This window comes from Taudactylus pleione, unplaced genomic scaffold (assembly GCF_031769625.1).
Source record: "Taudactylus pleione unplaced genomic scaffold, aTauple2 ptg000706l, whole genome shotgun sequence".
NCBI lineage: Eukaryota > Metazoa > Chordata > Amphibia > Anura > Myobatrachidae > Taudactylus > Taudactylus pleione.
In genome coordinates, this window is record NW_028285108.1 from 1,095,103 (window position 1) to 1,383,460 (window position 288,358).

General features: G+C 42.6%; 2 protein-coding genes across 13 annotated transcripts; one reads left to right on the top strand and one right to left on the bottom strand.

Moving 5' to 3' along the window:
- Nucleotides 1-58,711: 58,711 nt before the first annotated feature.
- NFASC (neurofascin) lies at nucleotides 58,712-196,452 on the bottom strand. 12 transcript variants are annotated; one of them, XM_088456471.1, is made up of 32 exons: nucleotides 195,941-196,452; nucleotides 137,338-137,379; nucleotides 132,093-132,218; nucleotides 130,516-130,533; nucleotides 128,525-128,630; nucleotides 127,883-128,079; nucleotides 126,535-126,657; nucleotides 125,332-125,502; nucleotides 121,282-121,393; nucleotides 120,641-120,825; nucleotides 120,068-120,199; nucleotides 116,843-116,986; nucleotides 116,299-116,410; nucleotides 115,892-116,058; nucleotides 108,330-108,477; nucleotides 106,709-106,833; nucleotides 99,711-99,755; nucleotides 99,239-99,340; nucleotides 98,673-98,870; nucleotides 97,662-97,732; nucleotides 94,266-94,488; nucleotides 92,285-92,400; nucleotides 91,746-91,950; nucleotides 91,303-91,425; nucleotides 88,011-88,184; nucleotides 87,407-87,421; nucleotides 76,593-76,778; nucleotides 73,553-73,669; nucleotides 70,570-70,722; nucleotides 68,022-68,153; nucleotides 67,118-67,187; nucleotides 58,712-61,132 (listed from the first exon to the last, which is right to left on the bottom strand). In XM_088456471.1, exons 3-32 carry the CDS (start codon nucleotides 132,172-132,174, stop codon nucleotides 60,901-60,903), a joined length of 3,984 nt encoding a protein of 1,327 aa, XP_088312597.1. In that variant the 5' UTR covers nucleotides 132,175-132,218; nucleotides 137,338-137,379; nucleotides 195,941-196,452; the 3' UTR covers nucleotides 58,712-60,900. The 12 variants fall into 12 exon arrangements, with proteins under 12 accessions (XP_088312597.1, XP_088312598.1, XP_088312599.1 ...); XM_088456472.1 differs by lacking the exon at nucleotides 130,516-130,533; XM_088456473.1 differs by lacking the exon at nucleotides 99,711-99,755.
- Nucleotides 196,453-230,466: 34,014 nt separating this feature from the next.
- Nucleotides 230,467-243,031, top strand: LOC148477618 (myb-related transcription factor, partner of profilin-like). Its single transcript, XM_088456462.1, has 3 exons — nucleotides 230,467-230,604; nucleotides 242,350-242,600; nucleotides 242,818-243,031. Exons 1-3 carry the CDS (start codon nucleotides 230,467-230,469, stop codon nucleotides 243,029-243,031), a joined length of 603 nt encoding a protein of 200 aa, XP_088312588.1.
- The last annotated feature ends 45,327 nt before the right edge of the window (nucleotides 243,032-288,358 follow it).

A 288,358-nucleotide genomic window follows, 5' to 3' on the forward strand; every position in this document is an offset into this window, starting at 1 on the left:
CCCCTTCCCTTTCGTGGCACTGGCAAAAAATTTTTTCTAAGAGGGTATGGCCACGCCTCCAGCAATTAGGTCACGCCCCTTCCCCCAGAACGGCTCTCACCTCCCCTGGCTATCTTGCCAGTCAGCCTGTAGCATTAGCCCCCCCATTAGCTTGGTACCTTTGGCTGGCAAGTAGTAGTGCCTCACCCAATTTAAATGATGGTGCTTTTCCATAATGGGTTTAAAATCACCACATATCACAGCAGATCGCTACTATTTTCAGTTTTAACTCTCCAAACAGGCGATATGCTGAGAATCCTTACAGGAAAACCAGCTTTTCTTAAATTTCTCCCAAAGAGTCAAAACCAAATAGTGATGTTGTACTTGCCACAAAGTGATAGAAGAGCCATCTAATGGGGTGAAAGGCAGGACCACAAAATACAGGCGTCATAATATTGCAGTTTGTGCAGTGGGCTTTAAGGCCCAAATATAAAAGCATGCGATTTGCTAGCACCAACCTGTTTTCAGTGAGATAGCTGCTGCACCGGCATGTTTTCAGTGAGATAGCTGCTGCACCGGCCTGTTTTCAGTGAGATAGCTGCTGCACTGGTATGTTTTCAGTGAGATACTGTAGCTACTGCACCGGCATGTTTTCAGTGAGATAGCTGCTGCACCGACATGTTTTCAGTGAGATAGCTGCTGCACTGGTATGTTTTCAGTGAGATACTGTAGCTACTGCACCGGCATGTTTTCAGTGAGATAGCTGCTGCACCGGCATGTTTTCAGTGAGATAGCTGCTGCACTGGTATGTTTTCAGTGGGATACTGTAGCTACTGCACCGGCATGTTTTCAGTGAGATAGCTGCTGCACTGGCATGTTTTCAGTGAGATAGCTGCTGCACTGGCCTGTTTTCAGTGAGATAGCTGCTGCACTGGTATGTTTTCAGTGAGATACTGTAGCTACTGCACCGGCATGTTTTCAGTGAGATAGCTGCTGCACCGGCATGTTTTCAGTGAGATAGCTGCTGCACTGGTATGTTTTCAGTGAGATACTGTAGCTACTGCACCGGCATGTTTTCAGTGAGATAGCTGCTGCACCGGCATGTTTTCAGTGAGATAGCTGCTGCACTGGTATGTTTTCAGTGGGATACTGTAGCTACTGCACCGGCATGTTTTCAGTGAGATAGCTGCTGCACTGGCATGTTTTCAGTGAGATAGCTGCTACACCGGCATGTTTTCAGTGAGATAGCTGCTGCACCGGCATGTTTTCAGTGAGATAGCTGCTGCACTGGTATGTTTTCAATGAGATACTGTAACTATTGCACCGGCATGTTTTCAGTGAGATAGCTGCTGCACCGGCATGTTTTCAGTGAGATAGCTGCTGCACTGGTATGTTTTCAGTGAGATACTATAGCTACTGCACCGGCATGTTTTCAGTGAGATAGCTGCTGCACCGACATGTTTTCAGTGAGATAGCTGCTGCACTGGTATGTTTTCAGTGAGATACTGTAGCTACTACACCAGCATGTTTTCAGTGAGATAGCTGCTGTACCGGCATGTTTTCAGTGAGATAGCTGCTGCACTGGTATGTTTTCAGTGAGATACTGTAACTGCTGCATCGGCATGTTTTCAGTGAGATAGCTGCTGCACGGCATGTTTTCAGTGAGATAGCTGCTGCACTGGTATGTTTTCAGTGAGATACTGTAACTGCTGCATCGGCATGTTTTCAGTGAGATAGCTGCTGCACCGGCATGTTTTCAGTGAGATAGCTGCTGCACCGGCATGTTTTCAGTGAGATAGCTGCTGCACTGGTTTGTTTTCAGTGGGATACTGTAGCTACTGCACCGGCATGTTTTCAGTGAGATAGCTGCTGCACTGGCATGTTTTCAGTGAGATAGCTGCTACACCGGCATGTTTTCAGTGAGATAGCTGCTGCACCGGCATGTTTTCAGTGAGATAGCTGCTGCACTGGTATGTTTTCAATGAGATACTGTAACTATTGCACCGGCATGTTTTCAGTGAGATAGCTGCTGCACCGGCATGTTTTCAGTGAGATAGCTGCTGCACTGGTATGTTTTCAGTGAGATACTATAGCTACTGCACCGGCATGTTTTCAGTGAGATAGCTGCTGCACCGACATGTTTTCAGTGAGATAGCTGCTGCACTGGTATGTTTTCAGTGAGATACTGTAGCTACTGCACCGGCATGTTTTCAGTGAGATAGCTGCTGCACCGGCATGTTTTCAGTGAGATAGCTGCTGCACTGGTATGTTTTCAGTGAGATACTGTAACTGCTGCATCGGCATGTTTTCAGTGAGATAGCTGCTGCACGGCATGTTTTCAGTGAGATAGCTGCTGCACTGGTATGTTTTCAGTGAGATACTGTAGCTACTGCACCGGCATGTTTTCAGTGAGATAGCTGCTGCACCAGCATGTTTTCAGTGAGATAGCTGCTGCACTGGTTTGTTTTCAGTGGGATACTGTAGCTACTGCACCGGCATGTTTTCAGTGAGATAGCTGCTGCACTGGCATGTTTTCAGTGAGATAGCTGCTACACCGGCATGTTTTCAGTGAGATAGCTGCTGCACCGGCATGTTTTCAGTGAGATAGCTGCTGCACTGGTATGTTTTCAATGAGATACTGTAACTATTGCACCGGCATGTTTTCAGTGAGATAGCTGCTGCACCGGCATGTTTTCAGTGAGATAGCTGCTGCACTGGTATGTTTTCAGTGAGATACTATAGCTACTGCACCGGCATGTTTTCAGTGAGATAGCTGCTGCACCGACATGTTTTCAGTGAGATAGCTGCTGCACTGGTATGTTTTCAGTGAGATACTGTAGCTACTGCACCGGCATGTTTTCAGTGAGATAGCTGCTGCACCGGCATGTTTTCAGTGAGATAGCTGCTGCACCGGCATGTTTTCAGTGAGATAGCTGCTGCACCGGCATGTTTTCAGTGAGATAGATGCTGCACTGGTATGTTTTCAATGAGATACTGTAACTACTGCACCGGCATGTTTTCAGTGAGATAGCTGCTGCACCGGCATGTTTTCAGTGAGATAGCTGCTGCACTGGTATGTTTTCTGTGAGATACTGTAGCTACTGCACCGGCATGTTTTCAGTGAGATAGCTGCTGCACCAGCATGTTTTCAGTGAGATAGCTGCTGCTGCACTGGTATGTTTTCAATGAGATACTGTAACTACTGCACCAGCATGTTTTCAGTGAGATAGCTGCTGCACGGCATGTTTTCAGTGAGATAGCTGCTGCACTGGTATGTTTTCAGTGAGATACTGTAGTTACTGCACCGGCATGTTTTCAGTGAGATAGCTGCTGCACTGGTATGTTTTCAGTGAGATACTGTAGCTACTGCACCGGCATGTTTTCAGTGAGATAGCTGCTGCACCGGCATGTTTTCAGTGAGATAGCTGCTGCACTGGTATGTTTTCAGTGAGATACTGTAGCTACTGCACTGGCATGTTTTCAGTGAGATAGCTGCTGCACCGGCATGTTTTCAGTGAGATAGCTGCTGCACTGGTATGTTTTCAATGAGATACTGTAATTACTGCACCGGCATGTTTTCAGTGAGATAGCTGCTGCACCGGCATGTTTTCAGTGAGATAGCTGCTGCACTGGTATGTTTTCAGTGAGATACTGTAGCTACTGCACCGGCATGTTTTCAGTGAGATAGCTGCTGCACCGGCATGTTTTCAGTGAGATAGCTGCTGCACTGGTATGTTTTCAATGAGATACTGTAACTACTGCACCGGCATGTTTTCAGTGAGATAGCTGCTGCACTGGTATGTTTTCAGTGAGATACTGTAACTGCTGCATCGGCATGTTTTCAGTGAGATAGCTACTGCACCGGCATGTTTTCAGTGAGATAGCTGCTGCACTGGCATGTTTTCAGTGAGATAGCTGCTACACCGGCATGTTTTCAGTGAGATAGCTGCTGCACCGGCATGTTTTCAGTGAGATAGCTGCTGCACTGGTATGTTTTCAATGAGATACTGTAACTATTGCACCGGCATGTTTTCAGTGAGATAGCTGCTGCACCGGCATGTTTTCAGTGAGATAGCTGCTGCACTGGTATGTTTTCAATGAGATACTGTAACTATTGCACCGGCATGTTTTCAGTGAGATAGCTGCTGCACCGGCATGTTTTCAGTGAGATAGCTGCTGCACTGGTATGTTTTCAGTGAGATACTATAGCTACTGCACCGGCATGTTTTCAGTGAGATAGCTGCTGCACTGACATGTTTTCAGTGAGATAGCTGCTGCACTGGTATGTTTTCAGTGAGATACTGTAGCTACTGCACCGGCATGTTTTCAGTGAGATAGCTGCTGCACCGGCATGTTTTCAGTGAGATAGCTGCTGCACTGGTATGTTTTCAGTGAGATACTGTAACTGCTGCATCGGCATGTTTTCAGTGAGATAGCTGCTGCACGGCATGTTTTCAGTGAGATAGCTGCTGCACTGGTATGTTTTCAGTGAGATACTGTAGCTACTGCACCGGCATGTTTTCAGTGAGATAGCTGCTGCACCAGCATGTTTTCAGTGAGATAGCTGCTGCACTGGTTTGTTTTCAGTGGGATACTGTAGCTACTGCACCGGCATGTTTTCAGTGAGATAGCTGCTGCACTGGCATGTTTTCAGTGAGATAGCTGCTACACTGGCATGTTTTCAGTGAGATAGCTGCTGCACCGGCATGTTTTCAGTGAGATAGCTGCTGCACTGGTATGTTTTCAATGAGATACTGTAACTATTGCACCGGCATGTTTTCAGTGAGATAGCTGCTGCACCGGCATGTTTTCAGTGAGATAGCTGCTGCACTGGTATGTTTTCAGTGAGATACTATAGCTACTGCACCGGCATATTTTCAGTGAGATAGCTGCTGCACCGACATGTTTTCAGTGAGATAGCTGCTGCACTGGTATGTTTTCAGTGAGATACTGTAGCTACTGCACCGGCATGTTTTCAGTGAGATAGCTGCTGCACCGGCATGTTTTCAGTGAGATAGCTGCTGCACCGGCATGTTTTCAGTGAGATAGCTGCTGCACCGGCATGTTTTCAGTGAGATAGCTGCTGCACTGGTATGTTTTCAATGAGATACTGTAACTACTGCACCGGCATGTTTTCAGTGAGATAGCTGCTGCACTGGCATGTTTTCAGTGAGATAGCTGCTGCACTGGTATGTTTTCTGTGAGATACTGTAGCTACTGCACCGGCATGTTTTCAGTGAGATAGCTGCTGCACCAGCATGTTTTCAGTGAGATAGCTGCTGCTGCACTGGTATGTTTTCAATGAGATACTGTAACTACTGCACCAGCATGTTTTCAGTGAGATAGCTGCTGCACCGGCATGTTTTCAGTGAGATAGCTGCTGCACTGGTATGTTTTCAGTGAGATACTGTAGTTACTGCACCGGCATGTTTTCAGTGAGATAGCTGCTGCACCAGCATGTTTTCAGTGATATAGCTGCTGCACTGGTATGTTTTCAGTGAGATACTGTAGCTACTGCACCGGCATGTTTTCAGTGAGATAGCTGCTGCACCGGCATGTTTTCAGTGAGATAGCTGCTGCACTGGTATGTTTTCAGTGAGATACTGTAGCTACTGCACTGGCATGTTTTCAGTGAGATAGCTGCTGCACCGGCATGTTTTCAGTGAGATAGCTGCTGCACTGGTATGTTTCAATGAGATACTGTAACTACTGCACCGGCATGTTTTCAGTGAGATAGCTGCTGCACCGGCATGTTTTCAGTGAGATAGCTGCTGCACTGGTATGTTTTCAGTGAGATACTGTAGCTACTGCACCGGCATGTTTTCAGTGAGATAGCTGCTGCACCGGCATGTTTTCAGTGAGATAGCTGCTGCACTGGTATGTTTTCAATGAGATACTGTAACTACTGCACCGGCATGTTTTCAGTGAGATAGCTGCTGCACTGGTATGTTTTCAGTGAGATACTGTAGCTACTGCACCGGCATGTTTTCAGTGAGATAGCTGCTGCACCGGCATATTTTCAGTGAGATAGCTGCTGCACTGGTATGTTTTCAGTGAGATACTGTAGCTACTGCAGCGGCATGTTTTCAGTGAGATAGCTGCTGCACCGGCCTGTTTTCAGTGAGATAGCTGCTGCACTGGTAAGTTTTCAATGAGATACTGTAGCTTCTGCACCGGCATGTTTTCAGTGAGATAGCTGCTGCACCAGCATGTTTTCAGTTAGATAGCTGCTGCACTGGTATGTTTTAAGTGAGATACTGTAGCTACTGCACCGGCATGTTTTCAGTGAGATAGCTGCTGCATCGGCATGTTTTCAGTGAGATAGCTGCTGCACTGGTATGTTTTCAATGAGATACTGTAACTGCTGCACCGGCATGTTTTCAGTGAGATAGCTGCTGCACCGGCATGTTTTCAGTGAGATAGCTGCTGCACTGGTATGTTTTCAATGAGATACTGTAACTACTGCACCGGCATGTTTTCAGTGAGATAGCTGCTGCACCGGCATGTTTTCAGTGAGATAGCTGCTGCACTGGTATGTTTTCAGTGAGATACTGTAGCTACTGTACCGGCATGTTTTCAGTGAGATAGCTGCTGCACCGGCATATTTTCAGTGAGATAGCTGCTGCACCGGCATATTTTCAGTGAGATAGCTGCTAGATTTAAAGCTGCAACAAATTTTAAGCCAAAAAAGGTGCATGGTTTTTTTAAATGAAAATTGTGATAAACAGCATAAGCCGTGGCTCACCGGAATGCAAGTAGTTCTCCAAACCCACTTTATATAATAACCGAGATGTAGAGAAATGTCAGCATAAGGAAGAACAATGTGATTTTATTTTCCATTTTTGGGGGTTAATGATCCATTAATCTAAGCTTGAGCACCAGTAATACCACTTTATTTTTCTAAAGTCAGAGAGTACTCTACAGTCCATCTACATTTCATATAACATATGTTTATTGATCTGTTTTTATGTCTCCATCCTGAAGCATGACCCACACGCAAAGCAAAGGGTTCAGACTGTGGGAGAGAAGGGGGCAATATAATGAAAATCTGTATCCCTTTCAGGTCTGTCATACTCATTTATTAACATTTTTTGAAGCCCATAGGGCCATATTCAAATAGGCTGCGAAAACCCATTATCGGTGCTGTTTCACTTATCCCCATATTCTATTACAAAGACTTTTCACAGGTACGAAAAGCCTTTGGCCCTCATTCAGACCCACTCGCAAGCGGGCGCACGTACGTTAGGCGTACGTACAAAAATATTTAAATTCAATGGCTCGCTCGTATTTTCGTTCGCATCTAAAATTCCTCCCTAAACTCTGACGACCCCTCCTCTAACTAACGAGCGTACGAAATAGCGAACGTACATCCCCGAAATGGCTTGAAAGGAACGCACGCACAAGTATAAACAGGAAGTGGCCTTGTCAGATGTCGATTACCTGCTCCTTTATTCTGCCTACCTCCATCAATCGTATCATGCCAATCAATGTATCAATTAGCTTAATTGTTTTTTTTTTTTCAACACAATGCAAGAAACTTTACTCTTGTCCATGTTTGTGTTTACCCGCAGAATACGTACGGATGAAACATTCGCTTTTATTGTTCAAAAAACATGTGAACCACCATTAAACAATTGTTCTATTGCTGTGGATCCCCGCATATTTCCCTGGGTTCATTTCTTTATTTAAATTTGCTTACGCATGTCACTGCATCAAGCCTATCATAACTCTCCAGAGATTACTGGCCCTGTCGAACACATGACTCATACACTAACCAATAAAATTGCTCCTGTTAATTTCCAAAATACATTAGCCAATCAGAAAATTTTTACACACTTTATCAAAAATGATTTTTAAGAAAAACACCATTGCCATCATGAGAGCCTCCGCATTCACCAGGCGCGAGCTGCTGGTGCTTACGGAGGTCATGGATCGCCGGATCACCAGCCAACCTCAACCCATCACCAACCGGCAGAAGCGCTCCGCGTATGCGGAGGCACGGTCCCGCCTGCGGTCCTTCGGCTCACGCCGCAACATCGGGCAGCTGGAGCGCAGGTGGTCCGACCTGCAACGGCGAACGCCCCGCTTGCTGGCATGCTTTCGCATGCAGATCCTGGAAAGTAAGTGTTATGTATTGTGGTTTTAATATTTGTGTTTGTGGGGCAAACTGCGTGTGCATGTTTTCCTGTCTGTCCTATTTATTATTTGTACTCATATCTGCGTGTGCATGTTTTCCTGTCTGTCCTATTTATTATTTGTACTCATATCTGCGTGTGCATGTTTTCCTGTCTGTCCTATTTATTATTTGTACTCATATCTGCATGTGCATGTTTTCCTGTCTGTCCTATTTATTATTTGTACTCATATCTGCGTGTGCATGTTTTCCTGTCTGTCCTATTTATTATTTGTACTCATATCTGCGTGTGCATGTTTTCCTGTCTGTCCTATTTATTATTTGTACTCATATCTGCGTGTGCATGTTTTCCTGTCTGTCCTATTTATTATTTGTACTCATATCTGCGTGTGCATGTTTTCCTGTCTGTCCTATTTATTATTTGTACTCATATCTGCGTGTGCATGTTTTCCTGTCTGTCCTATTTATTATTTGTACTCATATCTGCGTGTGCATGTTTTCCTGTCTGTCCTATTTATTATTTGTACTCATATCTGCGTGTGCATGTTTTCCTGTCTGTCCTATTTATTATTTGTACTCATATCTGCGTGTGCATGTTTTCCTGTCTGTCCTATTTATTATTTGTACTCATATCTGCGTGTGCATGTTTTCCTGTCTGTCCTATTTATTATTTGTACTCATATCTGCGTGTGCATGTTTTCCCTCTATTTCTGATTTATTCATTCTACTCCTATTTGGCTTATTTTTTGGGTTTTTTTTTTTTTTTAGTTTTGGTCCCCGGATTTGTCCATAAACTAACCGCAATTTCTTTGACATATTTTAGGGGGACAGCCAAGACTCCGCCGTCACCGTCCGTCCAGACGGCGTTCCCGGCCACTATCCCCAACCCCCAGCCAACACTCCACCCCAAATCTTTCCCCTATTCCCCACTCCTCCCCATCCTTCCCAGACCCTCTCCCGGAAATGTCGGGCCTCCTTCCCCTCCGTCCCACTTCCCCCTCTCCTCCACCCACCCCTCTTCCAATTACCCCCTCCCCGGAGTCCATCATAACTCCTCCCCATTCTTTGGGGAATGACGGATCCTCCGAGGAGGATCATGGAGGCATTTCCGGAGCTCCCGTTTTGGCTCCCGGTATGTTTTTATTTTGTTTTTTTTTAAAGCACAAACTGTTTGTATGTAATCATGTGTCGTGCCTTTCTTCGTGTTTTTGTGGCTTGACTTTTGGTGATTTTGCAGTTTGCCTTTACCTCTTCCTGGTGATTTCAACATACACATATCACACCTGTGGGAATTTGTACATAGGCCTTGTATTTTTGGCAGCACCCCCTTTTTTTTTTTTTTTTTAGGTTTAGGAGTGATTTCGTTGTGATTTTGTTTTTTTAATGTGGATTCCCTATTGTTGTATTAACCCACACACTTTTCTCACCCACAGAGGAACAGAGGCGTCGGCAAGAGGTGGCGGATTGTGTTGGCCAGATGCGCCAACATGTAATTGGCATTCTGGTGGCCCTCGACCGGCTGTCTGGCCTCCTTCGCCAGTAGTTTTTTTATTTTTGTTAACTTTTCAAAATAAATTTATTCAGACAAATATACGTTCTGGCTCATTTTTTAAATCCAAAACCAAGATAGTTTAGCATGACATAAGTAGACTGTTCCTGCAAGGATTTCCCTTTTTTAAAAGTTAGATTGTGTTTTGTCTTTGTATGTCAAACAGACACAAGAAACACATAACAGTAACAATGTCATTTCCCTTTTTGGGTGTAGTGTCAATTACATATATCTACATTTTACAGGTTCCTAGTTGGTGCGCAAGCTGCTTATATCAATCTTACAAATCCCAAGGTTGGGCCAGGCTTCCTTTTGGTGTGGGTTGGGAAGCTGAAAACATATTTCAGTTTAGCTCAACTGGCGTCAGTACTGGATTACCCCTTAGTCAAATGTAACTTGTGTTAACCTGGTTACACTTGCTGTTAATGTCCCAAAAAAGGAAGACCATTTCACTCTCCAAACATTTATTCACAACATAACAGAGAAAACAAAGTGGTCACTCCCAAAAAAAGAACACAGTGATAAATTCAAATACAACACATACCAAGAAATAATTAAATAAAAACAAAAAATCAAGAACTGGTTGACGAAGGACCATGCCAACATGATTCCACAAACATGGCGTTGCGATATGGGTTCCAGAATATATGGCCAAAAGGACCAGATCCAGGTTTGGTAAGGGTAGCAGGAAGTAGTGAGCGTTGGAGTGCCAAAGATTATGTGAACAAAGAGAAGATGGTGAGAAAAAAAACACAAAATTAGATGTTCGCAAACAAACACAAACACATTAGGTATAAACACTGTAGTTTTGTTACAACTTACCTAAAAAATCTGGCCACCACATCATCGCGTATGGCCCCCCCACATACTGACCTCCGACCAACCTCGGGGGGGCCATCCTCAGGTAAGGCATCCTCTGGCTGCATTGGGATACCACTCCTTATGGCAATGTTGTGAAATATCCCACACAGGACCACAATTTTAGACACCATATCCGGCACATACATGAGCTCGCCACCAGAGCGGTGGAGGCATCTGAATCGGCCTTTTAAAAGGCCGATACAGCGCTCCACCACTTGCCTGGTGGCTGTAAGTGCGGAATTATACGCACTTTGTGGCCCTGGTGTGGGAGCCAAATAAGGAGTGAGCAGCCAGGACATGCAAGGGTATCCACTGTCTCCTGTGAAAAAAAATAGACAACATCAGGAACACTGTGTATGAAGCTTAACATTGTTATGTACTAAAGGTCTCCACTTACCCAGAAGCCACGCATCACCAGCTTGTAGGTTGGTTAATTTCTGCCATATCCCTGATTGCCGGATGACGAAGGAGTCATGAGCACTTCCTGGTAATTTAGCATTCAGGGACAGGATCTGGAGGGAGGCATCACATACCACCATTACATTCAGGGAGTGATAGTGTTTACGGTTTCTAAATATTGCCTCCAGCCGTGCTGGAGGCTGAAGTGGTATGTGAGTACCATCCACAACCCCTATGATGTGTGGGAAGCCAGCTATTTGGTAAAAATTGGCCTTGGCCACACTAAGGGCACCCATATCCAAAGGCATTTTAATAAAATGATGGAGGTGCTTGAAAAGTGCCTCCATCACTGCCCTCAGGATCCGGGAAAAGGAGGATTGGGAGATGCCCGCCACTATTCCCACCGTTGTTTGAAACGATCCTGAGGCACAGAAATGTAACACCGCCATAAATTGCGTCAGTGGTGGTATTGCTGTTGGACTGTCAATTTGCCGCTCAAGATCACTTTCTATTAATGAGAGAGTGTCTATGATGATTTTGGGAGGTAGACGGTAGCGTCTTAAAACCTCATCATCGGGCATTCCAAAAAGGGTGACATGTGTTCAAAATATCTGGGGCCTTGCATGCCTACGATGCCTACGCCTGGGACGAGTTTGAGGTTGGTCGTCTTCCGGGAGCAGGGCCAGAACAATTCGCCCCAGATCTACCTGAAATTCAAAGTTTACAATGTAAGGCTTTTGAGCCACCCCAAAAGTAACATAAAACAACTTAGCTTTATGATACCATCCATAGCTGCTTACATGCCGGGGTATTGTCATGATACGTATAAACTGTAAAAAAACCAAAAATGAGACATTAAAAATTTAGAGGGTGATTTTATGTTTGTCAAATTGGTGCAAGCCAACACATAAAATAGGCGAAACACACATTTGGCCATCGATGAAAACGACATTGCACACCGTACGTCAAATAGGGGTCAAATGGACCCCAAAAATGGAAAAGGGAAAAGCAAAACTGGTTTACATGATGAATAAGCCTCGAAAAATGCGTTAATTATTTCGCAAATGCAAGTCACTACACCAACAGTCAAAAATGCGTTAATTAGTTCGCAAATGCAAGTCACTACACCAACAGTCAAAAATGCGTCAATTATTTCGCAAATGCAAGTCACTACACCAACAGTCAAAAATGCGTTAATTAGTTCGCAAATGCAAGTCACTACACCAACAGTCAAAAATGCGTTAATTAGTTCGCAAATGCAAGTCACTACACCAACAGTCAAAAATGCGTTAATTAGTTCGCAAATGCAAGTCACTACACCAACAGTCAAAAATGCGTTAATTAGTTCGCAAATGCAAGAAAAATAATGGACTTACCAAAATCGAATATATAAGATTTCCCTCAAAAAGGTCTTTGGGTCCGAAAGCCAAAACAAACTAAAATAGATGAAATTAGTGTTAAAAAAAAAATATAAAACAAAAAACCAGAAGTAGACACCAATTGGCCACAAATTAGACTGCACAAAACTTACCAAATCAGGAAACGATGGCAAAAAATAAACCAAAAAAATGCGAACGGAAAACCAAAACAACTGTAGCAAACCAAAAAAAATACAAACACCGCCAAATCCTCCAACCGCAAACAACCAAATCCAACCAACTTAACCGCCAACAATCCAACAACGCAACCTCGACTCCACACACACCAAGCCATAAATAGTGTTTATTTTCCCGCTCAAATTAAGGATGAATCATAGGGACGCACAATCAATGATGCGGCCGCAAACTAAGGACGCATGTATAAATACGTCACGAAATCACATTTAATTTCTGGTTGATTTCATTCTGGAAGCAGAGACATGGCTTCAGACCAGGGAAACAATGGCCAAAATTCCGGCGGTAAGGCCTTCATGCATGTTGTCTCAATGATTCTTTTAAAACATAATATTGTGCAAGTTGTGAAGTGGCTAAATCAGCATATTTACCCAAATAGGTGAGGAGGATGACATGGAAGAGACTGCTGGCCCCAGTCAACCCGCCAAAGCTGCCAAAAAAAAAAGGCAGCCACATTTCACAAGCAAGGAGATGGAGGTTTTGATCCAGAAGTGCGTTGACATCCTGCCCCAGGCAGCCAGGAATATGAGCCAAAGCCAGAAGTGGAGAATGTGGGAGGAGGTCGCCGTTGCTGTCAATAGGGTGGGTGATTATGTCCGTCTAGCCCGGGATGTCAAACGGCGGTAAGTAAACACTTTCCCATCCTATAAACAAACCCCATTGTACAAAAAAGGATAATGGTTCCAATTTCATTCCACAGATGGGCAGACTTCAAATATCGTCTCAAGCAAAAACTTGCCGACAGGGCTAGGCATGCAAGGGGGACAGGTGGGGGTCCCACCCCTGTGTCATTGGAGTTGACAGACTTAGAAGAGCTGGCACAGGGGTGTGTGCAGGCTGTGGAGGTGTTTGGCGTGTCCAACATGGATACGGACATGCCAGACTTTGCGGCTCCTCATGTTGGCCAAGGTAAGTCTTGTGATGTCACCAACTCTGAAATGCTATTGTGCCAATATGTAGATTCTAATGTGAGTCTTTTCGCATTTTTCCTAACAGAGACAGAGGCGGATGAGTCTGCTCCAGAGGGGAGCCTTGGCCGCAGAATTTCTGCTGGCTCTGCAGGGGAGGAACCAGTACATCCAGCTGAGGACCCTGCAGAAGCCAGTCCAGGGCGTGCCCCCTCGCAGGCAGTGGGCCTCCTCACAGAACTCAATTTTAAATCGGATTTCCATACGGAGATTCTGCAGAGGATGGACGCCAGTCTGATACGGGTGTCTGAGGCCCTGGAGCAAAATGCTGCGGCCAACGTGACCATTGCTCAGGCCCTGGCGGAAAATACCAGGGCCAACATCCGCATCGCCGATGCCCTGGAGCAGCTCGTTCGCCAGCACATGGTGGAGCCGACCTCCCTTCCTGCTGGAACATCCGGATCCTCCACCTCTGGCACAACATCAGCCAATCCTCCAAATGTGCCTAGCCCTGTGCCTAGTCCAGAGGCCACAACATCTGCCTCTGGACAGGCCAGCCCGATGGCATCCCGGACCCGGTCTGGCGCCCACCCTCACCCAGCCAAACGGACGAGAAAACGGTGACAGCAATGGCGACTTTTCCCACACTCCTTCTGTGCTTGGCTCATATTCCTTTCTGGTCAAAACTTCCCTCTCCTTTCTTGTGAAATGTTTTTAATTTTGGTATTTACGTTTATGTTACCAGTTATGGCTTTTTTTTTTTTTTTTACAAATATCTTTGCCACAAAAAAAAGGCAACAAAATATTAGGCCAATTTGTTTGTGTTTAAACAATAAATTTAAAACAAAAAACTGACATTGTATTGTGACATTATTGTACAAATGGGTTACATTTAATCCTGGCCCTAAAGGCAAAAACTGACCCTCTTAAAAAAAAAAAAAGGCCTCTTTAAGGAACGTTTAAAAAATCACATAGCGATGCAAATTCCACAGTAAACCAAAAAAAAGGGGAGCTAATTAAAACATGATGACATTATTGTTACAATAGGCCATAACCAACAAATTGTGGCCAAAATAAAACACCAAAAATGTACGCTAATTGATTGTGTAATCATGACATTAGCAGCTCTGATTTCCACCTGCGTACGCTTTTGTGCTATCCCAATAAACTGCTTTCCAAACACATACCAAGCCGGTTTTCAATCCAACACTAATTACTTTACTGACCAGCCGCGATTAATCGCAGCACCATCGTTGAGTCCCGGGACGGAGGAGAAGGCCATCGCCAATGTGGTCGAGTAATCCTGACCCTAAGCTGTGCGAGCATTTTGAAGGGAAAGCGGATGTTCCAGTGACGTATGAGACGGTCCGAACACATTTGACGTTCGCATCTGCTAATGTATGTACGCCCCAAAAACGCCTCGCCACGCCTGCGTTTTTTCATCTCCACCCCCGTCAACACCCAAAAACGCCCTGTTCTGTCAATCACATTTGACATGTCACTTCCTGTACGCTATTTTAGGAACGAGAGAAAAAAAGCTCGCAATCTGCCGTACGCACATGCGCAGTGTAACACCGACGCATGCGCGGTTAGTCAACATCGGAACGCAACGAGCGTACTGTTGTTAACGTGCGGCTCTGAATGAGGGCCTTTGTTAAAAAACAAGGATAGGTTTTCACATGGCGAAAAAAAGTGCAAAATTTGGGCTTAGGGGTGCAGGCTTAAAAAAAATAGTCTGCAGCCTTTGTAATGTCCCCTTAAAAAGTTCTTTAGGACACCCCAAAAAATGTACTTTAATTTATGGGGAAAAAAAAATATTGGGGGACAAACTTCTAAACTAGTGAAATAGATCCAGGAGGGCTTCCCAAGTATGCGGCAGGTGTTTTCTAGAATGCGGCTAGTAGTGGCAGGTGCATTTTTGAAGAATTTTCAGAAATCACTTTAGGGACTTAAAAATATGCTTACACCCATTTTCAGGTACCCCAAATTTGATGTGATTAGTTTTTTTCCACCCCAAAAAAAGCTAAGTACTATTCTTCACCACTTTAGCAAACCCGCATTTATGCACCTGCCGTGGCTATTTAAAAACCCTGACTACCTTCAGCAGGCAAAATCAGGGGTACCCATAGCTATCTCCCATGTAAGACCATCTTTAGGGGGGCCAGGATGATTTCCCGAAAATTCCCAGAACTTTTCGATACTTACCTTTACGCCGGGTCCCATTTTTGCCGGATCCTAATTGAATACTGGGATAAGCGAGCACACATCCGCTACTTTATCTCAGTAAAAAATGGCAATGAGGGCAAAAAGTTCGACCTATGACTTTTCGCCTCTTAGAGCCGCATTAAATTTGAGCCGAGCAGCGATACTTTTTCGCGTCCCGGACTTTTTGCCTACTTTGCCTGTTTTGTAAGCGGAAAAGTATCGCATGCGTGCCCGCTTTACTTCGTATTCAATTTGAAAGAGAAACGGGACCAGTCGAAACTTGAACAGGCGGAAAGTCCTGTCAGATCTGGGGAAATCAGCCTGACACCCCCCAAAAGATGCTCTGACATGGGGGTTCACTATGGTCCCCCCCGATTTGGCTTGCTGAAGGTATTTGGTGTTTTTAAGCGGGCTCAATAGCTGCTAAATAGCGTTTTTCTATACGTGGTGCAGAATAGTATTCGGGAGTATTTTTTGCTGAAAATAACTTATCCCAGCAAATTTGTGGTACTTGAAAATGGGGGTCAGCATATTTAAAAGTTGCTAAAGTGAAGTTGAAAAAATCGTGAAAAATCCGCAATCACCTGCAATCAAAAAACACTTGGGGCATACTTGGGGACCCCCCCCAGAGTCAAGTTCGCTAGTTTTTAACTTTGTACCAAAACTTTTTTTATTTCGCCCCCTTTTTCAAAGTGTTTTTTTGGGTGTCCTTAAGTGTTTTTTTTATATTTTTTTTACATAGTTTACCTTTGGGGGACTGTCTGAAGGCTGCATGGGGGTTCCTGCAATGTTGCACCCCAAAACCCCAATTCTGCACTTTTTTCCGCCTGCTGTTCATAGGCAAAACTTTTTCGCCTAGTACCAGGGCTGCCATCAGAAATTGTGGGGCCCAGGACTGACAAAATAGGCAGGGTCCCTGGGCCCCCCTCCCGCTACTGCTAAGTTTAATTAATTATGACTTACCTTATCGCCTCTTCCTTTTGGCTTCTACTCCTCCTGGGCGGGCTGGCGCTGCTCCTCACGCACTGTGGCTCTTCTGACCTCTCCCTTCCAGTGGCATGAAGTCATGCACCCCAACTCCAAAGAAAACAAAATGAATATATATAATATATACAGTATATAATACACATGTATATGTTATATATAACACATATATCCACGCTAATATACGTACATACATCCACACTAAAACATACATACACACTAACATACATACATACATACACATATATACACTAACATACAGATACACCCTTCCGTGTTTTGGGTTCTGGGTTTTGTGTTTTGGATCTGTATTTTTTTGAAAAAAAGCATAAAAACAGCTAAAATCACAGAATTTGTGGGTTTTTCTGCTCCTATGCTATTATTAACCTCAATAACCTTAATTTCCACTCATTTCCAGTCTATTCTGAACACCTCACACCTCACAATAGTGTTTTTATGTCCAAAAGGTTGCACCGAGGTAGCTGGATGACTATGCTAAGAGATACGAGTGGGCGGCACAAACACGTGGTCCATCTAGGAGTGGCACTGCAGTGGCAGACAGGATGGCAGTTTGAAAAACTAGGCCCCAAACTGTACATAATGCAAAGAAAAAAAAGAGGTGCAAGATGGAATTGTCCTTGGGCCCTCCCACCCACCCTTATGTTGTATAAACAGGACATGCACACTTTAACAAACCAAACATTTCAGCGCCAGGGTCTGCCACGCGACTGTGGCTGAAATGATTGGTTCGTTTGGGCCCCCACAAAACAAGCTGGCAATTAATCTGTCCCTGCACAAACTGGCTCTGCGGAGGCAAGATGTCATCCTCATCCTCCTCATCCACCGATTCCTCACCCTCTTCAGTGTTGTGTACATCCTCATCCTCACAGAGTATTAATTTGTCCCCGCTGGAATCCACAACCACAGGTCCCTCTGTACGTTCTGGAGGCTGGTCTCCCTGGAAGAGTTGATAATTCATTTTATGAACATCATCTTCTCCACATTTTGTGGAAGCAACCTCCTACGCCTTTCGCTGACAAGGTTCCCGGCTGCACTAAACACTCTTTCGGAGTACACACTGGAGGGGGGGCAACTCAGGTAAAATAGAGCCAGTTTGTACAGGGACCTCCAAATTGCTTCTTTTTCCTGCCAGTACAGGTACGGACTGTCTGACATGCCTACTTGGATGCTGTCACCGATGTAATCCTTTAACAGACAGACGCACGCTTGTCGCTGCTGCTTTGAGGATGCAAGTGCGGCTACAGCCCACACAATTCACAAAGACAGAAAAAAAAAGAAGAATATTTTTATTGTTTGTGGAGCGCACTTTGAGGGTTACACCACCCTTTAACAGACAGACGCACGCTTGTCGCTGCTGCTTTGAGGATGCAAGTGCGGCTACAGCCCACACAATTCACAAAGACAGATAAAAGAAGAATATTTTTATTGTTTGTGTAGCACACTTTGAGGGTGTCACCACCCTTTAACAGACAGACGCACGCTTGTCGCTGCTGCTTTGAGGATGCAAGTGCGGCTACAGCCCACACAATTCACAAAGACAGAAAAAAAAAGAACAATATTTTTATTGTTTGTGTAGCACACTTTGGAGGTGTCACCACCCTTTAACAGACAGACGCACGCATGTCGCTGCTGCTTTGAGGATGCAAGTGCGGCTACAGCCCACACAATTCACAAAGACAGAAAAAAAAAGAACAATATTTTTATTGTTTGTGTAGCACACTTTGAGGGTGTCACCACCCTTTAACAGACAGACGCACGCTTGTCGCTGCTGCTTTAAGGATGCAGGTGCAGCTACAGCCCACACATTTCACAAAGACAGAAAAAAAAGAACAATATTTTTATTGTTTGTGTAGCACACTTTGAGGGTGTCACCACCCTTTAACAGACAGACGCACGCTTGTCGCTGCTGCTTTAAGGATGCAAGTGCGGCTACAGCCCACACAATTCACAAATACAGAAAAAACAAGAAGAATATTTTTATTGTTTGTGGAGCGCACTTTGAGGGTTACACCATCCTTTAACAGACAGACGCACGCTTGTCGCTGCTGCTTTGAGGATGCAGGTGGAATCTAGACGGGATTTGGAACCGGGGACACACTACCTCCATCAATTGTCTAAATCCCACTGCACTAATGGCGGATACCGGACGCACGTCTAATACCAACATAGCAGTCAAGGCCTCAGTTATACGTTTTGCTTCAGGATGACTGCTGTCGTACTTCATCCTCATCGCTAGGGACTGTTGGAGGGTCAATTGTTTAGTAAAAGTAGTGATGTTCCTACTTCCTCTCTGGGATGATGAACAACTCCCAGCAGCAGCAACAGCACTAGGAGGAAGTGGTTCTTGATCTTTCCCTATTTTATTTTTATCAGAGAAAGTGTGGTCCTCCATTTATGTTATATTGATATATACGTGCGGCTAAAGCGCACACAAACACAGAAAATATTTTTTTATTTTTGCTGGAGAGTAGTGCACTTTGTGGGTTACACCACCCTTTAAGAAATGAGCCAGCCGGCTCTTTACTTATGGGACACAGGCGCACGCTTGGCGCTGCTCCTTTGTTGATGCACGTGCAGCCACAGCGCACACAATTCACAAACACAGAAAATAATTTTTTTTTCTGGTTTGGACTGGAGTGTACTTTGGGGGTTACAGCACCCTTTAACGGTCAAGCCAGCCGGCCCTTTACTTATGACACAGGCGCACGCTTGGCACTACTTTGTTGATGCATGTGCGGCTACTGCGCACACAATTCACAAACACAGAAAATATTTTTTTTTTTGGTTTGGACTGGAGTGTACTTTGGGGGTTACAGCACCCTTTAACGGTCAAGCCAGCCGGCCCTTTACTTATGACACAGGCGCACGCTTGGCACTACTTTGTTGATGCACGTGCGGCTACTGCGCACACAATTCACAAACACATAAAATAATTTTTTTTTTGGTTTGGACTGGAGTGTGCTTTGGGGGTTACAGCACCCTTTAACGGTCAAGCCAGCCGGCCCTTTACTTATGACACAGGCGCACGCTTGGCACTACTTTGTTGATGCACGTGCAGCTACTGCGCACACAATTCATCTACACATAAAATAATTTTTTTTTTGGTTTGGACTGGAGTGTACTTTGGGGGTTACAGCACCCTTTAACGGTCAAGCCAGCCGGCCCTTTACTTATGACACAGGCGCACGCTTGGCACTACTTTGTTAATGTACGTGCGGCTACTGCGCACACAATTCACAAACACAGAAAATTATTTTTTTTGTGGTTTGGACTGGAGTGTACTTTGGGGGTTACAGCACCCTTTAACGGTCAAGCCAGCTGGCCCTTTACTTATGACACAGGCGCACGCTTGGCACTACTTTGTTGATGCACGTGCGGCTACTGCGCACACAATTCACAAACACAGAAAATAATTTTTTTTTGGGTTTGGACTGGAGTGTACTTTGGGGGTTACAGCACCCTTTAACGGTCAAGCCAGCCGGCCCTTTACTTATGACACAGGCGCACGCTTGGCACTACTTTGTTGATGCACGTGCGGCTACTGCACACACAATTCACAAACACAGAAAATAATTTTTTTTTTGGTTTGGACTGGAGTGTACTTTGGGGGTTACAGCACCCTTTAACGGTCAAGCCAGCTGGCCCTTTACTTATGACACAGGTGCACGCTTAGCACTACTTTGTTGATGCACGTGCGGCTACTGCGCACACAATTCACAAACACAGAAAATATTATTTTTTTGGTTTGGAGTGTACTTTGGGGGTTACAGCACCCTTTAACGGTCAATCCAGCCGGCCCTTTACTTATGACACAGGCGCACGCTTGGCACTACTTTGTTGATGCACGTGCGGCTACTGCGCACACAATTCACAAACACAGAAAATTATTTTTTTTTTGGTTTGGACTGCAGTGTACTTTGGGGGTTACAGCACCCTTTAACGGTCAAGCCAGCCGGCCCTTTACTTATGACACAGGCGCACGCTTGGCACTACTTTGTTGATGCACGTGCGGCTACTGCGCACACAATTCACAAACACACAAAAAATATTATTTTTTTAGCACTTGGGGGTAGCACCCCTGATGGACAGAGCACCCCCTGGACAACACTACAGCACCCCTTTAGGACTGGGACACTGCACAGGACTTTGGAGTGGACACAGCCCCTATGGAGAACTGACCGCACAACACAGTCCAGCCAGCCCCTATGGACTTTGAAGTAGTGGACACAGCCCCTATTAACAACAGCAGCACAGCACAACACAGCCAGCCCCTATGGACTTTGAAGTAGTGGACAACAGCAGCACAGCGCAGCACAGCACAACACTACTCTGCACTACACTACACTACACAGCCCAGCCAGCCCTAACTCCCACCCTCCCTCTTCACTGTCCACAGCCGAGTAAGAAAATGGCGCCGACGCGGGTACCTTATATAGGATCCAAAACCCGCGAGACTCGGAAGGCGGGATGATGACGTTTTGCCTCGATTTCAGATCCGAGTCAGGCGGGAAAAGTCGAGCCTGACTCGGATCTGCCTCGGATCGGGGGGGCTCGGGGGGGTTCGGATTTCAAAAATCCGAACCCGCTCACCCCTAACAGATATATACATGCACATGTACATACACTAACACATACAGATATATACATACACATATATACACACTAACACATACAAACATATACATACCCATATATACACACTAACAGACATATACAGTACATACACATATATACACACTAACACAGACATATACAGTACATACACATATATACACACTAACACAGACATATAAAGTACATACACGTATATACACACTAACACATAGACATACATACCCATATATACACACACTAACACAGACATATACAGTATATACACATATATACACATAACACATACATACAAACACAAACATTCTTATTACTTACACTTCTGACTGAGCACCAGCTGGTTGCTAATTGGTGGCGGGCACATTGCATTATTAGGCCCCGCCCCCAAGGAATGACGTGATTCGCGGGTGTGCGGGGGGCGGGGCTTGCCGCATTGGCTCCGCCCCCACTAAAAAGCCGACCGAAGAGGGGAATAGGGGAATCGGGAAGGAAGGGGGAGGGAGGGGTTTCTCAAATGGGAGCAGGTCTATTTAATGAAGTAGTGTATGCCGGCAGGCGGTAGCAGTGCCCCGCTCCCTTTTAACTCAAGGGGGACTATGAAGCAGTTGTAGGAGCAGGCACGGGCCCCCTCCCTTTCTGCCAGTGTCCGGGCCCGGGACTCGAGTACCGGCAGTCCCCCCTGATGGCGGCCCTGCCTAGTACATTGCATTGACTTTCCGCCTAGGCGGAAAGTCTTTCAAATTGAATACGGGGTAAAAGCAAAACAGGCGAAAATTACGTCATCGGCGAAAAAGTCTCAGGAATACTTTCCAACACTGGGAGATTTCCATATTGGGCTGCAGCATGTTGAAGGCGTGACTGTATAATAGTGGGGCATGGTCATGGATCCGGTCATATTTTTATCAGGAGAACAAAAATGTGTTTATGCCATATGCAGTGAGAGCACCTGGGCAATTTAGGTTACATGCTGTAGGCTACAGGCAGAAACTGTATTACCTTTGTCATGAGAGTTACTATTAACTAGTTTCATACCTGTGTCTGCTCAGAACTGTGAAGAGCCTGTAGCTGATCGGGTGAAGTGTTATGGGAAATAGCAGTGTAGGAGAATTAATAATTAGCAGACAATGGACGTTAGTCCCACAGCAGATAATCTTAAACAGGGATTCAGTTTATTAACTGGTAGAAGCAGGCAGGCCTGTAACAGGGCTCAAATGCTGACCCACCCATGCACTGGCATCACAAGGGGGGTGCGGGGGTGCGGGTCGCACCCGGGTGTCACCAGTTGAGGGACGACACCAAAGTGCTAGCTCCCCCTCAGGACAGTGAGGGAGCTGGCACTTCACTCAGGCTTGTCTCCGGGGGCAGCCTGCAGCTCCGGCACCCTTGTTTTAAAAAAAAACCCAGGCGGTTCGGGCTGAAGCATCTAAAGGATGCTCCAGCTGCACTGCAGCAGAGATCCTGGCTGTAGGGTGCCATTCCAGGCACACTGCTAGCCAGAAGCAAGGGCTCACGAGAGGCAATGGTGCCGCCTACAGAGCCCAGCACTCTGTGCGGCAGCACCAGTCTCACACCCCTAGTTACGACCCTGGAAACAGGTAGCAGGATAACACAGAGTTAACATGCAACAGCAGGTACAGGGTAGAAGGATTTCCCCAGTTGCAGCCAGAGGTGTACAGGGTATGCTGGGCATTGTAGTATGCCAGTCCTCACTGTATATGCAGATTAGGCAGTGGTGGTTGTAGTGGGACGTTTAATAATGGTAGTGCTGGTGACACAGTGGGTGTTTGGAGTCCTCACGGTGGAGATACTCAAGTATGTTTACTGAGACAGATTAGGAGTAAAGAGGTGCAGTAACTCAAGCAGATCGGAGGTCGCACCTATGGAGTCTCAGGGTCCTAGTACCTGAGGGGGGGTATATAGTAATGAGTCAATGCAGAGCACTCCTCTAACATTAATGACAATCTTTGAGATATTTAAACTTACCATTTAGCTTCTGTATGTTATGAAACATATATTTTCCATATATGTGATGCCCCAACACAGACTGTCTGGCCCTAATGGAAGGTCTTGTTTATGTGAAAGAACACTGGCATTGAGGGGGTTAATCATTCCCCTCACATTGTGACATCAGTGGGTAGCAGGAGGGCTTTAGGACCCAGGGACTTAAACAGATTGAGTGAGGAGCATTAACAGCTTGAGAGGAAAAAGCAGCCTGACCTGTGAACTGAGGAGGCGGAGCCTGTTAGGAGGGAACAGGGAGCTGTGAGAAGAGCAGGGCTGACAGGAGCAGGCACGGAGCCAGTATGAGCTGCAAGAATCAGCGAAGAGCAGAGGCTGCAGGGCATACTTGCCAACCCTCCCTCATTGTCAGGGAGACTCCCTGACATAGCAGCAATGTCCCTGGCTCCCTGAAGAGTCTACCAATCTCCCTCATTTCATCTTATCCCCATTATGATACTGTTCTATAAAAGAAAAAACAGAGATATATACATTCAAATGGGATAATTAGTATCATTTCCCTGATTGGTTATAAGGCACAATGATCCCTATGGCTACATGCAGTTTCTGAAAAGTATCAGTGTGATTTCATCAACAAGTAGATCTTACTAACTGCTTTGGGGCTCATTTACATGTGGATGTAAAAATCAATTTTATGACACGCCCCTCAGATGTAGCAGTACACGCCCAGTTTAACGCACGCTTGTAGATGATGCTTTCACAATCTCCCTGAAATGCTTTTTCAAAAGTAGGCAAGTATGCTGCAGGGGCTGCTGAGTGAGAGCCACGCTGCAGGTGTCAGTCACTCAGATAAGGGGAGCAGGCAGCGAACGAACATGCAACGGGCAGGAGCCACGACACCAGTTTTAACCAGGAGCCGCAGACAGCTGATCCTCCGGGTAAGCCACAGGGGAGACCAGCTGAAGGGGGTGGCCAGATAAAACAGAGATAGCACAAATGGACAGGTCAAGAGCCCTCAATGCTCATCCCCAATTGTCAGCCCACTAGTTTGTTCCTCACTGAGGAGTGATCCAGCCAACCCTGCACCCAAGGAAAGGACTTTCAGTAACTAGGCAGCCAGTATAAGCTATGCTGCAGTATTCAGCTCTACCCACTGTAAGGAAGTGAAAACTGAACTCAGACTCACTACTCTAATCTACAGGGAGATCTGTATAACCTGCTGCACTAATGCTACAGGGAGCTACCCTAATTCTACAAGGAGATTTGCATAACCTGCTGCACTAATTCTACAGGGATATTGGCATAACTTGCTATCCTAATGCTACAGGGAAAACAGCAATAACTGCCATCACATACTTTGAGAACTGTGTTGTCTGCTACCAATACTAGCAGGGAGGACTGCTATATCTGTTTCACAGTTAGCTAAGAGTACTATCTTCAAGAGCTATCTGAATATGTAATGCATGTAATGTGATCCTGAGATTGTAGTTGCATTTGTAAATTCTGTTTTACTCTGAAATGCAGTTATAGCCAACAGTAATTCCAATACTGTATGTTGATTTGCATAACTGACCTTTTATTCACCAAAGTACCGTGACACAGTGTTCCACTGAATAAAATTCATAGTCACTGTCCAAATGAGTAGTGACTTTGCTGGGGGGTTCTCTGGGGGGTCCTTGTCTCTCTGCACACGACTAAGGGATTCCAGGAGTGGAGCATGGTCCAAATGCTGACGGAAGGTCGGGACCAATTATAAGTACAGAAGGAAGTAGGTACGACACACACACCGCTCATCAACGCTCACCCCTTAGGCTGCTATTACATATACACTTGCCCATGAGACACTGCAGGAATGTGAAAGGGACAATGTAATGTCTGAGGAATTGATTTACAAATGCAGACACTGCGTAGAAGCCCCATGGGATGGTAAATTCTTCATGGATTTATCACCAACTAACACAAATCTGAAGATCAATCACATTAGCCATTACCCAAATGGAAAGCTGGGTATTTAATGACTCTAACAGGGTTAATTGGACTGATCTGAGCATGAGTTTCATTAATGTAAGTGATATGGGGGAGGTGGGGAGTGGTAATTAATCTCAGACCCCACAGGCCCAGATTATTTTCTTGGGACAGATGGACTCTTTTCATGTACAGCTAATATATTAATGTGGAAACAGTTACTACAATGGCAGAGACAGCTAGTACGCTGGCAGAGACAGCTAGTACAATGGCAGAGACAGCTAGTATGCTGGCAGAGACAGCTAGTACAATGGCAGAGACAGCTAGTACGCTGGCAGAGACAGTACAATGGCAGAGACAGCTAGTACGCTGGCAGAGACAGCTAGTACAATGGCAGAGACACCTAGTACGCTGGCAGAGACAGCTAGTACGTTGGCAGAGACAGCTAGTATGCTGGAAGAGACAGCATGATGGCAGAGACAGCTAGTAAGATAGCTAGTATGATGGCAGAGATAGCTAGTACAATGGCAGAGACAGCTAGTATGCTGGCAGAGACAGCTAGTATGACAGAGACAGCTACTATGATGGCAGAGACATTTAGTAAGACAGCTAGTATGATGGCATAGACAGCTAGCACAATGGCAGAGACAGCTAGCACGATAGCAGAGATAGCTAGTACAATGGCAAAGACAGCTAGTACAATGGCAGAGACAGCTAGTAAAATGGCAGATATAGCTGGTACGATGGCAGAGACAGCTAGTACGATGGCAAAGACAGCTAGTAAAATGGTAGAGATAGCTAGTACGATGGCAGAGACAGCTAGTAAAATGGCAGAGACACCTAGTACAGACAGCTAGTAAAATGGCAGAGACAGCTAGTACAATGACAGAGACAGCTAGTACGCTGGCAGAGACAGCTAGTATGATGGCAGAGACAGCTAGTATGATGGCAGAGACAGCTAGTAAGATGGCTAGTATGATGGCAGAGACAGCTAGTACAATGGCAGAGACAGCTAATATGCTGGCAGAGACAGCTAGTACAATGGCAAAGACAGCTAGTACACTGGCAGAGACAGATAGTATGATGACAGAGACAGCTAGTAAGACAGCTAGTATGATGGCAGAGACAGCTAGTACAATGGCAGAGACAGCTAGTAAAATGGCAGAGACAGCTAGTACAATCGCAGAGACAGCTAGTATGCTGGCAGAGTCAGCTAGTACAATGGCAGAGATGGCTAGTATGCTGGCAGAGACAGCTAGTATAATGGCAGAGACAGTGAGTATGATGGCAGAGACAGCTAGTAAGACAGCTAGTATTATGGCAGAGACAGCTAGTACAATGGCAGAGACAGCAAGTACAATGGCAGAGACAGCTAGTACAATGGCAAAGATAGCTATTACGCTGGCAGACACAGCTAGCATGACAGAGACAGCTAGTATGATGGCAGAGACAGCTAGTAAGACAGCTAGTTCAATGGCAGAGACAGCTAGTACAATGGCAGAGACAGCTAGTATGATGGCAGAGACAGCTAGTAAGACAGCTAGTACACTGGCAGAGACAGCTAGTATGCTGGCAGAGACAGCTAGTATGATGGCAGGGACAGCTAGTACGATGGCAGAGACAGCTAGTACAATGGCAGAGACAGCTAGTAAAATGGCAAAGACAGCTAGTACGCTGACAGAGACAGCTAGTATGATGGCAGAGACAACTAGTAAAATGGCAGAGACAGCTAGTACGATGGCAGAAACAGCTAGTAAAATGGCAGAGACAGCTAGTATGATGGCAGAGACAGCTAGTAAGACAGCTAGTACGATGGCAGAGACAGCTAGTACAATGGCAGAGACAGCTAGTAAAATGGCAAAGACAGCTAGTACGCTGGCAGAGACAGCTAGTATGATGGCAGAGACAGCTAGTAAAATGGCAGAGATAGCTAGTACAATGGCAGAGACAGCTAGTACGATGGCAGAAACAGCTAGTAAAATGGCAGAGACAGCTAGTAAAATGGCAGAGATAGCTAGTACGATGGCAGAGACAGCTAGTAAAATGGCAGAGATAGCTAGTACAATTGCAGAGACAGCTAGTAAAATGGCAGAGACAGCTAGTAAGATGGCAGAGATAGATAGTAAAATGGCAGAGACAGCTAGTACGATGGCAGAGACAGCTAGTACGATGGCAGAGACAGCTAGTAAAATGGCAGAGACAGCTAGTACGATGGCAGAGACAGCTAGTAAAATGACAGAGACAGCTAATAAATTGGCAGAGACAGCTAGTACGATGGCAGAGACAGCTAGCAAATTGGCAGAGACAGTTAGTACGATGGCAGAGACAGCTAGTAAAGACATGCTAAGATGGTTACACGGGAAAGAGAAATTATTATTTTTAATGAAGATATAGCTTTTCTAATACCATATGATTAAGATTTTGACATTAAACCACTTGCCTGGCATGGTCTTATCAGATACGACCATACCAGACAGGGCTTTCCCTGACATGGTCGTATCTGATATGACCAGTCAGAAACGCCCAGTGGGCAGCTTGCTGGAAGTTAGCTTCCAGCAGTTGCCCATCTCAGAGGCACCTGCTGGTCCCTCTACACCTGTGGCTCACCTTCCTTTTTGTCCCGATCACTGCTGGCCACAGTAATCGGGCACCGGCAGCACCCCCTCCCGGCGCACTTCCATAGAAGCAGTAGCCACGGCTCATGTAGCCGCGGCTGTTGCTGTGACCCGATCACTGTGGCCAGTGATCGGGCAGCCATTCCCACCCCCATCAGTAAGAAGCAGCAGTCACAGCTCTGGTAGCAGCCGCAGCTGCTGCTAAGTATCCGGGCCACCAGCTGGACACCCTCCCGCTGCGGCTCCGAAACAACAGTGATCAGTGTGATCACTGTGTAGAAGCAGCAGCCGCGGCTCTGGTAGCCACCGCTGCTGATATGTATCCGGGCCGCCAGCTGGACACCCTCCCACTGCAGCTCTGGAACAACAGTGATCAGTGTGATCACTGTGTAGAAGCAGCAACAGTGCAGCTCTGGTAGCTGCCGATGCTGCTATGTATCCGAGCCGCCAGCGGGACGCCCTCCCGCTGCGGCTCCGCAGCAACAGTGATCACAGCGATCACTGAGCAAAGGAAACAGCAGCAGCAGCCCTGGTAACTGCCGCAGCTGCTATGTACCCTAGCGGTGCCCCTGCCCACACCTTCCAGCCTCAGCTCCGCTTCCCCATGTGTCCTGATCACTGCTGGCCACAGTGATTGGGCAATATAAACAGTAAACAACACATATGTATATATATATATATATATACATATATATATATATATATATATATATATATATAAATATACTAGCTGGAGTACCCGGCGTTGCCCGGGATTTTAAGAATGTTTGTTTACACATCACCCTCCAACCAACCTCTCCTTAGACAGGCCTCACGAAAAGTATGACAAACTTCCCCATCAACAGTCCTAAGGTCTTTGAAGGAAGTAGTACCTGTAACGGTGTAAAGCAAACTTCGCAGATGGAAGCATTCAAAAATTGTCGGATGTGCAGTGTAAACACGGCCAAGAGCTTCTGTTGCTCTGATACCAGAATGACCATCTACAGCGCCTCCTTGTTTTCTGCGCATAAAAACTTTTCAAGAAGCATTCCATGTGCAATATTTTGGCAGCTCACAGTACAGCAGGGTCCTTGCAAAGTCATTATTTTGACACAGTTCGAAGAAAGAAGTCAATGTTGTTGCATAATTTGGTATAGTCAGAGAGCTGAGAATGCTGGCAAAGCCTGCTAAAGTTCTCTTCGATAATAAACATTAAAATCATGACAAAACATGACAACACAAAACGCATGCTCCGAGGCCCTACCCATATGCCGTGAGGCCCCACAATGAGCGTACAGCAAAAATTTAGTTTTTTTATTAATTAAAAATGAACAGTAATTAATTTCAATTTCATATTTTTTTACTTGCCTCGGCCGTGTTTTAATACGCTCGTATGTAAAATTTCACGATCTTGGCTTGTAAACTGTGGATTTGTATAGAAGGACAGAAGTAGGGATGGACATTGATGGTCGATGTTTGCCTACCATCAATGTTTTTCTTCCGATGTTAGTGTTTTTACCATTTGATGGCAGCATTCAATGCCATCGAATGGTAATCATTCAATGGTGTTTCGATGGTGGCTTCTTTTCTTCGAAATACTATATGCTATGCCTCCCATGGCTGCTGTGTGCTGTGTCTCTTCCTCTGATAACCTTTCTGGCTCATGCTGCTGGGATCTTTGGAGGCTGTCTCTCACTGCCTCTCACTGCCTCAGACCTGTCTGTCCCTCCCCTCTCTGCTAGCTCTGATTGGCTCTCTGAGACTGTGAGAGCCAATCAGTGTGCAGCCCTGGCCCAGCATCAGCAGTCACTCACAGACACACAGAGTGACAGCTAACAACATTTAAACCAGCAGAGATGTGGAGTTATTTCTCTGCTGGTGCTGTAAGAGGTTCATTTTCTGTGTGTTATAAGTATGTTTAATAATGTTTTTAGACTTCAGTGTATTGTTGCTTTAAGTGCCCACAGCAGCAGCGACAGTGTGTCTCATTCTACTCCTCGTCCTCAGTCAGCTTTGCCTGCCTTGCCTGGGTTTTTTTTGTTGTTGTTGCTTCGTGTCCGAGCCCCTCTCCCAACTCCGCCCCTTTACTATTCATATGAATAGTTTTTACCATTGAATGCTTTTGATGCGATGGTTAGTTACCATTGCATCGAAAGATTCAATGGTGGAAGCACTGCCATCATATGATGGAGGGCTTCCGATGTCCATCCCTAAACAGAAGGACAGAAATAGTATAAATAGTAGAGATAAGAAAGTTCTGAAATATCACCACCGGAGGCAGCAGACAGCAGTACTGAGTGCAAGGCCCCACAATGAGCGTCCAGCAAAAATTGTGTTTTTTAAATAATTAAAAATGAACAGTAATTAATTTCGATTTTAAATTTTTCTAGTTGCCTCGGCCGTGTTTTAATACACTCGTATGTAAAATTTCACGGTCTTCGCTTGTAAACTGTGGATTTCTATAGAAAGACAGAAGGACAAATTTTTGCTTTTATATAGTAGATGTGTATATACTGTATATATATATATATATATATATATATATATATATATATATATATACAGTTCATCCGGAAAGTATTCACAACGTTTCACTTTTTCCACATTTTGTTATGTTACAGCCGTATTCCAAAATGGAATAAATTCATTTTTGTCTTCAAAATTCTACACACAATACCCCATAATGACAACGTGTAAAAAGTTTTTTTCAGATTTTTGCAAATTTAGTTAAAAAAAAACCCCCACTAAGAAATCACATGTGTCATGAAGCTCAAAATTGAGCTCAGGTGCATCCTGTTTCCACTCATCATCCTTCAGATGTTCCTATATCTTAATTGGAGTCCACCTGTGGTAAATTCAGTTGATTGGACATGATTTTGAAAAGCATACACCTGTCTATATAAGGTCCCACACTTGACAGTGCATGTCAGAGCACAAACCAAGCATGAAGTCCAAGGAATTGTCTGTAGACCTCCGAGACAGGATTGTCTCGAGGCACAAATCTGGGGAAGGGTACAGAGAAATATCTTCTGCTTTGAAGGTCCCAATGAGCACAGTGGACTCCATCATCCGTAAATGGAAGAAGTTCGGAACCACCAGGACTCTTCCTAGAGTTGGCCAGCCGTCTAAACTGAGTGATCGGGGGAGAAGGGCTCTAGTCAGGGAGGTGACCAAGAACATGATGGTCACTCTGTCAGAGCTACAGCATTCCTATGTGGAGAGAGAAGAAACTTCCAGAAGGACAACAATCTCTGCAGCAATCCACCAATCAGGCCTGATGGTAGAGTGGCCAGACGGAAGCCACTCCTTAGTAAAAAGCACATGTCGGCCCGCCTGGAGTTTGCCAAAATGCACCCGAAGGACTGACCATGATAGACAAAGATTGAACTCTTTGGCATGAATGCCAGGCATTATGTTTGGAGAAAACCTGGCACCGCTCATCACCAGGCCAATACCATCCCTGCAGTGAAGCATGGTGGTGGCAGCATCATGCTGTGGGGATGTTTTTCAGAGGCAGGAACTAGGAGACTAGTCAGGATAGAGGGAAAGATGAATGCAGCAATGCACAGAGACATCCTGGATGAAAACCTGCTCCAGAGCGCTCTTTACCTCAGACTGGGGCGACTGTTCATCTTTCAGCAGGACAACGACCCTAAGCACACAGCCAAGATATCAAAGGAGTGGCTTCAGGACAACTCTGTGAATGTCCTTGAGTGGCCCAGCCAGAACCCAGACTTGAATCCAATTGAACATCTCTGGAGAGATCTGAAAATGGCTGTGCATTGACAGTTCCAATCCAACCTGATGGAGCTTGAGAGGTGCTGCAAAGAGGAATGGGCAAAACTGCCCAAAGATAGATGTGCCAAGCTTTTGGCATCATATTCAAAAAGACTTGAGGCTGTAATTGCTGTCAAAGGTGCATCAACAAAGTATTGAGCAAAGGTTGTGGATACTTATGTACATGTGATTTCTTAGTTGTTTTTTTTTAATTAAATTTGCAAAAATCTAAAAAAAACTTTTTACACGTTGTCATTATGGGGTATTGTGTGTAGAATTTTGAGGACAAAAATGAATTCATTCTATTTTGGAATAAGGCTAACATAACAAAATGTGGAAAAAGTGAAGTGTTGTGAATACTTTCCGGATGCACTGTATATACAGTATATATATATATATATATATATATATATATATATATATACATATACACACATATATATATTTATACATACACACACACACACACATATATATATATATATATATATATTGTGATAGGATCACTGGTAAAGTGGTCTGTGGCAGGTACATTTGTCCCAGATTCCTGTCTTTTGTGTTTTAAACCCCCAGGAGAAAGTCTGCAGTGTAGCAGGCTTGAGTTTCGGCTTTTTGAAAAGCCGGTTTGGGACCTGGGGGTTGTGGGTGAGAGGAGAGGGAGGGCTCCACCCACGGCCACTCCAGGTTTTGGTTCTCGCAGCCTGGTAACAGGCTTGATTGGGTTCCCACCTGAGAGTGGCCAATATAAGCCTAGTGTGTTGAGGGCTGATTGTCTCACCTGGGAGAGCAGACAGGGAGTTTGCTCAGAGACACTTGAAAACCTAACTGTAAGTGTTGTGCTGTGCTTTTGTTGCTGGTGAGGGCATTAGGCCCTGCCAGGTTCTGGTAGTGAGGGAACTACCTGTGAAGTTAGTGCCCCGACAGGGCTAGGATTTACGTTTATGTTTTCTTTGTGTTATTTCTGATATTGCACAATAAAGACTGGCGCCGACCAGCTTTTACTTGCATCCAGACTGGTGTGCTGCTTCCCTGCTGCTGTGTGTGTGTGTGTAAGGAAGGAGTCCTCTACCCAGGAGAGGGACCCCCTAACCTGACTGTGTCACAATATGGTGGAGATTGCGGGCATCCACACACACTCAAGTTGCAGCGAGAGGAATACTTTCCATTTAAAAATTAAAGGGACAGACACCCAATTTGTGAGTGTGGAAATAACACTGTGTCCTTGGAGTCCCATAGAGGAGGCGTCAGCCAATGCTCAGAGAGGCAAGGTTCAGCTTCCAACCTACACCCCAGGACAAAATGGAGGACATTATTAAGGCCTTGCTCCAAGCTACAACAGCTCAGCAGGAATCTACCAGAGCTCAGCAGGAGACGCACAAACTTCAGCAGGAATCTACCTGGGCTCAGCAGGAATCTACCAGGGCTCAGCAGGAATCCACCAGGGTGCAACTGTTGGCCTTGGAGACAGCCCAGAGGCAACAACAGGTCGCCATCGAGGAAACCCGCCAGGTCTTAGCGGAAAACAGCCAGGCCATAAGAGAGGTGGTACAGCACCTGGTCGCCCGGCCCAGAGATGTTACTACTGGTCCTCCCACCACCACTCACTCCGTACGAGCCCGGATGGCGCACCGGCGAACTCCCACAGACACTGGTAAGACTGTTCCAGGGGAGAAGGGTGCTGGGCGGTGGCATGTACCTAAGACTGAGGGTGTAGAACCTGGAGACAGGCCTGCCAGGCCGGGAAGGTTCTTGCCCCGTAAACGACTAGACATTAAGATGACTCAGTGTTTCCGATGTGGTAGCTTCGGCTATATTGCCGCTAATTGTTCACTTACAACTGAACCCATGCAATGTGATACTGCTCATGTCTACCGCAGGGGGTCGTTCTTTGCACAGATAGCCTGTACGGCTGACCGGCAGGCTGAGACTGATAAGCACATGTGTGTACTCACTGTAGATGGCAACCGAGTAGAGGCACTGTTAGACTCTGGTAGCTTGGTGACACTTATAAAAGCTGAGCTGGTGAACCCCTTGCGGCATAAGGGGAAAACTGTTGGTGTGACCTGCATACATGGGGATACTCGATATTATGTTACTGCCGAGGTGAACATTGAGACACCATGTGGTTCTGCTATAGTTTCTGTAGGTTTGGTGCATGGTCTGATGTACGATGCAATATTGGGGAGAGACTTTGCTCACTTCTGGAAGTTGTGGGAAAGCCGTTTTGTTCCAGAGATGAACAACCCCGATCCATTTGAGAAGGTTGTCGATGTAGTGGAGGAGGGAGTTTCTTCTGAGTCATAGTTCCCTTTTTCTACAATGATGGGCGAACTAGAGAATGCGGAGCGTGACGGTGGCCCACCAACTGATGTGCCTCCCATTGAGGTGGGAAGTGTTGTTGGGACAGGTGATCGTCTGCCTGATTTAGAGGTCAGAAGAGAGGTCTTTGCCGTGGAGAAGTTGAATGACCCTACTTTGGTAAAAGCCAGGGAGAATGTAAAAGTAGTTGATGGTAAACCCATAGACCCTGATAGTCCTTTGTCTTATCCCCACATGGCAATGCGGCAGGATTTGTTATATCAGGTGACTAAGAAGGGGGAAGATGTTGTGGAACAACTAATAGTTCCCAAAGCCTACAGAAGAACAGTGTTGGATCTGGCCCATGGTCATATAACGGCAGGCCATCTAGGGGTAGAGAAAACCACTGAGCGAATAATGCAGAGATTTTTCTGGCCCGGGCTTCATAAAGAGGTATCTGACTTTTGCGCATCCTGCCCTGAGTGTCAGTATAATGCTCCCAGGCCACATTTTAAGGATCCACTAGTTCCATTGCCTATCATAGAGGTGCCGTTTGAAAGAATAGCGATGGATTTGGTTGGACCCTTAATGAAGTCTGCCAGGGGACACCAGTATATTCTGGTCATAATGGATTACGCTACCAGGTACCCGGAAGCGATCCCGTTGCGCAATACGTCAACCAAGACCATTGCCAGAGAGCTAGTTCATGTCTTTAGCAGGCTGGGTATACCTAAGGAGATACTAACTGACCAGGGTACACCGTTAATGTCCAAATTCATGAAAGAGTTATGCCGCCTGTTCAAAATCGAACAGTTAAGAACTTCGGTTTATCACCCCCAAACCGATGGGCTGGTCGAGAGGTTTAACAAGACGTTAAAACACATGCTTAGGAAAGTGGTCGACAAGGATGGTAGGGATTGGGACTACTTATTGCCGTATTTATTGTTGGCCATAAGAGAAGTTCCCCAGTCCTCCACCGGGTTTTCACCCTTCGACTTGTTGTATGGGAGACACCCAAGAGGGTTACTAGACATTGCCAAAGATACATGGGAGGGGCAGTCTAGTCCTTACAAAACGGTGATTGAGTATGCTTCTCAAATGCAGGAGAGAATTGCTGCGGTAGTGCCGATAGTGAGAGAGCACCTGGAACAGGTTCAACAGGCACAGCAGAGGGTATACAACCACAATGCTCAGTTACGCAGCTTTGCTCCTGGGGACAGAGTGTTAGTATTGGTTCCCACTGTGGAAAATAAACTTTTGGCTAAATGGCAAGGGCCCTTTGAAATCTTAGAAAGAGTGGGGCAGGTCAATTACAAAGTTTACCAGCCGGGGACAAGAAAGCCGGAACAGATATACCATATAAATCTGTTAAAGCCCTGGAAAGATAGAACGGTACTGTCGGCCGTCCGAGACCCTCCAGTAAGTCCAGGGCCCTTAGTTCCCGAAGTGACAGTGGCAAAAACCATGTCGGCAATTTAACAACAAGAGGTCAAGGAGTTTCTGATTAGAAATAGGGTGCTGTTCTCTGACGTACCTGGGAAAACCTCGGTCATTAAACATGACATCATCACTGACCCAGGGGTTAAAGTTAATCTAAAGCCCTATAGGTTACCAGAAGCACAAAGAGAATCGGTGTCGAAAGAAATTAAAAATATGCTCGAGTTAGGGGTTATTGAAGAATCACATAGTGAATGGTCAAGTCCCATTGTGTTGATTCCAAAGCCCGACGGGAGTGTGCGTTTCTGCAATGACTTCCGAAAGTTGAACAGTGTTTCAAAATTCGATGCCTACCCGATGCCAAGAGTGGATGAACTGATTGAGATACTAGGGACGGCAAGGTATTTAACCACTCTTGACCTAACCAAAGGGTACTGGCAAGTACCGTTAACCGAGAGCGCCAAACAAAAGACAGCTTTTTCAGCGCCAGAGGGCTTGTTTCAGTACAAGATGTTGCCCTTCGGGCTACATGGGGCACCTGTTACCTTCCAAAGAATGATGGACAGGATTCTAAGGCCCCATAGACGGTATGCGGCTGCTTATCTGGATGACATGGTCATTCATAGTCCTGATTGGCAGTCTCACTTACCCAGGGTACAAGCAGTGTTGGACTCCATCTATAAGGCAGGTTTGACAGCCAACAAAAAAAGTGTTGTCTAGGCATGGAGGAAGTAAAATATCTGGGATACACCATTGGCAGAGGCCTGATAAAGCCTCAGCTCAATAAAGTTGATGCCATACAAAACTGGCCACGGCCTCTGAATAAGAAGCAGGCGAGAGCCTTCTTGGGAATTACGGGGTACTACAGGAGGTTTATACCCAACTTTGCCACCATGGCAGTCCCACTGACTGACCTGACCAAAGGCAAACAAAAAGTCATGGTAGAATGGAGTCCTGAGGCAGAGAAAGCTTTTCAGGAGTTGAAAGTAGCGTTGTGTTCCCAACCAGTCCTGATGACTCCTAATTTTGAAAGGGAATTCATAGTACAAACTGATGCATCAGAAGTAGGTATAGGAGCGGTCCTGTCCCAGAACAAGGAGGGTGAGGAACACCCTATTTTCTATCTTAGCAGAAAGTTGAATGTACATGAGAGAAACTATGCCACAGTGGAGAAGGAGGCGTTGGCCAGAAAGTGGGCGTTAGAGGCTCTCAGGTACTACTTGGTCGGAAGAAAGTTCAAATTGATCACTGACCATGCCCCTCTGAAATGGATGTCTGAAAATAAGGACAGTAATGCGAGAATTACAAGATGGTTCTTGGCGTTACAAACTTTAAAATTATCAGTGGAACACAGGCCAGGAAGCCAGCTGGCCAATGCTGACGCGTTGTCACGCGTTCATTGTTTGGGGGCTTCAGTTGTTCCGCCCCACAGGTCGAAACAAAGGGGGGGGATATGTGATAGGATCACTGGTAAAGTGGTCTGTGGCAGGTACATTTGTCCCAGATTCCTGTCTTTTGTGTTTTAAACCCCCAGGAGAAAGTCTGCAGTGTAGCAGGCTTGAGTTTCGGCTTTTTGAAAAGCCGGTTTGGGACCTGGGGGTTGTGGGTGAGAGGAGAGGGAGGGCTCCACCCACGGCCACTCCAGGTTTTGGTTCTCGCAGCCTGGTAACAGGCTTGATTGGGTTCCCACCTGAGAGTGGCCAATATAAGCCTAGTGTGTTGAGGGCTGATTGTCTCACCTGGGAGAGCAGACAGGGAGTTTGCTCAGAGACACTTGAAAACCTAACTGTAAGTGTTGTGCTGTGCTTTTGTTGCTGGTGAGGGCATTAGGCCCTGCCAGGTTCTGGTAGTGAGGGAACTACCTGTGAAGTTAGTGCCCCGACAGGGCTAGGATTTATGTTTATGTTTTCTTTATGTTATTTCTGATATTGCACAATAAAGACTGGCGCCGACCAGCTTGTACTTGCATCCAGACTGGTGTGCTGCCTCTCTGCTGCTGTGTGTGTGTGTAAGGAAGGAGTCCTCTACCCAGGAGAGGGACCCCCTAACCTGACTGTGTCACAATATATATATATATATATATATATATATATACACATACAGGTTGAGTTTTCCATATCCGAAATGCCCGGGACCAGGAGCATTTCGGATATGGGATTTTTTAAAGTATTTACAATATATGGTGGTCTGGCTTGCGTTGCGGGGGTTCAGTGGCATCCATGGCAGGGTGCTGTGGTCCAGCGGCGCCCGTGGTGGGGTGTGAAGGGGTTCAGCAGGGGTGTGGAACCATCGATGGTTTGCAAACCGATGTTAAGGAAACATCGGTGGCTTTGGCCTCAAACAATCAATGGCTTCTATAGATAGTTGAACCCATCTGTCAAAATTGCCATTTTTATGGTATACAGTGTTTTAAACAAAAATAAATTTTTTTTAATAAAATTCTGTTGGATACGTTTTAAAAAGATGTTCTTGACCTAATTCAGGGCCTGATTCAGCCTGAGCGCTCACAACCGTTCGATGGTGGCCCAGATCGCATGCGCACGACGGAGCCAACTCCGTTGTGCGCATGCACGAGACCCGGATAGTGACGGGCAACCCGTCGCTCCGGGTCTCGCACCAAAGGGGGTGTGCTGTCGATGTTGAGTGACAGCACGCCCCCTTTGGTGGGCGGGTCGAGGGGGTGGCTGCCCAGATGGAGGCATTCCCATGGGAACGCCTACCGTTTGGGGGCGGCCCCACTGACATCACAAGTGACGTCAATGGGAGAGCTTTCGGCTCTGTTTGAGCTGAAAGCTCTAAGGGGCTTGCGGCCATGAGACCCTACCACAAGGGTCTCGTCGCAAGCCCGATGGTCGCGATGGTCTTGCCCATCGCGACCATCATCCTGGCCGTTCGCATTAGTAATGCAAGTGGCCAGGAGGCCGCTCCATAAAAAAAAAAAGATGCCCTGATTCAGAGCGAGCGCTCTTTCAGAGCGTCCGGCTCTGAATCAGGGGCTCAGTCATTAAAAAAATGACAATTTCTGAGCGTTTTTTGGAGAAAAAAAATTGTCAGTTTGCTGGTTAGAGGAGTTTCATTTTTTTTATAAATATTCTCAAATTTTTAACACAGATATTTATTTTTGAAAAACAGTTTATATTTATCCCCTTCATGGCTGGGGTTGTTTGCATCTTAAGGATCATAACAATGTTTGTGACAGCATTAATTTAATTGGGAATCATAATTTTTATTTGTAACTCCAAATAAGCAAATTTTACATAGATTTATTTTTCAGAATAGGATGGATTTTAATTTGCCTGCATTGATTACATATATTTTCCTTTTCATAGTTACGTTTACATAATCGGGGGTACATTTACTAAAGGTTGATTTCCTCCGGTTTGAATAAATTAATTGATCTAAATCAATTTACATCAATGTGGTGTTTCAGAAGCTAAATCACACATTTACTAACAATTCAAATTTAATTTTTACTACAGGGAGCAGTACTACAGGGGCAAGGGCCGGATTAACTGGGGGTTGTCCCTGGGCCCCTTATGTGCCCCCACACCCACCGGGGGTTAAAGTGAGCCTCCAGCCCACCTAACCCCGGGACCGCAGGGAGGCTCCACTGAGATTTTGTTACCAGCAGGCGCCCGGCTCCTTCCCCGCAGTGGCAGCCGGAGGCTGGAGCTCACACCTGAGCTCCGGCTTCCGCAGTGTGCAGTGCACTACGGGAGAGACGTCATGATGTCTCTCCCGTAGTTCCGAGTAGCGGCCAGCCGGACGGACGCGGACGCAGTAGCAGGGCTTAAGGTAAGTATTGTGGATTTTTTTTCACTACAGGGGGTACTGCTACAGGGGGCAGAACTACAGGGGGCAAGGGCCGGATTAACTGGGGGGTGTCATGGGCGGTTGTCCCTTGGCCCCTTATGTGCCCCCACACCCACCGGGGGTTAAAGTGAGCCTCCAGCCCACCTAACCCCGGCGCCGCAGGGAGGCTCCGCTGAGATTTTGTTACCAGCAGGCTCCCGGCTCCTTCTCCGCAGTGGCAGCCGGAGGCTGGAGCTCACACCTGAGCTCCAGCTTCCGCAGTGTGCAGTGCACTATGGGAGAGACGTCATGATGTCTCTCCCATAGTTCCAAGTAGCAGCCAGACGGACGGACGCAGGAGCAGGGCTTAAGGTAAGTATTGTGTATTGACCGTTCGCTCTTTGCGGTCTGTTGACGCCTCTATGTCTGAATGAGCGAACAAAACACGTGGACGTTTTTTTGTAAAAAACGCCCCCTGGCCGCTCGCATCATACGTCATCTCCGCTATTTATTAGATTAATCGAGTACATCGAAAGGCGAATGAACTGCTCGCTATTCTTGTGGTAGGATTTTCCTACCGCAAACATGCGAGCAGTTCTGGCTAAAAGACACCCAACTGACGTGGTCGATGACGCTGCTTTGTTAATTATGCACACCCTTAAAACGCCCGTTTTGACCTTTTGACACGCCTGCGTTCGGATCTCCACTCCCCGTTTTCAAGCACCTTCCCCTGTTACCACCCAAACGCCTCATCCTGTCACTCAAATTAGCAGGCTTTCACTATTTTGCGAGCACACGAATTTCGACCGCACTGACTGGTTGGCGCATGCGTACTAAAACCCATACGCATGCGCAGATGTGCGAACATCGCTCGGAGTGAACGAGCGGCCGCTTATGAGCGGCTCTGAATCAGGCCCTATGTGCGGTGTAATGTGGACATGATTGTGCAACTGGTGAGTAATATTTCATGTGGGTGCCTATATGGGTGTATATTGTGTGTTTTTTTTCATGTGTGTGTGCCTGGGTTTTTTTTTTATTTCTATGTGAAGTGCTATTTAGTATAGTATGCGTACCAGATAGCACTTGGATAATGGCAAATAGTTGGAAGTTCCTAATCACTCCTTCAGTATCCCTTAGCAACCCCAGCAATATTTCATATGGATATGTTATAAGCCTGTAAATACAGCATGGTTACAATAGAGACTGCACCACCTGCTGTATATTAATAATATTATAATTTATTGCGGCCAGACACAACACTGGCTCCTGGAAAAAAGAGAGCACACTGTAGCAAAATCAAAAATACTTAAATCCTACATAATAATAGAGATTCAGAGGCATTAGTTACACACATTTGCAAATATATGAATAAGCGCCAAGCCAGGCTCCTCTATACTGGTGTCCCTAACATTAAGGGGCTCACGTCCGAGAAGCAAGACACCCCAAAAAATTCCAGCCAAGGAACATCCCCAGGGCATCACACGAAAAGGGGAAAAAAGGTGATAGTGAATTGTAAAGGATAGATGTGTAAGGATAAATCAATAAGTGTTAATGAAATGTGAAAGAATTAAAATGACATAAATAATATACAAACAATTAGAGAAGTGATAAAAATATTCTATGTGAATTAGGTGGTGATGCCATGAGAAAGGTCCAGCCAGAACAACCTCGGGGGCCCCACTCCCAATTGCTCACCCCAAAATAATTATTGCTACATAATAGTAGCACCCACTCTGGGTCATATAATTACAAATTGGTGTACTGCATGATAACAGCACATGTATGAGCTGAGAGCTAACTTACCTTGGAGGTACCCCAAAAAACCTCCACATGGCGGCACTATAAGGATCAGCACCTCCTCCTAATGCTGACTCCCTTCATGTCTCCCAAACTGCAAACAAACAATATGGTAGTTGCTCAAATCAGCTATAATGACATAGCACAGGTGCTTGTAAAGGGCGGGGTTTACACTGAGCACAGAAAAAAGGCATTTGCCCCCAGCACACTACAGCTAAATCAAAAATACTTAAATCCTACATAATAATAGAGGTTCAGAGATATTAGTTACATACATTTGCAAATATATGAATAAGCGCCATGCCAATCGTCAAGGCTCCGCTATACTGGCATCCCTAACATTAAGGGGTTCACGTCCGTGAAGCAAGGCACCCCAAAAAATTGTAGCCAAGGACCATCCCCAGGGCATCACACGAAAAGGGGAAAAAAGGTTATAGTGAAGTGTAAAGGATAGATGTGTAACACTTTCCTCTCTGCTTCGCCCCACGCTGAATTTGCGTACTTGCGATATATATGTATCCATGCATGTGTGTGCGTGCATTTCTCTATCTTTAATAATTGTGTGTGCGTGTGTGTGTGTGTGGACCTGGCATGTTTGTTTGTAGGACGGGACATGGAGGCGGCATTGGGATGGGGGAGGGTTGGTGGCCCCAGAGATCCAAGTGTACTGGGCCCTAAGTTTTCTGTTGCCGGCCCTGCTTAATACTGTAGATTTGATACAAATAGAAGAATTATTATCTATTACATATGATTATATTAAAACACACTTTCTACTCTGCAGAGTTGCCCCTGTGATATCACACAATAACCACTGTTTCTATAAACTGAGCGAACTGGAAGTTACAGTGGTAAAATGATACATTGTTTTGCAAGAAGACATCCTACACAAGGGGACGGTTAGGTTTAGGCTGTGGGAGGGTTAGGCTGCTGGAGGGGAGAGTTAGGGTTAAGCTGCGAGAGGGTTGGGTTAGGGTTAGAATACTCACCAACATGCACTGGGATTCTCACCGTTGGAATCCTGGAGTGGAGGCAGCCATCCAAGGAGGAATCCTCATTACATTGAACCTTTTAACTTTTTCCCCCGCATTGCTCATCTTAGAGGAATTTGCTAACTTTGAGTGGGTCTTGATTTACTCTTTTTATTTCTGCATTTAAATTTTATTTGGAAGTCAGTGTAACAAAACTGCCAGTGTACACAGAGTACAGGAGGATGACCCAATTGATCCACAGACAACTTTTTAAGGTTATGTAAATGAGTAAAAATGTCCCGGAGGGTGACAGGAAAGATAACATTAAGCCCGAGGTCATACATGAAGCCACAGAATTATTACGGACAGATCATTTGGGTTTAAAAAAAACAAATGGAAGCTTTAGCCTCTTTGTCATCGCAATAATGAACTGAGGAGCTGGGAAGAAGACTGGTATCTATATGAAGGGTTTGCAGCGCTACCAGGCTACATGGCTGTACTCATTCCACATGTACTGTACCTTCTAATGCATTTGGCAACAGCACAGTACAGTGTAACAATGTAAATAACACAAAGGGAAACAAAAGATAGACAAGGAAGGTGAATAGAAGGAATTTCCCCATCACTTATGCTGGCCATACACGCTAGAATTATCGGGGCGATCCGCCTGATATCGGCGGATCGTCTCGATAATTGTAGCATGTGAGGGGGCGACCAAGGGTTAAATATTGCTCAGTCGGGCATGACGGATTTTCCAGCATGCCCGTCTGATGCGATATTTCCCGGTAAACTGTCGGCCGCATCGGGCAGTGTATGCCCAGCCGCGGCCGACAGACAGACATTTCCTGTGTTCCTTCCTACGGAAGGAACAGGGAAATGTCTCCTCCCCCGGGGGCCAAGCGCAGATGTCTGCCGCATACACTGTGAGAGAAATCTCACAGTGTATGCCGGCGACATCTGCGGCTGGCAGCCGGCCAGATAAAATGTCTGTCGGTCTGACAGGCATTTTATCTGGCCGTGTATGCCCGGCATTACCATTATAGGGACACATCTCTGGAAACTCATACATCTAACATTGGAAAGCAGGCTGGATATGGGTAATTCTGAACTTATGTGTAAATTTACTAAGAATCGATATAGGTCGAGATGACCATCTTGGGTGATTTATTCATTTTCTTCCTGCTTGCAAATTTACTAAAGGCAAAGTCGGGTGAGTTAGAGAGAGATTTCTCTCATCTCACTCGTAAAACTTGTGTGAGATAGCAATCTCGAATCAAATCACCATCGGGCCAAATCGGAAGTACTTTTCACCTAAGACATACATCTCTCAAATTTACCAAGAGTCGGGATGACAAGCTCGGGTGAGATAGGAGCAAACTCTCTGTCAAAATCACTTTTCAAACTCTTAAACCCCTGAGCTGCGAGATGTTCAGAAACATACACAAATCATTATGATTTGTGTATGTTTCTTTCTGTAAATTGTTAAAATAGGGTTCACTTAATAAAAAAAATGCCAGCGGGCCCGTAATGTCCCTCATGCTGGTATTTGTTTTTCTCCAAATACCATCATGCAGGGGGAGGCTTGCTGGTGCGTGTTGCTCCACAACTAAAGACAATATTTAACCCTTTCTTTTACACTACACATACACTATCAACCCGGCATCTAACGCCTAAGGTGCCAGGGATAGCCCCGGGCTATCAGCCTAAGCCGGAGTGCCCTGGAGAGGGTTACCCCTTTATTGGGGGGGTCCCTGGCCTGGGCTGACTATCGGCTAGCGCTGATGCTGCAGCTGGGGGGCCCGGTGAAAGGGCAACCCTGGCTGTGGCATCAGTCCCCCGTTAGAAAGGGTCCAGGGCTGGTTTTAGATATAAGGGGAACCTCACACCATTTTTTTTCTCCTCTATATATTTAAAACCAGCTCTGTCCCTGCTGCCTGTTGCTGGTTCATAAATTTACAGTGGAACCCTACACATTTTTTTACCTGTAAATTTAAGAACTAGGGCAGGCTGGCAATCCCGGGGCTGGTTAGTCTTTGGGGAGGGGACCTCACGTCACTTTTTTGAAAAACATTTAACCCTTTTTAACAAGTCTTAACACACAAGCAACAAGCACATATCTCACTGATATGTGCAGGCTGCTAGCTTGGGAGAGATTTGCAGAAAGAAAACACTGCAATTTCGGGTGAGTAATCTCCTGCAAAACGAGATACTCGGGAGAGATATCTCGTTCTGCTTCACCATCGTCCAACTTGTTTAGCCTCAAATCGCCTGTTGGTAAATTTGGTAAAAAAAAAAGGTATTAAATAACCTGAGTTTTGGCGAGTACCAGCGAGATAAATCACTTTGAAAATTGGGACCATCTCGAATCTTAGTAACTTTACCCCTTAGTGTTATGAGTAGATTGCATTGAAAAAACAAAAACTGCCTAGTGACTTCCACAATTAAAGCAAACTTGGTGAAGGAATGTTATTGTTCTTACAGTATTCTATTTTACATTTATTGTGTTTGCATCTCTGTATCAGGTTAGTTTTTAAGCAACAGAAATGGCATTGGTTCCTCTGTCTCATTGTCTCATTGGTTCCTCTGTCTCATTTCTCTATCATTGGTAATTGAAAGTGAAATGAAGTGAAGTGTTGTCGACAGTAATAGTGTCTTGTACCATCCATACATTATACTGCTTTATCCTCTAGGGAATATTAGCTATAGTATGTAGCAGCTGCCGCTGTATTGAGTGAACTGTGCAGGATAAGTAATATGTGGTAGCATCATTCATCCCATCTCCATTTCTGTCATAGAGATTCTGAAATTCCATTTATAGATCGGTTACATAAATAATGGTGTAAATGTACATGAAACACTTCCCCATTCAGTGAAAAACAAAATCATACTAATCGCTTACTTTCAAAGAGACTAAGGGCCAGATTCAATTAGCCGCGATAAAACTAAAGCTTAATGCCATCTTCACACTATTCATGTGTTTTGGTGCAATATTTTTGCGTCTATTGGCAATGCGCGCTTTCGTTTTATACCCTAATCTATTAGAAAGGACGCAAAAACGCATACGAATGAAAACTGCGCATAGCGAAACCAGCGAAGAGCACATTTTGGGGAAATCAGTCTGTACCCCATGAAAAGCCTAACAGACATAGAAAATAAATATAGTGTATTAATAGACCTAATAAAAGTATTTGGGATTCTTAAATTGTGTCAAATAGCTGTTATTTGCATATTTGCTTAAGTGTTGAAAAATTATAAAAAGCAATATTTTTTGAGAAAATAATTGCGGTAGGTAAATTGGGGGTACATTAAATGGGTGCTAGTATAATTTTGTGTCTATAAAGTCATTTTAATTTTTTTTTAAAATATACCTGCTGCAGCCACCTGCAATCCTAAAAACACCTGTCCCATCTATACAGCCCCCAAAGTACCTGACCCAGTACTTTAAATCAATTTTCCAACACTTTTTACATTTTCACCCCAAAAATGATATGTCATTATTAGGGGGAATGAAGTTAAACAATACATTATTTTTGCCTAATTAGTCATCAGGGGTGCGGTGTCCAAAGGGTTTGAACCACCTTTTAAGTAGGGATTTTGCACATATTTTCATCTCCTCTGAGATGGTGAAAACAGTTTGCCGGTTTTTGTCTATGGAGTTTTCACGAAGGTGAAAACTTCGGCAATAGGATTGCATGATACGCAGTTCTATGCGATCAGTTCGCCCCTGCGAACGCTTTTCGGCAAGACACAGCTTTTCACGGCTAAATTAAATCCCCCTAAGGGAAAGTGTAATAGTGGGAGAATTTACTGTTAAACTCTCACATTTTCTAAACTCTCACCCTATTACATTTGGCCCTATATTTCACAATAGTGACCCTGTACATGTATCATGTATGACTAATGTTTTACTCCAAATATATACCTAGTACAAGCAGTGGCGTAACTTCATCCCAGGTGCCCAGAGGCAAGATAAATGTTGGTGCCCCCCCACCCCACCAAATTAAAATATACCACCTATGCCAGCCCCAGCTGCCGCCGCCCCCCTATGCAGTTCCTTTTATACAATGCCCCCAGTAGTGGTCCCCCTATGCAGTGCACTCAGTAGAGGTCCCCCTATGCAGTGCCCGCCTATGTAGTGCCCCCCAGTAACGGTCCCCCTATGCAGTGCCTCCAGTAGTGGTCCCCCTATGCATTGCCCCCAGTAGTAAGGCCCCTGTAGTGCCCCCAATAGTAAGGCCCCTGTAGTGCCCCCAGTAGAAAGGCCCCTGCAATGCCCCCTGTAGTCCCCCCAGTAGTAAGCCCCCTGTAATAAGCCCCTGTAGTGCCCCCAGTAGTAAGCCCCTGTAGTGCCTACAGTAGAAAGCCCCCTGTAATGCCCCCAGTAATAAGCCCTCTGTAATGCCCCCTATAGTGTCCCCAGTAGAAAGCCCCCTGTAGTGCCCCCAGTAGTAAGCCCCCTGCAATGCCCCCTGTAGTAAGCTTCCTGTAATAAGCCCCCTGTAGTGCCCTCAGTAATGCCTCCTGTAATAAGTCCCCAGTAATAAGCCCCGTGTAGTGCCCCCAGTAGTAAGCCCCCTGTAATGCCCCCTGTAGTAAGCACCCTGCAATAAGCCCCCTGTATTAAGACCCCTGTAATAAGCCCCCTGAAATAAGCCCCCAGTAGTGCCCCCCCCCCTGCATGCACGCACACACATACATACAAAAAGAATAAAAATACTTACCTTAAACCCCGCTCCAGTGCCTGCTGCCATCCGTCCCCGGCGCCCGCCCCTCGGAACTATGGGAGTGACGTCACTCCCATAGTGCACTGCGGGACCCAGAAGGCGGAGCTACCGCCGGGGGGAGATGAGTAGCCGGGCGCACGGCAAATGGAGGGTGCAGGGGGTGCGACCTCCGTAGTTATGCCACTGGAGGTGGAGCACCGATCAGCGGCGCTCCTTCTCCATGCAGGTCCGGGTGACAATGGAGCAAGGTGCCTCCTTCAGGGCAGGCGCCCGGCGGCAAATGACTCCATTGTCTCAGAGAGTTCCGCCACTGAGTACAAGAGATCAATAAAGTGGTTTATTTATTTAGAAACATTTACACTTATATTTTTAGAAATTTTGTAATTTTCTATATACAATTACAGTCTATAAAGTATTGTGTATTTTCACACAGATGCAGAGCTGTGTGTACTCTGAGACACACCTGCTTCTGTGCATGTCGTGTATACGTCTGCTTTTCTACAGGTCATCATCATTGGTATGCACTTGCATCTGCCCTATTCTACGTACCCCAGCAGGCATATAGCTTACATTCTGTGCTGAATAACATGCCCTTCCTGAGCTTTACATATAGAATGGAGGTGAAATTCCGGGCCTTTCTGGTACTTTTTATAGCCCATTTTAATGATTTATTTTGATGACAGTGGCATCAATGGGCCAGAATCTATGAACGTGACAAATATGAAAAAAATGCTCAGTGTGATCTGGACAGTCACACTAGCCCACAGAAGAACAGGGGAAATCCTTGGTGGGTCCCAGTACCTGATGGCCCTACATCCTCAGGTTCCAGACCATCTCATCAGTTACCTGGTGGAGCAGAAACATGGATGAACATTGGTGCTTGGTTTGTTTCTATTAAAACTACACCAAGATTAGCCCTGATGTAAATCAGAATTAGTGGTTGGGTCAACAGATCTAAAATTTTCTTATGTAAAAAAAACATATTAAATATACTGTAGCATACTGCAGGGATGTAGTCTGGAAGCCGATGGTCTAAATGCCGACAGCCGGCTTCCAGACTCTCTAATCTCGGCGTGGTACTAATGACAGGTGTCGAAAACTCGACGCCTGTCATTAACCATATGCCGGAAGAATGACGCCTGGCATACAGAATAAAGGTAATCCGGGCGCCGGGCGCGGTCAGCCGTGGGGGGCAGGGTTAGGTTTAGGCTAGGGGAAGGGGGGTTAGGGTTAGGCACCCCCGGGGGGAGGTTATGGTTAGGCACCCCCCCGGGGGACTTAGGTTTAGGCAGCGGGGAAGGGGGGGTTAGGTTTAGGCACTTAGAGGGGGGATTAGGGTTATTAGGGTTAGGCACTTGGGGGGGGGGAGGTTAGGATTAGGCACCCCCAAGGGAGGGTTAGGGGATAGAATTAGGTTAGCAAATACTTACCTTAGGGACGATCGGGATCTTCACCCTTGCTGGGCTGCCGCTGTGGTAATACCTACTACACCCATATTGCAAACTGAGAATGTAGTTGTAAAGAAGTTGTCATCCCAGTGGTTAAAACTTAGATAATTGAACCCTATTTTTTTTGCAATGACATGTATTTGGCTAATGACAAATGCAGTTCTCATTGAGTTTTAGACACTGGCTAGTGTGTATGGGGGTCCCTTATTATATATAGAGTGCATTAGTGTGGTTTATATACACAGAAACACCATTATGTGCTTTATTTTTATACAAATGTTATATTATACTGCATTCCCAGCAGGCCGGGCGACAGAGGGGTACTAGGGGGTCACATGTACCAGGCCCGACTCTTTGAAGGGCCTGGCCACTCAGGAGTTCACAGAGTCCAGCCTAGTACCTGTCCGCTCTTGCCTGCTTGTCGGAGCCGGATTAAGGAGGGTGCCCAGGGGGCAAGTTACCCTGGGCCCCAATCTTTTAAGAAGCTGCAGTGCTGCATAGGACTGCACTGGCAGCTGTAGAACAGGAGGGAGGTGGAGTCTGAGCAGGGGGCGGGTTTACACAGCACTGTACAATTAGTGTCTGCAGCAGGGAGAGAGGAGACCTGACGATCCAGCAGCAGCCATCTTATAATGGTAAGATAGCTCAAGGAAGGGGAACTCTTTGGGATATTCATGACAGCTTGGAGAGAGATCAAATTGTGAGATAAAGCACCAACCATTTAGCTCCTATAATTTTTCAAACACAGCCTGTACAGTGAGAGTTAGGAGCAGATTGGTTGGTGCTTTTTAGTAGCCAGGAAGGAGCCAGGGGAGGCATAGCTATCAGGAATTGAAATAACAACCATCAGAACACTATCAAATGATTTCCATTTGATTGTGACAAACATAAGACCACCATCAACTGGTAAAAACATTACCATCGGAACAAAAACATTGATGGTTAGTAACCATTGGCTGTCCATCCCTACGCTGAACCTGCAGGCGGACCGCAGCCACCACTTCTCCACTGTGAAGTGCTCCCTCTGCATAATGATGTTCCCGCTCAGCCAAACACTCTTGGTGAACAGAAGGCACCTCCCATGGAAGTCAGCGCTGTTCTCGGACAGGGGCACAATGGCAAGGAATTTTAAAAGGAAGTCGATGCAATACAGGGTACATTGCGCAAAGAGGACATTGCTTATAGTCATGTTTGGCAGCAGGGAGGGGTCAGCACAGAAGCTGCAGAAATATGCAGAGGTTCCCCAGCCCTGGGGACATGTTGCTGATAATGCTTATACATGATCATCTTGCCCTTTTTAGCACATCCCAGTGGCCGGGCCCCAGCCAGATGCAGGACAGCAGCAGGGGGGACTGTGATGATGTAATAAACCAGAAACAACCACAGGAATATAGTCACTCAGTGTTCTTTCTTTAATATCGATGAGAGGTGATTTGCTCTATTTTCTATTCTTCTTTCTGCACAGTAGAGAGGCAAGTGATCTCTTCAACCCAACCAGAAGTTCCTGTCTCTTAGCTGCTCCCTCCGGACTCACTACCGCTCACCAACTGCCTCTCCTCTTTTCCCAACTGTCTCCAGTCATCCAGCTGACCTATCACGGGGCATCTCTTCTTCTGCATGTATAGGTAAACATAATGTAGAGCAGCAGGCATAATACCTCAAACATTTGGGGTATTACATACTTCCACGCTAGAAACATGCGTGTCCTCACGCTCAACTCAATCCATCTCAATATAAACACAAACTATACACATGAAAAAGTTAGTATAGCCTCTCCTTAGCTTTTGTTTCAGGCCTCCTGACATTTTCTGTTTTTCCTATCAAAGTCTTTGGAACGTTTTCCTGACTGTCTGCAAGCTCGCTGCAGAATTAGTGATATCTCCCTAGATTCTGTTACACTATAGTCTTCATCTGCGAAGTTATACTTTTCAGGAACAGACATTGAGGATCTTTGGGATACAATCTCGGGTGAGATTGTAGCAAACTCACTGATTAATTGAAGTTTCAAAAAGACCACCTCCTGAGCTGCGAGTTTGCCAGAAACATACACAGATCAGTGTGATTTGTGTATGTTTCTGCCTGTATACCTAATGTAAACCTAATGTAAAGTGTTTTTATTTATAAATAATGATGTAGCCCGCACCCCCCCAAAAAAAAAGCCATAACCAGCCCCAGACTTGTCAGCCAGTCCTGGTTCCAAAAATTATGGAGAACAAAACGAGTAGGGTTCCACCATAATTTAGGAACCAGCACCAGGCTGCAGTGCCAGTCCTGGTTTTAAATATAGGGGGGGGGAAAATGCATACGGTTCCTCCTATATTTAAGACCAGCACCGGACTCAAAATGACTGGGATGTAATGCCACAGCCCAGAGACCCTATTACCGGGTCTCCAGGGCCAAAGCATTCTCACCCCAAGTCGGTCAGGCCAAGCCAGGGATTTCAGGGGAGGTGGGGACCCCAGTAAAAAAGGGGTCCCCCCCTCTCCTGAACCCCAGGCTTGGTCTGAAGCCCGGGGGTTTTCCCTGCACCCCTGGAGCAGTGGGTACGGGCTTAATAAAGTGAAGAATAGCTTAAAACTATTGTGTTTTACAGTGGGACTACAGGTGCCAGCACGCCTGCCTTTGGCACTTGTGGAACTACAAGTGCCAGCAGGCGTCCGGCACCCGTACCCCCACTGTAAAATAAATAGTTAAATAAAGACAGAACACACACACTGTGACTAGTAAAGTTTTATTACACACATACATCAGTCACACATACTTACCTGTACCAGCCGGTCGGTCCTCTTGTCCGAGTAGAATCTGTGAGGAATGACCCGCAACAAAGATCGTATACTCACCTGATCCTCACGTTGGTCTCAGTAGGATCCCGGGGGGTCTCAGCAAAAATTAACACGCTTCCCCGATACCAAACCGACTAGTCACACATACCAATACCACGCGAATGTCAGCTTCTGGGACGTCACAGGGTTTCCCACATTCTGCCAGCCAATCAGAGGCCGAGTCACATCTAGCAGCCTCTCATTGGCTGGAACCCACGTGTACCCCAGCCAATGAGAGGCCGCTAGATGTGAAGTGGCCTCTGATTGGCTGGCGGGACTTGGGAAACCCGGCAGCTGGCATTTCTATTGTTCAAAATGGCTGAATTTGCGGCATTAAACCACACGATTTCAACAAAAGATGAAGAAATCACCCAACTTTAATGATGGTAAAATCCCATTTTGCAAAAAATTGATATTTTCACTCAAGAATGCAAATCAGGATTCTTAGTAAATTTACCCCTCAGTGTTCTTTCTTTAATATCGATGACAGGTGATTTGCTCTATTTTCTATTCTTCTTTCTGCACAGTAGAGAGGCAAGTGATCTCTTCAACCCAACCAGAAGTTCCTGTCTCTTAGCTGCTCCCTCCGGACTCACTACCGCTCACCAACTGCCTCTCCTCTTTTCCCAACTGTCTCCAGTCATCCAGCTGACCTATCACGGGGCATCTCTTCTTCTGCATATATAGGTAAACATAATGTAGAGCAGCAGGCATAATACCTCAAACATTTGGGGTATTACATACTTCCACGCTAGAAACATGCGTGTCCTCACGCTCAACTCAATCCATCTCCATATAAACACAAATTATACACATGAAAAAGTTAATATAGCCTCTCCTTAGCATTTGTTTCAGGCCTCCTGACATTTTCTGTTTTTTGAGCAGCAGGCATAATACCTCAAACATTTGGGGTATTACAATGACACTGGAGAGATGCAGGGGGCTGGATTGAGAAGCAGTGGGTTGTGGTGAGATGCAGGGGCCTGTGGTGAGATGCAAGGGGCTGTGGTGAAATGCAGGAGGCTGTTGTGAGATACAGGGGGTAGGAGTAAGAAACAGGGGGATTTGGTGTGATGCAGTGGGCTGTGGCAAGAAGCAGGCGTGAGAAGCAGGGGCCTGTGATGAGATGCAAGGGGCTGTGGTGGAATGCAGAGGGACAGTAGTGAGTAGCAGGAGGCTGTTGTGAGATACAGGGGGTAGGAGTACGAAGCAGGAGGCTGTTGCTCAAGTGTGAAGCTGGGGTGGGTCACTAGTGTGTATATATATGTGACTATTCATGTATAGTATGTGTGTGATTGTATGTGTATATATATATATGTGTGACTATGTATGTGTATATGTGTATGACTATGTGTATGACAGTATGTATGTGTTTTAATGTGTGATTTTATGTATGTGTGGCTGTATGTATGTCATCAGGGCTGGCTCTAGGGTTGTTCGACCAGTGTGTTTGAACTGGGGTGCCACCCATAGAGGGCGCACCCCTCCCCAACATCCCGATTTCAGCGGGACAGTACTGTCCCACTGTTCCACCCGTGGGCCAAAGTGGCCCGCGGGTGGTCATATCAGGAGGTTGGGGACCCCTGCAGCGGTGCCGGACCCCGGAGTGCGCGCGGCATCCATTCACTGATGTGAGAAGGCTGGGGGAAGCCCAGCCAGTGATGGAGGGCTGGGCTTTACCCCTAGCCTGATGTTATTTGGAGGCGTGCCATGCAGGCACGCCTCCAAATAACATCTATTGGGGGGCCTTGCCTATGGTAATGAGGCCATGCCCCCAATTTTGGTCGCGTACCAGGCCAGCACGGGGTGCTCAGACCCTTGGAGCCAGCCCTGTATGTCATACTTGCCGACATTCTGGCTGCCCCTCTAATATATGTTCTAGAAGGGAGTTACCGGTTTATTTTTGGAATCTATTAACAGGACTACTAGACAAGAGGGAAATAAATTGGTTATAAGCGCGTTATCTAGCTCAAGTGTTCTCATATTCCGCAGTATAATTTACTATAACTACTGCTGTAGCTGGGTCCTCAGTATCTGGTACTGGAACACCATCACCACAAACATGATATACAGTCGCACAAGGTGAATTATTAACAGATGCAGGAACTGCGTTGTTTATTTGGCTGCCATGGTCACAGCTCTCATTAATATTATCATTCAGAGGGGTTGGCAGCAGAGTGGATCAGTTGATCTTGCCTGGTACTGTACTAATATATATTGCTTTGGACATCAGATAAAGAATAATCTGGTTGGCATTACACATAACCACTCTATTGCTGACAGTTCCCATTTTGTGAAGCCTTTACTTAAGACAAAAAAACCCTAAAACATTCAGTGTAATAACTGTCTTCTTTTCTGCAATGGCTCTATAGTGTTATAGTTCTGCTGAACAACATGCAACCTGAAGAAAACAAAATAATAATCCATTTTGTACTATTGTGCTGGTCTATATTAAATTTCATATCCATCCGTCATATGTTTTTAATTTGAAACCAGCAGTAACAAGACTGAATTTACAGAAAAAAATACTCCTTTGGAAACGTAACTGAGAAAGAGCAAAAGTGAAGACTAAAACAGAGATGACATGATAGGCTGCAACACTATGATTAATTATATGGAGAAGAAAAGATGATGATAGGGACTGTAAGCCATAGGCCCGTATTCAATATGTTTCGCACCTGCGATACTTTTTCGCCTGCCAGACTTTTTGCCTACATCGCGTGTTTTGCAGGCGAAAAAGTATCGCGCACGTTGCTGCTTATCCCCGTATTCAATTTGAAAGGACGCGGAAACGGCACCCGGCGAAACTGAAACAGGCGAAAAGTCCAGTCAGATTTGGGGGAATCAGCCTGACACCTTCCAATAGATTCACTGACATAGGGGTTCACTAGTTGTACCCCTGAGTAGCCCTGCTGAAGGTATTTGGCCACTTCAAATGGTCTCAATAGGTGCTATATAGTGTTTTTGCAGAAGTGGTGAAGAATAGAATTTAACTGGTTTTTTTTGTTAAAAATAACTAGTTCCAGCAAATTTGGGGTACTTGAAATGGGGGGTAGCATATTTAAAAGTTTCTAAAGTGGGGTTTTAAAAATCGTGAAAAATCCACCTGCTGCAAGCACCTGCAATCAAGAAAACACCTGGACCATACTTGGGGCCCCCCCTGGAGTCTATTTCCGCCCCCAAAATGAAAGTCATTTTTTGGGGTGTTCTTTGGTGGACTGTCTTTTTAAAAAAAAAATTGACGCAGATTACCTTTGGGGGACTGTCTTAAGGCTGCACGGGGGTTCCTGCAATGTTGTACCCGAAAACCCCAATTCTGCACTCTTCCGCCTGCTATTCATAGGTGAAACTTTCTCGCCTATTACATTGCATTGACTTTCCGCCTAGGCCTAGGCGGAAAGTCTTTCAAATAGAATACGGCAATACTTTTCCGCCTGGCAAAGTGATGTCATCGGCGAAAACTTTTTTGCCGATATTGGCTTTTTGCTCCAAATTGAATACGGGAACAGGCGAAACTTGGATCCACAAAAAAATACGTGAATTTTCGGGAAATAATTGTAGGACCCCCCTGATGTACAGACCTGGGGGATCACTATGGGTATTTTGCCTGCAGAAGAAAGTCGGGTTTTTAAATAGCCGCGGCAGGTGCTTTTTCCCCGAAATTTAAGAAGTGATGCAGAAGAGCACTTATTTATTTTTTTATTTTAAAAAATGGTCCCATCAAATTTGGGGTACTTAAAATGGGTACTAGCATATTTTTAAGTCCCTACACTAATTGTTTTAAAATTCTGCAAAAATGGACCTGCCGCTAATAGCCTATTCTAGAAAACACCTGCCGCAGACCTGCAGAAAACCCCTGAACCTATTTCGCTATTTTTAAACATTGTTCCCCTTTTTTTTTTTTTCCACCCCATAATTAAAACACCACTTTTAGGAGGGCCGTGAAGGTATTTTGAATTTTTTTTTTTACACAGTTTATCCTAAGGGGACTTAATAAAGGCCGCAGGCTATTTTTTTTACCCTACACTCCTAAACCCCAATTCTGCACTTTTTTTCGCCTGCTAAAGGCAGACGAAAAATGATCCCCGTTTTTTTACATTTATTTTTCGCACCCGCGAAAAGTCAATGTAATTGAATACGGGGATGTTTGAAATATGTGAAAATGACGTCATCGGCGATAAATTATCGCCGATTCCAACATTTCGCCTCAAATTGAATAAGGGCATAAGTCTGCTATCACTGGGTCTGATTCAGCAGCATTTGCAAATCGGCCGATTGTAGACTTGTGCGCATGCGTAAAAGCCGTACTGCACGTGCACTGCGATTACGGACGCACAGAGGAAGCCATTGCAGAGTGAGTGACAGACTGTAAGCGTTTGGGGGGAGTGGCCATAAAAACGCCGACGTGTCTGTCCGTTTTAATTCCATGTCATGGGCGTGCATAAATTAGTCACTGCGATAGCATACGTCCCTTGAGTACTAACTGCGTGCGATGAGACTTGCACTTTCTGCGTCTGGTCAGACCTGGTGTAAATTTTGCGTAAGGGGCCGTTGTGCATCGATGGAACCGATGTATACTCCGGAGTGCGATGTAGTGCAGATGTAAGAAAGCAGCAGTGGGTGTCTCTATGCCCGCTGCAATGTGGCAGACATTACAATACATTTGCAGCTGCGTTCCATACAGATTTGCAGTTGCATACGCAATAGCAATCCTTGCTGAATCAGGCCCACTGTGCTGACCCCATCAGACTGCTTATTTGCTTACTTCCTCGTGTTCTTACTAATGTGGTGCCCAATAGACCCAGGTTGCTTGAAATCAGGGACCTTTTTTTCTGGGCTATTTTGCCAATCACTTCTTCGTTAGGAGAGGATGCACTTAGACAAAGTACCCAGTAACCTTTGTTATCATTAGTGAAAGTGCTTGGATGCTCCGCCACCATTGAATACTGGCATAGAGTGTTCATTGGCACTGAAGGTGCACTTAAAGGGCCTGATTCAGGGATTGACAGAATTGCAGAGCCGCACACTAACAGCTTTGCAATTCCGTCCATCTTAATGCAAATACAAAAGGTGTCAGACACCTACTTGCTGCATTTGCGGTCACGTTGGTTGCTCCTTTGTTCAGGCTGCAGGAGTAGAATCTTCCTGTAGCCTGATCAGGTTGCTGGTCAATTCATAGGCCAGGAATCTGCATCCGCTAACCCAGACCCTGGCCTTGTCCCTCCCGAAAAACAGGGGCAACACGTCCCCGTTTCCAGGACCGGTGACCAGCCACGCCCCCACTCATCATGCTGTGGTTTGGGATAGGGTCTGTGAGCTTAATCCCAGGACTCGTTCTGCAGATGCGCAGAACGGGTCCTGCGCAGAAGTAGATCCCTTACCATCTCTGAATCAGATCCAAAGTATATTATCAATTACAGTGGTTACTGTAGCGGCAGCACCCAATAGGCAATATTAATTTCAGCAATAGTAAAATGAAATGTAAGTAATAGGTATGATCTGTGTTGTATACTTGCTACTATATACTGTAGGATCTATTTGTATACTTGCCACCAGACTGTGGCCTGCTTTCCATACTTGCTATCAGATTGGGTGTAATGTGTATAGCAGGTTGGGAATGTCCTCTGTGTCTTTCTGTCAGATGGTGAAATAGCTGAGTCAGCACAGTGACAGCTTTTCTTCATTAATGTCAGTATGTTTGCTAAACATTATTTTTAATTTGCTTACATCTTCAAATGGCATCTTATGCAACTGTGAACTAGTTAGCAGGGTATTCATATTATATTATAGCCATATTTCCCATTCTCCCAAGGAAGACCCAGTATTTTGGAAATTCTAATATTTAACTGAGAATACATATCATTCAGACACATACATTCTCCAAACACAGGTTGTCTAGTTCTGAGTTAGAATATTATGTAAAGAAAAATCCCAAATTTGAAAATTACTTTTTAGTGGAGTAAAATAATTTATACTTAATATTGAAAGGTATATTCCTGTGGTCTGACGTTTCCCACACCAATCGATGCCTGTGATGTCCCAATGATGCACTCCTAGTTCTTTTTTGAAGCAGGCAGTGGTGTTGGTGATTCCCTCCATGCAAGTGTTACATTGAAAGGGGGAGGCAATCGGGAAGCCGACTGCCTAAATACCGGCAGCCGGCTTCCCGACTGTCTTATCCCGGCTAGGGTGAAATGCCGGGCGTCTAGATGTAGACGCTCGCATTTCCCCGATGCCGGGAGATCGTGATGCCGGGCGCCGCGAGCGGACAGCCGCGGGGTGGGAGGATTAGGTTTAGGGCTCCCGGGGGGGACTTAGGGTTAGGCACCCCCCGGGAAGGGTTAGGCTAGGGGGATGGAGGGTTAGGGTTAGGCACCCCCGGGGGGGACTTAGGGTTAGGCAACCCCCCGGGGGACTTAGGCTTAGGCAGCGGGGAAGGGGGTGGTTAGGGTTAGGCACTTAGAGGGGGGATTAGGGTTAGGCACTTGGGGGGGAAGTTAGGGTTAGGCACCCCTAAGGAAGGTTAGGGTTAGGGGGGTTAGGTTAGTGGATACTTACCTATCCACGAATGGCCGGCGGTATTTCATACCAATTCCGAGAAAGGCAACACTGGCTGCTATGAGCATTAGAGGAACTGTCAAATCAGGGAGAACATCAGTAAGTAGTATTATAGTATAACATCCTGAATTATCAATTGTGATTCACAGGGGTAGTGTAAGAAAAAATAAAAGGGCTTCATGTTATACCATACTTGCCAACTCTCCCTGAATGTCAGGGAGACTCCCTGAGGCCGGCCTGGGTATGATAATGTTGTCATTCCCTGACCAACACTGTGGAAACACTGGGAAGAAGCATAAGGAATATGTGTGCTACAAGAAAATTAGAGACACTCTCCAGCACAAGGTTGGCTACATGAGTGACCCCAGGAATTACAGGTGATTTGTGTAATGCCGGGTACACGGTGGATCGGATGACATATCAGGCACATAGGCCAGTGTGTACCCGCCGCATGCAGGTCCGATTCGTGATATTGTCAGCGGGGGCCATGCTGCCGAATGCTCCATCACTGCCAGCATCGGCAAGTGTGTATGCACGCCAATAACTGCGCTGGGTACACATTGCTAAGTGTGTATCCAGCTTAAGTGTGCTCCGTTACAGGGCAGATGTGTTTCTATGTGCTAAAATATGAATGCAACCGCTTTGGGACACATTTACAGTTGGACATAAGTCACTTTTATGACATGACAGAGCAGTAGAAGCCCTCTGCAGCACCACACATACAGCAGATGTTGCTTTCACCATCTCTCAGAAATTATTTTTCAAAATTAGGCAAGTATGTGTTATACATTATACACAGTCCGCAATACAGAAGTGTGTCCTCACACACCACTCCTTTTTTTGTGCCATATGGTGTGAGGTGCATGGCGTGACTTAGATGCTGCACCATGGGTGGCGATTCCAGGACTTTCGTACCTCTTCCTCTATTTAGCATCTTTTTCGCATTGTAGTCACATTCAAATTCACTTATAATATCCTAGACACTTAGAATTAGTATTATTATTGCAAAGAAATAAGCATAAAGTCAAAGATTAAGCATAACAATGCATGGGGTGAAGCATGGCAAGTACACAGGTTAGTGCCTGAGGCACACACAACAGCTGCACGCCATGCCATCACCAGTACCCAGGGTAATCGTGCATTGTACATGTGTTGTCTTAGTGATGCACTTTTGTAAAAAAGTGTGTAGTGGCTGGCGTGGCTTAGCCGCAAAGGACATGTCACGCCAAATGGGACTATTTGGCGTTGTTTGAGGACACATCTGTAGTTCCTAATATCATTTTGCTCTCATATAAAAATAATAAATCATTAAAAAGAAAAAAGGAATTTATTTCTTTTTTGTTTTACAGTGATTAAAAAAGACAGAACGAGGAACAGACAACAGACGGATATAAACTCATTAGTGACCCTCATGCAGCTCTCTGTTCGCTCCAAACAAAGAAACATAAATGATAATTCAACAGGAGCTTCTTTTGTGAATAAACAAAAAACAAAACACTGATACCTTATACTGTATGAGGCAGGGGTCCCTTTGGATTTGCAGGACTCTTCAGCATCTAAGGAGTTAACTAACCTCTTACAAGAGTGTTATTTCTCATAATAAACTCTGGCAAGGGAAAGCGCTAAATACATAGATGGGTCTCCATACAAAGCAGTGCATTTATTTATTTCTTTTGCTATACAATTAACCCTTTCAGTACCAAAGACCAATATGGGCTAACCAAATCCTTATAATAAGAGTCCAGCAGTAAACTTGCGGTTAATGTACAGTGATATAAATATATTAGTGTTTTTTTTCTGAGTGATAATTAAACATGGATTTAAGTTAATATTTACAAAACACACTGAAACAAAAGATATGAAGGAATCTTTAGTGCAAAAGGAGAGACAAAGGCAGAGTGTGTGTTATAGAACTATAGAGGTTGGGGCATCTCTGTGTGAATACAAGATGCGGGGGAGGGGGGGGGGACTTTATGAATTGTGTAAGGCCTGATTTGGCAAAGCTTCAGATATACTAAGGCAGTGCCAACTCCCCTTAATATCTACACACTCTACCAAACCTGATATGTATACACAGGTGCAGCACAGGCAGTGGAAGTTCCATCCTCCTCATACACCAAAGGCATTATTATTATGTGCACCAGGTGCTGCACGTTTATCACTCCTAGTTTTCTTGCACATCAGCGATGATATTGGCATACATACATGCACAGCAATGCTGCCATATGATGAAGAAACCCTCATATGTACACATATACAGCAGCAGTGCCACCTCACACTACACTCCGTGGGGCACATACTGTCACTAGCAGCAGCAATGCCTCTTTCATCATCGTACACAAATATGTCATAAGTTATACTCAGCATCTCAGCTGTAATATTCACAATCATTTACACGTATTGAGGGTGCTGCCAGGTCTTTACACACACATTGTCAGTGCCACTGTCAGCCCATTCTGATGCCAATTACTGTTTTCCAAAATAAAGGTAAATGAAAAACAGGGTGATCTGAAAGAACAAGGACAGGGACAAACATATGTTCTGCATAGATTGTTAGTGGCACAAAGCATGAGGGTGGATGTAAATTATGGGGACAGTTTATGTTCTTAGTACTGTTACTGTGATGCTCAGCACCCTCATATAGTGGTAGCTGTGTAGGTCCACATATCCATCTGGCAATGGGTTAATGGCAGGAGGTGGCCCTCAGACACATTGGGATAAGTAAAGATAGCAGCTACAATCAAAGGACAAGGACTCTGTGATGCTTTGACTTGTCCAATGGCAGTGCCAGGATCCTCACAAACAGTCGTAGCATGGACTGGGGACTGTCCTGAGGGGAATGGTAATGAAGCAACACATATCCAGAGTGCCTTATTGCCCTACTTGTCATATGGTCTATATTACAGTACACCCTGGGGCACAACAAAAAGTTCACATTACAAATAGGAGGTAGGGGAAATGAATAGTTACCACAGCCTTTGCTAGATTGGGATTAGTTATAGAGGTGTTTTAGACCACAAAACCAATTGCTTTAATTTTATATTGCAAAGTTAAAATGTTCCTTATCATCCCAACAAAAGATAGTGTTCCCCTGGGGCAGTACTGTGGCCTTTGGAAGAAGGAAGTTACGTCATTTCTGTTCCTATGGAAATGCTTGTACACAAAGAACTATCAACAGTGATTATTAAGTCACTGTCATCCTCCTGTGGAACTCAATGGTACTACAGTCAATAGATTGCAGGGCGAGGGGAATTTCCCAGCAGCTAATACTGTGTGTAGCTTGGACAGGGTTGGTAGCAGCTGTAAGAAGGGGTAGCTGTCCACATTTCCATGTCTCTTGGTTACTTTTCGCATATGGTACTAGGAATATATGCTCAAAGACATGTTTTCCATTTAAATCTTGCAGGGTGTGAAGGGTATCTGTGCTCCCAGGACAGTCTAGAGAGGCAAAGATATTGAGGTGTAGTAGAGGAGACGGGAGGGCCGGTGGCAATGTCCTATGCCAGAGAATAGATAGCGTTCACCGGTGAAGTGGCTTCTGAGCTTTCATTACCCTCTGTCTCATCCTTGTCTTTTTTCACGGTATACTGCCCTATAAAAGAGCCATCCTCATTAAACTGTCCTTCTCCTCCTTCTCCATAATCCACCAGACTGTCATCACTTTCCTGCTGCTTTATGGTTCCATCTATTGAAGTCTGGCTGCCCTGGAGTGGTTTGTTGTCTTCATCACTAAAAGAGAACAAAATAATGACATACAGAGTAGTAAGTAGATGCAGAGTGTTACCTCCAGTCATACAAAGGAAAGAGAAGAAAGGGAAGAAAGGGCACGTTGTGGTCAGTAAGATTTGATTTGTATTGCCGGGTAAGGTTAGAAAATGAACAATACAACTTCAAAGGTAACACAGAGCAGTATTAAACGTCATTTAATTTGGTACATAAGATATTGAGGTGACAGAATTTTTGAGTCTTAGTAACCCAGTGATATAGAGGCAGCTGAAGGGGCGACATTTCCAAGCTCTTTAAAACCTTCACAGATAGAGGGCCTGATTCAGAGCCGGACGCTCTGACAGAGAACTCGCTCTGAATCAGGGCCGGCCTTCTGTGTTTTTAGAGCGGCCACCTGGCCGCTCGCACAGCTGTGGGTGAACACCCACAGCTATAGTGAGCGGCGAGGATGATGGTCGTGATGGTCAAGACCATCACGACCATGGTCAAGACCATCACGACCATCGGGCTTGCGACGAGACCCTTGTGGTAGGGTCTCGTTGCCGCAAGCCCTAGAGTGCTTTCGGCTCTACCAGAGCCGAAAGCACTCCCACTGACATCACTTGTGATGTCAGTGGGGCCGGCCCCAGACGGTGGGCGTTCCCATGGGAACGCCTCCATCTGGGCAGCCACTCCCCCAGCCCGCCCACCAAAGGGGGCGTGCTGTCACTCAACATCGACAGCACGCCCCCTTTGGTACGAAACCTGGAGCGACGGTTTGCCCGTCGCTATCCAGGTCTCGCGCATGCGCACTGGGCCACCATCGACCTGCTTGCGAGCCCATAGCGCTCGCGAGCGGGTCTGAATCAGGCCCTGAATCCCATCAACATTAAGCAAAATAACTTAAAAGAATAAGACTGTAATTCTGATTTCAATACTGCTATATGTTCCTGTTTACAGGGAACGTGTTAGAATAAGTGCTCATCATTTATGGGATTAGATGCATAGCTAAGATCTTCTGCTTGACCGCTGAGTGTTAAAGATCCAGGAAGAATGCCCAACACCCTGTGTTATGGATTAGCATATGGTGTTTAAATGCAACTATTCTGCTGAATGCTGATGTAGGTATATATTGTATCATATAGAAAAATAAGACAGTGCAGGCTTTGGCAGTAACAGTAATTACAGAACTGAATTGCTGGCCTTCTGGCAGGATTAGTGTAATGTGCGACTTCCTGATGCCCAACACATCCTTCAGGATTCCTCTAAAGCAGTACACTGTTGCCCACCTCTGATGTATTATAACAAACCTAATGTACTATAACCCAGATAATGCCAGAATCTCATTATGTGGTCATTTGGTTTCATTGTGTAGTGTGTAGAATGTGAGAAACCATAAAAGTAATTTATGAACCACAAAATATAAGGACACTCAGAGCATAAGTGAGCCTAATTGTCCTCCCACTGCATAACAAGCTCTACGCCCACAATCTGTTTTCTACTTGAATCTTGCAGGATTTCAGAGCCTCAGGAAAATGACTGGCTGGTAATGAGCATAATGCAAAGAATACAAAATCAGGGACCAAAATACCCCCATTCCACTCCACCCAAACTCATATTAATACCATGGGCCTCATTTATCAATGAGTTTTATCACTCACAACGAGTGATGAAACTCTCTGCATATGATAAATGGTGCTCTAGCCAATCAGCTCCCAACTGTCATTTTTCAAACAGATGACAGTGGGAGCTGGTTGGCTGGAGCACCATTATCATTATGCAGCAAGTTTTATCAGTTGTTGTGAGTGATAAAACTCGTTAATACATGAGGCCCAAGTCACATGTAATTGTTTTTGCATGTGGTGCAAAGTGAGGTACATGACTGTGCTTAGCCTGCATTTCCAGTAGTCCCCACCATCTGGGTTCTCCCAGCTCCTCCTTTCTAATATAGAGTGCATCCGGAAAGTATTCACAGCACTTCACTTTTTCCACATTTTGTTATGTTACAGCCTTATTCCAAAATGGAATAAATTAATTTTAGTCCTCAAAACTCTACACACAATACCCCATAATGACAACTTGCGAAAAGTTTTTTTGACATTTTTGCAAATTTAATAAAAAAACCCCAAAAACTAAGAAATCACATGTACATACAGTAAGTATTCACAGCCTTTGCCATGAAGCTCAAAATTGAGCTCAGGTGCATCCTGTTTCCACTAGTCATCTTTGAGATGTTCCTACAGCTTCATTGGAGTCCACCTGTGGTAAATTCAGTTGATTGGACTTGATTTTGAAAGGCATACACCTGTCTATATAAGGTCCCACACTTGACAGTGCATGTCAGAGCACAAACCAAGCATGAAGTCCAAGGAATTGTCTGTAGACCTCCAAGACAGGATTGTCTCGAGGCACAAATCTGGGGAAGGGTACAGAGAAATATCTGCTGCTTTGAAGGTCCCAATGAGCACAGTGGACTCCATCGTCCGTAAATGGAAGAAGTTCGGAACCACCAGGACTCTTCCTAGACTTGGCCGGCCATCTGAACTGAGCGATCATGGGAGAAGGGCCCTAGTCAGGGAGGTGACCAAGAACCCGATGGTCACTCTGTCAGAGCTACAGCATTCCTCTGTGGAGAGAGGAGAACCTTCCAGAAGGACAACCATCTCTGCAGCAATCCACCAATCAGGCCTGTATGGCAGAGTGGCCAGACGGAAGCCACTCCTTAGTAAAAGCATATGGCAGCCCGCCTGGAGTTTGCCAAAATGCACCTGAAGGACTCTCAGACCATGGGAAACAAAACTCTCTGGACTGATGAGAAAAAGGGTGAACTCTTTGGCATCAATACCAAGCGTTATGTTTGGAGGAAACAAGGCACCGCTCATCACCGGGCCAATACCATCCCTACAGTGAAGTATAGTGGTGGCAGCATCATGCTGTGGGGATGTTTTTCAGCGGCAGGAACTGGGAGACTAGTCAGGATAGAGGGAAAGATGAATGCAGTAATGTACAGAGACATCCTGGATGAAAATCTGCTCCAGACCACTCTTGACCTCAGACTGGGGCGACGGTTCAACTTTCAGCAGGACAACGACCCTAAGCACACAGCCAAGATATCAAAGGAGTGGCTTCAGGACAACTCTGTGAATGTCCTTGAGTGGCCCAGCCAGGGCCCAGACTTGAATCCGATTGAACATCTCTGGAGAGATCTGAAATGGCTGTGCACCGACGCTTCCCATCCAACCTGATGGAGCTTGAGAGGTGCTGCAAAGAGGAATGGGCGAAACTGCCCAAAGATAGGTGTACTAAGCTTGTGTCATCATATTCAAAAAGACTTGAGGCTGTAATTGCTGCCAGAGGTGCATCAACAAAGTTTTGAGCAAAGGCTGTGAATACTTATGTACATGTGATTTCTTTGTTTTTTTTTTTAATTAAATTTGCAAAAATCTCAAAAAAACATGTTGTCATTATGGTGTATTGTGTGTAGAATTTTGAGGACAAAAATTAATTTATTCCATTTTGGAATAAGGCTATAAAATAACAAAATGTGGAAAAAGTGAAGCGCTGTGAATACTTTCCGGATGCACTGTAGATGCAAAATGATGCACAGCCAGACACAAAGCAATCTTTATATTCAAATCAAGTTTCTTTCCTGAATAAACAGGCACACTTGCACAGAAAAAGATACATAGCATCAAAAAACATCACGTGTTGTGGGCCCTAGTTTTGTTAGTGACCTTTACTATGTTCATACAAACACCTTACTGAATTCCAACAGCAGAATCAAGAAGGGTTAGGTTAAGGCAGGGGTTATCAAGTACCACCAGCAGTTCATGTTTTGTGGATTTCTTTAAGCATGCACAGGTGAGTAGGGACAGTCAGAAATCCTCAAAACATGACATGCTGGGAAACTAAACTTAAGGGATGAGGTTGAGAACCACTGTGTTAAAGGGATTAATGGATTAATGTTCTAATGCATCACCCTTCCTTATTTTGGAATCACCATGTTTAATGCTGTTACTATATTATGCTGAGAATAGCAGCTTAATTCCTAAAATATAAAAATGCTTTTATCCTACCTTCCGAAAAACCTTCATGGAACAAATGGAAACATGAGAATGGTTTTGGTAGGGAAGAGACAGGGCCATATATGATAGAATAGAGAGAGGAGGGACATACATGTGGAGGAGGGAGAGAGAAACACACACTGTAATAATAGTCGCTATAAATTTACATATATGCTGACACTGATCTGCTTCAGAGAATCTAATGCAGGGATGCACATAGCACAGTGGCTTATGAAGAATATATGTTCATGTTATGGTTAGCAGAGCTTAACACATTGGAGCTAGATTGTTAACCAACTTTACAATTGCTAATATTTTGCTACTACAACCTATGATGAAAGTACAGATAGAGATGCACTAAGTGCTGACTTGCCCATCCATTCTTAGATATTGCCCATACTATAAATAGGTTATTTGAGGATGTTCTATCGGGACAACTGGGAGGTGGCTGTCACACACAAAGCACAGAGGGTGACACGTATGCAGTGACGTGCCTCACCTGTGCTCCTTCCTAGGTAGCGATAGGGAAACAAAGGCACAGACGTTACATGCACAGGGCGCTCTGAGACAGCTGCTGTGGAATGTCCTGTGTGTGACGCTGTGATACTGTGTGTTCGGCACTGAATAGGTGTGACATTGACATACTAAGAAATACTGGTACATTTGTTAAACATTTTATATATGTGCAAAGTAATCAGATTTATGTGCAGAATATGGGTAGAATAATATAAGTTGTTTGTCAATATATGTGAAGCTCTGTATATATATATATATAATAGGGATCGTATAGGGCGCAAAGTAGAGTGTAGATATTGGTTTATAAAAAGGGATAACAACATTTATTTATTGATGGTTACATGTAGGTTAAAAGATGATCCTGGCAAGACAAGGATTAAAACAAAAAGATATATGACCATTGATTATAATGGTAATGTTCTATTATTCCTAATTGTAATCAGGATTTCTATATTAACAATGGTATGGTGTTACCCTTAATGGGTGGGTGTATCACAATAATGAAAACAAGTGGATATTAAAACCTCTAGTAATGCAACGTTCATCTGTTCATCTTAAATAAAATAACAAGTATGGTAAGTAGCGTGGGTATAGTAAATATAGTCCAAGCTGGTAGCAGCAGCTGTATAAAAGATCCAGGAATGTCTTTTAATAATGGATGTCTCATGAATCCTTGCTGTATAAAGCCATGGAAAAAGACATAGCAAAGTTCAGTTTCCAAAAAATGTTTAAAGCGTTGGTCGGTGCATGCACCTCCTACCTCCGTATCAGTATAAGCAATGTCAGCATTCCTTACTGGTGTGTCGTATATTGCCTCCTTGCGGTTAACTCCCCGGTCCCGTTGGAGATGTTAGAGACCCGTCCTGGGTGGGTCCCGTGGTGTAGCAGCCGGGGCGATGGAATTCTTCAGCCGCTGTAGAGGGATGTTACCGGCGGTGTGCGTGCACGTCTGTGTCACCGTCGGCTTCCCTCTTCCGGGTAGTGTTCCGTACAGGGGGCGTGGCCACGCCCCCTGCTGACATTGCTTATACTGATACGGAGGTAGGAGGTGCATGCACCGATCAACGCTTTAAACATTTTTAACCTACATGTAACCATCAATAAATAAATTTTGTTATCCCTTTTTATAAACCAATATCTACACTATACTTTGCGCCCTATACGATCCCTATTATCTATTTCAAGCAAGTGGTACAGGAAAGCCACAGGTATTTGAGGCAGCACTAGGGTATAGATTATCATTAGTTAAGTATCAATATAAGCTTATTGTTGAAGAGCGCACTGGACCACTTACATACTTTCTCTGTATATATATATATGTCTTTATAGATATGCTAATAATAAATCCACAAATTATATATACAAATTATATGATTTTTTTTTTTTTTATTATTGTTGTAATTCACTAGGCAAATGATTATTATTTTACCTGTAGTCAAATGAACCATCCTCATCTTTCTGATCTTCAGGACCCAGAGCCGTTTCCTTTTTCTCCCGCACTGATGGGGATAAAATAAATAAAACATTCACTTTTAGGATCTAGACAGAAAAGGATTTGCTTCCCGCACCAATCTACCACTTCATTTTTAGTGTTATAAGTGGTAATAAGGATATTCATGATATTATTTTGAACTCTTATATGAGTTATTTCTAATCAAATCCTATCATGTGATAGGACGACTACTGATGACCCGTTAAAGCTTAGAATTTAAAGAAGAAAATATGTAGTACCTTACTCAGTGCACATCACTGAATACATTTGTGTATAATAGAACTTTTATTTTTATTCAGTGAATATATGTTGAATTATATGTGTAAGGTACTCCCTCTTTTCTTCTTTAAATTCTAAACTCTTAACATCTACCCAATCTATTTTATTAGTGAGAACTGTGGTTTTTTTAATGCACTATGAACCAAATATTGTTCAAGTTTCCTTCTGCTCTTTCAAACTATTGTATGTCCTGTATATGCTCACTAGACTGGCCAAATGCATCTGTTTCATGTCAAGGAGGTCAATGTTCCATGAAGCTCTAGCTTTCTTCTACAGCTAAACTATCATACCAATTTAAAAAATCTTTAGTTTAGTAGCTGTGCTCGATGCTGGGAATTTTCATCTAATGTGTCCAAAATTGCTATTTTGTAAATTCAAATCCATTATAATTTGGTCTCTGTGAGGTCATTCAGTTTAATAAGATGTAAATCGGCAGCTATATAAGTATCTATGCAGAATGTTGTATACATGTTTTTTCTGTAAATGTATAAATACAATGAAAACAGTGGATATTTTCCTCTTAAATTAAACATGTTCCATTACTAGAGTATTTGCCCCTCACCTGGGTATTTGCCTCCCCGGCTCCTCTTGATGAAGCACACAATCAGCAGGATGAGCACCAGCAGAGCTACTGCGCACATGAGCCCAATGAACCAGCCCTGGGTGGCGATGTCTACCTGGTTCTTTGTGTAAGCTGCCAGAGGTGAGCACAACACTGGTCATAAAGTATCACTGTAACTCACATGAAGAAGGAAACACTGACCACATTTATAACAAATAACACAATCTCTACACATACAGGAAAGAAACTAATCAAGTAGGATCAACAGAATGATGAAATTCTGAATATCAAAGGCTTGTGGGGCAGCCTTGTCTTTTACACAACCCAGGCAGCGCATTCTGTTTAGGACCTCTTTACATCAAAGTGGCTAGGTATGATCATCATACTATGATAAGGTAATATCAGGCAGATATGCAGCTCATGGGAACAGATCATGAAATGCATTTTTTTGTGGTTGGGAGTTGCAGTGGATCAAAGATAGGGAACCCTGAAGTTAATATTTAAGAGAGGAAATTAGAAGAGAACAGTACATAAACTACAATGATGGAACAGTAGACAATTGAAATGACTAATGTTATGTTGCTTAATGAGGCCACATTTTTCATATAACATAATTATGATTACAACAATGGTTTCATGTGAAATTTACCAATGGAAGCATGAATAATGTCATAATCATGTAGAACACGTGTTGATACACACATAATTTCACCGTTGTTCAAACATCTACTTACAGAAAGGAAAGAACAGACATCTAATATCTATAAGCAGCACATATTTTTGACACTGAACACCAACACTGCCCTGCTGTCTTCCTTCTGTGAAATGCCATCCTATTCTCTTACTCTCTTTCAGCATGGCACTATTCTGATAAACTCCATTCTCCAGCTCCTTCCCATTTCTGATAGATTTAATCTGGTGCAAACGTCTATTCCCACCTTGGGAAACTCTGCAGTTTTCGAAATTCTAGCTGAAGAGTGACATGGGATTTCTAATTAGTTTAACACTCCTAAAGGTGCCTACACACTATGTGATGTGCTCACGATGCGATATAGTGTCCGATTTCCCTTGAACGCTCCCCGGCAGTCGTGGGTACGATTTGGTGTTAAAAAGTGTCCAATGTGATTTATCGTGCATCCTTAACTTTGTCCAGTGCATCGTATCCGAGATTGGCAGATCTTGCCTGCAGAAGGAAAGATTTGCAGATGCAATGTACGACCAGTGGGTACGCACATCGGCATAGTGATCGTGAGTGGACACTCACGATTTGGATATACTTTACATGATTTATCATTCTGATACGTTGAAAATATCGCCTAGTGTGTAGGCACCATTAGTTATTTTCTCCTGTTCTCCTAGATCCAAAAGAGTATTGGCTTACCTTCCACTTGTTTCTACTAACGTCTTCATATTGAACCCTATTTTCAATGCAGAAAAACGTAATCGGTAGGCCTTTACCAGCAATTGAATTACTGTATCAGAAATATGACCTATAGAGGCCTAATTCCTTCCTTATACTCTGCTCTTATCTGCTACATAGTCTCAGCTCTTATCTGCTACATAGTCTCAGCTCTTATCTGCTACATAGTCTCAGCAAATAAAGTGGGAAACTGATCTAGATAAGATTCTAGATGATGAGCAAATGAATGTATGGGACAATTTTCTCTTCTTGGCTTAATTTTCTATTGGTACTTCCCCTGTCCACAGCCAGCCACTTCTTTTCCTCCCTTCCTTTAACCTTCCACACCCCATTTTCTGTTTCATGATACAATGCTTTACTCTCAGTGGGTATATGGAAAGTTCTTTAGTTATTGTGAGTTTTGCAAAAATGTTAATAAATACTGTAGGTTATAGAAAAAAGCAAAACACAAAATCACCCCAAATATATAAATATATATATATATATATATGAACCCATTCTTTACTTTTTGTCTATACACAGTTTTCACAATTTAGATGTCACTTCTACATTATCAGAGACGTATTCTATACATATTGGCAACACATTTGAGTCTGGCCCAGCCACAGAATATCTGATTCAATATGCTGTAGTGTATATGTAATATGCCCCACAGGTAGGAACAAAAACCATGTAATAGAACATAGTCCCCTTAGGTAGTACAGAGATTCAGGGGACTTAACTACAAGTTGCTCTACAAATGTATCATTGTTTATCTGTCACGATTATTACAAAAAATAAAGACTTTGCACAAGACAAACTATGAGGTTCTGGAGGATACTTTATGCATTGTACGACGTTATTGTATGTAAGAGCACATTCACAAGAACGTGTGTGCGTGCGTGCCTGTTTAACATCCTTAGCGCATGTTTGCAGTTTGATAATTAAAACCTTCACAAGAAATATGTAGAATAAGCTATTTGCACAAGAAGAAAGATAATTGAATGACCAATTTAACATTCATTTCTAAACTAGAAAAACAAGTTTGTCCGTTTACTAATAAAAATATGTTTCCGAATGAACTATATATGGGCTGAAGACCAGAGATACCATATCTCTGTTTTTACTGCATTAACACAAAGCCCTCACCTGAGCTGGTCTCGAACGTCACATACGGGCTTGTGACTGATTGGCGATCCCGGGAATAAACCCGTACTCTGTAGGTCATCCCAGGGACCAGGTCAAACAGCTGAATTGAGGTGGGATGAGCCTTAACGGGAACAGTTCTGTTCATGTTATTACCTGATAGGAAAGAGCTGAGGATGAACGTCGACTGACTTGAGATTATAGGATGTATAGGGAGGCCAGAGCAATCGTTTCATGCAAATGAATTTAAGACCCACATCCATATACATGGCTCTAACCATAAACTTCTTTGCACAAGTAGTGCCTTTGATTAGTCTGGTCTAATTACATTGCAAACACTACATACAGCAAAGTAAAACGCATGCTAGCTATTTATATATATATATTTGCAAATACAGCATCCAATATATTCCATAACACTATACATACAAATCCAATACAATGCTCATATTGCATTCCAAGCGCTCATGCTGCAACTATTCGGACTCTAACATTTGAGGCAATGAATGCTTCTCTTTATACAACTGTCCTAGCCACAGACATAATAACATAAAACTACAGTACATTTAAGACAACCTAAAGTTTTACTTTCACAATATATGTACAAGGCAAGTTACAGATTACCATTAATGGGAATTGTTCAGAGGTAACTAAGCCAAATAAGAGCCCATTATGCAGGTTCCTTTTCCCAGTGTTTCAGGCTATTAATATGTGACAGCACTGTGCAATTCCCCAGTCTGGAGACATACTCTGTTGGATGACTAAGTCTACACAAGGCATCACAACATCAATGGAGTAATCACAATATAAACATATGCACAATACACATTTAAAGTTATCCTGTATGCACATTGGGCCTGATTTAGAATGTAGAGTGTTGCATACATATAAAAATGAATGTGTGGACTTATAGCTCTACAGAGTTGTCCATATATTATGGTAAGTACAACTTGAAATGTTGTGTATATGTACATCCATCTCAACACAGAAAATGACACCAGGCCTATGGGACGTGCAAAGGTACTTGTATATCAAAATTAGATGTATCTCTAGACCTCTGACTCCCTGGGATTTATGTAAAGAACTGACACGTGAATGACCCTGATACACCTGTCCAATTATAGAATCATAAGACTAATATATACTCAACTCAAAATACGACCATAAGCAGTACAGTTTCACTGCAATGCACAAATCCTAACAGAAGAGTGTAGTACTACACAAACAAGCATAACAAATTATAGGATATATACAGATGGAAAATATGATCTATATATGTTTGTTTTGCTTTTTTCAATTAAGTTTTTCTTAGAATTTGTTTTGCATATGTAGGGAAGTGGCATACCATTTTTTCCCAGCTGGTTTTATCTTAAACCCTCAGTATTTTGAACATCATTGTGGTACTTTTTTATCACTAATTACTGGTATAGCAGTGTGTTCCAAAGCACAGCACACATTCCCTTAATAGCATACAAAGTAGAGATTCCACAAAAAAAAACTGTTCTGCTATAACCATATGTGTAATACAGCACATGTCTATTACAACACGTAAGTCTAATACAATGCTCTGTGTAATCCGCAAAACCAAGGGGATACTAAAACAGAAACACGCTTATAACATTTACATAAGTATTTATGTGTAAAATAGCTTCCATTTCATATTTCTCCAAATACACTTCCTGTTCAAACCAATTTTTTTTCAAACCTTAATGCTGCAATATGGACTTGTCTGGTAGATAATATAGACAGATAATATATTAAGTTGAAGACATCAAGTATGACTACTGAACACAAAAGCAAAGCAGATGTACTGTAGTGCAATGCATAGCAATCAAATGTATTTTCATATATGAGGTGACAAGACCTTCCCTGCTTTAGTACATGTATATAAATGACGAATGGATAGCTGCATGGCAAAAATTGTGCATCCAAGCATGTACGTTTCCATAAGTATCTAGCCACCTTATATAAATTCATAAAAATAGGAATAAAATTCATAAAATGGTACATAGACATACATGGGAACTTTCAAAACTATCTGATGCTGGGTCCAATGAAATAGTAATTATTTGTGCCCTATAAGGAATGTGGTCTGGATACGTATATAACCTGTAAGAGATGACACTGACCTGGAGGGGCTGTTCATGCCTTTATGTCAGGGATGATCACAGTTAGGTTGATTCTTAAATTAAAACAATGATAATTCCCATGAATGTATATATATTTAACTTGATCAATTTTACAGGCTGATTTAAAGCAAAACAGGCACTCCAGGAGTGGTTTTATTATATTTCCTTGGAAGTAATACCATGTGTTAGCCAGCATGTCTGTATAGAGCTTTATTACCGCAAGTTACTGGAGTGAAACAAAATAATAGGTGGGACATAATAGTTTTCTCGCAACATATAACAAAATATATTATGCAATTGTATCTGATGGGCTAAGGCTCTGCATTACTATCATTAGTATGTAATTCATCTCTCAAATTAAAACATTATCTAAAGAAACTTGTGCAAAGGAAAACCAAGTTAGTTTTGCCTTTTTTTATTTTATTTTTTAATTGCTGCTTTAAATTATGAAAAAAAATTGCTGCAGTTGCCTAATAATGCCTATAACATTTGCACAGATGTCGCTACATCATGTTTTGCAGCACTTTAGAAGTCTAATCAGCCCTTGGCCCTTGTTCTTAAATTTACTCAATAACTTACTTTAATAAAAGATTTTGTAGTCACTGTTTTGGTGAGGAATTTGTTCATATAGTTCTTTATAAATTATGTGATAGAAAAAATGGCAACACATGTGGCTTACTGTAACCAATGCTAATCATTATGGATTGAGCAGTTACATAAATACAAGGTAAGAACCAGCTCGTGGAGTGCCTTCCTGAAATATGTTTATGCACGGTGTGGCAGAGATTGATTGTGGCAGGAAGCTATAGCAGATACATTCAAGCTACACAAACTCCACATGCAGAAGTGATGCTTACTGTCAATATACTCAACCATAAACTCAGAGCTGGGCCCTAAGTTATGCATCCAGGTGATGTTTGCCCAGTGGCTGTTGGGCAAAGCTGTGATGTTCCAAATAGGTTGTTCAGTTGTGGCTGGGAAAGTGATTTACAACAAGTTAGAACCAACAACATTTGTATGGGGAAAAGTCCTGGTATGAAGGGTGTTGTAGATATAACAGAAAATACCAAAACGGCTATGACCTCATTATAAATACTACTTTACTACTAAGCCTTTACCTCAAATAATGGACCACACTGTCTAAAATCGGATTATATAAAAGAGCTAATAAATAAAATGTACTAATACATCTATAAAATGTTCAGGAGCTTATAAGATATTATAGACAAGGTTGTGATCATGAGAAGGAGATCTTTTACTACAACCAGCTGGCCTACTGGCAGTAACATTACTGCAAGATGCTGCAGCCTCTTTTATTGGGATCGGTATGAAATACCGACAGTCGGGATCCTTGCGGTCAGAGTCCCGATGGCAGGATCCCGACAGAGTTAACATACCGACACTTGTTGGTCAGTATGCTAACTCTCCCTCTCTCCCTACCCGAACTCTCCCTCTTTGGTGCATAACCCTAACCTCCACCCCTAGTGCCTGAACCTAACCTTCCCCTCCCCGCACCCTTAACCTAACCCTCTTCCCTTAGTCCCTAACCCTAACCCTCCCATCAGTGCCTAACCATAACCCCTAAACCTAACCCTCCCCCCAAACCCGCTACTTACCTTCGGCATCCCGAAGGTCGGGATGCTGGCACCGGGATTGTAAGCATCGGCATCCCGACCACCGGGATGCCGAACGCATCCCATTTTATTCACCTTCTGGGAAAAATAGCTAAATACAGCTATAATGCCAAATTGAGCAAGTTCTAGCAAGGCAAAAGAACTCAGACATATATATTAAGATTTTGGTACCTTTTATATAAGGCAACTTGGGTTTTGAGGTTTAATTGTACATTAATACAGGTTGAGTTTCTCATATCTAAAATGCTTGGGACCAGGGGTATTTTGGATATCTGATTTTTCCATATTTTGGAATATTTGCATACCATAATGAGATTTCTAGGGAATGGGACCCAAATCTAAACACAGAATAATTTAAGTTGCATATACACCTTATACACACAGCCTCCAGGTAATTTTGTACAATATTTTTAATACTGCTGTGCATCAAAGTTTGTGTACATACATGAAATTCATTTATGTTTCATATACACCTTATACACACAGCGTGAAGGTAATTTTATGCAATATTTTTAATAACTGTGTGCCTTAAACAAAAGTTTGCGTACACTGAACCATCAGAAAGCAAAGATGTCACTTTCTCACTCATGCTAAAAAAAAATCTGTATTGCGGTATATTACGTATTTCGGAATATTTTCATATGTGAGACTCAAACTGTATAAGTAGTAAGGTCTTTAATTCTAATTTATTTCCATTTAACATAGCCACCAACTGAAGCAAGCTTCTTATAAAATGAATAGGATTCACCACAATTATCATTGTATCCACATTTCAGGACAGTTTATTTTATATCTGCTTTACTGCTACTGCCTACAAGTAACGCTTTCAATTGAGGAATTACACTTATTTAATGAGCGGTCCAAATGGAGTCTTTTTCCATAATACAAACCACATGATGATGCATCAGACCCTGCGATGCAATGTTACGATACACTGTGTTGCCGTACACACACTAAAAGATCCGGCGTACGACGGCGTGATGTACAGTATTGTTACATGCTACATGTAACATCTCAGCTGTCGAATAGTCCCATCTTATGTGCAGCACAGCAGATGGGACGATTCAATGATAGATGGCCGGGAATGATGGATTGGGCATACACACTATACGATGTGTAAAATATATCGCTCCGATCTGCACCGGAATGATATATCAGATGATAGATTGTATAGTGTGTACCCATCTTTAAAGTGGACCTTTTTTTGAAATGTTTCTTTGAAATTGTTTTACTAGATTTTAAGCTTGCAAGCAGGGCGTTTTTACCTATATATCTGTCTGTTATTACCCAGTTTTGTTCTATTAATGTTTCCAATTGTAAAGCACAACGGAATATGCTGCGCTATATAAGATACTGTTAATAATAAAAGATAGTTTAGTAAAACTATGGGAGCTTTTAATTCTGTCTCTTAACACCCGTTTTCTCTAAGCCCTGTAACTTTGAATAATGGAATAAAAATGTAAAGTTTTATTTCTGTTCTAAATAAAAAAACAATCAGACCTTTTTTTTATGTTTCATAGATTTCAGTATGGATTTATGCTGGACTGACATGGCCATTTTAATGGTCACTAAAAGCGCACAGGTTTAATGTAAATGACCACAATAATCATCTATAATTAGGCCTCATGGCTCAGTTTTTGGCTTTATTGAAAGGCCCCCATAAATCAGATGGCTGTTTCACCGATCTCCTGATCAGACTGGAACCGCCAATGATGGCCAATTCGTGGGCGGAATCTGTGAAATTTTTCATGTTAAAAATCCCTGATTTGCTGATCCCGATCATATTATGTTGTGATCGGAAAATCAGGGAAAGGCCCCCATACATCAGCAATGTATTGGGCCAATTCACCGATCACCAGACGCAGGGATTGGGGCACTGGTGAAATCCAACATGTTGGATATCCCTGATTTGCCATCCACAATTAAAATGATTGTGATCAGTTAATCGGGGATTTTTAACATGAAGAATATCACAGACTCCCAGACGGATCGGCAATCATCAATGTCCACCGGTCGGCATTTCCAACCAGCAGATCGGCGGTTCCAGTCCGATTGGGAGATAAGTGAAATGGCTACCTAATGTATGAGGTCCATATATCTAACAAGTTGGATTTCACCAATGCCCGACCCCGGCATCTGGGGATCGGGGAATTGGCCCAATCCATCGCTGATGTATGGAGGACATAAGGCACACTAGGCTACATGAATATATATTAGTCTGTCTTTAATGGTGACAATATGGATCCTTTTTAAAGTCCGGTACCTATATCATGGATAGTCACAGTTGTCTGCCAGCTGTCAGTACCAGTGGTGGCAGGGAAGGCTTTTGTAGCGGGTTTAGCTGTACTAGTTGTAGTGAGGACTGTACTGGTGTCACTAGGAGTGGCTGGGGGAAGAGTTGGCATTTCTGTTGGAGCATCTGTGACAGGTGCTGGAGAGGTGGGAGGAACTGAGAACAAAGGAAGAAACAGACTGAAAAGAGAGCAGAGAGATGCAAGTTTTTTCTGCACACAAAGGGAAATTATCACACGTATTGATGTTTGTCTGTTACCACTCAGAAACACAGGTGCAAATGCATATTACAAACTTATTCTGTGTTTTTTATGCACAATAGTGATTGCATATGTGTGTGTGTGCCCATCTGAAATCAAAGCTGTACAAAACAAATTAGGTGCAACAGCAGGTTAAGATGTCTTTATCAATATTACTGAGACTGACGTACATTTAGTGAATGCTAAATAACAGGCTCTGCATATTAACACGTGATAAACATTCTAGTTCCAATTGGCTACAACATGTCTGTACATAAAATAATCATGCTGGGCTGCAACATTTCTGTATGTGCCACAGACGTGTGACTAAGGGCTTGTTGCAAATATATATTATGTCCTTAATTTATCCAAGTGTTTCCAACCTTCCTATTACCACCACATGTGTCATATGTCACCCCTGGTTAGCATCAAGACCATTTATATGTGGAGACATTGCCGTAAGTTAGCTGACGTACAGACAAAACACACGTACTAGTCAGCTGCAAATACAAAATATGTTAATCAAAGCTGGGCAACGCAAAGATCCAGATATTGTATTCCGGCCATTCCAAGATAAGAGGTAATATAAAACACATTACTTGAAATAGTAGCATTCAGATATCTAGTTTTGCCTCATAACTGAGCACATGGAGAAGATGCAATACTCTGACAATAAGAAAGTAGAAAGAATAGGAGGTGTTTCAATAAAAAATAATAACAGTGCATGTTTGCCACGTGGCTGGACCATAAAAATGTAACTAGCTCTTGCACAATATGGGGGTGATTCAGAGGTGGACAATATTGCAGTAGCGTCTGCGTCTCTTTTCGCAGCCTCTACTGTGTCTTTATTCTAATGCCACGGCCGATAGGCGTCCTATTGAGACTCCCACTGGCTGTAGCATGAATCCACCAATGTGCACACAAAGAAGCACTACTGCATTGGCCACACCATTGGACATTGCACCTGCCCTATGACAAGCACAGAATGTCTGAGTGAACATCGATGCAGTGTCTTTAGATGCAGTAGCTGACACTGACATGCCTGGGTCTGGTAGCCACCTCCCCAGTTACCAGCCAGAAATGCCCATTGAATTTGCATGGATCTGCATGGAATTTCTATCTATGTCTCTGTGTGGTAACCATCAGGACGCACACACAGTGCGGTTCGGACACATGCGCAGAGGGAAACAATCGGCCACTTGTGCCCCTTGACTTCCAGATGTCCACATCTGATTCACCCCCTATATCTGATCATAACAAATAATGAAGCCTGCATGCAATAAAGTATACCAGCAAAGCACACACTTTACACATCACTGCCAATGCCCGATACCTCAATACAACCTATTCCTTTGTTTTATATAGGGGCTCACTTAGCTCTGAAACAGTATTTATGTCAGACAGGCATAACCAGTGTGTATACTTACATCCCATGACAGCATAGAGATAAGGGTTGACAGTATGTAGGAAATGCTAAAGTTGAATTACCCTATTTGTACACAAGATAATAATGTAAATAAGTGTTATACAGTCTATAATAATGTCTTGACAGTTTAAAAAAAAAATTAAGATTAATTCTTCATATAAAATCTACTTAAATAAAAATACCTCTCAAAAAATCGAACGGAATCTTCTATCCAGCAGTTATCCAACTGGAATTGTCAATTAAATTATGTGAAGAGTGGGGGGCTACTTTACGTATTATAACTGGAGAGGTCAAAATGTAACCATCCAGTCAGAAGCAGTAAAATCGAGCTGCTGATAGTCATTCTCATCAGTTCGTATCGTTGCACCAGTGATTAAGCACCCGCAAATGATAGACCTCCTAATAGGTGTTTCTGGGGATGCATCTAAAGGGACCCGTACACCTTGCGCTATAGCGGCAATTCCCCTTTCTGCCGATGGCGAGGTCGGGGAATTGGGAATATTCAAAATGTTGTAATATCTCGATTCCCCAATTCCAACCAGAAAACGGTCGGAATCGCCGAGTCAGGGATTTGTGAAATTAAATTTCCCGGATCTGTCGATGGAAAGCCTATCATCAATGACGGCCGATCCGTGGATTGGCAGAATAGGGAATTGGGGCCTAAGTCTACTTAGTCTAATAGTGTTGCAATTCCATGAATACATTGTAACATTATTCAACTTATGCTGGACCACCCTTGCCTGCCAGTGTTTCTCATCTCTAGGTATTAGGGAATGCAGGTCAAAAGTATTCAAAATCTATACAGATTAAATTTTTGTGCACATGGGCAGTATGCAAATGTGTTACCACCAAAAAAGTATGTAAATGCAACTAAATAAGCCCCATAATGTTTTTGACAATTCTTCTCATTCTCAGTTTTTGGTATTTGAAACAAGAATAACCTATTGTGCAGCCATGCAGAAAGCAATTAAATTTGTTCTTGTGCAACTAAGCATACAGTTTGCATTTGAACTAATTCCATGCAGACAATACTTGTATACATTAATTTTACCACTCATCAAGCAAACCGAGCATATTGGTATATTGGCTCTCATATAACCATGCAGTACAAATCCTGTATTCAGATGCAAAAGAGATGAGTGAAACTTAAGCGGATATTACTGATGCTTTAAATCCCCATTTTAGCTTTTAAGGCAAATGTCATACAGAAGGTCAAATAAAGTATATTTATTACATATCTTATAGTGCTTAACTATGTATACATTTACATTATACATGTATAATCAGATCTCAAAAGCCAGACATGTTTGCTGGCAGGAAATTTGGTACCCCAGTCATTATCCTGGTCTATAATGTTTCTACTACAGTCAGATTCAGCTAGATGGGACAGGGTGAAGCTACAGTATATGATTATTTGTATTCAATTAACAATATCACTGCTTAAGGCCAGTATCACATTGGCATCAGGAGTGGCTCAAGGCACGGGCTGACAGGGCTCCCGCCCGAGATGCTGTAGCTTAGAATTGCGCAACCATGTGCCCCAGCCACCACCTGAACTTCTGGCTCGCACAGCACTGTCAGTGAGTGGTGGATTCACTTTCCCTGCCCCGAGATGCCCCTCCTCTTTAATTATGATCTGAGACATGATCATGGAAAAGCCTCGGCCCCCAGGAGCCACGCCACCAGTGCTCAGTGTCAGATCAGAAGACAGGAAGTGTGCTTTCTATCTGTCTGTCGATCTGAGCAACTACAGAGGAAGCCAGACAGAGCGCGGAGCCGCAACAGGAGCCTGTCACGTCAGAACAGAGCCTGGGAGGGGAGAAGTATCAGGTGGCAATGTGACTGATATGGGGGGTGGGGTTGGACTTAAGTGGCAATGTGACTGCTATGGGGGGACTCAGATATCAGTGTGACTGCTATGGGAGTGGGGACTCAGGTGGCAATGTGACTGCTGTGGGGGGTACTCAGATGGCAAAGTGACTGCTATGGGAGGTGGGGGGACTCAGGTAGTAATGTGACTGCTGGGGGAGGACTCAGGTGGCAATGTGACTGCTATGGAGGTGATTCAGGTGGCAATGTGACTGCTATGGGGGTGGGGACACACGTGGCAATGTGATTGCTATGGGGGGTACTCAGGTGGCAAAGTGACTGCTATGGGGGGGTGAGAGGATACAGATATGGAGAAAGTGCCTCAGGGGGCAATGTGACTGCTATGGAGGGTGTGGAGACAGAGATTTGGACAGAGGGAGCTATGGAGGGTGGGGTGCAAAGATATCGAGCAATGAGACTGCTATGGGACGTGGAGGAGGACTCATGTGGCAATGTGACTGCTATGGGGGGTGGGATTAGACTGCTATGGGGTATGGAGGAGGAATCAAGTTGCAATCTGACATAGCAGTCATAGGTGACTGCTATGGTGGTGACACAGATGGCAATGTGACTGGTATGGGAGGGCTCAGGTGGCAATATGACTGCTATGGAGGGTGGAGGGGCTTAGGTGGCAATGTGATTGCTATGGGGTGGGGGGTCTCAGATGACAATGTGACTGCTATGGGGGTGGGGGGGCTCGGATGACAATGTGACTGCTATAGGGGCGGGGGGATAAAGATATGAAGAAAGTGGGTCAGGGAGCAATGCGACTGTTATGGAGTGTGTGGGGACAGAGATTTGGAGAGTGGGTGTCAGTGGACAATGTAATTAGTATGGTGGTTGTGGGGGATAGAACGATTTGGAGAGTGGGGCTTGCGGAGCAATGTGATGTACAGAGATATTGAGAGAGTAGGGCTCAGGGGGCAATGAGACTGCTGTGAAGGGCAGCAGAGAGATATGGCGAGAGAGGGGTTCTGGGTAATAGCACTGCAATGGGGAGGGCAGATATTTGGAGAGAGGAGGGCTCATGGGATCATGAAACTGCTATGGAGGAGGAGGAGGAATAGAGATATGGAGGTAGGTGGCAGTGAGAGAGGCTTTGGATGGGGTAATTAAAGAACTATGGATAGGCAATGATATATATGGAGGGGGAGTAGGCTATGAGAGAGACCTTTGCATACTAGTGCTTTAGGTTGGTTGGAAGATGGAGATTAAGGGGATCAAGGAGATAGGTTGGCGGGAAGGGGGCTAGAATGCTCACTCATTGGGGGGAATTCAATTCTTGCCAATGGACGTGATGTGCCATTCTGAAATGTAACATTGCATCCTCCGGCATTGCAAGTTTTCCTCCGCTAGGGAAACTTGCAATGACAACACTACCATAAATGGTTGATATGTCTGCAGCAGCGACACATCGCACAGAATTGAATTCCCCTATTTTTTAGCTTTTCAAGAGGTGTTTCTTATATATATTTTTTTCCAGATAGTCCTATAACCCGGATTTATACTAGGCCCAATGGAACTTAGAACACCAGCAGGCAACTGCAGCCAGTTCTCAAGGCGGCAAGTGGAGGTAAGATATAACTTATTTTGGCTTTGTTTATTGTAAGTACTTTTTGTTGTTGTTGTATGGTACTGCATATGACAGTTCGGCAATCATTGTGTTGACACTGCCTATGCCGGAGCTTGGTTGCCGGCACAAGAATGCTGAAAAAGTTAAAATGTTACTAAAAGTATTTTAATGGTGTTGCTAATCTAAATTTAAACATGCAGTAAAATCAGCATGTGTAAAGGTATACTAGTGACACATTAGCATTTTAACATTGTCAGCATACTGGTCCTCGCAACGGGGCTCCAACATCTGCTGTGTTGACATAATAATTGTCGATATCCCCAATGCATACTATTGTACAGTTGTTCTTTCACATACCTACAAGATGGACCGCCAAGAAACTGTAACTCCGTGTGCTGCAGCATAGCAACTACTTACAGACCCTAGGGCAAATGTATGAAGCTCTGGAGTGATAAAGTGCAAAGTGATAAACAACGAGCCACTCAGCTCCCAACTCACATGTCTCAGGCTGTGTTTGAAAAATGACAGTTAGGAGCTGATCACTTAGCACTTATTACTTCCCAGAGGGTCATACATCTGCACCCCTATATTTATGGCGGGTGCATGGTGGCATGCCATTGTTCACATGGCAACACTCCCTCTGGCTTTATCCCCCATCCCCATCGCAGCCCTTCTATTGCCCAATGATAGTGACTGAATCTACCATTTTGTGCTGGGCTCAACTTCTGATTCAGAAGTGGCAGAGCATAATGGAATCCAAAGGCCTCCATATCTGCTGCTCCCAACCCTCCTCGCCTCCTTATCCTCTGTATTGCGGGCTATGGCTGTGGGCGGGCTCCCCACAAAGAAGTGCAAGGACTCAGAGCCTGGAGCAGCTGCAGGAGGAGGTACAGTATCAGAGCACAGAGCCATGGGGGGCAGCGTTTGTGTGTGTGAGGCCATGGGGTGCAGCATTTGTGTGTGTGAGGCCATGGGGTGCAGAGTTTGTGTGTGTGAGGCCATGGGGTGCAGCATTTGTGTGTGTGAGGCCATGGGGTGCAGCATTTGTGTGTGTGAGGCCATGGGGTGCAGCGTTTGTGTGTGTGAGGCCATGGGGGCAGCGTTTGTGTGTATGAGTTCATGGTGGTAACGTTTGTGTGTGAGGTCATGTGGGCAATGTGTGTGTGTGTGTGTGTGTGTGTGAGACCACGGGGGCATGTTTGTGCTTGTGTGAGGCTCTAAGAGCAGTGTATGTATGTGGCTATGGGGGCAGTGTGTGTGAGGCTATGGGGACAGTGTGTGTTTGCGTGTTACTATGAGGGTAGTTTGTGTGTGTGTGTGTGTGGCTATGGGGCAGTGTGTGTGTGCGTGTGTGAGGATATGGGGGCACTATGTATTTGGCTATGGGGATAGTATGTGTGTTTGTGAGGATATGGGGGCAGTGAGTTTGATTGTGTGTGTGTGGTTTTTGGGTTGTTCTTTTACTTTTGATTTTGTATAATGGACAGAAATTTTGAGAGACAAACACAAAATTACCGCAGTTCTATGGTAATCTTTGGGAGGAATGAGGCGATCATTTTTTTCCAGCCCACCCCAATACAGACTCCAGTCATACACTGGTCTGGCTGGAGCTGGTCCTCACTATAGCAGCGGAATCGCACATGTGGCTTTTAGTGATAATAGTGTGAACAGCCTAGCCTGTTTAGCCTAGTTTCCACTTAAGCAGAGGAACCTACATTCCTTGTTCACGCGTTGTACTAGGAACCTGCACAGGCTGTATGAGCAGCACTGGCACTAGTAATAAATGTTAGAGGTGAGCAAACTTTATTTATTTATGGTTATAGTCCAATCATTTAAATGCAATCCAGCACTCAGTCGTAGTGTGGTATAATGATGACCACTAAATAAAATAATCTTTATTAAATAATCTTTGCTAATATAAGTCCCTATTTGGGTTTTCTTGTTTGTTCTACAGCAGTTTTCCCTGCCTGTGTCGAGCGCTACTGCTCATTGTATAGGGGACATCTTAGAGAATGTGTATAAGCTATTTTTTGGATTAAATGGTTCCCTTCTTTTAGTGTTATTGATCAGGACAATACCAGTACTGGAGGAACACACATCCTTACATGCATTGTATCCTTTCATTAGCTAGAGTTTGGTCACTCTGTGAATGTTTTCATACACTGATTGGCTGATAGAATAATACATAATCAATATGCAAGAAGTGTTTAATTAGCTGTAGAAGCCTACATCTGGCTTGGCACATAGGGCCTCTGGGCCCAGCTATTTTTACACTCTTGAGTATGGACCAGCACATAAAGAGAGACTCAGTTTAGATTACAGTATTTACAATGAAGAGGCAAAATATTTTGGGCTTAACCTGGCTACTATGATACTGCTCCTCCGTGTCCCACTGAAACAGCTGAGACTCTACAAGACCTTTGTAGGTATCCTGTGGTATCTGGTACTAGGATATTACCAGCAGATCCTTTAACTCCTGTAAGTTGTGATGTGGAGCTGCCGGGGTTTGGACTTGTTCAAACACATACTGTACCACAGATGCTCAATTGAATTGAGATCTGGTAAATTTAATGTCCAGGGCAGCACCTCAAACAAAATGATCACACTGCCTCCACTAGCTTGTTTTCTTAACACAATAGATTCTGGTGCCATGTCTCCCTAGGTAACAACACACACTAGCCCTATGCATGATACAACAGAAAATGGGAATCTTTTGACCAGACAACCTATTTTTATTGATCCAAGGTCCAGTTCCATAACCATTGTAGGCACTTTCAATGATGGACAGGGGTTAGCATGACTGACTTGCAGCTACTGTACATAGCAGAATATATGCAGCAGGGTTCAATACACTGTATTGTGAGTGACACATTCCTCCTATCAAAATCATTAAAATTGCTGCCACTGTGAGATAGTCCATTCGAATGATAGTCAGAAAAAATTAAAAGGTAGTTATTACTCATGAGCGCAGGTGAACCAGATAATGTACAGTGTGAAGTCCTTAATTGGACAATAATTGACCTCCTTGGTAACAAAAGTCTTAATCAAGATAAAGGGGGCTTATGTAATAGGGTGCAACTTGCAGCCACTGAAAGAACTCTTGTGAATCTTCCCCTATTTTTAAAGCCAGCTTGGTTTTGCCTATAAAATGATTGCTGCTTTAGAAATGCTGGAAGACTCGCAAGAGTTTCCGCAGCAGCTGCAAGTTGCACCCTATTATATAAGCCACAAAGTCTGCTCCAGCAATATAGTGAATGTCTCAAATTGTATGTTTATTTATTGAAAATGTAAAGTTTAGACAAATTAGTGTTTTCCATTAAACGAACACATCACAGTTCATAAAAGTAGTTTGTAGTTACTATTGTTATTATCAAGAGTCACTACCCGATTTGTCAGATAGGAGATGTACATATGTGTCCTCATACACTGTTGCTCTAGTCGCAGCAAATAGCCCCTCTCGGCGTGCCAGGTCCCTGCGACTCAACCACGTTGGGCATCTTTCTCACTCAAAATGTGCATTTTAATCGCATAAATACAGCAACTGAGAGTGACAAAACTACATTGCTGGCTTGCACTGATCAATTTGATGTGCGACATTTGTATATCTGTGTGCCATAGCTTTTTCTCACACCAAGTTCTGCGACTTTGGGCCTGATTCATTACGGATCGCTATTGCAATTGCAGCTGCAATTACGCACGCAGTCCCACTGCAAAAATATGCTAATGATTGCTATCACTATGCCGTTGCAGGCTAACATAAGGACGCCCACTTCACCTTACACACATCCGTAATACTTGGCAAAACAGCGTAACCATCGGTAACATTGAGTAACATTGCAGCCTCACGCACATTTGCAGAAGGTCTGACCTTACTCAGGAATTGCTAACCTCATCACACACAGTGAAAGCCCAAGCTGCGAATGGCATCGCAGTGGCTAATTTATGCACGCCCCTGTAACAGCGATCTAATGCACTGGGACTCCTGCGTTTTGATTGCAAGAACGGAATTGCAAAGCTGCTTGCATGCAACATTGCAATGTCGTCCTAAGCTGAATCAGGCCCATAGATTCCTCTCCTCTTTTTCAACATACATCAGAATCTAATCTAAATGTGTTATCTGTTGAAGCTAGCAGCTAAACAAATCATCATAATGATGTAAACTATAATCTGCCTTTGTGAACTGTGAGCTTCACTTTTGTAAAATAAAAATATCTATCCAAATTTTTATTTCAAATAAATACATATAGAATTTATAGTCAGACATTCCCTGTATTTCTAGAGCAGACTTTGGGCCGTATCAAATTAGAAGCTTTTCGCCAGGTCGGAACTTATCTACGTATTCAATTCCAGCCGGTTTTCGCCTACGTGGAAAGTCTATGCAATGTAATAGGCGAAAAAGATTCACCTAAGAATAGCAGGAGAAAAGAAGTGCAACATTTTTATTTTGGGGTACAAAGGTGGGGAAACCACTCAGAACCCTTAGGACAGTCCCCCAATGGACAACTGTGTCAAAATATCCAGAGAAAAACGTAAGAACACCCCAAAAAAGTACTTTAATTTTGGGGGGAAAAAGCACAAAGTGGGGGGACCAAAACTAGCGACTTCTTGGGGGTCTGCTAGGATGGGTCAGGTGTTGTTGGGATTGCAGGTGCATGCAACAGGTGCGTTTTTCTAATTTTTTAAAACTTCACTTTAGAGACTTTAAAATATGCTAGCGCCCATTTTCAAGTACCACAAATTTGACAGGTGTACTTAATGCCATGCTTCACCACTTGTGCAAAGACGCTAATAAAAAGCTATTGAAAACAACTTAAGTACCCCAAATTGTTATATTAGGGCTATTCAAACACATCTACATTGATCCCCAATGTTAGTGCATCTTTTTTGGGGGTTCAGGCTTGTTTCCCCAATTCTGACAGCACTTTCCACCTGTTCTGAATTTTTGCGTGGTTTGCAATGGAATACGGCTAATAGCAGGGACGCGCACGATAAGTTTCCTCATCCAAAAGACGCGATGTCAGCAAAAAGTCCAGCAGGCAAAACTTTTCCGCGGGTGCGAAAATAATTGAATACGGCCCTTTATCTGAATTAAGACCAAGGAGGACATTTATTGTCCAATTAAAAGCTTTACAGTATTCATTATCACCTGCGTCCATGAGAAATACCCACCTTAGAAACAAACTAAACTATGTGCTAAAATATTGGATTTAAACACCTTTTACTGACTTGGGACTGTACAAATGACGTTTTTATCTTTATTTTTGTAACATTTATAGCTTATAATAAAAGCTAGTTTGTTTATTCATTTTTAAAAAAGAAAAAAAAAAACCTGATGAGAAAGAAAAGACATGGGATACAAAGCTTAAGTGGTACTAAAAACAAGCAATAATTGGATTTTTGTCTCTGCTGTCCTATTGGCTCTAATGGTATGGTTTGGTTATCTAAACATAGAAGAAAGACTGGTAATGATCATTTTATTGACAGATCTTCTTAGTAAAGAATAGAAGCTTCTGGTTCAATAGGACCCAGGAAGAAGGACTACTGCCATAAAGAATGACTTCACAGGTAAATTCTTGGAAAATAAGGCTGCTTTGAAAGACATATAACAATGCTGAAGGCATTAATCATAAGCATGCATTAAGGCCCATGCATGTTACCTTGTTGGGTTAATACTTTACCTGAAGTGGGGGGAACTGCAGACCTCACAGAAAGCCAAAAGTAGGGAAGATTAAGGGGAAAGAGAAAGAAAAAGAGAGTGGAGCACATAAGCACCCAGATCATAGAGACAGTGACAAAGGCAACCACCAAGCCACATGATAGTGTAAATAACTAAGTTTGTTGTGGCCTTGCAAACCCAGATATGTGTGCCATCATGTAATAAATCTAGAAACTGTCCACATATATTATGTTTTTGCTTATTTTAGCATATCCGTAACCCTAAGATTAACCCTAAGCCTAAACCTAATGCTAAAAATAAGCAAAAAACAGTATGTAGACATTCTAATGTGGACATGTTAAATATGGACATTATGAACATGATGATATTTCAACCATGTCGGCATTTTTGAACGTCAACATATTTGTTGTCGACCTAAAGTCCATGCCAGAATTCTGGTTTTGACATTCTGACCAGATCAGAAATAGTTTGTGAATTAGGTGAGGTTCACCTGCATATACATGCACAGTATGCGTTCTTAATTCTGAAAAATATATATTTACTTAATATTGTGAACACCATGTATGAATGTAACATGGAGATGTGTACCAGGCCAAGTTCCTTACCTTCATCCTGCCTGATGGGAGTTTCAGCTGTGACCGCCTTACCAGCTCCAACCTGAGTCCTTGCATTCAGGGAGAAGTGATAACGTGATATGGGGTCCCTCCTTTTCACGGTGTATTTTGTCTGGTTTGGGGACAGTGTCTCGGTCACAAGTGCTGATCTTCTGCTCCCGTTGACTGTTTGATGAAACGTGAGGACCATTATAAACTCTGTGTGAATCTGCTCCCTTTTTAATTAATAAAATTATAATATTGTTCTCATTAGTAGCAATACTGTCTGAAAAACAGGGCACATTTACTTTCACTGACACCATCACAACTTCTAAATAAGTCCTGTCAGCTGAAATGTGTCAGTACCGGAGAGCTGCTGGTATTGCCTCCTGGTTAGAATCCATACATGTGGACTGAACTTATCTCTAATGGCGTACAAACACTCTCCCACTAGAGAAGCCACTTGTTTCTACTTTTATACTACTTACTTAATCCTAAACCTCCATGGCTCTGTCTGAGCTATATTCTATCAATTACATTGATACTTTAACACATTTCCCAACTTTGGATACTTCATTTTTTTTATTACAAAAACTACTTCCCATTCTTTACATCCTGTTTTAATGGCTCTGTTTCATCACCGGCAGATGAACAGTTGGGGTCACTGTAAATATGTAATATCCATCTCTCAATTACAGTATATTGGTATTATGCATGGAAACAAACAACTGTGATGATCTCGCACCAAGACATATATGTATATATCAGTACATCTAATCCAGAGAAATATTGTTTTAACAGTTCTCTAAGACCCCAAACGTCTCCAAATTTTGTTGAATATAATATGAGTTTATATGAAGGTGCTACCTGACTATCTTATAATTGGCATAAATCAAAACAACAAAAGAAGAAGATGAGATTTATGTCTGGTGCACTTACAGGGTCATGCTTTCTTCGCATCCAATTGCTTCTCCGGATTAGTTATTACAGAATAAAATATAACTTTTATTAGATTAGTATTAAAAGGTTTTAATTAGGTCCAATCAATACGGCGAAATGTTTATTAAAATTTAGAGAATTAAAGAAAAGAGTGTATACATATGTAGAAAATTTATTGAAAGTAGTTTTTAAAATGCCACCTGTCGTTGATCTGTTCCACGTATTGTTATCTGATACTCGGTACTTATTAAATGTAGTTTTCTTTTTACGTGTTTGTGTTTTCACATCACATATAATTTGTTTCTACATCTATTTATAGTTGTTATTAAATGGGGATGTCTGGTACCGGGTGCTTTTAATAAAATCCGTGTCTTAATAGTCCTTCTATACAGAGGAGAGTGTTTATTCTCCTTTAAATTTTTGCTGTCTTTCGCAACCCCTACAGTGTATTTGTAAAATGATACATAGTCTCAATATTTCATTCTAGAATCCTGTATTCTCTCTCCTGCAGTTATTTGTTGCAGTTTTATAACTGTAACATTATTGGAACAGACTTTGTAATAAATGTATTACACTTTAGGGCTTTCTCCAGTGTCATATATACTGCACACAGTTGTTTATATATCTCCGTTGTTTATTCGTTATATTTGCAGTTCACTGAGTTCCCTAAATGTTGTTGGGTTGGATGGTGGGCACATGCAGTATATGGTATTAATTTCACTCTCCGCAATATTCCCGTATGTATGCGGCACTTTATTAATGCAGACAATTTGTTATGTTTCCTAAGTATTGTCGGGTTGACTCGTGGGTATGTACAATGTGTATTGTTGATTTCATTCCCCACAGTATCCCCGTGTGCATGTGGTGCTTTGTTTTATAGTATCAGCGCGATGCACATGACTCATGCTCACTACACGAACAATTCCCCAATCAGTCCGGTATCACATATTATATTATAGCAAACATTTTATAAAACGTGTTTGGCATTCAATTGTGCCATAGATCGGCGGCAGCGTAGTCTGCCGACGTGCGTTTCGCCAGTAGGCTGCTTTTTCAAGGCAGTGCAACCCGAATGCCTGCTGTATCCGGCTTTTATCCCACAGCTGAGTGACCTATAGGTTGGTTTGAATTTCCCTTCCTTATTCTTATCTTTGATAGGTTCCTCTATAGGTTCTATACTGATGTCCTTTCTTTAGAGTTTCAGTTAATCATTAGTATGTTAAATGGCTAAATTGATTTATTTCTGCTTATTGATGGCTTTAGTGATTTCAGTATATTACTCTGTCCTATCTCCCTTTATCCGGGATAATGTGATGTAACACTCAAGTATTTGCAAAGCAAGAGTGCAAGAGTACATTATACTGTCTTTATTTAAATTAACCCATTATCTAATTAATTAGATGAATATAGTGTATTGGGCTCTTATTTTCTGCAGCATATGTTCAAATATCATATTGGTTTGTTAATAATCTCATATTTAACAAAACCATGATGAAGAGAATTTGTTTTTAAAGATTATCTTAGAATATAAAATCGTTCTAATTAGGTGTTTTCTTTCCATATATTTTAATAATTTTAATTGTGCCATTTGTCACTTTTTTAAAATTTGGCTACTTGGCTATATCCTAACAAAATTTGATATTTGTTTCATATTTTTAAAAAATGTCCCTGATTATATCAATATTTATCATAAAAGTGAAAATAGGTGTATTACTGTAATTATGTGCTATCTAATATAAGATATACAATTGTGAAAACTCAGGATACACTCAGAAAAAAACTCAGTAAAAAGGGAAAAGTGGCAAAAATTTAAATAAAACAAAATATATATTGGTGAATAATATGTGTGTACAATCCTATCTATAATGGTGACGTTATCAAAATATGATAATAAAAACTCCAAGGTTCATCTTTAGAAATAGGTTTTTAGATATCGTTTTAATAGATATTTGTAGTAATCCCCTCATTTTTTGTATCTATATTAGAACTGTTTCTTACAATTATAAAACTGCAACAAATAACTGCAGGAGAGAGAACACAGGATTCTAGAATAAAATTATGAGACTATGTATCATTTTACAACTACACTGTAGGGGTTGCAAAAGACAGCAAAAATTTAAAGGAGAATAAACACTCTCCTCTGTGTACAAGGACTATTAAGACACGGATTTCATTAAAAGCACCCGGTGGATACAAAATAATCCTTCCACTATTTTCATACCACAACCATCATGATTCTCAGTTGTTATAAGTTTATGAGTTTTGATTAGAAGTGTGTAGAACTGATTGCAAAAATTGATACAATCAATATAGGTGAAGAACAGACCAATAACATAAAAGAGACCCATGAAGTTTCATCACTCACATGCATAGTAGTTCAGGTTGTACCCAGTTAGATTTCCATTGGGATGTTCTGGAGGACTCCACTCCACGATGATGGCCTCCTGGTTTGGATCACTGACTCTGAAGGTTTTAGGCTGACTGGGCACTGGAACAGGTGAAAGTGTGTGAGAACCACCAAACAAGATGGCATTACTGAACTGCCTGAACATGATCCGTGTGATATGTACTATACAGACTGTGACATAGAATCTACACATTGAAGTGAGATGACAGTAAACAAATTTTCCAATTAAAGAAGAGGCTCTTTATATAACCTCACACAGTTACCTGGTAGAATAGTTCATTTTGCTGTTGTATCCCAGCTCTGGTTGTTCTACAACCAGCAACTTTTTTCTAATATAACAAGATTCTAATATAATGTGTCAGCTGCTGTAACTGCTCCGTGTTTGGAAAGGGAGCACCTACCTCCCTCTGGTGTGGTGAACTCTTTAATGTCACTCTTCGGGCCATCTCCTCGCCCATTCACTGCCACCAAGTATAATTTGTAGTTGCTGTAAGGAATCAGATACGACACGACCCCTCGCACACGATCCCCGATAAAACTCTGCTGCTGCTTCTTTCGGGAGACCCAGAGACCCTTCAGCAAACTACTCTCCCTCCAGTAATATGCCTTTGAGATACACAACCCAATCATTTAACAGCCAGCCTTTATATATTAGTAAGGGATAGATTTTACAGGTTCTCATTCAGAGTTATTATCTTGAAATGTTTAATCCACTTTAGGTTAATCCAACGATTAGTTGCACTGGTGCCTAGTTTTTTAGAGTTTTAAATAAAATGCATTTGCATGCTGGGAATTCCACAATTGTTAAACACATCACTGGATTTCCACAAATATAGCGTAAGGGAAAGTTAGATTGTTCCCCCATCCCTTTTCCCTCCTCAGATTAAATATTAATTAGGTATCAGTGGGAGGTTAATCAGGAGCTGGAGGTTCCGCTCACTCTGTATTCCAGGAGACTTCCTTGGATAGAAGCAGGGGCCACACGGGTCCATTGAAGGGAGATGGCAGTGCTGTTCATGACCCTCAATTTAATGTCAGTAGGTGCTGCCTTAGGATCTGAGGGCAAAGGAAAGCTTTAAGCAGACCTACATAATCGATCTTTGCTCTAGTATTGCAATCTAATGCTCAACTGCTACATCTTAATTCTTCACTGATTTTATATGACTGTGCCCTTCACAAGCAAAGCCCATGAACTATACTTTCGCTGTGCTCGTAGTCTCACGAGACATCTGATTCCAGAACAATGCAAAGACACCACTGGATGACCAAACTGAGAACATATTTTGCTGACACATTTTCAGCAATATATTTATAAATTCCATTTTTACTGAAGCACTAAAAGTGGCCTATAGCAAAAAATAACAAATATTTTAATAATTTGAGGCCAAAAAACTGGTATTGTAAGTAACATGATCACTCGCAAATCATTTAATTGTTTCTGTTTTCATTATTAAATTGTCTGTAAGGAATTTAATATTTATTACCTCAATTATTAAGAGCCATAGCTTTGTAGATCTACATATAAATAACTGCTACTTGCAAACAATACTAAAATGCAAAGCTCATTATGCATTTTTTCTGCAAAATAAAATGTAACTGATTCAGACCAGGAAATATTATAGATGGATACAGGGAGGGATGTCCCCTATCAAGTCTCACAATGGTTCCTGGAGCATTATCATGTCCCTCGCTTCCTTGAGAATCTTATAATAGACTAGGGGCCTCCCACCGGCGACTGAGATGGGTCTGCACCAAATGACAACCAAATCTAAGATAACTTTTATTATATTATAATTATTTTTCTCACTTCCTCTGTTGTCTGACTAGTGACAGTGCCCTCTTAGTGTGTGTTAAAGTGAAATGCTCTCTAGGCCTGATTTTGAGTCGGAAACAACACCGATGTTCATTTAGTTGAGTGATGTTTTACAACTGCGCAAGCGTCTAACTCACGAAAAAGTCACACAGTGCACACGTCAAATGGTTTGTGTGTGTACAGAGCCTGTGGACCAACTGAGATGCATGGACTCTGAAATGTATTGCAACGAAATGGGCATTTCTGGGAGGTGGCTATTTAGATGCACAGATATGGTCCGTCTTATGAGCATGTTGCAGAAGTGGGTGTGGTCTCAGATGCACAATCAGGTACATAGGAGGCCATACTATGACGGAGAGTCTGCACCTAGCATGGGGCTTGTGTCGTTTCTGATGGTGCAACCAACGGTTGCATCTAAGGATACACCAAACGGTATTTGATTGTCTAAAGACACTGACAGTGGGCATCTCAGATGCACGGATGGATAGACACTTCCTCCTAAATCTATTCTCAATATGCCACGTATCGCAACTTGCCTGGCCCGAGTGAGCCGAGAGGTCCTGTGCAACTCTGAAAATGCGTCTGAGCATATGTACTTCAGTGATGGGCTTGTAGCGTTATTTGCATGAAGTCGCGGATGCGACTGCGTCAAAAGACGCACACAGGACGCCGCTGCATCTGACTCAGAATCAGCCCCTTTGTGTTTATCCCAGGTCCCGTAGCATGTACTCTTGCACTAGTAGTGCACACAAAATATTAACTTTCTTACAAGGTTTGTTTAAGAACATAAAATCCTTCGGTGTCCAAGCAGCCTATTTTCTCCAATCATGGTCAAACCAACAAAAGTTCAGATCGCCCTAGTTAAGCCTTTTCATGCTATCCTTACTTTCTCCATGATTATTCAATTATAAATGGAAAATCAGTGTATTTTCTTTGTCGGTTGCAGACACAGTCACATCAAACTCTAAATATGTGGTATGTTTAATAGGATCTTAATGAATTTAAATTGTTTGAAAACAAGTTTAATTTCCAGTCATGTATACTGGACACAAATAAGGGTTTCTTTCAACAGGGCTGTTAGCCTATAATATCAGAACTTGTTACTCACAGTCCTCTCCAGAGTATCCAATCACAGTGTTTGGTTCTGGTGCCCTGCCAAACTCGTTTTCTGTCTGGACTCTTATTTCATATGGGGTGAACACTGGAGTGTTCCACACAACGTGCCTGTTGGTCCAAACTGTAACATTGCTCCAGGCCTCTCCTGTGTGACGCTGGCGCCACTTAACATTGTATCGTAAGTTTGGACCATATGTCTGTGTGGAGTTCAGCGGCTGTGGATTGCAAAAACAAAGAATGGAAATATGATCACACACCTGCTGCACTTCTCCTTTTAAGCAGGGTACACACGATGTCATGAGCGGCGGAACCTGGTGGGAGCCCCAGCAGTGGCAAGTGCATACACACTTGCCAATCCCGGGAGCGACGGCGTGAGGGCGGGGGCCTGCATGCAAGTCAGCGTCCGATATCCAATATCAATATGTCATCTAGTGTGTACTCGGCATTACACTTGGAGAGTGACATACATTTTATTATAACAGTACTCTGCATATCTGACTATTATTCTTTTGTGTCCAGAAGACAATGAGAATGCTTAGTTTGGTGTATTACCCTACTTAGGAGAGAAGAGGGTACATTTCAGCTCATTTCAAGAAGCACAATAAACACTTCCAGGGGTGTTACTGGTAAATACTATATAATTGTACATGCACATATAATGTTGTGGTCAATCTTTGCATACAGGAAAGAAGACCCTCTACCATCTACTATATCCATTTAGGAACATTTTTGAGTATAACACAGAGGTACCCAAAAGCGGTCCTCAAGGCTCCCCAACAGTTCAGGGTTTAGAGATATTCATGGTTGACCACAGGTGACTTAATTAGTACCTCAGTCAATTTGATTTAACCATCTGTTCTCAACCATGGAAATTTCTAAAATCTGAACTGTTGGGGAGCCTTGAGGACCACGTTTGGGAACCTCTGGTGTAACCCATTGTGTGCCAAAGGTTTGTCTCGAAGTTGTCATTAGTAGCAGAGACACTTTGTTTCATTGCAATTGCTAAGCAATGTGGAACGTTTAGGTTTGCAAGAACCTTCCCCATTCTTTTTCAGCATCCCAATAACTACAGGGTTCTGACTTTGTAAGAGATATACAGTGTCTTGCAAAAGTATTCACCCCACTTTGCATTTTTCATGTTTTGTTGCCTCACAACCTGGAATTAAAATGGATTGTTTGAAGGTGTGCATCATTTCATTCACAGAATATGCCTTCAACAGTGAAGTTGTGTTTTTTTTTTATATTGTGAATCAAACAACATTTAGGACAACATACCAGAAAACTTCAGCGTGCATAACTATTCACCCCCCTAAAGTCAGTACTTTGTCAAGCCACCTTTTGTGGCAATTACAGCTGCAAGTTGCTTTGGATAAGTCTCTATGAGCTTGCCACATCTTGCCCCTGGGATTTTTGCCCATTCCTTAAGGCAAAACTGCTCCAGCTCCTTCATGTTGCATGGTTTCCGCTTGTGAACAGCAATCTTCAAGTCTGACCACAGATTCTCAGTTGGATTGAGATCTGGGCTTTGACTAGGCCATTCCAACACATTTAAATGTTTCCCCTTAAACCACTCGAGTGTTGCTTTAGCAGTATGCTTCAGGTCATTGTCCTGCTAGAAGGTGAACCTCCGTCCCAGTCTCAAATCAAAGGCAGACTGAAACAGGTTTTGCTCAAGAATATCCCTGTATTTAGCACCATCCATCTTTCCCTCGACTCGAATCAGTTTCCCAGTACCTGCTGCTGAAAAACATCTCCACACCATGGTGCTGCCACCACCATGTTTCACTGTGGTTATGGTGTTCTTGGGGTGATGAGATGTGTTGGGTTTGCGCCAGACATAGCGTTTTCCTTGGTGGCCAAAAAGTAACATTTTAGTCTCATCTGACCAGAGCACCTTCCTCCATACATTTGGGGAGTCACCCACATGCCTTTTGGCAAACTCAAATCGTGTCTTCTTATTTTTATCACTAAGCAATGGCTTTTTTCTGGCCACTCTTCCATAAATCCCAGCTTTATGGAGTGTACGGCTTATTGTGGTCACATGCACAGATACACCAGTCTCTGCTGTGGAACTCTGCAGCTCCTTTAGGGTCACCTTTGGTCTCTGTGCTGCCTCTCTGATTAATGCCCTCCTTGCCCGGTCTGTGAGTTTTGGTGGGTGGCCCTCTCTTAGCAAGTTTGTTGTGGTACCATGTTCTTTCCATTTGATGATGATGGATTTGATGGTGCTCCAGGGGATCATTAAAGATTTGGATATTTTTTTATAACCCAACCTTCTCAACAACTTTGACCCTGACTTGTTTGGAGAGCTCCTTGGTCTTCATGGTGGGATGCCTCTTGCTTAGTGGTGTTGCAGCCTCTGGGGCCTTTCAGAAAAGGTGTGTTTATACTGACAAATCATGTGACACTTAGATTTCACACAGATGGACTTAATTTCACTAATTATGTGACTAATGAAGGTAATTGGTTGCACCAGAACTTTTGAGGCGCTTCATAGCAAAGGGGTTGATTACATATACAAATGCCAATTTTCTGAAATTTATTTATAAAGATTCTTTTTTATATATATTTTTCTCATTTCACTTCACCAAATTAGACTATTTTGTGCAAATTCATCACATAAAATTCAGATAAAAAAATAAATAAATTACAGGTTGTAATGTAACAAAAAAGGTAAAAAGCCAAGGGGGGGTGAATACTTTTGCAAGGCACTGCAGCTTTAAGGTGAAACAGGACCATAACAAGGATCCTAGAAAAGATTCTTTTATAAAAAGACCAGTCTGTTGTTTTCTATTTAACAGTGCAATTCATACACCAGGATCTATTTTATACTACTGTTTATTTCACCTCTTACACCTATATAAAACACTTAAAAACACAGGGTACAAAATTATCATAAAAACTTACATTGCTCTCAGCATATACAATGCAGTACTACCCATTTTGGCAGATAATATCATGACAACTCGCATACCGCAAGAAGCTGTGACTGTAGGGGGTATTTACTAAAGGTCGATTTCAATCGATTTTAATTGATTTCAAATCGATCCAAGATAATGTTGCGGTTCTGGGGCTAAATCACACATTTACTAACACTTAAAAGAACCAAATCAAAAATTGTCTGTTAGTAAATTTGTGATTTAGCCCCAGAAACACAACATCGATTTAGATTTTAGATTGATTTGAAATCGATTAAAATCGACCCTTAGTAAATATACCCCTAGGACTGATGTAAATTAGCATAAAATTACCATTTATCACATGCACATGTATGTTACATGGAATTGTAAAATAGATATGTTTATTTTGGTGGTTTAGTCACATTTTACATATTCAGAGATTTTTAATATATATAAACAAGAAAAGTCTAAGCAGTAATTTTACTTACTGTCCATGTAATCTCCATGTTGTCTTTACGAGTCCCAGCTCCACGAACATCACTAGGATTAACCTCTGGGGCTGAAATTGGACACCAATCTCAATTATTGCTGGGTATAGTAACATAATCCCTGTCGCCCATACTCAGGACAGATTTTATGCGGCCAGGGATGAGATTATTTTGGGACGAAACCTCACATGATAGGCAGTACATACAAGGGTGAGTCAAAAATTATCTGCACTCCAATTATATTAAAATTTCTGTTGGCCGAACTGTCTTAGCGCTTTCCGTACTAGGTCGCTGTCTCTCTAGTCACTGCTGTGCAGGTTTGAAAGTGTTACGTCAGTTCATTTGTGACTGCAGTGCAAGAAAAATGGCTGCCCCACTTGTGATTTGCATGAAGGAAATGCAGCATGCAGTGATTTGTTTTTGGGATCTGAGGGTGTCTGATGCCGATAGTTATCGAAGACTTTGTGCACAGTATGGAGAAAGTGTTTTTTCGCGAAGAAGTGTGTATGAATGAATAGAGAAGTTTAAAGAAGGTTGCCCAAGTGCCATCCATGAAGGAGCTCAACGCCCGTCCACGTCCACGACTGATGAGAACATTGAGCGTGAAGGTGAAGACAGCTGTGCATTCGTGTCTCGCAGCTCAGCCTAAAACATTTTTTAATGAGGGAATACGAAAGCTTGTTGACAGATGGACAAAGTGTATTGAAAAGCATGGAGATTATGTCGAAATATTATCAATTTGTCTTTTCTGAAAGTTGATTAAAATAAATTCTACAGCCAGAATGCGGATCTTTGATTCACCCTCGTACCTTGATTCCAGCATACATTTCACATTGTTGTAACTTTGATAATTGCAGACTTTTGTTATCATGATATAGTATTATATGTCAGTGGCAGCCTAATGTTTGTGCACCAAATCCCCTAGATTTCAATCAGACCAATGCTGGTGTAAACAAGGCCTATATACAAAGTCTTATACATTTATGAGTTGAGGTGGAGACTGTCACTCACGTGCACCAGTGGTCTGGTATCGCTCAGACGATGGGCTGGGCATGCTGCTGCCAAGGTCATTCAGTGCCAGTACACGAAACTGGTAGTTGACATATGGAGAGAGACGAAGCAGAGCCGAGTTCACGTTACCAGGGACAGATGCCATGTTGTGCCAGGTGCCTGGTTGATAACGGTCCTCCTCAAACTGTACAATGAAACCTGGTAGGATTAAAAAATATAAATATAACTAAACAAGACTGAAAAAGAAAACAGTTACAAAGGAAATAGAATATTAGTAGAAAGGGCCAAATATATAAAAACTAGAGAACAGAAAAATCACAACTTGAAGAGATAAGAACAGATCCATGGAAGAATCTAGTACAAGTAACTGAATAAAATGATATACAGTAGATGATGTGAGAACAAACAATCCATTCTGACAAAAAGGGCTCTTTCAGACTGCTGCATTATAACAATGTTTACAACTGCTCCCAATACATCTATGAGGAACATTTATCATATAGTACAATTTTTAACAAACCACAACCAGAGAAACAATTAACAGACACTGCAGAGGGGTCATTCACCTGTTATTGGACTGTTATTATCGTCCCCTGGAATCCATGTGAGATGGACACTTCTCTCCGCAAGATCAGTTAGCTCCAAGTCCATGGGAGGGTCTGGTTTATCTGCAGGATGAACGTATAAAATTGGCCAAACAGTTTCTTAATGTTTCATGTAATATATCAGAACTTCCATCCTGCTACACTACTTCAGTACCCGACCTTATGTATGACATATAGGAGTGAAAAACCATAATTACTGCACTTACACAGGAAGCCTTTAAGTGTCCCCCTCTCCATTGCTGCAGTATTTTATTGACTTCCACCAATCCCTCTTGAATACAAAGAGCTTAATATGTAGGTATTCTTAGTAAGAACGAAAAGTCAACTAAAAACATCCCTTATGTTTGTGAAGTAAGAATTACACACTGTTTGAAACAACGACGATAACTAATGTTGCAGCTAACAGGTTAGGAATATTAGTGGGAGTGGTTACCTCTTTGTACTGATGTCAGTTGGCTAGTAGGCGAGGAGGAAGTTTCTGCAAAGGAATAGGGAAATGTTACAGGTTACAGGGTTAATGTTACGTTAGAAATAAGCACTTGGCCAAAGCCAGTGCTTGGTCACTGATAAACAGCACCTGGTAATTTAGAGACAAGAAAATCAGCTGCAAGTGTGAGTGGCAACATTAATGTTGAAATTAACAACTGAAATGATACTTTGTATGCATTTTCTTTCTGGGTCAACATAACTATAACTTAAGGAAGGGCCTTGGTCAGCTGTTCAATGAGTTCTCCCACCCATTGGCAGAATGTCATTATTAATATAATTTATGCAAGTTGTGCTGTAAGGGTTTCTTTTGGTTTTATAATTTTTGCAAGACAAATTAGAGGTCTGTTAAGGCTTGTTTTTTTTAAAACCTTGGAAATCAAACAAAGGGACTGATGATGCATTAAAAAAACCCTCTAAAAACACACATCCCTTCACCATTATGCAGTAGGAAGCAACATTGTTAGTCGGATGTAGGCCAAATGCTTTTTTTATGGGCATGTGCATAAATTGGAATATTATAAGCTAAATGAATGAGTAAATACCCAGCTCAGCAAAGAGCCCCATAGTGTCTAGATTCCTTGTTCCCTGAAGACCTATATCACTTGTGATAAGGATTGTTATAGTGCTAGAATAAAAATCTATGCTATAATCGAGAAAATAAGGATTCATGTGTTCATGCATGTCGGCCAATTGCATCCAGTAGGCCGATATGCACGCAGCTGGCCGATGTGGGAGGTACTGCGCATGCATAATAGTCGCACTGCGCATGCATCTCTATGGTTACCGCAGTGAGATGTAGAACGAATTTGGGTGCAAGAGCTGTGGATTTCAGTGGGCATTCCTGGGAGGTAACAGTGGGATGGGCTAAGCGGATGTAGGCTTTTCACAGGCATATTGCTGACAGCGGCTGTGTCTAAAGACACAGTAGCGCAGACACAGGAAGCCATGTTCAGAAGGAGAAATTGCACCTGTTATAGGGCTGTAAAGACACACTGAGACAGACTAACGGTGCTGCAGGTGGGCATGTCAGTATGCTCAGAATCAGCCATATCATTAGCATAATGACGCAGACACGGCACCGAATCAACCCCAATGTCTCAATCATTCAGGGTCAAAAACAGTAATAATTCGCAGAAGCTGAGAATGTCTTAGAAATTACAAACCACACATTTTTTATAATATGAATAAAGATACACACACTTTATTGGACCAGCTGCCTATCAAATGCTTTGCTGATTAATGATTTCTCCACCCATAATGGAGCATCGGAACTAGATATGAAATGTGGGGATCATTCAGACCCGCTCGCGAGCAAAGTTCGCTCACAAGCGGGTCGATGTTGTGAGAATGCGCATGCGCACGACGGAGGGAGCTCCGTCGTGCGCATGCGCAAGACCCGGCGAGCGACGAGAAATATGTCGCTCGGGGTCTTGCACCAAAGGGGGCGTGCTGTCGATGGTGACTGACAGCACGCCCTTTGGTGGGCGTGCCGGGGGCGTGGCGGCCAGACGGAGGCGTTCCCATGGGAACGCCTACCATCTGAGTCCGGCCCCACTGACATCAGTAATGATGTCAGTGGGAGTGACTTTGGCTCTGATAGATCCAAAATCACTCCTGGGCTTGCGGCAGCGAGACCCTTCCGCAAGGGTCTCGTCGCAAGCCGATGGTCGCGATGGTCTTGACCATCGCGACCATCATCATGGACGCTCGCATAAGCTGTGGGTGGTAACCCACAGCTATGCAAGCATCCATAAGGCCGCTCCACATTTAAATAGGATGGCCCTGATTCAGAGCGAGAGTTCTGCTCAGAGCGTTCAGCTCTGAATCAGGGCCTGTGTCTCTAATGTAATATTGTATACTGAAAACCCATTTTACAACATATATGTATTAACTAAGTGGAGGCAGTAGACACACAATCTTTTGCACTGTAAGCCCCACCCCATTTATTCTCCCAGATCACATCTCTATCTGTCCGCTTACAATACATAAATTAGACATGTAGGGGCATATGTATCAAAGCTTCAAGTGAGATAAAATTGTGAAATATATATCACCAATCAATCAGCTCCAAACTATCATTTCTTAAACACAGCCTGCAAAATGTAAGTTAGAAGCTGATTTGTTGGTGATATATATTTCACAATTTTATCTGACATCAAGCTTTGATACATATGCCCCTTATACTCTTGAGTTGTATCACAATTAATATTAAAATCACCCCTATGAAATGTTAAACATTAAAATCAACTTTGACTTAACAGAGCAGTCTTCACAATTTATTCAAACACAAGAGTTACATATCTGGGGACACATTTCAATGGCTGTCACTATGCACAGTATTGTCTCAGATCTCCTATCTTCTCATACCAATTAGTAACAGCATTTCATGCCAATTCACCAACTGATACAAAAATCATAAAGGAACTTACTGATTGGGCTGTATTATCCTACACACTAGAGAATGCCTGAAATAAGTAATGTGGCACCTTGTGACAGGATGTGTCCTTCTGATGCAGTATACACAATCTGCTCTATTCCTGAGCTGATAAATTGTTTGTGCTGTATAACATATTAAAGGGGAGATGTACTAAGCCTTGGAAAGAGTTAAGGCGGGTATCCACTAGACTATATGCTCCGTGATGTAGAAAAAAATCAAGCAACGGCAGAAATGAAATTGATTTATAAATTAAAAATGTTTTTTAGACACTAGGGATTCATTAAGAAAGACCTTCCACTATGAAAATCCAGAGGAACAGAATCTAATGAGGAACCACATACTTGAATATCATGTTCCCAGGACACCTAATGACGTCACTTCTGGTCCGGCGAAATTTAGCCGCGCCATACCCTCTTTATTATTGAAAATCCCCAGAGCTGCGTGTTTGGCAGCCAGGACTAACTGCCTACTATGCCACATCCATATGATCATATAGGAGTCAAAGGGACGGCTGACGGGAGGCTGTTCCTCCCCGCACCGCGACTTCTGGTCCGCGCGTCACCAGAACCGGAAGTAACTGACAGCGCGGCTATATAAAGAAGGCCCATTTACCCATACCTCCATGCCTTGATAAAGAGACCAGGAGTCCCGAAATGCGTTGGAAGACAGGAGGGCCACCGCTGTTTATGCTAGATCATTGAGGAGAATGGACACACAGATCTGAGGTAATCCGTATTACCTCAATGTTTTAACACCAATGCCCATGACTTTCTACTATCTGGTAAAACAGCCACCCGGCAATTCAGCCATTGTGCTATTTACATTATTGTGTTTGTTGATGTGTTTATATATTCTTCAGTATGTTTTATGTCATTAAATAGTGTATGCTTTATAATACATTTGACTATTATGTGCAAGCTACCAGATATATCAACATGAATTCCGCATCAGCAGTTCTATAGATATCTACAAATCCACCTTTTGGGAGTGGTTTTATTATTCCATATAGGATTCAAATTGTGTTTCCTACACTTTAGGGTAGCACTTGAGTACGATTTTATCCACAATATCACTTTTACTGTTCAATACGGTCTCGGGTAGACCTAAAAATCGATTACAGAGCTGCTCTCCCTTACCATTGTAGCGCTGTAGAAATTCCTCAAACTATTCACTTTTTCTGATATCGTCTAGTGTTTCCCCGGCAGTGATTAGTTCAATGTCATTGAGAACCCACACTGAACTATATATCGTTCAGTGACGTCACCCTCCCTCATTCCCATACTTGCAGAACCCGACAATATCGTCAAGCTGCCCTGCAAGTACGGGCAATAAAAGATGCCGTCAAAGACCAGTGGGAGTGTGCATCGCTGGTCGTTGACGGCATATCCACTGTACGATATTGCGAACGATAACGATATTGTTTAAATCGTCCAATTTATCATGTAGTGGATATGCAGCTTTAAAGTGGAGAAATATAAAGTGCCAACTAATCAGCTCCTAACTGTAATTTTTCAAACACAGCCTGTACACTGACAGTTAGGAGCTGATTGTTTGGCACTTTATATCTCTCCACTTTATCTCTCTCCAAGGCTTAGTACATCTCCCCCATAGGGAATTACCAGACCAGGGTCATCAAGAATTTGTACGCAGCAGCTGTGCAATAAATGCTAATGCCGCAGAAGGCATCAATAGACACCTCCTGCTGGCTTCTGTGATCCACTGCTGCGTCCGAGGATACAGCAATCAGATCACTTGCTCGAACATTTGCCAACTGAGTAACCCTCAGGTTACTGAGGATGGGTGTGAAATTCACGCAGCCGGGGCCAGTGAAACTGCATCAGAAGACGCAGACATTGACGTTGTCACGACCAGAAAAGGGGCCAACACACCCCCATTTTCTGGCGCTCTGGCCGTTACTGACACTTCCGCATCCCCAAATAGCCGCAAGCATGATTGAAATGCTGTGGCCTAGGGGGCACGGAGAAAGATCGCCATTTGCACAATACAGATCCTGCGCATGCGCTGATCACGAACCATCATAATTGTACGCAAACCATTTGAGTACAACTCTGAATCAGGCCCATAGAGTGCCAGGCAATCATTACAGCGTACACACTGTGCACACTAAACACTAACATGTAGAATAAGTAAAAATACATAAAATGTCATATATAAAGTGCACAATTACTGGGCTGCAGCACAAATCCATGATTGCTGCAATAGTGGAAGTGTTTGAGCAGCAGCGTCTGTAGAAGAGCAAAGTTAGCATCAGCTAATATGGGGCACTGGGAGGAAGCATTTTGTCCCTGGCTCAGTACAGAGTAGATGCCCCACTGGGCCTGATTCTACTGAGCAGTGCAAAATGTAGGTCTTATTTTGGTGATTTGGTGATTAATCATGTTCCACTCAGGGAGCAATTTTCACACTGCAAAGACACTTTTGCACCAGTTCTGACGTTTTAGTGGGACATTGTTGTACTAGAGTCAGCCATTACTACATAGGCAAACTTTGCCTAATCTAAAGAAAAAGCATAAAATACACAAAAGTAATGAAGGATGTCACAATGTACCCTCACTTTAATTATTAATTTAGGCCAAATTCAGCAGTGGTAGGAGGTTGTGCTAAATTCACACCTATTGAATTTATGTTACCTACCTGAACCCCTAGGTGCATTTCTAGTTTGCAGAGATGTCTCCCAAAAGCTGAGTTTAGTTAGTATGCACTAGTTAGCATGCACTTTGAAATGCGCTGACCGGTGCAAAACCAAGAAGAGTTATGGAAGTACTGAGAATTGTACTTTGGACTTCAAAATAACTTGGGCCTAAGGCAAATATCAAATATTACTGCTTATCACTACAGATTATCCTAACATTAACAAGGCACTAAACACTATATGATGTGTGACCCAGTACGATGATGTGATGTAACGATACATCGCACGAGCCATACACACTGCATGGTCCGGTGTATTTAATGATGCGACGTGTCGTTACATGCTGCATGTAACAGTACTTGGTCATTCACCACATAGTCACATCTGCTGTGTGATGAACGACCTTCTTACACACACAATCTGGCGTACACACTGCACGATACATTAAAAAAATCATTCCGATCCGTGTTGGAATGATATATCGTACAATATATCGTATGGTGTGTACCAGACAAACTCAACAACACATGATACCCAGCAGTGCTACAGTATTACAATTAACAAGAAAAATAATCCCTATACCCAGCAGTGCACAGGTTATATGCAACATATCTGCTAGTCTCACCTGAGATATTTCAAACACTCATAGTACCCAAAGCTCCACTTAAACACCAAACATACTGGCATTTACACTCTAGACATTAAATGTAGAATTAGAGCAACACAGCATACAGGGCATGAGTCATGAAGCTTTGCAGTTGCTCATATTTATAGTTTTAAATAGCTACTAATTATTATTTACAGTATACAGAAGTGGCACTATGGACTTGTCCACACATACAGAATAAAAATGAGAGCTAGCACAAAATAAAAAAATTTGGGGACAATAACTGTGTTGTTTACTTTCCACAACAGCAATGAAGAATGATAAAATAGAATTTGTTATGAAAATATTTTACATACCAAATGAATCCTTCAATGCAATGTGTTTGGACGACAGAAGGTTTAGAGAAGACTTTAATATAACATAACTATTCAGTGCTATAGTGAGCATCTAACATAAAATAATATAAAATCTAAAATTTCCATGGTTTAAGATTCAGATCTATTAATGACTGACAGAAGGAGATATGCATAATTTTACAGCATCTATAAACTGCGGTGAGCGTGGAAAATGGTACTCAGAAGCAGGATGTGTGATAGCTATAACATGTGGGACATCGGTGTATGTGTAGAATATTGGGCTAGTGGACAGTTTTCCAAAAACTTATAACTAATACTGGATGTTTATTAATAATCTTCTTATATATAAAATTCATTGGTTTGTTTGTTTGCATGTCTGCCCGGTTATGCTTTCTGCCACCCCTGCAACGATGGGATAAAACCAACGCTAGGTGGTCCTGCTGGATTCTGGCAAGTTTTTTTGTGGTTAGGGTCCCGGTCAGACCTCCCGTTGGTGTACGCTGGGCAGAACTTTGACCTGGGGAACCTGTTCTGGGCCTTCCACTGGATGGATTTGGACGACATCACATAATAAAACTTAGTAACTTGAAGATTTAAACCTGGGCAATGCCGGGTACTTCAGCTAGTGCTTTATATTGGGGGGAGGTGGCTATACAAATAGAGGCGACACACAACTTAAAGACATGTGCATGACTACCGACGGAGCAAGAACAACTCATTCAATCAATGTTTAAAACTCTCATAATATCTGGTATGGAAGACACTTAAATGCTTCAAACCGTTATTGCTATATATGGTGGGACTGTTAGATGAGAATCCCTCCCTGCTGAAAGAAAAAACACAGACATCTGGCTTCTACTGTATGATCTGAGGTGGGGAGTGGAATTACCCTGGATGGTGAGATATGATTTGGAAAAGTCCTGATCTAACTCTGTTTTGGCCACACAGGTATACGATCCCTGGTCCTTCTCTGCTACTCCGAATATTGTGAGGGCATCATCCTCTTTCTTCATTCTGTAATTAAAGAGAGCTAAAAATAATTCTGTAAAGTTTCTAAATATATTTTTGCAAGTTTTGTAAGAATTGATATAAACCACAGGCTCATGACGTGACAATACGAAGTCAGCAAAACTCTGGTATGTGAAGGAGAAATCCAAGTTTTGGTGCATTCTAGTCATATGTAAAAGATCAAATAAAGTAGAGACATATAGTGGTCCAAATGTCCTTACCTCTATTTATGAAGCAATTATACAATGAGATAATGGGCCTGATTTAGAGGTGGACACAGTGCCGATGTTTGCGCAGTTCAGCAATTATTTGCTACTGCGCATGCTCAAAAAATACTGCCAACCCCTACGGCGCATGCGTTCACTGAGTACATGCTTTTCACCTGAATTGAGCACAAAAAGAGGCTGTCTCATGGGCGTTATAGGAGTACCGCGGCCGTGTCAGTGAACGGAGTTGCATGCTCCGATGCAGAGCCGCAGCCACAGAGGCCATATTCTTGTTCATATGAATTTCAGAAGGAGACACATGGCCTGATTCAGAGCCGGACGCTCTTTAAGAGCGCTCGGTCTGAATCAGGGCGTTTTTTTTTGCGGCCTCCTGGCCGCTTGCTAAGCTGTGCAGGGAGCTCTCCACAGACATCACTGGTCAGTGGAGGCAGTGGAGTGCAGGAAGCTCTCCACAGACATCACTGGTCAGTGGAGGCACCACTGACATCACTGGTGATGTCAGTGGTGCCTCCCACAAACGGCAGGCGTTCCTTCGGGAACGCCTTAGTTTGTGTAGCCACCCCCCATGCCCCGCCTACAAAACGGGGCGAGCTGTCGATCAACACCGACAGCCGCCCCTTTTGTAGTGAGTCCCGGAGCGAGAGAATTTCTCTCTTGCTCCGGGGCTTGTGCATGCGCACCGTGCATGCACAACACCCCACCATTGACCCGCTTGCGAGCGCTATGCGCTTGCGAGCTGGTCTGAATCAGGCCCACAGTGCCTGCCATAGGCTGATGCAACTGTGGAGAGTGCACGCAATGGTGCTCCGACAGTGAAGTGTTCAGAACCAACAGTGGAGTTACACCATACACGTGAATTCAAAGTGGGCGACTCAGGACTTGCACTGCCCAGCGCACATTAGTACACATTGGGAAGGCTAAAACTAGCATCTGCATATTTCCCCTGCTGCAACTCCACAAAAAGTTGCCATTGCAGCTGCAATAGCGTGCATCTCTGAATCAGGCCCAATATGAAAAGCTGCAGAATAAAATATGCCTAGAACACCATGTAAGGAAGCTAAAGAATGCGCAGTTTATACTGATAAATCACTCCCTCAACTCCTGGAATTGTCATTTGTTCCATTTTGCTAAATTAAGCTCTTTGGGAAATTACATCCATTACTAATAAACTCATGTTCAATTGGAGAGTCCAACACTAACATTCTGCTCCAGCTTATGAATAATCTTTCTTATACTAAGAAAGCACCACACTGTTATAATTTTACAAACACTCACCTGCTACTTATGTATAATTGACTATCATCCTTCATCCAAGTGACGGTCAATCTGAGTGATGGGTCACTCCTAATACGACAGTCCAGGCGTACAGTGGAGCCTCGTCTAGCTATCTGATCCTCAGGACCCTTAATAATGCGGGTAGGCTCTAAGTGAAACGAAAGACGGTTGGAACAAAAGCCACATACTGTACATTTGAATCCCATGTTTCTATACCCACATCATATGAAGGAGCACAGCAGAGCCTCTTCTAGCTACTTTATATTCAGAATCCGTAAACCCTTTCTGTAAATAACTGACAGTAAAGACTAAGACGTAATTGTAAATGATAACACTCCAACATAAAGCTATGGAATTTTAATGGTTTGAGGGTGCATCACGGGAGTGAAAATATAATACACCTAACATGCAATAAACATTCTATTGTACGAATATCTTAATAACTACAGCCTGCAATTAAAACAATTGTTCTATAAGATGCCAGAGCTCCACATAGAACTAGAAACAATGATGTCAAATATTTATCAGAGATGATAATGAGACAATAATCAGAGACTGATTTACAGTAGGCACGCCAGCTGATGAAGAGTGGGGGCAGATTTTAAGTTCCATTTAAAAGACTACTGAAGGGTGGGATGCAGCAACGTGAGAAATGTGGTCAAACCCCCGAAAATGTGGGTTTGACTGCATTTCTCATATGCACCGATGACGTTACCTTATGGAAGCCTATGGATTTCTATTCGGAGAGTGCTGTGAGAGGGATCCAATCGGATCCCTCCCAGAACCTCCCACTAGATGGACTTCTGGGTCATAGACCCGGAAGTCCCTGATTTGCAAAGGAGCGCTCTTACCGAGAGAACTGTCCTTTGCGATTTTGTTCATGCTTCCTGGCATAACTAACATAAATGCATCATGCATCCCGCCCAAGGTTTGGTTTTTATAACTGCTAGATCTGTCTGGTTCTGATCCTGTGTCCTGTGTTCTATATTGTTGTCTTTCTTTAACATTAGAAGCTCCCATTTGTCAGGGTCACATTTATTACTTACACATGTTACTGTTCCCATGATGGTTTATTTTGTAATTGCAGCTTTTTCTCAGCTTTTCTGTTAATTTGTTTGATGCATTATTTCTAAAAGCTTTTATGCGATGAAGACTATTGTTGCATCACCCTTGGCATATTAACAAAAATGTAATTTTAACACTAATCTTGTATCTGGGTTAGTGCAAATGATCGGTTAAAAAAAATGTGCTCACAGGGGGTCCGATATTGAGTTGGATGCAGAAGCGCACAGCACAGCAGCGTCTATTTGAGGTCGCCTATCTGTGACTTTATGCAAATGCCGCTGCAAACTTCTTTCCTTGTGTACATTATTGCGGCCGAATGTGCAAAGACTGAGAAGCCCACATTCAGCATCTAATTCCCTGGTGCGTCATTGGTCTAGCCATCGACTTGCACCAGTCCCATGTTAGGTGCAGTTTCTCCATCTGACAATAGCAGCCTATTCCCGCAGCTGTGCGTCTGTGTACGCAGCCGCTTTCACTGACACTCCCATATGCGCATTTGCAAATAATCACTCAACTATGTGAACATCGGAATTGCGTGCGGTTGGCTCTAAACCAGTCTTATGGTATTCCAGGTAACCACTAAGGGGCTGATTATGAGTAAAGCAAAAACAAAAGGCAGTAACTTTGCACAAGGAACCAACCATGGTGCAATGCAAGGGGTGCAAACACATGTCATTTTTTTTGCATGCAGGGTAAATGGCTACTTTGCATGTAGTCCAAATATGTAGCTTTATTTTTACAAAGCAATTTAAATTTGAATTTGGCCACGCCCCTCTCAAATCTAAAGCTCTCTGCACATTTTAAATCTGGCCCACTTGCAGTGCAACATGGTTTTGCCAAGATGCAAAGTTATACCCCTTTCAGACATACTGAGATTCCCGAGATTTTGGCCTGCCTCGGACAAAATTCCCGGGTCTCATGTCTGTGTGAAAGGTATCTACCCGGGAACGTGTTCCCGGGTAGCCGCCCCTGCAATCTACCAGGGTTTTTCCCGGGACTTAAGTCCCGGGAAATTACCCTGCTTCTGTCTGAATGGTGCTACCCGGGAATTAACTACTCCCGGGCAGCACCAAGCAGCTGTTTGAGCTGACAGCGCAGTGCGTCTTATAGGACGCTCAGTGCTGCTGCTCACTACCCCCAGCAACGGCCGGCTGTGCCACAGCGGGCCGCCCGCACTCCCGCTGGACCACCAGGGAATTAAAATAAATGTTAAAAAAATTATAATAAAAAAAAAACAGCATTACGATTGGCCGGCTTTTGGCTGGGAGGAGCAGACGGCAGAGAAGAGGCAGGTAAGCAGAAAAACCCTGCTCTTGTCTGAAAGGGGTCTACCTGGGAATTTCCTGGGTAGACACCGTAGTGTGAAAGGGGGGTCTCGACCAAATACCCGGGAATTTGCACAGGAGAAATTCCCGGATCTGAGCAGGAAATTTCCCGTGTTGTATGTCTGAAAGGGGTATTACTTGCTTTTTTTGCCTTGCTTCCACTACTAGGGATGACAATCGGTGGGCTAACCATTGATGGTGCCATCGTTGCTAAACACTGATGACATGAAAACATTGACGGTGAACCATTGATGGTTTGCACCCACCGATGGCCATCAAGGTTTGGGAGCATGGCGGCCTGTGGACCAGACAGGTCCAGGACTTAACAATGTGGTGGTGTGACTAAGAGAAAAAATGAGAAATAAAACATTGTCACCCTGTCTGCCATTGATGATGGAGAACCATCAAATCTACGTCACCAATGGCAAAACCATCGATGGTTGTTAACTATCGATGATAACTCATAGTCCCTAGATGATCAACTATCCTTAGGGCAGTGATTTTCAACCTTTTTTAACTCGAGGCACACTACGCAAGATATTGAAATTGCTAAGGCACACCATCCGGCGATGCGGTGTGCATAACCTCTGGAAAACATACATATTGGCTCCCACATAAAAAAACACACACATTGGCCTGCACAGGAATAAAACGCACATACATTGGCCCCAGAGAAATAAAACACACATACATTGGCCCCCATAGGAATAAAACACACATACATTGGCCCCCATAGGAATAAAACACACATACATTGGCCCCCATAGGAATAAAACACACATACATTGGCCCCCATAGGAATAAAACACACATACATTGGCCGCCATAGGAATAAAACACACATACATTGGCCGCCATAGGAATAAAACACACATACATTGGCCCCCAGAGAAATAAAACACACATACATTGGCCCCCATAGGAATAAAACACATATACATTGGCCCCCATTGGAATAAAACACACATACATTGGCCCTCATAGGAATAAAATACACATACATTGGCCCCCATAGGAATAAACATATATACATTGGCCCCCATAGGAATAAAACGCACATACATTGGCCCCAGAGAAATAAAACACACATACATTGGCCCCAGAGAAATAAACACATATACATTGTCCCCCATAGGAATAAAACACACATACATTGGCCCCCATAGGAATAAAACTCACATACAATGGCCCCCACAGAAAAAAAAATAACATTGGCTGACCCCCACAGTAAAAAAAAAAAAAAAGATATTGCTGGCTCCCAAAGAAAAGAAAAACCCACATTGCTACACATAAAATGTAAATTTAAATTGTTTACTGCCCCTACCTGTCCCTCGTCAGCAGAGTGCAGCGTGCAGGCAGGCTGGCTCGCTGGCTGGTGGCCGAGGGCTGGTTTGGGGTGCTGTTGGGCGTGGGGCTGGCTGTGCTGGTAGCCGAGGGCTTGCTGGCTGGTCAGGCAGGCTGACGGTGTTGGTGGATCTGGTGGCCGCAGGGCTGGCTGGCTGGCTGGTGAGACAGGCAGGCTGGCTAGCGGTCGCGGGGCTTGCTGTGGAGGCAAGCTGGTTGACTGGGGGTGCTGTTGGCCTTCATGCAGGGCTTCTCTAGGGGCCGCGGAGCAGGCAGGCGGGCGGGCGGGCTGACTGACTAGAGACGCGGCGTGCGTGACCTGTGATGTCACGCCGCCGCGTCTGCATAGGTGATGGCCCGGGGAGGCCTGAGACTCCCAGAGGAGCTCAGCAGTGCCCGGACCGCAGTACGGCAGATCTGACCGGTGGATCTGACCGCGCGGCACACTAAACAACCGCTCGCGGCACACTAGTGTGCCGCAGCACAGCGGTTGAAAAACGCTGCCTTAGGGCATGATTCAGAGGTGGAGGCAATGTCGCATGCAGTTGGCCAATGTGGTAAGTCTGCACATACGCCCCAATTGTTACCGTTCAGAGACACAGTACAGATTCGGACGCAGTGCCTAAGGATTTTAGTGGGCGCATCTGGGAGGTAACAGGGGCATGGTGAAGCCGCAGTGAGCGAATCATTGAAAGTGTCCAAAGACGATGTAATGCTCACATAGGAGCCATACTCAGACGTAGAAAATGTACCTGCCATAGGGCTGGTGCAAATGTCAATGTTGAAACAGACGCTCTGAGATGGAAACGCACCGTCTCAAATTGCTGAAAGTGGGTGTCTTCATTTTGTAAAGATCAACAGCGACATTGGCATAAGACGAAGGCACATAAGATGCACCTACGGCGGTGTCTGTGACTGATATAATATCGCATAGGCATTGGGAACATCGCAAGAAGCTGCAGATCAGCTCTAAACACTTGAATAGTTTGCATTTGGGTCTGACCTGTAGTTTCCAGATTTTACATTTCTTGCAGTTTTTATGTTTTTATAAACTACTAGCTGTTACCCACGGCTTCACCTGCGATGCAATCGCTTCTGCCAATTTTTTTTTTATTTGAAGTGTTCTAGTTGTATTGCATTGCATGGGGACCCTGTAGCGAGAGTTACTCGCGTGACCAGGAATGCTATACAGACTGGTAGTAGCAGCGCCTTCACCCACCACTCACACCAATATCACTGTGTGCCCTGTGCTCAGACTGCTATGTAGTCTGTGCTATTCAAGTGAACGCAGGCCCAAAGCCCCTCTGACCCCCCACCCCTTACCGGCCGTGCACATGGTGCCACACCTATCTCTTGTTTTGATGATGCAATACATTTTGTTTTTGTTACTGCTCAGCTTTAACGTGACGGATTGAGATGAAACCAAATGCAGGTTATTTCTAGGGGTTTCCAATACAAAATGATGCAGGTTTCATGTAATTTGGTTCAGTAGGTTTTGTGCCAACTTGAAACAAACAGACACAGCATTCTTTAATATTAGTATTGAGGTAAAAGTCTGATTAACCTTAGTCCCTTTCTCAGAGGTTGTATCTAAATGCTAAACAGAAGACATCTGCCCTATACCACTGTGCTCCAAGCAGGGTTGGTAAAAATCACTTTTGATACTCATAATATTCATAGGTAAATTCAGGAGAGAACAATAATTGATCCACCTCCGCCTCTACTAATTGTTGTATAGAGACATTTTAACTGAACGAATGGAACCAACGGTATTCAAAATGGTGATGGAAAACCATGGGCGTTCCTGAGAGGTGATTGGGAAGTGGCCTTAAGTGAACACACACAAACAAAAAACAATCAGTCGCATGGGCGTGTTATGGGAGTGTCGTGCGTGAGTCAGTGAAAGCTGCTACGTTTTCAGACGCAGAACCGGAGCCACGGAGGCGTTGTTCAGCCGAAGGCACTGCATCTGCCATAAGGCTGGTGCAAGTGTCGGTGGTGTACTGATGGTACAGAATTTACACAAGCACTGAAAGTGGGCATCTAAGGGCTTGCACATTCCGACACACGCTAGTACACACGCTAGTACACAAGTGGGAGGCTGAAACTAGCATTTGCATATTATCCCCGGCGCGGCTTCGCAAAAAGACAGAGCCGTAGCAGCCACTGCATGCACTTCTGAATTGAGGCCAGAATGTTTCTACACATTGTTAGGTGAATAAGGGGTCTATTTACTAAGCAGCGTTAGGAGACAGAGTGAAAAGTGATAAGAAAGTGATAAGGTGCCAGCCAATCAGCTCCCAACTGTCATTTTTCAAACACAGCCTGTGAGATGACAGTTGGGAGCTGATTGGCTGGCACCATATCACTTTCTTATCACCTTTCACTCTGTCTCCTAACACTGCTAAGTTAATAGACCCCTTAGTAGCTTAGGCTGCCACCTCTTCCTACTATTACACATGACTGTAATTGCTTGGGAATCAACAGAGTATGAGTGACTTATATATGATGTTATATCTGTGTAACTTAGTGATTTTCTAAATAAATACAAAAAATTACCATTACAATTACCATCAATGGTATGTCCACTGTCGGACATCCCTTGGCCCTAAGTAGTGGTACCCCCCAAAATAGTAACTAGGTGCACTGGGACACATGCCATTACCATAGGGGGTTTCAGACTGCTGAACAGTTTAAAAATTGAGGTGTTGTGTAATCTGTAATGTGTGAGTGATGCAGCACTTGTCCAGGCACTTCCATTACAATGAGCTGTGGCTGAATCGGAAGAAAGACAAATGGCACAGGTCTTGCACTTACCACTGGATGTTTTGGCTCACTGACAAATGGAAGTCAGGAAGAAGAGGAACTATATTGTGCGGCAGCAAAGAAACTGAACCTAATGGCTGTATGGCGTGGGAATGCAATGCTAAGGTTAAGGTGGTGTCCAGGGATGTGCAGTCAGGGTAGGCAGGGGAGGCAGAGCCTCTCCTGTCATACTACTGAGATTTTATATAAAAATAATTAGAATACAAAAAAGATATTTATAACTTAAAAGCATCTTCTTTGTTAGTTGTAATAATTTTATAGTTAACACTCACCAGCTTTGTGGAGCTCCCTGGGACTGCAGGGAGACAAGCGATGAGGTAGCAACAGCTTAGCCACTCTTCTGCATAGTCATACCCTGTTTGCAGAGCTGGGGGTAGGGCCACAGCACAGGCAGTAAACTGCACAGAAAGAGAGCTAACAGAGGCATGTCTGGGGGCATGTCTTGAGCACTGATGGACACCTGGGATGTGTCATGTGATCAGGAAGTGCACTGCAGTGTTTAGAGAGCTGAACTCAGTCAACAGCAGCAAGGGAAGACACAGTGATGCAGGTAGGATATTTAATGGATGTCCACTGAAGCTTAGTGTTGTGAGGGGAGAGTTACAGTGAGTAGGGGATGAGGAAGGTTCCCAGCACTCAGACCTATCTCCATGTGTGCCTCCCCAGCCATTGACCTCACCGCACATCACTGGTGGTGTCCAAAAGTGGACATCCTCTTTAAGGGTTGCTTTGGAGGTGGTGTACTGCAACATCACTTGGCAAAAACAACTGTAGTTAATTTTGAAGAAAAGATGGCTACAAATCAATGATAGAGAAAGATGGAGAGAGAGAGAGAGACAGAGACATTAAACAGAAAGATGAAGTATGCATGGGAAATTAAATGAAGTGATGTGTGAATGAAGATGTAAGACATAGTTTAATAAAGTTCAAATTAATAGTGAAAGGATATGAACAAAGTCACAGGTATATAGGAGATAGCTATTTATTTTGTGGCCCTTCTACCTTTGACTTCTAGTCGCACAGTATTTTCAGCATTGCCAAGGATGTTGGTAGCAACACAAGTGTATTTGCCTTGATCCTCTTTACGCACAACATTGATCTCCAGCGTGCCGTTCTCATGCACTCTGTAATTTCCTCCATCCAAGTTACTGCCCTGTCCATTCTTAAACCTGCATGTGCAAAGGAACAGGAACCGTGAAACATTTACATATATCTTGTACCTGATATCATAGCTATTCAAACAGAGCACTGTGTTTACTCCTCCAACTTCCTTGTCACTCAATAATAGTAACTTCAGCAATAAATAACTGGCACAAAGACAGTGGCATGTATCTGTAGAAAACAGGAGAATTGCCTATAATTAGAGATAACCTATATGCTGGTAGCATGGCAGTAGAATCAATCCTTACCAGCGAAGTGTGGGTATAGGAGAACCAAAGAATGGGCAGTCCAGCTGCGTTCTGTTGTATTCAATTACTCGAATTAGCTGATTTTTAGGACCCAGGACGCGTGAGGCAACATCTGTGGTAGCAAACAAAGTCAACAGTAAAGACTTCAGACACAGGTACAAATAGGTGGTCTGCACAGATTTTTAGGCTGAAAGGAAGTAATTATTTTCTCTTCAATATACTTACTTTGCAGTAGGTAAACATATCACGAGAAAGAAAATATGAGAGGGAGCAATGAAGGAATTTAAGGTGAAGTACATGGGGAGAATCACAGAATCAGACACTAGATAGACGGAGACAGTGAACAATATAAGAAGTGAGGGATGGAAATGTGGAGGCCTACAGACAGATAAGTATAGAGGTACAGTAAGATAGATGTAAGAAGATGAAGAAGGAGAAAGATGATAAATTAAGACAACGCTATATCAAGATGTTGTTTTAGTACTATATAAATATACTGTTACAATTGATGATGATGAAGATTCTCGTCATTGGATAGCTTTACCAAGGATGCTGATAAATGCGTTAGCCAGCAGATAGCCATGGGTGTTGGAGGCGTTGCACTGAAACACTGCGCTGTTACCACTCTGCACTTCTCGGAAGATGATGGTGTCACCAGCAACCTCAAAATTTGGGTTTGGAGCCCCTGCTATATAAAATATAGGAAAAAGAGATTGTTGTGTACACATGATCAAAGTAAATTGTATATCTTCACTAGTGCAAGTCCAAGTAATATCCAACCTTTCATCATGTTGTGATTCCACATATCACAGATTAAGCAAAAGGTAACATTTGAAATATTGTGTTGAGATTGCATGTTAATATTTAGCATGATAAAATAATGTATTAAAGCAATGAATGCACTCCCATAAACATGGATGGCAAGATCACATATTATGTTATGTGTAATCTCAATATATTCTACCAACATGTTAACCATTGGCAGCTTCACTTGTACCAAATTGTGAGAAATAAAATAGAAAGTCTCATTTGAATGAAGCAGTTTTAAAATAATTTCAAATATTCAAAAGGTGCACAGTATGCTTTATAGTCTGCAAAGACATAACCATATGATTTACAAGATTATCAGTTTTGTGTCACCTGTTCTGACCTGTGATTCCTCATAGGGCCGTATTCAATTGCCGACGAAAAGCCGAGATCGCCGAAAAGTTCTCGCCGGTGACGTCATTTTGCCAGGCGAGAACTTTTCCCCGTATTCAATTGCAAAGAGTTTCCGCCGGTGCAAAAAGTCTGCTCCTTGTAACCAGCGGACAAGATTCGCCTCTGAAAGAGAGCGGCAAAAAGTGCAGTTTTGGGAGTTTGGGGTGCAAAGTTGCGGGAACACCCCTGCAGCCTTGGGACAGCCCCCCAAAGGTAAACTGCATCAAAAAAAGTTTAAAAAATACTTTAGATCGCCCCAAAAAAGTACTTTAGTTTTGGGGGCGTAATAAAAAACAAAGTTGGGGGACAAACTTAAATACTAGCGAAATAGACTCCAGGGGATCCTCCAAGTAAGCCCAAGCTGTGTTTTTGCATGTGCTTGCTGAAGGTGCATTTTTTAAGTTTTTTAAAACGCACTTTTTTTTAACCATGCTTATACCCATTTTCGTGTACCCCAAATTTGCTGGGACTTCTTATTTTTCCAAAAAAAAACTGCTAAATGCTAAATAACATCAACTGAGAGCATTAAAGCACCCCAAATACCTTCAGCAGGGCTATTCGGGGGTATCCATAGTGATCCCCCATGTCAGTGCATCTTTTGGGGGGTGTCAGGCTGATTTCCCCAAATCTGACAGTACTTTTCGCCGATCTCAGTTTCGCCGGGACACGTTCTCGCGAATTGCGGTGACGAGCACAATACTTTTCCAGAGGCAAAACTGGCGATGACGGCAAAAACTCCGGTATACGAAAATTCCGGGACTTTTTAATATCTTATGCTCGGTACACACTAGATGGTATGTCGTCCGATCCCGTGGATCGACTCCGACATGCGAAAAGTTCAGGACTTTTTAATATCTTATACTGGGTACACACTAGATGATATGTCGACTGATCCCAAGGATCGGAGCGACATATTGGGTACATCGTCTGGTGTGTACCCATGATATGCGCGCTCCAGCGGGTCATTAGCAACAGGGCCAACGGGAGATGACGCTAACAATGTCATGCTGCCAAATGCAGCATGACACGTCCCTCCCCCCCAACGGACCCGGCATTGGCAAGTGTGTATGTACTTGCCGCCTGACGGGTGCCATCGTCGGCAATGTCGCGCTGGGTGCCCATTGTCTTATATGTACCCAGCTTAAGTGCTTGATTCAGAGCTGGATGCTAATGCTAATGCCACTGCTGCTGCTAAATTGTATGTCGCAGACGCCCACCGGCGGCTTCACAAATCCAAGCGACTGCTTACAAGTGCGCAGCATTGGTCGCAGGTCAGTTGATTATCAGAGTTCTCAACTGTATAAACACCGGAATTATGACTATCTCTGAATCAGGCCCATAGCTCAATGAAATTCTGAGTTTGAATTCTAGTTTCACAATTTAACCACAAGAGGTCACTAAACAGTGCTCTACTTTGCCATCTATCATTCATTATACATTTCTTACAGCTTCTTTTATTCAAAAGTATGTAACGACATTGACATGAAGGTGTTTACACTAAGCAGTGCACCTAGCTTTTCTCTTGTTATAAGGAATCTATATGGATCACAATGACGTCTCTTAATCTTGACACATACACTATGTGGGGCTGATGCAGAGAGAGGCCTTTACCAGTTGTAGTCACATATCTTGCGTGAATTCCAGAAAGTGAATACATGCAACTGCGCACCGGCATACCAACACGCATCTAGCATGTACACATCTAGGCAGAAGGGAAGTGGGGCATACTCATGTAGACAGAGTACAATAAGGGCATGAAATACTGCAAATACATGACCAGACTGGGGAAAAGATGCATATATACAAAAAGCTGTATTATTTGTGAGAAACCAAGGGCAGCTGCAAATAGCTGTTGGTACATTCTTCATCACTTCATTATGCTTCTGCGAGCATGTATAACCAAAATCTTTTTATGCTTTTTTCTTTGCATACGAGACAAGGGCAGGTAGTTTAATGCATTTGTTGTACATGCACTATATGTATTAGATTAATAAAATCCTTCTTGAATGATATTTTCTGCAAAGTTCTCCATCTATGATGTGTCTTCTCACCCTCTACCCCTAACCTCAATATCAAACTGGTCTCCATCGCTAGGTCAAACAATCATGTCCACCTTCTACACAATAGAAGGTGGACATGATTACATGATTACCTAGTTGTTACACAACCAGTGGGCATAATTACTGACTATTATTTTCTCAATATGCGTATTTCATTTTCTACTTAGCACTTTTACTTGAGTCTGAAGAGAAATTTACATGTAAACATTGCCTCTTCACACACATCTTCTTCCATTTTTTTTATTTCATTAATGGCTACCAACCCATGGGCATTTGAATTGTGCATTCTACTTTTGACACATCTAATATGCCCCCTTCAGAGGTGTACCGCTGGTTGACGGCAGCAGATCATCTACAGAGGGGCCTAATATTCACAAAGTGCATAGCTATACCCCAACATGATTGGTCACAGACCCTCTTAGTACCTGGGCACAAAATTGGCAATGGAGGCCCTTAGTGTAAGGTGCTGCACAACATAAAGAAATAAAACCAGAAAATTGTGTTCATACCTGGGATGGCATCTCCATTTATTAGCCACTGAATGGTAGGCTTAGGGTTGCCATTGGCACGACAAACCAATCGACCATTTTCTCCTGGGGCTAAGATCAAGTTCCTGGGTTCATCTAGCCAATAAGGAGCAGCTAATATGGTAAAACAAATGTTAAAAATGATTATGCATATTTTATGCCTGTCTTCATGTACATTAGAGAAGATGTTGTGCTGAAAAATAGTAAGAATGGTAAATCTAGTATATCATGCATGTTCACTGTGTGACTGTACCATTCATGGTACTCTAAGTATATACAGCACCACACAGTCCAGTTTAGTTGGGTGAGTAACAATGAAAGCACCAATTATATATCAGTGTAAATCATTATGCATTATTTATTTGAACATTTCAAACACATCCACAGATGTCTCTTAGATTCAATTGTAATATCATGATTATGTGTGAGTGTCCAAATAAAGTTGCTGTTGCATGAAATTGACACATCAATAGGCAACTAAACTTTTACTCCAGAAAAAAACTGTGAGGTTGTCTTGTCCAAAAAGATCAAAGTAGTCTATGACTGTGGTCCTACCCTTCACCCGAACTGAGATGGTGTGCCTGATGCTCCCCATTCTGTTGGATGCCTGGCAAAAATACTCTCCACTGTCTTCTTCAGACACGGGCGCAATGCGTAGGGTCTTGTTGAAATTCTCAAACTTCAGTTTCTGGCTAGGTAGCTCCCCTCCCTTCTTGTACCACATTATTTCCGGAGTTGGTCTGCAGAACACAAATGCAGAATGATTGGAAGTGGAAACACGTGTAGATCCTATTCGATTCCTCAGCATCAAATAATGAATTTAAGATACAGTATGTACATGTTTGCATACTGATGAAGTTAGTTCACACCGAGCATTAAATAACTTTACCCCCTTTACTTTTGCCCCTGTCAATTACAACAGTAGCTTGGACTGCTTCTGCACACACTAATGATAACATCTCTGTGTTCTTGCTCTGGAGTAACAGTAAGTTCTGATCCCAGCACTTTAGTCTTCAGTAGGACAACTTCTGTTACATAACTCTACGTATAAAAGCATATGGTAGGGAAACTCCTTCATGAAATCTACAAATCTTCTAATTAACAGAAGAAAATATATAAAATGCTAAACACTTTTGTGATCAAAATATGGAGACAGTAGTATTTAATAGAAAGGTAGGATGTACCACGACACTTACACCCCAGAGGCGATACACTCTAGGAGTAGATCTTCATCACGCAGCACCAGCTTGGTGCTAGAAGTACCTGTGGGCAGCAAGAATGTTGGCGTTCTTTCTGGTACCTCACGGGCTGAGAACAAATAAGTAACAATCAGAGAAATTATGATAGAGAGAACTTGCAATATGTAGAACATCAGCTATAGGTATTGTGTGAGTAAACTGATTAAATGCAGTAACTATACCCAGTATTTCACTAAATCAGCAATTTCCACAAAATGAGTTGTAGGGGAAAGGGACCTTATCCACTGCTGTTGTTGCCAAAGATGTCAGGAATAATTGCTGTTTTTTCTCTTGTCTTCAGCCATTACCAAGACAATTTTGCATTTATTATTCAATTAATGTTTTCACATCTGCTATTCCTTAAAATCTGCATATAGGTTACAAAAATGATGAGTAAAAGCAGCAATGTTATGTCTCTGACGTGTTCAAAACAAAGACAAAGGTCTATTTATACAAATCACTAAAATATATTGCTGCTTTAGTGCCATATCCCCTTGGAAATCAATCGTTTTACATCTCTTTGGTGAGGTTCAATCCGTTATGTGAGGCACCTGCTCTAGGTTTAAGGATCTGTGTACAACCCCCACAGGACCCCAAATAGGTCTGGAGGACAGGGTTAGTCAATTACTTGTTAATTAGTGAGAACTCATCATTAGGTTTGTAATATGAACAACTCATGCCGGCAGCTCAGAGTTTCTCACTTTATTTGGTTTGTCTTCAGAGGCCACTCAGTTTTATTGGATACATTCATGGTTTTATAATTAAACAGTGATGATTGAGATGAAGAGAACTGTATAATGAAACTTAGAAATAAAAAGATGAATTGCAAACTCTGTTTATGTCATACCTCTTTCACACCGCTGCAAAAACCTGGGTTATTGCTGGGTTAACCCGGGTTGCAGCCCGGTATGAAAGGGTCCTCGAAAAATAAACTGGGTCCAAAGACCAAGGAATCCAACCAGGAGAGCTATCCGGGATGGTTTGGGAAGCACCCGGGTTATGGAGCAGTGTGAATGTGTGACCTGGGTCATCCATCCCGGCGCTTGGAGATGATATCAGATGAGAAGCCCTGGAAATAACCTGTGTCCAGCCTGCAGTGTGAACGGGTTTCAAGCCACTGTGACACGGCTTGAAACCCGTGTTCAGTGACCTGGCCTGGACCTGGGGTGTTGGTCTGATAGGGCTTTAATACTGCTTTCAGACCAAACCCCGGGTCCAGGCCGGGTCTTCTCCAAAATGAAACAACTTGAATGTATCCTAGTTGTCCTCATTACCTGTACTGTTCAGTGTCCCAAGCACAGAAAGGTTTCACATCTAATCATAAAGAATACCATTATTTGTATGAATACTTATTAACATCTCGCAAAAAATACAAGTTGCTTTTGGGCATGTTTTCCATGTACAGGCTCAGTTGTACGTTGCCAACCTAATGGGTTGCGGAAAAGGTGCTCTGAAAAAAACTATAAAAGATGTCTCGACGATGGTTTTCATAGAGACCTGGTGATGTATCCTGCTGCCTAAAAAGCAATGGTCACAGATAGCTTTAAAGAGTGAAGACCAGAAGTGCAAAGCCAGCCTTGGTTACAAAGCCACATAGAGCAACAGCAAGACAGCAATTAAATAAAGAGAAGATTTAGAGCAAGTCAAGCTCAGCATTCCTATGATGGATAGCAATGAAATAGGTGGGGGGTGTATCCGAATGACAAAATAAAATTATTTTCATGTATCACTATTTTCAATGTTGTTTGAAAGATATCCAAAGATAGCCAATGATTTAGTCAAAACTGATCATGAATATCTTTATGTAATTTTATGTATTTTTAGACATGATTTAGAGTAGATGAATAGTTATCAGTTATATTTACTTTTTCCTAAATTCGAATTTTTTTCTGTATTCATGGTAATACAAATGACAGCAGCTTGTGAACTCACTATTTTGTTTACATTCTTGTGTCTGCCTTTCTGAAGGACAGAAAAGGCACACTATTGGGGATGAGAACTGACCAGTACCTAACTACTGAGTCTTACATGTAATACTTTAATTACCAATCACTAAAACTGGCACCATAAAAGGGCTTGCATTTTATATTTTCTGAACAGCTTCAAGGCTGGGGATTCTTGTCTCCAGTCATTGTTATGAATACAGTGAGAGTGGTTAGCTGAAAGGTGAGATTGGATGGAGGTCTATGGACCCCAAGGACTCACCATGGTACATTATAGTGAGGTTCACAGTGGAATGTATTGCAGAGTCATTACGGGAATTCTCTGTAATAAACAAGACACGATGAGAGCCCAAGAGCAACATACTTGGAGTGGAAGATGAGAAAGAACACATTGTATAGAATAAAGGGATGTAGAGAGGTGAGTAGAAATAAAAGCTGAAGAATAAAAGTAGCAAGCAAGACACAGTGGCTAGGGAGCACATGCATAACTGAGTGTGCTGGAGCAAGCATGCAGCTCAAAGTGAGATGATCAGCAAGAAAATGGCATGCACAGAAAGGTGTAATTGGTTGTAATTTTAACATTATCCGTTTAACTTTAAGATGCCACAATGCTTAAATACAGTTGTGTTAAAATTGTGTGTAAAAATGTTGAAATGTTTAATTGTATAATACATTTTGCCTTTGGATGGTAGAAATGTAATAAAGAGGATATTTTACCTGGTGTAAGGGGACATGGGAAGATTAAGTACAGATAAATGGTTTATGAATAAAGGATTTGTGTAAAAGAGAAAAAGATGTAGTGATGGTAACAGACGAAACAAAATGCTGACAAAAATAGCATAAAAGTACACAAAGGCAGCGACATTCAGACAACAAGACAACTGCAATTACTATGCACCAGGAGGCATCCAGACAGGTTTTAGGGCTCTGCCAGTGCCGATGGCCAGGAGTTATGACATTCCTAGCAAACATTTGCTATTGGCAGAAACATAAAAAAGTGCTGAAAAACAATTATAATAGCAGGAAGCAATTCTGCAGGATTTACCCCTTCTATTGCATGGTGTGCTACTACTGTATCGTGTATTTAGAAAACAGGTTCTGTTATGCAGTAAATTATGACTCACTGGGTCATTGGTTCTCATAGAAATGGCTTTGAGAGAAATACAGATATGTCCACTTGCATCTTTGCCGCTTGTGCGTTCGCACCCTCGACCCATAGGATTTCAATATGCGTGCGCACGTTTGCTGCGCAAGCAGCAAGGATGCAAGAGGACACATCTGTAGGCAAACTAAAATACCACATATAATCAAAGTTGTAGCAATAGTGGATTAGCAACAAATATTTTCAATTAAAAAAATATTTTTTTGTAGACCTTTTCTTACTGATTAAAGTGGAAATAAAAAAAAACATGTTTTATTATGTAACAACTGATTTCTAAAGTCAATCATGTCAATCTAGCGTTCTAATATTTTCTAGTTAAAATGCACCTACCATCTACATACACTAGAGGGAGCCATTAAGTGTATGAGTGATGTCACTAGTTGACAGAAAATTGATAGGTCAAAAATACTGCTACCGCCCATAAATTGTTACAATTAAGAACACAGTTGGAGCGAATTAGTGAGATTTATTTTAATGCTTTTGTAGAGGAGCAGTTTGAAAGCTTCCAAGCTTCCACGCAAACTAATAACTACATCAAAAAAAGAAACTGTTACAAAAACAATTTAAAATTAATATTTCTAATTACAATGAAAAAATGGAGATCCTTATCTAATGGCTTTTGCTGCAGGTCTCTTCAGAAAAAGTACTCCAGTATTTCCTAAGCTACAGCCAGATGCACTTGTGCTTTCTACTTGCTGTGCTTCAGTCTTGGTTACTAATAGGAAGATGGATAAATACTCAGTATAGGTAAGTAAGGCTGCACTGTAACGTTCAAAAGCTTGGTACAAAGCATTCAATTCACTGATATCTTTATTTATATACACAGTAAAACCTGTGAAATAGATCTGTTTGAATATACTAAACCAAAGTCTGTTACACCACAGAGAATAAGGGGCTACTTACTTGTCAGCACTTTGAGAGTGTATGCATTCTTCTGTTGGATGGTGTGTGTGAAATGGGAGCGAGCATTGCAGCTGTAATCGGTCAATGCATCCTCACGCAGGACATTAGAGAAGTACAGATCCCCATTCAGTCCCTGAGACACTCGTCTGTTTTGTGTAATTGGCTCCATGGCTACACAGAGAGAGAGATAGATTATATAGTATATCAAGCTGTGCCTTATACAGGGGTGCATTGCAGTCATTTTCCAATTTGTGACATACATTACTTTATAGATACATTTTCAGGCCGCAGTGCCAGGACAATTTTGAAGACAAACGAGCGCACAGACTATAGGCAGTCCCTACAAGTCATCCTATTTTCAGACTGACTCAATGACACATGCACTATGCACTATTGAGTGTTATTCGAGCGGTCGAATAAAGTTGAGACATTGAGAACTCAGAAGTATACAGAGTATACATTGGATTTAAATGAAAATTATCATAATAAAGTACTGATATGTCAAAAAGAAATGGAACAGAATATTGCAATTTAAAAAAACCATAGAACAAATATGTTCAATATTTGTAATAAATATGAAGGTACTTTTTTTTAAAAGAATCATGTGCAATGGGTCAGACTTACTTGTGTATATATCATTCTGTTTTCACTTAATTAACAACATAACAGCTAATTCAGCCATTAATTATCAGACACATGTACTACACATGTAGCATGGCTATAATAGAATTAGTTCATATACATGCCTGCAGAGAGGTCAGCAGCGTAAGTAGAGCATAAGTGAAGGGTATACGTGGCTGACCTTGGGACCCTGGTGATAATACTGCTGGGGATAATACTGCTTCATATTTCTTTGTAGCATAGTAACATTTACGGGAAAATTATGCTGAGATAGGAGATTTAAAACCCCTATCCCTCCACAGTGAGAACAATGTACAGCTGACTATCTATACCCCTCACTCTGTCACTTTCTCACAGAAACCCTGCTTATCCAACCCCTCTCTCACCCACCCGGTGTAGCCCTCTTATTAGCTGTGCATGGATACCACTGTGTGCGGTGGGTGTATTACAGTTAACACCACTGTGGCATTGTCCTCATCCTACAGAGTATTAGCCTACGAAATATGTGGAAGAAAAACCTTGCTTGCATGGCCTATCACTGATAGGTACAGTCTTGTGTGCAGATCACATGAGCCCACTTACAGCTGCTCATCCAGAATATGACCGGAGGAGGGAGACTGGGGGGAGGGTTGCATTGCAGAGTGAGGGAAGCCCCCTCATTCACAACAACAGGGTCCAGGTTTTCCTTTGGCCACAATGGGGATCCTGTAGAACAAAGTCAGGTAGAATTTCACACTGAGTGAAGAAACATGTAAGGTACAATCTTATGGGCTAAGCAATATAACAATGCTGATTTACTTCCTAGGTACTTTTGCTGCATATACAACAGAATAAAAATGCCAACAACTGTAACTAATCTGAATATATCTTGTGACAACCTAAAGCCTAGACATTTAAATAAACATTAACTAAATATTTAACTTCTCTTTCTATACTGTGTATATAAGAACATTGAACAATATAAAAAATATATTTTCTATGTTCATTCCATACACTGCAAGCTGCAAGCCTGAGGAACACAACTAACATAAAGGGGTATATTTACTAAAGGACTATTTTAATTGATTTAAAATCAATCAAAATCGATTAACATCAATGCTGTATTTATGGAGCTAATCACACATTTACTAACAAACAATTTTTGATTTGTTTTTTATTAGTAAATGTGTGATTAGACCCAGAAACACAACATCGATGATAATCGATTTTTATCGATTTTAAATTGATTAAAATCGACCTTTTGTAAATACACCCCAAAGACTCCTGTTCACCCACATTATCAAGGAGGAGATGCCTTAAGCAGTATTAAACCTATTGACCTTAGTTTTTATCCATTAATGTTACTTTGATAAACAGCTACTATACAAAAAGGATTATTTAAAATAAATGTATTATTTTATTGCGCATCTATTGTTCAAACTACCCAATTCAGTTGTGTCCAAAGGTGTATATTGTAAGTGACAAATGTTTTCTTTATGAAATAAACCAACATGGTGTAAATTGCTTTGCAGCAATAAAATGTGCAATTTTTAAAAGATAATTCTCTAAAATTTCATGGCGCATGACATAGGAAGTGTAACCAGTGCTTTAGCTGCCCATAGTTGTGGAGGGGGCAATGGAAAATACTTAATTGACCTCATTGCATTTACTCCAGTGAACACAATTAAATACAGCATGAAGCATAAATGCTGCGGCCACAGCTCCTGGGGGAAGTGGTTGTGGGGTGTCATTGGGTACCTGGCCTGATATAGCTACTTCTGTTTGACTCATCATATGCATATACCTGAGACATACTGTACTTAATAGGTTGACCAAGACAATGTTGATTTTTCCACTGAAAATCTATTACAATTATTTAATCAACGTTTAGATGGTGCACCATCCACCTGTGTTATGAATCCATTATGTTACTTCCTCTCTGGGAACTTACTGGAAACTTGCAGCAAGATCTTATTGGAAAGAGCTGTTCCATGCCGGTTGCGAGCAAAACACTGATATTCTCCCTCGTAGTCTTCAGGCCGCCCACCACCATAAATGTCTATGATGAGGGTTCCAGACCTCCTGAGAAATGAAACTTTGGGATCTTTGGCCACATTGTAAAATTTCCCATTCCGTGTCCATGTAAATCTAGAGAAATGAAACCATAATGTTAACAGTAACATGGAATAGGATCTAAATAGGTACAGGAGGTATATGTATAAAGTAACTATAAAAAGCATGGCTGTTAACAAGGCGAGCTCAGGGAGGACAGAAACCTCCCGTGGAGCAGAAGGGCACTTTATTTATTGATCCAGTTATTGACTTTGGATGGACCTGCACAGAAATCTGGTAGCGTCTTGTGATCAACCACTGAATGATTGTCTGAGTAATCATAGCTTATTTAACAATCAAGGAAGGTATAGTTCACATACTGTAATTCTACACCAAAATATCACACTACTGTAACATCGGGTTTTTGGATATTAGATAATTGTTTTAGTTTTAGTTTGAAATAGACACAAAACACTAACTTAAGGTAAAAGTTCCTACTATTCCTTTCTCATATGATTTTCAATAATATTTTATAACTTACGTGGGATGTGGGTTTCCCTGAGCTTCACACTCAATATAGATATTATCTCGTGGATCAACAATATAATTCTTCACAGATTCCTTGGTGATGGTTGGTGGCTGAAGAACTGCAGACAGAAGAGTAATAGATTCAGTTAGGGATCCCACATGTACAGATCCCCAATGTCTTTTGCAGCAGCTAAACATCCGTCCTAGCATACATAACAGCAAATAAACATGCAGCTGCCTAAAGCTTAAATATACTAGTGTACAGTAGTATATCTGTGTGTGATTCTAGGGAGCACCACCAACTACATCCTATATGAGTAATGCTAAAATACAGTATACTTTATATTTCACATACAGTATGTATACAATTTATATTTTATTACTGTTATATACTTTGCATTCCTTCTAATCATCAAGCTCATTCTGGACATTGGAACCTAAATAACCAGTTATGTATTTTTTTTTAAGCTTTGGTATTTGAAATTACGTATATGTGGGTATCATATGTTGGGATATGGTTTACTCTACTGGTGGCTTGCCTGCATGACTGTGTCAGGGAATCTGAGCAATGGGACACACACTGCTGAAGAAGACTTCCCACAACCAACCACTAAAATAAGAGTGAAATGCAGTAAGAGCCAATGCAAATGAGATGCACTTGGCTAGGTCAATTTTCAGACTAAAGAGACTCCAAGGCTATTGTTGCCTCAGGAAACAGAAATGGTTTCCTATTTCAATAACTGTCTGCAATCAGGGTGCCTCCAGCACTTACCATGAAACAGTGTACAACCGACACCCACACCCTGGGCAATAATCAGTAGCACTTAAAGCAACCAATCAAACATTTACTTTCATTATCCAACTTTCAGCTGCCAGATATACAGCTCATTTATATTTGGTTGTTGTAGTTCAGTTCAAATCATGCAGATACACCCAGTTACATTGTGGATGATCGCGCCACAAACGCGCCCATGCATTGCACCTTGCGATTCCCCGCGCCTGCATACACTATGGTGCACACTGCGATCACACAATGCACTCCTATGGAGGTGCGGTTACGTATGCAGTGCCCGTTTCCGCTCATGGGCATTTCTCGCGCTATGCGTGGAAAGATTCGCCGCGCCAGCTACAACAATATAGCTTGGCAAATCTGTATGAAATATTTATAGCCCTGATATTTGCACATATGTGGGTAGCAAAACATTTACTAACCTATTAGGTAAAGGCACATACCTGCCCTAACAGTTATTAAATACGGCTGTAAGATGAATTTTGCACCATGCAACGGCATGTTGCGCTCTATAGGGAAAATTTATATTTAGAGTTATTTAGGGGTCTAGCTCAGCTCTAAACTGCAGTATAAGAATAAAGCTGCCCTGTATTTGTGAGCTCCATTCAAAATCTGAAGTTTTCCTTGATGCACAAAAAACTACATTTGCTCTCCTTGATTTGGTCAGGTAGTACAAATTTCCACTTTGTGCTGGATTTCCTCCTAACTGTAAATGATGTCCACAGTCATTAGGACTGAATCATGTTTGTAACTAACTTTAGGCATCTCAAGCTGTTTATAAAGTTACTGGGTGTGACTCCTGAGTGAAAGTCCCAGCTCATTACATAAGATGTTATTATTCTTCCACTGAACTAGGGTATTGTCCAGGGCAACTGCTGCTGGGATATTAAGCGCCCACCTGCTAGTGGGCCAGTACATGAGTCGAGAATATCCATTCAGAGTTTCACTGCACAAACGCCAGCTCTCTGCTTGCTCTGGCCAGACATATGTGCAGTAAAGACTCGGAAGCCTTGTCAGGCTGGACCAGCTCTCCGCAAATGTGCCCGCCCACTAAGTGCTCATTCTTCACATTCCTGCTCTCTTTTTGTTTAAAATGTAAAATGCTGAAACACAAACAAGAGCAAAATTAGGTGTATGATAATGAACAAAGATTCTGGCCAATTCATTGTGCCAATGTAAGCAAGAAGCAAACAGATCTCCAGAAAGAAACTTACGGTCTCGTTGAATATTTGCTGTTAGTTTCCATGAGTGCAAATGGAAATTTGAAGAAGAGACAAGGTTAGTCAATAAAAAAAGAAATAAAAAAAATATAAAGGCATGTGCACTATCATCAAGATATAAAATGTAGACACTTTGACATTTATTAAACAAACAGCAACAGACACGCATAAAACACATATAAACAAAACATCTAACAATAACAATCTCAGTAATTATAAATGTATTATTTTAAATAAAAACACTGTAACAAACAGACAATACAACGGAAAATGACATAATTAAAGTGCTATTAAATTGCTATTAACAGTGTAAATAGATGGTTACTGATATGAAGCAAGTTATGTGCAGTTTATATGGTAAATTATATTATGATGTATAAATAGTCTTGATGAATATTAAATTCCATATGCAGTCCTTAAAGACCGTCTGCCACAGCTGCGTCATTTGACCAGCATTCTAGACTGGAAACCAGCATTATATAAAGCACATTTAATTTAACCATCAAAATTGTCTATGACTATAATGTAGGGTCTATAGTCACTTTATACAACCACTTTGAGGAAATAGAAAAGAGACCTGTATTTACTGTCTGCTGTACTCTGTCACTCATGTTAAAATTGTCAATCCTTCTGGGAAGTATTCCTAATTACAAATACTGTATATGGCATCTACATAGTGCCACCTGCAATCTCATTTCAGTTACTTTTCTGGCTTCTTTATTCACCATTGGCAAAGGACAGCATTGTCCTGCCGTTGAAATCAACCTGGTTAAGACTATGTTGAGCAGAACGGTTAGTGTAGTGGTTAGCATTACTGCATCACAGCACTGAGGCTATATCTGTGTAGAGCTTGTATGTTCTCCCCATGTATTCATGGGTTTCCTCTGGGTGCTCTGGCTTCCTCCCACAATTTAAAAACATGCTGTTAGGAGGGACTGATGTGAATTACCAAATATTTTCTGTAAAGTTCTGCAGAAGATGTGTGAGCTATATAAGTAACTATAAATACGTTAACATGGATAATCAATAAAAAGCTGTAATGTGACTTCCTTTCCAAGCAAGAAGAGAACTAAACTGAACACTGTAGTCACATGGATCCTCAGGTTATCTTGGGAGGCTAATATGCATATAGTGTCACTAAAGAGAGGCAGCTGCTATGTTTATTCTTAACTACCACCTGCAATGCAGGACAGCTTCAGTTTTCATTGTGCAGAATCACTAGACTGTTGTGGTCAAAAGACCCTAAGAATAACTGTGTCTTTGAGGTTTTGTATAGGAGCAGTGGTGGATGCTAAGGGTCACAGCCTTTTGTTACAGCCTGCAACAGTACCATCTGCACAATGTACATGGCTTCACAACCCATCCAAGGCAGTCCAGGTAAAACACTGGCTCGATCCCTAAATACAAATGTCTGTAATTATAGGAAGCATACATAAAATTTCACAATGACTTAAATTCAATGATGAATCAGTTACGATTTGTATTCTACACATCAAAGGTAATAACTAGGAGATAATAAGTGATAATTATATTACATTTATTTATATAGAACCCTCCTCCATTAAACTTACGGTCCAAAGGTACATCAATAGTGCAAGCCATCTTCAGGTAGAAAAGGATAAAAGTTATCCATGAACTGGAGTGAGGCTTCATCCTGTTCCTCAGGGCTCAGTATGAGTGAGATGTGCTTGGCCGTCCTGCAGCAGATATGAAGGAAAACAAACAAATCAGTGTGGCAAAGTAGTGAGCAGATTTCAACATGCTCAGCACAGAACACTAATTTATTTAGTGCTAACATATATAGGTCTAGCATATAAAAATGGAGCAATTAGTAAATCACATACAATTGCTGAAACCGTACACAGATTATAAATAAAAAAAAAACAGCAGCTAATGTTAAATTCATATAAGAATCTGTAAAATGATACAGATTTATATACAATTTATTTTGCCATATAGGGAAACTAACTGGTCACTATGCACATAACCAAAGTATAACTTAAACAATAATTTAATTTGTGTTTATATGTTTATCCAGATATCTATTAGTCAAGATGCAAACTAAAGAGCAGGTCTCTTTTTTCACATGCATCCTCTATATTTCACAGCTTCAACTGGTTGAATATAAATACCTCAATTATAATACTATTTAGCCTTAGATTTCTCCTAACAAACATGGATTTGCATATTGAGAAGAACAGAAGTTAAATTGTGCGTGAAGTGTCTGCGACGATATCATCGCTCCCACTCTCTTCCTCCACGCTCTCTCTATTGCTCTGTTCCCCTCTCATTTGCACAAGTTTAACATACAGCCTCAGGCTCTGCTCTGTGTCCATCTGCCTGCAATCCCAGCTGCTGCTCACGTCACACCAGCCCTTTCTGCTATTGTGCTACAGACCTGGAAATCCATCTGTCTATGCTGTGGCTATCATTCAGTGTCCAGAGTTTCATCCTATATTCAAGATGTCATGTGCAGTGACACCAGGTAGACAAGTGGTAATTAATTGACAACAGTAAAGCAAAAGAGGATTGATGCATGGGCAGAGGTTGGGACAATTGAGGGAAGGGATATTGTACCATAGGCTAAGTACTATAAGGTCATGTTCACCCAACTAAAAACGTATACAGGTGGGCACACAGATGCGTATATATATACCTGAGGGAGCAATATTATTTACAGGTGTAAATAAGGGATGATGCTGAAAAATGATATATCTAGCGTACCACTTGCTGATTGTGGTTGCACTGCTGATGCTGATAGTACATAATGTGGAGAGCTGTTTCTTCTATATTAGCGAAGCTTTTACATTTGTATTAATGCCTAATAGCGAATGTGTACTTTATAAGGAAAACAAATGGTTAAAAATATGGATGTAAGAGTATGTGACGTATGCCTGGTGCCAACCGGACACATATGCTACTGATGCTAAGCTGAATGCATCTTGCGATGTCTATGCCTCAGCATATGCTCCATTAAAATGCTATTTTTATGTGCAGCTTTTTTTAGTATACCCAATTTGTGAGCAACTCTGCAAAATCCCTAAATTCTGCAGCTGATAAGCCACGTCATTTCTATGGCTCTGTAATGCCACTTTGTAAGCATAAAAAATACAGTTAGAAGTTCTAATAATGTCTTTATTTGCTTACAAAGCGGCATTACAGAGCCATAGAAATCGCATGGCTTATCAGCTGCAGAATTTAGGCCTGATGCAGAGGCCTAAATTTGTAATTTAGAACAAATACACAGGATCCACTCTAAAATCATCTATCACCAAAATTTTCAAGCGTAGTACTATTTAAACTACCTGGGAGGGTTGTACTAAAGGGGAAAATGCAGTAAAATTCCAGAGAATGCAGTTTGCAGGGGTTTTACCGCATTCACCATACGTACAAAGCACCAGAATGGCTTCGTCCTGGTGGGCTTCTTATCGGGACGCTCCCCCTTGGGAGGGTTTTGATCGGATCCTTCCCATCACCCTCCAAGACCCGTGGCCTTCTGTCCATCTGTCCGGAATTCGCAAAGGACACATCTTATCGGGAGAGCTGTCCTTTGCGAAATTCTAGGTACATACCGAGGTAAACAACCGCAGTATGTATCCAAAGACAGACGGGATGTACCGCATCACTGATGCATTGCTTAGTACATCCCACTAATAATTGCTGTTTAGTTTTTACTTATCTAACATAATATACTTGAAAATATTCCCTAATTTGTATTAGCCCAGTACTATACAGGATGTGATTATACTGAATAATTATATAAAGTACTGAACTCTACATATCTAAAGTGTGAAAATTTGCATTTATTCACATACAGCTGTTTTAGACTACACACACACTGTTTGTATATACCTGGTGGCAAAAACATCATAATGAATGATCAGTTCTGCAAACTCAGTCCTGCAGACATTTCTGCACTGGTGTTTTCCTTTATATAGAGCCTTGATGATGATGATAGCACTGTAATAACATCATTTTAAATGTCTCTAGAGACATTGTTAATGTCTTTAGCACATTTCTAATTGGAATGTAGCAATAAACCACAGCTGTAATTTTAACATTGATTAAATGGCAGAAATTCTCTTTCTACCGAAAAACAGCTTGATAATACAATTCGTCACCTTCTAGTCTCCCCATCCTTCACTTAACTTCCACATCCTGCAGCCACATAAAGCATGCAAGTTAACATAGTTTGAATAGTGGCTAGTAAGCTGCAACATATCCAACAGCACAAACAACCATGCAAAAATAAATATATACTTTTCATTATGAAGTATCCAATTCCATACTACACAGATGTGCACTCTACAGGACTGGATGAAAGCACATACAAGTATTTTAAAATTGTGTGTAAGAGTTATCAGGTCATATGTGTTAAATGAATAAATGGATATGTTCTAGCCAGGCTTCCTTTCTCCTCAGTCTGTGCTGAATGGCATTGCCTTTCAAAAGCATTTAAACAGTGGGTGGTGGTATTTAGTGAGGGCCAAGATAATACTTTAATAATGGAAAGGCTTTGCTAAGAGTATGTAAAAAGTGTAAAACATAAAAAAGAAACAACATAGGAAATAAAAAGCAGCCATTGCATACATTGCTGCTAAGTCAGATATGCTGTTAAAGCTCAAAATGATCTCCTCCTCCTTCATTACCAATGTCAAGTCGCTCCCCAAAGACTGATGCTTCTGCCTTGATGATAACAAAGCTCTCTTCCACTCTCTCATTACCTCCCACTTTGGAACAACCACCTCCAGTATGGCCACCCTTTCACCCATCTATTCCACTTCAACCTAACATCAACTCTGCGCTGAAACACTCTCCCACAACCCTGCTTCTGCAAATCAAATCACTGGCTCTTCCTTCCCTGAGCAATGTGACTCAAACTCTTTACCCCCATCTATAAAGCTGTCAGCTTCCCCCCCCCAACATCTCTGAGTAGTGCCTTGACTCATCATTGATAACTCTAACCCATTTATTTCATAATAACTTCTTCTGAGCTGCTACCCACCCATGGAATACACTGCCATGCCATATATTACTCTTCACCATCCTACACTGTTTTACATACTCCTAATGCCACTCTTTCTGTCCTAGCCTGCCTCTGCCTACATTCTCTATCTGTGTCACAACATGTCCCCCCACCCCACTCTTGTTTTGGCCTTCCCAATTAGACTGTAAAGTCTCAGGAGCAGGGCATTCTCTCCTCCTAACTCCTGCCTTATCCACCTGTGTGTTCTTATATGATGCCTCTTTGTACTGTGTTATGTTTGCTGTGTACTTTGCCTAGTATGCCTTATGTAGTATGCTTCATTTATTGGTATTATTGCATTTATAATTCTTACATTTTCTGTAATTTGCCTCTGACTGTGTTGTATTATGTGTAATTAGCTGCAACATTTTATATACTGTGCCCTATTTTCCCATGGTATGGCACTGTATAATTTTTGTGGCAACATATAAATATAATAATAATAATAATAATAATAATAATAACAGGATAGGCTATTGAGCTGAATAATTCACAGCAATAACGCAGTTTCCAATAGCAATTTACTAATTATTTTATAAATTAAGCTGCTGAGACTTTAAATCAAAACTGAGACAGTTGTTCACCTATATGTACAATGTGTCAGTATTTTTCAGGTGTTAGTAGAAAGCAGACTTTTATGTACAATATGCATTGCCCAGAGCAAGGGAACTGTCCAAGGTACCAAGAACAGCCAGCTCAGACTGTGGAAACATCCAGCAGATCAGTGCTCTTCATACTGGGGCTGATGAAGTACTGAATACGGGTCCATTTGCACATCTGACTTGTAATGGGGCGTTCTCACACAAGCTAAGATCAGAGAGGTGAGTCGGCAGACCTATGTGTTGTGTGTTTGTGTAATTGTTTTCAGACACATCTTTTGCATCAAGGATAAGGTTGGTGTCTGTGCACTGATAATGATGATAGTATCAAACCAAGTGTACGAACAGTTGCAGATATGCATACAACTCAGCATATGTGTAAATACATGCAATTAGTTCACTGCTGCAGTGCTGGAACATTTCCGCCCAACTTGCATGAACCCCACTGTGAAGAGCACAAATAAAAGACTACATAAACAAAGGCAACAAAATACAGAACTAGCTAGTTATATCTATGACTGGAAATTTGCACACAACTCTTTAGTGGTATTTGCAGATATTATTGTATCTTGGTGGATTTTATTTGCAAATTTTACTGAACTTTACTGAATGTTTAAAGTGCAGTCGCTCATCTGTGAAATTTCGAAGATACAAATATTAACTGTCAGGTGCATGGAGAAGTTTTTTAGGTATGGGTGTAGCAAATGTAAAAATGTGATGCAGCAATATTATTCATCTGTCTTGTATTATACATTTTCCGGTTTTATTGAATTTTACAAACTTGAGCCTAAGCTCTACATGCAACTTTGTTTCAACAATCCCTAAGGAGACCACTCTGGTGGAAGCACATAAACTCTTTAACATAATAGATAAAAGCCTATGCTTAGGGATTCATTTTCTTCTTTACCCATGCTAACTACAAAACTAATTTACAACTCTGCCCGGCAGGGATTCTGAGATTATGGGAGTATGAAGTACCCAGGCCAGGCTCTGGTGCGCCTCATACGATGATAGAAAAATAACTGCACAAACAGAGCAATAGCTTCCTATTGTCATGGAGTCTGGGCGAGGCACAATCACACTCCCCAAACCTATGATTACTGTTAGCGACTGTGCCTAGCCTAAGCCTATGGCCACCAAGTCATGCCTAAAACTGGCCATGGCTACATTTGCAAACTAATAGCATCTTACCGTTATACTTGTCGCTCCTCACTATACAATGCTTGTTTCAATCTGCAAGAAAAGAGCGGTGATTTAATGCTGAACAATATATGCATACCTAAATGGGCATTTGATCCACAACTGAAAGTAATAATGGCAGATACAATCAAAGGGTTTCTTTGGGCATTTATTCGCCAGTTTTGCAATCCGCCTATTTACTATAGAACAAACCAATGAAAAACCAACCAAATTACTTTAAAACACATCGGAAACCCCGGATTTACTATGTGTCAGGTTTAGAACCTGCCGCAAAGCCGATGGGAGACCCGCTAGAATAACAGTTTATGTGAAGCACTGCACTGATCAATATGATCTGTGCATGCTTTATTTAATTAATATTTTTGAGAAGGGTTAAAACTCTTAGAAAAAAATGGCGTTGTCTCCCCCCCCCCCCACAAATAAAAAATCATTGATCAACCCCCCGGACAATTACTCCTATTTGGCATTCAGTCTATGCTGCATTTAGCAATGTCTGGATGTAGCTAAGGATAGCATACCATGGACACTGAGGACTGTGATGTGATCACACCCCTAGGTTTCAGTTGTCGTTTGATTTACCATCTTCTCAAAATGTATTCTGTCACCAAACTAGTCACTACTGCATATGAAACACCAATATGTGATGTGCTGCTTTTCTTTGAGTAGTCTCTCTGTGAGTGATGGCATTGTTTACACTTGTGGAGTGATACTGCTGTGGCTTTGTGATTAGGTTTTGGTAACAGTGGGAAGTAGTCCAGGAGTGCAGTTATGCTGGGAGGTGTGCGGTTATTGGGAAATAATGTCCAGTCATGTGATTATGTGAGTAGGATTTCTATAATTTTAACACATTATTTTATAAATATATATAAATATCAATGAGCCTACAGAGAAACAAAGGAAACACAGATATTTGTTGCAACTGTAATTTACAAATATGTGATAGCCACAGAGATGTGTCATGGATGTTCTTAGCTCCTGGACCCTAAGACTCTCTCACTTGGTTTATTTCTACATTTACTTCCCCCAGGTTTTGTGCAGTAAAACGCCTCTCTTTATCAGCTGCTTTATAATTTAATGTTAAAACATTCTGGCATCTGTCACTGCACATTACCCTCAGAAAGTACAGAGTCCCTGCAGAAACATACCTTAAATGTAAGTTGCAACCTTAAATGTAAGTCACAGATAAATTGAATTTGTAAAAGAGTTAGGCTAGAACATTATTTGCTATTCTCCTGTTCCACATAGATATAGAGACACAGCTGTGTGCATGACAATGACATTACTAAATAGTGATGCTGATAAATGTTATTATACAGCAGTAGTACTAATGTCTTATAGGAAAATGAGTCTGACATGAATAATGGCTATTAGAAAATCATAATTTGCATCTTCATGAAAGAATATTAGCTTTATCTCAGACCACTAGCTGATAATACAGTACAGTTTTCCTGTAATTTAAGAGCCATCCTTAATTTATCCCTAATAATCTGTCCCTAAAGTGATCCTCATCCCATTATGAAACATGTTTTTTTATCACACGTGCTCACACACCCACAGGCACACATATAACTGTTATATATATATATATATATGCCACTGTAGTGAAAATCAGTATTTTTCTAGATAAGTTTGTTAGATCTTGATGACATTCTGACAATTATTGGCAGAACCTAAGTTGTTGATAGGTGTCAGTGGTTTCCAATGGAGGTCAGTCCATATGGCAGGACACCTAACCAGGCTTAAAGGTTAATTACCTGGCAGATACCAGGATGCATGGTAACACAGGGTTAATGTTGGTATGCACATATAACTAGTACACATAGATCCAGCAGGGAGCGTATGGGGTTAATGCAGGTGGTGTGCGTATGAGTGTAGCACACACCTGTAGACACACTTAGTGGTGGCAGTGGCCCTTTTACAGTAAGTGGTGGTGACACAGTGGTATCTCTGTCACCACAGCCACAATCTCTCCAAGAAAGGATCCAGTTTCTGATGCAGAGAGATGCTTAGGAGCACATTCTGTCTCAATGGAGGACGGAGATTGAAGACACGTGGACAGGCCGCGCATGCGCATGCAGCAGCATACTTGAGTTGGAAGTCGCGCGTACGAAGTCCCAGAACCAGTAGTGGGGTAGGAACAGCATTGTGTTTACTTATTATATGCAAGTTACTGCAATAATTGAATAAATATCATGTTTCATCCTCCTGCTAGTAGGTAGTCCCTTATCAGGGACCTGTAAGCAAACATTATGATGGCTGCAAAGAAAGGGAGGTGACAGGGTAAACATTCAAAATATTATGGATGTGTACATCTATACCGCAAATAATTATCACAAATGTCAGTGCCAGGGTAAGGACACAACACTATACATTACAATACAAATGTGGTGCATCACAATTATGTATATACGATGTGTGACATTTCTACAAAGTGATCCTGTATTTACCCTTCTAAACAACAGCTCTGGCCTTTAACACAAAGGACAAGTTTAACTTCATTGACCTGTCTGTATTTCACATTTCCGTAGGTTGGGAAATGTTCTCAGCAGCCCACGACGTGGCCATCAATGGAATGGAATGTTACCCACACTTCCAGCCTGGAGGTCACTGATCTGCTGTGCTACAAGCTTCAGTTATGTGCCTGAGTATACTGACACTGACATTCATGGTAATCTGGGTTTAACTTTACATACGGGTGTGGTATTAAATGTTGCCACTCAGGATGTCGACACCAGAATGACAACATGTTTAGAATGTCAATGTGGGCAGCATGTCGACATGTCAACCGCCATTGATACTATTGATACTGAAATAATGTTGACAATCGGCATGTCGATAATGTATTTTTCCTTAGAAGTGAGAACTAATCCTAATCGCAGCCTAATCCTAACCCTAATTGCAGCCCAAATCTAACACTAATCCTAACCCAAAATCAGCTCTCAACATTCACAATATTGACATTCTGACTGTCAACAATCTAAAAGTCTACATCCTTAAAGCATACCCTACATATAGAATAAATTCCATTAATACAATAATCATAGTCAAGTTTTTTATATCGCAAACAGGTTTAACATGATGTAAACATGATAAATGTGCCCTTTACTTATGAGCCACGACTGTCTATACCTATGATATAATGATAAACTGCCCGATAAAATGACTTAAATTTCAAGATGGGTAATTGTAATTTGCAAATGTATAGTGGTGTACAATAGCATAGCAGTAGTACAGGATAACTGACAGAGCACAACAAAACAATGTGCTATAGCTTCAGGACCATCTTATAGGTATTCTGGGCAACGGGCCATGGCACAACGATTCTAGGGGCCTTCGAGCAGGGACGGGCTGGGCCAGAGGGCATCTACATGGAGTTTGTGGCTGCTCGCTCCGTGAGAGACAGGAATATGCCCCCCGGCCTGCAGCCACAAAGCCAGTTTAGGGAGGCTGGCCGTCGCCCAGGGCGCCCTCTCTCAGAGGACCCCCCATACTTTAATCAGGAACTGTATTGCGAGTTGTAGAAGAGAGAGGTGGAGTCCATAATATTTGCTGCTTTACATTATTTTTTTATGTTTAAACATTGATTTTGTTGAAAATACCAATGAATCGAAAGGTTTAATTTTATTGACTGTTTACATATTTATTCCAGTGAATGGTTGGGTAGGGGTCCCAGTGCATTGCTTTTCCCAGGGCCTACAATGCTGTTTAGACGGCCCTGTTAAGATTCTACAATCTAGCTGTGTTATAAAAGTAGTTCCACAACCTGTGGGTTGGTATCCCAAGTGGGCACCCCTTCTATGGTACCCAGATTGTCAGCTATGCAATATGATTATATTGGGAATTACCTCTTTTAGTATGTTTTCTGGTGTTCCTTTAGCAATTGCTCACAGAGACATATGGTGCCAGAACAGCAGCATACGTGTGGTCTCAGCTACAAAACAGGTGAGCACTAGTGGTATAGAACAGCTTTTACATTGTTAGTAGCTTGTTATGGCTTTTCCACTTTAACAATCAGTTTTACTAAATAACTTATGGTGCGCACACACGGTCAGATTAGCAGATTTGTACAATAACGATAACGATCCTATCATTATCGTTAAAATCTGACAGCTTCTGGCCCCTGCAAACGACCAAACGATGATCGATGCACAGCCACGTATGGGCGTTATCGACCATCGTCCGTAGTTCGTGCAAGCAGGCATACCTGGTTGTTATCGACCAGGTTAGCCTGTTTACTATAGGGACCCGCGAACATAGTTGGCGTAGGTGCCAAACATGCATGTGTTGGAAGTTCGATAACGATCATCCAACACGTGCAGGATGATCAGATAACGATCGGCAATAATAGTACATTTGGGGATATCACCTCTTAAAGTCCAGTCTTTGCTGTATTTTCTAGGATTTCTCCACCACCTTCAGCAATGATCAGCTCCCTCCATAGCACAATCTTAGACCGCTTATGTCAGATCTTCTCTGCTATGGAGTGAGCCCGGCAGTGCCAACAGCGAGGCAGAGGCCCTACCTAACAATATAAGTGTCGGGCCCCTAGAGAATACAGTAAATACTGGGGTCCTAGAAGAGAGATTAAAGTACTCCTATTGGAAAGGTAATTTTGTTAGTAAGTTTGATACTACTGGTTTAATATACATTGCTCAAATTGTAAGATAGAAAGGCATTTAGGAACATAACATTTATTCTGCTAAATGATCATACAAAAGAAATGGATTTATTTTCCTTGTCTTCACTTGTATTGTGCCACTGCCATTGTTTCAATATTTGCATTTCATGCATATGATAGTCAAGGGCACAGATAACTACAGACTATAAACATTTTCTTACAGGAATGATACACTGAGGTGCCATTGATTTGGGAATTAATGCCATAAGAGACCTTGCATAATTACAGCTGGAGAGATATTTTTGCACCTGCATTCCCTTGACGCAGATTATAAATTGCTAAACCCAAAAGACTGCTAATAAGTCTGGGCTGCAAATGTATGAATGTGAAAAATGAATAACGAGATTGGATGCTTTTATCAAAATCTAATTTTGCCCAAAATTTCACTTACTTTTTAGTTAATTTATCCCCAAGAACCACTAAATCTCAAATACAAGAAAACATCTCCTAATATCCTATAATTCTCACAAATATATCAGTTACCACACCAGACTAGAATTAGATGTCTTTCTGTTACAGTATGAAGTTAAGTAAAACATATTCTCTATTTCTACAATTAAAAGTCATTAAAATTGTATTCATTGTAGATTAGTGCTGTGAAGACAAAACATCTGCTACATCTTGTATTTATAGTTGGGGATCCTATAAAGGTGCAATAACCCTTTTATCAATTTCACTTTCATTTCTGATGAATGCAAAAATATTTATGTTGCCTGACTTGCTTAAAGGTGTCATATATGTGTTTCTCTGTTATTATCTCCATCTCTACTTGAGATTATGGCTATATACGATTGGTGGTAAGGCCGGGTTAAGAAGGCTGAAAATAAGATGAAGAGGGCCGGCAAAGAGGGGTCAATCACTATTCTACTTGTGTGCTTAGAGTATGTTTAGAGGGATTGCATAAAACTATGTCTAACTTATGAATTCCTCAGTGCGGGATCCGGTCAATATTCCGGCACATAGGATGCCGACGCTTAGAATCCCGGTGCCGGAATCCAGACACACTGTCAGAATCCCGGCACAGGCATCCAGACCGCCGGCATTCCGAAGGTAAGTAGTGGGGTGACGGGGGAGGATTAGAGTTAGACACTGGGGGGGAGGGTTAGGTTTAGGGTGCGGGGAGGGAGAGGTTAGGTTAAGGCACTAGGTGAGGAGGTAAGGTTTAGGCACCGGGGAGGGAGGGTTAGGGGTAGGAGAAGGGTTAGGATACCTACTGACAGGGATCCCAAGCGCCAGCATCCCGTACCCAACCCCTCAGTACAAGGCACAATTAAGGTGCAAAAGGTTTGGGTGCCTATAAAGAATTAAACATTCCAATGCATAAGACCCTTGGAGACACCTACATGAGTATTTTTTCATCTGCTATTACAAAAGAAAAAACAATTGTGAATTTAAAAATATAGATACGATGGATAGTTTAGTGTTTCCCCATTATTTGCATGTGAACTACAAAACACTCCTAATGTGGGACCAAAACTTACTGTTAAAGGTTTATTAGACAGAGGACAGAATACTAGAACTTGTTTACTCCATAGTGAGTCTAGATGACTAGAAAACAGCATGACATGACTTTGAAATAACCATGCTGTGCAATAATAATTTGCATTTGATGGGACAGAATAGCGCAGACAGATACACCTATATTTTTGTGCCATCCTGTGCTGTGTACTTTTCTTTAATTTCACTACTTTTTACTCAATTTTGCAACTTTTTTCTCAGATTTGCAAATACGTTTGCATATAGTGTAGTAGATACTTAAGCGGCCCATACATAGTGCGATAAATTAGCCGATCCAACGGATTGGCACGATTTGGCTGCTATATCACACGTGTATGGGCATGATATCGGCCAGTGCGCGCAACCAGTGGGGTCGTACATCGCACCCCCAGATCTTACTGCAAGTTCAGTTGATCTGGAGATGCGATGGTGCGATCCCATGCAGCGCTATGTGAGTGGGGGAGAGGAAGCCGGCATATCGGGTGGTCACCCACCCGTGTTCGCACCGTGTGTGGGGACCACCCGATATGTCAGACGTTGGATCCCTCGTCGCGTCGCACGGTGCCTATCGCACCGTGTATGGGCCGTTTTAGGATTTGTTTTTCTGTGGCAAAGAAATTAGTATAAAGTTCAAACAAATCATAACAATGTATGGCACAGGGCACACATACAGTGCATCCGGAAAGTATTCACAACGCTTCACTTTTTCCATATTTTGTTATGTTACAGCCTTATTCCAAAATGGAATAAATTAATTTTTGTTCTCAATTCTACACACAATACCCCATAATGATAATGTGTAAAAAGTTTTTCAGAGATTTTTGCAAATTTAATTCAAAAAACAAAAACTGAGAAATCACAGGTACATAAGTGTTCACAACCTTTGCTCAATACTTTGTTGATGCACCTTTGGCAGCAATTACAGCCTCAAGTCTTTTTGAATATGATGCCACAAGCTTGGCACACCTATCTTTTGGCAGTTTTGCCCATTCCTCTTTGCAGCACCTCTCAAGCACCATCAGGTTGGATGGGATGCGTCGGTGCACAGCCATTTTCAGATCACTCCAGAGATGTTCAATTGGATTCAGGTCTGGGCTCTGGCTGGGTCACTCAAGGACATTCACAGAGTTGTCCTGAAGCAACTTTTTTGATATCTTGGCTGTGTGCTTAGGGTCGTTGTCCTTCTGAAAGATGAACCGTCACCCCAGTCTGAGGTCAAGAGCGGTCTGGAGCAGGTTTTCATCCAGGATGTCTCTGTACATTGCTGCATTCATCTTTCCCTCTATCCTGGCTAGTCTCCCAGTTCCTGCCACTAAAAAACATCCCCACAGCATGATGCTGCCACCACCATGGATGGTATTGGCCTGGTGATGAGCGGTGCCTGGCAAACATAACGCTTTGCATTCACGCCAAAGAGTTAAATTTTTGTGTCTCATGGTCTGAGAGTCCTTCAGGTGCATTTTGGCAAACTCCAGGCGGGCTGCAATGTGCTTTTTACTAAGGAGTGGCTTCCGTCTGGCCACTCTACCATACAGGCCTGATTGGTGGATTGCTGCAGAGATGGTTGTCCTTCTGGAAGGTTCTCCTCTCTCCACAGAGGAATGCTGTAGCTCTGACAGAGTGACCATCGGGTTCTTGGTCACCTCCCTGACTAGGGACTTCTCCCCCGATCACTCAGTTTAGACGGCCGGCCAACTCTAGGAAGAGTCCTGGTTGTTCCGACCTTCTTCCATTTACAGATGATGGAGGCCACTGTGCTCATTGGGACCTTCAAAGCAGCAGATATTTTTATGTACCCTTCCCCAGATTTGTGCCTTGAGACAATCCTGTCTCGGAGGTCTACAGACAATTCCTTGGACTTCATGCTTGGTTTGTGATCTGACATGCACTGACAAGTTTGGGAACTTATATAGACAGGTGTATGCTTTTCAAAATCATGTCCAATCAACTGAATTTACCACAGGTGGACTCCAATTAAGCTGTTGGAACATCTCAAGGATGATCAGTGGAAACAGGATGCACCTGAGCTCAATTTTGAGCTTCATGGCAAAGTTGTGAATACTTATGTACATGTAATTTCTTAGTGTTTTTTTTTTTAAATAAATTAGCAAAAATCCCAAAAAAACTTTTTACACATTGCCAATATGGGGTATTGTGTGTAGAATTTTGAGGACAAAAATGAATTTATTCCATTTTGGATATAAGGCTGTAACATAACAAAATGTGGAAACATTGAAGCGTTTTGAATACTTACCGGATGCACTGTAACTGATGTGTCTTTTCCCTTTTTATACAAACTGCACACTTTTTCCTCAGTTTTGCTTCTTACTTTGCTTATAGTGTACTAGATACTTAAGGGTAAATTTACTAAGATTCGTGTTTGGTCGAGATTGCAATCTCGGGTGCGTTTATGCATTTGTTTTTAAACTAACAAATTTACTAAAGCCAAACTCGGGTTAAATTTCTTTCTTTTCACTGAAAAACTCCTGTGAGATTGCAAACTCGAATAAACTCACCATCGGCCAAACTCGGAAGTACTTTTCATGAAAAATATAGAGCTCGGGAATTTACTAAGATTCAAGTTTACAATCTCGGGTGTAATTGTAGCAAACTCGCAGCTAAATAGAAGTTTCAAATAGACCACCTCCTAAGCTGCGAGTTTGGCAGAAACATACACAGATTGTACAGCATGACAAGACTTTGAAATAACCATGCTGTGCAATCACAATTTGCATTTGACGGGATAGAATAGAGCAGACAGATACACCTATCAGTGTGATTTGTTTATGTTTCTGCATGTAAACACTATCTAAAAAGTTAATATTAAAAAAAAAATGACGTAGTCCCCCCCCCAAAAGCATAACCAGCACAGACGCCTCAGCCATTCCTGGTTCCTAAAAAAACAAGTAGGGTATCCCCGTATTTTAGGAACCAGCACCGGACTGCTGAGCCTGTCCTGGTTTTAAACACAGGTGGAAAAATTTGTGTAGGGGTCGCCCTATTTTTAAAACAAGCACTGGACTCAATCCAGCCGGGGTATAATGCCACAGCCAGGGGACCCTTTTACTGGGTGTATTGGGATAGCAAAATGGCTACTGACAGCCATTTCTATTCATGGTTCTTATGTGTGTATCAGACATTGAGGTGGTGTATCAGGCATGAAATGGTACAGGAATGTGGAAAGCAGAAAGGCCATAAATCCACAAGGCGTTGTCTACTGCGATGTATGCCTGCGCTAAGTTTTAGATAGTTCTTATCAGTAGTTAACCAATAAAGTAGTTTGAAGTATGTTTATGCCCATATTAGTAAGAGTTAGATGGGTATGCAAGTAGGATACTATATAAACAGGAGACAAAGGAGATTCCAGTGGCCTGCCCTAAGCCTGGACCAGAGACTGCAGTTGGTGGCCATGATATTGTTCATTCCAGCTCTCCATTCTGAGAGACGAGGCTCCTGGATCGTGTAACCATTTATATTCCGAAGCTAAGTAACTATTATTCTTTTATATCTTGTCATTTGTTGTAATAAATTATATCTTCTTTCTAGATACTGATTTGTGTGGCTTAATTAACCTTCAGTATCCAAGAACCATATTCCGTTCCACCGTGGTGTCAGAAGTGGGATACAGAGAGTTAATGGTCATAAATCTGCTTGGAATGTGTAGTCGATGGTTTTAGTGTTGTGCAAACGCTGGGTTGTGCAAACCCATGTAAAAAATCCTCTGTCTCATTAGTGAATGAGGGAGGTGTGACCTGATCAGTCACAGAGTGTATACTGTACATCACAGTCTATCTGTATGTTGTCTGTTTACTGTTTTTGTGTTGTTGAAACAAACAAGAACAATGCATTTTAAGATTTTTAAGAAATATGCAAATATGTTGAAAGATGAATTGGGATTTCAGCTGGCTGATTTCCAGAAAAAGCATAATGTTGGTTTTTCACTGCCTGGTATTGATAAGAGTAAAAATAGTGAAGTTTCACATAGACCAATATATGTTGAAAGAAGTGTAAAATCTGTTCAGAGGAATGCAGTGATAAAGCCTGTCTCAAAGATAGAGAGAGTAAGCCAGAATTCACATTGTCCCAGAAATTCGCAAGGGAGGGGGAGTGAATATTCACAAGAAGTTGATATTTCAGGTGATTTACACACAGCAGAAATGAGTGAGTTTGAGATACTCAGAGAAGTGTGTCAGAAAGAACTTGAAACAGAAAATGTGATTGATCAGAGGAGTCATTGTGTGATGCAAATGTCTGCTGATTTGACAACATGTGAACAACATGTTGAAACCCATGAATTCAAGGAATATATCCAGAAATCAGAGTCAAAATTGAATGCAAATGAGGTTTCTGATAACATGCCATTGTTTTGTGGTACTCATGAGGTGAATGATATTTTGCTTGTATTGCCCAGGACTCTCCCGTTTGCCATGCATTGTGAAATGATTGAAAAAAAGGTTGTGTCTGCATGGCCATTGAAAGGGGTGTTGCTAAGTGAAGGGGTGGTGATGATGCCTTTAGCCTTGCCCAATGAGACATGGGCATTGCCCAAAGCCAAAGGGTGGGACATGGGCAGGATTGCTGATAAATACCATGCCCCTGAATACCATGCCCCTGAGACTGAAGACTACACCCATGACAACATTACTTTTACATGGCATGATCAACGTGTCATTGTTGAGTTTAAATATGCAAAAAGTGAACAAGATGTGTTTTCTGATGAAACATCCATTGCAAATGATGTTCATAGTTTACTTGCTCATTGTGAAGGAGGGGTTGGCGGGTACACACTGACCAACCAGAAGGGGCATACATGCATCACAGACGCACTGATTGTGGGAATATTTTGTGACAAAGTTGCAGATTTTGTGTTTGGTTATGAAATTCGCATCCCAGTGTATTTCCTTACAAAGCCTTACCAGTGAAAGGTTTTGAAGAAGCTAAAAGACACACAGTTGCTAACGACAATGGTAGAAACTCTCATGCTGATTGAGGAATTTAAAGTGCTACTTGCTGGCCGTGTGAAATTTAAACCAATGTTTGAACTGTTCATTCTGGATTTCTTTATGATCACAGCTCCACGGTGGTGTGAAGATTTCCAAGACAGAGAGTATTATTGGTTCATGGACTATGGTGCCATTTGCACCCATACAGAACTGTTGACCTTTGCTGAAGCAAAGCAGCTATCTTTACAAGCTGACAGCCGACAGACAGAGGAAGGGGGTAGCGAACTTGTTGAATCTATGACTGTTTTCCAAGTCACTGACAAGACTAAAGACCCTGTAAGTCTTCACACTGAGAAATGGACATTTGACACAAAGTCTGTATGGACTGCTGTCCAAAGCTAGAAGAACGTCATGGGACATGCTGATACACACAACTACAACTTCAATGGTGTGTGTACAAGTGAACTGAGTACAGAACATGGTGTGCAATTCACTGCAAAGACAGCACTGATGGTGCTAGGAGAACTGTTAAGCTATGACGGAGCTGAAGCTGCAATCGAGCAAGCTCAAATCAATGGGATTCCTTATATCCAAACCATGGTCAGAGACTTTGCAAAAACCTGTTGTGTTTGCCAACAGCTGGAAATGTGGCCTACCTTGCTTGCTACTGAAGGCCTCATATACTGTGAAATGACTGTACAAGTCTGGCAGTTTGAATTCATCACTTGCCAACAAGAAGATGGAGGAAGAGTGCTGTACTGAACAGCTATAGAACACTGTCATTCAGGAGTGAAGTTGTCTCAAGCAGAGTGATACAAGATAAGAGACTTCCTGAAGATGTGACACAGACTTAATGACTTTTTGATATTATGGGATGTCCGAGAGGATTCAAGCAGACAAAGATATCCATTTTACAGAAACAACATGGAGTATATTGGGTTTTCCATGCTTCATACCATTCACAAAACTGACATCAGTATGATTGAATGAATGGATGTGTTGTTTAGGAAACAGGAATGTTCATATATATATACAATGTTGGGGTTTTCAGAGTAGGATGTACAGTATATTTATTTTGATAACCGGAGGGTGGTAAAAGGTGCAACTTTTAAAGTAAGATATCTGGTGCACAGACACAAACATTTATGATGAGGTTGTTGTGAAAATATGTTTAGTAGGAAGAGAAATAGAGACAAGTGTATTTTTGCAGCAGGATAAGTAAATGCTTATTTTGTGTTGTTGTTATGGTTTATCTCACACTGTTTCTTTGTTTAAGCCAACAGGTTGATGGTTGGAGCAGGAGATGAGAGAACGTCGCTGGAGATGTGCCCGAGATGACGATGGCCAGAGAGTGATTTCTTACACAGGAGAGAGAGTGCAGGAGGACAACAGAGTTATAAGATTGGTTGGCACAGCCATTACATACATCTATGTGTATTCTGCAAAACTGAACATGTGCCTTATATTGGTTGGATCCACACTCACCAATATTCTCAAGACTTTTTCAAGATTTCACTGAACTGAACTGAGTGTTACTTAACTGATAATAATTATCTTATAAGTAACTGATATATTGATATAATTATATGTATTATTCACTGTTTTATTAGAGTATTCACATACAAAAGGGGATTGTTTATGTCTGAGTGTATAGTGGGTAGGAAGATATTTTAAATACGGGATATAGGAGCTCTATTGGTTAATACTGCCAGGGAATGGTGGGCTCTGTTAAACATTACACGGAATTGTAGTAATACCCCAGACATAATGCAATTAACATCTGATCCTGATAAGAGCAGAAATATTTTGACCAATGTATACACTGTGGTGGCTAATATTCCATATATTCTTCCAGATGATGTGTATTACCTTTGTGGGAGAAAGGCCTACAAATGGTTGCCCTATGGGGATTTGCTAATTGTACATTGGGACATTTGATCCCCATCACATTCTTTACAGATGGGAATCAAGTTAATACCAAGCAGATTCCACATCATTTGTTAACCAAGAGAGCAGTGCGGCCTTTAAAACAATATTATGAGGAAAGTTGGTTACGGTGGTTCAACCCTGTTCAGAAATAGGCAGTTGGTTCACTGGTTTACTGCATATGCTTAATTATGGAATCATGATTATAATATGTATGTATTATGGGATCAAGGTATTATTTCTTTGTGTAGGGAAATGTTGTAACACACTGGATTCTGCTAAATTGATGCCGATTAGGAGGAAAGATTCCTATGAGAACATGATATACATGTCTTCCACACCATAAGCCCAAGGGTGGACTGTATTGGGATAGCAAAATGGCTACTGACAGCCATTTCTATTCATGGTTCTTATGTGTGTATCAGACATGACTGATGTATAACGCATGAAATGGTACAAGAATGTGGAAAGCAGACAGGTCATAAATCCACAAGGCGTTGTCTACTGCGATGTATGCCTGCGTTAAGTTTTAGAAAGTTCTTATCAGTAGTTAACCAATAAAGTAGTTTGAAGTATGTTTATGCCCATATTAGTAAGAGTTAGATGGGTTTGCAAGTAGGATACTATATAAACAGGAGACAAAGGAGATTCCAGTGGCCTGCCCTAAGCCTGGACCAGAGACTGCAGTTGGTGGCCAGGATTAAGTTCATTCCAGCTCTCCATTCTGAGAGACGAGGCTCTTGGATTATGTAACCATTTATATTCCGATGCTAAGTAACTATTATTCTTTTATATCTTGTCATTTGTTGTAATAAATTATATCTTTTTTCAAGATACTGGTTTGTGTGGCTCAATTAACCTTCAGTATCCAAGAACCTTATTCCGTTCCGTTCCTTATTCCGGGCCAAAGCATTATCATCCAAAGCTGGTCAGCCCAAGCCGGGGATCTCAGGGGAGGTGGGGACCCCCAATAAAGGGGTCCCCCCTCTCCCTAGCACCCCAGGGTGGGGTGCAGGGAAGTAATTTGTAGATACGCCAGAGGATAAAAAAAAAGTCCAGTAAAACTATACAATGACAAACATCTTACTTTGTGTTAAACTGGTATCCAAGGACAAGCTCATGTTCTTTTAACACAGTTCCAGGCATGTAAGCTGCTGGGTGTCATTAACATGGAAAAGCAAGGTATAATACAGTGATAAGGTTGTTTTTACCAAATTGATATGAGATGACTATTTGCCCTGTTACAATTGATTTAATGCAACTGTATATTTATTTTATATGGATGATGGGTGCATTTGGCCAGATTAAGGAATTACTTAGCATAGCTATATGTGCTTGCCTGCACCTAAATCCTAAAACAAAATCATGGACATGTTTATTAAACTCCAATTACCAATGGATTTAGGAAACATTATTAGATTATGTAGGAAGCTGGGAAACTGGAAAATATGAGTAGAATATACAGTCATGGCCAAAAGTTTTGAGAATGACATAAGTATTGGTTTTCATAAAGTTTGCTGCTTCAGTGTTTTTAGACCTTTTTGTCAGATGTTACTATGGTATACAGAAGTAAAATTTCAAGCATTTCATAGGTGTCAAAGGCTTTTATAAACATTTACATAAAGTTTATGCAAAGAGTCAATATTTGCAGTGTTGACGCTTCTTTTTCAAGACCTCTGCAATTCGCCCTGGCATGCTGTCACTCAACTTCCGTGCCAAACACTGACTGATGGCCAGGCCTGGCGACAGGGGGGGACCATGGGTACAACTGTACCAGGCCCCGGGGTCCTAGGGGGTCCCAGAGTGTACTGATGCCTGCACTGCTGCAGTGATCAGCAGGGTGCAGGCATGTACGGGGCCCTTGCTGATCACTGCAGCAGCAAGTCCAGTGGCGGGGGCACGGGGTGGGGGGGAGGGATCCCGACAACTACTACTGGCTGCTGCCGGGTCTCTTGGTAAAGCTCAGCACCGTGGTGGGGGCGGGGCTGCCTGATGTCTCCTCGAAGTCTCAGCCAGTGATCCCAGGAGTCTGATGTAAGTGGAACTGTCTCATATCACTGGCTCAGTCATTAGGCAGTAGCCCTGCCCCCACCCCACTGCTCCGCTTCACTCCAGTCCCGCCCAGCAGCAGCAGCAGTCTGTACAGAAGGAGGTCTCAGCAGAAGCTGCCCAGGAAGCTCGAGCAGGAGAGGTAAGTGCAGCCTGGGAAAGGGGGAAGGATACAAAATGTGGGATAGGATTGGGAAGCACAGTAGGGGATGAGAGAGCAGCTTGAGAGGGGGAATGGGAGAGCATAGTGTGAGAGGGGGGATGGGATAGCACAGTGGGAGATGGGAGAGCTCAGTGTGGGATGGGGGATGGGAGAGCACAGTGTGGGATGGGATGGAAGATCACAGTGTGGGATGGAAGAGCACACAGTGTGGGCTGGGAGAGCACAGTATGAGAGGGGGATGGGAGAGCACAGCGTGGGATGGGAGAGCACAGTATGGGATAGCACAGTGGGGGATGGGAGAGCACAGTGGGGGATGGGAGAGCACAGTGTGGGATGGGATCACAATGGTGAATAGGAGAGCACATTGTGGGATGAGGTATGAGAGAGTATAGTGTCAGATGGGGGAGCACAGTGGCATATGGAAGCACAGTGTGGGATGGGGAACTTATGTGTAAAAAAATATATATATATTTACCTATATATAAAATATGCTTATGCAAAGGAGCTAATACCAGCCCCCATGCTGCTTAGGTTAAGTCCTTCGAGAATCAAGTAGCCGGCGGAGTCAAACCAGCACCGAGACGAGAGGATCTGGCGCATGGCGAGCTGAGGAAAAGACACAAGCAGAGTCGCTGCAGCAGGCATGCATAGAATAAGGTAAGTGTGGGGCATGGAGGGAAACTGTGGGGGCTCAGAGGTTCCCCAGAAAAAACACATATAGGCATACCTCCCAACTGTCCCGCTTCTGGCAGGACAGTCACGCTATTCAGGTACTGTTCCACCCACGGGCCGCAGTGCCCTGCCGTGGGAGGAGTTGGAAGAAATCAATTTCACCACTGCTCTGTACGGCATCTCTTCACTGTGCAGGGAGGGCAGACTCAAGCACCTGGCCTGTTTCTTCCAGGGACCCTGGAATGGGGGGCCCCTTAAAGAATGGGTGTACCGGGCCCCATGATTTCTGTTGCTGGCCCTGCTGATAACCACCCATTCTTGCCTAATCAATGCTTGGAGTTTGTCAGAATTTGTGGGGTTTTGTTTGTCCACCCGCCTCTTGAGAATTGACCACAAGTTCTCAATGGGATTAAGGTCTGGTGAGTTTCCTGGCCATGGACCAAAATTTTCAATGTTTTGTTCCCCAAGCCACTTAGTTATCACTTTTGCCTTATGGCAAGGTTCTCCATCATGCTGGAAAAGGCATTGTTCGTCACCAAACTGTTCTTGGATGGTTGGGAGAAGTTGCTCTTGGAGGATGTTTTGGTACCATTCTTTATTCATGGCTATGTTCTCAGGAAAAACTGGGAGTGAGCCCACTCCCTTGGCTGAGAAGCAACCCCACACATGAATGGTCTCAGGATGCTTTACTGTTGGCATGACACAGGACGAAGACTTTTGGAGACCGGCATAGTGGCATTTTTTCCAACTTTCAGTGAAGTTTGTTCAACCTAGGTGCACACTATAGGTATTGCCTACAATGAGGACCTAAATACCATTATATTTCACATTGTAAAGCTCACAATAATGATGTCTGATGTAAAGACGGTCCTGAAGTCTTCTTAATTTCATGAGTTATTTAAGATCTGAATTATGGTCATATTAGCAGCACTTTAGTAGAAACCATGGAAAACATAAAGAAGTGTAAATTTATAAGGTGTGCACAGGGGCACTGGGAGGGCGGCTCAGGTGGAGCACAAGCTCCAGGCGCCAAAAAGGTTAGAGGGCACACCATAGCTCGACTCAGGCAACTACCATCTGGCAGGGCCAGCCGGCCAGCCCATTACACCAGTTACACAGCCGTGTACGGCGCCATCTACTGAGTCCCGCCGCTGTCCACCATAGCCGCCGGTATTACAATGAGTGACACTGACTCATTATATGCCGCCAGTGCCGCTGCCTGAACACCCGGACCAGTAACTCTTTGTTGAATGACAGTCCTGGCACGGCTGGAGGGGTAGACTCTCTTCTCCTCTCCTCTCCTCAGCTGCTCCACCCAGAGTGATACAGCTTACAAAAGTCTGTGTCCGGTTGGAGGGGGAGGAGGGGCCAAGCTCTCCTCCCATCTCCTCAGATCCTCCCTTTCCCACATTCCAACCCCGACTTCCTCAGACTGCGCTTGGGCACTGGGGATCTGACGTCACAATCTTGTGACCGTGCCCGGTGTTAAGTCTAAGGAGGAGAGGAGGAGCCACCATCTAAGCGCTGCAGTGCAGTTCTGGGCCCAGGTAAGAAAGTGTAAATACCCTATATTTGTCATACACTGCTATCACCCTCTCCCTGTCACCCATTGGTCATTCTCTCCCTGTCACCTACTGCTGTCACCCTCTCCTAGCATCACCCTCTCCCTGTCATCCACTGCTATCACCCTTTCCCTGTCGTCACCCTCTCCCTGTCACCTAGTGCTGTCGACCTCTCCCTTTCGTCACCCTCTTGTTAGGTTCCCATATTTTATAAAAAACACTTAACACCATGCTCAATATCATACAGAGCATCCCATCTTTCTATATATAAATGGTCCATTAGAGCAGACTGTAATTCCATTAAGGAAGGGGAGGACTTTTTGATCCATTTATGCAAAATAACTTTTTTTTAGCTAAGGTTACTATAAGAGTTAGTATTGGTATTATATGGTCAATAGAGGCTTCAGAACTCCATAAATCAAAATGAGTAAACAATAAAGAAATAGGCGAGAAATTAAGTCATATATGAAAAGTTTGATTAATAACATTTAATACTTTGTACCAGAATTTTCAGATTTTTGGACAAGACCAAAAAACATGTGCAAAAGAAGCATGCTCCATGGAACATTTGGGACAACAACTGGTGTCTCCCAAAACCATATGTTTTCTGCGATTTGGCGCAATATATACGCTCTATGGAGAATTTTATAATGAATTTCTTGAAGCTGTGCAGAAGCGAGTAATTTCAATACTTTATCTGCAGAGGAGATCATCGTTAAGAAATTCTCTAAACCATCAAACTCCTCCCATTTATTTTGCAAATTAGAACATAATTTCATAGGATCACTGGGAATCAAGTCAGCATATAGGTATCTAATATGATATGAGGTGGTGTCAAGTAAGCGCAAGAGAGATTCTAATGAATTAGAGATATCTTGCAGGGAAGTTGAGGTATGGGGTAGTTTAGAATTTGCATAATGTCGAATTTGGAGGTACATGAAAAAGTGTTTGTGAGGTAAGGAATATTTTGTACTAAGTTGCTGTAAATACATAAGAGTTCCTCGTGCGTCAAAGACGTCACATATGTCTCTAATACCTTTGTGTTTCCATGTCTGATACCATGCATTTTGGAGAGAAAGTGGGAAGTATGAGTTGCCCCATATGGGTATATGTCGAGACAAGGTATAGTCTAGTGAAAGTCATTTAGTGATCGCTCTCCATGCATTGTAAGTATCCCTGAAAAGAAGATGATTGTGTAAATGTGGAGGTACAGTATATTTGATCTATGTAAATGTAATAGCGCAGCAGGAGCATAAGAATGAAACACAGCTTCCTCTAAAGCTTTGTTTGTATATGTGTAGCGAGATAATAGCCTGTCCGATATATACCTGAAAAAGGTCGCGTGTGAAAAGGCCTGTATGTCAGGAAAGGCCAGACCACCATTACATTTAGGTTGTATCAGTTTAAGCTCTAGGGATTTTTGTTTTTTTACTTTGCCAAATACATTTTGTAAATGCTGTAGTACAAGTTTTGATAGTATCCCTATGTGTTAAAGCCAACGGTAGCATTTGCATGCAATATGTTAACTTCGGGAAAATAATGCTCTTTATTAGAGCTATTCTCCCTAAAAGTGAGAGCCAGTTAGTCAATTGAGAAACAATAGACTTTATTACTGAAGTGAAGCTTTCTGTGTATAGATTATGTAGTTTGGAAGTTATTTGGATTCCTAGATATTTAAAAGAGGTTTGGGTGATTTTTAAATTAAATGAGGTAGTTATACGATAAGCTGAACCTGTTGAGTCCTCATCAGAGAGAAGTAAGACCTCAGATTTCTGTATGTTGACCCTGTAACCAGCAAAAGAGCTAAATTGCGAAATGGTATCTAGTATCGCTGGAATAGATTGGGCAGGGTTGGAAACTATCAGCATCATATCATCTACGAACAATGTGATTTTTTGTTTCAGAGTGCCCACTGAGATACCTGAATAATTAACATTTTCCCATAGAGTAATCGCTAATGGTTCCAGGGCCAACACTAACAGTCATTTTTAAATATTTTTTTATTTTCAAATGTAACATGCCCCCACATGTTGGTCACGCCCCCAATTCAGTACAGGGAGGGGGAAGGCACCGAAACATACCCTTGCTCCGGGCACCATGGCATCTAGCTACACCTTTGCGTGTGCACAAATATTTGAACAAGTATTTTATCGATATGGATGTGATGAAAGAAGCACACATTGTATTCCCAGTATTCAATCCAGTTGTTTTATATAACTGGACTAAAAGAATTGAAATGTGTTTGGATACAATACAATACATATAGATCACCTCATCCATCTATAATGTGATTAAGTGGAAAGTATTCTTCACCCAAAATGGACAGATTGAAGCTGATTGAACTACAGCATGTGTATAGTAATCGTGTGATCATACAGCTGTCCTACATTGCACAGGCACTGAAATTGTCTTTCTGCTTTTGGTAAATTAGATTGTAATGTGTATGAAGCAATCATGATTTTTATTTGTTATGTAAGATATGGTAATGTAAATGATATTTTAATAAGAACATCAACATATCTACCAGATTATAAATGTCTAAATGCTGCACTGAAAGAGGTTAAAGTTAGACATTCATGTGTAGGATGCAGAAAGACGATACTGTGTAGGGATTAGGGTGTGTTTTGTGCATGGAAGTGGCAAGCAAAACAACAGCACTATAGATATGAACATTTCCATGAGGCCTGGTAATGCAGATAAGATCTGATTAAAATAATCAGATTTTAATGTGTCTTCATTACTAAATAAAGAAAACCATCATGAGTGTATGGCCAGCTTCTGCTCAGAAGTACTGTAGGCTGGGAGTGAGATTGGCACTGTGCTGTGTTGATGTAAATGACTCCCTGTATATCTGTAGGAAGATTATTCTGCTGAGCACAGACATCTATACAGTGTACGTTGCACAATTCATGGGCAAAATATTTGAAGGATTAAGATTTGGAAAACTGGGTATGTACCTAGAAGTCATGGATAGTATGAGTAAATAGAGAGTACCATGCCCATTTCATGGTCTTAAGTTATAGTAGGTGTGAAGTTCTAAAAAATACAATAAAGGCCAAATTCAGAATACTCCCATGAATCTACAAAGTACTCTGTGTCCAGGTGACACATCAAAAATAAATACGGAACTGTACAGAGGTGTAACTAGATATTTGGGTGCCCCATAGCAAAATATGTAAGGGCCTTCATGTACTGCCCAAGGGTGAAAACATAATAATAACATACAGAACATATTTAGTACTGCTTTATAGCTAAGATTCTATATGCACAGAAATAATATATAAATAACATATATACTGATTATATTTTTAATCTTTTCTATTAAATGTTTGTATATCAAATTTAGCTGAGATCAAACAAGAAAATCACTGGCTGCAAAAACTAAGTCTAGTACATACTTCTACTTTTTTCTTTCTCCTCCAGGAGAGTTACTGGAAAGGAGATGAAGGTGACCACTAGGGGAGGTGGATTGTGCCATTATGGATCCGCCCCAAGCAGGCCAAAGCCATGAATGGTGGCATCATAGAGTTAGCAGGACTATGATGACGCAATATGTTGTGCAACACATCATCATGCTCCTGTCCTGCTCATTTCACTAGGAAGCGGGTGGGTTGATGAAGGCAATCTGCTATCCTGGGAGTCCATGGGACTTCCCAAGAACTCAGGTTGATCCCTAATGCTCCAGGAGATAGCCAAGTTTGAGTTAGAAATTATGTAAATCAATATTTATATTCACTTACATAAATTGATATCTTTTATATATTGGATGTAGTCGGCATTCCGGCTTGCGGGATGCCGACGGTCCAAATACCGGCTCCGAAATTCCGACCGTCGGCATCCCGAACGTAAGTATCGGGGTGTTAGGGGGGAGGTTAGCGTTAGCTAGTGGGGTTAGGCATTAGGGAGAGCGTTAGGGTTAGGCACCAATTGCAGCTGAAATTTTCCAACTGGCCTTGTCAAAATCATCTGCGGTGGTGCCGAGCTGCTTCAATGCAAGCTAGCCCACCACAACACCTTTATATGGTGATAGACTGATGAACCATATGGTGATCTTTCATGCTTATTTTTTATTGCTGCTAAAACATATATGTTGCACAAATATATGCCGCAAAAAATTTATGCTGCTATATTTAACGATACTAATTGTTTTATCTTATATTTTATGGTGTTGTTTATGAATTCATGTTGTTAAACCAGTGGAATAAATATTTTTCCTTTCCCTGACTTCATGTCTTATTGGATATGTTGAAAAGTGTATGATCATTCATCGTAATTGGACCTAGCGCCGGCTGTTGAAAACCCTGACGCCGGCAGCCCGATGGGTGAAGATCCCGACAGCGGAGGTAAGCAGGCCAACCCCCCTCTAACCCTCCCTTAGGGGTGCCTATCCCTAACCCTCCCCCCCTAGTAGCTAACCCTAACCTTCCCCCAGGGGTGCCTAAACCTAAGCCCCCCTCCCCCCGTGCCCTAAATATAACCCTCCCGGGGGGGTGTCTAACCTTAACCTCACCCCGGGGGTACCTAACCCTAACCCTCCCTTCCCCTAGCCTAAACCTAACCCTCCTGGGGGGGTGCCTAACCCTACCCTAAGTCCCCCCAGGAGTCCCCAAACTCAACCCTCCTTACCGCGGCTAAGAGGTCCCAACGCCTAGCTTACCTTCGTTCGGTATGCCGGGGGTCGGGGTTTCGACGCCTATCATTAGTACCATGCCGGGATTTGACAGTCGGGAAACCGGCGGTCGGCTTTATTGCATTTTAAAATGTGTTTCAAAGCTTTGCTGTCAGTTTTTAAAAAAACATAAGTTTAATACATTTTCATGTTTTCTCTCCCCCCTCCTAAAGTAATAAGGAATATCTGCTAAATCTGTGACTTCCCTTCTTGTATATATATTTGCGCTGCTGGTTGGAATTGTATGGGACAGGTTGGAAACAGGTGACTACTGTAAAAGCAATTCTGGGGCAAAATGCAATAATTACTTCTGTGAGTCTTTATGCTATTGGGAATGTACCGTAGTTTTGCACTAAGAAGCTATTTCCATTCTAATATCTGCATCACCTGGCCCCATGGGACTTTACATAATCAGATGTCGTTTTGCTTTTCATTTGCATGTACAAAATACACTCCCAGTCTCTACACATTATCGTGTTTCTGCACCCAACACACAAATGTTTAACCTCTATCCTAGTTTCTAAATGCAGCATTTGCAAATATTTATAATCTGGCAGATATGCTGATGTTCTCATTAAATAATACAATTTACATAGCAATGACCACATGCCTAAACTATTTCTTTATTATGTTTCTTTTTTTTCAGCAGAAAATTAGTTCATTTAACCTTTAACCTTTATTGTCTATGTTCTGGTTCTTTGTATTATTTCCTGGTACTTCCAGAGAAAACAGAAACATCATGCACGGGTCTGAATTTTCCCTGGAGTGTTTCTGTGTAGATGGAGCCGAGCCAGCAGGCCTGTTTGTAGGAGATCAGCACGAAGACCAGTTAATATGCAGATGAAGGCAGAACATTGCCCTCTCCCCGCAGGCAGCTCAGCCTCATCCATATGGATTTGTGGCGGTAGCGTGGGAGTAGATAGTCTCTATGCAGTTAGACCTTTATTAGCTATTTCATGGTTTGCTATTAATATCTGTGTGTGTTTGGTATACTGACATTTTGTACTGTATGTTCTTCTGTGTCCGTCTGCATAAAGCTTGTAGAGGGATGATAGCCCCTATGGGCAAAGATTAATCTGCACTTTTCTGGATGTATGCACCTGTCACAGACAGATCAATAGACTGTGTCCCACAGTGATTCCTCTGCCCATTCTGAAGGAACCAGCTCAAATTTGGTCTCTGTGGTAACAAACAACACATTTCCCGGGAGAATACCCAGAATGCTAAAGCTGGAGAACAACCTGGTCCTACATTATATATAAGTGAAGCATAGCTCTGCACATATATTGTATTTACAATCTGCACATTCATTCTCTACTGCATCAGAAACAATTAGCATTAATGTAATAGTGATAACGAGACCAGACACATAACATTTATCTTCACGATTCAGCTGCTCACAATGTAGTTATAGTAGGAATAATGCTTGACTTTGTGTGTGATATCCAGTGTACAAACGAGATGCATAAACAAGCAGTAATTAGCAGTGCCTAGAAGCCTTTACAGAGGGTCAATGGGACGAAGACTTTAAAATATTTATAGAGCGGGGCCATACTTCTTTGATACAAAGGAGCGTTTTATTTTATTTGCTTCTCCTTCAATGGAAAGGACAAAGCTTCCATCTCATATTCTATCTTTACAATAGGGCTTTTCTTCTTTGCTATACAATTAACCCTTCTGTTGTCTTAAAGGACATATCTACTTTCTATATACAGAACCAGCAAACCATCTTGCGTGCTGGATATGTAAGCTCTGATTGGCTGAACAGTTCCCACTTGCCAGAAAAAGTCAGCATATCAAAACACACTCACACTACAATGCTGCAAAGATTATGGGGTCTATTTACTAAGCAGTGTTAGGAGACAGAGCGAAAAGTGATAAGAAAGTGATGAGGTGCCAGCCAATCAGCTCCCAACTGCCATCTCTCAAGCTGTGTTTGAAAAATGACAGTTGGGAGCTGATTGGCTGGCACCTCATCACTTTCTTATCACTTTTCACTCTGTCTCTTAACACTGCTTAGTAAATAGACCCCTATATATTTAATGTATCATATAGACAACCTACTTTATTATATATTTTTCTATGGAGCATTAGTGAAATATACATAATCAATAGTGGGGGGGAAACAAGACAATGCCCACTCACAGCTAAACCCCTTGGTTATACACCATTGTGAACCTTTGTGTTTTCATACTGTCCACTCTCAGGAGACACCGCTGCAGAGACGCCTGCTTGGTATGCAGAGAGGCAGGGTAACATAGAGGAGCACTGTGGATAATGTAAACCTAATGCTTAGCTACCAAATGTTTCATTTTAGGAGAAAAAAAAGTCATTTTTCCCCCCCAAAAAATGCTCCTCACATAGAATTAGTTAGCAATGTGAGGGGACATTGGGATTGTTTTTATTCAGTATGACTTTTTTGTGTGTTAAGTTCTTTTTACCAAAAGTTTTTTTCAAGATCAATAAAGGTATAGGCCTAGTGTAATTCTGAACTAGTGTACAATACATATATTTTTACAAAGTGAAAATGTCTGTGCAGGAACACAGATAAAAAATCACATTCCACATCTTCCCTTTTTTCTTATTTCAGTAATCGTGCTCTGCAAAATGTAATCTTGTTGAGTCATTCAATGTAAATATTGGCATTGCGTAAATCTGTGAATCAGGCCCATACTTCGTGCTCCACCCAACTTCTTCCCTAGGCCTTTGAGAACTGCTGCTCCTAAGCAAAAGCTACCGCATTTTTCTGCAAACATACACAATGTGGCGGAAAGCTGGGTAAGTAAAATAAAGGTGCCTACACACTTAGCGATATTTTACATGATTTGCCCGATTCCGATGCATCGTGACAAATCGTGTAAAATATGCCCAAATCGTGAGTGTCCACTCACGATCACGATGTTGAGGAGCGTCTTCAGATCTGCCGTGCTGTAGGGCAGATCTGACAATCTCAGTCACGATGCACTGGAATAGTTAGGAGGCACGATAGATCGTTTGTCACATTGGACAGTTTTTAACACCAAATCATGTCCACGACTGCCGGGGAGCTGCTGGGGAGAGTTCAAGGGGAAATCGGACACAATGTCGGATCGTGAGCACATCGCCAAGTGTGTAGGCACCTTAACATAAGGGGTCTATTTATCAAATAGCCCAGAAAAAGGTAATATTTTCTATCGCCACTCATCATGGGGATATAAGATATTTTTATGGGCTATTTATTAAAAATAGCCACTGGGGCAGATGAGAGATGCCCATAAGAACAAGCCCATAAAAAGAGCATTTATAGTATTTTTTTATTGTGTTGATGTTTTAGCATCTGTGTGGTGTGATACCTCAGAAACTCAATGACTGTTTGCGTCACCAAAGATGGTTCAAAATAACAATATTGTAGTTTTTTTTTAACTATTGAGTTACCACCACCACCAAATCTACATTTTTTTTTATCACTAACACAAGATTTGATATGTAAGCAAAATAAAAGCAATAGATGTACTGAAAGCCAAGCTGCCACAGACATTAAACAGAAAAGGCCTCAGTTATTGACTATTAATAAATTGCTTGACCTGGCATCTTCAGTAGTGGCAGCTGCAAGATAGTTGGTAATTTGACTAGCTTATTTGAATAAAATAATTAGAAAGGAACGTCAAATATTTCCACTATCATATTATATTTTTATAATCAGAATAACTTTGCCAAGGTAAATCTTATTATAAAAAAAAGCATCTTTTGGATGTTAAAACACTTTCCTTATTATTCAAAGCATATCTCATGTGAATTTGACTACATATGCTCTGAAAGTGGGCATACACAAGTGTGGGTGATGCAGAGTCATATACAATACTCCAGGTTGGCACAGTGGGGGGCGTGGTGTGGCATGGAGGGACAGTGTGGGGGGCTTCCAGGCACAATTGTGGACCCATCCCCCACTATGCAATGTCGAGATTACTGGCATTGTATAGCGGGGATGGGGCTACAATGACAAAATTCACTGCATGGACACCCACCCGGACCAATCACGTTACTTGGAGAAATGGGCAATGCCGTGCAAATGCGGGCGGCTTCGGGAGACTTGAATACTCTTCTGGGTGCTAGGTTTGCCACCCAAGATTCGGGAGCCTACAGGCTGTTGCGGTAGAGTAGTCATATCCAAAGCTGGGCCAGGCCCCAGTGCTTTTTTTAGCGTGGCCTAATATTGGGAGGCGTGGCCATGTCTTCTTTCGGAAAAACACATTTTCAAAGAAGTATTTGAAGTGCTGTACATTGAATAGGGGGGTTTGCGCTGTCTGCCCCTCAGCAGGGAACTCCCTGGCCCCACTGCAGTCCAGCACACAGCAGCATGTGCTGGGCTGAGGATAGAGGCTGTTGAGAGGTAAGGGGGAGGGATGGTCTGTGGCAGACCCAGGCTCCTCCAACAAGCCTGGGCCTGGGTAATTAGTACCCACTCCCCCCTCTCTGCGCCAGTGGGCATGTGTGTGGAGCAAAGTCAATGAGAGCGTGTTCATACAAATGCAGACCTCCACATAAACGAAAAGACGCTTTTATCATTCAAACTTTGTTCAGGGCAGGTGCAAGTGCAAACTGAAGATGATGACTAGTAACAGGTGCATGTACTACACACATACAGGTGAAAATGCGCATTTTTATCGTGCACAGCTTTTAAGCAATGTATGACAATTTTATTTCCAACACTGCATGGGTGTGGTATATTTTGTTAGTATTCATTATGTAAAAATTCATTAATGTTGATATTCATGGTTGTAATGTCGACATGCTTGGCATTTTGACATTCTCCATGTCAACACTGATGAAATGTCGACATTAGAATGTTGAAAAAACTGTCCCTCGTGGTCTAGTGATGGCTTAAATGGTACAGCAGGTCCGGCGGCTCCAGTGGTGTCTTACAGTGACAAGCTGATGATTTCCAGCAGATCCAGTAGCGCTTTCGGTTTTGAGTATTGCTAACTGTAATCCCTAATCCTCCCATTAGTGCAGAGGTTCCCAAACGCGGTCCTCAAAGGCACCCCAACAGTTCAGGTTTAAAGATATGCTTGGTTGAGCACAGGTGGTTAAATCTAATTAAGTCACCTGTGGTCAAGCATGGATATCCTTAAAACCTGGGCTATTAGGGTGCCTTGAGGACCAACTTTGGGAACCTCATCCCTAGTGCCTACCCCAAACCCTCCTCTCTCGTAGCCTAACCCTAACCATCTGATGCTGCAATTTAACCCTAACCCTCTGGTCCCTGCAGAATGTCGGCATTTCACATATCAACATTATGACTACATTCCCTCTGCATCCGGCCCCTGAGACCTGGAGTACACATCATTTCACCATAAACCGGCCAAGAGTTGTCCAAGAGCCAAGGACCACTTGTGGAGAGCTTCAGAAAGACCTGGAATTAGCAGGTACAATTGTTTCAAAGAAAACATTAAGTAATGCACTCAACCGCCATGGCTTGTATGCATGCTCACCACACAAGACTCAATTGCTGAAGAAAAAGCAAGTTGAAGCTTGTTTAAAGCTTGCTGCACAACATTTGGACAAGCCTGTGAAATACTGGGAGAGTACAGTCTGGTCATGTGAGACCAAAATGTAACTCTTTGGATGCCATAATACACTATGTTTGGAGGAGAAATAGTACTGCACATCACCCCAAAAACATCATACCAACAGTGAAGTTTGGAGGTGGGAACATCATGGTATGGGGCTGTTTTCCAGCATACAGTACTGGCACACTTCATATGATTGAAGGAAGAATGAATGGAAAAATGTACCAATACATTCTTGATAAAAATCTGCTGCCATCTACCAGGATGCAGAAGATGAAACGAGGGTGGACATTTCAGCAAGACAATGATCCCAAACACACAGCCAAGGACACTCTCAATTGGTTTCAGAAAAAGAGAAAAAAGCTGCTAGAATGGCCCAGCCAATCACCTGACTTGAATCCAATTGAAAATCTATGGAAAGAACTAAAGATCACAATTCATAAAAGAGGCCACAGAACCTCCAAGATTTGAAGACTGTTTGTGTGGAAGAATGGGACAAAATCACATCTGAGCAGTGCATGTGACTAGTTTCTCCATACAGGACGCGTCCTGAAGTTGTCATTACCAACAAAGGCTTTTATACGAAGTATTAAACAGATTTCAGTAAGCGTGGTTCAATACTTTTTCCCTGTGTCATTTCACATTATTACACTTAACTTTATGGACATCTATGGTTTGATGTCTTTGCATGTGTGGATTGCATGAGTTGTTACGGACATTTGGTGAAAATGTCATTACAATAGCCCCATTATGTATATATATATATATATATATATATATATATATATAGTATATGTATGTGTATATATATATATATATATACATATATATATATATATACAGTCAGGTGCATAAATATTGGGACATTGACAGAATTTTCATATTTTGGCCTCTATTCACCACCACAATGGCTTTGAAATGAAACAAACAAGATGTGCTTTAACTGCAGACTTTCAGATTTAATTTGAGGGTAATTACATCCCAATCAGGTGAACGGTGTAGGAATTACAATGGTTTCTATATGTGCCTCCCACTTTTTAAGGGGCCAAAAGTAATGGGACTATCAACTCAAAAGCTATTTCATAGACAGGTGTGGGCTATTCCTTCATTATTTCATTATCAATTAAGCAGGTAAAAGGTCTGGAATTGATTCTAGGTGTGACATTTGCATTTGGAATCAGTTGCTGTCGACTCTCAATATGAGATCCAAAGAGCTGTCACTATCAGTGAAGCAAGCTATCATTAGGATGAAAAATCAAAACAAACCCATCAGAGAGATAGCAAAAACATTAGGTGTGGCCAAATCAACTGTTTGGAACATTCTTAAAAAGAAAGAATGCACCGGAGAGCTCAGCATCACCAAAAGACCCGGAAGACCACGGAAAACAACTGTGGTGGATGACAGAAGAATTATTTCCCTGGTGAAGAACAACTCCTTCACAGTTGGCCAAATCAAGAACACTCTCCAGGAGGTAGGTGTATATGTGTCAAAGTCAACAATCAAGAGAAGACTTCACAAGAGTGAATATAGAGGGTTAACCACAAGATGTAAACCATTGGTGAGCCACAAAAACAGGAAGACCATATTAAAGTTTGCCAAACAACATCTAAAAAAGCCATTACAGTTCTGGAACAACATCCTATGGACAGATGAGACAAAGATCAACTTGTACCAGAGTGATGGGAAGAGACGAGTATGGAGAAGGAAAGGAACTGCTCATGATCCAAAACATACCACCTCATCAGTGAAACATGGTGGTGGTAGTGTCATGGCGTGGGCATGTATGGCTGCCAATGGAACTGGTTCCCTTGTAGTTATTGATGATGTGACTGCTGACAAAAGCAGCAGAATTAATTCTGAAGTGTTTCGGGCAATATTATATGAGCATATTCAGTCAAATACTTCAGAACTCATTGGACAGCACTTCACAGTGCAGATGGACAATGACCCGAAGCATACTGCGAAAGCAACCAAAGAGTTTTTTAAGGCTAAAAAGTGAAATGTTATGCAATGGCCAAGTCAATCCCCTTACCTTAATCCGATTGAGCATGCATTTCACTTGATGAAGACAAAACTGAAGGGAAAATGCCCCAAGAACAAGCAGGAACTGAAGACATTTGCAGTAAAGGCCTGGCAGAGCATCACCAGGGATGAAACCCAGCGTCTGGTGATGTCTATGCGTTCCAGACTTCAGGCTGTAATTGCCTGCAAAGGATTTGCAGCAAAGTATTAAAAAGTGAAAGTTAGATTTAGGATTATTTAGTTTGTCCCAATACTTTTGACCCCTTAAAAAGTGGGAGGCACATATAGAAACCATTGTAGTTCCTACACCGTTCACCTGATTTGGATGTAATTACCCTCAAATTAAATCTGAAAGTCTGCAGTTAAAGCACATCTTGTTTGTTTAATTTCAAAGCCATTGTGGTGGTGAATAGAGGACAAAATATGAAAATTCTGTCAATGTCCCAATAGTTATGCACCTGACTGTATATACATATGTATATATATATATATATATATATATATATATATATATATAGTGTTCTGTATTGATCACAAATCACAGCATACAGGTCAACGTTTCAGCCATACGCTTGCCTTTTTCAAGACTGGACCAAATGACAGTTACAGTAGAAGCTGATTGGTTAGTACTTTGGGTGACATGTGTCAAGCCTTGGAGAGAGATAAAGTAGAGAGAGAAAAAGTGGCAACAAATCAGCTTCTAATGCTGTGTACACAAATGGCCGATTGGTTGGCCATGCTGCCGACACGCTGTCCTGTCTAACGATTGGTTACCCCATTGGTCCACCCGACATGTGTGCACTGACAACACAACAGAGAGCACATTTAAAATGCCAGCCAAGTTGAGATGTCAGTCACAAGCAGTCTCTGCACAGATGTACAGGTGGTTGGTGAGTCGCCCGTACACACAGCCAGATGTGCCGATACAACTGCAAGATTTATCAGCTGTGCTGCAGGGTAGATGCGATATGTCTATGAACAACGTCATTCACAGACATATCGTCTGCACACAGGCGCCGATCCATGTAACCAGCTTAACTGTTGTTTTTCTAGCACAGCCTATAAAATGACAGTTACAAGCTGATTGGTTGGTACTTTAAGGGGTTGATGTATCAATAAATGAAAACAGTGCTGAAGTGAACCAGTGGAGTTGTGCAAACCAACATCAGCTTCTACCAATCATTTTAGAGAATGTATTTGATAAATGTTACATCGATGCTATTTCACTGCTATGGACAACCTCTCCATTTGTCCACTTCTCATCTCTTTTCAGTATCTTGCTGTCGGTAATTGGTTTGTAAGAGAGTGCTGGATTAGCTTGACACACTGAACCTTTGCTTCCACTTCTGTGGACTTTTTCAAGCTTGAAAAAGTCCACAGATGTGGACGAAATGCATAGCTGCCCACTGCAAAGGTTCACTGTATCAAGCTAGTCCAGCGCTCTTACAAACCAATTAATGGCAACAAGGCACTTGGATTCTCATTGACGCCGCTGTGCTCCATATAGCTGGCAGGTCTTGCAGCCCGAGTACACTGCACAAGGAGCCAGGACCGGAGCAGCTAAAAATGTGACAGTCGCCTTAACAGCAAACAGAAGCCTGAACCTATTGGAGTTCAGCGTTTGATTTAATATCATCAACCGGGTCTTGTTACCTTGACTGAAAAGCAGGTAACCCAACAAAACTACACTTATTGGGACTGTGGTCCGGAGCTTATGTATGGTATTGCTGATATAATGATAAATATTTTCGACTATAACCGGACAAACCTACTATAACTCCTGCTTTTTCTTTATATACACAATCAATTTATGAGAACTTTAAGCTGGACACTATTTTAAAAGTACAGATGCCCTATGCACTGCCTGTGCTTGTAATATTGACAGAACCTTATGCTAAATGTTTCAATTTAATATATATCATTATATCTAATTTTGAAAACTGTGTGATATATACAGTGTATCAGATATTGCTATTACTGATACCATTAATTCATGTTTTTTATATACTTTTAACATGAAGTTTAATCTAATAGTTTTTTTTTTAATTAAATGATTTAACACATTGGCTGATTATTGTAGAAATTACCAGTGCAGTTGGTTGTGGTTATAATGCAGACTCTGCAGCCAATTTCTAGGTGTCTTGTTTCCTTTGATTATTCTACAACTTATTTTTAGCCTGTTCAAGCAGAATATTCTAAATGCTCTAAAATTGGTGACAAGCAAAGATTTGGGACAACAATGAGTCAGCAGCCCCTACCAGCCCATTACAGGAAAGATGCTGGATCCTGTCCATGATTGATCTCTAATGCACTGCAGGCTCCTCCAGGCTTTGCCCACCACTCCAACAGATATATAAAATATAACTTAGTTAGGCCTATATTTATCTACAATAATTAACAGTAAAAAAAATCCAGCCTAAAAGCTTTGTCACATAAATGATAGTTGTGGAAGTTGCTTTTAACATGGCAGCCTTGCATATACAGCATTACAATTATGTTCTCATAGAGCATTTAGTGCATGTTAGCGAGGCTTAGCAAATTATCTCTGTAAATAAATACACCCATACAGGTGCATAGACAAAGCCTTATGGACCTCATAGCAACATTTTGAAGGGGCCTCCACTCCAATGCAATGAGAGAGACACCTCTCGCAGCAGCGGTTGTTCATTTTATGCCCAATAGTATTGCTCTGGTTAATATATGGAGTAATTTTCCTACTGTTGGGAGCAAATTTACTAAAGTGAGAGTTTTTAGGAGTGGAGATGTTGCCCATAGCAACCAATCAGATTCTATAAGGTGCTAGTTAAATGTTAAGTAGTATCTGATTGGTTGCTATGGGCAACATCTCCACTTCTAATAACTCTCACCTTAATAAATTACCCTTTGGTATAGTAAAGTAATTCCACAGGATTGCATTGGTATACAATGTTGTGGAAATACTTTGCTATACCGGGAATAAGAATATTACTCCACTGAAATATTCCTACCTGTTAATTTAACTGTGCCGAAGAGAGCAACCACTTTCCACACATTTCCTTTTTTCAGGGGATCCTGGATTCCCACTGCATCCTCCCAGTTGCTGCAACTATTACCATCATCTCAGTCTTTATTAGTGGAGTGGCTTGGATAACCTGCTTTCAACATCTAGTTCATTTTATTCCCCATAGTAGTGCCCTAGTTCATTTTATGAGCCATGGTAGTGCCTTGGTTAATTTTATGCACCATAGTAGTGCCCTAGTTCAATGTATGCCACATAGTAGTGCAAAGTATATTGTATGCCACATAGTAGTGGCCTAGATCATTTTATGAGCCATAGTGCCCTAGTTCATTTTATGAGCCATAGTGCCCAAGTTCATTTTATGCCCCACAGTAGAGCCCTAGTTTACCCCTAAGGGGTCTATTTACTAAGCATTGTTAGCAGACAGAGTGAAAAGTGATAAGAAAGTGATAAGGTGCCAGCCTATCAGCTCCCAACTGTCATTTTTCAAACACAGCCTGTGAGATGACAGTTGGGAGCTGATTGGCTGGCACCTTATCACTTTCTTATCACTTTTCACTCTGTCTCCTAACATTGCTTAGTAAATAGACGCCTTAATCTCATAACTCGATCCTTACCCACCAGCTCACTTCACAAAGGCTGTAATAAAGGAGGGGAAGCAGTCGGGAAGCCGATGGACGGAATCCTAACCGTCGGCTTCCCGACTGTCTAATCCCGGCAAGGGGTTAAATGACAGGCGTCGACATCCTGGCCCCTGTCATTTTACCTACACCGGGTGCCCGACACCCAGCTTACCGATCGAAGGTAAGCCAGGCGCGGACAGCCGTGGGGGGGAAGGGTTAGGTTTAAGGTTCCCGGGGGGGACTTAGGGTTAGGCACCCCCCCAGGAGGTTAAGTTTAGGCTAGGGGAAGGGGGGTTAAGGTACTCCTGTGGGGAGGTTAGGGTTAGGCACTGCCCCCGGGCGACTTAGGTTTAACCGGCGGGGAAGGGGGTTAGGGTTAGGCACCCCTAAGGGAGGGTTAGGGGGTAGAATTAGGTTAGCAAATACTTACCTTAGGGACGATCTGGATTTCCTCCTCTGCCGGGATACCGCTGTCGGGATTAGTAAATCGTATGTATTCCTAAAGGAGAGGCCTACTCTCAGACAGTGTTGGGCCTACTGATTAGCTCAGCTGTGCCTGTGAGGGTGAAAAGGGAGTGTGGGAGATGGATCATAGCGGTGTGGAGCTTAACTGAGAGGCAGATACAGAGACGCAACCTATATGAATGCTTACGATATCCTTTAAAGGCTGCACAATAGGCAGGACTCAGTTGCCTTGCAGACAAATCTGGAAACTTAGTAGACAATTATGTGACCTAGAAGCAGGGAAGCCAGGCTCCCTAAGCCTCTGGGTCCCACAGCAATGACATCTCCTGCATCCACTATAGCTATGCCCAAGCTCATATATATATATATATATATATATATATATATATATATATTCAGTACCAGTCAAAAGTTTGGACACACCTTCTCATTCAATGTTTTTTGTTTATTTAAATTATTTTCAACATAGTAGATCAATACTGAAGACATCAAAACTATGAAAGAACTCATATGGAATTATGTTGTAAACAAAAAAGTCTTAGTCAAATCAAAATATGTTTTATATTTTAGATTCCTCAAAGTAGCCCCCTTTTGCTTGGATGACAGTTTTGCACACTCTTGGCATTCTCTCAATCAGCTTCATGAGGTAGTCTCCTGGAATGGTTTTGAATTAACAGGTGTGCCTTTTCAAGAGTCAATCTGCCTTCTTAATGTGTTTGAGACCATCAGTTGTGCAGAAGTAGGGTTAGTACACAGTGGACACACCACTATTTGACTACTGTTGAAATCCGTATTATGGCACCAACCACTCAACTCACTTTAAGACATGAAGGTCAGTTAATATGGAAAATTTTGAGAATTTTGAATGTATCCTCAAGTGCAGTTGCAAAAACCATCAAATGCTATGATGAAACTGGCTCTCATGAGGACCGCCCCAGGAAAGGAAGACCAAGAATTACCTCTGCTGCAGAGGATAAGTTAATTAGAGTTACCAGCCTCAGAAACCGCTACTTAACAGCACCTCAGATTAGAGACCACATAAAGTCTTCACAGAGTTCAAGTAGCAGACAAATCTCAACATCAACTGCGTGAATCAGGCCTTCATGGTCGTATTGCTGAGAAGAAGCCACTACTGAGGATGAACAACAAGAAAAAGAGAATTGTTTGGGCCAAGAAACACAAGGAATGGACATTAGACCAGAGGAATTCTGTACTTTGGTCTGATGAGTCCAACTTTGAGATTTTTGTTCCAACCGCTGTGTCTTTGTGAGATGCAGAGAAGGTGAGCAGATGGTTTCTGCAAGTGTGCTTCCCACTGTGAAGCATGGAGGAGGAGGTGTGATGGTGTGGGGGTGCTTTGCTGGTGACACTGTTGGTGATCTATTCAAAATTCAAGGCACACTTAACCAGCTTGGCTACCACAGCATTTTGCAATGCCCTGCCATCCCATCTGGTTTGCGCTTACTGGGACCATAATTTGTTTTTCAACAAGACAATTACCTCAAACATACCTCCAGGCTATGTAAGGGCTACTTGACCAAGAAGGAATGTTATGGAGTGCTGCGTCAGATGACCTGGCCTCCACAATCACCCGACCTAAACCCAATTGAGCTGGTTTGGGATGAGTTGGACCGCAGAGTGAAGGAAAAGCAGCCAACAAGTGCTCAGCACCTCTGGGAACTCCTTCAAGACTGTTGGAAAACCATTCCAGGAGACTACCTCATGAAGTTGATTGAGAGAATGCCAAGAGTGTGCAAAGCTGTCATCCAAGCAAAAGGGGGCTACTTTGAGGAATCTAAAATATAAAACATATTTTGATTTGTTTAACACTTCTTTGTTTACAACATAATTCCATATGTATTCTTTTATAGTTTTGATGTCTTCAGTATTAATCTACTATGTTGAAAATTATTTAAATAAACAAAAACCATTGAATGAGAAGGTATGTCCAAACTTTTGACTGGCACTGTATATATATATATATATATATATATATATATATATGTATATATGTATATATTTCACCATGACTCTACACTTTAGTTGGCCAGGTATTAAACTTGGCCTCCAGAAAGGGTGGTGCAAACACTGATAATGAAGTAATACTGATGAAATCTGCCTTATAATCACATATCGCTCAAACATTTTTACCACCTTTCAGTAAATGGGTATTTTTTTCTTTCATCGTATGCATTCACTAAAAAATCTATAATTGTGGACATATGCTTAAAGTGTAACTATCACAAGATGCGTGCAGGGCAGGCTGTCACCAGTAGCATGTGAGCCAGATTTATGCAAGTCATGTCACACAGACTTCCACCTATGATTATAGCCATTTGTATTTGTATGTGAAATAGATATATGCTATTAGGCTTTCCTTTAAAAACCGCCTATAATACATCAGATACAACCAGGGTCAGGGCTAACACTAGACAGCTTTAGGCAGCTGCCTAGGGTACCAGGGTCTTGGGAGCGCCACTGGGGCCAGGCACTAATGCAGTGGCATAAATAGGGCAGGGCGAGCGGGGCACGTGCCCTGGGCACCGGGAGGGGTGTGTGTGGGGAGGATGATTGACGCGCTGTCGGCCACGGTACCGGCTCGTCCTAGTTAGCCAGTGTAGTGCCGACCGTAGTGAGTGTGGTCAGCACTACACATTTACACAGGACCGGTGCTAGGCTTCCCAGCGCCGGTCCTGTGCTGCACAGCCGAGTCGCTTCCCTCCTCCTGAGTGCTTGCCCAATAGCGCCAGGAGGAGGGTGGCAGACGGGCTCATGCTCTGCATAACACACACATCGCCGCCAGCGCTGGCGGCGATGTGTGTGTTAAACAGCAGCCAATGAGAGTCAGGTAGACGCTCATTGACTGCTGCAGCGCCCACTGCAAGAGCCGGCTCCCTTCCGGCTCCTGCGGTGGGTAATGGGAGAAATGTCATAATGTCTCTCCCATAATGCAGAGCGCGCCAGCCCGGGGAAACTGACGTGCGGATGGCATCGGGAGCTGGAGCGTGGATTCAGGTAAGTATTTTTCTTTTATTTATTGTTTAATTTCAGTGTGTATTTGTTGGGGGGGGGGCACTTATACTGGGGGCACTACATTACAGGGGACTATTACTAAGGAGGGGACTACTACTGGGGGCACTGCTTCGGGGGGGCTATTACTAAGGAGGGGACTACTACTGGGGGCACTGCTTCGGGGGGGGACCACTACTGGGGGGGATACTACTGGGGGCACTGCATTGGGGGGGCACTACTGGGGGCACTGCATCATGGGGGACCACTACTGGGGTCTACTACAGGGGGCACTGCATCAAGGGGAACTCCTACAGGGGGCACTATATAAAGGGCACTGTATAGGGGGGACTACTACTGGGGGCACTGCATTGGGGGGGAACACCACTGGGGACTACTACTGGGGGGACCACTACTGGGGGCACTGCATCAAGGGGGACTCCTACTGGGGCACTATATAAGGGGCTTACTACTGGGGGCACTGCACAGGGGGTACCACTACAGGTGGCACTGAAAAGGGAGAACCACTACAGGAGGCACTGCATAGGGGGGATAACTACTGGGGGCCTGCATAAGGGGGACAACTACTGGGGGCACTGTATAAGGGGCACTACTGGGGGCTTGCATAAGGGGGGGATCACTACTGGGGGCCTGCATATGGGAGATCACTACTGGAGGCACTGTACAAGGGGAACTAATGGCGGGCTGCATAATGGGGACTACTACAGGGGGAACTGTGTAAGGGGCACTGCATATGGGGGATCACTACTGGGGACACTGTAAAAGGGGCACTACTGGGTGCCTGCATAAGGGGGATCACTCCTGGGGGCACTGTATAAGGGGTACTGCATATGGGGGATCACTACTGGGGGCCTGCATATGGGGGATCATTACTAGGGGCACTGTATAAGGGGAACTAATGAGGGGCTGCATAAGGGGGGCCACTACAGGGGGCACTGTGTAAGGGGCACTGCATATGGGGGACCATTATTGGGGGGCCTGTATAAGGGGAACAAATCGGGGGCTGCATAAGGGGGACCACTACTGGGGGTACTGTATAAGGGGCACTACTGGGAGCCTGCATAAGAGGGACCACTACTTGGGGAATTATATACTGGGGGTACTATATAAGGGGTGCTACTGGGGGCCTGCATAAGGGGGACCACTACTAGGGGCACTGCATAGGGGGGACTGTATAAGGGGCACTGCGTAAAGGTGCAAATGGAAAGAAATGTTCCCAGTGACAAGAAAGGGGTGTGTGTCATGTTGACACACCCATTTTTCAGTGGCCATGCCCCTTGTGACCACACCCATTTTCCACTGTGCGCTCCCATAGTAGGGGGGGGGGCTCCATTTTAAAATTTGCCCTGGGCTCCAAATACCCTAGTTACACCACTGCACTAATATCTCTCTTACATTCTTATTTCATCTAAAGCTGGCAGCTGCTACAGAGCATTAGATGTTGATTCAAAATAACTAGTTCCTTACATGGGCCACCCGCTGAGACTGCCTTTATGCAGTCAGTCTAGTAGTGCAGTATTCTTTCTGTCAGCGGCACAGCGCCCCTCCTCTCCCAGCCTGGCACACAAGCTCCACTCACAGAGGAGTTCAGGATGAAGAAGGCTAGCTGAGCAATGGCAGTGAATTTGCCAGATCAGCAGTAGCAGTGACTGGAGACAGCTCAATTACCTGTAATGACTTGTCTTGCAATGACGTGTAACTTGTCCATAGTGCAAGCCTTTAGAGCTTCCTGTATTCATAGACAAAGGTTTGGGGTCCAGTCTGTCAGGGAGGCACAACCAGGCCCCCAAGTTTTTGTGACCACGTCCAATGAGCTGTGCACCAGCGGCTCACATAATCATATTAGGCCCACATTCTTTCTTGATGCCCCTGCCGCCAAACGGATGCCATTGCATGACAATGCAGAGTGTATTATTTATCCCTAGGGGCTGATATCACTGCAGCACTGTGGGATTTTTTGCATGTGTTGGTTAATTGGTCCTGAGATATTATTTCTTATCCACTTTAAAATCTCTTGAAACTTGAGTAAATTGACTGCACATGCTCAGAAAATGAGAGCAGACAGCTGGGAGAATAAAAGTCGCATACACTTGGAATGTAACAACCTTATGACCGAAGAGGCAGAACTATGTAGGAAGAGACGTTCTCCTGTAAGCAAAGTTCAGAGAAGTGCATATTTTGCACCCAGTATAGAGCAGGTGTAAATATATGCTGATGATGATGATATGCAGTAAACTAGACACATTGCGATGGGTATACTGACCTGCATACGTATGTGTAAAAATATGCTATTTTCCACACACATTTCTTTTGAGTTGTATACCCCCTTTTACTCACAACTTTGCATCAGTCCCTAAATCTACAATTGTATTACACCTAACTACAAAATTACCAAATACTGCAAAAGAAAATTAAAAATATTTGATAGATTTACTTTTATTTAATTGAAAACACAGCGCTTACTAGTAAAGTATAAATGAGGTGAGACGGAATGGGTGATTTTGACATTCTGCATGGGTCAAGACAAGATGAAAACATTTGGACGTTCAAAGCATTGTAATAAAAATAATAATAATAATACTGAAAAAACTAAATTATGCTAAACACTGTAACCAAAGAAACAAAATTGTATCCTGAGGATTGATTAAACAAAATTGACAGTATAAATCATCCCTGCCTACAATGTTTGGAACTACAGTACTGGTCTAGAAAATAGCACTGAAAAACCTAAACAAAAACACAGCATTTATTAAGTATATTACACAACATTCTCCTTGTATCTATTGTTTGTGAAAATGTCACTGTTTTACATTGGGCTCATCAGATGGCAGAAAGATGACTTGAGAAACTGCTGAGCACTAAACGTTCCTGATCTCAATATAATAATGCACACAAAAACGGCTTTATGTGGATTTATAAAAACAAGTTTTTCATCATTGTGGAACATCCTATATACAATTCTCACATGATACAGAGCTAATTATTTTACAAATGTAATTTATTCTTTAGCAGATGGGAGAGTTGTTGATCAGGCTCTGCAGATGTGCCTTATGTCCCAAAACTGATGTGAAATGTTTCATGCAAATTACACGTCACTTTGTATTAATCAGTGTATCAGCTGTGTATCCAATTTATTACCTCTGGAAACAAATCTAGACTTGTGTTATGGATAATGTCTTTCTGGGTCAAGTAGTAATTGAGAGTCTGTATGAGACATGTGTGGTAGCTGGAGGGAAAAAAATAACTTGCTGAATACTAAATATAACAAGTGGATTTATAATGTCAGTGAGGCATTAATGAGGTATAATCCCTTGATGTTACAAAGTAAATATATGATTATTAAATAGGACCATTCATTGCTACCTAAAAAGCACACTACTACCTAGAAAATATCACCTAAGAATTTTCCTACATGTTTCCTTGAAGTGACAGTGAAGGTAGGGTCTCATTCAGACCCGCTCGCGAGCGCAGGATGCTCGCAAGCAGGTCGATGTTACCCCAATGCACATGCGCACGACGGAGGGAGCTCCATCGTGTGCATGCGCGAGACCCGGACAGCGACAGCCAAGCTGTTGCTCCGGGTCTCGCACCAAAGGGGGCGTGCTGTCGATGGTGACTGACAGCACGCCCCCTTTGGTGGGCGTGCCGGGGGCGTGGCTGCCAGACGGAGGCGTTCCCATGGGAACGCCTACCGTCTGGGTCCGGCCCCACTGACATCACTAGTGATGTCAGTGGGAGTGATTTTGGTTCTGATAGAGGCATCCACAGCACTTCGTGATTACAGTGCTGTGGATGCCTCAGGAGGGATGGTGTCTGTTACCAGCCATCCACAGTACTCATCACCTTCCTCAAATTCAGCATCACCATCCTCAGTCCTAGAAGCACCAACATCTTCCTCCGTCCCCAGCCCTCATCACCTATTGTCCCTGCCCCATCACCCTACTCTGCCCCCTTAACCTTCCAAGTCCCTAGCCCGCATCACCTTTCTCTGTCCCCAGCCCCTATCACCTTTCTCTGCCCCCATAATCTTCCTCAACCCCCTTCACCTTTCTCCATCCCCAGCCCCATCACATTCCTCTGCTCCCAGCCCGTGTCACCTTCTTCCCCCATCACCTTCCGCTGCCCCTTAATTTTTCTCTATCCCCAGGCCCCATCACCTCCTTTGTCCCAAGCCCCATCACCTTCCTCTGCCCCCAGCCTCTTTCAGTTTCCTATGCCCCTTTAACTTCTTCCGTCCCCAGCACCTATTCCTCAGGCTCACCATGCGGTATCCACTTTCACTTCTATCTCCGCAGTCCGCAGCAGCGCTGCCTGCCTGTCGTGCGGCGACGTGACCTATGATGTCACGCTGCCGTGTTGCTCACCTACATGTCAGGTCTGGTCCGGGCAGCGCTGGGCTCTTCCAGGTGGCTCAGCTGCGGCCCGGGCAAGGCTACAGGGGACTAGGGGCTGGGCAGCCGCTATGGGTCCCGGCGGCTGTGTCCCGCCAGCTGGAACAGAGACCGCCGTCTGCGGCCCCATTTTGTGCCAGTGCCCATCCGTTCCATGCGGCCCCTCTGGACCTCGGGGCCCAGTACGGGTGTCCTCGCAGTCCCCCCTGTCTCCGGCAATCAGCAATCAATTGAAGCAATTCCTCTTTTGCAGATGATTGTGTAAACATGTCGGCAATGTATGGGGTTCAGAGATTGAAGATTCTTACCAAAAAGTGAATGGAACCAGAGAATCAGGTTGTCCTATATGTTGGATTTCACCGACCAAACGGGACTGTAGATTGCTAGTGTATGGTACCGATCAGCAATTAGGTGCAAAATTGGCCGATTTTATCGCCGGCGATCAAATTGGCCTATTTTGCAGCAAATTATCGCCCCCCCAAGACCCCTCCCCTCCCCGCGATAATTAGAAGCTTTAACCGTCTCAGACCAGGTGAAAAAAAAGCAAATTCCCTATTTTTGCCTAAAAATGTGGGGATTTCTTTCAGAACCCTTTGGACACCCCCCCTAATGATAAATTACCCCAAAAGTTTTTGTCGCTAATTGAATACGGTCCTTAGTAGTAAAGTGATGAGATTTTACGATTGGCAGATTCGTTCTTTGGTGAAAATTATCTGTAAATCGCTGGTGCGTATTGGCAATGTATGGGTGCGCATTGGTGGACTGGAGATTCGTTAAATCAGGGAAAAAATGCAGAATCTGTGAAACTTTCTTTTTTTTTTTGTTGATCTATGGGCCCCATTACAAAGTGTTCATTCATCATACCAGGCCTGCTTTTATGTCCTGCATAGTAAAAGGCCTGTTAATTGCTGCACTTATCTGATACTCATTGAGCTCTGTATGAAACATTGAGATAACTGGTGCACTGTTTGTGGCAATGAAGTTTATGGATTAGTGATTCCTCATTATTTCTCAATAAGTGGAGGAATTCACTACGCAGGCAGTGTCAGAAGGTACTGGGTACCAGCCTGGTGCCTGCTCCGTCTGTTGCTCATCTCTCACCCCTGCCTCTCATCACTGCTACTTTTATCATAATCCTGCATCTGCCAGAGACAGAAAATACTACTCTCTTCGCCCATTACATCTGTCTAGTAGCAGCCTCACATAGCCAGTATATATCTATAACACATCACTGCAACAAATGCAAAGTTCAGTGGAAACCACATATAGCATATCCAGAGACTCTATTATAGTCTATATACTTATATTACTATGGTGCTTAATTAATAACATGGGGGAAAGTGAAAAAATGTAGAGTACCCCATTATACCCCTTTTACACTGCTGTGATAACCCGGGTTATTGCTGGGTCTACCTGGGTCACAGCTCAGTGTAAAAGGGTCCCTGAAATTTAACCCGGGTCAAGTGACTTGGCAATTCAATTCAGGTAGCTACCAGGGTCGGACCCAGGATGGACCTGGGTAATGGTGCAGTGTAAACGGTGCAACCCAGGTTATCCGACCTGGGGCATGCCTAAAATTAGCTTATTGGTGGTTGTGGAGCAGTCACCTCCCACTTTTTATGATCTCACAAGTTTAGCAGGGCAGACCTGGGTTCAGTATGAACGGAATCGGTATGATTTACCGCCGGATCCATGCCCGGCAGTTGGAATCCCGACAGCGGCATCCTGGCAGAGGAGGAAATCCAGATAGTCCAAGGTAAGTATTGTCTAACCTAACCCTAACATCTACCCCTAACCCTTACCCTCCCTCAGGGGTGCCTAACCCTAACCTTCCCCTCCAGTGCCTAACCCTAATCCCCCCTCTAAGTGCCTAAACCTAACCCCCCCTTCCCCGCCGCCTAAACCTTAGTCCCCCGAGGGGGTGCCTAACCCTAACCTCCCCCGGGGGAGCCTAACCCTAACCCTCCATCCCCCTAGCCTAACCATAACCCTCCCGGGGGTGCCTAACCCTAACCCTCCCTCCCCCTAGCCTAACCATAACCTCCCAGGGGGGTGCCTAACCCTAAGCACTCCCCGGAAGCCCCTAACCTAACCCTCCCCCCCCGCGGCTGTCCGCGATCGGCGCCCAGCATCACTTCAATCGGGATGCTGGGCGCCGGTCTCCCGGCGTCGGTAAAATGACAGGCGTCTAGATTTAGACGCCTGTCATTTAACCCTCGCCGGGATTAAGCAGTCGGGAAGTCGGCTGTCGGGATTAGGTCCGCCAGCTTCCCATCTGCATACCGTATGAACAGGGCTGACCTGAGAATAACCCAGATCGATGGTGCTGAGTAAACGGTGTCTGACCTGGGTCTGACCTGGGTTGGAACCATGTCTGAAAACCCAGGTCGGACCCGGGTTTTTGGTGGATAAGAGGTATTATCAACCAATTCAATATAGGTACCATTGTCTGTCACAGATATCTAAGTTAATACTATGGGGTCTATTAATCAAAGACTCACAGCCTTAAATCCTGTGAAAACAGGTCTTTATCAAAGCTCCCCTGTAGGTGAAGGATATTAGGGGCTACTGCAGGTAATAATGTTGTCTGCAAGCATTCTGCAAACCAAAGCATGGGAAAGCTAATTTATCATGGGCTGAGGTAGTTCAAGTACCACAGCTGTCCTCTAATAGCTACGGTCACCCCCGGATTGCATGTTTTATATATACTGTACTGTGCAAAAGTAAGAATGCTTTGAGGTACTAAGAGCCTGATTCAGCAGCGATCGCGACTACGATTACACACGCAATCAGCCAATTGTTGCGTTCTGCGCATGCATATGCATCGCAGTGTGCGTGCGCGAACACTCCACTGCGATCGGGACTGCGATCGCAGTGACTACACAGACCCATCGCAGAGTGACTGAAGTACCGTTTGGGGGTGGTGACAGGGGGTGGTCGGTGAAACGCAGGCGTGCCAGGACGTTTGAACGCCATTTCTGGGGCATGCATAAATTAGCTACTGCGATGCCATACGCAGCTTGTGTACTCACTGCGTGTGATGAGGTTAGCAATTCCTGAGTAAGGTCAGACCATGTGTAAGTGTGCGTGAGGCTACAATTGTACTCGATGTTACCAATGGTTTTGCAGTCTTGCTAAGTATTACGGATGTGTGTAAGGTAAGGTGGGCGTCCTTATGTTAGGGTGTGTATGGCATAGCGATTGCAGACATTGCATAACTTCTTAGTGAGACTGCTTGCATAATCGCTATTGCGATCGCAGTTGCGATCTGTACTGAATCAGGCCCTAAGACCCATGAGCGTGGTGTTAAAGTGGACGTGTACTGCATCTAAGGTGTGATGAAAACACACTGATACTTTTCAGAAAACGCATGTAGCTATAGGGATCACTGTGCCTTATAACCAAAGTAGGGAAATGATACTAATGATCTATAATCTACTAATGATAATTATATATATAACAGCTACATAATGGGGGTAAGGTGCAATCTGGGAGATTGCTAGACTCTTCGTGGTGTTAGGAGATTGGTACTATTTCAGGTAGTTGGTAAGTATGATATATATATATACTGCCTGATGGCAATATCAGTTTTGTATAGGCACTGAAACCCTGCTGTTCCTGTATGCTGTTTGATTAAAGAGTGTGTAAGGTTACGATGATTTTTTTTCTCTTCACAATTGGGGCTGAGCTAATAAATATGCCCCACAGTGTTGTACTGGGCTGCTGGCACCAACATGCAAGCTACTGTAAGTAAAATGCCGAAGAGAAAAATATTTATATGAGTAGAAAAATTAAACAGATGGGACAATAAGCATAATTTCTCATTAAACCTCCACAAAACCCATGATTAGGAGGCAACAAAACCACCTTTTGTGCAGTATAACTTATTTGTTTAGTTACTCACTGGACTGATGTTACTGATCTGGATTTTAGTAGAGATGAGTAGTTCGGATTAGGGTCGGACCTTCCCACCAAGTTCAGATCTCTGAACAAGGCAAAACATCATCTTTCACGGACATTTGTCCCGAGATGTCCGTGAAAGATGACATTTTGCCTCGTTCTCAGATCAAAAATTGGCGGGAAGATCCGAGCCGAATACTCAACCGCTCATCTCTAGATTTTAGTAACTTTATTTTAACTAGATGTGTCATTAATGGAGGCAAGTGTTTATATGGACACTGACATAAATATTTTAAAATACCACATTAAAAGACCACGGAGTCAACTTTCTAATATCCACTGAAAAAGCTCAACTTTGAAAAAGAAAAATAATATTAGGATCCATTATCCTGTGACAGCAGTGATTTTGCCATGTAACTCCTAACTCGTGTCCTTATTCACAGATGTCACAGCTGATGGTAAAAGCAGCAGGTTTATGCTGCTGCACAAAGATCATTATCAGCTGTTATTCAGTGGCCGGAGGGTCCTTTGTCTGGACCTCGTAATGTAACTGGACAATAAGGCTGCTGAACATCTGTCCATTACCCATACCCACTGAGTGCCAGAGCTACAAATACGTTTGTGCAATGTGGTCAATGACCCCTGTTTTTTTTGACCTGTTACTATTCAGTCATTTTTTGAAAGTACATTGTTACACATAAAATAGTCTGTTATTAGATTGTTTTATTGAGTGTAATTTGTTGATTTTTTCTTTGTCTATAATATAAGTTACCATTATTATAAAATTAGAACATTTTTGGCAACATCGGTTTGGAATAGGTCATATGGATTTACACACTTCCAAAGTGTCTAGATCCCAGAGCCCCTATCCCTCGTTTGTTTCAGATCATGCAAGTCTAATGTATAGATCTGAATGAATACATTCCCCAAAACTGTCTATTTTGCTTCAACATTTAAAATATAATTCACTTTCCACACCTGCTGGTAGACTATTGCACAGATCCATCCCACCGAAGCCCATTTTGATTCTTTGGAAACTCTAATGCTGTGTTTGGCTATAGCTTTGTTTTGATGCTACATGCCAGTATAGTGACAACATTTTGTGTACCTGTGGTTGCCTGGGCAGCTCTTTATTCCACAGAGATGGATACTAGATGTGCATACCACCAGGCAGAGAGAATTGTGTGTGGCAGAAGGGTGCCAATATGTAACACTATGCAGGAAGCTGACAGTGTGACAGAAGGAGAGACAGCAGGGGGTACTTGGAAAGCAAGAAGGACAAGGAAACTAATGGGAAGAAAGCTAAGAGGTAGAGGGATAAAGGATATATCAGTGAAAGGAACAGAACAGATGTAGAGGAGGAGCTGGATGTACAGAATAACAAGAATATGGAGGCATATTGAATGGGGGAGCAAGTAAGAGTGAATAAGCCTTTACTTTTTTTAATTTAATATAGAGTCTGTATTGCCACATAAGTATTTCTCTGATAGGGAACCACAACACTGCTTGCCCCAACCAGTACACACCAAATAACACTCAAGCGATTTGTGGGATGATGCAGAGTTGCACAGGGTCCATTTTGTGGATGGATCTGATCTTGTGCATGCTGTACAGCTGAAAGCAATCTTCTACACACCAGTCAGAGCCATACACAACTCGGTGGCATCTCCACTTGCGGCTGAATGGCGTAACTGGGTGGGAACTATGTTTAGTGAGAGCACTTCCAGGGCTTGTAGATGGAGTTGCTGGCTATGTTTAGTTGTGTGTACACAGAGATATGTCTCATTACAGACGGATCTCTTGCACCAAGGATAGGGCCGGTGCACACTATTGATGATGGATATAAGACAAGAGTATGGATAGGGCTGGTGAGGTCGCATAGTATGTACGGTATGGCCTATGGGCGCATATCCGTATTTAGTTCTGTGCACACAGTGCGAGTGTAATTGTGCCTAACTTGTAACTCTGAATTGGCCCTATGTGTTTGAGTTTTCAAAAGCTTACATAAGCCATAGACAGAAACCATAGCTGTCCTAATCACACATAGAAAAGTACAAATTACCCTCCTGCACATGCACCTTAAATATCCCACACTGCTTTGCATTTAAAGACTACCCACACGCATTGTAGCAGTGCTTCCCACACAGACATCTACAATATTCAGTCACAGTCCTATCCCACATATTTACGCCTACACATGTAATGTTATATACAGTACTGTGCAAGTCTAATCAAGTCTAAGCATAATGTGCTCAAGGACATTCTTGTAACCCCTCAGACCTAGACACAGTTTCTAACAATGACTTCTACTAACACCTCTCTCATCACCTATAAAGCACAGGCCTCATTTGCTTGCTTCTGCAGGGAACAAAACAAATCAACTATGGACAAATTTCTTCTTGAACAGGGTCCTGCTAAGCAGGAGGAAGAAATCAATACAAAGGCATTATTTGTCCTTTACTTATAATTAATAGAATATATACTGTAGAGCACCAATGTGCCAGCATCCCAGATGGTTGGCAGATCATCAGTTAGAGCTCCTTACAAATGCTAAACATCCCAACATGTTACATATTTTTCTGGTCTGCAATAAATATTTGAAATTACCAGAACATGACAATGGGATTGGGAGTGCTTCAATATAGTTGATAGGTTTCAGCATTCGTTATAATAAAATTCTATGAAACATTTTGTTGTGTATTAATAAATAGTGACATCCCTATAGCCAGATGTAGCTGTGAAGTAACAAATTATATACAAATAACACCAATTTAGCAATTGAGCCGAGACTCTGAAACATGCTTCTCCGTTTCACAGATTACATCCAGTACGCCATTCATGACCCAAGTTACTGCTGCCATAGCACAGTATAGTCTGAGATTAGTTCATGGGCATCTGGGCTTATAACCTTTGCTCTACAACAAAGTCAGTCCTATATCTGTGGCGGGATGTAGTTAGCATACCGGTGGGTGCTATCCCGCCCACCGATATCCCGACAGCCACATCCCGACATGGGACTACAGATCGTCTGTGACATGGGGTCAAATTGTACATCATTATCTACCACATAAGTACTTTTTCAAAGATAAGATCAATTTACCAGATTGATTTTCAATGCTAGCAATGCATATTAAATGGAGATATGAGACACAAGGCTGCAAAGAAAAAAAAAATGTATGGTGAGAAGCTGTTAGTCAGATAGTCAGGGGGTGACAATAAACATTTACAGACCGTGAGTGTTAAGGGGGATACCAATTATGATTGGTTACCACAGTGTTAATCACACACAAAACAACAGCTCCATGAAAACATATGCATCCTATCCTTATTAATATTATAATATATTGGTTTCTTCAGCAGGAACTGCATGCATTCTGTAAAATGGTATAAATATAGAAAATTATTTATAATGACGGCATACAAAACATCAGTCATTAAAATTTGGATTAATGAAATGTTGGATTTACACAAACACTGTAAATGTATCTGTTGCTTCTAAGGGAACTGTTATTGCAGTTATTATAGCATTACTCTACAGTTCCATAGTACAGTCCAACACTGGAGAGATTCCGCAGTATAAGGAAGATGCTAATTTTCCTAATCTCCAGATTTTAATACTATGCATTCTCCCTAGTGATCTCCACTTTAGTATTTTATTATAATCCCATCAAAAAATGCTACATGCCTGACACTGACTGCGATCTGTCTAGCCTGACAATAGATAATCTGTTTTAAATTATTCCCTGGCCCAATAAGATACATGAAAGTTATTACGTATTACTGTGTTGATAATTTACCTTGCAACTCCCATTTATTTTTCTTCAAATCTTCAAATGTCCATGCTCCTTTTTATGCACCTATTTGTTCCTATTGTGCAACCTGTGGTCATTTCTATGACATTGAATAACACAAAGTACCCCAACAAATTTTCTCTAGACTATATCAGCCATCCAATCTTGCATTATTTATGTATTCTGACCATGTGTTCTGATACATATACAAAAAATAAATGAATGACAAAGCAGAAATTTTAATAAGGCTTTTTAAGGCAACGTGTTTCTGTACAAGAAAGAATGATTCCTAAAAAGTGATAAGAACGCTTTGAAAAATGTGTGGTGGGAGTGAAAAGACAAGGGGAGATGAAGATCTCATGAGGATAAGAATACATGGAATGTCACAGGATATTATGGAAAGAATGAAAGTGAGTTATATGTAAATTTTAGATAAGATTGGAATATGTAGTTAGGAGCAAAGAGAGAAAAGTCTAATACCTGGGTACACACTTAACGATTTGCCCGATTCCGACAAATCGGAATGACAAATCCTTAATGACATTGAGCACCCAAACTGAACGATATATCCCTCCCTCATCCCCGTACTTGCAGAACCTGACAATATCATCAGGTTTCCCTGCAAGTACAGGCAATGAGCGTCGTCGTCAACGACCAGCAGGAGCGCGCATCGCTGATCGTTGATGGCATATCCACTGGCCGATATAATGAACAATTGAACGGTAACGATATAATTATTGTTCAATCATTCATTTTATCGACTAGTGGATAGGCAGCATTAGACTTACTCAGAAGGCTGATGGCCGTCTGATCTGCCTCTGATGTTTCCGGTTTTGAGCATGGATAGCAGATGAGAGAAGCTCTCAGGAGGTATCTCTTAGCAGCGAGTGTGTCATTAGCATATTTTCGCAATTGCGTTCCGTGAGAATACGCAGCTGCGATGGTATTTGCATGCGGATCTAAATCAGACCCACTGTCAGGTAATTGTGCTTTCAGAGAAGGGAAGGAAAACTGAAATTAGCAGACATCAGGCCAAGGTCCGTACACACCACACATTCTGAATGATACCAAAACGATCAGACCGTCATAGTGTGTGCAGTACATGCTATATCAGGAGCCATTGAGACGGGTTTTAGACTGACCGTCAGTCCCTGGTGCTGTGTACACACTATACAATTATCTGCCCTGACAGATATGTCGGGTCGAGAATCGCAGCTTATAATAATGGTGCATACACACGATCAGATTTTTCCTTCAGATATGAACGATAACGATTTAAAAATCGTTCAGTCGTTCATATCTGAAGGAAAATCGTTCATATCTGACATGCCTGAACGATGGACGATCAACGATGCGCGTTCCCGTTTGTCAGATAACGATTTCTGATATCTGATGTGTTTGCAGTCAGACTTGGACGATTCCATTCATTTTAATGCAGTCAAAAATCGTTCAATCGTTCAAATCGTTCAAAACTTTGGTAAAATCGTTCAAATCGTTCAAATCGTTTAATCGTTCAATCGTTCATCTGACAAATCTGACAAGTCTGACAAATCTGACCGTGTGTACGCTAGAGATGTGAAGGTGATACTTCTTTACAGTAACAGTGAGTGTGTGAACTAGTTGTGACATCTAAATGTAAGTTTTAATCAACATATTTTAATTTTAAGAATACTTGGGAGGGGTATTAATATATATGTTGAAACTATTGCTAAAGGTAGCAAATATAAGCCATAGTAGCTAGGCAGTAGCAATGAGCAATATTTATACATTTAGGGGCATACAGTATGTATCAAAGCTTGATGTGAGATAAAATTGTGAAATATATATCACCAACCAATTAGCTCCAAACTATCATTTCTTAAACACAGCCTGAAAAATGTAAGTTAGAAGCTGATTAGTTGTTGATATATATCTCACAATTTTATCTCACATCAAGCTTTGATACATATGCCTCTTAGTTACATAATTTAACTCAATCTGTTGGCTCAACATACTTTTGACTTAAGCAGACTAGCGTACAAGTCATGTATGTCACTTGTTTTTATATTACTTCTTTTTCTGTTCAAAGCACACATTTACCCAAATCACTTGGAGCACCTTGCATGCATTGTAATCATGCATTACAATCAGCTGACAGAGCTGTACTGTTACGCGGTGCAAACTCTACAAAATATATTTTATGGATATCTCTAAATGAATCCCCCAAATCACTCAAAATATGCTAAATGATGGAAATGCTTGAAATTGCACCACTCATCTCTATTGCAATCAGTGATGAAAAGTAACAATAGAAAGGAGCAAGATTAGCTTAACAAAAGTACAAATGTAACAACTAGAGCGGTGATGCTGAAACCTAGAACTTGTAGATGAAGGTATGAAGGTAGAAGAAGCATGGGCCATGAGACCATGAATGCACTGTGCCACACGGATTATTTCCCTTTATTTATATAGCACCAGCAATCAATAGTCCACAGCTTGCCAGGATCATTTTTTTTAGACTGAAGGAGTACCCAGAGTACCTTTTGGAGAGAACATAGAAAATCAACACAGATTCATGCCCTGGTTGGTAAAGAACCCAGCTTCTGTATCATAAGGAAGCAGAACATTTACAATAATGTTACACAACAGAGGCTGTGGAAGTATAGTTAATATCTGAGAAACACAAAAATGGCCTTGGCATGAACTATATGATAAACATGGGACTTCGAAAACCTGGAAAGAAGGGTAAATAAAAAATACCATTTCAGATTCCCATAATGAAGTATCATATTTTAATACAGTATTTCAGAAATAAATATATGTTTTAGATTATAAACAACTTCATACTGTATATATATAGGTGCTGCAATATAAGAAATACAATTGGTCCAAACCACTACTATCAGCTCGACCATCATGCTAAGGCTATGAAGTACAGACCAATCTGTACTATATCATATACTATTAGTCAAAATGTTACTCTCCACAGATCACAATTTACAATCTATTAATAAGCTTTGGAAAAAAACAACAACTTTCAAGCGTAGTTTGAATTTGAAAGCAAAATTAGGTATATGCAAACTTTCTATAATGAGCAATTCTCAGTGTTCCAGTGCTTGGCAGAATAAAAGCAAGACTTTAACTCAATCTTCAATAAGCCCTGACCGTCTGCTGTGGAGAACTCTTCATCTGACATGGCTTATAAAGTGATTATATGCAGAGATGTGCAGGTTCGATTTTACTCGGTTCTTTTCGACCCATTAGCGCAAGTTCGGATTAGTTCGGATTTAATTTACTGGCTATACAAAACACGTGAGAGCCGGATAGCCAATAAGATAAATCCAAACTAATCCGAACTTGCGCTAGTGTAGCGAAAAGAAGCAAGTAAAATCGAACCTCCACATCTCTAATTATACGTACAAACATATACAAGGCAACTCCAAATAGGGGTTGGTTCTATGGCCCTCATTCAGAGCCGTTCGCTATTTGCGGTCGTTCGTTTAAAAACAAGGGGTGGCTATTCAAATGATCCGTACGCACATTGCAGTCTGTTCACACCTCTAAGTCTGAACGAACGAGCAAAACATACGCTCGTTTATTTGTTAAAAACGCCCCCTGGCCGCACGCATCCTACGTCATGTCCGCTATTTATTAGATTAATCGAGTACATCGACCAGCGTATGAACTGCTCGCTATTCTTGTGGTTGGTGTTTGCTACCACAAATTTGCGAGCAGTTCTGGCTATAAAATAACCCAGTGACGTGGTCAATGACGCTGCTGTTTTAAATATACACACCCATAAAACGCCCGTTTTGACCTTTAAGCACGCCTGCGTTCGGATCTCCACTCCCCATTTTCAAGCACCTTCCCCTGTTACCACCCACATACGCCTCATTCTGTCACTCAAAATAGCAGGCACTCGCTATATAGCGTACAAAGGATTTTCGGCCGCACTGACTGGTTCGCGCATGCGTACTAAAAAGCGTACGCATGCGCAGATGTGCAAACATCGCTCGGAACGAGCGTACTGCCGCTAACGAGCGGCTCTGAATGAGGGCCTATGTTCCATGTAAATCTAACAGATAAAGTAATATTAATTGAAGTGGTCAGACCACAGTGTACAATTGCATGTACAGGCAAAGGTTACCTTTGTTTCAAAATACTATTTTACAATTCCTATAATACTAGAGAGTGACATGACAAAGAATACAGAAGCAATTTTCCAAAAAAACAAGAAAATGTTTCAGAGGACACTGTACCAGGATTCAGCTATAATGTATGATTGCAAGATCAGGTTATACAGATGTGTCCTGCTACATCTTTGCTGCGTACGCGGAAAATCGCGCCACGCATGGCGTGAGGCGTGCGCACGTGAGTGGTTATGTGCACTGCGACTCCATAGGATTGCATAGTGCGATCGCAGTGCGCACCATAGCGTACCGTAGCATGCGCTGCTGCAGGTAATCACATCTGTAGACTTCTCAATACAGCTGCAAAGGTCCAAATTAAAAAGGTACCTCTACCTTATACAGTATATACATACACATACAAAAGATCAGAAGGTCCAAACTGTGATGTACGTAACTTTCACATGATAATAACATATGGGTGCAACATTACATATCAGTCCAAATCAAGGAGTAAACATAGGCCCTGATTCAGAGCCGGACGCTCTGACCAGAGCGCTCGCTCTGAATCAGGGCCCACCTCCATAAATATGGAGTGTCCTCCTGGACGCTCGTATAGCTGTGGGTCACCACCCACAGCCTATACGAGCGTGCAGGATGATGGCCGCGATGGTCTTGACCATTGCGACCATCGCCAGTGCGAGCAGAAGCCTGCGGTTGAGTTTCTCAACCGCAAGGCCAGGAGTGATTTTGGCTCTATCAGAGCCAAAATCACTCCCACTGACATCACTAGTGATGTCAGTGGGGCAGGCTTCTGATGGTAGGCGTTCCCTTGGGAACGCCTCCGTCTGGCAGGCACGCCCCCGGCACGCCCACCAAAGGGGGCGTGCTGTCAATCAACATCGACAGCACTCTCCCTTTGATCAGACACAACGAGCGAAGGAAAGTCCTTCGCTCGTCGCGTCTCACACATGCGCACGACGGAGCTCCCTCCATCGTGCGCATGCGCAGTGCACACCATCGACCCACTTGCGAGCGGACAGCCGCTCGCGAGTGGGTCTGAATCAGGCCCATAGTCCCAAATTCCCACAATTCAATTCCATATATATGGATGAAGTCCTTCTGGAAACTCCAAATCTTTTTGAAAAATTCTCTCTTCTGGTCATTACCCCAAATTTGGTTGTAGATGGTAGCATTACCTCAAAAAAGAGGAAATAAACAAATACACTAATAGTGCGTTATAACATTATTAGGATGCTTACAAGTCTGCACCACAAACTACCAATGTCATAAAAAACATAACATACATAAAATCCTATACAGGATTTGACCTAAATCAATTACCAGAATGTGGCTGGATTACGATCCAGTATCAGCGCTTTGCCATACCTGAGAAACAAGAAGAGGCACACTGGAGACTCCCCGATGTACACCACAGCCAGGCAGTAGGGATCAGGTCTTCAGCCTCACACCATTGCGTTTCGGATATGTTTCTTTGTCAAGGTGAGGAATTTTTCATAAGAATTTGGAGTTTCCAGAAGGACATTTTCCATATATATGGAATTGAATTGTGGGACTATGTTTTCTCCTTGATTTAGGATTGATATGTAATGTTGCACCTATATATTATTATCATCTGAAATGTGTAACTATAATGTATGGTTAAATGACTGAATAATTTAGTTAAATACGCAGGACATTGAATTTCAAATGAATAATCCAAAAATCTGCATGCAAGCAGAAATCTCCGTCAGAGTGCTAATTAGCACCTCAGATTGAAGTCCCCAATATTATTAATGGGATCTATGATCTGACCCCTACGTACCAAACGCCAAAAAACTTAACTTTTCAGAGTTTGGCCCCATTAATTGACACCATCTTCAGATGGTGTAAACCACTTTAAACCTATGGAGGCTTACAAGCAGGAGAGAGACCTTCCAATCTCTCTCCCGAAGCCTCCGTCCAGCGCGGAAACTGACACTGCGTCAGCTTCCCCCGGAGAAGTCTTTCACAATATACACTTTAGGGACAACATGATGCAGCGGTGTACTCGAGAAACCATTTGCCCTAATCAACTTGATAAATGGCTTTTTTTATTTTTAAAAAACATTAAATATATATATTTAAAATAAACATAAATAATTATAAGTGATTGAAGCACCAGCACACAGGATGACATGATCACAGTATGGTGTCTATTTTATAATAGACCCTTTAAATCCCCCAAAATAACATTCCTTAACACTGCACATTGATTTGGAATGTTTTAAGTTTGCTATTTATCAATCCTTTTGAAGCCCAGTTGAAAATCCCACTATAATAAGTGGTGATATTCTCCCCCTCACCGGCAATCTAACACTGCCTGCGAGGAGTTGCTACAGTAAGCCCATGAGCGGCCATCAGCCCTTGCAAGTGTAAGTGTAGGCTACCGGAAAAGCGATCCTAAGTATCCCTCTCCATAAAAATATATTTTTAATTTGTAGCCCATTGATGGTTTAAGCATGCCCTGGCAACCATAGACCACTTTGGTATGCTGGTGCACTCACCCATCAGGGGTGGAAGGAGTGCGGATTAGTGTTTTTTTCTAGGGAATACAGTACAGTACTGAACAAGCCTGACCTGTGTCACCTAATAACAGGAGGACCCCACACTTAGAGTTTCCTTGTTATTATATAACCAACCTGCCATACCCTGGTGTTGGTTACAGTCATTATGTACTCTGTCCATGCCCCTACAACTGTAGCATCTAGCTAAGGCGTTAAGAGCTGGTGTTCTTATCACATTTTCTTTTGAGGGGGGGGGGGGGGGGCAGAGAGGCATGCTGCTTATTTATTTAAACCTAGTTTTAGATACTGCAAAGGTTTGTGTTGATGACTAGGGGTGTACAAGTGGTGCCGTCGCCCAGGGCCCTTGGGGTGGCACCGTTTTTGCCCCACACCCCTTGCATTCGGCTTGCAGTGTCGCTAATGAAAGAGTATAAACTCTGAGACGTTGACAAACAAAGGTTGTGTGGCTGAGCGGTTTATTCATTCCATAGTATCGTCCATTTCTTCCATTTATGTGATTTACTTAGGAAAGGCACCAGGAGAGGCTGCTTTTGGAATTGGGCTGAGTGCTGAATCTCCAATGGGCTTCCGTTGCCTGGGTGCCCTCCTCTGTCGTTAATGTAATAATGTAGAAAATAGCAGGTGGCACTCCAGGTCTTTGCAAAAACTTCAAGCTGTACTAAAGCATGTCACAATGACCAACGTTTCAGAACGCAACAGCACTCTCTTTTCAAGGTAACATGAAAAAATACAGCTTGAAGATTTTGCAAAGACCTGGAGTGCTGCCTGTAATTTTCTAAATAACATTAACTACATAGCCAATTGGAGATTCAGTACCGGTCCGATTGAATATATATATACCCACACACTTCTCTGAGATAGAGAGAGAGACAGAGAGCGAAAGTGACAGGGAGCAGACATTTCTTGTCAAATCCAGATTTTCATGCCCTCCCCCAGCCTTTAATCCACTCCCCGCAACCACAAAGCTCCAGGACTGCGTCTTCCTACACATATATGTTTACAATAAATGAGTGCAAGAAATACATTTATTTAACAAGTAATTTAATATGATAATTGACATTCTGTCAGTAAAAGAAATAATGGCAAAATTATGAAATTAGAGGCAGCTTCCTGCCCATCTAATATGTCTTCTCAAGCACAGGCCTGTGTGGACTCTCCACATACCGAGACCTGCCCCTTGGGTACTCATTATGAATTACCCAGGCAAGATATGGCATTTCATGTGGTACTACGCACTAACGCATTTGTAATGCAGTCCGGCATACTTCCTGCACGCTAGCAGACGCATGCACCCATCCGCTGCGAGAATAAGCTAATCAATGCATACGCACGGAGACCACAGCACAAGATGCAGACGCCCAGCCCCATATTAAACCGCCCTTCTCCCTTTACTCACAGCCTGATCAGTACGCAAGATAGTGTAAACATCGGTAACATCGAGAACCATCGACCACATTTGTATAATAGTGGTTGACCAGACCTCGCTCGGGATCTTGGCAACTTCCTATGTGCATGGAGTCTCATCACTGTGTCCGTCGTCGCACTGGCTTAATTATGGACACCCCTAAAACAGCGTCCCAACACACAGGCACACCTGCGTTTGCCCGACCACCCCCCGTCACCACCCACAAACGGCACTTCCTGTCAATCAATGTTGGAAGGGGTCTGCTTACACGCTGCGCATTGTCTGCGTACGCTTACACGATCACACTGGCTAGTTCGAACATGCACAGTGCGATGCATACGCATGCGCAGTTCGGAAACATCGGCCAAGTGTGTGCGCTCTCTCCTGTGCGTTCCTTGCTGAATCAGGCCCAGTGTCTGTTCCTCTGAATTTCATTCCTTGCCACAAACTTCTCAGAGAATATCAATAGATTATGCATGGCCAGGGACAATGCATGTATTGAAAACATAACATTTATAACAAATATAGCTGCCAATCTTGGATAGTGCTATCCATATTTACTTAAGATGCATGAATAAAAACTATTCCCAATACTGTAGAGTACCTTCAAGTACAGCAATGATTGGGTAAGCTGAGCTATATTGCAATTGAAAAGAAGGCCAAGAACAGTTCTCTTACAGAACAATTAGTCATGCAAAGAATATAAATTACCTTAGTACAATACTTGGAAGTAAAGTTTTAAGCTGGGTACACACAACACGATATCTTTAACAATTTGGCCGATTCCGATACATCGGATGACAAAAATGTGTAGTGTGTATGCACTACATCGTGTAGTGCGCGCTCCCGTAGGGTCTTCAGCCTCATCGCCTGAACTTATATGCAGCATGTAAGATCAGGCAATGCTGCTGACAATCCCATGCAGCGCTATGAGGGAGGGCCAGCATATCGGGCGGTCGGGCACCAGAACGCCCAGTGTGCACAGACCGCCCGATATGTCGCCCTGTTGCCAGCTGGGTCGTGTGTCGGATTGCTGGGTACACACATCGTTTAGTGTGTACCCAGCTTAGATTTCAGTTATGCACTGTTCAAACAGCACCTAAAAATATATACTTTTTTAACCCATTCATTAGTTGCCAGAAGACGTGACACATTTTTTTTGTCTACCACAATAATATTAGCCCATCAACCTGTGTTCTGTTAGGTGGTGCAGAATTGACACATCCACTAAATAGGTATACCGTATAAGAGATGCAAAGTGAACATTGTCATTACAAGAGCAGGGCAGCACAGTGACTGAGATACACACGTACATACAGGAAAGCACAAAGACACACTGTGACAGAGGAAGACATGGCTAAGGGATGGCACTGACTGACACAAAGGAAAGAAAACAGTGAGAGGTATAGGGAAAGGTTACTCAGGGCCTGGAGGTATAATAAAACCATTGCAGATAATAACCAGATTAATGTGAATACTGCTGAGAGAGAGAGACATTATTTTACGCACAAAATACGCAGAATGTGTAATAGGACCATAATAAGACGCCCCCTCCTCCCACTCTGCACCCAGAGCCGCAGTGCTGACCTGTCATATCCCGTGCTGCTGCTCCTGCTGACGATGTGCTGCTGCTGTGCCGATGTGCTGCTGATGTGCAGGCCCCGGGAATCAGCTGCTAATAGTCCGTGACCGCAGTTGTCCTCTGCCTGCGCAGTGCCAGCTCTCCGGATCTCCCTAGTCTTTACACAAGAGATGCTTCTGCTGGGATGAAGGAAGCAGCAGCTTCCCGCAGGATGGGTGATGTCGGGTGGTGCCGTGGGCAAGGGCTGTGTGCTGGGTATGCTTACAGTATGTTGAATGCTTTTTGCAGAAGCACCTATACGTGATGATATATTGTATAGCAGCACTATTCACTATCAGTGAGGGCAGGGAAAGCTGTCACAAGGGCATAAATAAAGATGCTGGGCTGATGCCGGGGTGATGCATGCAGTGTGTGTTTCCGCTGCCAGGCTGGATGGTAAATAATTGCACAGTGTTTCCTTAGCAGTGTGATTCCCTGTGTGGGAGTGCTCTTGTGTCCGTGTGACAGGCTGCTGTCAGTGATCTGCTGCTAGTACTGTCTCTCCGTGCACCGCATTATGGGCAGAGACCAGCGTCGTGCACTAAACCGGAGCAGAGCGCGCTCCCGACGCTAAACGCGTGCTCCAGCTCCATCCACCCCTTGCATAGCAGCCAGCGCCGCGCTGAGCTAAAGGGAATGAGCCTTGAGTGTGTATGCACGGTGTGAATAGGCAGCAGAACAATAAAGAGAATAACCCACTAAGGCCATATGGTAAATGGAGTTTTTGCCATCGAAGAGGTCATATCCCAAAATGGGTGCAAAAGACCAATCATCTTCTACATGTTACCCTTCTGGAGGCTATTTTATTTACTAAGTGATAAACAATGATTCATATGGCATATTTGTCATTATTCTAATTTTATTTTTCTTTAGCTGCAATTTTGCTTTTAGAATATTTTCTTTAGCCACAAATTGTATTCTGTTTTTTTACACCAGAAAAACAGCAAAGTGTTATTTAAAGGGCCCCGTACACAGTGCGATGAAAAGTTGGTAAGATGTGTAGTACGATTTCCCTTGAAATTCTGCCCTTGAAATTCCTCATACGGTGTGGTCAAATGCTGTACAATTGATCATTACCATCTTCCAATACAATGCATAGAAGTGTATTAAAATTGTACTCCAGGTCGTAGATCTAAGGCTGGCCATACACGGGGTGATTTGAAAACGTACAACACCCCGGTACGTTTTCAAATTCAGCCCGATGCATTGCATGCTGCTGTGAATGGTAAACGATGCATCTTACAAGATGCTTCGGTTACCTATTCAACAGCATGGCGGATCGCAGATCTTATGGTTTTTCCATAAGATCTACGATGCCGATGTACTACAGCGGGGACGCACATCGCCGTCGTACAGCATGCGAAACCACACACGATGTGCACAATCAATCGAAATCGTGCACATCGTCTAAAAAATCTTACCGTGTATGGGCCGCTTTACTGTTTTGCAGTAAGATCTACAATCCAACTAGACGAGTTCGGGGACGCGCATCGGCATTGTATGCACATTGAAACAACACACGATGTGCACAATTGATCGTTATGATGATCGAAATCGTGCACATCGTGTAAAAAATCGCACCGTGTATGGGCCGCATTAGAGTTATATTCAGGCAGCAAAAATTGCAGCTGAAGTAAAAGCCTTGAAAACTCCATTGTATACAAATTTATAAATGTGCTCAATGATAAAAATATCTAAAAAATAGCCCCACAGTTATCTGTTATTTAATTTGTAGAATTTTTGGGTGAGCCTTCACTTTATGTCAGTGGTTCTCAAACTGGGTGCTGAGGGGCATTTGCAGGGGTGCCACATATTGGTGGTCCAGGACCAAATCAAATTATTTATGGTTCATGGTGTGATAGGCAACACCAGTGGTGGTAGCTGCCAATCAAAAATATGTGGAAAAAGTGCAGCCTTAAAGGGTATGGTATGAAAAGTTGACATTCAGAATGTCGACATTTTCTGAATGTTGACAGTCACGTTCTTTAGGTCAACAACCATTATGTCGACATGGTTAAAATGTTGACATGTTCATAATGTCCAATGTAGACAAAGTCCTTTCTGTCGCAGGTTCCCCCAATTCAAGAGTCTATGATATCTCTTAATGAAACAGTATTTATTAAGGATTCATCACAGATCATAAATGCAATCACATCTGTGTCTTAAAAGACGACAATCCAATACAGCATACAAATGTGTCCTGCTACAGCTTTGCTGCATACACAGCAAATCGCACCACACATGGTGTGAGGCTTGTACCCACGAGCGGAGACACGCAGGCTGCGTTCGCACCTGCGCCACCATAGGAATGCATGGTGCGATCACAGTCCTCGTCATAGCGTAGCATATGCTGCTGCGTATAATCGCATGGCGCAGTGCGTGCGCAATTTTGTAGCGTGATCGGCAAAGATTTAACAGGACCCATCTTTACATCAGTACTGAATAGACTTTTGTTACACGTTTCACGGGACCGCGGTCCGCTTTTCCAGACAGTTTATGCCTAACATTTTTCTGATGATTGAAATCCTAAATCTTGGGATAAAAATAGCACACTTTATTCACTGCATAGGGCAACTGTTTGAACTGCTTACAGGAAACAGGCTAAGGGGTAAATTTACTATAGTGAGAGTTTTTAGAAATGGAGATGTTGCCCATAGCAACCAATCAGATTCTACTTAACATTTAACTAGCACCTGCTAGAAGATAATAGCTAGAATCTGATTGGATGCTATGAACAACATCTCCACTTCTAAAATCTCTTACTTTTGTAAATTTACCCCTAAATGCTGGCACTCTGCAAGGAATAAAAGAGGAGATGTATCATCCGGCGATATTAGGGTTTAGTGGTATCATTGCGTGTTATGTGCGCTGATACCGCTTCTCCCCATGTATTAATGTGGGGTTGGGTGGTAAATGACATGGGCACTGTGCACCACCATCATTATCGGCGCTAGTATCTACAAGATAGCGCACCCATGTGCTACCCAATGTATGAACGGTCAGTGGCACTAACTGTTCCGACAGCTGCAGCTATCGATTTTAACAGCTGCAGCTGTCGTTCCCCTATCACCACAACAGGGACAGCACTGTCCCTGGCTGCGATGGCTGCCAGGCTCCGGGCTACAAGTGAGATCTCGCGATGCTTGCTAGATCTAGCGTATGCCCAGTGGAGCAGGCCAAAAGGTGAGACACAGCGCATAGCACTAGTTTTCACTTCCCCATTCCTGGAAGACAAGTTGTTTATACTTCTCATCGGTACTGATTCCTGCTTCGCCTCGGTAAAGAGGTGAAGCAGGAAGAGTTAAAGTGGCACAACGCGTGCTGCTATAATACATCTCCCCCAAAGTGTGCTATCTTTACCCCAAGATTTGGGATTTCAATTATCAGAAACATTTTAGGCATAAATTATCTGAAGAAGCAGGCAGTGGTCCTGTGAAACAAAAACAAACGTTTATGCAGAATTTTATGTATGTTGTATAGGATTGAAGCCTTTTAAGACACAGATGTGATTGTGAGCTGTTATGAATCCTTAATAAATACTGTTTTTTTATTTTTAAAAAAATATCTTAATGGTGCCCATACACGGTGCGATTTTTTACACGATTTGTTCGTTTCCGATCGTGTAGTTTTCCAGTACGATTATGATGGTGATGCACATCCCCTGCATCGTGTACTGGCATCGTAGATCAACTGAACCTGCAGTAAGATTTCGACCTATCATGTACGCTGTGACACATCGTACAGTGTTTTGCTTAATGTACGATGCAATGTACGATTTACACTGTCCCTGGTCACTCCCCTCCTCCATTTTCTGACAGACGAAGGGAGAAGTGAAGACAAGTAGCAGCATCGTGTATCTTGCAGAGTTTTCAGTGAATAAAGTGAGTATCGCCTGTATTCTACTATGTACACCCTGAAACACCAATGCATACTGTATATGAATCCCTGCGCTACCAATGTATATTAACCCCTGCACCACCAATGCATATTAACTTCTGCACCACCAATGCATATTAACCATTGCACCACCAATGCCTATTAACCCCTGCACCACCAATGTACCCAATGCCACCAACGTACTAGCCCATCAATGGTTAATATCCACCGCACCCGCAATGTACCCACTGCCCCAGCCAATGTTATGACAGTGTAGCACAATGCAAGTTGTCCCCCAATTGTTTAAAATATAAATGTACTATGAAAATACACAGACACAGGTTTAAAAAATTATTCAGAGCACATTAAAACATGTAAACTAATGAAAATAATTAAACTGGTAAAACATTCAAACTTTAAAATTTTATTTGAACACATTAAAAACATATAAACTAATTAAAATAATTAAATTGGTAAAACATTCAAACTTTCACATTTTAAATTTAATTTTTGTTCTGTTTTCCCACAGAAATGACCAGTGCAAGAGAGCGCCAATTTGTCTCAGGTTTTCTCGAGCACTATCGTGCCCACGAATGTCTGTGGGGCATAAAGGGGCCCGACTACAGCAATAAATACAAGAGAGCTGCTGCCAATGAAGAGCTCGTAACATTCAGCAAGCCATACCATGACGAGGCTTCCCTGAAGTGGGTGAAAGCTAAACTACAGAATTTCCGTACTGTGTACATCAAAGAAAATAAAAAACAGCAGGAGTCGCGGGCATCTGGAGCGTGGCCAGATGAGGTATACACCAGTAAGTTGTGGTACTTCAACCTTTACCCCTAAATGCTTGCACTCTGCAAGGAATAAAAGAGGAGATGTATCATCCGGCGATATTGGGGTTTAGTGGTATCATTGCGTGTTATGTGCGCTGATACCACTTCTCCCCATGTATTAATGTGGGGTTGGGTGGTAAATGACATGGGCACTGTGCACCACCATCATTATCGGCGCTAGTATCTACAAGATAGCGCACCCATGTGCTACCCAATGTATGAACGGTCAGTGGCACTAACTGTTTCGACAGCTGCAGCTATCGATTTTAACAGCTGCAGCTGTCGTTCCCCTATCACCACAACCTCAAATTCCTGCATGAGCAGGAGCTGCAGAGAGCTTCCCAAGCACTCATGGTCGAGAGTGTGCCTGAGGAGCAGCAAGAGGACAGCGCAGAAACAGAACAGCCGTCCTCTTTGGATATGGTAAGTACAGACATAGTGCATACACACCATGCCAAAAGTTTTTTAAGAGTTCAATAGTCCACAATTGTCCATATAACATTGGCGTATACAGGCCATGGTAGTGTCCACACTCCCCACTCCATTAAAGTAGGCCAGGTATTGCTCCCTGACCTGTCACCGTCACAGTCACCGTTGAATCCAAAACTGCAGATGGGGCCACAAAGGGCATTTGCAATGTCTCCTGTGGATGGTCCGGGTCGTCTGCCATAGCTGCGTCTAATGTCCTCTGTTGTATAGTCAAAGTTTTGCGGAGGAAATTGTGGAAGACACAGCAGGCCAAGACAACTGAATCTATTTTGTCCACACGGAGATTTATAGCCATATGAAAAGTTCGTAAACGGTTGCAGAGAATGCCAAAGGTGTTTTCTACCATCCTCCGTGCCCGGGATAGACGGTGATTGAAGATGCACTTTTCTTTTCTCAGGCCCCTTTGCGCATATTGCTTTAGCAAGTGGTCATTGAGAGCAAACGCCTCGTCAGCCACAAAAACGTAGATTAGGCCGTGCTTCATTTACGTTGTAGTTGGCAATTTAGACGGTTGGTGTTAAGTCTCTCATAGAAGAGGGTTTGTTTAAATGACCCTCCATCATAAGCACAGCCATTTTTGCCCACATCAACAAAAACAAACTCATTATTGGCGTTCACCACCGCCATGAGCACTATACAAAAAAAACCCCTTATAATTAAAATAAAAGGCTCCGCTGTGGGCAGGTGGGTTAATGCGGATATGTTTTCCCTCAATCGCTTCACCGCAGTTGGGGAAATTCCACCTACGTTCAAATTCCTCATCAATGGTCTGCTACTCCACCGTTGTTGGGAACTAGAATAAAGAAAAAAAGAAAAAATATTAGAAAACATGTTATACATTAATCTTTTCTCTCTCTCTCCTCCAAAAGTCTAGAACACCAGACCTCAACCTCAGCACTAGCACCGCAAATGGTCCCCAGAATCGAGAGCAAGGCCGAATACTATGCCTTCTTCAAGATGGCGTAGATATCATCGCAAGACACAGGCGCAGCCAGATCAGCTCCTAAAACAAAATGAGCAGGCCCTACGAAAGCCCCAGACATGTGTGACCACCTGGGCACTCATATTGCAAGTAGTCTGTGGGAAATGGATGAATGCCAACAAATCCATGCCCAGAGGATCATCTACAAGACAGTGATCCAGGGGAGATTGAAGCAGCTGGGCACCGCAACAAGGCTGACCGATGAGCCTCTGCCCCTGACAACGATGCAGCCACGTTATGGGTCATCCATCTCCCATTCCTACCCATCACCAAGCTACCAGGCTACACCACTGGGGCCAACTCCATCCCACCCTACACCCCATCTCACTTACCTTATTCCCAAACCCACCAACATCCTCTAAGGTTCTTTACAGAGCCATGTTGGTGGAGGATGAGGAGCCACCCCAATTTTTACATTTAAAGTCATTTTAAATTTCAACAGGTTTTATCTCAACCACTAGCTACTGCATGGTATACGGTGCAAATGACGCGGATTGGACAGGGTCACTAAACACATGGCACAAGGACAGTTTGTTGTTTGCTGGGGCCTCAATCTGGACTTGCACCATGTGCTTCTTGGCCTATTCAATCCGTCGTCTGACACACCGTATACCACATAGCTGCCTAGCTATTGGGACAGATAAAACTTGTTGATATAACAGTTTTTAGGCATTTTAAACCATGTTGGTTTTGTTAAACATTAAAAAGCAGCCATGTTGGTTTTGCTTTTAAGTAAAAATATGTTTATTGATATTTACAACCATGTTGGTTGATTTTTTTTATCTCAGTATGAAAAAAAAATAATTCTTTCACCAGAAAAAAATGTGTAGTGTTTTTACTCACCTTAAAGTAGTGGAACTTCAGGACATTCACAATGGCATCACAGGTGTCTGGGATGATACGCCCCAAAGCCTGGGGGGAAATGAGGGTCCCAAATTTCAGGTCTTCAAAGGACCTTCCTGTAGCCAGGTACCTCATGGTAGCCACCAACCTCTTCTCAGCCAGGATGGCCCTCCTCATGCTGGGGCAGATGGGAGTGAGTCTCCCTCCTCATCAGCCAGTCCTTTGTCCAGCAGGACCTTATCCTCCTCTCTTCAGCTCCATCATCTTTGAGCATCAAATAGCCATAGGCTAGCAGAAGCTTATAGCGATAGGAATCCATTACCACAGAATGTAGTATAGAACACACTTTGTTAAAGGTAAGCCAGAAACAAAGCAGAGCACAATAGCAATGTACAGCATTTAGCAGGGTATAAAACCAAGCCTCACTAGTCATAGAGCAGAGTGTGCCCAGGTTTAAAATGGATGCTGCCTTTTACACACCCGAGATAAGACCTCCCCTATTGAGATTCCAGCAGATGCATAGTGAGGTTGTTTGCTGCATATGATATATCGTAAACAATTTGCAAATGTTTTATGACACATCTAATCGTATGCTTGTTTGTACAATTTGCACAAGTCGTAAAGAATTTCAAGGGAAGAATTTAAAGGGAAATCGTATATGAGATTGCATCATATACAAATCGCACAGTGTATGGGCACCTTTAGACTCTTCAATTGGGGGAACTTGTGCCTCAAAGAATTTTGTCTGCATTGGATCCTGTTGAAGAGGATCTGGATTCCTCTTCTCCTTAAAGGCAGCAAACACCCATCAATTATCCGGGTTTAATTTCCTAAATGGTTAGGGTGCTGGTCCTTAACCTGTAAATGTTCATAATGTTGACACAACATGTGTCTTGCTTCTTTTAGCCTAACCCTAACCCTAGACAAGAAAAAATTAGATGATATAAATCACCGCTAAAATTCCTGGTGCTCTATATACATGAATGAATAAAACATATCAGTGATATAAAAATATAAATAGTCTAATGTACAGCAAGTGAACAGAACATGTACTTAAAAAAATAATGGAAAAGGATATTTTTGTGGGCGCACAAGCTGCCGTCTTGTGGTCAATTAACCCAAAAGATGGATATCACTGAAATCCAAAGTTAGACAACAAGAAAATAATAATTGGAAAAGACCATAAACAGCGCTGATGAGCAGAAATCTACACACAATACTGGTACGTCCCTTAGTTATATGACATCCTAGTTTTGAGATGTCAATTCAAGGCTCTTCCATTAAATGATTCCTCAGAGTTTATTCAGTTGGTATTTAAATAAATAATATTGAAAAGCACAATGTGAAGTAATGTCTTTTGATGAGACAAATATGTTCTTCCAATATCTAAATAATGACGTACCCCACTCACAGTGGAGTTCAGGTGTATCAACACATCAATGTATCTTTCTTACAACTTGTAGTAAATTACAGTAAAAGTGCTCAAAACAATCTTTAAGGAGGGCGTACCCCAACTCACAATGGGGGGGGGCACACGTGTTCCTATCAAGGAATCTTTCGAGGTAACTTAGTATGGCGTACCCAAACTCACACGGAATATGAAGATGCAAGGTCTATAAAGGAATCTTTGTAACCCAATGGGAAATGCGTACCCCAACTCACATCAAACACAATAGGTCAAACATTGAAAGGTATCTTTTAAAGCCAAATATATCTTGCGTACCCCTACTCACTTCATGTATGGAGGTGGAATTCCTATAGCGGTTTCTTTATGCGCAAGACTCCAGAGGGAAATAATTTAATTTATCCCAGGATCGGAAAAAATTAGTTTTTAATATAATAAAAAAAATTAAAATGCACAGCACACAATGCACGAATATCCTGAGAATCAATAGTGAGAGCAATGGCCACGAAATAGGTTAAGTCCCAGCGTGTAGTATGGGGAGCGTCAGTATCCCTAGAATAGCGTCTCTAGCTCACCCTTAGCTGCAATGGTGTGCACCATACATACTCCGCACCAAAAGTGCGTCTCCGGCGTCTCCAGTCAAATAGTGGAAGCAATGGCAGCAAAATAGATGGTCTTGGCGTATAGTATGGGGAGCATCAGTATCCTGAGAATAGCGTCTCTAGCTCTCCCTTAGCTGCATGCACCATGCATACTCTGCATCGAAGTTACACAGGAATGCGTCTTGGTCCCACATCCACTATAAAGTGAACAGAGGGCCTGATTCAGACCCGCTCGCGAGCGATGAGCGCTCGCAAGCGGGTCGATGGTGCCTTAGTGCTCATGCGCACGACGGAGGGAGCTCCGTCGTGCGCATGCGCGAGACCCGGGGAGCGAAGGTGAAGCCGTCGCTCCAGCTCTCACACCAAAGGGGGCGTGCTGTCGATGTTGATTGACAGCACGCCCCCTTTGGTGGGCGTGCCGGGGACGTGGCTGCCAGATGGAGGCGTTCCCATGGGAACACCTTACGTCTGGGTCCGGCCCCACTGACATCACTAGTGATGTCTGTGGGAGTGATTTTGGCTCTGAAAGAGCCAAAATCACTGCAGGGCTTGCGGTCACCGAGACCCTACCGCAGGGTCTCGTCGCAAGCCGATGGTCGCGAAGGTCTTGACCATTGCGACCATCATCATGGACGCTCGCATAAGCTGTGGGTGGTAACCCACAGCTATGCGAGTGTCCAAGAGGCCGCTCCAAGTTTAGGTAGGAGGGCCCTGATTCAGAGCGAGCGCTCTGGTCAGAGCGTCCGGCTCTGAATCAGGCCCAGAGCTCCTTCTGTATCCTTAACGTGTTTCTCCTCACTTGGAGGCTTTCTCAAAATGCAGAAGTAGCTTGTGTTCTGAATGTATTCAGTTTAGTAACGCTGTCAATTAGTTGCCCCAGCTGTAATTCATTCTTCATTAATTGGAATATTAACAGAGTTATATATCTGCAATAGCAAACTAGTGCATTTAAAGACATAAACTTAAATAAAATACTAGTAAATAAAATACACATACAGTCAGGTGCATAAATATTGGGATATTGACAGAATTTTCATATTTTGGCCTCTATTCACCACCACAATGGCATTGAAATGAAACAAACAAGATGTGCTTTAACTGCAGACTTTCAGATTTAATTTGAGGGTAATTACATCCAAATCAGGTGAACGGTGTAGGAATTGCAACGGTTTCTATATGTGCCTCCCACTTTTTAAGGGGCCAAAAGTAATGGGACTATCAACTCAAAAGCTATTTCATGGACAGGTGTGAGCTATTCCCTCGTTATTTCATTATCAATTAAGCAGGTAAAAGGTCTGGAGTTGATTCTAGGTGTGACATTTGCATTTGGAAGCAGTTGCTGTCGACTCTCAATATGAGATCGAAAGAGCTGTCACTATCAGTGAAGCAAGCCATCATTAGGCTGAAAAATCAAAACAAACCCATCAGAGAGATAGGTATGGCCAAATCAACTGTCTGGAACATTCTTAAAAAGAAAGAACGCACCGGAGAGCTCAGCAACACCAAAAGACCTGGAAGACCACAGAAAACAACTGTCGTGGATGACAGAAGAATTATTTCCCTGGTGAAGAAAAACCCCTTCACAACAGTTGGCCAAATCAAGAACACTCTCCAGGAGGTAGGTGTATATGTGTCAAAGTCAACAATCAAGAGAAGACTTCGCAAGAGTGAATATAGAGGGTTCACCACATTGGTGAGCCACAAAAACAGGAAGACCAGATTAGATTAGTTTGCCAAACAACATCTAAAAAAGCCATTACAGTTCTGGAACACCATCCTATGGACAGATGAGACAAAGATCAACTTGTACCAGAGTGATGGGAAGAGAAGAGTATGGAGAAGGAAAGGAACTGCTCATGATCCAAAACATACCACCTCATCAGTGAAGCATGGTGGTGGTAGTGTCATGGCGTTGGCATGTATGGCTGCCAATGGAACTGGTTCCCTTGTATTTATTGATGATGTGACTGCTGACAAAAGCAGCAGAATGAGTTCTTAAGTGTTTCAGTCAATATTATATGCTCATATTCAGTCAAATGCTTCAGAACTCATTGGACGGCGCTTCAAAGTGCAGATGGACAATGACCCAAAGCATACTGCAAAATCAAGAGTTTTTTAAGGCTAAAAAGTGGAATGTTATGCAATGGCCAAGTCAATCCCCTGACCTGAATCCGATTGAGCATGCATTTCACTTGATGAAGACAAAACTGAAGGGAAAATGCCCCAAGAACAAGCAGGAACTGAAGACATTTGCAGTAGAGGCCTGGCAGAGCATCACCAGGGATGAAACCCAGCGTCTGGTGATGTCTATGCGTTCCAGACTTCAGGCTGTAATTGCCTGCAAAGGATTTGCAACAAAGTATTAAAAAGTGAAAGTTAGATTTAGGATTGTTTAGTTTGTCCCATTACTTTTGGCCCCTTAAAAAGTGGGAGGCACATATAGAAACCGTTGTAATTCCTACACCGTTCACCTGATTTGGATGTAATTACCCTCAAATTAAATCTGAAAGTCTGCAGTTAAAGCACATCTTGTTTGTTTCATTTCAAAGCCATTGTGGTGGAGAATAAAGGCCAAAATATGAAAATTCTGTCAATGTCCCAATATTTATGCACCTGACTGTATATGTGCACATAAAAAACATATTAACCTATATAGTTATAATAAATCTGACATGCTTTCATATTGGTTAAATAAATAATCATGCAATTTCTATTTAGCATACTGTAGATGTAGTCAATTAAATCCTAAATTGAGTAAGATTGAACTTCCTACATCACAAAGAGGAACAAACTTTAGTTAGCATAAAAATGCAGCTAGATAGAGAGAATAAACAATAGGATCTTATCTAGAGAACAAGCTCAGAGAGAAAGAGAAAAGAGACAAAAATGTTAATAAATTATATTATATATATATATATATATATATATATATATATCCACACACAGCACGGCGGCACTCAGCTAAAAAAAAGAAACTGGACACAGGGATATCACCGACGTTTCGATGCTTTAATGAATCGTTTTCAAGGTCACAAACAATACAAATCGCTCACCTTTTTATCCACCACCAACACCACGTGTATTCCTGGCATATCAAAGCTGGAACTGAACGCCCACTAGTGACATCAGCACAACCCATTTTGTTGGGGATCTATTGGAGATAGATCGAAATTATTTCCTCTATGATTACAGATTTTATTTACAATTGGCGAGGTGCGCGATGGGGTCCAATGTGGCCCCATCGTATTTACATACTTGGGACCCTATCACCCAAGGGGTTGTATTTTTGGATTGTATTTTTTGGTGGTTATATTGATGGGGTTTTGATTCATATTTTGGCTCTCCAACCTTCCACCTGAAAGGACTATGCTTGGAAAAGTATATTTGGGGTTTAGTAGATAGAGCTCTTAATTATAGCGCAGTTGATTAGTAGGGTTATTGATGGAGCGCACATGATCCACATACCAGGTTGCCGTGATGCCGGTGGAACGCAAACTGAGTTATTGGGATCCCAGAAGTAGGTGCGGAGACACATGATCAGACTGGGCTGGTGACAGTTCAATACACGCGTTGTCTCACGTGATTACGGAGTTACCATGGCTTTAGACTTGGATGAGCATGCGCTGAGCATTGGAATGCACGCCAGATATAGCGCACAGATGTAACAATCATTCCATTAGAGGTAAGGTCTATAAGTCCATTTGGTGGGGGGGGGGGGGGTGAGCCATATCTGTGAGCCATGCTGTTAGGTTAATGACATGCTTTTGGAAGTCTTGAACGGCCCTGTTTTGGACCGAAGTCGACAGACAAATATAAGTATCATAAAGAATACATGAACTGTCTATGTTTACCTTGATGGCTGGATAAAGTGTACAGCAGTGGTGTTTAGTACTGGGTGGTGAATATTAAATGAACACTGCAAAAGAATATTATATTTAAGGAGTAGTGCCTTCATTTCATTGGTACACACACATATATACTGTATATATATATATATTAATATATATATATATATACAGAAAATAAATACTTATATACACACACTAACAGACCATGCATAGAATAACAATAATTATTCATTTATTCTAGTTGTCTTAAGAGTCATGTTAATACAACCTATAATAATTCTATACATGGTGTGTACTTCAACCTAAGTAGATCATATACATGCAAATTACATACTAACTAAACTCCAAATCTATTGTTTAATTTAGTACTTGCGGTTTCAATGTCTGCAATTTCAGAATTCATGCCGCTTCTTGCCGACACAAGATTCTGAACCTGTCCCCTCCTCTACTAGTCACAGGGATATGTTCGTTCCTATGACTTTAAGGCTTGAAGGCTCCCCCCTATGATGCTCCAAAAAGTGACGAGGGACACTATGTTTCACACATTTGTTAAGGATGTGCTCCATAACTCTACACTTCAAACTGCGTGTAGTGCGGCCCACATAGTACATCTGACAAGCACAATACAATAAGTAGATTACAAAATTAGAATTACAATTAATAAAAGTTTTAATCTTAAAGTCCTTTTTAGACTCAGATGAAAATACAGATTTTGTTTTATTAGCCACTTGGGAACATGTGGTACATTTATTGTGATTACATCTTATCAAAAAAAATTTTATTGAGACAGTGGACCTCATTCAGAGGCGGTTGTTAGTTGCAAGCGGTCGTACTGAATCAGGCCGGCCGCTTGCATCCTGAATGGCCGCCTCCTTGTCGATCGTTAAGCTGTGGATAACCACCCACAGCTTAACGACTGACCAGGTTGAAGGTCGCGATGGTGATCATCATCGCGACCATCAGGGCTTATGACCAGAACCTAAGGTTGGGTCTGGGCACTCGTAAGCCCCAGGGAGCTTTCTGTTCTGATGGAGCAAGAAGCTCCCCACTAACATCACTGATGATGTCAGTGCGGACGCCCACAAAACGGTAGACGTTCGTAAAGGAACGCCTCCATTTTGGAAACCACCCCCCCGGCCCGCCTACTAAACGGGAGCAGCTGTCGATCAGCATCGACAGCCGCCCCTTTGGTAACGAGCTCCGGAGTGACAGAGTTTCTCTGTCGCTCCGGACTTGCGCACGCGCAGTGCGGCCGCTGCGCGTGCGCAGGCCAAACCATCGAGTCGGTTACAAGTGCATCGGTGCTTGCGAATGACTCTGAATGAGGTCCAGTGTGTATTCATAATACAAGAAATATTTTTTGTGCCATACAACATTCAATGTTGAATCATACATAACAAATATAATACCAAGATAAATTCCATTTGTATAATTTACAATTACACATTTTAAAATATATCTTTCAGGTTGATAAACAAATTATTGTGATTACATCTAAAGAAGCCTAGAATTTCCATCCCTGTCAGAGTCTTCTGGGAGGATATTTTCAATCGATCTAAATGGTTCACTAAATAGCTTGGGGCTAACATATTTCTTAAAGTTTTAGCTTTTCTGAATGTGACTGGAGGTTCTTCATCTAAAGTATTACATAGAATATGATCTGTCAAGAGCAATTTATGATTTCTTTTTAGAATATTGACAATTTTATTAGCTGCTACATTATATTTAGAGGTAAATGACTGGGACATACCTAGATCTGCCCTACTGGCACTATCCCCATCTTTTATTTGGGTATTTTCTATCTTTTTAAAATCAATACTCTTTTTATTTTTATCTAAAATAGCAGACATGTCCAGAGTAGATGCATAATTTAGAGCTTCATCAAGGATGGATCGTGGATAATCCTTATCCTTAAATTCCAGAATCATATGAAGGGCTTGTGTTTTAAAAGTTATATTAGAAGAACAATTTCTGCGGGGACGTGTAGTTGACTTTTGAGAACATTATTCAACCACTTGTTCTTGTGGTTGCTAGCATAAGGTATATAGCTACATACATCGACCTGTTTTGTTGCCCATGTTAATATACAACTCGCACAATGTAATAAGGTGCACGTTTTAAACGTGCACAAAACTAGTAAATGAAAACTCAAAAAAAAAAATAGACTTACTTAAGGCTAGTGAGTTTAGCCTCACAGGCAGCGTATTTAGCAGAAGCCTGCACAGATCAGTGAGATACATACAGGCTTCTGTGTCTTAAAAGTAGAGATTTGCAGTTCGGTTCTCCAGAAATCTGAATCCACCCGAATATTGTGAATCCGGGTAAATATGGGTCGCGGTTCTAATCTCCTGAGGAGACCTTGATAAATCCGGGTCGCGGTACTGATCTTTTTGCGGTTCGGAATTCGGATTTTAAATCCGAATTTAGAGTTTTGGATTGCATAAATTACATGATTTTAGGTTTTTTAAAAACTTTTTTAACTATTTTTTATTTAAAAAAATCCAGATCCAAAACCAAAACACTTGAGGGTGGTTTGCAAAACCAAATCCAGATCCAAAACCTTGAAGGACACACAGATCCAAAACCAAAACACAGGGGTCGGCACACATACCTACTTAAAAGTGAATGAAACTGTTAAAAAAGGTAAAAATTAACGTGGGTCCTGCCCTCAAAAGTGTAACCAGCACCTGGCTCTGTGAGCTGGTCCTGGAAATATGGGGGACAAAATGATTAAGGGTTACCTGTATCATCGACAACCAACACCGGGCTCTAACTAGTGGGGGTGTAATGCCACAGCAGAGGGACACACTTGATGGGGTCTCCTTGCCGAAGCATACACAACCCCACACTTGTCAGCACAGGTCAGGGATTCATTGGGAAGTAGGGACCCCCAAATAAAGGGCTCCCCCCTGAGCATACCCCAGGCTGATACCCCAGGGTTTCCTCTGCCACCCTATAAGGTGGGTGCGGGTTGATTGTGTCAAAAATAGAAATAATATCCTTTAGAGGGGGACTACAGGTCTCAGCAAGCTTGCCCCATTTGCTGGCACTTTGAGAACCACAGGTGCCATCAAGCCAGGGCATTACAGACCCCCTGGTACCTATAATTCTCCTGTAAACAGAAATATTTACAAAAGACAATACACACATACCGAATGTTGTGATATTTTGTTACATACTTACACATACACAGTAAATACTTACCTTTACTTCCTGGTGCTGGTTGGTTCTCTTCTCCAAGTAACATCCCATATTTTGGCCAAAAAAAAACACACTCACCAACCCCTTGGAAAAATGTAAAAAACAAAAAACCATAGCCCACCGGATTTACAGTAGTACTGTACTATAAGTAGTACTGTACCATAAGTACAGTACTATGCAAATAAAGCTTTAGCTGTGTTTTTTTCCATAGAAATCTATGGGTGGACCGTTGATTGGCTGAGAGAGCCAAGCCCCCGGCTCTCCAATAAATGCTTTTCCATAGACTTCAGTGGTGGGAATTGGTGGGTTATTAGCGGTCATTCACATGATTGAAGTCTATGGAGAGCATTTATTGGCTGAATTTGAAATAGATTAACAAATAAGGAGGCAGACATTAAATACACAATAAATAGGAGCTCATTCAGCTTTCTGTCAGTCTTGAGAAAGTCTCCGTTGTCAAGGGTGTGCAAATCGCATTGCCTACTACTCTGCCTTATGATACACCTGATCTGGGTAAGTTTCCTGATTGTAGTTGCACCGATCTGCACACCCACAGTGTTCCGGACATTTGTATGACTACGGACGTACAGCAGTGCTCTGGATGTGTGCAGACCCCTGTAATTACAGTAGGGGAGGGTGGGGCTAGTTATAAAAATACAGAAATTAAAATATCTCAAAAATCTTTAATCACAACGTAACAAAAAAATTTCAAAACAAAGCAGTATTTTTTCTTCTATTTATATTGGGTGTAAGTTACATCCAATAATTATTATTAACAATGAAAAACATGTTTTTCAGAACAAAAATAATCATAACAATCTGCCCCCGATGGGGGTAAATTGTTACAGGGTTGGGGCAAATTGTTACCGATAAAATAATCAATACAAAAACTTAATATAAAAAGCATTCAGTCAAAAACCTTATACGTTTATATCACAAAATCACATTTGGCATACATTTGGTAAATAATCTGATGACAATGACAGACATCACTCATCAGCTTCACTGCCAATTTCTGATTCACAATTATGGTGGCCATACACCAGGACGATATGACGGAATGATAATCGTCTAATGTGTGGGAGCAAACGATAATCAGCCTTTTGCTCCCACACGCCGGGAAACGGCCAAAAGCAGTCGTTCCAACTAGTTGGAAAAATCAAACCTGTTTGAATTTCCCAACTAATCTTTGTAGTGTAGGGGGAAAGTTGTGCACTTTCCCCCCAACTGAACGATATGTAGGTGGACACTGACTAGAAGTATCCACCTACTTTTTCACTAGCTGTCTGCCCTGTACTTTTCAGGCCGGGGTCCAGATTCTCTGATGGAGATAGGTAGGAATGGTGCTGCTGCTTTTGCTGCACGTCCCTTCTCTCCCAGTGCCCTCCAGCTTGATCTCCGGTGCAGTGAAGCCTGCCAGTGCACTACGGTCTCTGCTGCCGCTGTGACTTCTGCTGGGGTGCTGCAGAGTGCTGTTAATGCAGGTGCCTGGGTTATTACACAAAAGGCATATACAATACAGCTATATAGCTATTACAATTGTGGATTGTATACTATATTATCAATGCTGGTTAGCTAGCTGAATATTGGACTGTAGAGCACAGACTCATTATACTAATTTATATCGGACAGTGATTTAATTTACTCACCGCTACAATTCATGTCTGATAAACAGAGAGATATACAGTCATTTGTTGATTGAAGAACATCACAATGATTTATGTGGAACAAAAACTATAATAACTACAAATAAATAAATAAATATGTACCCATTTACATCATTATGTGCATTAAGCTGTGTATTATTGAGAAATAAAGAATACCTTATACATTATACATGAATAAGGAGTGAAACATGGACACAACAGATTTTCTGTGTTACAGCAATAAAACTTCAGTGACAGCCAGGGCCGGCAACAGAAATCTCGGGACCCGATACACTGATGTCTCTGGGGGCCCCATCTTCTCACCATCACCCCCGATCCGGCACATCCCTCCCCTGCATGTGTGATATGTGAAGCATGAGAATGTTAACTGAAAGATATGCCAGCCTTTAAATAAAGTAAAAATACAATATGACTTACCACACTGTCTCTGTCACTGATAATGCAGCCTGTAGTTCTTGTCTGCTGTCTTTTGCAAGGTCTTCTTGATGACGGTGCTGTGGATTCCTCAGGGGTAGTAGGGATGGTGTTTGCAGCCAGTCATCCACAGTACTCCTCACCTTCCTCAAATTCAGCCTCTCATCACCATCCTCAGCCCAGAAGCCCCCATCACCTTCCTCCATCCCCAGCCTCCATCCCCCATCACCTTCCTCCATCACCTTCTGTCCCAGCCCCCATCACCTTCCTCTGCCCCTTCACCTTCCTTCGTACCTAGCCCCATCACCTGTCTCTGCCCCCAGCCCCTATCACCTTCCTCTGCCTCCACCTTTCTCAGTCCCCAACCCCCATCACCTTCCTCTGCCCCCAGCCTGTATCACCTTCTACCCCCATCACCTTCCTCTGCCCCGTCATCTTCTTCCATCCCCAACCCTCATCACCTTCCTCTATCCCCAGCCCCATCACCTTCCTCTGTCCCCAGCGCCCATCACCTATCCCCTCAGCGGTGTAGCCTGTCTGACGTATGGTGATGTGACCAATGATGTTACTCAATTAAAGGTCAGGCCCGGCCCGGGCCAGAGCTGAGCCACCTGGAAGAGCCCAGGTCAGGCTACAAGGAACTCGGAACTGGGGCTGGGTTGTGGCTATGGGTACTGGCAGGCTGCGGAACAGAGTCCGCCATCCATGCCCACGTTTTGTGCCACAAACGCTGGTGATTACAGCAATACCCGGAGCATCCTTAGGATGCTCCGGGCAGCTGTGAGGGCAGCACTGTGACTGTCTGAAGCGTCCTACGGACGCTGCAGGCAGCACTGCTGCATAGATTCTGGCTGCAGGGTGCCAATCTAGGCACCCTGCTAGCCAGATGAGGCTAGCAGAAAAAAGCTCAGAGGGCCAGACCAAATGATTCCGGGGTCATTATACAGCCCCCGGTCCTGAGGTTCCCCATCCCTCCTCTACAGTTAACTTTGTGCATTGTGCTCCAGATTGCAACAGAAAAAGCAACAGTTGCAATAAAGAGACATTTTGTGTAACAATATCAGATTGGTCTCAATATATCTGAGATTGCTACATTATATTGAGACTGCTGAACAGTACATCAGCATCCCTCTCCTGAATAGATAAGATAATAAGGAGGGAATATCTCTCAAATGAAAAAACATAATGTTGACATAGTGTTGGGATAGCAAAAATATTTTTACATCTAAACAGCAACTAATATTAAATATGACTCGAAATGAAATTAAAAGTAAAATAACAGACAAACATCTGTAGATGACCCCTTGTTTTTTTTTTTAAACATGTCTTTATCTTTTCTTCACTCTTTGATCTTTATTTTATTTCACCTTGAGCATATACATTGTTTTAACATTTTTTTTAACAAATATAAATAAAAGTTATATTTTAAATATCACATCAGATAGTATCTTTGTGCACCAAGATGGACTTTTTTGTTCCAACTGTTTTGGAAATTGTTTGCATTGTGTTCATTTCCGTGGCTTCACCCCCTTAAAAAATATTATAATTGAGACATTTATACTAATATACACTAAGCTGATATTAGAAGGGACTATCTGATTCTTGTTCATACATATAAAGTCCAGTGCAGTGATTCTTCCCCCCCTTTTTTTGCGAACACTGAGCCTGATTCAGAGATGGATGGAATTGCACAGCTGCACACAAGCGGCAGTGCAATTCCGTCCATTTAAAATGCAAATGCAGAAGGAGGTGTCAGACACCTCCTTGCTGCATCTCCATGATCGCAGCATCGCAGCCTGGCATCACCATCAGAACAATTGGTTGCGATTGTTGTCCCTTCGGCCTGGCTGCGGTAGCTGAAGCTTATCGCAGCCTGACTGGGTCCTGGTTGCTTGTGAGGCCAGGAAGTCTGCCTGCACCCACGCAGACCCTGGCCTCGTCCCTCCAGGGAAACTGCCCAGGAACGCCCCCGCTCTGCCTCCTAAATGCCGCAGCCAGTCAATTAGGCTGCGGCTGTGAGATACTGCGAGCGAACCCGCAGATGGAGGGCTGCACATGCGTAGTCCTCCCACCATCAGAGATGTGCGCTAACCATCGGGTTAGCATACATTTCAGAATCAGGCCCTGTGTGCCAACCTGTCCTGAAGCCTCGCTCAGTTCTCACCGCAGCAGCCCTGGCGCTGAAGAGTAGCTTGAAGCAGCCAGGACTGTCCCTAATAATAGGGAGATAATAATAGGGAATAATCACAGGAGCCAAAAAAATGCCCTCACAGCAGAGGTCCTGGCAAAGTTTTTTTGTGGAGGTGAGTAGACATGGGGGCTTCATTATCCTCATTAAATAGTGTGGTCACATACCAAAGGCACTGCAGATGCTAAAGTGCCATGTATTGAAGCCAATTGTGTGTGTGTGTATTATATATAAAAAATACAAAATGGCCCACTTATTGAAATAAATAGACATGCAAAAGTATTCTTTAAAATAAAAATAAAAACATGCAGAAGCAAGAAGACAATCTCCGCCTCCTTCAGTGACATCACAAGTTGGAGAGAAGTTGGCTTTTCTCATGAAAAAGTTGGAAGGTTGGCTGGTCTGATGAAAAAGTTGAAAGGTTGGCTGGTCTGATGAAAAAGTTGAAAGGTTGGCTGGTCTGATGAAAAAGTTGGGGCACCATATTAGGGGCCTATCCATTAGCAGATAAATTGAACGATAGAATGATATATCGTTCAATCGTTCAATAGATCTGCTATGGATAAGCCCTGAACGATGACAGCTGCACACTCCCGCGGCCGATAAATTGAATCTTTCATCTCTCCAACATGTTGGTCAATTATTGCATATCACTGCCAGATATTAGAAACATCTGACAGCTTATATGCGGTAAACGATGAATGATGAAAGATATTAGCAGCAGCTACAGAGAAAAAAATCCACTTCCTGAATAATGTCATGCGATATCATTCATCGTTCGTCTTTTGCCAAAATCTGTCATGTACATGACAGATATCTTTCAGCACAGCCACCGGAATTTTCAATAGATATTTTTTGTCTTTCATCTTTCAGAAAAACATCTGCTAATGGATAGGCCCCTTAGTTGGACAGACAAGTTGGATGGTTGGTCAGTATTAATGGTTGGAGGAAAGTTGGTCTGATGTATGGCCTGCTTTAGTGCAAGTAAGTGCTACTGCGTCACCTCTTAGGCAAGCAATATGAGCCACACCCTTTAAATGCAATACACTGGACCCACTCCTGGCCAGGTTTTGACAGATTGTGACTCTTAGCACACATTATAAAGAAACATTTGTCTTCAGAACTCGACAAATGTTTTTGCCTTCTTTTTTTTAGATTTTGATGTTATCTTCTTAGTCTTTTACTTTTGCCTTCTTTCCAGAGTAAAGTTTTCTAAACTTTCTGTAGTTTTGCCTCTGTTTTTTATTTCTTATATTTGCCTCTATTTCTAGCTGATCTTTAACCACTTGCCTGGCACGGTCGTATCAGATGTGACCACACCAGACTGGGCTTTCCCTGACATGGTCGCATCTGATGCAACCAGTCAGAAAAGTCCACTAGGTGGCTGTGGGAAGCTAATCTTCCCACAGCCGCCTATATCAGAGGGACATCCCGGTCCCTCTACACCCGTGCCTCCCTCTCCTGTATGTCCCGATCACTGCTGGCCAGTAAAAAAATATTTTGGCTGGGGAATGTGGGGTTATCCCAATTTTTATATATATATATATATATATATATATATATATATTGTGACATGTGGACAAAGGAGGGCCTAAATTGTGCCCAATTTAGGTCCCCCTTCCTCCAGGAAAATGGGTGCACCCATTTTCCCTGGAGGTGAGGGCTGTGCCACAGGTACCTAATATACCTAGGGGGGTGAGGGTTGTTATTGCTGGGGATCTTTTGACACAGGGGGGCTATTTTTGATGGGGGTGGAACATTAAATTACAATGGGCCTATGGATAGGGGAGTTGGGGGTATGCAAAAAATGCCCTAGGTATATTTTTTTAAAATAAAATATTTTAATAGATTTTAAAAAATAGTTTTTAAACTTAATTAGAGAAAAAAAAACTATTTCTGTGCAGTTTTGACAAAAATAATTTGTCAGTTGTGGTTAATGGGAGTGTCAGTGAGTAACAACTTGCCTCCGATATTGTGTAACAACTTGCCCCAAGTGACGTCAGATAACCAAGATGGCCATAGTTCGATTTCCGTGTTTCAATTCACGATTATAACAATGATAATAAATACACTAATGGTCTGTAATTCTAACAAAATTAACCCTTACCTTTAACAGTCCAGCCAAGATACAACTTCAAATCTAGGTAAAAAATATTGCTTTAGAAAAAGAAAAACTAGTTTGTTTAGGTACGTATTACATAAATACGTCTGCGTTAGCGTCGTTTTCCTGAGCACTGATGGTAACATGTTCAAACTTGTTCCCAGTCGCACAAGCCACAGCGCGCGACGTGGGGGTGGTTTTAGACTCAGTATAACAATTTGACTTTGTAACAACTAGTCCTGGCTTCCCCTATAGACTGTTCTGCCTTCATGAGCTTACAGTAGGAACCGTGTGTCCCACTGCCTTTATCAGCATACTCCCATAGCAATGACATAGTGATCTACTATATGGATGAGTGCCTTACAGGGCCGGATTATAGGCAGGGTGGACGGGGTGGCCATCCAGGGGCCCCCACACCTTGGGGGCCCCCACACAGCCGCAAATCTTGTCTGGAACCTGGCCACTCTGAACACTTCCTGGCCGGCTCCTGGCAGTAATGCTCACACAGCACGCTGCCAGCCAGCCACACTCACTGATGGACCGGTGGTCAGTGGACCAAACCGGGTCCGTGAACGTGATAGACTATGGAAGCCCCGCCCCCTTTCTGGCATAACACTGCAATTAGCGGGTGTATGAGTAGGGGGTGGAGGCCTATTACCGCGAAGTGCCCGCCGCCATGAGAAAACTGATACTGCAGCTACTGCAACAGGTACTGTGCGCTCTTTCTGTCCCTTCCTCACTCGCTCTCATCCTCTGTCTGTCCTCTTTCTCCCTCTTCCACATCCTCTGTCTCACTCCTTCCCTATCCATTTTTTCCTCTCTTTTCCTACCTCATTTTTTCTCTCCCCTTCCTCTATCTCACTCCATGTCCCCATCACCCTCTCTCTCTTCTCCCTCTCTCCCCCCCTCTCTCTCTCTCTTCCCTTCCCCCTCTCTCCTTCCATCTCTCTCTCTGTCTCCCTTCCCTGTCCCTTCCTCCCTCTCTCACCCTTTCCCCCTCTCTCTCATTCTCTTTATCTACCTATCTATCTATCTATCTATCTATTGCTCTTTCTATGGGTTCCATTTACGAACACATTTTTACACTAAAGATATTTGGCACTAGTACTTTCCGCAATTATTTTTAAACCCAGAATTCATCATTGAGGTGCTTGCTGGCAAGCGCTAGTATCAAAAAACCCACCAGCGCTGTTTCTCTCTTTTAACATCGCTGCCGAATGAAGTTGATTTTTTCATGTGTGAACTGTGCACATGTGCAGTCCAACAGACTAGACGCGGAGGTGATTTGGGAGGGGAGCCATTTTATTTGTGTGGATTGTTGCTGATTCACTTAGCTGTCCCTGGCTGCCTCTCCTCTAGAGTAACTGAGATGTAATGCCAGTCAGTTAACAGCATCAGTCTGCAGAAACAAGGCTGGCCGCGGTGGCAACGTCTCTTGGGTGGGGGCGCTGGATGGTGTGTATTGGGGGAGGGAGGGATTGAGGGGTGGTCAGATGCTGCTGGGGAGGGGGTGTCCGCAGGGTGCTGTCTGGGTGAATGGAATGCTGCTTTGTACTGGGGAAAGGGGGTACACTGGATGATGTACACTGTAGATAGAATAGGTGAGGGTGGGAATGGATGGAGAGGTGCTGTGTACTGGGGAAGGGATTCTGCTCACGTGCTGCATTCTGGGTAAACCCGGATGCTGGCTCAGACAGCTGGGAGCATAGATTACAACTGCAGCAGGACAGAGAAATCATGTCAACTATGCTGCCAGGAGTCGGTTGCCAGTAGTGTCGCGGACATGATTTAGTATGCTGCCACCTTGCTGGTCAGTGGAGAGTCCAGTGGCAAGGTAAGGGGCATAGTAGTCACTGCGTGAGGCCATGACAATTATATTGATGGGGCCCCCACAACTTACTTGCCCCGAGGCCCCCACAAGCCTTAATCCAGCCCTGGTGCCTTATATCCTGTGGCAGTTCAGGATTTAATTGGTGTCTTGACACTTCTGCCGGGTCACCAGCATAGGCTTGTGTGCACTCTACACAGTGAAGCTGCAAGGGTGTGCTTTGATTACCAGCAGCAAAAAACAGATAAAAGCAGATATAGAAGGTACAACTAAACAACATTAAGGATAGTGGACGGAACCTTTGGGAGGTAGTAATCCTAATTCATTTAAAAGTTATCCACTATACCGTCATACTGCTTAAATATCTATGAACTAATTTGTGCCAATTTGAACATTTTAACATATATGTGTTTTAATTATTTCATTACACTTTTTTGAGAGAGAGACAGAGAGAGAGAGAGAGTTTATGATTTAATCCAGGAGCAGGAATATTGTCACAAGTGCTGTTATTGTAACTTTATAGTTAATATTTTTCTGTGTTTTGTATACTATGTATTACATGTGCATGCCTAGGATCCATATACTAAAACTCCACTTACAGTGGAGATTAAGCCACTCCTTCACCTGCTATCGGTGAGACGGCTACCTCGATGGTTACTAAAAATAACCCCACCAAGAAGAGTGAACATTATGTCACCCTCTCAGCAGGGGTGTCAAGAGCCGTGCCGGGCCCTGGTAAAGGGGGTATGGCCTAATCATGGGAGGCGTGGTCATGCCCCCTTAGGCTTCCACTGTAGCAGGCCCGGGTCATGGTAATTAGTACCAGCTCCCCCCTTCCCTCTCTGCACCCCTGCCTCTCGGCAGTGGCACAGGGACACATTTCTTGCTGACTGCACTGTGTGTGACTCACCTCTCTGCCATCCATAGAGCTGCAGCAGACTCTATGGATAGATTTTTCTGTCAAAGAGAGATTTTTCTGTCAAAACTTTATTGGCAACTGGCCTAAGTTGCAGAGAAGTCACTTCCTGCTTCTTCATTTTTAAAGAGGCAGATAAGGGCAGCTGGAGGTGACCAAGCCGGTTGTCATTTTATCGACAGCTGGGTAACTTTGTGCTGCCATAGATGGCTATGGCAGCACAGATATTCTAGCCTGCTCTTAGGGCTAGCAGGTAGAAGTTCGAGAAAAGCCTTTAGTACATATCGAGAACAGATAGGAATTTTCACTGCTACATTCAATCCATGACTACACACTTGTCCAGCAGACCTCCAATCTGTGTCTGCTGAAACAGTCGAACTAGCCAGCTGCATCTCCTCTTTGGACTTCTCCTGGAGAGGACATAAAAATGTAGGCAAGTATGTGCAGGAGAGTAAGCTGGAGAGTTGCAAGGGGCTGAGCAGGAGAGACATGGAGGTAAGCTGGAGAGACACAGGAGGATGATCCTGAAAATGCAGGAGGTTGGCACTGGGGATGTTGTAAAAGCGATGCAGGGGCCTTAGCTGGAGAGATGCACGATGCTGAGCTGAAGAGATGTAGGAGCGTGGTCCTGGAGAGACACAGGAGGATGGAGCTGCCGAGATGCAGGAGGATGGCGCTGGAGAGACACAGAGGGCTGGTAATGGATAGACCCATGGGGATTGTGTTGCAGAGATACAGGGGTCTGAGCTGGAGAGATGAAGGGGCTGAGCTTAAGAGATGCAGGAGCATGGTCATGGAGAGATACACAGGAGGATGGTGCTAGAGAAAACCATGGGGCTGAGCTGAAGAGATGCAGTGGACTAAGCTGGAGAAACAGGGCTGAGCTGGAGAGATGCAGGGGGCTGATCTGGAAGGAACATAGGGCCTGATTCAGAGCCACTCGTAAGCGGCAGCTCGTTCGCTCTGAGCGATGTTTGCCCAACTGCGCATGCGTACGGATCGTTATACGCATGCGCGAACCAATCAGTGCGGCCGAAATTCATGTGCTCGCAAAATAGCGAATGCCTGCTAATTTGAGTGACAGAAAGAGGCGTATGTGGGTGGTAACAGGGGAAGGTGCTTGAAAACGGGGAGTGGAGATCCGATCGCAGGCGTGCTTAAAGGTCAAAACGGGCGTTTTATGGGTGTGCATATTTAAAACAGCAGCGTCATTGACCACGTCACTGGGTTATTTTATAGCCAGAACTGCTCGCAAAATTGTGGTAGCAAAAACCAACCACAAGAATAGCGAGCAGTTCATACCCTGTTCGATGTACTCGATTAATCTAATAAATAGCGGACATGACGTAGGATGCGAGCGGCCAGGGGGCGTAGTTTCCTAAAAAACGACCGCAAGTTTTGTACGCTCGTTCAGACCTAGAGGCGTGAACAGACCGCAAACAGCGAATGGTTCATTTGAATAGCCACCCCTATTTTCTGGACGAGCGAGCGCTAATTGCGTCCGGCTCTGAATCAGGCCCATAGTGCTGGATAGGTGTAGGAGGATGGTGCCATAGGGTCACAAAGTGGATGGTGTTGGAGAAAGGCAGGGGGGAAGGTGTATGAGAAATGTAGGGGGGGTGGCACTGTAGAGAAGCAAAGGGGATATCATTATAAAAACATGGGAGATGAAATTCCTTCGCATCTAAAGGAAAACCCCCTCTTTTGGAATACACACAAGGTGTGGCATATTTTGAGACATAAAAGGGGTTAAATGCATATAATACGCTTTTCCTGCCCTTTCTAGGCAACCAGGATTTTCAGCGGGTTTGATCCCCTAATCCTTTTTTATCCTGGTCAGAAAAGAGTATTGGATGGTTGGTAGAAAAATTTACTAAAAGGCCCCTCACATTCCACCAGGCAGTTGATAAATTTGACGTTTTGGCTTCATACCCTTTTGCATATTTCCAGGCCCATCATTATATTAGCCAAGTGATACGTAATTTTTCTGATGAGGATTGGGATAATCCTTTAGATGAGTATTTGTCACTTCCCACTCCTGGTAGTAGAGCTATCTCTCTCCACTATGCTTTTCTACGTGATAACATAGACTATACCAAATCTCAATCTGGCCTACTTAGATAGTTACAACAATTCCCAAAATTAAAGATTGACCATTTGCTCAAGGCCCTTGATGATTCCTGTCGTCTCCTTCCTATGAGTTCTTATAGGGAATTATTTCTAAATGTTTTTCATAGAACATATATAAGTCCAAAAAGGGACTTTCTGATGGGTTCTTCTCACTCAAACAATTGCCCTCATTACGGGGATGACAATGCAGATTTGTACCATTGCCTATGGTCTTGCCCTTTGGTTAGAGCCTTTTGGCTTCAAATTCGTAGATTTGCTCTGGGCCATTTGGTCAGATTGCTCCCTTTTACCCTGAATGGGCCATTTTAGGGATCCTTCCTCTAGGCAAAGATAGTCTCCTGGGAGTCGCAAACTCCTACTTGCTTTGAGTGCGGCTGCTAAAAATAACATATTACAGGTATGGATTCAATCGGGGATGCCTCCATTTTCTCTATTTAAGGAAAAACTATTTTATTTGTTTAGAATGGATTGGGTGGAGGCTTCTCTGTGTAAACAATCTAGGGTGTTTACATTTTTTAACATCTGGGAAAGTTATATAGCTACACTCCCTTCGCAAACCCAACGGTTGGTTGTTAAATGCACTTAATAGATAATGACCCTCCTATAACAACAATTGGGGAACCCTAGTCCGCATGGCACTATTATGACTTATGTATTATGATTATATTTTTGTTTATTTCTACATTGTTTTATTTTAGTTTTATGTTTGATTGATTTCATGCTATATCCTATCATTTGTCTATTCTATGTTACTTATATTCTTGCTCGTATTTCTACGAGACTTAATACTGCATTGATATTGATTTTTGTTTTTTCCTTGTTAAAATGCTTTTGAATCAATAAAATACATGTTTGAAAAAAAAAAAAAAACATGGGAGATAACGCTGTAGAGATGCAGGGGGCAGTGGCACTGGAGAGATGTTGGAGGATGATATCTCTCCAGGAGGTTTGATCAGGGAAGTTCACATTTTGCCCAGCCCCAAAACTTCCATTACCATGTATTATCTGGTTGAACCTCTGTTGTATGAAGATTACATATTATGCAAACAGGTGGTTTCTTTCTATAGGTATACTGACTGAAGATAATTTCTGCCCAGGGAGGCTCAATTTCTTCATAAATTTCCAGTTGCAGAGAAACCACCACAAGAAAAGACACTCAAGCATAGGGGATACATAGCGGGTACAAAATATAAAAAAAATGGGCAATCAAGTAACGAAAACCTTTGAGGGGACCCCCCAAAAAAAACTCATAGGGGTAGCAGCAAAATAACTAAGAGTGACACTAGTGGCAATGAACATTTTTTTATTTTTAATTGACCTAATGTTATAGTCTCAACTGATAGCAGGAGTGTTAAAAATGCATCTAAATTGTATTTCACACTTTCATAGTCCCTAAAGTTTCTGGGGTGTCCTAGACCCGTGCCTTTCACTCAGAAAGGTGGTTAATAACAAGTCTGACTTTTTATTCATATATTCAGATAGCAAGATTTATGCATTTGCAGTGGAGTGGAAGGAAACCACAGACTAACACATGCAAACATAACCAAGTGGTGCTTACAGTGTGGAGAGCAAGTAGAGGCTGTTCCTAATCTAAGATGAGGTGAAAGGCAGCAGAATATAAGGGCTATGGGGTAACAGGGATTTTGCAGCACCTGGCATCTGCCCACTCCATCTCCCTTTCCGGTCAGTATTGATTCTGTTTGGGTTGCAAGGGCAAGCGTTATTTTCTTGGCCTTCCACAACTCATACTAGTCCGTCTAGACTTTAGTGAACAATTAGGTGGCCATGCAACGGGTTTGTTCAACATTGTACTACCCAGACGAACTTGTCTAATACTACCATGCTCTGGAGGTGTAAAGAGGGAACACTACAGAGGCTTCCATAATACTAAAAAAGTGGTCATTCAATCAATTCTATTTATATTTTAAACAGCTGATTCAGTATTTTTGGGTCTAAGCACTTGTACTTGTCTATGGATGGTAAAAGGGACGGGGTAGAATAATTACAACAATATTCTCAAAGGATACTGATAGAAATTCTTTATTACAGTACCAAAGTCACCACCCTACTAGTCTTAAACAAAGACTCCCTTACTCCCAAATGATCCAAATAAGAAGGATCAATAATGACTCAGAAGTTGCAAGTGTACAAATTGATTCTCTTATTGAGAAGTTCATATCCCGGGGTTACAGTCATAATAAATTGTGTGAACCTAAGGATAATGTTATATCCCTAAATAGACATGACATGTTAAGTAAACAAAATAAGATCCAGATTTCCCTGGTAAATCATTTTAATTGTTTATCTTCGAACATTAATCGTATTTCCAAAAAACATTGGATTGGCCGCTCATTAAGTCTGACAAAGATCTGAGTTTAACTGATATGTACTTGATGTCATGTTATACTAGAGGAAGGAATTCGAGGGACATTGCTGAAAACCTCGGTTCCTCAAGAAGTAAGTGCTGTCAGTAAAAATTTCTTATCCAAGAAAAGAATGGGTTGTTTTAAGTGTTCCTGCATGACGTGTACATGATTGCAGGCGACCTTTTTCAACACCCACTTTCCGGATTTTTTTTTTTCTAAAATATCACCTACATTGCAATAGTTCATTTGTAGTTTATCTGATAACCTGTCCATGTAGGCTCTCTTACATGGGAAAACCCAGAGAAAGTTTAATGGGAGAATGGCAGTACATCACTCTGCCATACAAGCCACTCTCATTAACCACTTAACTGACAAATTCTTTTTCCAAAAACTGCTCCGAAATTGTCGTTTTTTTTATGATTGAATTAGATCAGGAACAGCTTTTTAAAACTTATACAATAGGATTTTTAAAAAAAAATAAAATATTTTTTTAAATGCTGTATACCATAAAAATGGCAATTTTGAGTCTCGGCTTTTTGAAAAGCCGGTTTGGGACCTGGGGGTTGTGGGTGAGAGGAGAGGGAGGGCTCCACCCACGGCCACTCCAGGTTTTGGTTCTCTTAGCCTGGTAACAGGCTTGTTAGGGTTTCCACCTGAGAGTGGCCAATATAAGCCTAGTGTGTTGAGGGCTGAGTGTCTCACCTGGGAGAGCAGACAGGGAGTTTGCTCAGAGACACTTGAAAACTTAACTGTAAGTGTTGTGCTGTGCTTTTGTTGCTGGTGAGGGCATTAGGCCCTGCCAGGTTCTGGTAGTGAGGGAACTACCTGTGAAGTTAGTGCCCCGACAGGGCTAGGATTTACGTTTATGTTTTCTTTGTGTTATTTCTGACATTGCACAATAAAGGCTGGCGCCAACCAGCTTGTACTTGCATCCAGTCTGGCGTACTGTTTCCCAGCTGCTGTGTGTGAAAGGAAGGAGTCCTCTACCCAGGAGAGGGACCCCCTAACCTAACTGTGTCCCAATATATATATATACACAGTGTATATATATATATATAAATATATACGTGTGTGTGTGCATATATAAATATATATATATATATATATACATACACACACACATATATACATATGCACATATATTTATATACATATATATATATACACATACACATATACAGTATATGCACACACACACACACACACATATATATATATATATATATATATATACAGTATATATATGCACATATAATATATATATATATATATAGGCACATATATATAGGCGCATATATATATATATACACACACACATATATATATATATATATATACATATACATATATACACACACATATATATATATATATATATACATATATATATATGCACACACATATATATTATGTCCAGGGCTCTGCTTTATTCATGAGGGTGGGGCTTTCAAAGATGGGGGAGAGGCTACTGATAGCGGAGGTGGAGTGATGGAAGGACAGCGCTGATAGCACTACCTTCTCTGCCTGGCGGCTGCTGCTAGCCAGAGTTGGAGGGAGAGAAGGACAGCGCTGTCAGTGCTGCCTTCTCTGCCCTGTCAGCAGCCACTGGCTGCTGCAAGCTGGCAAGGAGGGAGAGAAGGACAGCGCTCTCAACTGCCTATCTGATACGACCATGCCAGGCAAGCGGTTAATGGTAGCAGTGAACAACCAGTGACCAGGCATTTTGTGAGGCCAAGCATAATTTATCAACTTTAAAGTATAGAATGATCAATCATGTTCTCCCATTACCTAGGGGTGGTGATAAAGCTGGCATTTTATTAAGACGGGAGTTTTTTTGGATTTCCAAGTTAGATGTCATTAGTCCTAGAGAATTAAATTAATCTATTTCATTGCCTAATTCAATTAGTTGGTTGTGCACCAGTGGCAAACGCATGATTTTGAAAGGGGGTTTCCAAATTCTTCGTTACCGAACCAATGAAAAAACATCTAGACACAAATAAATAGATAGAAAGAAAGAAAGAAAGAAACTCCAGGACCTCTGGACAAAACAAAATCACTACATGCATGATTTGATATTATATATGGTATGCATATTTATTACCCTTCACCTGATTTTATTTTTCTAAATAATACACTATGAGGTGCTTATTTCTCACTTTTTGTCTTACATAATCTTTTTGGGACTATACAAGAATGGTCGCATTGGAGAAACAGAAAGCTGCCACCGTGAACACGGAAGTGCATAGTGGAAAGAAAACCCATAAGGGTTAATTTATTGGACATTCAGTATTGACATTGGTGTAGCGCTGTGACTAGTATCTTTCCCTGGCAAAATACTGTGTTGTTGTTTGACTAATAGGCAGCTCCCATTTGCTTCTTAGTGTGTTTTTAAGAATGTTTAGAACACATGTAAGAGGTAACGCAAGATCTGATGTCTGCCAAAGAATTTTCAATGAGGAGAATACTTTGGAGCAATCTAACCCAGATCAAGGGCTAGATGATGAATTTTGGGAATTAGAAGGGCTTTTAAGTAAATAAATTCGGATCTGGTGGGGCATTGCCATCTTGGAACAGTATGCCAAGTGGGGCAGATTCCAAGAGGCATAAGAATTATTAAAAATCCAACCTATGGTTTAAATAATGATGTATTTCTAAAAGAATGGGAACAAATTTTGCATACTAGTTCCTTGAAACTAATCCAACTCATTACCTCTGAGAAAAAGAGGGAATTAGAGATCTTAGGTGAGGAAATTAAACAGAAAGATGCTAGACTGGAATCCATTAAGAATAACGAGAATTATAAAACAAATTTTGAGGTCCTTAATAAGAAATTAGAAAGAGTGGAAATGGAGGTCACACGTATAAAAGAAAATAAATTTCTTAGAGACAAATTTGAGTATCAGAATAATAGAATAAAAGATTGGAATAAAAAAGGGAAAATAAGAACAACATTTTTCAAAAGACTTTACATAGATAGGAAAAAGGATGAGTGGGTGAATATTCCCTTTCAAAATAAATATAAATAATGTCCTCGTCTTGTCACACCAAGACAAGCTACTTTTACACAAAGTAATAGATATGCAGCATTAGATAGATTAGAGTCAGAAGGGGATAACGAGGGTGTATCCCCAGGTTATACTCCACACCCTCAGCACAGATATACCAAATACCTGTTCAAAGAGGGTGTTTTAAGAGCATCTCCCCTGAAAAGAAATATGCAGAAGAAGGGGGAGAAGAGGTGGAAGGAAGAAACCAAAAGAAAAGAAATCTGAGACACTAATAAGCAATTCTGAATTAAGAAAACTTGGGATTTTTAATTTATCCAATCAAGGTTTCACAAAAGTAGTTGCAGCACTATTGAATAAAGGATTTTCTTTTGCCCCTACAGCCAAAATGAATACATTTCAATTATTTGTAGACCTAAACAAATTCACTAGGAATTTAACTTTAAAGAGGCATTTTTTTAAGGAAAGATACAAGAACTATTATGAACTTCGAGGAAAGATCTAAATCTGGCTTGAAACCAGTGTCTAAATACTATCCTGTGGAATCAGGGAGTATACAGATAGAATTATTTTATGAACTGGTAAAGAGAGATTTATGCACTGAAGATCTGAAAGAACCAAAAAGATCTAACTTGACTAATTTTGAAAAAGAGGCCCTTAAGAAATTAAGGAGTAACAATTTCTTGGTATTAAAATAGGCAGACAAGGGAGGTGGTCTTGTAATCATGAATCGAAATGATTACGAAGGAGAAATTTATAGATTACTGGGTGACCAAGCATTTTATAGAAAATTGGATTCTAATCCGACAGCCCTTTATGTGGAGGACTTACGTGCAATACTAGTAGAAGCATTGCATAGATGAGTTATACTAAAGGATGAATATCAATTTCTTATTAATAATAATCCCACAATCCCCACATTTTATTGTTTGCCCAAAATACATAAACGGTTAGAGAATCCTTCGGGCAGGCCCATAGTGGCAGGAATTGATTCCTTGACCTCAGTCTGCCTTGAATATGTCGAAAAATGTATTAGTAAATATGTCCAAAATTTAAGTTCTTATGTTAAGGATACAACCACCATTTTGCAGATATTAAAAGATATTAAATGGAAGAAGGATTTTAAATGGGCAACAATCGATGTACAGTCACTGTATACCACATGCTAAAGGTATTAAAAGCTGTAGAGAATTTTTGCAGGAGGATCTAACTCTGGGTGACCAACACAAGGATTTCATTTGTTCATTGATCTTTTTCATTTTATTTTAAGTCACAACTATTTTACATTTTTAGATTAATTTTTTATACAAATTGAGGGCACAGCGATGGGCACTGTGTTCGCTACCAGCTTCGATAATCTCCATATGGGAAGCTGGGAGTAGAAACATATATATGGGGACTATCTTTTTAAAAATCAATTGGTCATGTATGCACAATACAGTGATGATATTCTTATAATATGGAATGGATCGGATGTAGAATTTTTGTCCTTAATGGAATATATAGGAGTGAATGACTATAACCTGCCTTTCACACACAAAATTGATGAGAATGAAATTGAGAATTGATTCTAAGCAGTAGTTGTGAAAATATTACAAGCTTTAATTACATAAAGCCTGTGTATATGAACAACTATGTGCATGTCAGTAGTGGTCATGTCACAGGGTGGAAAACAAATATACAATTTTCCCAATTCTGCCGCGTCAAAAGAAACTGCAGTGAAGAAAATGTTTTTAATCAACAATTAGGAATATATGCAGACAGGTTTCATAATAGGAATTATCCTGAGTATGTTATCATGAAGTCAGAAACTCTGGTGAGAAATGTGGAATGTAAAGATCTCATTAAGTATAAGAATAAAGAGAAGAAGAAAGATAATATCATACTCATTACACAATTTAATGACAAGGAAAAAGAAATAATAAAAACCTTTGGGGTATTCTTAAGACTGAAACAGTTCTAAATACTATCTTACCCGAAAAACCTTTCTGGCATTTAGGAAGGCAAGAAACCTAAAAGATCACCTTACTCCAAGTATGTTGAAATGTAATAGGGAAGTAAATAACATATGGATGCAAGGAATTAAGGGATTCTATAAGTGCAATAAATGTAACATCTGCCAATATGTCAGCAATATTTCTTGTAAATTCTACAATTATAATAACAAAATAATTTTAAATGAATAATCTAATGAACTGGATGACAACAGGAGTGATTTATCAATTGGAATGCTCTTGCAATTTGAAGTATATAGGAAAGTCAAAGAGAAATCTTAAATTGTGAGTGTAGGGACATGTTAGGAGCATTAAGAGTAGAAGTAGAAAATCACTCGGTACCCAGACACTTCCATAAACACCAATATGTGGATCTAAAAGCCTTAGATTTAAGGCTTTGGAGTTAGTTCAAATGGGAGAGAGGGGAAGAGATCAGGAAAAGAAGCTTTCCCAAAGAGAAATGTATTGGATCTTCACCCTGAACACCATGGTCCCAAATGGTCTCAATGAGTCATATGAAATAACACCTTTCTTTTAATTTTTTTTAACATGTTTCTAAGATTTTTTTAAAACCTATTTAAACTTTCCTTTTTCCTTCTTAATGTAATTTACGGCTATTATTATCACATTTTAATATAGTTTATTCTGAATAGGGTGATGTATTAATTTATTCTGGTATTAACTTATTCTGATATTGATTTTAAATACCCGATGTATTGTTATTTAATATAGTGCAATAGGTGTCTGTTAGAGAATATATAATTCCCTTTAGGCTTATTGAGTCAAATGTGCAATATCTACCTTGTTCTCTATGGGAAGCTAAGCTTATTAAAAATGGCCGCACCCAGAGGACTCTAACAAAATGGCCGCCGGTAATAATTAATGCGATTTTAATGCTACTAGTTTAACTCTAGTGTCATCTTCTAGGTGTTGGTTTAATGGATGTTTAAGCCACCATAAATACAATTAACATTAGAGACACTGAGTATATGTACGGGCTAAAGTGCATATACGGAGGTAGAGGCAAGATCATGTCCTGGCGGTAGCGTCTTGTGATCGGGATTCCCGTTATTTCGTGAGTGTGCTGTATTAGCATATTGCCACGATAATATGGAGGTCCCGCACATGCGCACGAGACAACAAAATGACGGCGATGGCCGGAAGTGCCATACATGGTTTGATTGCACTGGGTATAAATATTAGGTAAGGACAGTCTGGTAATATCCTCCTGATGAAGTCCAGCTAGACAGACGCTAGCATAAGTGATGAAATGCGTCGGAGTTAAGTGCAATATCCATACTCTGGACATCTCTGCTGATTACAGATAAGCACTTTCTGAAAAGTAATTTTATGTATATGTGTTGTATGTTAATAAATGTATAAATGATAGTACACTATGAGTGCATATATCTCCATTATATGTATGTGACCATTGGAAGAAACAGACTACCACATACCCAGAGGGAAGTGGAGACAAGGGATATTAAATTATTCTTCCAGGACCTCTGGACAAAGCAAAATCACTACGTGCATGATTTGATATTATATATGGTACGCATATTTATTACCCTTCACCTGATTTTATTTATCTAAATAATAAACTATGAGGCGCTTGTTTCTCACATATATATATATATATATATATATATATACACACACACACACAATTAGGCGGCACTCGAGGAGCTTCTGTTATAGGATATAAAAATTCAGACGCAACTGTTAAATAATTTTGTCAGAAACAAGTGTAAAGAAATATTACATACCTTTTGTAATAGTACATTACACAGGGTGAGACCTGCTGCATTTCAGGAACTCCCTTACAGATGGAAACAAGCCTCCGATGTATAGCATCAGCAATTTGGCTTACCTTCAGAAAGACCCGGGGAGGGTCAGAATGCGTGGGTGCCGGGATATTGCCTTGATGGTGACGGAGCGGTGCTGTACATCGGAAGAGCTGGATGGTTGTTTCCATCTATAAGGGAGTTCCTGAACTGCAGCAGGTCTCACCCTGATGCAGTGGCATGACTAGGGTCTTTGGAGCCCAGCGCAAACTTAAGATTGGCACCCCCCATAGGAAAATGAGTTTTGCGTGCTGTAGGCGCGTGGCAAAAAATGGGCATGGTCAAACAATGAAAAGTGCATGGCTACTGAAAATGGGGTGGGCCGAAATGACATGCCACCAATTTCTTGTCAGTCTGGGAACATTCCTTTCTATTCCATATGCACCTTACCTAGACGGTAGTTTCTCACAATGTGGAACCTCTAAAGAAATACATCCTCCCTGGGACGACGGCATCTTCAGTTGGCATTCAATATTCATGTAGGTCACATCATCCGGAAGATGCCTGTTTGTATAGGAATATTAACAAGATCATCATCATCATATGATAGCGGTTCAACAAGACTTGTTCCCCCTGTGTAACTTCCTTCCCCCTGTGTCTCTCAGCCACACCATCATCTCACTGCATCATCTGTTAGCCACACCATCATCTCCTTCCCTGTGTCTCTCAGTCAGACCATCATCTCCCCCCTGCATCTCTCAGCACACCATCATCTCACGGCATCATCTTAGCCACACCATCATCTCCCCTCTGCATCTCTTAGCCACACCATCATCTCACCCTGCATCTCTCAGCCCCACCATCATCTCCCCCCTGCATCTCTCAGCCCCACCATCATCTCCCCCCTTGCGTCTCTCAGCACACCATCATCTCACTGCATCATCTCTTTTTAGCATCAACATCGCCTCACCCCCCCTGCATCTTTTCTCAGCACACCATCACCCCCCCACATTGACACACACTGACACAGATACACTGACACAGATACACAAATATACACATACACTGAAGCATATGCACACACTGCCATAGATACACACTGACACAGATATACACACACACTGACACATATACACATACACCATGACATTATACACACACACACTGACACATATACACATACACCATGACACATATAGACATACACCATTGCACATATACACATACACCATGGCACATATACACACACACTGACACATATACACACACCATGACACATATACACACACCATGACACATACACACACACACACACTGACACACACACTGAAAGCCTATACAGACACACACACACACAAAGCCAATACAGACAGACACTTACACACACAAAGCCTATACAGACACACACTTTACACACTCTAAAGCCTATACAGACACACACTTACACACACACAAAGTTTATACAGACACACACTTATACACACACTGAAAGCCTATATAGACACACACTTACACACACACACAAAGCTTATACAGACACACATACACAAAGCCTATACCGACAGACACTTACACACACAAAGCCTATAGAGACACACACTTACACAAACACAAAGTCTATACATACACACACAAAGCCTATACAGACACACTTACACACACACTGAAAGCCTATGCAGACACACACTTACACACACACAGACACACACTGAAAGCCTGTTCAAAGACACACACTTACACACACACACCCCGAAAGCCTATATACAGACACACACACACACAAAGCCTATACAGACACACACTTACACACACACACACACACTGAAAGCCTATACAGACACACACTTACACACACACAGACACAGAAAGCCTGTACAAAGACACACACTTAAACACACACACACCAAAAGTCTATACAGACACACACTTACACACACACACTGAAAGCCTATACAGAGACACACACTGAAAGCCTATACAGACACACACACACTGAAAGCCTATACAGACACACACACACACACAAATGCAGCCAGCAGCCCTTCACATAAAAAATTAACACCCCCCCATCCCCTCCCACGGCAGCTTAGCCATCCAATACATCCCCCCCCCAAGAACTTACCTATGGTGAACGGAGATGAAGAGCACCGGGAAGGGACAAATCACTCCTCACCCGGCGCAGATGGCAGCTCTAGGCCAAGTCAGGAGGTGGATAGAGCTTGGTAGGAAGGCTAGAGGGACTGCGAGCCTCCGCTGCAGCTCCCCCTACCGGCAGCTGAGCCAGCACCAGGCTAGCAGGCACACTTGCCTGCTCGTTAAAGGGCACTGAGGACACAATGGTGGTGGGGGGGAGTGCAGGTACAATGCCCTGGCCAGCGGCACCGCCTCTGCAGGGCTTGCCATGGCACCCAGGGCTCGACCGCCCCTAGTTACACCACAGCCCTGATGACTTACATGCTTGGAAAGAACTGCCCCTTGCCAGTTTTTGCATCAGCCATTAATTACCCTGTCATCTGAGCATATTGGGATATCCAAGTGTGAATGCCGATTTATGTACTCATGCTACATTTTATGATTATGCTGTAGATGTGTATATGTGTATTTACATGCTGTTATATATGCTGCTTATTAAAAGGGTGTTATACTATATATCTTTTTTTCCCTATTATTATTGAGTGATCTAAGGCACAGGTTCTCAAACTCGGTCCTCAGGACCCCAAATAGTGCATGTTTTCCAGATCCCCTCACAGCATCACAAGTTAAATAATTAGCTCTACCTGTGGATTTTTTAAAATGTGTCAGTGAGTAATTAATACACCTGTGCACATGATGGGTTACATGCCAAACGCAAGCTGGGTGGGCTCCTGAGGACCGAGTTTGAGAACCACTGATCTAAGGGATTACACACCTGAAGGATTACAATCATCGTGCATGAAAACCATCAAGGATTTTTTTTTTATATTTATTGCAAAGAAGCACTCGTGATATCAATTCCATTTTTGTGGGCAATTTTAGATGTTAGATGTTTAGGTTGCACAACCTGCAGTTACTGTATCAAGATGTGGGAGATTCTTTTAACCATCCTAGATCAGGAAAGAGGTACAAAATACGGTCCCCTTTAACTTGCACTACGTGATTTGTGATTTACTACATAAAGTGTCCATGTGGTCAAATATATGTAGGGAAAACTATTAGAATGTTCAAGGAGAGGATGGCCTTGAACTCCTCAATCAAACAAGCTCTTGAAGGAAAAAACTTAGATTTACCTGTAGCAAGACACTTTAAGGAGAATCGCCATAACTTGGCTGGTTTGAAATGCAAAATGATTGACTGGGTAGCCGCTAGTCTACGTGGGGGTGATAGAGGAAGGGCTTTATTGTATAAAAAAACATTCTGGATTCATGGTTATAAAATTGAATTAGGTCGACCTAGGCGCTACAACCCAGTAGTTCCTATCATAATGATGTATTTGGTATATTTTAAATATGTCCTGGAATAGTGAGTCTTATGTTGGCCATACACCTGCATGACCAGCATTTACACACAATTCACCATTCGACTCCCCGTAGCTCCCTGGCAGTCCCAGCAGCATATTTGTTGTTTTTCTTAGCACAAGATCTGTGGTATGATCGATCCTGTGCTTCACGCACTCATTGAAATGACTTGAATTGCCACATGATGGATTGTATGAACAAAATAAACGTCACGATCTGCACACGATACGATGGACAAGATGTGCTGCACATCTGATCATAAGATCCAATTATAGGAGCTGCAGGAGCGCGCATCGGATCGTATCTTACTAAAAAAATACACGATTTTCACAAGATCCATCTTATGACCCGTCGGAAAGCGGGCAATTGGCCCGAAATTGTGCAGTTGTATGGCCAGCATATGTATGGCCAGTAATATCTTAATAACTATACACAATAAGAATGACCTAAGTTAAATATAAGCCACAAATAGACTTCTAAATCTTTTACTTTAATTGATGCTGGAGCATCAGGTGCAAACTGTCTGGATGTGTCAAATAGACCATAAGGAATATAAATGACAGTGTTATTGGACAATAAAAACATACAAATATCAATAAAAATTAATGAAAATAAAGGGAGACTTACTCCTAGGTTTATGCAAACGCAGATTTACATATGATATGTCTCTCTATATACACAGATAAAGAGCAGATGGAGGTATAAGATCTGATAATTTTATACACCACTGCTGCTGGAACCAATTGATTTCCGATATAGATATGGTCTCTGTGGGGGGTATGACAACAGCAGTCTGAAAAAGGGTGTTATGGTTGTATGGGAAATGAGTTAAAGACCTGCGGCGTCCCACTGGTCTTTTATAAGCTTAGGTTCAGTGTTCGGTGCACGGGGAGGAGGTGAGGTCTTCCCAGGACAAAGAGTACAGTGACAACGCTGACAGCCTAGAAGTGCTCCCAACTGAGTGTCCTCGCTCAAGGCGCAGCTACCAGCGTAGCACTTGATGAACAGGTGCCGGCCTGCACCGCGCACTCGATGGGACAGCTGCTGTCTAGGGACGGCATGCTGCAATGAGATAGCTCCGGTGGGAACTGCTCACCGCGCACCCCCTCCTGTTGGTCAGGTCACCGCTCCTTCCCCTCATGGCTTTGATCGTCCTCCTCTGGCTTCTCCTTCTGGGGCAGGAACACTTCTGGGTGTAGTCATGTGACTGTCTCTCAGTCCTGTGATCTTTGTTTGCGGTTTAGCGGTGGTGGATAGCGGGTGTCCTCATTCTTCCTGGGGTGCGTCTGGTGTGGATCACCAACACGTTTCGGCTCTGTGCCTTTATCAAGGAGTTAAATGGTAGTGTTGCGTAGCAATATTTATTCCACGCTTCCCTCTGCTATTGGTCCATTATTGGAGGGTGGGTGGCTAGTGGGCGTGTCCAGAATATCTAATTTCCCACTGATGGGATGTATACAGTGACGTGCTTCATTATTCATCTGTTCTAAGGCCCTGGTTCAGACTAGCTCGCTGACGCAGGCAGCTCGCAGGGTCTGTGGGCGTGTTTTCTTTTTTGCCGGGCCACTTGCAAAGCTGTGGGAGACCTCCCACTGCTTGTGCTAGCGGGCAGGAGACCGTCGCGATAATCACGACCATCGGCCTTGCGACGAGACTATGTGGTAGGGTCTCGGCTACCGCAAGGCTGAGTGGACTCCCTGCTCTAATAAAGCAGGAAGTCCACTACTGACATCCCTAGTGATGTCAGTAGGGCCTCCCACAAATGCCACGCATTCCTAAGGGAATATCTGAGTTTGTGCAGTCACCCCCCCTCCCCGCATACAAAATGGGACGAGCTGTCACTCACCATCGACAGCCGCCCCATCTTGTAGTGATCCCCACAGCGACTGAGCTACAGTCGCTGGCCAGGGCTCATGCACACACACGTCGGACGTGGCACGTGCGCAGTGGGGCACCATTGAGCCGCTTGCAAGTGGCTCTGAATGAGCTATTAAGTCACATAGTAAATTGTCCAGTAGGTTAAATGTTACACATAACCCTTAGTTGTTATAGGGGGTGCATATAATGGGAGAAAAAAACACACATGGAGGAAGCTTAAATTCTAAATGTTAAAGAATATATATATAAACAAATAATGTGTACATATATACACACAACATCAGTAGCCAGAATTAGATACGCTGTGATTACCCATACTAATTAATGGTATATCTCTCATAAGTATAAGTACACATGGGCCCTCATTCAGAGGTGCTCGCAAAATGCGAGCGGTCGCTCTGAATGTGGGCGGCCGCTTGGGTTTTGAAGTGCGGCCTTCCTGGTCGCTAGCTAAGCTGTGGGTTACCACCCACAGCTTTAGCGACCGACCAGGTTGATGGTCACGATGGTCAAGACCATCCCGACCATCGGGGCTTGCGACGAGACCCTAAAGTTGGGTCTCGGCAACCGCAAGCCTTAGGGAGCTTCCTGCTCTGATCAAGCAGGAAGCTCCCCACTGACATCACTGCTGATGTCAGTGCGGCCACCCACAAAACGGCAGACCCAGGCGTGGGGGAGGTGGTTTCCCAAACGGAGGCATTCTTTAAGTCCAGGAATGAATGATCATCGTCCATGTAAGATGACGTTTAGCCTCTTTCTGAGTTCCGTTTTTTTGGAGGGAAAAATCCGAACTCAACGTGCAAACTCGAACCTATCCGAGCCTGCACATCCCTAATATATATATATATATATATATATATATATATATATATATATAAATATATATATATATATATATATATATATATATATATCTTATATGAGACTCTGTCTGTGCTCATTTAAGATGAAAATCTGGGAACCATATAAACAGGCCTGTTTACTGTAGACACAAACGGTTACTAATACCAGCAAACATGAGTGTCTCAAAGTACAGCTGCATCATTGTCACCAGGACACTTAGTGCTCTGGGGGATGTCTCTGCATCCAGACCCTTTTCTGCGGTCATTCACCTACAGCTGATTCTACAGAGACATTTAACTGTTAAAATGGGAATATTCTTTATGTATTTCTTACACTGTCATTAAAAGGCTGAGCCTTATAATGGCAATAGAGACCAATGAACCCATTTAGTCCCACAAGTATTATAAGTATTAAAGGGACATTATGCTGAAACATTACATATTTTATTGTCAGTATATGTCTTATATATGTGTGAAACAAGTTTACTTACATGCAGGGGCGTAATTACCATAGGTGCAGGGAGTGCAGCTGCTATGAGGCCCAGAGTTGAGGGAGCCCACCTTTCATATGAAAGTTACATATGTTATATTCATTTTTCACCATTGGGTGGTACATAGGGGCCCTTACAAATTTTTGCTATGAGGCCTACAAATATCTAGTTATACCGTCACTATATGTCTGGATGATACATCTGTTGGAGCATAGAAACAGCTTAAGGCTATCAGGGGTATGTAATATGAAATCGTTAACTTCGCCGTTTTGACGGGTGAAGTTATCGCTGCATATCGCAGTTTTAAATTGCGTTAAAGTTACGTGCGCGCCATCGCTTATCCCCGTATTCAATTTGAAAAAGTCGAAACGCCCAAAGATGCGGAAACTAGCCAATGCTGCGATTCGGGAGGTGGAGACTTTTCTACGGGGACTTGTACGTGAGGCGGGATTTGCAAGGGGGTGGGTAAGTGAGGGCTGGCCTGGCGCCCTTTTCCCCAGGGTATATAAGGCTCTGATTGGCTGTTGGTGAGCCACCATTTTGATTAGCCTGCAGTGTGGAGAGTGCAGTGTCCCTGATCAATTTGGCTTGCTGACAAGGGCACCTGTTGGTGAACAAAGTTGGCAAGAGAGACAGCAGCAGCAGTGACCAGCAATCCAGGACCCAGAGGAGAGAAGACAGCGACTGGGAGCAGAGGAGCCAGCCCGTGGAGGAAGAGATCTGTCATATTTCTATTTGTTTTAGGTAAGTGCAATCTGTCCCTATACCCTGTAGTGCATACCATAGCCACATCTTGCCCCCTTTTTAATATTTTTTTCAGTTTTAGAAAATCGCCCCCTCTACTAACATCTTGCCTGTAAGTCCATCCTGACCCATTAACTGTAATATTTTATATTAAAAAGTTATCTATTTTTTTTCATAGATTTTTCTTCGATTCTGCGAAAAGTCTTTGACATTGAATACAGTGTAAAACTAAGACCTGCGTTAATGATGTCATAGGTGCGTTAAAGCAAAAACTGAGTTTTTGCTCAAGTAGGGTAATTCAATATGGAGCCATAACTCTGTTTTTTGTGGTAATATCGCACCTATGGCGTCATTATTGCAGGTTTTAGTTTTACACTGTATTCAATTTCAAAGACTTTTCACAGGTTCGAAAAGTCTTTGAAAAAAAACGGGGATAACTTTTCACCACTGAATAGGTGGTGACAAAAAGTGCAGAATTGGGGTTTAGGGGTGCAGGCTTAAAAAAAATAGCCTGCACCCCTGTGAATAACATTTTAAAAAGAACTGTGTCAAAAAAAAATAAAAAAAAATAGAGACACCCAAAAAAATTTTTTCCAAACTTTGGTGAAAAAAAAAAAAGAAAAAGGGAAAAAAATGTTTAAAAATAGGGAAATAGGTTCAGGGCTATTCTGCAAATATGCGGCAAGTGTATTCTAGAATAGATTAATAGCGGCAGGCATACAGTTGCAGGATTTTTTGAAAAAGTACTTTAGGGACATAAAAATATGCTAGTACCCATTTTGAGGTACCGCAAATTTGATGGGACCACTTAAAAAAATTGAAAAAAAAAGCTAAGTGCTCTTCTGCATCACTTCTTCAATGTTGGGAATAAAAACACCTGCCACAGCTTTTTAAATCCCCGACTTTCATTTGCTGGCTAAAAACGGGGGTATCCATAGCCAAAACATTGGGGGATCACTATGGATACCCCCGTTTTTAGCCTGCAAATGAAAGTCAGGGATTTCAAAAGCTGTGGCAGGTGTTTTTATTCCCTACATTGAAGAAGTGATGCAGAAGAGCACTTAGGTTTTTTTTTTAATTTTTTAAAGTGGTCCCATCAAATTTGGGGTACCTGAAAATGGGTACTAGCATACTTTTATGTCCCTAAAGTACTTTTTCAAAAAATCCTGCAACTGTACGCCTTTGCTGCCTTCAGACAGTCCCCCAATGGTAATCTGTGTCCAGAAATAGTTTAAAATTTAAGGCCCGGCCAAAAAAAGGACTATGAAAAAGGTGGTTTATAATTGAAAAGTGGGGGGACAAAGTAAACAAATTGCCTACATGACTTTGGGGGTGTCCCCAAGTGTTTTTTTTTTTCATTTTCGCAGTTTTACGGCATGATTTTTTTAAATGGTTTTTTTAACAACTCACTTTAGTGATTTGAAAAAATGCTGACCCCCATTTTCAAGTAACCCAAACCTGATGAGCATAGTTATTTGCCCCAATAAAATCTACTAAATGCTCTTCTGCAGCGCTTACTTTCTAACCCACATTTAATCACCTGTCGCGGATATTAGAAACACCCACTTCCTTCAGTAGTTAAAAATGGGGGTACCCATAGTGATCCCCGCATGTCTACCCATCTTTAGGGGGGTCCCTTGAATTTTTTTTTTAAAAGTAACTGTTTGTTTAATTTTGTAGAAATCTTTTTTCAAATAAAAAACAAAAAAACATTATTCCCCCCCCAAATAAAAAAAAAAAGCCCCAGGCTTGGCAGCCAGTGGTGGTTTTTAAAAAAATGGGCAACAGAATGTGTTCAACGGTTTTTTAAGAAAGCACCACAAGGCTGCAGGGACTAGTGCTGGTTTTAAATATAGGGGGCAAAGAAGGCATTGGGTTCTGCCCTATATTAAAGACTAGCACCAGACCCAACCGTACCGCCGGGTAATGACACAGGCCGGAGACCCAATCACCAGGGGTCTAGGTGCAAAGCATGACACCCCAAGTTGGTCACAGCAAGCCGGTGATCTCGGGGGAATCGGAGACTCCCCAAAAGAGGGTATCCCTTTCCCAAGCACCACAGGCTTGCGGTATGTGGAAATCCACATACCAGCTATTAGTATGTGTCCCAACAGCTCCCCAATGGCCGCTAACAACAGTGCATGGAGCGTGCATGTCCCGTTAGGTAATTGACGGCCCCAAAGACTGTAGTGCGTCCGCTGTTTGGCTGGTGCAAGTGACAGTTTCCTTGTCTGTTTTTTTTTTGTTTTGTTTATTACTATCTTCTTTAAAAAAAGAACGGTATTGTTAGTTTGTAAGGATACTTTCCGACCTCTCAGTTTTCAGATGACGTAATTTTCCTGTTGTCACAAACTAAATGCATGGGGTTTTTTTTGTAAGGAAAAATTACATGTGTAAATTAGGTTTGAAAAAATGTACATCACCACAATTAAAATGTTGTATTTTTCTTTTTAGCGTTGGACAGAAGAGACAAGGAAGACTGGAGAAAAAACAGTGAAAAGAAGAAAAATCCGTTTTAGTGAGGCGGAAAATAACACCCTCGTTGAAGGAGTGCACCGTAACTACGTGAAGATCTTCGGCGACCGAGCACAGCGAACCACTGGAAGGGCGAAGAAGGCAATCTGGGATGAGATTGCCTCCAGGGTTACAGCAACATCTGGCCGTACACGTGATGGAGCCGTTTGCAAGAAGAGGCATAAATTTTTGTAAATTTTATTGTTAGATTGTAGCATTGGACAAAATGTAATGTACACACATCACTGGTCGTACTCTGATTCTAATGTATTATGTGTAATAAATATGTTTCCAATGTAAAATGTTTTTTTTTACAGTATTAATTTTTGGAAGATGCATGGAATAACTTTTGCTTATTACATTTTTTGGTCTAAAATGTTTAACTACATTTTTTATTTTATCTTATAGGTACGGAGACTGCAAACGCCAAACAAAGGAGAAGATGAAGAAGCAGAGACAGCACCAGAGAGGAACCGGCGGTGGACCAGAACTCACCATGCATTGGCTGCCATGGGAGGAAGAGATCCGGAAACGGATGAATCCAATAATGGTTTCTGGAGTCGGAGGCTTAATAGATAGCCGTGACTGCGCTACTCCTCGTGTGGACGGTAATTTATTTTAATTTTTTATTTTTTTAAATGATTTTCATTATACATTTATTATATTTACAAGATTATTTCTTCTCTAAAACAAATAGAGACAAAACCTCAAAGAAGAAAACAGAACGCTGGAGGAAGAACAGAAGACACAGGAGCAGCAACCAAAGTTCAGAAGACAAGTATGATTGCTCCAGATGTGCCCAGAGGGACCTCAGTTGAAAAAAGTAATGTATCTTTATTTGTTTTTTTTTCTCAAATGAAAATGTTTTTGGTTATAATGTAAATTTTTACACTAAATTACAGCTCGAAAAGCATCAAAGGAGATTTCTCGCACCGCAGCAGACAAGACCGCCAGGATCAGACGTCCAGAAGAGGAAGGAACAGGCGTCAGCCAATCTGTGGAGCAAAGACCCCAAAGTGTCACAAGGATTCAGGGTAACATTTTGACATTATCAAAAAATAAGTTGATTGCTTACTAATAGTGTGTAGTTTGTTTAGCTTTAGAAATTAAATGATTTATTTTAGATTTTATTATTTGTCTGCATTAGCAAATGTAAATTTAATAAATAAAAAGGGTGATCTCCTCAAGGGTGAAGGTCTCCCTGGAGGATCGTCCAAAGTTAATCGTAAATCATATTAGAAATACTGAATTGTGTTGAATGTTTATCTGTACTTTATGATATACCCTTACAACGCCAAGTTATGTTTAATTATAACCCTTGTTAAAATTAGAAGAGTCGACTATTGAGGAAATTACAAGAGGACCTGTATTGGAAGAAACCCCTCAAGCATGTGAAGAACAAGAAGATTTGGGCATAGGTGTGCAAGACTCCTTGGAACCGTTAGGTAAGAGTTTTTTTGGGTAAATTCTATGTAATTGTAAACAGTTGTCAATTTTATAACTATTAGTTGACGAGTGTTTTTTTTTTTTTTTAGTAATCATTGTGCATAATTTTAGTTTTAATCAATCTTCTAAATAATGTTGAAATAAAAAATAAGTGTAAACTCTTTTCTATAGAAAATGTCGGACCATCAACAAGTGGAGTTCTAGCATCAAATATTGGAGCTTACTTCAGACCGGATCTACTGGAATCACAGGATGAAGAGGATGTGGATGTGGAACAAATTACGCCTTTGAGACCTACAACAGTTGGTAAGTTCCAAACATATCTTGAAATGTAATTTTAATTTATTTTTTTTAATTGTTAATATGGGTTTTAAAAATTCAACAGTGTAGTGTTTTATTTGGGTTACAAATCAAGCACACAATAGACCTATGTCATGCTTCTTGTTTTGTTTTTTGTTTTTTTTAAGTAAAAATTGTCTAAAAAAATTACACAAGATGGACCATAGCACTCACAAGCGGTTCCATAGATGGTCAGTGAGCATGTCTAGCCTCCAGATTGTGTGTGGAAGCAGTTTAGCTAATGGTTTTAAAACTTTCACTGGGACTTACTGCAAGATGGGGGGCATGATTGCCTTTGAGTGTTCACCACCTGCTTGTAGGTCGTCTAGGGGGATGCCTGGTCTAATTGAGACTTTTCTTAAGGAATCCCTGTTTGTTGGGTGTCCCTACTGACATCACCAATGATGTCAGTAGTGAAGTTCCAGCTCTATTACAACAGGAAGTTCACTCGGTCTTGCGGTTGACAATTCCCTACCACAAGGGTTTTATTTTGCAAAAGCCTTATGATAGTGAAAATCGTGACTATGGACAAGCTGGCCGCTAATGTTAATGGCATGTAACCCACATGTTACCGTACAGGCCTCATGGCCATAGGCAAATCAAATGGATCCACCTTCAGTTGCAGTGACCGTTTGCATATTGTATTTGTTTTAAAAAACAAGGGATAATTATGTTTTGACATTTTTTTATTTTTGTTGTAATGTTTTTTTTATGCATTTTTCTAACAGTTTTTCAATTTTATGTTTTATTCCTAGTACAACAATTTCAAGTAGTGGCTGAAGTTCAACAGCCCCTTCCACCCGCACAGGTGGACAAGATTATTGAACTGGCTCAAGACATGGAAGATCGCCAGAACAGCTTCAGGGACGTTGTGGACCGAAGACTGGAACAAATGGATGCAAGCATTCAAAGACTTTTGGAAGCATATCAAGAGGATCAAAGACAGCAAAGACAGGAAAATCTGGAAAGCCAGGAGAGATTTTGCGGAATTGAACATCAGCTGTCTGTCATGACCACCGCACTCATGGCTGAAAATGCCGAATGTCAAGCCACATCACAGAGAGACATCGCCACCAGCAACAGCCTCATCGCCACATCTCTTCAGCAAATAACACAGAACATGATGATGTACCTTGGAACACACAGGACAACAATGTTTCATGGATCTCCACGAGCCTATGCCCATTCAACACTAAAGCCATGGTATGGTCAGGAGGCCCAGCAGTTTCATCCACCAGCATATATCTACCAACGGGTAGCACCGGCACGCCCATCATGACCATGCCATCCAACAACGCCAGATCCACCAGGAGCAATTGTCAGAAGAGCAGAAGAGGAGGATGAAGGACCTTCATGAAGATATTACATTTCCTAACAAATATCAGGTCGTATGATCCTTCTTTTTTGAATGTGTAATTATTTTAATTAACATGTAACTTCCTTCCATACCCCCCCTCAAAACAGGATAATTAATGGGAGTTTTGTGCGTTTCGAATACATACATGGGATTGTATGTTAAGTGGGTAAATGATGACAGCTCCCAAAATATTGACTTATTGTAAATATGGTCATATACTTGCTTTCTGAGTCCACTTATTTTATTTTTTTTAAATACATTTTTTATCCTCTGATCGTATGTTAATAATGATATTTGTGTATTTATTTTTGTAAACAAATCATTTAAGTTTTTTCTCTTTTTCTTTTTTCCCCGGGAGCCATATTATGTGATCCGCCTTTCACGTACGTTATTTGGCGAGAACTTCATGATAACAACCATTTAGAAAAATTATACATTGGTGAGTATTAATGTACATATTGATTATATTTTAGTCTTTCATCTAGATGATTAATTGTAATATGAAGTTTTTAAAGTTTACCTTCTCATGTAATATTTGTTTTTGTTTTTTTTTAGATTACTGACTGTTCAGAAAAAAACCAGAACCTCAAGAAAGAAAACATATTCAAGAAAGTGTTTAGAAATAAAATTAATAAGTATGAACTTTAAACTTCATTAAAAATTTAATCGAAATGCTCAATTAACAAAATCTTTTCAAAAATAAAAATCTTCTTTTTTCATTAATGTTTCTGTTTCTTCTTATTCCGATAGTTTATTTGAAGTAACTTATGGGTGTTTTGTAATTATTGATATAATACATTAGGTTACTGTGTTCTGTGGTTGATTTTGCATGTTTTTCTTTTGTTTAGAGGCACACATGGGTCATTTGTATGAGGCTTGTGTGCCTCCAAACGTTAAAGAGATGTATGCAAAATCTGCCTCAAACCACAGTGTTGTCTTAAGGTGCTATACTTGTGGTAGACATGAAATAGGGGCCTATTTATCAACGTTACTTTGAGGTAATTTCCCCGAAAACACCTGTTTTCCAGTGTTTGCTTCAAATTTTAAATATCCCCCCGGATGTATGAAAGAGGGACCGCAGCAGGTATCTGGGAAACCTACTGCGATCCCTCCATTGCTGCCCGCAGCCGCCTCCCCCATAGGTTTCTATGGGGGATGCGATGCTGCAAAAAGTATCAATATTGGGAATGCAAAGCATTCCCGATATTGTCCCCAGCAGCTAACGCCATCTGAAGATAGCATTAGCCACTGTAGTCTATGGGTACCTACTGCATTTCTGCCGGCGGAGGGATCTCCCAGATCCCTCCGCCGGCAATGGGGGCCGCTCATGTGCAGCCCGCAGGACTGCGCATGCGCATCAGTCCCGCATGCACTCCGGCCACATCGCAGGGATGGGCTCCTTTCGGAGCCCGTATCCCTGAATGTGCTGGATTGTACAATCAGCCTGTATGATCACATTTTGCAATGCGAACATGGGCGGTACTGGATGCCCTGATCGCTTTGCAAAATGAAATCATTAATAAATGTTGGTTTTTATGTCCGTTAACTATATTAAATAAGGTGAAATTTGGTAATAACCAGTGTACATGGTGCTAATGTGTGTGTGTGTATAATATACATACACACACACACACAGCTTTGTAAGAAACGTAATATTTTTTGAGGCCTATTAGGAAAAGATAGTTTTTGATAGAAAATATATTTGAAAAAAAGCCTGAGCGTACTTGCTTTTAACGTGTGATTATTTTTATATCTATATATACGCACCCACAATTACAGCTTTGTAAGAAACCTAAATTTTTTTGAGGAATATTGGGAAAGTATAGTTTTTGGGTTAAAAAAATGTTGACAATATCATGAGCAAACTTGCTATTAACCTGTGATAGATAGAGATATATATTTATATCTATCTCTATGTATGTATATATATATATATATATATATATATATATATAAAAATGTTCACACGTTAAAAGCAAATACGCTAAGGCATTTTTTCTAAATTTTTTCCTTTAAAAACCTATCGTTTCCTAATAGGCCTCAACAAATAATAAGTTTTTTATGGAGCTGTTAGTTAATGTCTGTGTGTATATGTTTGTTTGTGTGTATATATATATATATATATATATATATAAAAAATGTGACAAATAAGGCGGCACTCTGGCGTCTTACGAAAGAACCCAAGTAAAGTGTTCTGAAACGTTGATATTACTTTTGGGGTCCATTGCATTTCTTTAAGACGCCAGAGTGCCGCCTTATTTGTCACATATTGTGTTTTTCCATCCCTTTCTTTGAGGGTTGGTAATTTAGGAGGGCACCGGCGCAAGGTGTTTAGGAGCATGAGAGTGCCGGCTTTTTCTTTTCCTATATATATATATATATATATATATATATATATATATATATATATATATATATATATATATATATTTTATTATTTTATTTTTTTTGTGCCAGTACTTGGCACTAATGCCTATGTATTAGTAATTGGAGGTGTCTTCCCTTTATAAAATAAACAGACAAGCAGCAGGAGCGGCTGGCACTCAAATCAGTGCTTGAAGTGTGCCGGTATGCAACGGAGTAACATACCGCTACTTCCAGCACTAGTTTTTATTTTTCATTTGTCAGTATTGCAGAGCTGAGTGCCGAGGCGTGCCTTGAGTGCAGAGTGACAGACTCACAGTTTCACTCAGGCATGCTCCGGAGCCCTGCTGTGCCGGCCGTTCCCTGCCACCCTGACAGCATCTGTTACTGGCGCTGCGGCACAGTCTGGATAAGGCTAACTTTGTCGTTAATCAATAACTCTTACCATGTTGTGGGGCCTGTAGCATACTGCTGCTGGCCTTTGTGTCTGTCTCCTGCAGTGTTCCACGGCTCGCCTGTTTGCGCATCTTCCCCTGCCGGACGGGTCTGCCTCACTTGTTCCCGGTGGAACGAGATAAGGTTCTTGGATACAGAAGGTTAATTAAGCCACACAAACCAGTATCTTGAAAAAAGATATAATTTATTACAACAGATAACAAGATATGGAAGAATAATAGTTACTTAGCTTCGGAATATAAGATGGTTACACGATCCAGGAACCTCCTCTCAGAATAGAGCTGGAACGAACAATATCTTGGCCACCAGCTGCAGTCTCTGGTCCAGGCATAGGGCAGGCCACTGGAATCTCCTTTGTTCTTCGTTTATATAGTATCCTACTTGCATACCTATCTAACTCTTACTAATATGGGCATAACCTACTTCAAACTACTTTATTGGTTAACTACTGACAAGGACTTCTAAAACTTAACGCAAGCGTACATCGCAGTAGACAACGCCTAAAGGATTTATGGCCTGTCTGCTTCCACATTCCTGTACCATTTCATGCCTGATACCACTTCATGTCTAATACACACATAAGAACCATGAATAGAAATGGCTGTCAGTAGCCATTTTGCTATCCCAATACACTCACTCAACCATGCTGCAAATCCCTCCAGAGTGCCGCCTGTGTTGCCTTTCCACCGCTGGTGACAGGAGAGCTCGTCAATACAGGTCCGCTGTTAAGACTGTTGGTGCGGATGGCTGAGCCCTGGAGTTATTCCTGATGCAGCGGCCTCTAAGTATAGTATTTGCTGCCACCCACTGTCACCTGCACTGCTCCCTGCTTCCCTCCAAGTCCTCGACAATCTTCCGGATAGATACCTCTCCACTCCACACCATTACAGCCCTCAATCATAGTCATACAGTCTCCTCCTTAGCTCACACAGTCTCCTCCATAGGTCTGTACAAAATCAACTGGTGGCTAATACCAGGATCCACACTTGTGTAGAGTGTACCCTACCATCCCTTGTGTACCCCACCACCCATGTCCCAGGCCTCCTCTGTGTCCCTCGCCACCCCTGTGTATCCCATCACTCCTGTGTGCCTTATTACCTCTGTCTACCCCACTGCATTTTCCTATCCATCGGTGGTGGCCTATGTATTTTTATATTTTCCTATCAGTGCCAATGTGTACATTTCTTTTATGGAAAGTCTGTAGGGGGAAATACACTTCTTCTGGGTGTCATCTAAAGTACCAGGCGCCCAACGGAGCAATTCAAATGTTCGGTGACCCATTATTTTTGCAGCGCACAGAAGCAAAATATGCACGCCTAAACTTCTCTAAAGTAATTTTTTCAACACCCAAACTACCATTTTGACAACCAAACCAAAAACTTTTCTTCTCGCCATGTCAGCATACTGCGAGAACAAATGTGTCTTCGAGAGCTAATGGGAGCCCGACAGAGCAGCAATTGAAATGCTCTATCGGACACCCATTAGCATAGACGCCACCCTGAACAATTGACTTCATCCCGTTTGTGTTTTATTTATGTTTGTTTTTTTCCTATGGGTGCAAAGGGTAAGAGATGGATGCTGACACCCCCCTTTTGAGTAGCCACTCTCCTCAAAACACCCAAACTCATTTTTTGGCGTATGCCTTCCCGGCGCACATGCAGGCTACCTCCATACCCCCACTTCATAATTCCCACTTTGACCACTTACTCAAATGGTTAATCAAAAACCACATGGACACACCGTGAGTCTAGTCTAGAATCACAGTGTGTCCGTGTTTGTGTTCATTGGAGTGGCACCCGCTACTGCTGCCTTTAAACATTGTTGGCGTATTCCACTGCAAAACATAATTGTGAAAAACACGTAGATAAATGCTAAAACATTCTTTTATAGCAGTTATTAGACATTTAAGTAATAGATACATACAATAACTGAAAAATGGCAACCCTACATATGATTTTTTAATACAATAAAACCCCAACAAAATTTTCAAAAAAAATCTTGAAAGTATATTTTCACAATGTTACACACAGTGGAATTTGAGCTCAACTTGTACTTTTGAACGTAAATCACAAAAAAAATTTCAATTTTTTATTGATCCAAAAATGATATTTATTCATTTTAAAATATCACCGGTTACAGATGTGATTTCATCCAATTCTTCAAAACAGTTGTTTAAGGTGGTCTAGGAAAGAAAAACTAAAAACCTTTTTTTTAAATTCAACATCTAAGCCATGGTGAATTAGGCAACAATTTTAAAAGCATTAATTCAACTTCAACTATCTATATTGAAATTACTATAAATGTAGTAATCAATATAATATGTAAGCAAAATCAATTATTTTACATATCTTAAGTACATGAAAACATAGACCTCATTGTATATTTTGATAATAATACGATAGCGATGCCATTTGCTGTGTAGGTTTAAAATTATACAAAATAAAACATCCCCACATTTAAATTATTAACCTGTTTATGCAGCTAAACTTTATTAAAAAATAAAACCTGACATACTTTGTTGGCTGACAACAATTACAGCTTTCTGCACATGTAGACGGCCAGGAACTTAAGATCTACAAAGACCTTTGAACACAAGTTTCTGGGGAAACCTACGTTGGTGTGATAAAATTGGAAATATCCAATGTCTACAGTGGGTAACATTACGTTCAAAAGTTGCAAACTAAAGTGGCCAAAATGGAGATTACTGAGATCATATGTACATACTACTTTGGAATCTATTGCAATGTACAGACACAATTATCCAGGGTTGCTTTTAATATCAGCTATACATGTTGTGCCTTGAGAAATCAATTAATATTTTGGGGAAAAAAACACCATTACTACCAACGGTGACGACAATTTACTTCACATTAAAATTATAATATTTGTTTTTTCGAATAAAAATTAGTTTAACTTTTCTCCTAAAAAAAACCCCCAATGACAGCTATATTGGCGCGTGCACTTTGATAAGACATAAGATTTGCAAAATAAATGTTACAAAAATACCTTTAGTTGTATATAAAAAATCCTTTTTTCCAAGGGTCACAACCAGGCAGTGTCTCTTCCTTGAGGATGACATATGAAATGGATGTGTTTTTGAAAGTAGTAATTTGATGGTCAATATCTTCACAAGGTACTTGTTCCATTCTGAGCTAAAAATAAAAAAACTATAAAAAAAATTAACACTGTAATGATAGTGTAAATTACCATAATAAGATTAATTGACAATACCTTCTATTTAGACCAAAAACAAATGGTGCATACAAATATTCAAGGTCCTCATTTAGATACTGAGAGGAGAATTCATCATAGAAGCGATGTGGCATTAATATTTTTATGGTACTACACAAGAATGAGGATACTTACTGGCAATAATTGAAAAGGCAAATATATAATTCAAGTAATCCAAAGACTTTCTTTGTCCAAAGGGCGATGGCCAGAAAAACAGCAAGCAATAAGGAAAAAATCCCATAGGACAACAGGCAAAACTCCACCATAAGAAGCAAAAAAACACATACATCAAATTAGAGTTTAAAATTTGGACATTTACTAAAAACCAAAACCTCCATGCCTCTATTTCACTTCAGCTCACCAACATTATTCTGCAGCGACTTACATCCTATCAGCGTTGAGGCTGGAAACATAGAAGCAGGGTGCAAGCTCTTATTTGATTGGTGTAGCAAGAAATACTTACGGTATCAGAGTTAGTAAAGTGGATTTTCCACCTGCATAGGCTTAAACATACATTCACCAAACGCAAAATTGTCTGCAATGAGATTCTTCAAAAGTCCTGAGTGTGACCTTCACAGGTTGGGTTTTCAAAGGAAGCTGTGTATTCTGGAATACATTTGAATAGGTAAAAAATAAAGGGGAAAGATTAAACACATTAACATTAAACATATCACAAATTGCTTTACAACATAAGCCATCTCAGCTATTTGACACTATAGCATACCTGTATAAGACTGGTGCCTCTTTGTGTTCTTTTTAGCACCGAGCCTTGGAAACAACCGTGCAGGCTGAAGACCTTCATTTGGGATGGTCAGACAAGAGGATGTCACGGAAGCCGAGTGGATAAGGTTAGCTTGGGGGACTGCAGAGGCCTCAGGATATTTTCTCCAATCGCACTCAAGCCAGGCAGCCCATTGTTGGACTGAGGTGCCATGCACTCTCCATGGGTAGGTCCTCGAACGACAGCACGATTAATTGAAATAGATGAACATAGGAGTAGCAGGGGAAAACAAAACGCAAAATAACAAATGGCTGATAAATTTAAAAAAATAAATAACATTTACATTTGTGCCAAGTCAAAAAACAAAAACAAATTAAAAACACTGTAACTCACCATGTTGAAAGTGCTGCGTCTTTGTTCTTCTTAGCACCGAGCCTTGGACACAACCGTGCAGGCTGAAGACCTTCATTTGGGATGGTCATACAAGAGGATGTCACGGAAGCCGAGTGGATAAGGTTAGGTTGGGGGACTGCAGAGGCCTCAGGATACTTTCTCCAATCGCACTCAAGCCAGGCAGGGCATTGTTGGACTCAGGTGCCATGCATTGGTAGGTCCTCGAACGACAGCACGATTAACTGAAATAGATGAACATAGGAGTAGCAGGGAAAAACAAAACGCAAAATAACAAATGGCTGATAAATGTAAAAAAATAAATAACAGTTACATTTGCGCCAAGTCAAAATAAAAACCAAATTACAAACACTGCAACTCACCATGTTGAAAGTGCTGCGTCTTTGTTCTTCTTAGCACCGAGCCTTGGACACAACCGTGCAGGCTGAAGACCTTCATTTGGGATGGTCAGACAAGAGGATGTCACGGAAGCCGAGTGGATAAGGTTAGCTTGGGGGACTGCAGAGGCCTCAGGATACTTTCTACAAACGCACTCAAGCCAGGCAGGGCATTGTTGGACTCAGGTGAAATGCACTCTCCATGGATAGGTCCTCGAACGACAGCACGATTAACTGAAATAGATGAACATAGGAGTAGCAGGGAAAAACAAAACGCAAAATAAATAGGCTGGTAAACTTTTTTATCAACAAAATTTACATTTGCACCAAGTAAAAAAAAACAAAACACTGCAACTCACCATGTTCAAAGTGCTGCGTCTTTGTTCTTCTTAGCAACGAGCCTTGGAAACAAACGTGCAGCCTGAAGACCCGCATTTTGGAGGCATTCACCAGTAGTCATGGAAGCCGAGTGGATAAGGTTGCTTGGGGGACTGTAAAGGCCTCAGGATACTTTCTCCAATCGCACAAAGACATCAACCAACCATCCCAAAATAATAATTTGAAACAGGAACAGAACTACAAAATAGAAAAATTTGACATTTTAAAATAAGACACATTGTACTTGACATTTCATTTTTTGTTTCTTTTTCAAAATCAAAACGTACCTTAAGATAACACAACTTCCACAACTGGCAGATAAAAACCAATATCTTCAACATGAACAAAAAAAGAGCGGCAAGACTTCAGAAACAAATAATCCGGAAGGACCATCAAGCTAAACACCACCCAAAACAACATTTTAACAACAATATTAGTTTTTGAAATTAACCCATTTTGGAAAATACATAGTATTTACTTAATTTAAAAAAAACCCACATACTTACAATTAAAAAAATCCTCGATCAGTGCTTGGCGCGAAAAGACTCCGTCGTCCATACCTTCCGGTGGTGCTGAGGAAAGGTCAGCATCCTGGCAAACCTCAGGATCAATATGCACCGGAATACGGTTTGCAACACAAATGTTGTGTAAAATGCAACATGCATTAACAATGCTGCAAACCTTTTCCGGTGAATAAAGCAACACACCGCCACTGCGGTCTAAGCACCGAAAGCGGCTTTTAAGTACACCAAAGGTCCTTTCTATTACACCCCTCAATGCTATGTGTGCTGCCTGATACCTTTTCTCAGCATCACTTTGGGGATTGGATAATGGGGTCAACAACCAGCTTTATTGGGGTAACCCGCATCACCTAAAAGACCAAAAAATAAATGAATAAATTATGTACTGGGTCGTCAATTTTAGGAATGCCTTGAGGACCTGCGTTAAAATACGCGAAAATGTTGGTTGGGAAAAACCGGCAACTTGGGACAGGGTCGGCTGGAAAGTGCCTGACGCAAAAAAATGCAAGGCAGCCAGGAGCTTTGACATGCCACTGACTGCCTTTTTTGAGCGCTTCCGTGGTTGCAGGTCCGGCTCCATTTGATCATACAGTGCATAGATTAATGAGCTAGATAAGCGATAAATCCTTATCACTTCTACCTCGGGGAGACCATCCAGCTCACGTCTAGTGCGAAACTGACGTGGGCGTGGAATTGACTCACGGACCAACTCACCCGATGGAGCTGCCTCCTGATCACCACGTTCGTCCATGGCCAATCGAGACCCCACTGATGCACGGACCATGAACATCCAGATGGTGTCAGTATGCTGCTCCATCTTTGAAGCTAGTGTAAAAAAATTTACTTTTCGTAAGTAAAATACCTCAAAAGTGTTGGAAAACACAAAGTTTATACAGCTGACTGCACAGATGCTGCTTCTACCTGAATGTCCCTACCCAGGAGTAATTGACTTCCTGTCAGTGACAGGAAATACTCCTGAGGTAAAACCAGGAAGTGTGGTGAGGTAATATTAAAAACGCTGATTTCAGAGTCCCAAAAACTCGTTTTGTAAAAAAAAAATTACACCCATTACTGAAACCCCTCTACCACCTCAATACCACAGGTGAAAATCACCCCAAAATTTTTTTTCTAAATTTTCACCACCCTCCGAATGGCGTAAAAAAAACGGCGATAAGTCACTTCAAAACTCCGATAATTTGACGCATTTTTCATATTGAATACGGAAATGGCGTTATCCAATTAATTTCAATAGGAGACGTATCGCCTGACGAAAAGCCATAGCGCCGAAAAGTTTACGCATTTTTTTTTTGCGTAAACTCGAAATTTAATACAATAACGTAAATCTTGGTGCTAGACACTAATTAAATCAAATACATATATAAAAATTGAATACGGTGTAAAAGTCACATCGCCGAAAATTACGTCATTTCTGCGTTAACCTCGCAGAAACTGACTTATCGCTCCCATATTGAATACCCCTGTAAGTGTTGCTTAGAAGCTATACTGGTGGCACAGTAGGTTATACTGTGTCCTAAGATGTCACTGTATAGCCTATCTCTGTTATGACAGTGTACTCTATTGCAGAATCTTATCTGGTAATGCTCTGTGAAATGTTATAAGGTTTACATGGACTAATCACAGTAAATCACCCCATAAGTCTGCTGTTGTGTTTGATGTACAGTATAGCAACAGCACACAGGCTCCCTCCACTCTGGAAACGCCCCTGGCATCAATACATTGCAAAAACTTTCTTTACAAAGGTTTGGATTTTAATTGTCAGGGAGAAAGATGTCAGCTGCCAGTCATGGCAAAACATGCAAATAAGCAGAAATCTAAGAGTCTCTATGCAAAATGACATGTGTAAATACATTTTACTGAATTTGTACAGAAAAATAAACTGAAAGCATAACCTACAAAGACTACCTTGATCATGTTTCAATACAGGGCATTTTGCTCAATTAATACCCTTGCTCGGTGATGGTCAACAGACGGACTCCAAGACTTCACATGCGGGCCCCAGCTCATCCTTGCTTTATGGCCTGTCAATGCTTACTTTGCTTTGTGCACTTAACCTGCAGCCCCAGGGCATATTCTGAAATTAAAATGAACAGCTGAATATGCACAGCACTGCTCTACGTAGACTATGGGGTCTATTTACTAAGCTGTGTTAGGAGACAGAGTGAAAAGTGATAAGTCAGTGATAAGGTGCCAGCCAATCAGCTCCCAACTGTCATATTTCAAACACAGCCTGTGAGATGGCAGTTGGGAGCCGATTGGCTGGCACCTTATCACTTTCTTATCCCTTTTCATTTTTGTCTCCTAACACTGCTTAGTAAATAGACCCATAGTCTGCGTAGAGCAGTGCTGTGCATATTCAGGGGTCCATTTTAGTAAATAGACCCCTTAAAGTTTAGAGAGACAATCAGAAAATTACATTCACCATCTTCGTATTCCTCACACTTATCTGTTTTGACTACCCAGAATAACCCATCTATCAAAGTAAATTATCTTTTCCCTCAATTAATTACTTGGCTTTTAATCTCACAATTATGCTGATACTAATCACATTCCACCATTTCCTCTGGCCACTATGCCCGATCGCTGCTTTTTGCTTTGTTTTCGTTCTCTTCCGAGCCACAGCTGTTTTTCTCAAATCTAAATTTTTTGTGTCGCCCAAAGAATAAGAGAGTTGTGTTTACATTATGCGGAAGATGGTGGCATGAAATATGCTTGAGCTTTTAATACATCTAGAAAGAGAATTGTGTATGACCCATATACAGTCAGGTGCATAAATATTGGGACATTGACAGAATTTTCATATTTTGGCCTCTATTCACCATCACAATGGCTTTGAAATGAAACAAACAAGATGTGCTTTAACTGCAGACTTTCAGATTTAGTTTGAGGGTAATTACATCCAAATCAGGTGAACGGTGTAGGAACAACGGTTTCTATATGTGCCTCACACTTTTTAAGGGGCCAAAAGTAATGGGACAAACTAAACAATCCTAAGTCTAACTTTCACTTTTTAATACTTTGTTGCAAATCCTTTGCAGGCAATTACAGCCTGAAGTCTGGAACGCATAGACATCACCAGACGCTGGGTTTCATCCCAGGTGATGCTCTGCCAGGCCTCTACTGCAAATGTCTTCAGTTCCTGCTTGTTCTTGGGGCATTTTCCCTACAGTTTTGTATTCATCAAGTGAAATGCAAGCTCAATCGGATTCAGGTCAGGGGATTGACTTGGCCATTGCATAACATTCCACTTTTTAGTCTTAAAAAACTCTTTGGTTGCTTTTGCAGTATGCTTCGGGTCATTGTCCATCTGCACTGTGAAGCGCCATCCAATGAGTTCTGAAGCATTGGACTGAATACGAGCATATAATATTTTGCCCAAAACACTTCAGAATTCATTCTGCTGCTTTTGTCAGCAGTCACATCATCAATAAATACAAGGGAACCAGTTCCATTGGCAGCCATACATGCCCACGCCATGACACTACCACCACCATGCTTCACTGATGAGGTGGTATGTTTTGGATCATGAGCAATTCCTTTCCTTCTCCATACTCTTCTCTTCCCATAATTCTGGTTCAAGTTGATCTTTGTCTCATCTGTCCATAGGATATTGTTCCAGAAATGTAATGGCTTTTTTAGATGTTGTTTGGCAAACTCTAATCTGGTCTTCCTGTTTTTGCAGCTCACCAATGGTTTACATCTTGTGGTGAACCCTCTATATTCACTCTTGTGAAGTCTTCTCTTGATTGTTGACTTTGACACATATACACCAACCTCCTGGAGAGTGTTCTTGATTTGGCCAACTGTTGTGAAGGGGTTTTTCTTCACCAGGGAAATAATTCTTCTGTCATCCACCACAGTTGTTTTCCGTGGTCTTCCGGGTCTTTTGGTGTTGCTGAGCTCTCCGGTGCATTCTTTCTTTTTAAGAATGTTCCAAACAGTTGATTTGGCCACACCTAATGTTTTTGCTGTGTCTCTGATGGGTTTGTTTTGATTTTGCAGCCTAATGATGGCTTGCTTCACTGATAGTGACAGCTCTTTGGATCTCATATTGAGAGTCGACAGCAACTGATTCCAAATGCAAATGTCACACCTAGAATCAACTCCAGACCTTTTACCTGCTTAATTGATAATGAAATAACGAGGGAATAGCCCACACCTGTCCATGAAATAGCTTTTGAGTTGATAGTCCCATTACTTTTGGCCCCTTAAAAAGTGGGAGGCACATATAGAAACCGTTGTAATTCCTACACCGTTCACCTGACTTGGATGTAATTACCCTCAAATTAAATCTGAAAGTCTGCAGTTAAAGCACATCTTATTTGTTTCATTTCAAAGCCATTGTGGTGGTCAAAAGAGGCCAAAATATGAAAATTTTGTCAATGTCCCAATATTTATGCACCTGACTGTATACCACTCACACTTATAGAACTCAAACAAAGTGAGAACTTTGAGGAGAGAGAGTAATATTTAATTGTGTTCACATAATTGCGGCAAAATCAGAGGTGGACACAGCTGTTATGAGGCATATCTGATGTGGGTGCTCGGCCCCTGATGGTGATGATGAAAAACACAGACCTTATAATTGTGAAATTTGTTTTATAAATATTTTCTATAAAAAAAACCAAAAGTGAATCCCCTGCATCCATACTTGCCCACCTTTTGATTGTCCTCCCCCGGAGAAGCCTGGGGAGGACAAGCAGATGAGCTGTGCACCCCCTTCGTGGAAAATCGCCACAACTGGCCTAAATTTAAATAGGGGCGGGGGTAAATGACGCGATTCATGGATAATCACATCATTAAGCCCCGCCCCCTACTCGGGGACCCGCGATCGCCGCGGAAATTCTCCCCATTCTGCCCACTTGGTTACCCGAAAAATTGGGAGCATCCGGCGAAAACCGTGAGGGTAGGCATGTATGCTACAATCATAGTCTGTGCTGGTTGCCACTATTAGGGGACAATAGTCGCGGTTATATAATGTGGTTCATTGATGCATTTTGTCATATAACTACACGGTATCAATGTATTTAATTGCGGCTATATTCCACATGGGGTAGAGCTCATACTAACAAATCAGAGCAGCTTTCTCACACTCTGACCAATCTCTCTTGGCTAGTGCTGGACAAGCCCCCTGGCTTATTTGTTGCAACAGGGCACAACAAACATCGTTTTGTGAAGTCTATATGTTTTTATTTTTATTCCTTAAGGATTAAAAGAAGAGGATCACCACAATGGATTTAAGTGACTAATAAATGGAGAGTGGTATCCTTTCTAGATGGGCCGCTGGTTTCTGTAGCTGTCTGTGATATTAAATAGATTTCTAAGAATCGCTTTTGTATTTTTATGTTTATTTATTTTTCAGGTTTATTATTTACCAGCGCAATACACTATGTATTGCTAATCTATGTAAAAAATAAAACTTTTATGGGTTTTGTACGTGTAGATCAGCCAAGTACAGCCTGCAGCCTAATGGACGCATGTGGCCCATGACTTCACGGTATGCAGTCGGGATGCTGACGGTCTAAATGCCGACCGTTGGCATCCCAACTGTCTAATCCCGGCAAGGGTCTAATGACAGGCATAGAAATCCCGACGCCTGTCTTTTTACCTATGCCTGGAGCCTGACACCCGGCATCCCGATCGAAGGCAAACCGGGTGCCGGGTGCAGACAGCCGCAGGAGGGGAAGGGTTAGGTTAGGGGCTCCCAAGGGGGACTTAGGGTTAGGCAGCCCCCAGGAGGGTTAGGGCTAGGCTAGGGGATAGGGGGGTTAGGGTTAGGCACCCCCTGGGGGAGGTTAGGGTTAGGCTGCGGGGAAGGGCAGGTTAGGTTTAGGCACTTAGAGGGGGGTTAGGGTTAGGCACTTGGGAGGGAGGTTAGGGTTAGTTACCCCTAATGGAGGGTTTGGGTTAGGGGGGTTAGGTTAGCGGTACTTACCTAAATTAGCATTTGGGATCGTCACCCCTGCCTGGATTCCACTGTCAGCCGGTGGAAAATCATACTGATTCCGACTTCACTGTATGCGGCCCTCTGGTGGGAGCCCTCAACACCAGTGGGTGGGTTTATTTTTCTTCCTCATATAGGTGGATCTTGGCAGAGACATGCCTGTGACAGGCAACCAGTGACAATCAAATCAGCTTCCATACATCGCTTTTTGCAACGAAGTGGCCGCGGAGCTCACAGTCTTGCTAATGTAATCATTATATTATGAGATTGCTACTAAGCCACTGGCATAAATTGATCCCAGACGCCCGGAGGCAAGTTATAATTTGGTGCCACCCATGTCACAGCCGCTGACACTGTAATGTAGCAATTCGCATGCAGACATGGAGCTTTCAACTAGTGTATGGTGGCTTCTCAGGTGCCAGGAAGGGGTTTCATGTATTGGGCGGCCGTGGATGGTTCACTCCGGGTACATAGTTACAGCTATAAGTTGAGTGAATATGTTGTGGACAATGGAGGAGGTGCCCCCCCAGAGCTGGAGCCCGGTGGCAGGCGCCTCCATTGTCTCCCATAGTTCTGCCCCTGTACTAAGCGAGTTCCCGCTCACTGATCTTGCTCTACTCCGAAAGACAGATCTAGCCACAGCTTCTAGCCCAGGTAAGTATATTTTTTAATGCGTCTCCACATTTCATTATTATTGAAGTTATGATACATTGTATTATGCCAAAATGTTCAGACAATGAATTAGCAATGGTTTTTATTTAAACAAAAGTAAAAGAATTACAGAGAGTCATTTAAAGGGATGTAGTCAATATATCTACAATTGGGATGCTGACAAACCCTGGAGCCGGAATCCTGACCCACACCCAGGACACTGGCGTCGATGCTGGAATCCCGTTTGTAAGTATAGCGGGCAAGGTTAGCTGTTAGCCGGACATGGGGGGGGGGGAGTTTAGGTTTAGGCACCATGGGGGGGTTAGGGTTAGGCTGCTGGAGGGAGGAGGTAACGGTTAGGCTGCTTACAGGGTGGTTAAGGTTAGGCACCATTGGGGGGATATGGTTAGGCACTAAGGGGGGAGGGTTAAGTTTAGGCACTAAGGGGGGAGGGTAAGATTTAGGCACTAACCAGGAGGGTTAGGGTTAGGGTACGGGGTAGGGAGGGTTAGAATACAAGAAGGGAGGGTTAAGGGCTGTCACTATTCTAAGCATTGGGGTGCCACTGTCAGCACCATGGGGGGGTTAGGGTTAGGCTTCTGGATGGAGGGGATAATGGTTAGGCTGTGAACATGGGGGTTTGGGTTAGGCACCATCGGGGGGGGTTAGGGTTAGGAACCATCGGGGGGTTTAGAGTTAGGCACTAAGGGGGGAGGGTTAGGTTAAGCACTAACCAGGAGGGTTAGGGGTAGGGTACAGGGTATGGAGGATTAGGGTTAGGATGCAGGAAGGGAGGGTTAGGGGGTGAAGGGGGGAGGGTTAGGATACTTTCCTAGCCCCTGTCGGGATTCTGAGCATTGGGATGTCGCTGTCAGTTTTTTGACAGCCTTCATCCCGACTAGTGGTCTCCCGTACCCAGCCCTTTTTTAAATGCCTGCTTACAACAAATGTCTGGTCTCTGTTGCATTTTAGAGAATTCCTATGGTCAGAGCCTGGCTTGGACTTTAAAGCAAACGTTTACATGCAAAGTACACAAGCTCATATTTTGTTTACATGTCTATAAAAAACACTTCCGAAATCTAATGTCATAGTTAGTGTTGGACTGGGGTAAGAAGTGCCCACAGGGGGAATGCAATGGTAGAGGCCCCGTGAAAGGTGGTCGCACAAAGCTCAAGAGCTGTGGGCAGCCACTAGAACAGCAGAAGGAAAGAAGAATAAGAGCTATATCACACATGCCGGATTTCACCGGCAGACAAAAAAACAGGCAAAGCCGGCCATTTTTTTTTTGTCAGCAATCATTGCCTTTTACATGTATGCAATGGCTTTGAGCCATTTTTAATGTTGTGTTTTTTTCTTCTTCTAGTATTGGGCATGTGCAGCAGAGCAGCAACAGTACAAGCTCAGAAAAGTGTGCAGTGTGTGTGAAAGGAAACATTGTAACATATACAGATGTGTCCTGCTACATCTTTCATCTTTGCTCCATACGCAATGTAGCACGCCATGCTAGTCGCGCGATGCCGTGGAGATGTGTATTGCAGCATGCAGCAGTAAGGCACAACGTAACGTACTGAAGTGCTGGAAAGCTGAAGAGTGTAATACAACTTTCTGTCCTACAGATGTCACTTTAACTAAACTGCACAGCGCATGCGTGAAATAGCCAGCTAAACTTTTGTAGCGTTGTCTGCTGATTGGCTGACGGGACTGTGGGCCTGATTCCGAGCCGCTCGTAAGCAGCCGCTCGTTCGCTCCGAGTGATGTTCGCACATCTGCGCATGCGTATGGGTCGTAATGCGCATGCGCCAACCAGTCAGTGAGGTCTGAAAACGTGTGTTTGCAAAATAGCGAGTGACTGCTAATTTGAGTAACAGGATGAGGCGTTTGTGGGTGGTAACAGGGGAAGGTGCTTGAAAACGGGGAGTGGAGATCCAAACGCAGGCGTGCCAAACGGTCAAAACGGGCATTTTAAGGGTGTGCACAATTAACAAAGCAGCGTCATCGACCACGTCACTTGGTTGTTTCTTAGCCTGAACTGTTCGCATGATTGCGGTAGGAAAATCCAACTAAAAGCACTGTGAGCAGTTCATACGCCTTTCGATGTACTCGATTAATCAAATAAATAGCGGAGATGACGTAGGATGCGAGCGGCCAGGGGGCGTCTTTACAAAATAGCGAGCACATGTTTAGTTCGCTCTCTCAGACATAGAGGTGTCAACAGACCGCAAAGAGCGAGCGCTCAATTTAAATAGCCGGCCCCTTTTTGTGAACGAGCGAGCGCAAATAGCGTCCGGCTCTGAATCAGGCCCTGTGTGTTTTGATCAAAGGACATCAGTATTTTCTTTTTTTTTTTTTTTTTTTAGTCTTCACTATAGGATTAAAAATAAATCACTTGGTGTGTGAGTTCTGTCATTTATACAAATACATTCCGGTATCTGTGTTGACCAGAAGATACACACTCAGCATTACATAAAGACCAAGCAATGGAAATTCAGTATTCTTACTTATGAAAGTCTACTGAACTCAGTACATTGCTCTCAACTTCCCACCACCTTGCATTTCATTGCTACAGTATGCCACCCAGCAGCATTTTATGCTAAACCACTATACAGTAGACATTGTATTGTACACATTACAGAGCCATCCGTATGACGCTCGGGAAGTTTTTCATAAAGAGAGATCATGTCAATAGATTTAAAACACAGTACTCTGCACTTCCATTCTCCCTTCCTCTCTGTGTATGGCCACCCAAGTCCCTTCACCACCTCCCCCAACCATCACTCATTACTATTCAACCCCACTGAGCTCATTGTATTGGCCTGTACACACGGGTTGATCATACAATGAACATGCACCAACCCGCTAACGACTTAACAATCCCGCGATCAATGATTGCGAGCCCCTAGAACAAACAGGCTAACCTGGTCGATATCGACCAGGTTGGCCTGCATGCACGGGCATCGACCATTGTTTGGTCATTAGAGGGGTTGAAAAAAGAATGATATAAACGATCAAACAATAACGATATTATTATCGTTTATATCATTCTTTTAAGTTGAACCGTGTGTATGCACCATATGGCTCACCTCCATCCCCCACCATCATTTGCTTCTATTCAATGGCGCCGCATGCTGAGCCTGCTATTGACATTGTACACAATCTCTGCTGTAATTCGCACACGTCACATCAAATACACGACAGGTGCATGTCTCAATATGGCTGGCATGTGTGGGGTAGATGTTTGGGTGAGTGCCTTGCAGAGTGGAAGTCCCGGGTTCGAAGCATGGAAAGGGACAATGGCATTTTAAACATCGATATTTTCTTTCTTTCTTTTTTAAAATTTTCACTACAGGATTAAAATGATAATACATACAGGAATTTGTGTTGGTGACGTCCTGACTGTGGGCCTGATTCAGAGCCGGACGCTATTTGCGAACGGTCGTTTGCGGTCTGTTGATGCCTCTATGTCTGAGCGAGCGAGCGAGCGAATGAAACATGCGCTCGGTATTTTGTAAAGACGACCCCTGGCCGTTCGCATCATACGTCATGTCCGCTATTTATTAGATTAATCGAGTACATTGAAAGGCGTCTGAACTGCTCGCAGTGCTTGTGGTAGGTTTTACTTCCCGCAATCACTGCGAGCAGTTCAGGCTAAAAGACAACCAAGTGACGTGGTCGATGACGCTGCCTTGTTAATTATGCACACCCATTAAACGCCCGTTTTGACCATTTGGCACGCCTGCGTTCAGATCACCACTCCCCATTTTCAAGCACCTTCCCCTGTTACCACCCACAAACGCCCCATCCTGTCACTCAAATTAGCAGGCCCTCGCTGTTTTGCGAGCGCACGATTTCTGACCGCAATGACTGGTTGGCGCATGCGCATTATGACCCATACGTGCGAACATCGCTCGGAGCGAACGAGCGGCTCTGAATCAGGCCCTGTGTCTCATGTGTTCCTTTACTCTCAACATGGCTGCCAGGCTGAGCTCTACATTCTGGCGAGGCATAGAGACAGGCCCTCGCCACCTTATATAACCCTGTATATAAAGCAACACAAACCCTCTCTCTGGCACGAGGGAGCCCTTTCCCACCGACGGCTCGTGCCTATGCCGCCGCGTGGTGCTTCCAACACTTTCTCCAGCATGAGGCAGACTAACAGTGGCATATACTGTTTCATTGGTTAAACCCCTAACCTGGCAACAAACTAACTTAACGACTTATGCACCAGACTGTTAACTTTTTTACAGTATTCATATATAAACTCTTAATTAAGCTGTCATTAAATTAATTATATATCCATAGAAAAATATTGACTATATATTTAAGTGTACAGTAAATACATGAATTAGGCTAATATTGTACCTCACTCTATACCCATGTCTGTGTTTATATATCTATTTAACCCCTTATAAGGGTTACATCTGAAATTGGGTTATTCAATTGATTCCCTTTGATTAAAACATTTAGTTTTAGAATGATGTAAATGTGTGTTAGTTACAGAAACTGTCTATTAGTAATTAAAGTTAATTTTCAATAGTCGGTAGCACAGAATGGAAAACCAATGAAGAATTGATATGAACCCCACAGCAGGGTGAAAGCATTCATGCAATTACTGTGTGTTATCCATGGTACCAGTCACAGAACATTCTAGTGAAACATTTGGCATTGATAAACTGTTGTACTGCTTGTTCTGTTAAATTAAACATTGTCAGTTCCATGCCTTTTATATATGTTGTTACTGATTGCATGTTAAAGGCTAGCTCAGGGTGGTAAGTACAGTATCACATTAAATATTTATCACAGGTGGATATATCCTTCAACAGTGGAATAAGTAGAAGCTGACATAGATGTAAAGAGTTTATGCTCATAATAAAGAACTATACTTTTTGTATCCATTAATATTTAATCCCAAGGAGTTTTGCTGACCTTTAACTTGATCACTGCAGTCAGATCTGATTACCATATATAGACGTATACCAAAAATGGTGCCCAAACAGACCTAAAACAATTTGTGATTTGTGTTTTCTAGTTACAGTTTACTCCATGAAATATTTGTTTGGCTGGTGGTCCAAATAATCACATCGCATTACGCCCCATGCAGTCCAGGCATGATACTAGGGGTCACTGACAGGAGAATGATCCTATATATTAACACACGCACTTAACAAGAATTAATATTTGTGTACAGAATTTGTTTGCTGCAGAGACTTTGCTCAGAAAACCAGTGGGCTTCCCCCTTATGTCAGTTGAAGCAGACATCCAGTTACATAAAATAAAATATGACAGACCACTACTAGGAACACTTTACTCTTTTATTCTGTGGGGTCAATTCATTTAGGCGTGACTAGGTCGCACCTGCGAGTAAGTGCAATTACAGTGTATGCCACACATACAGTACCGCTGGATTTGTGGAGTTTTGGGAACACAAAAATCCATGAGTCCAAGGTGAGTTCAGTTACTGTTGCAATGGCAACTCGAACCCCTCACTCCTAATTGAATTGACCCCTACTGTATGACTGATATGTCACTTTGTTAACTTTTAATACTTGCCAGGTGCACATAATAATGAGTAACATCACACTCCAGCCACAGGAAACAGGAGAATATTACATTTCATAACTTCTGACAACTAGTGACAAGAGTACTTACCAAATAACATACAGATTCATCTATACAGGGATGGCCCACATGTCAGAGGCAAAGGGTCAAAAATATCTATTGTCAAGTTAAAGAGCGATACAAAAATGGGGCTGTGGTATTGTGAACATTTTAGTGCGCATGCCTTTGTTATGAAATTTGACCTTATGCAGGGCCCCCTGTAGTTGTGCCCCATATGCAGTGCTCCCTGTAGTTGTACCCCAGCCCAGTACTTACCTCATCGGGTCCACGCTGTCAGGGCTCCCGCTCCCCCTGCCTCACTGACTGGATCTAACTAGATCCAGCAGGCACGCAGGCTCCTCACATCATGACGTCACCGGCGCACTGCATCACTGGGAACACTGGCTTCTGAAGCGATCAGAGGCTTCTTTAGACTCTGATCACTTCAGAGGCCAGCGTATGCAGATCCAGTGGAGGTCTGCCGAGCCGCGAGCCACATCATAAAATCAAAAGAGCCACATGCGGCTTGAGAGCCGCGGGTTGGCCACCCTGATATTAAATTTTTTTACATTTTTTTTATTGGTCTGTTGTTTGTTTGCCTGTCTGGTTATGCATTTGAATACCCCTGCACCGATTGGGATAAAATCAACGTGAGGTGGTCCAGTTGGATCCTAGCCAGGTTTTAGGGGGATTATTGTCCTGGTCGGACCTCCAGTTAGTGTACGCTGTTGAGCCTTCCACTGGATGGATTTGGATGAAAACTTCACAGAGGGGTGGCAATTGGTAAGGAATGCCTGATGGAGTGGTTGGGGTCCCGGTCGGACCTCACGACGGAGTGCGCAGGCAGAACTTTCCTGATGGGTGTGTTGGAATAGCTGCTAAACTGCTAATTATTTTCTAAATGTTGACAGTTACATCCAACTCATTGATAACTATATATATATATATATATATATATATATATGTTTTGTGATAGAAGCACTGGAGGAGTGTGGAATGGCTTCTATGTGTGTCCCAGGTTCCTCTCCTATGTGTTTTAGCCCCCAGGAGAAGTCTAAGTCTGTTTTACAAGCAGGTTTGCGCGTCAGCTTTTGGTAAAAGCCGGGGAATGGGTCCTGGGGGTGTGGATGTGAGAGAGAAGGGAGGGCTCCATCCACAGGGCCATTTCAGGTGTTAGGCCTTTCAGCCTGAGAGCAGGCTAATGAGTGATTACACCTGGAAGTGGCCTATAAGAGCTGTGTAATGTCTTGGTGCAGTGTCTCACACCTGGGAGAGCAGGCTGCAGGTTAGCTTGCTCTGAGACACTGTTTGATACAAACCTAAAGGTACTGTGGACGTGAACTTGTTTTGTGTTCTGGGGTAGGGGGGGTAAGGTGCGCTCTTCCTGCTAATAGTGGTGATGGTGATGACTTGTGTGTGTTTGTGAGTGGTGTTAATTGGAATGTTTCTTCTGGTGGTGGTATTTTGGGAGTGAGAAGGAGGGTGTGATTGGGTATGGAGTGTAGTTTGGAGTAATGTGAAAAAGGGGAATAAAATAGGATCAAAATGATGCCAGAGAATCACAGTAATTTGTGGCAAAATCTTTTATTGAGTAGTCACAATGCTGCTCTGTTGAGATCCCAGGCAGGTGGGTGGGGTTCAGTGATGAGTGGTGATGAGACTGAGGAGGTAGGTGGACCCTTTCAGGAGGCTCCTTCCCATGCGGTTCAGTGACCTTACATGTCACCCCTGCTGGACCTATGGTCAACAGTCTAGGAAGTCTTGGGGGAGGGGGATGTACAAAGTGGGTTGGAACACCTGTGTGATGTCCCGCGTGTTGGTGTGAGTCTTGGAAGTAATTACCTACCGGTAGGTTTTTCGTTATGGTGATGTAGGTCGACGTTGCGGCTGTTGCAGATAGGTTGGAAACTGCAGGTTTGTTGGTGAGCTGGATCAGCGTGTTGCTGGTATGCTGCAGGTGCACGGCTGTTCTGAATGGTCTTCATAAGTCAGCGACCAGAGCATGCAGCTGAGGTTGGCTCTTGGTTGTTCTGCTGGTGGTGCGGAGCCAGAGGTGGGGATGGGTGAGCCGCTGGGAGGCTGGGTTGCAGCGCGTGTGCTGGGACCACCCCTGGGGGGTGGTCTGCCCGGGATACTGATTCAAAAAAAGCCAGGGAGGAGGGGGGGATGTTGAAGGTGTGACCGGGATGGAGCTGGTCACTGGTGATGTTGGCTGTGCGGACTTGCGGCCGGATGTGTGGGGTGCTCTTATCACTGATGGTCCCTCGTGGAAATTGGGATCGACGGTGGAGACAACCCTGGCCAGGAGTTGTTTTGTGTTCTCTTAGTAAGGGAACCTACTGTCTTGTTAGAGCCCAGACGGGCTAGGATTTATTTTATGTTTTGTTTTATTTGAGTATTGGTGTTGCACAATAAAACTGGTGCCGACCAGCTTGCACAAAAACCCACGACTGGAGTGCTGGTTCCTGACTGCTGTGTGTAAGGAGGTGTCCATCTACCCCAGGAGAGAGAGAGAGTCTTACCCCGATCATATCACAATTGGTGGAGAATGCAGGCAATGTACACCGGAAATTGCAGAAAGAGGAAAAATTCTACATTTAAATTTTAAAGTGACAGACTCCAATTTCTTGTGTTAGATATCAACTCGTGTTCTGTGAAATCCATGAGGGTGGCATCAGCAGATACTCAGAGAGGCCAAGTTCTGCTTTCAGCCTATCCTTAAAGACAACATGGAGGACATTGTAAAAGCCTTGCTTCAGGCTAGCAGGGCTTAGCAGGAAGCTACCAGAGTGCAGTAAGAATCCACCCAGGTGCAACTATTGGACTTGGAGGCAGCCCATAGGCAACAAGTCACCATCGAGGAAACCAACCAGGCCATAGCAGAAAACAGCCAGGCCTTAAAGGAGGTGGTACAACACCTAGTAGCCCAGTCAGGAGATGCTTCCACTGACCCTCCAACCCACGCTCGCTCCATACGTGCCAGTAATTTTTCACAGAAGATGACTCCAAGTGATGATGTTGAGGCATATCTCACGGCCTTTGAGAGAACCGCAGAAAGGGAGAGCTGGCCCAAGGAACAGTGGGCAAGTCTTGTGGCACCCTTCCTGTCTGGAGAACCACAAAAGGCCTACTATGATTTGTGCCTGGCTGATGCAAGGACTATGTCTAAAACGGGAGATCCTAACTCACTTGGGAGTCACCACATTTGTGCGTGCCCACCGCTGGGAGTTCCAAATGGAAAAGCGTCCACGCTCACAGATGCATGACCTCATCCATCTAACCACAAAATGGCTATGGCCCGAGACACTGACAGGACCACAGATCGTGGAAAGAGTCATGATGGACCAGTATCTGCGATTGCTACCTGCAACTCTACACAAGTGGGTGAGCCATGCAGACCCTAAGTCCGCAGACCAGTTAGTTGAATTGGTGGAGAGGTACGTGGCAGCTGAGGAGCTGTTGAGTCTGCCCCACCGAGCCCCGATGGTGCGGCGGCGAACTCCCATCGACACTGGTAAGACTGTTCCAGGGGATAAGGGTGCTGGGCATTGGAAAGTACCTAAGACTGAGGGTGTGGAACCTGGAGACAGGCCAGCCAGGCCACGAAGGTTCCTACTCTGTAAAAGACTAGATAATAATATGATTCAGTGTTTCCGATGTGGTGGCTTCAGGCATATTGCAGATAATTGTTTACTTACCTCTGAACCTATGCAATGTGATACTGGTCATGTCAACTGCAGGGGGTCTTTCTTTGTACAGCCAGCCTGTACTGCTGACCTGGCAGGCTGAGACAGACAAACACATGTGTGTACTCACTGTAGAAGGAAACCGAGTAGAGGTGCTGTTAGATTCTGGTAGCCTGGTTACACTTGTGAAAGCTGAACTGGTGAACCCCCTGAAGCATAAGGGGAAAACTGTTGGTGTGACCTGCATACATGGGGATACTCAGTATTATATTACTGCAGAAGTGAACATCGAGACACCATGTGGTTCCGCGATAGTCTCTGCGGGTTTGGTACATGGCTTAATGTATGATGCAATATTGGGGAGAGACTTTGCTCACTTCTGGAAGTTGTGGGAAAGCCGATTTTGCACATAGGTAAATCACCCTCACCCATTTGAGAAGGTTACTGATGTAGTAGCAGAGGAAGTTTCTTCAGATTCAGAGATGTTCCCTTTTTCTAGTATGATTGGCGAACTAAAGAATGCGGAGCATGATGGTGGCTCGCCAAGTGATGCGCCTTCCACTGAGGTGGGAAGTGTTAATGAGCCAGTTGATCAAATGCCTGATTTAGAGGTCAGGAGAGAGGTCTTTGCCATAGAGCAGTTAAATTACCCTACTCTGGCAAAAGCCAGGAAGAATGTCAAAGTGGTCAATGGTTCATCCCGCAGTGCCATTTCTGCTTACCAAAAGTGGCCCACTGGGCGCTCGCATTCCACAGAACCCGACAGTCCTCTGTCATATCCTCACATGGCAGTATGTCGGTATTTTTTGTATCAAGTGACTAAGAAAGGGGAAGATATTGTGGAACAATTAATAGTTCCCAAAGCATACAGAAGAACAGTGTTAGATCTGGCTCAAGGTCATATAACGGCAGGCCAGCTGGGGGTAGAGAAAACCACTGAGCGGATTTTGCAGAGGTTTTTTTGGCCCAGGGTCCATAAAGAGGTATCTGACTTTTGTGCATCCTGCCCTGAATGTCAGTATCATGCTCCCAGACCACATTTTAAAAGTCCTCTAGTCCCATTACCTATTATAGAGGTGCCATTTGAAAGAATAGCTATGGATTTGGTTGGACCCTTAATGAAGTGTGTCCGGGGCCATCAATATATTGTGGTGATAATGGATTACGCTACCAGGTTAGTCCATATCTTTAGCAGGTTGGGGATACCTAAGGAAATACTGACTGACCAGGGTACCCCAAAAGTCATGAAAGAGTTATGCCGCCTGTTCAAAATTGAACAGTTAAGAACTTCGGTCTATCACCCCCAAACCGATGGATTGGTGGAGAGATTTAACAAGACGTTAAAACATATGCTAAGAAAAGTAATCGACAAGGATTACTTGTTGCCTTATTTGTTGTTGGCCATAAGAGAGGTTCCTCAATCCTCCACTGGGTTTTCACCTTTCGATTTGTTATATGAGAGACAATGTAAATGGAGATCTATTGCGCACTAGACTAATGCAAAAGTAAGAGGTATGGCTGCACTAGAAAAAAGGGTGTCTAGTCCTTTCTAATATACAGAGAATCAAATTTGAGGAAATGCGCTCTATACCCCTTACAGATGTATGAGTATATGGGAATGAATGCATTGCATCCAAAAATAACCCAAATAACTAAATATATATATTTACTGAAAGAAAAGCATATATAAACATAAGAAAACAATATTTGCAAAGTATTGTGGTAATAGATACATAAATCACCGGAATGTACACATGCAGGTGATATGCAGTGTACAACTGTATGGGACAAGTCTCGAGGTAAATGCCTCTCTGTAAGAGATCAGTCTCCCACTATGAGAGAGTAGGATATAGATATTTCAAAATAACACACTGTAGGAATCTGGAGATAACTTGACTGGAAAGAGTTAATGAGTGAGGGTGGAATTAGTTGGTGCTGCCTCCCGCACGGTAAAGTCAGTGAACAGCAGCGTATATGTAGAGTATAGATGCCCGGGGTGATTTTCTGGGGTAAGCAGTACGGGTGGAAACCTGGATGTCAGTGGGAGGCGTTAAGGAATTTCTGATCAGAAATAGGGTGCTGTTTTCTGACATACCAGGGAACACCACGGTCATTAAACATGACATAATCACTGACCCAGGGGTTAAGGTTAACCTACAGCCCTATAGGTTACCAGAAGCCCAAAGAGAAACAGTGTTGAAGGAAATTAAAATCATTTTAGAGCTGGGAGTAATTGAAGAATCGCATAGTGAGTGGTCAAGTCCCATTGTGCTTATTCCAAAGCCGGACGGGAGTGTGCGTTTCTGCAATGACTTCCGGAAATTGAACAGTGTGTCAAAATTCGATGCCTCCCCTATGCCTAGGGTGGATGAACTAATTGAAAGGCTGGGGACAGCCAGATATTTAACCACTCTTGACTTAACCAAAGGGTATTGGCAAGTGCCGTTAACTGAGAACGCCAAAGAAAAGACAGCTTTTTCTGCACCAGAGGGGTTGTTTCAATACAAGATGTTGCCTTTTGGGCTACATGGGGCACCTGCTATCTTTCAAAGAATGATGGATAGGATTCTAAGGCCCCATAGACAGTATGCTGCTGCTTAGCTGGATGATGTGGTCATTCATAGTCCTGATTGGCAGTCACACTTGCCAAGAGTACAAGCAGTGTTGGACTCCATCTATCAGGCAGATTTGACAGCCAACCCAAAAAAGTGTTGTCTAGGGATGGAAGAAGTAAAGTATCTTGGATACACCATCGGCAGAGGTTTGATACAGCCACAGCTCAATAAGACTGAGGCAATACAAAACTGGCCACGACCCCTGAAAAAGAAGCAGTTGAGAGCCTTCTTAGGGATCACTGGGTATTATACGAGGTTTATACCCAATTTTGCCACCATTGCACTCCCACTGACTGACCTTACCAAAGTCAAACCGAAAGTCATGGTGGAATGGAGTCCTGAAGCAAAGAAGGCTTTCCAGGAGTTAAAAATAGCATTATGTACCCAACCAGTTCTGGTGACCCCTGATTCTGACAGAGAGTTTGTTGTACAAACTGATGCATCAGATGTAGGCATAGGAGCGATCCTGTCCCAAAGCAAAGAGGGTGAAGAACACCCGATTTTTTTCTTAAGCCGGAAATTAAATGTACATGAGAGAAACTATGCTACGGTCGAGAAAGAAGCATTGGCCATAAAGTGGGCATTAGAAACTCTCAGGTATTACTTGGTGGGAAGGAAGTTCAGGTTGATCACTGACCATGCCCCTTTGAAGTGGATGTCAGAAAACAAAAACAGCAATGCGAGCATAACGAGGTAGTTCTTGGCATTACAAACCTTTAAATTCACAGTAGAACACAGGCCAGGAAGCCAGCTGGCCAATGCAGATGTTTTGTCATGAGTCCATTGTTTTGGGGCTGCAGTTGTTGCGCCCCACAGGTCGAAACAAAGGGGGGGATATGTGATAGAAGCACTGGAGAAGTGTGGAATGGCTTCTATGTGTGTCCCAGGTTCCTCTCCTATGTGTTTTAGCCCCCAGGAGAAGTCTGTTTTACAAACAGGTTTGAGTGTAGGCTTTTGGTAAAAGACGGAGAATGGGTCCTGGGGGTGTGGATGTGAGAGAGAAGGGAGGGCTCCATCCACAAGGCCATTTCAGGTATTAGGCCTTTCAGCCTGAGAGCAGGCTAATGAGTGATTACACCTGGAAGTGACTCATAAGAGCTGTGTAATGTCTTGGTGCAGTGTCTCACACCTGGGAGAGCTGGCCGCAGGTTATCTTGCTCTGAGACATTGTTTGATGCAAACCTGAAGGTACTGTGAACAAGAACTTGTTTTTGTGTTCTGTTAGTGAGGGAACCTACTGTCTAGTTAGAGCCCAGACAGGCTAGGATTTATTTTATGTTTGTTTTATTTGAGTATTGGCGTTGCACAATAAAAACTGGTGCCGACCAGCTTGCATGAAAACTCACAACTGGAGTGCTGTTTCCTGGCTGCTGAGTGTAAAGAGGTCTCCATCTACCCCAGGAGAGGGACCCTTACCCCGATCATATCACAGTATATATACAAATATATATACAGTCAGGTGCATAAATATTGGGACATTGACAGAATTTTCATATTTTGGCCTCTATTCACCACCACAATGGCTTTGAAATGAAACAAACAAGATGTGCTTTAACTGCAGACTTTCAGATTTAATTTGAGGGTAACTGCATCCAAATCAGGTGAACGGTGCAGGAATTACAATGGTTTCTATATGTGCCTCCCACTTTATAAGGGGCCAAAAGTAATGTGACTATCAACTCAAAAGCTATTTCATGGACAGGTGTGGGCTATTCCCTTGTTATTTCATTATAAATTAAGCAGGTAAAAGGTCTGGAGTTGATTCTAGGTGTGACATTTGCATTTGGAATCAGTTGCTGTCGACTCTCAATATGAGATCCAAAGAGCTGTCACTATCAGTGAAGCAAGCCATCATTAGGCTGAAAATTCAAAACAAACCCATCAGAGAGATAGCAAAAACATTAGGTGTGACCAAATCAACTGTTTGGAACATTCTTAAAAAGAAAGAATGCATCGGAGAGCTCAGCAACACCAAAAGACCCGGAAGACCACGAAAAATAACTGTGGTGGATGACAGAAGAATTATTTCCCTGGTGAAGAAAAACCCCTTCACAACAGTTGGCCAAATCAAGAACACTCTCCAGGAGGTAGGTGTATATGTGTTAAAGTCAACAATCAAGAGAAGACTTCACAAGAGTGAATACAGAGGGTTCACCACATGATGTAAACCATTGGTGGGCCACAAAAACAGGAAGACCAGATTAGAGTTTGCCAAACAACATCTAAAAAAGCCATTACAGTTCTGGAACAGCATCCTATGGGCAGATGAGACAAAGATCAACTTGTACCAGAGTGAAGAGTATAGAGAAGTAAAGGAACTGCTCATGATCCAAAACATACCACCTCATCAGTGAAGCATGGTGGTGGTAGTGTCATGGCGTGGGCATGTATGGCTGCCAATGGAACTGGTTCCCTTGTATTTATTGATGATGTGACTGCTGACAAAAGCAGCAGAATGAATTCTGAAGTGTTTCGGGCAATATTATATGCTCATATTCAGTCAAATGCTTCAGAACTCATTGGATGGCACTTCACAGTGCAGATGGACAATGACCCGAAGCATACTGCAAAAGCAACCAAAGAGTTTTATAAGGCTAAGGAGTGGAATGTTATGCAATGGCCAAGTCAATCCCCTGACCTGAATCCGATTGAGCATGCATTTCACTTGATGAAGACAAAACTGAAGGGAAAATGCCCCAAGAACAAGCAGGAACTGAAGACATTTGCAGTAGAGGCCTGGCAGAGCATCACCAGGGATGAAACCCAGCGTCTGGTGATGTCTATGCGTTCCAGACTTCAGGCTGCAATTGCCTGCAAAGAATTTGCAACAAAGTATTAAAAAGTGAAAGTTAGATTTAGGATTGTTTAGTTTGTCCCATTACTTTTGGCCCCTTAAAAAGTGGGAGGCACATATAGAAACCGTTGTAATTCCTACACCGTTCACCTGATTTGGATGTAATTACCCTCAAATTAAATCTGAAAGTCAGCAGTTAAAGCACATCTTGTTTGTTTCATTTCAAATCCATTGTGGTGGTGAATAGAGGCCAAAATATGAAAATTCTTTCAATGTCCCAATATTTATGCACCTGACTGTATATATATATATAAATATATATACACTGAAATAAATGGATACAGGAGAGCGCACTCATTAATAAGGTAAAACACACTCTTTACTTGTGTAAATATAGACATACATTTAAAGTTTAAAACAGCAAGCATGAACCATCCACTCGTGAGTATACATTCTACTCCTATCCACACAATTCATACTCCTGCATTGATTTGATCCTGCTCAGTCACGACCTTACCTTACGTCTTTATTCAGCCCAGGTTCACCCTCTCATTTGGTCTGACCACGCTCCCATCTCTACTGATATCTCTGGTTTATCACCCCGCCCCCATCCCATGACTTGGCGTCTTAATGTCTCTCTACTCCATAACCCAGATATAGTTTCTTCTATTAAATCTCGTATTAAAGATTATTTTGACCTTAATGATCAACCAGATATCTCTAGAGCTACTCTTTGGATGGCACATAAAGTGGTTCTATGGGGGCACCTGATCAGTATGGCTTCTAGGAAAAAAAAAGAATCCCTTACTTGGATCAAGAACTCTCTATTCAACTGCACACCTTAGAATCTATGCACAAATCGGCTCCCACCCCTGCTAATTTAACTGCCCTCGAAGAAATCAAATCCAAACTTGATCTCCTTCTTTCTAAACAGGTGGCCAAGCGCCTTAGATGGCTTCGCCAGACCTTTTATGAGAAGGGAGATAAAGCAGATAAAATTCTTGCAGCTTGTCTTCGTACAGCTAGAACCCACAAAAATATTATTTCTATGCATAACTCTCAAGGTCAACTGACCCAGTTGGAATTCGAAATGCCTTCCAATCCTACTACTCTAATCTCTACAATCTTACAGCCTCCTCAGCTGCATCGTCACCCATCCCTATTTCCCAGCTAATTTCTGATTTTCTTGCTAAATCCCAACTCCCACAGTTATCCATTAGAGCTCTTGAACATCTTAATGCTGAAATCTCATCTGATGAAATTGGACAAGCTATCCGAACCCAAAAATCCGGTAAATCCCCCAGCCCAGATGGGTTCATGGCTGTATATTATAAGAAGTTTTTGGATCTGCTTGCTCCCCACCTGCACACTCTATAATAATGATCTCCAATGTAACCTATCTTCCTACTGAAATGTTGGAAGCCAGAATCATCGTGATCCCTAATGGGTCTGTAGCACCAGCTACAGACCCATTTCCCTTCTTAATCTAGATCTAAAGATCTATGCTAAGATTCCGGAAAACCGACTGAATACCCTCCTTCCCTCCCTGATCCACTACGACCAGGTCGGGTTTGTCCCTGGTCATCAGGCTAGGGACAATACTATCAATGGTACCCCCTCTAACCCATTTTCCATTAGCAATGGTACCCGGCAGGGTTGCCCCCTGTCTACTCTGATTTTTGCCCTTGTCATAGAACCCCTTGCCTCTCAGATTAGATCTCAACCAGATGTATGGGGGGTGCAGGTGGGGAGCATTCATTCTAAGATTTCTCTCTTCGCAGATGATATCTTGCGCTCCCTAACCCAGCCATTGATTTCCCTTCCCAACCTTTTCACTGTTCTGCCATCCTATAGTGCGGTATCTAATTATAAGATCAACTATTCAAAATCAGAGGCCATGCTCCTCCACGTGCCCCCTTTAATCACTGAGACTCTAAAGGCCGATTTCAAGTTTAAGTGGCAACCCAAATGGATCCGATATTTAGGGATTTATCTCACTTCTCGCTATGATCTCCTCTATCTCGAGAACTTTCCACCTCTTTTTTCCAAGATGCAAGCTGACTTGACTTCTTGGAATCGTCTCATTATTTCCTGGCTGGGTAGGATCATATCGGTTAAAATGAACATTATTCCCAAATGGCTATATCTGTTTCAAATGCTTCCTGTGGCTGTACCAGCCACCTTCCTTTGGGATATCCAGAAGGCTCTGCTTCTTTTTATCTGGAACCAAAGACCCCCCCAGATTTCGGCCCCTGTTTTGAAAAGACCAGTTGATGCTGGTGGCAGGGGTCTCCCAGATATTAAACTACTATCTACTATCTAGCTTCTCATTTTTTGCAAATTTTTGCCTCTTTTTCGTCCCCAGGGTCTACTTCTTGGCTAGACCTAGAAGCCGCCTACGTTGCCCTTCCTTACCTCACCTCCATATGAGGCCTATCCCCCGCACAAAGCCCTACCATTTGTAAAGCCCTTAAATTTAATATCTCCCTTTGGAATCGACACTCACTCAAATTAAATCTTACCTCCCCAATCTCCCCCCTGACTCCTATTTGGTTCAGTCCCTTGTTTCCCCCTGGGTCCTCCACTAGGATAGCATATTTGTGGTCTAAAGTAGGCCTTAAGTTCCCTGTAGACTTCTCCACACAGGGCAGATGGTTGTCTTTAGCAGAACTTCAACTACAATGCCCGTCTCAAGTTCTAAGTCCATTTGAATTTTTTCAAATCAGCCATTTTTTGCGCTCCCTATCCTCTGTATCGGTACTTAGAGATCTTACACCCTTTGAACACCTTTGTAAATATTGTCCCCTAACCAAAGGATTAATCTCGCAACTTTACTCTAATTTCCTTAATGTAATCCTTCCCTCCCTAAGATTTTATGAGGACGAATGGGAGAAAGATCTAGGCCCTCCTCCGGATGAGGACACATGGGAAGAGGTCTGACTCGGTATTGCTAAATGCTCCATCTCTACTAAAATTAAAGAAACTTCATATAAAATCTACTATCGATGGTACTATACCCCTGTAAGACTCCATAAAGTGTTTCCTTCCATGTCCCCTGACTGCTGGCAGGCCTGCGGCCATAGAGGCACTATGTTACACATCTGTTGGACATGTCCAAATGTTATCCCCTTCTGGGACTTGGTTCATGATCTTTTGAACTCTCTCTTGGAATCCCCAGTAACAAAGGACCCCCGGGTATTTTTGTTATGCTGCTCTCCTCCAACCATTGATACATTTTCAAGAAAATTACTTATGCATATTCTTTCAGCGGCCAAATCCCTGATAGCCCTTATTTGGAAAACCACCTCCCCTCCATCTCTCTCTTCACTTAAACATCAGATCTGGCATGTAGCCGCTATGGAAGAGATAACCTACTATCTCCATGATAGAGGCCATATCTTGCCCAGGTATGGGCTCCCTGGCTCTTAGCTGAGCATAGACCTCCATCTCCCTCTTCCTTTGAGTGCTAATCGCCTGCGGAGACCCATGGATGCTAAGTGCTGACTCCCTCACCTCAATTTATTCTTCCTATCGCTATTAATTTCTCTTCAATCTGTAATATTTTTATTTTATTCTTTGTTGTGGTCATTTTTCCCTTCCTTTCCTCCCCCCTTTTTCTCTTTCCCTCCCTCCACTTATTCCCCCATAACTTTTGTTATAGGATTGTTGTTGTTTTTCTAAATTTTTATTTGTACTAATAATTTGGTCACCAATTTATGTCCGATGTTGCTATATAATTAGATTGTTTGCTTTATATTCTGATTTTTATTTTAATTTGATTATGCAAAGATGTCGGATACTTATATCATTTATTGTTTTACTGTCGGTGACACGGTTCTGATGTTTATTTTTCTTGTCTTCCGGTTATGACTGACCATCCAAAATAAAGAATTAAAAAAAAAAAACCCAGCAAGCATGAAATTTCAATGGTCACCCAGTCCCTGGCAGATGGCAGCAGCAACAGGAATGAGACCTCTTCCATGAGTAATGCCAGCTCTGGACACAGGCAGATCTCATTACAGCGTCCACATCACAAGCCACACATCAACATGTTTAATCACTCAATGACTTCATCAGGAGGTAGTCATTGAGTGATGAAACATGTTGAGTAAGGAAAGAGTGTGTCTTACCTTATTAATGAGTGCGCTCTCCTGTATCCATTTATTTCAGAATCTGACTACTCTGGTGGCAAGGAGTCTCTGGATTGAGCTGCACTATATGATGGTTTATCTATGATCTGGACTTTACCAAGGATTCCAAATTGCGCATAATTCACTATTGATTAAATATATATACACATACATATTTGTTTACTTATTTATGGTCTAGGAATTAGTTTAGTTGGTAATTACAGTAAATTGAAAATTATATATATTGTGAGCAGGACACACTTCCTCTCTGTCTGTCTGTTTTTATACAGTCTCATTATATTACTGTGTTTGTTCCCAATTGTAAAACATAGTGGAATATGCTGGCACTATATAAATAAATAAATATTATTATTATATACAAGGGGCAAAATTTACTAAGCGGCGGGTTCTAAACCACTGCAAAACCACAGTCAAAACAAATTTTGGAATAGAACAGAACAGGGCTACCATTTAGAAACCGCCGCCAAACCGTCACCAAACCCCCAGGGTTTAGAACCCGCTGTCAAACCGCCACCAAACTGCCGGGGTTTAGAACCCGCCACTTTGTAAATTTTGCCACTTGGGTTTTGGATGGATGTGCAGTTGGAATAAGAATGTGTGTTCGCTATTCATTTTGTAATTTTACTATATTTCTTTTATTGACGTTTCTCCAAAATATATATATATATATATTGCATATGAACAGAGATTAAGATTGAAGCTGAAAAGCAGTATAACACCCGTTTGGCAGCCAGCCTGTAGTCACATACAATATATTGCCAGCAGGGAAAAATCTATACTCCCAACATTGGAAGTCTCAACATTGGGACGGGTGTGGCAAAATGGGGGCATGACCACACCTCTACTTAGTGCTTGTTTGCTTTTTTTAAATCCCAATTTTTATGCTGCAGGTAGTGGAGACATGTTTCAACAGCATGCAGCAGTGTAACACACCCCAACCTCCCATATATTGAGATGAATGTCCTTCAAAAGTGAGCTTGTTCTGCCAAAAGTGGGACATTTGAGAGGTTTAGAAAATCACATTACTCTAACTTGGGGTCTATGCATGGGACTACCAAAGACTACTGATATTCATTTCCAGAAAAGTTGATATATGAGAACAGACACTACTGTAAAAACAGGGACTGTCATCCTACATGACATACTTATGACCTGTGTCAGCTGAATCCAAGTCAACTAGAAAGTTATTTGGAATGATTTACATTTAGAAGAACATTTCAATCATCCAGCAGTGAGGAGAGATACTCATTGGTAGTTGGGTGTCACGCTGGGAGGCGGGTTTTTGAAAGCCGAGGTCTGAGGCTGTAGGAGGAGGTGAAGGCGAGGGGCCTGGACGTATGATCTCCGCATCCACAAGTCTTGGTCGTTGGCTAGACCTAGTCAATGGTGCGGAGTCTAACTCACAAGGAGGTGTTCGCCAGTGACCCCTCCAAGCGGGATATGGGCTTGTGCGGCTCCCTGTAAGCAGGTCGCGGTCCTTTGACTTGGTGACCAAGGCCTGCAGGGAAAAGAGAATCAAAACACCCGTGGCCCAAGGGTAATGCCTGGAATAGGCACGTGGGGAGTGGGATAGAACTCCTGGCTGGAGAAGGGCACTTGAGGTGCTGGCTAGAGAGGTGTGGAGATTTATTGGTAGGCTGAGGTAACAGCTGGATATCCCACGAAGTATATACCGGATTGCCGGCCAGAGATCATGCACTAGGGTGCAATGAGACGAAGGGTTAGCCTGCACTCAGGCTGCGATGGTGAAATCACTATGATGAGATGAAGGGTTAACTTGCAAACAGGCTGTGATGGTAAAAGCTCTGCGATGAGATGAAGGGTTAACTTGCACACAGGCTGTGAAGGTAAAAGCACTGCAGTGAGATGAAGGGTTAACTTGCACACAGGCTGTGATGGTAAAAGCACTGTGATGAGATGAAGGGTTAACTTGCACACAGGCTGTGATGGTAAAGCACTGTGGTGAGATGGAGGGTTAACTTGCACACAGGCTGTTGATTAGTAAAGGCACTGTGGAGAGATGGAGGTTAGCTGCCACACAGGCTGTTGATAGTAAAGGCACTGTGGAGAGATGGAGATTAAACTTGCACACAGGCTGTTGATAGTAAAGGCACTGTGGTGAGATAGCTCAGAAGCTCTATAAGAAACACACTGGAAGCACGGGAACCTGGAACGAGACTCCTCTTGTTACACTAGCGGTGACAATGATTGTTCAGGCAACTACCTGGAGCACTGGAGCAGGATATATATCCCTGGAAGCCTGCTGATAGGCCCACAGCATCAGCTGACCAGCCGGGCCACTCAGGGAAGGAAGTACTGACATAGGGAAAGTGTCATGGTGGCGCCCATGACGGAAACTGCGATCCCCACTCACCGGGTTGCCTGACACCACAGCTACAGGGTGAATGCTCAGCTCCTCCCACGTCACCGTGCCAGGCGCCTGACTGCCCGGGAAGTCAGAGGAAGCTGGCGGGACGGTAAGGGACGGCCGATCCCCGGCTGAACTCTGACAGTACCCCCCCTTTCAGGGTGGACACCGGACACCCACTAGGCTTGCCAGGAAATTTGGTGTGGAAGGCTCAAATTAATTGAGGTGCATGAACATCTGTGGCTCTGATCCAGGCCCTCTCCTCAGGACCATAACCCTTCCAATCAATGAGGTATTGGAGAATGTTGGATCTAAACCGAGAATCCAGAATCTTCCCAACTTCGAATTCTGTACCTTGAGAAGTTTGTACTTGAGGTAATTTAGGAGAGGTGGTTTGGAACCGATTTAACACCAAAGGTCACAATAGAGAAATATGAAAGGTATTAGATATCTTCAATTGAGGTGGGAGTTCCAATTTATACGCAACAGGGTTGATCACTTTGTGAATGCGGTACGGACCAATGAAGCGTGGGGCCAGCTTCATACTGGGAACTTTCAGTCGGATGTTCCTAGTAGATACCCAGACTTTATCTCCAACTCTCAGCAGAGGAACCGCGACCCGTCGTCTGTCAGCGAATCTTTTATAATTCTTGGATGATTGTTTCAACGAGGCATGGATCTTCTTCCAAATGGTTAAAAAAGATTCTACAACATCAGTAACTGCAGGGACCTCCACCGAAGGTAAATGTTGGAAATCTGGAATCCGGGGATGTTTACCAAAAACAATATAAAAAGGTGTGGAATTGGAGGAAGTGTGGTACTTGAAGTTATGTGAAAACTCGGCCCAAGGTAGTAAGTCCACCCAATCATCCTGTGAAGAGGACACAAAAAGTCTTATAAAGGTCTCCAGTTCCTGATTAACCCTCTCGGTTTGCCCGTTAGTTTGTGGGTGGTAAGCTGATGAAAATTTTAATTTGGTTCCACAAGCGCTGGATAAGGCTCTCCAAAACTTGGCTATGAATTGGACTCCACGGTCGGAAACAATCTCTCTTGGAAGGCCATGTAATCTAAAAATCTCTTTAACAAAAACTTTTGCCAAATGGGGAGCAGATGGCAGACCTACTAATGGTATAAAATGCGCCATTTTTGAAAAACGATCCACCACTACCCATATGGTGTTATGTCCTTTGGAGCGTGGAAGCTCAGAGATAAAATCCATGGATATATGGGTTCAAGGAATAGTAGGAACGTGTAACGGGCGTAGAAGACCTGCACTTTTTTTGCGAGGAACTTTATGCTGTGAGCATTTTACACATGACAAAATAAATTCTTGAACATCTTTTCTCATCGAGGGCCACCAATAAGAACGCTGAAGAAACTTGTATGTTTTAAAAATACCAGAATGCCCAGCAAATAGAGAACTATGAGCCCAGGTTAACAACTTTTTCCGTAATTCAGGAGTCACAAAATTTTTCCCCGGAGGCGGAGTCAATATTTTAGTTGAAGCGAAGACCATAAGATCCAGGATTGGATGAGATCTCAGATGATCTTCTTCCTGTGTGTCGAGTAGAAAAGACCGGGAGAGAGCATCCGCTTTTTTGTTCAAATTACCGGGGCAAAATTGAAGCTTAATGTTAAACCTTGAGAAAAACAAGGACCAGCGGGCCTGCCTGGAATTTATGCGATGAGCCGTCTGAAGGTAAATTAAATTTTTATGGTCCGTAATAATGGTAACTGGAAACTTGGCCCCCTCCAAAAGACGACGCCACTCCATTAACGCCAGACGCATAGCTAGGAGTTCTTGATCTCCAATCGCATAGTTTTTCTCTGCAGAGGAAAATTTACGAGAGAAGTATCCACATGGATGATTCTTCCCGTCACTGGAGATTTGGGATAATACCGCCCCTACACCCACCGAAGAGGCATCCACTTCCACAAAAAATGGTTTATCCAGTTGGGGTTGGCAAAAGATAGGGGCAGTAGAGAATGCCTCTTTCAATCTCTGGAAGGCCTGTATGGCTGAGTCCGGCCACTGGGCTGGGTTAGCGCCCTTTCGTGTGAGACTAATAATGGGAGACACCAGAGTGGAAAAATTCGGTATGAACCGCCTATAATAGTTTGAAAATCCCAAAAAACGTTGGGTAGCTTTTAAAGATTTTGGTAATGGCCACTCAGAGATCGCTTTCAGTTTCTCTGGATCCATCTGAATGGTTTCCCCAGAAATGATATGTCCTAGGAAAGGAACTGTGGTTTGTTCAAAGAGACACTTGGATAGCTTTCCATAAAGGTGGTGTTTTCAAAGGCGAGCTAGAACTTCTCGAACATGTTGGCGATGAGTTTGGAGATCCTTAGAAAAGATTAGAATATCATCTAAATAGACAATGACAAAGCTGTAGAGAATGTCCCGAAAGATTTAATTTACATAGCCTTGGAATATAGCCGGCGCATTGCAGAGTCCAAAAGGCATTACCAGAAATTCAAAATGACCATCTCTGGTATTGAAGGTGGTCTTCCACTCATCCCCAGCTTTGATTCATATCAAATTGTATGCCCCACAAAGATCTAGTTTAGAGAACAATTTAGCTCCACGAACCTTGTCGAAAAGCTCAGGAATTAAAGGTAATGGATACCGATTTTTTACAGTAATTTGGTTGAGGCCACTGTAGTCTATACAGGGCCGGAGGCCTCCATCCTTCTTGCTCACAAAAAAGAACCCTGCCCCTGCAGGGGAGGAGGAAGGCCGTATGAACCATTTGGCTAGATTTTCCTTAATGTAAGTTGCCATGCCGGCTGTTTCTGGAACTGACAAAGGATAGGTCCGGCCCCGAGGGGGAATCTTCCCGGGAGAAGTTCTATTCCACAATCCCACGACTGATGAGGAGGGAGTTGATCAGTAGCCTGCTCGCAGAAGACATCGGCAAAATCTTGATATGTTTCTGGTAGACTGGAGACAGAGGGATCTTTTGGCTTGTCGGTCGGGGGGAACTTTGCACCTGTACTGGGGTGCACAGAGTGGGTACGTACAGGAAGTACTTGGGTTAAGCACCGATGGAAACAGTTTGGTCCCCATGATACAATTTGCGTATTGGACCAATCAAAAGTAGGACTATGCTTCCTTAACCACGGTAAACTCAGAACCAGCTCGTAAGCAGAGTTAGGAAGTATGAGAAATTCATTGGTCTCTTGGTGCAGGCAAACAACCCTGAGGGTCACGGGCTGGGATTTCAAGGATATGGATTCACCTAGCACGGTTTTACCATCTACACCGGAGAGCAGTAATTTGTCAGGTAAAGGTACCACCGAAATACCAAGGGACTGGATTAAAGATTTGGAAATAAAATTTCCCGCAGCATAGAATCTATAAGGGCTTTAACATCCCTTGTCCTGAACTGGTGGGAAAGAGATACAGGCAATAAACTGTCAGTTAATTGGGAGTGCTTAAAAATGACCCCTAATTGAATGCTCCCGACATCAACTAGGGTCTCGCATTTCCCGCCAGCAGGGGACAATTCTTTAAGATGTGCTCAGGGGCAGCGCAATAAAGACACAATTTATTTTGAAAGCGCCGATTGTGTTCGGCCGTGGTTAGCCTGGTTCTGTTGATCTGCATAGGTTCCTCACCCCTGGTGGTGGGGGTATAGGATTGACTTCCTGAGGCCGGACGATCTCGAGGGCGATCCCCATGACCTCTATTACCCCACCACTCCCTATAGCGTAAATCAATCCTTATGCAGAGGGAAATAGTCTCAGAAAAAGACGTAGGTAAATCCCTGGATGCTAATTCGTCTTTCATCCTTTCGGACAACACATGGAGGAAGGCTGCTTTGAGTGCTTCTTCATTCCATCTAAGTTCCAATGCAAGGGTCTGAAACTGCGCCACGTACTGTCCCACCGCGCGAGTACCTTGGCGGACACAGAGTAAGTCGGAGGAAGCAGAAACCGATATACCGGGCTCATGAAAAATCCGTTTGAAGGCTGTCACAAAGTCTTCATATCTAGAAACTAACGGATCAGCCCATTCCCAAAGAGGGGAAACCCAGTCCAATGCAGCCCCAGTCAGTAATGAAATTACATAGGTGACCTTAGACCGGGAGGTAGGGAAATTCTGGGGGAGGCACTCAAACTGGATTTCACATTTTTTATGAAACCATGACAACGTTGGGGAGTACCGTCAAACCTTTCAGGGGTGGCCAAGTGGAGACGAGACTTCTGTGGCGTAGCCCCTTGAGGTAACCCTGGAGAACCAGCAGGAACGACAGGTGGCGAGGCCGTGGACATAGATGCCAGTGTATTTTGTATGGTCATTAACTGTCCGTACAATTCTTGCAGGTACTGAGCCACATGTCACTGTGCCGCTTCTTGATTATTCATATGGCTTGTTAACTCTTGAAGAGTCCCAGTACCTTGGGCACCTGCGTCTTCCATTGGGCCTGAACAAACTGTCACGCTGGGAGGTGGGTTTTTGAAAGCCGAGGTCTGGGAGGAGGCGAAAGCGAGGGGCCTGGACGTATGATCTCCGCATCCACAAGTCTTGGTCGTTGGCTAGACCTAGTCAATGGTGCGGAGTCTAACTCTCAAGGAGGTGTTCGCCAGTGACCCCTCCAAGCGGGATATGGGCTTATGCGGCTCCTTGTAAGCACTGAGGTGAGATGAAGGGTTAACTTGCAAACAGGCTGTGATGGTAAAAGCACTGCGGTGAGATGAAGGGTTAACTTGCACACAGGCTGTGATGGTAAAAGCACTGTGATGAGATGAAGGGTTAACTTGCACACAGGCTGTGATGGTAAAGCAGTGTGGTGAGATGGAGGGTTAGCTTGCACACAGGCTGTTGATTAGTAAAGGCACTGTGGAGAGATGGAGGTTAAATTTGCACACAGGCTGTTGATTAGTAAAGGCGCTGTGGAGAGATGGAGGTTAGCTGCCACACAGGCTGTTGATAGTAAAGGCACTGTGGTGAGATAGCTCAGAAGCTCTGGAAGAAACACACTGGAAGCACGGGAACTGGAACGAGACTCCTCTAGTTACACTAGCGGTGACAATGATTGTTCAGGCAACTACCTGGAGCACAGGAGCCGGATATATACCCCTGGAAGCCTGCTGATAGGCCCACAGCATCAGATGACCAGCCGGGCCACTCAGGGAAGGAAGTACTGACATAGGGAAAGTGTCATGGTGGCGCCCATGACGGAAACTGCGATCCCCACTCACCGGGTCGCCTGACACCACAGCTACAGGGTGAATGCTCAGCTCCTCCCACGTCGCCGCGCCAGCCTCCCGATTGCCCGGGAAGTCAGAGGAAGCCGGCGGGACGGTAAGGGACGGCCGATCCCCGGCTGAACTCTGACACTGGGGGTCCATGTCAGCTGTGCTGAGATAGTGATTGTATCCTGTGTAATATTTAGACTTGAGAATAAATACATTTTTGGACTTACAAATCATGGTTGTTCTATCCAGCCATCTAGTAGTGTCTGGCAGTTACAGTATATGCATTAGTAATGTACTCTTCCTGCAATTAATGGAAGAAAGAATCATTTTACATTTTCACTGCATTGGCATGTTTTCCCCATACTGCGCTATCACTATTACCTGATAGTGCTGACTGATGTTCTTAGTAAAACAAAACCAAAGTCAACACATAGGGCCATATTCAATTAGGTGTGAAAAGCTAGTTTCTGCGGAAAAGTATCGCTGGTGACGTCATTTCGCCAGGTGAAAATTTATCTCCGTATTCAATTCTAAAGACTTTTTGCCGGTGCAGAAAGTCAATGCATTGGAATAGGCGAAAAAGATTTGCCTGTGAAAGCTGTCGAAAAAAAAAGGTGCAGAATTGGGGTTTTGGGGTGCAAACTTGCAGGAACCACCCTGCCCCCTTGGGACAGCCCCCCAAAGGTAAACTGTGTCAAAAACGATTAAAAAATAAGAACACCCCAAAAAATTTCTTTGAAAAAGGGGGCAAAGTTTTAAGTACAAAAAAAGGGGGCAAAGCTTTAAGTACAAACTTAAAAACTAGCTAAATAGACTCCGGGAGGGTCCCCAAGTATGCCCCAGATGTTTTTAAGTTTGCAGGTGCTTGTGAAAGGTGGATTTTTTACATTTTTTAAAACTTCACTTTAGCAACTTTAAAATATGCTAGCACCCATTTTCATGTGCCCAAAATTTGCTGGGACTACTTATTTTCTCCCCAAAAACCTGCAAAATGCTATTCTTCACCACTTGTTCAAAGACGCTAATTAGCAGCAATTGAGAGCATTTAAGTACACCCAAATAGCTTCAGCAGGCCTAATCGGGGGTAGCTATAGTGATCCCCAATGTCAGTGCATCTTTTGGGGGTGTCAGTTGGACTTCCCGAAATCTGACAGCACTTTTCACCAGGTCCGAATTCGTTGGGTACCGTTTTCGCCGATTTCTAATTGAATACGGGGATAAGCGTATTCAATTAGATGAGCGCAATACTTTTCCGCATGGAAAACCAGCGATGACGGTGAAAAGTCCGGCATGTGAAAAGTACAGGACTTTTCTCACCTAA

Coding starts and splice junctions, on each gene's coding strand:
- NFASC (XM_088456471.1), bottom strand. CDS start 132,174: ATGAAGCCTCACTCCAGTTCATGGATAACTTTTATCCTTTTCTACCTG. Junction 116,059..116,298: donor CCTATACCCACACTTCGCTG/GTAAGGATTGAT, acceptor TTGCACATGCAG/GTTTAAGAATGGACAGGGCA. Junction 88,185..91,302: donor CAACCTGAACTACTATGCAT/GTGAGTGATGAA, acceptor TTCATCAAACAG/TCAACGGGAGCAGAAGATCA.
- LOC148477618 (XM_088456462.1), top strand. CDS start 230,467: ATGAAGTCAGAAACTCTGGTGAGAAATGTGGAATGTAAAGATCTCATT. Junction 230,605..242,349: donor AAATAATAAAAACCTTTGGG/GTATTCTTAAGA, acceptor TTTTCTTTTTAG/CGTTGGACAGAAGAGACAAG. Junction 242,601..242,817: donor AAGAAGAGGCATAAATTTTT/GTAAATTTTATT, acceptor TTTATCTTATAG/GTACGGAGACTGCAAACGCC.